At 42.9% G+C, this 212,573-nt stretch overlaps 3 protein-coding genes across 7 annotated transcripts; 1 reads left to right on the forward strand and 2 right to left on the reverse strand.

Moving 5' to 3' along the window:
- Positions 1-60,934: 60,934 nt before the first annotated feature.
- OAZ1 (ornithine decarboxylase antizyme 1) lies at positions 60,935-70,799 on the reverse strand. The gene is given in 6 exon segments (XM_063455870.1): positions 60,935-61,390; positions 62,519-62,604; positions 64,649-64,821; positions 67,162-67,248; positions 67,250-67,307; positions 70,601-70,799. Coding segments are annotated over 6 exon segments (651 nt in total). The 5' UTR covers positions 70,717-70,799; the 3' UTR covers positions 60,935-61,259.
- A 363-nt stretch (positions 70,800-71,162) lies between these two features.
- On the forward strand, positions 71,163-212,173 carry JSRP1 (junctional sarcoplasmic reticulum protein 1). Of its 5 annotated transcripts, none has more exons than XM_063455877.1 (7): positions 71,183-71,243; positions 131,413-131,577; positions 145,369-145,488; positions 206,521-206,694; positions 207,758-207,928; positions 208,941-209,017; positions 211,227-212,173. In XM_063455877.1, the coding sequence occupies exons 3-7, from the start codon at positions 145,383-145,385 to the stop codon at positions 211,917-211,919; spliced, it is 1,221 nt and encodes a 406-aa protein (XP_063311947.1). In that variant the 5' UTR covers positions 71,183-71,243; positions 131,413-131,577; positions 145,369-145,382; the 3' UTR covers positions 211,920-212,173. The 5 variants fall into 5 exon arrangements, with proteins under 5 accessions (XP_063311948.1, XP_063311947.1, XP_063311949.1 ...); XM_063455879.1 differs by having other exon boundaries at positions 71,184-71,243; positions 206,521-206,679; XM_063455878.1 differs by lacking the exon at positions 131,413-131,577 and having other exon boundaries at positions 71,163-71,243.
- On the reverse strand, positions 158,427-161,004 carry LOC134610336 (nibrin-like). The gene is given in 3 exon segments (XM_063453287.1): positions 158,427-159,701; positions 159,703-160,280; positions 160,282-161,004. Coding segments are annotated over 3 exon segments (2,244 nt in total). The 5' UTR covers positions 160,981-161,004; the 3' UTR covers positions 158,427-158,734.
- Positions 212,174-212,573: the final 400 nt, after the last annotated feature.

Here is a 212,573-nt window from a genome sequence, read left to right on the forward strand (position 1 = left end):
TCAGCGGTGATATTGCAATTAAGCTGCACTTTTCAGACCCTCAAACATAGTTTGATAATAACACAAGGCTAAAAAGAATTTGTGAATTTAGTATCCAAACAAAATCTGTAATTTTCAGAGACTGTCCCAGCTTTCCACTGTACAAGAAATAGTGAATCATGTTCCCTGTGTTTATAGTAAATTTAATAAAATACTTATTATTTTTTTAATTAAAAAAAAAAACACAGACCCGATTGAAAAACAATCAACTCTAGGTATATCCAATTTTTAAATTCTATATGGCGTTGAATAAAATATTTCTAATGACACGGCGCACTTTAAGTTTAAAATCATCCTACATTCCCTACAATATATTACCAACAATTTTTTGATTAAGTGACACTAGTCTATAAAAACCATATGGCTTTGAGAAGCCACAATGAACGAGATAAGACAAAGTAAGGTTCAAAGTGACTTCTGAGCGTTTAATGAGCTGTGTAGCAGTTTATGTTCAAGAGGAAACAGGGGTGGTCGTTCCAAGCATTATCCAATCCTAACAAAATCATCTATCTTATCTTAACATCTTAACCTATAGCAAGCTTGCAGGTGTATCTTCATGTGCGGGCCTTGCTCAAAGCTAAATTTCACTAAAACTACGCACTTCAAATTAATATGCATGCGCACTACGAATTTAAGATATTTACTACTCAGTTCGAAATTACATATTACTATGCAGTTATGATCAAAGGGAGAAAAACAGGAAATAGGGCAGACAGACAGAACATTACAGGATATAACACCTATTACTTTATACATGATATTCTACAGCTCTGAACACCTATCAATTGATACATGATGTTCTACAGCATATAACACCTATTACTTGTTACATGATATTATAAAGCTCTTAATTGTCTAGGGGTATATTCACTAAGCATTGGATATAGCTAAAGTAGATTATTGCAAATAGCTGACATGTTAACCAATTTTAAACAGACTGGCCAGCCGGTCATCTGTATCTGAAGCTATGGGTAAATATAGGCAAAATGTATTATTCCCAATATTACGTTTATTTATCCCTGTATTTTACTAAAATGTATTTGTGAAAAATGAAATTAAATGTAGAACTCAACACCTCAATGGGCACCTCCATCTAAGCTCCCAGTCAGGCCTTGTTATAAGCTTTGCTCCTAGTATAGCACTTACCATAGAGTAAGCTTAAAGAGAAGAGAAGAAATTAAACAATGTTTCTATTTCTTATCTTCACTTAATTATGTTAGTTCTGACTTTGCTTTGTCTAACCTGGAATATGATGTAATTTACTAAATCTTTAATACAAAATTAAAAGAAATCGGAATTTCATGGAAAAAAAAAGGTTAACACACGTTAAGGGTTCAATGTGATTATTCAGTGGTACAAATTCCAGAAAACTGATAGTTCCCCTTTAAGATCCCAGAGGGACATACACAGGTTATGAGTTTGCCCCCCTCCCCTTCACTCTTTATATAGTTTTTGTACCTGCATCATCCCAGGGCAATAAACGACTACCTTACATTGTCTTATGGTAAATCCATGTCGATGTTAATTCATTACTGAGGATGAAAATGTATATGGAGCTCTTAGAAAAGATGGACATTAGGATACAAAAGAGGGACAGAGGGATTTGGACCCAAAATAGGGACTGTCCCTTTCTAAAAAGGGAGACTTGGGAGGTATCTTGTCTCTCAATGGAATACCTCACTTTAATTTGATATTTTAAGAACTGAAAAATGTACCCTTGTGCACCAAACATAAAGCTTATATTGATGTGAAGCCCTGTGTGCGTTTAATATCTAGGGTTTTTTGTCAATCTTTATTTTTGCTGTTCATAGAAGTTCAAACAAGCTTGCGATGATATATATAGTTATCATACACAATGAAGGTTTGGACTGCAGCTATGCACAGTGGTGTATTTTGGATTTGTGCTGCCCTAGGCACGACTAAATTTGGGCAGCCCCAAAATCTAAACTTGCCCCCCCACCCCCAATTTGTGTCAAAGCCATTTTTTCGACTGACAGACACATGCCCTCATTGATACATGCACTGATATACACTAACTGACAGATACACAGTCGTTGGCACACACTGTTTAACCAACACACACTTTCATTGACAGACACACACTGACACACCCACTCACTGACAGGCACACACTCTCAGATACACATAAAATGACATACACACACTGACTCACACTCACAGGCACACCCATTCTCACTGAAAGACACACAGTGACAGCTACACTCACTCACAGTAAGGTGGACAGCCCCAGAACACAAGGCAAACAAGGCATTTGTCTGGGAGCTTGGGGTGGCATTTTTTGGCACCCCTCCTGAATGTGCCGCCCTAGGCAAATGCCTTGTTTGCCTTGTGTTAAATACATCCCTGGCTATGCATATGCTATACAATGAAGCAATTGCTGTATATTGTGTTGTGTTCTTTCTTTGAAGCAAACAGAACGACTTTTTGACCCGATGGGTTCAGCCATGTTTTTCTGTAGACCGTTAAGAAAAATGGGCATGTATCATGCATATGAAAAAGATTTGGAGTCCCCTGCCTAAGTAAACTGTGGCATTCTAACAAATGACAAAGACATCTATGTTCACAAATGGGCAGCTTATATAAGTAAAAATGATACAACCCGTGGGAACATCTCTACGGAATATTAAATATATCACTAGTAGTCATGTATACGGGTGATACTCGAAATATTAGAATTTCATGCAAAAGTTCATTTATTTCATTAATGCAACGTAAAAGGGGAAACTAATATATGAGATAGGCTTATTACATGCAAAGCAAGATAGTTCAAGTCGTGATTTGTCATAAGTGCGATGATTATGGCTTACAGCTCATGAAAACCCCAAATCCACAATCTCAGTAAATTAGAATATTACATGCACTCAATAAAACAAGGAGTGTACATAGAACAATATTGGACCTCTGAAAAGTATAAGCATGCATATGGACTCAGTGTTTGGTTTGGGCCCCTTTTGCAGCAATTACTGCCTCAATGCGGCGTGGCATGGAAGCTATCAGCCTGTGGCACTGCTGAGGTGTTATGGAAGACTGGGATGCTTCTATAGCGGCCTTCAGCTCTTCTGCATTTTTCGGTCTCATGTCTCTCATCTTTATTTTGGCAATGCCCCATAGATTCTCTATGGGGTTCAGGTCAGGCGAGTTTACTGGTTAATCAAGCACAGTAATCCCACCGTCATTGAACCAGGCTTTGGTGCTTTTGGCAGTGTGGGCAGGTGGAAAATGAAGTCAGCATCCCCATAAAGCTCGTCTGCAGAAAGAAAGCATGAAGTGCTCCAAAATCTCTTGGTAGACGGCTGCGTTGACCCTGGACTTAATGACGCACAGTGGACCAACACCAGCAGATGACATGGCTCCCCAAATCAACACAGACTGTGGAAACTTCACACTGGACTTCAAGCATCTTGCAGTGTGTGCCTCTCCATTCTTCCTCCAGACTCTGAGTCCTTGGTTTCCAAATTAGATGCAAAAGTTTCTCTCATCAGAAAAGAGGACTTTGGACCACTGAGCAACAGACCAGGTCTGTTTTTCTTTAGCCCAGGTAAGACGCTTCTGACGTTTTGTTCTTCTGTGTGTGGTGGCTCTTGATGCACTGACTCCAGCCTCAGTCCACTCCTTGTGAAAGTCCCCAACACTTTTGAATGGCCTTTTCCTGACAATCCTCTCCAGGCTGCAGTCATCCCTGCTGCTTGTGTACCTTTTTCTGCCACACTTTTCCCTTCCACATAACTTTCTATTAATGTGCTTTTATACAGCACTTTGGGAACATCCAATTTCCTTCGCAATTACCTTTTGAGGGTGTCCTTATGGAGGGTGTCAATTATGCTTTTCTGCACAACTGTCAGGTCAGCAGTCTTCCCCATGATTGTGATTCCTACTGAACCAGACTGAGAGACCATTTAAAGGCTCAGAAACCCTTTGCGGGTGTTATGGCTTACTTAGCTGATTAAAGTGGGACACGGTGAGCCTAGAATATTGCACCATTTCACAATATTCTAATTTACTGAGATTGTGGATTTGGGGTTTTCGTGAGCCATTGCACTTATGACAAATCACGGCTTGAACTATCTTGCTTTGCATGTAATGCGTCTATCTCATATATTAGTTTCCCCTTTTACGTTGCATTTCTGAAATACATGAACTTTTGCACGATATTCAAATTTTTCGAGTATCACCTGTATGTGCTGATGCATGGGGTGTATTTTGTTGTGATAATTCATTATAACGTGAAGGACTAAACAAGTGTCATAAACAATCCTCAGACGTTGTGTTACATGTAGTAGGATATTGGCCTTATTTATGTTTTTTAGAGTCCATTTTCAAGGTTATTTTGTAGTGTAAATATGCTCTACATTTAATGTCATTTTATTCTATTTATATAATAAAAAAATAAAAAAATTCTATGCACCTTTTACCAGTTCCCTTGATTTGATGATGCAGTTGAATGTTTTGATGTTTTATCTTTGATATTGCCCATTGGTTAATTTGGAGCCTAATGCGTCCATATGTTTTTATTGCTTGTTAGATTAATTTATAACTCACGTTGAGGTGGAGGAGCGGTATCATTTTACCTCTTATGGCAAAATGTAATATGTGTAATATGTCACTTTAAATGATAGAATAGCTGTGAATAGTTTAAAGTGACCATTTTATAGCATTTATTAATTTGCCTTGCAGATGAATTTTGTAACTTGGGGATTTATTTTTACTAAACCATGTAAATTCATTGCTGAGCTGAAAACTTAGGCCGAGAAAACTGAGCAGTATCATTTATCCAAATATATATTTTACAATTCGACTCTTTTGGCATAAGGTTTGTTGTATACGTTCCAACATTTCAAATGGACAAAGAGGGACACTTTAATTTTAGGGGTGTAACTCAGGGTGTGGCCAGGGATGGGCTGTTTAGGGAAATTTTAGGTGACTTACGAATAACAATTTATGCAACTGAAATGTAATTTAGAACAAGAACAATGTATATTATTTGCACAGACTGATTTCTAACCACATTTACTGTAGTTTACTGACACATTATTATGTGTGTTATTGCTGCTTTACACTCAGACACACCAACAACATGGAACTCCTAGAAAAGAGGGACATTAGGGTAAAAAAGAGGGACAGAGGGATTTGTACCAAAACTAGGGACTGTCCCTCCTAAAAAGGGGCACTTGGTATGTATCGTGTTATCAGTTTACCAAAACTCATTTTAGTTGCTTAGTTAACAAACGCTTTGTTTGATAAGACAATTTGTAAAAAAGATACACTCATTTTTATCATGCACCAAATGTATCACCCACTGACTAGACTGATTGTATCTATGCTAGAGATACATTTAGACCACTGGCGTACATACCGCGGTTGCAGGGGTCGCAGCTGCGACCCGGTATGTACATCAGTGTGGCCAGCCTCTTCTCCTGGGGGGCCTAGGAGTTGGCCACCTCAGGGCTCCCCGAGGCTGGCCCTGGTGTCACTGGGTGGGCTGGCGAGCGCGCTAGGGAGCATTCTCCCCTGAGCGTACTCTGCCCAGCTCCCTCGCGCGCACCCCACTGATGCCAGAACCGGGATATGACATCATTCCAGTGCACGCGAGGGAGCTCGGCAGAGAGCGCTCAGGGGAGAGTGCTCCCTCGAGCGCCCGCCAGCCAGCCCGGTGACCGGCCGCCTAGCAGCACCACTGGACCCCAGGGAATCCTCTCAGCTCTCCCAAAGGTAAGGAGGCTGGGGGATTAAATTTTAAATAAACATGTGTGTGTGTGTTAGTTTTTGTGTGTCAGTGTGTGTGTTACTGTGTGTGTCTGCCAGTGAGTGTCAGTGAGTGTGTTAGTTTTTGTGTGTGTGTTACTATGTGTGTTAGTTTGTGTGTGTCTGTTATTGAGTGTGTCTGCTAGTGAGTGTCAGTGTGTGTGTTAGTTTGTGTGTCAGTGAGTGTTACTGAGTGTTAGTTTGTGTGTGTCTGTTTGTGTGTGTCTGTTAGTGAGTCTGTTTGGTGTCAGTGAGTGTGTGTTTGTCAGTGAGAGTGTATGTTTTGTAAGTGAGTATGTATGTCTGAAACTGAGTATGTCTCTGTCAGTAACTGTGTGTGTCTGTTAGCTAGTGTGTATGCATCTGTTCGTGAGAGTGTGTGTGTGTTTAAAACCCCTTCAGCACTTACCTTTCTCCAGCGGTGGACTCCCTTGGCGCTGGGGATCCTTCCGCCCCCATCCGCCTGTCAGCTCCGCATGCACGGCAAGAGCCACACGCGCATTCAAACCGCCCATAGGAAAGCCTTACTCAATGCTTTCCTATGGACGTCCAGCGTCTTTTCACTGTGATTTTCACAGTGAGAGTCATGGAAGCGCCTCTAGCGGATGTCAGTGAGACAGTGTCAGGATCGGGACAGGGATCCAACACGCAGAGTACAAACAGTAGAAAGGTACGTATACCGGACCTTAGAATGGCCGGACTAACGTACAGAGAATAATAGAGAATGGTCAGAGACAAGCCGAGGTCGAGGGAACGAGAAGACAGGTAAGCGAGAGACAAGCCGGGTCAAAGGGATAACAGAGATAAGCAGAGTAGTACAACAAGCCGGGTCAGAACCAAAGAGAAAACTAGAATACAAGAGCACTGAGTGACTAGACAAGCTAGAACCACGACAGGGCAATGAGCTGATGAGAGAAGCAAGCTTAAATACCCTGACTCCGGAGAGTAGACACGCCTCCGACGAGTCCTGATTAGATATCGGACAATTGAGTGACAGGTCGCTCGGGATTGGCGTCATGACGTCACGTGCCGAGCGTCATGTTAGAAAAGGAAGTGGATCCCTCGCGGCCAGCGTTTAAGTGACCGGATGGACCGCGAGGAACGGAGGAAACGGCTCGTCTAGACGGATAAACGTCTAAGTCTCTACCTCTCTCAGAGGTAGAGACTTCAGGTACCCTGACAGTACCCCCCCTCTCAGATACGCCCACCGGGCGGAAGGAACCGGGACGAGATGGGAAGCGGGAGTGAAACGCCCTGCGGAGGCGAGGGGCATGAACATCCTCTTGAGGTACCCAACTCCTCTCCTCAGGACCATATCCCTTCCAGTTGACCAGATATTGTATCCTCCCCCGGGAGAATCGGGAATCGATAATGGAGTTGACCTTGTATTCCTCCTGACCCTCCACCTGAACCGAACGAGGTGAGGAAACCGTAGATGAAAATCTGTTGCAAATTAGCGGTTTCATCAAAGACACATGAAAGGAGTTGGGGATGCGTAAGGCAGATGGCAGAGCTAGGCGATACGCAACCGGGTTGATACGAGTCAGAACCCTGTAAGGGAGATAATACTCGAAGAGGCTGGAATGAACCAGACTAGTCGAGTATATTCCTGGAGAGAAAGTCGATAGATAAATCAATGAATAAATGAATAGATAATTAAATAAATAAATATATATACAAATTTATTACCGTGTACTCTGAAATAGGATAGGTAGATTAAACCAACACACAGTGTTATCTAGCCTTAATGGCTCACCTCCATTAGTTCCCTAGATACCTAATATCCTAGTCACTCTCACAATCACAACTGGATACTGACTTTAATCGGCAATTTAGCATGGTCAAGTCCAGGGGATTAGAGTGTAAACCATAGGTAATTTGTCAGATAGCTGACCCAGGTATTCAAGAGAGGTCACTGAAGAGTCTATCATATGGGTAAATGCCGTGTGGCTATTGGTTGATGCCAGTACAGACAGAGCCTAAAATATTACGGCTACGGGTAACTGGTTAGATCAAACATACGCCCAGATACGGCATTAGGAATAGCATGTAACTGCGCCTATAACTAGTTGCTATTACACTATAGTGCTAACCTTTATATGGTTGTCATAGCTACAGAGAAGTTGAGTTCAACATGCTTGAAAAAATTCCTTGCCATAAACCCCAGAGGAAATACCTGGGTAGACTCCAATGTACAATAGTGACCAAACAGAGAAAGGAGGTGAAAGAAATAATTAAAGTGCCTCCATGTGCAGAACCATACTTAGAATGTTGGTTGCCTGCACATGGTGATAGATAGCTAAGGGTGAAAACAAATTGTGTACGTGAGAAAAGAGCCCAAAGAGCCCGACGCGCGTTTCGGTGCTGTCTTAGATGCACCTTCGTCAGGGGCTGACTGGAGACTAGTCCATAGTCTCCTTTTATACGTAGTCAATCACTTAAACCTCTAAGCTGTGACCAATCAGAAAGCCGGTAGTCCGATCATTCCGGCGCCAAAACCCCACGTGGTGGTATGTAAATGAGCTGCCTCCTTTAACCAATCCCATGTCAGTGTTGATCTATCTCGGTAACAGCCTGTATTAACCCTCTCAGTGCCGGGTTAATTCCCTGATACAGAGGTCTCTAAGAGAAGGTGGCTGTATAGCGACATTACAGTGAATATTGGGACTCACATATCGTAACTATGGGAACATGGTCGATTACGTTCCTACGGTATGCATTATGAAGATACAGATTATGTATCTTTGCATTGTTGCTAGAAGCCGAGCGTGAAAAATGATGTTTAACCTCCCAGAATGAATAGGAGATAGAAGTTCTTCATAAAGCCTAAACGTAAAATATAGGAGGTGATGGGTTATACGTGATGGAGAAGTGCCCTGTGAGCCTTATTTAGTATTTGCGATAATGTAAGTTAAAATCACCTTAAGGAATCTGTTAGCGAGATGCCAGTCCTGTTCACTAGGAGAAGAAATTATTCTGGGCCTTGCCGTATGAATTAACCATCTGGGTGCCGAGTGGGTTCCCAGACACCCAGTACTTATGGTGATGGTAGTTAGCATCCCTTAAGAAAAATGACAAACTCCCGTAGTCTACACGCCCATGATAAGGGTTATTATGAGCCTTACCGTATCGATTGACCATCTGGGTGTCGAGTGGGGTCCTAGGCACCCAGATTTAAATAGGTCCGATATGGCTTTAGCAGAGCACATCTCTGAAGACTAATGAGACTTCGTAGCTTGGTGTATATCATTGTGATTCATAGTAGTCATGAACTAGCGATTTTGATTGCTAAAAATCGTAACAGCTATAACAATGTTAGCTGTTCGCATTATTGTTAAGATACAATTAGTTCATGGCTATGTACAGCTTGAAAAGCTCCGTTGAGAGTCCCAGTTTGGATTGTGTGGAGGCTAAGGATTAATATAAAAAAGGGGGGGGGGGTTTAATGTGGTTCTATTTCTAGGGACATGCCAGTTGTGGATCTTAGAGGAACAGTGGTTATGGTAGAACTTATATACATATTTACAAAATTTACAATATATACAGATTGCATTTTAATAATAATCTTATTATTAAGGCAAGCTCAAAGGATAGAAATAGGCGATGAATTGGAGAATACATGGTTTAGAGTGAAGAACCCATTTAATTCGTAAGGTACGAAACTGTGGTTCTTCCTGACCATACTTCATACATCAGATGAAAGGGGTATAGGAAAAGCCTTCATTTAGGCCATTGGGAGATAAGGTTTTCAATGTAAAAATCCAGTAGCTCTCCCGTTGTAGTAGTTTAACGTCTATGTCTCCCTTTCTAGGTCCTAGTTTGATTTTTTCAATGCCATTGAAACGTAGGCCGTGTGCTGAGCCATCATGTCTTAGTTTAAGATGTCGAGAGATGACCGTATCAGTTTGTCTAGAGGGGTTTACGGAATTTACGTGCTCTAGAATTCTTTTCTTAAATGGTCTAAAGGTCTTGCCCACATACTTTAGATTGCAACTGCATGTTAAGAGATAGACCAATCCTGTTGTTTGACAGTTAAAGAAGGTCTCAGTTGTGTGTGTCTGTGTATTAGTTGAATCCGAGAAAGTCTTTGATTTCTTACGGATGTATTTACAGGCCTTACATCTTCCACATTGAAAAGTGCCAGTTGCTGGAGTCCTTAGCCATGTGTTTTCTACTTTTGGTAGTGAAAGATGGCTTGGTACCAATAGGTCCTTCAAGTTACGACCTCTTCTGGCCGTAAGTGACACATGTGGGGTTAAAACCTCTTTAAGATGTTGGTCCTGATAAATCAAGGGCCAGTACCTTTCCAGTATCCGTTTCACTGGGTCCCATCCATTATCAAAAGTACCAATACATCTAATCAGGTTTTGTGTCGTGTCCTTAGTAGTGTTGTCCTCTAGGAGAGTTGATCTATCGGTCATTAGTGCTCTTTTATAGGCGGTTTTAAGGCATCTATTAGAATACCCCTTCGCCTTGAACTGTACCCTCAATGACCTGGCTTTGGTTTTAAACTCATCTATAGTGGAACAGTTACGTCTAACACGAAGGTATTGTCCTACTGGTATCCCATACTTCAGAGGCCCAGGGTGGTGGCTTTGCCAGTTCAGGAAACTGTTAGTGGCTGTGGGTTTCTTGAACAGGGTCGTAGAGATATGGTGTTCTTCATCGGTGGTTTTTAAAGTCAGGTCCAAAAAGTTAATTTGTTTCCCCCCCACCTCGTATGTCAGTCTGAGGTTCAGATTGTTAATATTCAGTGCTTTCACGAAATACTCAAACTTTTCTATTGAGCCTGTCCACACAATCAGCACATCATCAATATAACGTTTCCAGAGTTTGATGTATGCATGATACTCCGAAAACTGCTGGCTGAACACGACGTTTTCCTCCCACCACCCCAGGTGGAGGTTCGCATATGAGGGGGCGCAGGTCGTCCCCATAGCAGTTCCTCTCACCTGGTGGTAGTGGGTACCTTCAAAAAGGAAATAATTATGCGTAAGGATAAATTGTAGGAGTTGTAGTACGAATTGATTATGGTCACCCAGAGATGTATCTCGTGTCTGGAGAAAGTATTGAACATTGTTCAGGCCTATTTTGTGAGGGATAGAGCTGTAGAGTCCTTCTACGTCCAAGCTACATAGCTTTGCCCCAGTGGGCAATGTCAGGCTGTTAAGTGCTTTCAGTGTTTGTTTTGTATCTCTTAGGTAAGAGGGGAGAATTTTGACAAGACCACTCAAAATACGTTCAACATATACACTGCAGTTCTGGGTAAGATTGTTATTACCCGATACTATCGGTCTTCCAGTGAGTATTTCCTGTTGCTTGTGTATCTTAGGTAATGCATAGAAAGTGGCTATGGTGGGTTTTTTGTTTAGCATAAATTTGTGTTCATCTGAGCTTATAAGTTTATTTTGAAGAGCTTGGTCAAGAATATTCTTAAGATCCACCAGGAATCTATTGGTAGGGTCTGCAGCTAATGCTACGTATGTATCCCTATCATCCAGTAGTCTATGTACCATTTTGACGTATTCCGTCCTATTTAGAATTGCCAGGTTGCCTCCTTTGTCGGATGGTTTAATGATTATGGTGTCATTCTTTCTAAGTTTGGCTAATGCTCTGGTCTCTTGGATGCTTAGATTACTGGACTGGGGTCCTGGTTGTACTTCAATATCCATGGTCTCTATTTCTTTGCAGGACAGTTCAACAAATAGATCGATATACTTATATTCCGGTATATACGGTGTGAATTTGCTTTTCGGTTTCAGGTTAGTGTATGGAGCTAAATGTACTCTGGAGGTATCGTTGCTGTTGAGTAATTCCACCAGATTATCTAGCAAGTTCATATCTCTTTCTTCTAGGCCTAGTCTTGTTGCTTGTTTAGTTTTTTGTACGCAATGATATTTATGCAAGGCTAGCTTCCTAGCGAACAGATGGATATCTTTAGTCCAGTTAAATTTGTTGAACTTAGGTGTAGGGACAAAAGATAGACCTTTTTTCAGAAGCTGCGTTTCTACAGTAGTGAGCTGATAGGAGGAAAGGTTAATAATTTGACTCTCCTGGGTCAATAGGCTTTCCTCCGTTGGAACCCTCTTGTGGATCTGCTTCTTGTGTTTCTTTGTGGTCTTATGTCCTGGTTGGTCCTGTCTAAAAAATTGATACCCTTCTTTAAGATGCTCTTGGGGTTAGAATCTGATGCAGTAATGGAGCTATCTGAGCTAGGTTCAGGTTCAGAGCCACTGGAATCGTATTCAGAGGTGGAAAACTGGTCAAACTCCACCCTTCTATTCTGTCTAGATCTCTGATAGATATTCCCTGTCTGAAAGTCTTTGGTGTCCCGTATAAACTTAGAGTGTTTGCGAGTTTTAATTGCGGACTGAAACCTATCCAGTTGGTTTTTTAGTTTGACCTCCAGCTGTTCAAAGCTGCTTTCTGTTTTAAAGGTTTCAATTTTTTCCAAATTAACTTTTTGGACCTGACTTTAAAAACCACCGATGAAGAACACCATATCTCTACGACCCTGTTCAAGAAACCCACAGCCACTAACAGTTTCCTGAACTGGCAAAGCCACCACCCTGGGCCTCTGAAGTATGGGATACCAGTAGGACAATACCTTCGTGTTAGACGTAACTGTTCCACTATAGATGAGTTTAAAACCAAAGCCAGGTCATTGAGGGTACAGTTCAAGGCGAAGGGGTATTCTAATAGATGCCTTAAAACCGCCTATAAAAGAGCACTAATGACCGATAGATCAACTCTCCTAGAGGACAACACTACTAAGGACACGACACAAAACCTGATTAGATGTATTGGTACTTTTGATAATGGATGGGACCCAGTGAAACGGATACTGGAAAGGTACTGGCCCTTGATTTATCAGGACCAACATCTTAAAGAGGTTTTAACCCCACATGTGTCACTTACGGCCAGAAGAGGTCGTAACTTGAAGGACCTATTGGTACCAAGCCATCTTTCACTACCAAAAGTAGAAAACACATGGCTAAGGACTCCAGCAACTGGCACTTTTCAATGTGGAAGATGTAAGGCCTGTAAATACATCCGTAAGAAATCAAAGACTTTCTCGGATTCAACTAATACACAGACACACACAACTGAGACCTTCTTTAACTGTCAAATAACAGGATTGGTCTATCTCTTAACATGCAGTTACAATCTAAAGTATGTGGGCAAGACCTTTAGACCATTTAAGAAAAGAATTCTAGAGCACGTAAATTCCGTAAACCCCTCTAGACAAACTGATACGGTCATCTCTCGACATCTTAAACTAAGACATGATGGCTCAGCACACGGCCTACGTTTCAATGGCATTGAAAAAATCAAACTAGGACCTAGAAAGGGAGACATAGACGTTAAACTACTACAACGGGAGAGCTACTGGATTTTTACATTGAAAACCTTATCTCCCAATGGCCTAAATGAAGGCTTTTCCTATACCCCTTTCATCTGATATATGAAGTATGGTCAGGAAGAACCCCAGTTTCGTACCTTACGAATTAAATGGGTTCTTCACTCTAAACCATGTATTCTCCAATTCATCGCCTATTTCTATCCTTTGAGCTTGCCTTAATAATAAGATTATTATTAAAATGCAATCTGTATATATTGTAAATTTTGTAAATATGTATATAAGTTCTACCATAACCACTGTTCCTCTAAGATCCACAACTGGCATGTCCCTAGAAATAGAACCACATTAAACCCCCCCCCCCCTTTTTTTATATTAATCCTTAGCCTCCACACAATCCAAACTGGGACTCTCAACCGAGCTTTTCAAGCTGTACATAGCCATGAACTAATTGTATCTTAACAATAATGCGAACAGCTAACATTGTTATAGCTGTTACGATTTTTAGCAATCAAAATCGCTAGTTCATGACTACTATGAATCACAATGATATACACCAAGCTAGGAAGTCTCATTAGTCTTCAGAGATGTGCTCTGCTAAAGCCATATCGGACCTATTTAAATCTGGGTGCCTAGGACCCCACTCGACACCCAGATGGTCAATCGATACGGTAAGGCTCATAATAACCCTTATCATGGGCGTGTAGACTACGGGAGTTTGTCATTTTTCTTAAGGGATGCTAACTACCATCACCATAAGTACTGGGTGTCTGGGAACCCACTCGGCACCCAGATGGTTAATTCATACGGCAAGGCCCAGAATAATTTCTTCTCCTAGTGAACAGGACTGGCATCTCGCTAACAGATTCCTTAAGGTGATTTTAACTTACATTATCGCAAATACTAAATAAGGCTCACAGGGCACTTCTCCATCACGTATAACCCATCACCTCCTATATTTTACGTTTAGGCTTTATGAAGAACTTCTATCTCCTATTCATTCTGGGAGGTTAAACATCATTTTTCACGCTCGGCTTCTAGCAACAATGCAAAGATACATAATCTGTATCTTCATAATGCATACCGTAGGAACGTAATCGACCATGTTCCCATAGTTACGATATGTGAGTCCCAATATTCACTGTAATGTCGCTATACAGCCACCTTCTCTTAGAGACCTCTGTATCAGGGAATTAACCCGGCACTGAGAGGGTTAATACAGGCTGTTACCGAGATAGATCAACACTGACATGGGATTGGTTAAAGGAGGCAGCTCATTTACATACCACCACGTGGGGTTTTGGCGCCGGAATGATCGGACTACCGGCTTTCTGATTGGACACAGCTTAGAGGTTTAAGTGATTGACTACATATAAAAGGAGACTATGGACTAGTCTCCAGTCAGCCCCTGACGAAGGTGCATCTAAGACAGCACCGAAACGCGCGTCGGGCTCTTTGGGCTCTTTTCTCACGTACACAATTTGTTTTCACCCTTAGCTATCTATCACCATGTGCAGGCAACCAACATTCTAAGTATGGTTCTGCACATGGAGGCACTTTAATTATTTCTTTCACCTCCTTTCTCTGTTTGGTCACTATTGTACATTGGAGTCTACCCAGGTATTTCCTCTGGGGTTTATGGCAAGGAATTTTTTCAAGCATGTTGAACTCAACTTCTCTGTAGCTATGACAACCATATAAAGGTTAGCACTATAGTGTAATAGCAACTAGTTATAGGCGCAGTTACATGCTATTCCTAATGCCGTATCTGGGCGTATGTTTGATCTAACCAGTTACCCGTAGCCGTAATATTTTAGGCTCTGTCTGTACTGGCATCAACCAATAGCCACACGGCATTTACCCATATGATAGACTCTTCAGTGACCTCTCTTGAATACCTGGGTCAGCTATCTGACAAATTACCTATGGTTTACACTCTAATCCACTGGACTTGACCATGCTAAATTGCCGATTAAAGTCAGTATCCAGTTGTGATTGTGAGAGTGACTAGGATATTAGGTATCTAGGGAACTAATGGAGGTGAGCCATTAAGGCTAGATAACACTGTGTGTTGGTTTAATCTACCTATCCTATTTCAGAGTACACGGTAATAAATTTGTATATATATTTATTTATTTAATTATCTATTCATTTATTCATTGATTTATCTATCGACTTTCTCTCCAGGAATATACTCGACTAGTCTGGTTCATTCCAGCCTCTTCGAGTATTATCTCCCTTTTTTTTTTTTTTTTTTCATTTTTGATTTGAAGGGGTTAAGCCCCAGGACACCCCTGGAGTGTCCAATAAGGTGTTTTTCCACTAGTGAGGTGGTGCCAATTCTTTTGACCCATCATCATAAGTGGAACCTCTTTAGAACCCTGTAAGGACCTATGTAACGAGGAGCAAATTTCATAGAGGGAACTTTTAAACGAATGTTCTTAGTACTCAGCCATACTCTATCCCCAGGAACAAAAACTGGAGCCGCCCTTCTGTGCTTATCAGCGTGTTTTTTGAACAACATAGAATTATGCAGGAGAATTTGACGAGTCTGATCCCACAACTTCTTCAGATTGGCGACATGATCATCAACCGACGGTACTCCTTGGGAAGAAGAGACCGAAGGAAAAATGGAAGGATGAAAGCCATAGTTCATGAAGAAGGGTCTAGAACGAGTAGAATCACAAACGAGATTATTGTGTGCGAACTCCGCCCAAGGAATCAAACCGACCCAATCGTCCTGGTGTTCGGAAACAAAGCAGCGCAGATATTGTTCAATCTTTTGATTGGTACGTTCAGCAGCTCCGTTAGACTGAGGGTGATAGGCAGAGGAAAAGTTCAATTTGATACCTAATTGAGAACAGAAAGATCTCCAGAATCGTGAGACAAATTGAGAGCCTCTATCAGAAACAATTTCAGAAGGTATCCCATGTAAGCGAAAAACCTCTCTCGCGAAAATCTCCGCCAATTCAGGAGAAGTCGGGAGTTTAGGTAACGGCACGAAATGAGCCATCTTAGTGAATCTATCAACCACCGTGAGAATAACAGTCTGTCTCTTGGAAGCAGGTAAATCCACAATAAAGTCCATGGCCAAACAGGACCATGGTTTCTCTGGAATGTCCAAGGGGTGTAATAGGCCACATGGAGATGTATGAGGCTGTTTAGTCTTGGTACAAATCTCACAAGCTCCGATGAACTCCTTAATATCCTTTCGTAAGGAAGGCCACCAGAAATCCTTGGAGATCAGGGAATATGTCTTGCGAATGCCAGGATGACCAGCCACCTTACTTTCGTGGAAACACTGTAAGAGCTCCAGTTGGAGTTCAGGAGGAACAAAGTTTCTTCCCTCAGGAGTCTTTCCAGGTGCCAGATGTTGTGACTTCATGATCTGGGCAAGCAACGGAGAATGGATTTTGAGACTTGTGTTAGCAATAATATTGCATTTAGGTACTATAGAGGACAGAACCGGTTCAGATGAAGCAGAAGGTTCATATTGGCGAGATAGGGCATCGGCTTTAGAATTCTTCGAACCAGGCCTATAAGTGAGAACGTAATTGAAATGGGTGAGGAATAACGACCAACGAGCTTGCCTGGAAGACAATCGCTTGGCCTCTCCAATATAGGACAAGTTCTTGTGGTCCGTTAAAATAGTAACAGGATGTAATGTCCCTTCCAATAAATGTCTCCATTCTTTTAAAGCCTTGATAACAGCTAGTAGTTCTCTGTCACCAATGTCATATCTGCTCTCAGCACCAGATAATTTTTTAGAAAAAAATCCACATGGATGTAACGGTTTATCCACACCTAACCTTTGAGATAGGATAGCACCTATAAAAGTCTCTGAGGCGTCTACCTCAAGTAGGAAAGGCAGAGTAGTATCAGGGTGAACTAAAATTGGAGCGGAAGCAAAAAGCTCCTTGAGAGTTTTGAAAGCAAGGAGAGCTTCAGTAGACCAATTCTTAGTATCAGCCCCCTGTTTGGTCATATTGGTGATAGGCGCAATAATAGAAGAATATCCCTTAATAAAGCGCCTATAATAATTGGAGAATCCAATAAATCTCTGAACGGCCTTGAGACCCTTTGGTAAAGGCCAATCTAGAATGGACTGGAGTTTATCCGGGTCCATCTTAAATCCCTCCCCAGAAATCACATAACCAAGGAAGTTTACTTGGGATTGATCGAAGCTACATTTCTCCAATTTGCAGTACAAGCCATGTTGAAGAAGTTTGTGCAAAACCCTTCTGACTTGTTTGTGGTGAGTCTCAATCTCTCTAGAATGTATGAGTATATCATCCAGGTATACAATAACACAATCATGCTGAAATTCCCTAAGAACCTCATTTATCAGATCCTGGAATACAGCCGGTGCATTACATAACCCAAAAGGCATTACTGTATATTCATAGTGACCATATCGAGTATTGAACGCCGTCATCCACTCGTGTCCCTGCTGGATTCTCACCAAGTTATATGCCCCTCTGAGATCTAACTTGGTGAAAATTTTAGAACCCTTTAAACGATCAAAGAGTTCGGTAATCAAAGGAATGGGATAAGCATTCCTAATGGTTATCTTGTTCAAACCTCGATAATCAATACAAGGTCTTAGTGTACCATCCTTCTTTTTAACAAAAAAAAAATCCAGCCCCGGCAGGAGAGGAGGATCTCCTAATGAATCCCTTGTCTAAATTCTCGTGAATATACTCCTCTAGAACTGAGTTCTCTTTAGTAGATAACGGGTATACATGACCCCTGGGAGGCATGGTACCAGGGAGTAGGTTAATCTTGCAATCAAAGGACCTGTGTGGAGGTAAGGTAGCGGCTCTCTTTTTATCAAATACTGCCTTTAAATCCAGGTACTGAGGCGGTATTTGTGTCTCTGTAGGGTTGGAAGAATTAGCCGACGTGTTAGCTAGGCAAAGAGGCGAGACCCTCCGCAAACATTTATCTTGACAATTCTGACCCCATGAGACTATCTCCCCTAACTCCCAATCAATGATAGGGTTATGTCTCTTTAACCAGGAATACCCCAGGACTATGGGAATAGAAGGAGAGGAAATAATCAATAGAGATAGGTCTTCCTCATGTAAGATACCAACAGTTAAGTTAACAGGTATGGTCTCACGGAAAATAACAGGCTCAAGTAAAGGTCTACCATCTATGGCCTCAACGGCCAGGGGTGTCTCCCTTAACTGGGATGGGATAGCATGCTTGGTAACAAAAACTTGGTCGATAAAGCTCTCAGCAGCTCCAGAATCGATTAAAGCCATGGTTTTTAATACTCCCCTCTCCCAAGTCAAAGAAACGGGTAACAGAAGCCTGTGATCTTTATAATTGTGAATAGAGGACAAAATAGAAACACCCAAGGCCTGTCCTCTAGAGAAACTTAGGTGCGAGCGTTTCCCGAACGATTAGGACAATTTAGGCGTAAGTGACCTCTGACTCCACAGTACATACATAAACCCTCCCTTCTCCTGTACTGTCTCTCCTCCTCTGTGAGGTGAGTATTACCTATCTGCATAGGCTCTGGAAAACGTAAGGTTTCGATCTCAGAATTTTGAAATGCAGGAGCTAGTTTAAAGGAGGGTCTACGGGTCCTATCTCGAGTGTTCTGCCTCTCTCTTAAGCGTTCATCAATGCGAGAGATGAAAGAAATTAAATCCTCCAAATTCTCAGGGAGCTCTCTAGTAGCGACCTCGTCAAGGATTACATCTGATAACCCATTCAAAAATACATCTATATAAGCCTGTTCGTTCCACTTGACTTCTGCCACCAAGGACCTGAACTCTAGTGCATAATCCACAAGTGTTCGATTCTCCTGTCTAAGGCGCAACAGTAATCTAGCTGCATTGACCTTTCTACCAGGGGGGTCAAAAGTTCTTCTAAAAGCAGCTACAAAGGCATTATAATTATAGACTAACGGGTTATCATTCTCCCATAAAGGATTGGCCCATCTCAGAGCTTTCTCAATGAGTAACGTAATAATAAATCCAACCTTCGCTCTATCTGTAGGATAGGAGCGGGGTTGTAATTCGAAATGGATGCTGATCTGGTTCAAAAAGCCACTACACTTCTCAGGGGAGCCGCCATAACGTACTGGTGGGGTAATACGGGAAGAAGCACCTACAGTGGCTACTTCTAGACCTGAACTTACAGGAGAAATCGAAGGAGTACGCGTCTCCTCTGGTGGGTTACTAGCACGAGACAATAGCGCCTGTAGTGCTAGGGCCATCTGATCCATCCTGTGTTCCATGGCGTCAAACCTGGGGTCGAAAGAACCAAGCTAACTGTTTGTACCTGCAGGATCCATTGGCCCTGTCGTAATGTCAGGATCGGGACAGGGATCCAACACGCAGAGTACAAACAGTAGAAAGGTACGTATACCGGACCTTAGAATGGCCGGACTAACGTACAGAGAATAATAGAGAATGGTCAGAGACAAGCCGAGGTCGAGGGAACGAGAAGACAGGTAAGCGAGAGACAAGCCGGGTCAAAGGGATAACAGAGATAAGCAGAGTAGTACAACAAGCCGGGTCAGAACCAAAGAGAAAACTAGAATACAAGAGCACTGAGTGACTAGACAAGCTAGAACCACGACAGGGCAATGAGCTGATGAGAGAAGCAAGCTTAAATACCCTGACTCCGGAGAGTAGACACGCCTCCGACGAGTCCTGATTAGATATCGGACAATTGAGTGACAGGTCGCTCGGGATTGGCGTCATGACGTCACGTGCCGAGCGTCATGTTAGAAAAGGAAGTGGATCCCTCGTGGCCAGCGTTTAAGTGACCGGATGGACCGCGAGGAACGGAGGAAACGGCTCGTCTAGACGGATAAACGTCTAAGTCTCTACCTCTCTCAGAGGTAGAGACTTCAGGTACCCTGACAGACAGCCACTAGAGGCTGGATTAACCCTCAGTGAAACATAGCAGTTTTCAGCTGCAGGGTTAAAACTAGAGGGACCTGGCACCCAGACCACTTAATTGAGCTGAAGTGATCTGGGTGTCTATAGTGGCCCTTTAAGTGTATGTGTATCTGCATGCACTGGCGTACATACCGCGGTCACAGGGGTCACAGCCCTGCGACCAGGTGCCCGTCGCCATGTGTTGCGGTCCCGGCCCACGCAGAGTAAGTTCGCGGGAGGGGCTGAGGGGGGGTTCACGGATCAATTTTCACACGCCACTGATGAAGACATAAGTGTACTACATCAGTGTACACCACTGATGTAGACATAAGCATATATTAATATACAGTTATGTAATGAACACTCCCACACACCCTGTCGAGCTGCCCCCATGGTTGCTTCTCAGCCAGTGATAGGTTGCGGACATAAGCTAAATCTTGCTTACTCTGCAGTTGCAGAGAGGGAGGAAGCCAGGGGCAGCTGGGTCCCGTGCTGTATGACCACCTTTAGGTATGACCACCTTCAGTGAGCTGAAGTTGTTATAGAGGTGGGAGTATTCCTCTAAAAAAAATTTTTTCCCACTGCACCAATCTTTTGTGATACACGCAACAGTAAAAAAAATGGCTTATTATGAATAGGGCTCACAGTTTCTCTGTGGCCAACATTTCGTTTTGTAGTTCCTGTAAACATTAGGAGTTGTTCTGGTAAGACCCAGCCAACAATATGCAGATTAGATCCATTTCACAGACACCACCAACGTGATAAATGAGGCGGGGGGGGGGGGGAGGGAGGGGAGAGTTAAAGATAATGCCAACTCATAAACAAATGGGACAAATAATTGCCTGGGATGGATTGACAAAGAATAGAGCGAAGAGGAATGAGTATGTATAAATAATGAATACCATTTTATCTCTGTCACTGCCATTACAGCATTACTGAGATGAAAACTAGTGAGCGTTCATTTTTGTTTATGTTACATTCAATCTTATCTAAGTAACCTCCTCTATGGAAACGTTCATTGGCTGAGCATGACAAGAGTTAGGGTTTATGGCCTGAAATGGTGAACAGGCACATTTTTATCCTTATGATCAGCTTTGTCTATATGCTAGTACAGGGGAGGCTTTATGGTAAAATCGCAGCTACCACAATGCTTTGCCAGCTTAAAGCGGCACTGTCACCCCCTGAAAAATGTGTCTTTCATTTAGATAGAATCTTTATGAAATACTAATTTGACTGTGTTGGAGTTTCACTGAAATTCCAAAACAGTCAAGAGATATACTAAGACAAAGTCGGGACGTCGGCCCTTGGCGCTGAAGAGGACCCACCGGAGCAAGATGGCCACGTCCACGAGGGACATGTTCAGGTGATCAAATCTAACTTTTACCTGCCCACCCCAGCCACCGGACCCAGTGGCGACGTCACAGTCGGCACTCAAAAGGCATTTTTCAAACAACGCACTTCCAAATGCAATGTGGGCACTAGCAGCACCCTGGGAAAGGTTCTTCACTGTAATACAGTATATAGTATATTCAGTTGCTAAGTGCAACCTTTTTGCTGTGATTTCACCAATTTTAGCTATTCCCATCCCCACCAATCACAGATGCATTCCTCTGCAGATTATCACTTTAGGTTGCAATTCTCTTTACAAAAGACTTCGAAAACAAAATGCGCAACACTTTCACGTACAAATAAATATTGTAGAAATCTGAAAACCATCTTCTTAGACAACAAATATGGCATAATATAAAATAAATTACACTAATTAAGGAATACACTATGGCAATTGATATTTTGGCATCTCACTGGGCTAGAAACATGGAGATTGCAGTTCAAAGGCAAATAAATAGCTACCAGTTGTCAATATGTTTACATGTAAGTATATAAAATGTGTTTATAGTTAAAGTTACATTATAGTCATTAAAACCACTACAGCCTAATGTAGTGATTAGTGTATCTCTATGATGAAATGTGGAATGGCGCAGCGCAGCGTTTTGTTGCGCATGCGCGATAGACTCATGAGATCATCAAGATTGATTATCTTAGCTATGGAGGCGGAGCCAGCAGCAGCGAGATTGTCACAGTGTAGGAAAAAAGGTGAGAAAAATACACCTTCCCTATGTGATCGGAGGGGGAAGGTCATCTAAATAGTTAAAGGATCACTATAAGGTCAGGAACACAAACATGTATTCCTGACCCTATAGTGTTAAAACCACAATCTAGCCCCCCTGGGCCCCTCATGCCTCCATAAATATAGTAAAAATCTTACTGTATTCAAGCCAGAAGCTGTAACTCTGCATGCTGTTATACTCAGAAAAACAAGCAGTCTGCTGACATCATCAGAAGTGGTAGCGTGATCCAATAACAATGCTTCCCCATAGGATTGGCTGAGACTGACAATGAGGCAGATCAGGGGCAGAGTCAGCATGATTCAAACACAGCCCTGGCCAATCAGCATCTCCTCATAGAGATGAATTGAATCAATGAATCTCTATGAGGAAAGTTCAATGTCTGCATGCAGAGGGAGGAGACACTGAATGTTTGGATGCATTTTAGGCAGCCATGTCCGAGTAAGGATCTCTAACAGCCATCTGAGGAGTGGCCAGTGAAGTTATCACTAGGCTGTAATGTAAACACTGCATTTTCTCTGAAAAGAATGTTTACAGCAAAAAGCCTTAAGGTAATGATTCTACTCACCAGAACAAATTCAATAAGCTGTAGTTGTTCTGGTGACTATAATGTCCCTTTAAACACTATAGTCTCAGGAATGCATGTTTGTTCCTTTAAAAATCAAAGTGCTCCTGTGGCCAAACCACAAAACAGTGTTTGTATAGTAAAGACCATGAAATATTCAAAAAGGTTATATACATATATAATAATATAAATTTTTGTATTGCTATTTTAATATCGTCCATCTCATCTTCCATGGATGGTGTGAGGTAAATCATGTTTTAACCTCTTAAGTAGAAGGGTTAGGCAAATCCCCTTATTATTGGGAATATTAAACATGTTATTGGACCACTCATAGTCCAGAAACCCAAGACAGAAGGGGGAGTGACATATCATTGAGCTGGTGGAGGTCACTGATGCTATGTTAAAGTCAAACCTCTACACGTTGACCTGACACACAAGATGCCAGTGACATAGCCATACACCCTTGGACTTTTGCGCAGTGGCACAGTTTTTCAATGTTGTGTGTTCTTCTTGGTCTTCTACCAAGAAGGGTATATTAGAGGAAGACCTAGGATGGCTGAAGAAGGGTCACAAATCAGGATCCTGGACTCTTGCAAGCAGAGATAAGAAAAATAATAAGACCCCACATGGCCCAAGGCAGGTTATCAGTTTGGGCCCCCTTCATTCTTTATATAGGAATGATGAATATGACAATGCAAACTCATGGTTTTGAGGGTTACTATCTAACACCTGGACCGTAGGCAGCTGTCTAAAGTCACCTGAAGTGTTAAATTCTGCTTTCCTTGAGACAATAAAATGAGTTACATCACATTGTTATTTCTAAACCTCCAGTGTATTTCAACACTTCTATTTGTATTTTATTTATTTTTTCCAATTTTGCTTATTTTGGCCTACAATATTAAATGTGCTTTCTCTAAATAAACTTTGAATAACTTAGAATAACTCAGATAGCATTTCTCTTATGGCGAGCAATGAAGTGTGGCAACTATGTAAACTAAGTAGAACTTTGTATAAAGAATAGGCTTTGCTGGATTACACTGAACACATATTGTTCCTTTCTAAACTGCAGAGTGTGTTCTTTATAGATCTTTCTTCACAGTTTAAGTTCCAATGAATTCAGACTACAGTGTAATAACAAAATGTATTTCTAAGGTTACATCGTATGAGCTGAATGCACCAGAATATTACAGTTGGGTGTGCCATAAAAAAGTTTTGGACAAGATAGGTTTTTTTTCTTGCGTTTAACTGTTTGTCTTCATGAAATAAAAAGAAATTAGAAAAATAATCTGCGGTTTTCGATGTAGTTCAGAAGACATTACAATGAAGTTCATGGTAACAGACACGAATGCTTGAAAAGTCTACGATGGGGCAAGCTACGGTGGTAGCCATTGCATGACAGACTGATCATGGTCTTGCGGATGTTATTTATTTAGCTCTGTTGTTACCAAGGACCGATATCCCAATATTTTCTTTTACCAGTTACTGAGCAACTAAATTGTAAATGTGACTTTTGCTTTTTTGTATAGAGGTTATTCTTAAATATCTCTTAATACAGAGCCGACCTCACCCTGGGCGAATGCATGTGGTGCACAGTGCCCAGTCACTCAGTAGATACAGGCGCATTAGTGGGCAGTGCAGTGCTCGTCCCACTCGCATTAGTACCCACCCTCTAATGCTTGGTGCAGGATGGCAAGGCTGGGAGGCAAAGATTATGAAACCTCTTGGCATTAGTATAGTGTTGACAAGGTATTTGAGGACAACCTGATATTGGTAACCTGTTTGAAAAGTAAAATGGGACTAATTATCAATTTTGAGACAAAGATGACACTGATTAGCTATATTGGGACAAAGACTGCACTGATAAGCTGCATGGGGACAGAGATCGCACCGGGGAGTTGGGCACGAAGATGGCATTGATAAGCTTTTTGGGGGGAAAGCTGTCACTGTAGGAAGTGGGTGACATGTTACCTGGTGCTGAAAGGAGGCCCAAAGAGGTGAAGTGGATTCCATAGAAAATGGGTGTAGTTAGAAGCGTTATGTTTGCGAAGGGGAGGGGTTAGCAATGTAACCACGCCGACCTGGGGAACCAATAATATTCTTTCAATCAGGCATCAATGTGGCCCTACGATCGGACCTAAATATCAAAAGACCTTTTTTAAGTCACCCCCGATAACGTATAAATTGCTCTATGTGTACTTTCCGTGCATCAAAGACCTTAAAATACATTTACTTTTTCAAAGAAACACATCAGTCATAAAGTGAATTTTTCTGTCAATGAAAGAAACGTGAGTCATCATATCACTCAACAAGCAAGCGATCAGCACACAAGCTGTTCAATCCCTTGTATATCTTTCTCACACATGTGTACAGTGGGGGTGATGGAGAAATCAGATTGAACAAATAAGATTCTACCATGTTTTAATTTGGTTGTATTTTTTTTAAATCCTAGTCCAGGACTACACACCATACCTCTATCTATCTATCCCTACAAGTGTGCAGGCGTTCACATTCTGTATTGGAGCTGGGGATATCATTTTGAAAGCTCTCCTGTACCAATGGGGCTTATTCTTTAAACCAAGAGCTATGGAGAATTAAAAAGGTTGATTCACATTTTAGGTCAAAAAAGGAGAAATTTAAAAAAAAATTCAACTCAACATTAAAGTATAAACCTCTATGTGCTAAATCACTCACAGCATTTTACAATTAGTTTGTGCTCCCCAGCATCATGACTGCACTTATAGCATCTAATCCATAAAGATAGTCCTCTTATCATAAATTTGAACTCTGGAATGAACACCTATATCAGGGATAGGCAAACTTCGGCACTCCACTACATCCCCCATAATGCTCTTACACCCATAATGCTGGCAAAGCATCATGGGAGGTGTAGTCCAAAACATCTGGAGTGCCGAAGGTTACCTATGCTTGACCTATATGCATACCTTTGCACCTACTAACCATACTTTTGTCTGTGACTACAGCTGAGGGGAGTCCCTTAAAACAAACTAGCTTTATACTCCCAACCACACAGATGGTCTAATCCAAACCATAACAGCACAATCAAAAAATTATTGACCCTCTGAATTTTTTTAATGTAATATTTTGAGGAGAAATACCATTATCAATGAATTTTCAATACATTTTCAATGAATTCTGTCTAAGACATTTCTCATTGTTGAAATATTTACACTTGTCCTTTTAGCCATACCAATTCGTACCAGCAATAGTGACTGTGATAGACTGAAAGTGGTCTAATGACACTTTCAGCCAATCACCGTCGCATATTGCTTGTCAGTCTAATACTTCCACATTAGTCCGAGTAGCACAGAGGGGTGGGCTGCTGGGGACTCACGCTTAGCATTAAAAACTGTTTAACAGAAAATGAAGGACGGCACCAGGGAATCCCAGACATTATAACCACTTAAATTAGATGAAGCGGTTACAGTGCCTACAGTGTCCCTTTAATTTCACTTTGGATTAGTCTTGGTGCAAGAGAGCAGAACAAATTTCACCTGCCTGCAGAACAAGTTTACAATTGTCTGACCTACTCAATTTCTCATGTCAAAGACTAGGAAATAACTACGACCATAGAGTTGGATCTTACCAGGAGGAAAAGACAGAGAAAGTTATTTTAAGGAGAAATTCTATGGTAAGACAGTGTATCTCTATGGCAACAAAAGGATCTTAGCTCCTTGGGGTACATTAGCATATATTCTTTAGGCCTGTCAATGTGTGTAGATTTTGCATCTATAAACTGTCTACAAAACATTTGACACTCTTACATTTAACCTCTTTTATTTCTTTCAATCTGTTCTAAATGCATATCTTTAAGAATAGCTTATCCTTAATCTTACGTTCCCCCTGGGGAACCTTATACCTTCCTTTTTCAATCTCTAGTACTTTTCTTTAGAAACTCACCCGCATCCTATTCTTCTTGTTCTCTATTATCAGAACCATTATATCATCAGTTATATGTATTAATCATATGTCTCCCTGGAGTCTAAAACTAATTATGACTTAGAGAAAAGACTGATTAAATGTGGAGCGGCTAAGTGATTTCTTTTGTGATTCTGGCTTGACCTACATCCCATAACGCCATCCAGTTATCAGTAGTAGCAGGGACCATCCATGGTTATATTATATCGAAACGTGAATACATAACACATAATGAGCTTTATTTTTTTTTAGTAGATGCTAACCTATCTAGATGTTCAAAACAATCTTTTTTTGAGTCCATTAATTGTTAATTTTTTTTACTTTTTGCTACCCTTAGTTCCACTGCTTCCTGCAAGATTATCAGTATAGGAGAGCCAGTAACTGTACAAATGTAGATAACTGTTTTACTTGCAATAATGGCTGCTGTTTAGCAAATGGAATATAATTAAACAAAATGAAAACACCAGCTGGCCACTAATAGTCTTTGCAGTCATCAGCCAATGTATATGCTATTAGGAAGGTACATGGATCTGTGAAAAAATCAAGGATCCCCAGGAATCATCTACTATATATGGAGGGTCGGGATCAAAAAAAAAATTCAAGTTCCCCATACCTAATTATTTCCTAGGAGATTGGGACCACTGTTTCCAATTTTTCATACTTTTTGGGCCTCTTTTCAAAAACAGAAGGCATATGTACTGAGCCTCAATTATTTTATAAGCATATTTTAGCAAAGGTTATGTACATCACCCCTTACTATAAATGATGAGTAATAAGTAAAGGGTGTGGGTTGAATTGTGATATTTTATAGGCTAACATCACTAGTCTGTAAAAACAAGGGGGGAGATATTGGGGGTAGATATTTTGTACCCCCATGCTAATAAAAGTGTATATAGGAAATATTAAGAAGGTATCTCGTGGTTATTTTGTCTGGGGGCTAGACGCTTGGGGATCTCCTATCCTGACATGATCCTCATTACTTTCCACCGTGGGTCTCTCTAGGAGTGAAGCACTGCACATGTCCTTAACCCCTTAAAGACCAAAGTTTTGGAATAAAAGGGAATCATGACATGTCACACATGTCATGTGTCCTTAAGTGGTTAAAGGGGATTTGTCCCTTCCCTGGATTTTTTTATATTATTTTTACTTGTCGCAATATTATAAAAACATAATGTATCTGTGATGTGTGGAAAATAAGATTAAATGTAGAAATCCACACACCTTTATCCTGTCTTAGCTCCCTGTCAATCATTGTTTTAAGCTCTGTCCTTTGCACCTGACACTCAGCCTAGAGGGAACACACAGAGAGTGGGCATTTCTCCTTTTCATTATCAATGTTTGCCTTGGTTTAGCCTTATCTGAAATCTTAAAAATAAAATTAAAAGATAACAGAGTATCTCATGGAAGAAAAGAAAAAGGTACGCGCGAGTTATAGGTGATTTTCAATGTTTTTTTCGACTACATAATAAATCTAAAAAGGGTATTAGACATATTTCTTAAACAAACAGCAAGGCATAAGCAGTAGTGGACGTGAAGAGACAAGGGGATGAGCAAAGGTAGGTTTGTTTTGTTCTGTGTTTCAATGATTTGCAATTTGCAAACCAAGCTTTTAATAAATATCCTACATTGCTAATGAAAAGTATGGCTGGAACACGTAGTATGGGGTAACAGTGCCTCCTACCGTAAGCTCGGGGAAATGCAAATGACATAGTATGAAGTATTGAGATGACTTGATACACACGATATTAAGGCCAAGATTGTTAAGCTAGAAAGACTGTCCAATCTGACATAAATAATTATTCACTAAGGTGCTTTTTCTGTATAAAAAGGGGTATTCGTGTGATCAAAATATTATTTTGCCTCTTTATAAATCAATGGTAAGACCACACCACAAGACCACAATATTCAAAATTGAGCATCAGTTTTAAAGAAGGATATTGTAGTACAAAAAAAAGTGCTGAGTCAAGCTACAAAATTAGTAAGGGGGATGGAAAACATTAGTTATGAATAAAGAATAGAAACACTGCATTTGGTTTGTTTAGAAAAAAGGGGTCCTTAGAGGGGTTCTGATAGCGCTATATAAGTAAATACAGGGTCAGTACAAACTGCTATGTGCTAACCTGTTCATTAGCAGGAATATACAAGAGACAAGAGGTCACTCACTGAGACTGGAAGAAAGGCACTTTTGCTTACTGCAGAGGAAAGGGTTGTTTACAGTAACAACAATAACAATTTGGAATTCTCTGCCTGAAGAGGTTGTCTTATCTGATTCTATAGATACATTTATAAAAGCATCCAAAATGCTTTTTTGCATAAACAGAATATTTAAGGATATAATTGATATGTATGTAAACAGGTTGTTGAATCATTTGAGAAATCGGATGGCCATTATTATTTTTCCATTTTTGTGGCATAATTAGAATGCACTACAATTGTTTGTTTGTTTGTTTTTTTACCTTTTTTTGGATTATTGGACATAAAGGGATGGGCATCAGTATTGAACTTGATGGACCTTAGTCTTTTTCCAACTTAGATAGCTATATAACTAAAGTGAGAATTCAAAGTGAATTCACATTGAATTTCAGATTTAAAGGAGCACTACGGTCACCATAACAACTTTATCTAAATGAAGTTGTTATGGTGTCAGGAGGACCCCAGGCTCTCTTACCTTAAAGTGTTACAGCCCCTCCAGCGCCGATCTCCAGGTTATAGGAAGTGTCAAGTGCCACAAGGCACTTGACGCTTCTGTCCTTCTGTTCCTTTTGAACGTTCTGTATTTCTTGTCCCATTTGTACAACAATATAAAGATTGTCAAAAAAATTATTATATATATATATGTGTATATATATATATATATATACAAAGTAGCCACAAATAGACAATAGACTCAATATGCCGACTGCTCCAGTATTGGTGAATAATAGTATAGTCTTTAATTATAAAATCAATAATATGATCCACTACAGACTGTTAATATCAGTTTGTGGGGTAGTGATGTAGATCCCTTCATCAGGTTTGTCTACAAGAGAAGAGATATATCCATAGCGCTCACTGTAAACCAATTTACTTATTTAACAAACATGATAAACAATCCCAGAATCACAGAGTGAGATCGCTTGTCAGGGGACACAGACCTTGGGTATTGTCAACCAAAGTTACAATCTCCCTATAGTGCTTGTAATATAACAGAAAACTGCAGTCTTTATCGATGTTTGTAATGCTAGATCCAGCGTACGTTCTACTCTGACCGCCTCAATCTCGATCCCGGATCAATTCCTCTCGGTTCTGGACCGAATGTGCATTTCTTGAAACAAGTTCACTTCCTCCGAGGTAAAATTCCTTTTCCAGCAGACTTGATAAGAAGCAGCTTAAGATTTCAGACAAAAGTACAGTATGGTAGAAAATTGCTAATTTTTATTTATGTTTTAACCATAAATATTCCTTTAAATTAAGGTGAGAATTCCACTTTGAAATCTCACTTTAGTGAATAACCGTGATATCATTCAGAAGCAATAAGCAATTAATAATATAATATGGAAAACAGGTGTAACATGAAACAAAGGCTGAGCCAAAATATACTACCTTCGCAATTATTGAGGGGGCTGAGTAGCAAGCTTAGAAATTGCTATACTTCTGCCATTCACCACAATCTCTGCTCTGCACTTTAAAGGAACACTATAGGGTCAGGAACACAAACATGTATTCCTGACTCTATAGTTTTAAAAGCACTATTTAGGTCCCCAGTCCCACGTCAGCCCCCTTACAAGGGGTTAAAATTCATCTTATTTTCAGTGCTGCGCACGTTTGCTGGTGCTGATTCCTTCCCCGATATACCTCCTTGACTGACATCATCAGAATTGATGATCTGAACTAATAACAATACTTTCCCATACGAACACATTGGATTGGATGAGATTGTCAATTCTGATGATCTCAGCCAAGAAGGTGGGCTGGAGCCAAATGCCGCCCTAGCAAATCGGCATCTCCTCATAAAGGTGCATCGAATCAATACATCTCTAGGGGGAAAGTTCAGCATTGTGCAGCACTAACCCAGTAAGCACCTCTAGTGTTTTTAATGGGTTGTATACATAATATAAAAAAACAAGCCTTGAGAACAGCCTGCTTAAAGGAATAGCTTGGCCAATCACGAGCCGTTCGTTCGGGAGTCTGAATTGTTGGGTATTTTTTACCTCGTACTTTAGGGGTTGAAGTGTAGGTGGGGGGACTCATAGAACTTCTATTAGTTCCAACAACTCCAATCTCCATTATCCTCATTTAGGCCTTTGGGGGCCAATGGTTATTGACAAAGCATGTATGTTGCGGGTTATAAATATGGAGGAGCTATTTGTTAGCTACCATTAACTCAACTGTTAAAAAAAAACTTTAAAAATCAGTTTTTTTTATGTTTTAAAAAATTAAACCACTGCACGTTTCATTTTTGTTTCATCCGAACTTAATTAAGGCTCAGTGTATTCTTCATGGTAAAAGAAATGAATGAAAATTTGGCAAACTATATGTGTATTTATCCTTCATTGTTAGATCTAAATACAGACACATAATAAGCACACATAATGCTGAAAATAAAGAAACTAATGGACAAAATCCTTTCTACAAGGACTGCCAGATGGAAATGGAGAATTTTAACGTTCAAGCCTCATTAGATGGATAGAGTGATAATTACAGCCCTGGACGAATTATTATAAAATCAGAGCTATTTGTATTCAGACTCATATCATGGGGAGGTGTGTTAATTACTGCCAAACAGGATATATGCCAGTTCCATACTAAAACTCACACAGGCATTCAGATAATATAGAGCAGGGGTTCCCAAAAGGTAGATCTCCAGATGTTGTAGAACTACAACTCCTATGATGCTTTGCATGTCTTTGGAATGCCTTTAGAATGGCAAAGCATCATGGAAGCTGTAGTTTTAAAAATCTGGACATCTACCTTTTAGACACTCCTGATATAGAGCAAATATTTTGGTGAACAGCACATCGACTTAGCACAAAAAATAACCCTTTAAACTTTTACCCTATTCTAGCACCGATGTCCCTCGGCGTTGGGTCAGGCTCCTTCGATGTCGGCTGATGAGGGAAGCTAATGCACATGCGTAGCGAGTTAAGGAGCCAGTCATTTTCAACATGAAAATGCAGTTCTTAAAGGGACACTATAGTCCCCAGAATCACTACAGCTTGATGTAGTTGTTCTGGTGTCTAAAGCCTGTCCCAACAGGCTTTTCAATGTAAACACTGCCTTTTCTGTTTACATTGCTGCTTAGTAACACCTCTTGTGACAGTCACTCAGATGGCCACTAGAAAGTCCTGGGTCACTGCTGCACCACGTGCAGCACCCACATTCAGTGTCTCCAAGTTCTGCATGGAGGTGCTGAATGTTCCTCATAGAGATTCATTAATTTACTGCATTTCTATAAGGAGATGCGGATTGGTACATTTGCTGCACATGCACACATCCTCCCAATGCTCCCAATTTCCTCAGGGAAAGCATTGGCTTAGCCAAGACCATAAAGCTTGATCATCTCAGCCATGGAGGTGGTACCAGCCATGGCGAAACTGGCACAGCATGGGACAATGGAAAAAAAACACCTCACTCATGAGATGGGAGAGGGCAGGTACCTAAACGCACACACACACTGACAGGCACACACACTCACACAGCTTCACACACACACACACACACTCTTGACAGGCTCACACACACACTCTTGACAGGCTCTCACACACACACACACACTCTGACAGGCTCACACACACACACACACTCGACAGGCTCACACACACTCGACAGGCACACACACACACTCTTTTGACAGGTACACACACGCTCACTCACTTGGACAGGCACAAAAACACTCTTACACTGACAACAGGCTGGCACGCACACATTATTGACAGGCACACACACACACTCACTCTGACAGGCACACACACACACACTTACTCTGACAGGCACACAGACTCTCTTGACAGGCACACACACACACTCCCTCACTCGGACAGGCACACACACACACTCTTATGCTGACAACAGGCTCGCATGCACACATTCTTGACAGGCAAGCACACTTACTCTGACAGGCGCACACACACACACACTCTGACAGACACACACACCCACTCACTCTGACAGGCACACACAAACACACACTCTGACAGGCTCACACACACACATTCTGACAGGCACACACACACTCACACTGACAGGCACACACAAACACACACTCTAACAGGCTGTGGTGGAAACAACCTCGCCACTGTGAACTGGAGGAGCCTGGTTGCCCGCCTGCTGCCTTTAGATTATGGACCGGCAGCTAAAGGGTTAATTTTACTGTGCAGAAGGATTTATTTCTCCCTTTCTGCACAACAGTTCGGTAGATTCCATCTACCGAACAAACAGCCGTTTACCAACCTCCCCAGAGCCGTGGGAAGCCAGCCGGCGTTGTTAATGGGCCACCCAGAGGCTGGCGTGTGCCTCCCATCTACCTCCCAGAAGGTGCGGTTAACCGCGGCTTAACAAGCGTGTGCCGGCAATTGACCACCCAGTAGCTGCGGTTAACCGCAGCTTAATTGATTATTACTGGGTGGTCGTGGTTACACTTAGCCGACACACGATGGCGGTGTTCTGGAGCTCCCCGGGCAGCTAGCGCTGTTCTGCCCGGCTTTCATGCACCAAACCCGGACACTGTTACGTGCAGGCACCGCTGAACCTCCAGCTCCTGGTTCTATTCGTACAGATTGAGCAAATGCATAGGTAGTTTATTTTATGTGAATGTTTTAACCCAGATAGCCATGCCATGGAGCCTGTTCGTGTAATTAAAGACTTTAGCTCCATGGCAATTAAACTGTATTGGTGTGGTCTGAGTGCCATTCACCTAATAATGTGCACTCAGACCTGAGCTATCTGGGGATATGTTAAATGTGTATATTTTATGTACCATTTGTCCCATTGTATATTTTAAAGTGATATACTGTATTTGTATCACCACGTGCATAATGGAGTCTTGCCTCTGTCCTGGGAGATAATTGAATTACTTCTCTAATTATCTCCAGGACAGAGGGGAGGAAGCCAGGATGCATTGTGGGAAAGTATTGTGGCTGTATGTGCTAAAATGATACATGTCTGTCTGCTGTTTCAATCTCCCATTTGGTCCCTTAGGGGAGTGTCCACCAGGTGGGAGACCTGCATAAAAACTGGGCAGGTAGCCCTCAGTAAAACAGATTCTGCTTGACCCTCAAACCGATGTGTCGTCTCGTTTTTGGGGGAATTGGATTATATGCTGACTGCCAGGAGTGTAAGCGGATTGTATGCTTTTCCTGTTCGGCTGATTCCAGGGTTCGTGTGTTTCCAGTTCGGGAGTTGGTGAGTTCGTACAGTTTGCAGTTCGGGAGATTGGTGCTTGCAGTAGCTGCTGGTCTATGGAAAAGGGGATTATCGCCTAAACGGTTTTTATCCTCTTGTAAGTGAAACGGTCCGTTACACAGGCTCACACACACTCACACTCTGACAGACTCACACACACACACTCTGACAGGCACACACACACTCACACTGACAGACACGCACACAATCACACTTATAGGCACACACACACACTCACTCGGACAGGCTCACACTCACTCTGACAGGCACACACACACACTCTGACAGGAACATACTCCCACTCTGACAGGCTCACACACACACACTGACAGGATCAGACACACACTCTGACAGGCTCACACACACTCACTCTGACAGGCTCACACACACTCACTCTGACAGGCTCACACACACTCACTCTGACAGACTCACACATTGAGTGGACCTTTCCCTGGGTTCCAGTGGGGAAGCTTTCTTCCTGCGTACAAGGGAGCAGTACCCTGCCTGTGGCTCCTCTCTGCTCCCTTGCGCTCTCTGTAATGATGCCGGTGCCGGACTGACGTCATATTCCAGCTCCCGGCATCATTAGACAGCACGAGGGAGCAGAGAGGAGCTACAGGCAGAGTACTGCTCCCTCACGCGCCACCCACAATGCTCCCACCGATGGACAGTTCCATTCTCTTTAGGCTGGCCAACTCCATTTTGTCTAAGGCCGGCTACCTCCATTCTCTTTAGGCCGGCCGCCTCCATGCTCCTCAGGGCGGCTGCCTCCAATATTCCCCGTGACAGCCACCATTAAAGCTCCCTCTGTGGCCACACTTACTAGAGAGCTTGCAAATCCCAGGCACCAGGGCGAGATTTCTAGTCGCCAGGCGACCTGGCGTCTGGGATTTGCCAAGCCCAGCATTAACATATACACTATAACAGCTCACATACACACAAAAACAATGCTACAAAGCAACTGTAGCACCCATAATTAACACAAGCAAAATATGGCAACATACACACATCAATTTAAAAAAAAATAGGACTCGTACACCAAGGGACCCAATGTTTTAAATAAATGTAATGCTAATATTTTTCCAATAAATTTACTGGGTAGGGAAGGGATCAATATTATATCATTTAAACGTATATATTTTTTCAGTATAAGGCATTTATTCACTAAATGATGAGTTGTGCAAAGAAAATATTTGGGATAAGACAGCTGCATAGTATGCCTAACTTGTCAAACTTGACATAGATAAAATGAATTTTTATTTACATTTTTCAAGTCTCTGCAATTGCTGTGCAATTTTGAGCACCTGTTACAAAGTTCATAAAAGGAATGGAACATTTTAAATATAAAGAAAGGTTAACAAATGTAAACCTCTTTAGCTTTTAAAAACGGTGCCTCAGAGGGGACATGATAGCATGTTACAAATATATCTGGGGCCAATAAAAACCATTGTCTGGTAATTTAATCATAAACAGGACTATACATAGGACACAAGGTCACATGTTTAGACTGAATGAAATGAGATTTCGTCTAAGGCAAAGGAAAGTTTTTTTTCTACAGTAAGAACAATAAGGATGAGGAATTATCTGCATGAAGAAGTTGTTTTATCAGAGTCTGTACAGATGTTTAAACAGCAACTGGATGCATTCTTGCAAAAAGTTAAAATTTGTGGGGTAATAGCTTCTTGATCGAGGAGATATCTGATTGCCATTATGGGTATCGAGGGGGAAATTTTTCCTAGTTTGTTGCAAAATTGGAAGTGCTTTTTCAGATTAAACGCACAACTGATGTGAGAAAGACCAAACCTGATGGACACATGTAACTATGTAACTATGTAAGTCGCTTGGCAACAAAAATGCAATATTTTTAATCTAAATATTTAGATGACAGTGTTGTGAATACAAATCTTGCAGCCGCTGTTTATTGTACACATTGGCTTTATTCCTTATTTTGTTTTGTATATTCTTTTATAGGTTACAAGCTAGTTAGAGATAAAGGTACAGAGTAGGCATCTCAACAACTTTCATATGCACTAGGAATGCCCAAAAGGCAGATGTACCAAGAACACCCCAAAATAATTGCCGTTATGGAGATGCTCTGACCCAGTCGTCTATCTATCACTATTTGTCCCTTGTCATAGTCACTCGGATCTTTTTACTTGCCCATTTTCTGCTTCCAACACAATGAAATTCAAGAACTGACTGTTCACTTGCTGCCTAATATATCCCAACCATTGACAGGTTCCTTTATAACAATATAATCAATGCTATTCACTTCACCTGTCAATGGTTTTAAAGGACCACTATAGTGCCAGGAAAGCAAACTCGTTTTCCTGGCACTATAGTGCCCTGAGGGTGCCCCTGCCCTCGGGGTCCCACTCCCGCCGGGCTGAAGGGGGAGGAAGGGGATTAAACACTCACCTTTCTCCAGCGCCAGACTCCCTCGGCGCTGGGGACTCTCCTCCCTCTTCGGCTGAATGCGCATGCATTCATAGGTCCCAGGTAGATAGGTCCCAAAATATATGGTCAGAAATGGATAGAGAATTATTCAAGCCGAATGGCTAACCTCCTGCCCTAAGGTCTCTAGCGAAATAACAGATTTTCTCAGATTAAAGACTTTAATTCACTCTGGTATGGTCAATGTCTTAGACATATATGACCTGTATATGAAAATAGATACAATTAAAGACCTAGAGCAATGCCTTGACCCCTTAGTGTCTTAGTTCTCGGTAGAGGGTGGACATAACCCTAATATCGGAAAGGAATAACGCCACTCTTAGATACCTATCTACCTATACCACTTTATTCATTTTCATATATTATTTTTCATGTAACTAGATTTCCAGCTGATACTCGTACATCTGGATCTTCTATCCAGTAGTCTGAGGATCTTTTTCATAGTTCTGTGGAATATAAGTTTAAAAAAAAAAAAAAAGTATTTAAGATTTTTCTTTTAATGTTTTTGCTTGCCTGGAATCTGGAACACAATAATTAGAAGAAATAAATATCCTACGTCTGCTTAGTCTTTTGTTTCCTAGCCACAAGCACAATGCATTCAATAGGGTAAATAAAATATCACTGCAGTGAACAAAAATAAATTGGTGGCATTCTGCAAGTCCCCATTGCACCCACACTATTTTTATTCTTTTATCCAGAAGCACATCCGCACCTGTGATGTCAGAAATGCATTCATGTACCGAGTTCTGCTTGTTCATTTCAACAAAGGAAATGTGTAATCAGGAATTAAAGGATATCTGTTACCTGAACACTATTTTTTTTTTTTTAATTCTTTATTTTTTTCGAAGTGCATGGGTAGTTACACAAGATGAAATTGGTGAATAACATTGCATATGGTATACATGTAAATGACAAGATATGCTGCACTTCTTTTTTATAATAATAAAGGTAACAAGAGTGAGTAGCCTTATTGTCTAGAAAAGCATATGATACAGCATTCGATTTGAACTGGCAATAAGTATTATGAAATATGCATAATGACTGAGTTAGCAGTATTGGGATTAGCGGGGTGGCCCCACTGCCAGGCAGTTAAAGGTGTAAAAGAAGACCTGGTTAATTACTAGCTGGTCATTAGCGACCGTTGGCTAAGTGCAGACTGGTAGTGTATGTGCTGCTATACTGCTGAGATGAGACATGGATAGGGAGGGATAACATAATAGGGAGCAACAGTTCAATGAATGAAAAATAACTGTATTGGAGATATGCAAAATGAAAGACAACAGGCCCAGACCCTGCGCACCCTGGTGAACCGGGAGTTAATGCAACATTAATGCACCAACCCTGATGCCTATACCCTAGTTACAACAGCTTGAGGCATAATAGTGTGATACATTATGCTTTTGAGTTCACTGCATGATGAAATTAAATAAATACCAATAGCAAATATTGATTGATGCAATAATAAGACAAATAATCAGTGGACTAATTACAGACTGGCCATGCATATACTGTAAGACTGCAGTATTGAGACAGGAATAGGGAAAAGCAAATCAATAAATGAAAAATAAATGTAATGAATGCAAACTGAGCTCAGCTGCAGTTAAGAGTCCTCTCTGCTGCAAACCTTCACCCGATGCCGCTAATGTGCTGGAACAGATAGTCCATTCTTTGGCCCGGTATGGTGTCCCTTTGTGCCCTCTTGCTGGGCTGCGGCAGGTTCCGGTCCTCGTATGGTTCAGGCATGGTCCGATGTAATATCTCATGACCGGGTCGGTGTGGCGGGCTGTGGCTGTCTGGGATCTGGGCAGGTGATTGTGTTCCTCGCTCCTTCAGACCTTTAGTGTCGGGTACGGCAGTGCTAGGGTTTGGAGGTTTCTTTAAGCCCCTGTCTCGCTGTCTGCGCCTTGCTCTTTTTCTCCGTGGGTGTCTCTTTTGGGTTATGGCAGATCGGCGAGATATTTCAGGGCGTGCTCGTGAAGCTGCTGCAAGGGCCCGGCTCGTCGGCTTCGGGCGGCTTTTGCCCCTTAGTGACCTCTGCATTGCCGCATAGGGTTGTCCTCTGTGCTTCCTGCTTGCATGTACCTGCATGAGCCACGTCTGTGGGTGACCCGGTGGTAAGTTAGGTCTCCACCATTCCGCAGTCCCAGCGTTTGCCGGTACCTGCGATGTGGAGGGAGCACTATTTTTTAATATAAAGATCATTTCATTGAATTTTGAAACAAAATAGATTCTTTATTAAATGAAGTATATACAAAAAAAAAAAAAATAGGAAAACTCATCTCTACCTTTAGTATATGACATGATCCTTCAGCCATAAGCATACACCTTGGGTCATACAGTGTTTGAAAACCTCTATACAGTCTCTATGGTCTTCCCTGCTTCACTTCCTGCACAGCGCAGTGACGTCATCAGACCCACTAACTATTAAATTCAAACACTATCTACCCAAGGTGCATGTATATGGCTGAATGATCTTATCACATACTAAACGGAAGGAATACGTTCTCTTTTTTGTTTTTTTACATATACGTCATTAAAGGGACACTATAGGTATCCAGACTACTTCAGTCGCAGGTCCCTGAACCCTGCAAAGGTTAATCCCACTAGAGCGATTCCTGGATGGTTAGGCACTATGCATACGTCACCCGAAAACCCCAAAGGAAAGCATTGTACAATGTGTTCCTATGGGGAAAGTCCTGATACGAGAGCAACTATTGTCGCGCATGCACATTAGGTCCTGCCCGTCTGAACCCTTCTGCACCACGAGTGGGGAGAGGGGGGGGAGGAGAGGGCAGCGACTATAGTGAACTATAGTACCAGGAAAACCACTTTAAACAAAGAATCTATTTCCTTACAAAACTTAATGAAAGAGTTATTATATTAAAAATAGTATTGAGGTAAGAGTTCTCTTTCAACCCCTTAAGGACACAACTACTGGAATAAAATGGAATCATGACGGAATATTTCAGTCATGTGTCCTTAAGGTGTTAATAAATAGTTTCTGTTTTGGGACAGACCATCCTTATCCACCTGCATAGGCTTTTGTCTCTTGTACTCCAGGGTATTATATTTAGTAAGTAGCTTGACTCTACCATATTGTTAGGCATGTTTCCCAATCGGTCTCTACACCACCATTGTTCTTGGATATCATTAGTCATTCGGGGAGTTTTCGATAATGCTCAAAACAGACTTCCTCGTGCTCATCCTACCCTTCTTTCACTAAATTGGTGTTACATTACTCTCTCAGGCCTTTACCAGTAGCAGGTATCTAGTGTCACAATACTTGTGCATCTTTCACACAGAGTCAGATTAAGGTTGCCAGATTGGGCCCCCTTCCAGAGGCCTGGGCTCTGTTTCTGTGCGTGGTGTATGTTGAGTGGGTGTTGTTTGTGCGAGAGGGTATGTAGTGGCTTCGTGTTAGTGTGAGGAGGAGAGTGAAAGCTGTGTGTTGATGGTGAGTGTGCCTGTTTGTGCTAGTTGAGTGTTGTGTGTGGTGGCTGAATTTTGTAGGTGAGTGTGTAGTGGAGTCTGAGTGTGGCTGAGTGTTGGTGTGTATAACTTCGCCTCCTGCATACCTTCCCAGGCAGTTCAGTGGAGGGTGAGCAGGACATCTGAGGGTCCAGGTCAGGAGTTCCACTGCCTGCACCAATATCAGGTACAAACCACTTTAAAAGTGCCCTCACGGTTCTAGCTCTCAGTCAATGGCTCAGTGACGGTTGTGCACTCTCAGTCACCAAGAAGTGCCAGGGGACAACGAGGGCACTCTTAAAGTGGTCTGTAACAGATATTGATACAGATCACAATGCTGTGAGGAATGAGAAAACACAGGGCTGAGGATAAGAGCGCTAATTGATATTATCAGCCAGTGAGCAAATTTCCACAAGGCCCTGCTTAGCTCTTTGGAGCTCACCGCATTCTTCTTCAGAAAAAGACTGGAAGCCAGTGGCTGTGGCCTCAGGATCATGCAAGTTGCCAAACCACATTAAAACAGTTTGAAGACTTACAGGGTTTTTACTAAGGTGAGAATTCAAAGTGAATTTCAAATTCAAGGTTATTGTAGCTGATCTAGAAAATTCTCTAAGTCAGCTACTCAAATTTGAAATTCCCTCAAAATTCTCAGTTTAGTAAATAACTTGGTATTGTGGGACAGCGCTAGGGCATTCCAGCACCAAAACCACTACAGTGGGTAGTAGTGGTTATACTACCGTATAGTGTCAGAACCAATATTCATACATGATACAAATTTAGTTACGGCGCACACATAATAATATACTAATAATATTATCAGGCAACATAAATTTGCCTATCTAAGAAAATAAAGGCCATATGTTGCTAAGCCCACCACTACTTTACAGTAACCCAATATCGATGGGTCCTACACTAACTCCAAATGTGGAAGACAAATGAAATAGTGCTATTTATTATATCATACCCTTTATTTAGCACATATTGATTTGCATTGTGAGTATATTCATCCAAGCACTAACACTTTAATTGTTTAGTTTTGACACTGTTTTTAATTGCTTTTATCACTTTTTTTTGTATAATCAGAATGCTCGTACAATAGATTAATTTAATACACTTTAGCATATTTAGCACTATTTAATTTGTCTCCCACATTTGGAGTTAGTGTAGGACCCACCGATATTGGGGGTACCATATTTATTTTCTTAGATAGGCAAATTTAAGTAGCCTGATAAGATTATTATTATATTATTGTGTTTGCGCCGTAACGTAATTTGTATCATACATACAGATACAGATACAAACACTACCACACGTGCAGTTGCACAGATACACTGATACACAAACTGACACACATGCAGATGCACACACTTTTACACATACAGATATACAGATACAAAGAATGACAAACACAGATACACAAGGTGACACACATGCAGATACACACACTGTCACACATACAGATACACAGATACAAAGAATGACACACACACAGATACAGATACACACAGTGACACACATGCATATATAGACACATAGATACAGTGACACACATCCTAATACAGAAACACAAATACACACTCTGACACACATACAAATGTACAAACACACAGATACAAAGAGTGACACACACAGATACAGATACACATACTGACACACATGCAGATATAGACACATAGATACAGTGACACACATACAAATACAGAAACATAAATACACACTCTGACACACAGATACAAATGTACAAACACACAGATACAAAGAGTGACACAAAAAAATACAGATACACACACTGACACACATGCAGATATAGACACATATATACAGTGACACAAATACAAATACAGAAACACAAATACACACTCTGACACACATACAAATGTACAGACACACAGATAAAAACACTGACATACATACAGATACAAACACACACAATATCACACAGATACAAACACTACCACACATGCAGTTGCACAGACACGCTCATACACACACTGACACACGTGCAGATATACAGATACAAACAGTGCCACACATACAGGTGTACAAAAAATAAAAAATATGTAAAAAAAAAAAAAAAAAACTTCCAGAGTTGTATTTTCATTCAGATTGCACCTGTTTCAACTCACGGTCATGGCCAAATATTCTATGCAGTATTGTTCTACTATGAGCTGCTATTCCTAAACTGTAGAGATTGGAACTTGTTGAAGGTCATGCAGACCTGGCACCAGGCTAAATTTTCATTCTTAATTTGGCTGCACTCCTACTGTGAAGGAGACTAGAACAAAATTAAAGGGCAACCAGGGAAAGAAGCTTTGCATGCTGGGAAACAGCACACATAGAATGCTAGAATTATCTTAATTTTGTTTTTACCTTGATATGATGTTTACGGATATACCTAATGTATACTGCATATTTATTTATAAAGCACCGACATATTCCGCAGCGTTGTACAATTGTTAAAAGGACAGTAACAATATAAATAGAATACAAAAGTAAAAAATTGCCCTGCCCGTAAGCACAGATCGCCAGTGAACTTACAATCTAAAGGATATGAATAAAAATATATATTTTTTAAAACGTACACAGCACCTCCATAACACAAATGTGCACATCCATGTGCACATCCATATGCTTCTATCTGAATTCATCGGCCTGGGACACAATTTGATGAATGGTGAATAAAATGCATCCATGCAGTTTGCTTATTCATTATTTATTATTTGCGTATATAATTTCCAAGTTACCTCCTTGCAAGTAATGGATTAAAGGGACACTCTAGGCACTATAACCTTTTCATCTAATTGAATTGGTTATAGTGCCTTGAGTCCCCTGGCGCTGTCCCTCCATTTAGTGTTAAACTATTTTCTAGCAGTTCAACACTAAATGAAGGTAAAGGTAAAGTTCCTTTACACAGTAACGTCATTATGTCTTCTTATATTTTGTGCAGTGTAAGCAAGCAAGGGCATTTAAAGGAACACTATAGTGTCAGAACACAAACATGTATTCCTGACACTATAGTGTTAAACCCATTATTTAGGTCCCAGTCCCCCGAGGTATTCAGAGGATATGCGACTCATTCTATGCTGGTTTAGAACGGGAGGCCTGTCTTACCTACATGGGGTGGAGTAAAATTTAAAGGGGTGAAGCCTAGCGCCCCACCATCTTAAAACGTCACCAGTCGCCACTAGTTATCCCTCATCCCATAGTCAAGAGTATGGGAGTAGGGAATAGTTGGCACCTGGATGGCATGGCTTCAACCTGTTTAGATGTGGGAGGGGTAATGGGTGAGAACTTTGCCGGGTCCTTCATTTTTAAAATATATATTTCTTAATTTCACATCCCAGAGGAGGTGGTTGTCCACTTCACATGAGTTTGTGGGAAAGAGGGGGAGGGTGTAAATTGTGTCCTCCGGGCACAATTTCTATTTATTCATTTATTTTTATCAGTTTAGCATAATTTGTTTTGTAAATTTAACAAAAGATGAAACAAATCAGATTTTGTATCCAAACACAAGTTTAGAATTTTTCCACAAGTACATAATAGGGGTGTTATTCTAAACATCATGGGGCCATCAGTGGAGTTGCCCACGCCAACATCACCAATAAAAGTATAGTCTAATTGATTTTCCAAGTATACAGATCAGATAAAGATAAGACACAACTTTGTCTGACAGACTACACAATACATGCTTATTGATATTGACGTTCTCGCTAGTTTTCAAGTTTAATGTCATGTATAGTTTATTAATATAGTGCCATTTCTAATTTGCTTTAACAGTGGGCCCTTGTCTAATATTGTCTAATGTTAACACAGCTATTATTTTTACTCAAAATATAGAACCAGAAACCCCTAAACTCTCCCATTGTTCTCTTGTTGCCTCATATTACGTACCTTCCATTCCTTTTAAGAACACACCATGCCCCATAATCACTCATCAATCAAATCTATATTCAGCTGATGAATTGCATTAAAAGTTGCCCACCTAACATTTTGGTGGTCTTTACTTGGTTTTTGGTGGCAGATAAACAGCCATCTTCTAACAGTCATGGTCCAAATGTATCCTCAATGTAACACAGGAACTGCACTCAATCTTCCAACCTTAGAACCAGGGTGCAACCAAATCCGGGTTCAGCACCAAATCCCAAGTGTAATACTTCAAAAGAAGCTTGATAAAGATCACACTGGTCGAAACTTTGCTTTGCACATTCTGGTGACAATAAATTGCCTGAAATTGAACCTATGGAGTGTCCTTATCCTTTCTTTTGAAATGGTCCAAATGTATGGCATTAATTCAATCAGATCCATTTGGTGTCCGATCACCAAATCAGGGTTGAAAATCAGTCATTTTTATAGGCACATTCTATGCAATATATATGGTTTGCATATCTACCAAACATTGGAGACCTTAGTTAACGTGTTGGAGTGGACAATAGCTTGTCAACCCCCCTCTATGCTTTAATACCTCCACACCCAAAACCACAGGTATGGGATAAGGGGTGGGCAAGGGCATTTTCACCTCCACTTCATTAATATAGACCCCACCTGCTGCCTACGGGGGACTTGGAGGGACAGTGGAAAGTCCCCCAGTTATTAAGAGGTTACTTCAACCAAAAATAGTGTTTACAGGCAGGACCGGACTGGCCCACTGGAATACCGGGGAATTTCCCGGTGGGCCGGTAGACTTGGGGCCGGCAGTGCAGCACCTGAAAAAATATTTTCCCCTTCTCTGAGTTTTTGTTTGGGGGCTGGGTCATATAATTACCGAGGTGGCTGCTAGAGGCTGGTACACAGACAGAGGTAGCAGCCAGCTGCAGCAGGGAGGAGTGAGAGTCTCCCACACATTGCCAGCTCCTCTGCACAGCCAGTCTGGTAGGGTCCAACCCCCGCACTGGAGCTCCGCCCCCAGCCTCAGCCTCCTGAACTTTCACACAGGAAGAGGAAGCATATCATGAAGGAACCTCACACCAAGCTTAGAATCCACACTGCCAGTGACAGGTAATTGTATGAATGACACTGAAAGAGTTAGAGAGAGAGAGAGTGTATCAGTGAGCTTGTAGTGTACTTGTGTGTGTATCAGCTAGCTTGTAGTGTGCTTGTGTGTGTATCAGCTAGCTTGTAGTGTGCTTGTGTTTGTATCAGCTAGCTTGTAGTGTGCTTGTGTGTGTATCAGCTAGCTTGTAGTGTGCTTGTGTGTGTATCAGCTAGCTTGTAGTGTGCTTGTGTGTGTATCAGTGAGCTTGTAGTGTGCTTGTGTGTGTATCAGCTAGATTGAAGTGTGCTTGTGTGTGTATCAGCTAGCTTGTAGTGTGCTTGTGTGTATGTACTAGCTTGTAGTAAGCTTGTGTTTGTCAGTGAGTTTGTAGTGTGCGTGTGTATCAGTGAGCTTGCCTGTAATAAGCTTGTGTGTGTCAGTAAGTTTGACTGTTGTGAGCTTGTGTATGGGGCAGGGAGCTTGTGTGTGTTGGTGTGCTTGTCTGTAGTGAGCTTGTGTGTGTCAGTGAGCTTGCCTGTAGTAAGCTTGTGTGGGTCAGAGCACTTCTGTGTTTGTCATTAGCGAGCTTGTGTTGGTCAGAGAGGTTGTGTGTGTCGTGAGCTTGTCTGTAGTTGGGTTGTGTTTGTCTCTAGTGTGCTTGAGTGAATGTCAGTGAACGTAAGCTTGTCTGTAGTGAGCTTGTGCATGGGTCAGAGAGCATTTGTGTGTATCGGTAAGCTTGTCTATAGTGAGCTTGTTTGTGTCAGTGAGCTTTTCTATAGTCAGTGTGTGTGTGTGTGCCATTGAACTAGTATCATTTATTAATGTGGAACATCCTTTTAATATATATATCTTATGAAATTATATAATTGACACACTGATGCCGATATGCTGATATCGGCATGGAGTATTTCCCTGCTTAAAGAATTGTCCCCAAGCAGAGCCAGTCACAACGGACAGGGGGCGTCCTGGAGGGTGGCGGTTATAGCACTGTAACACCCATGGATCATCTGGAGCGAGGGGCTGCAGGTAAGACAAAAGTCTTCTAAAGTACATACATAAAAACAATACAAGCTAACTATGTGACACAATGAATTAGAGGGCTGGAATATTTTTTTTCCAGGGCTGCTTTCTGTTCCCAGTCCGGCCCTGTTTACAGGTCGTATGCCCATTAGATGGGGTCCTTTCTAGTGACTTGGGAATGTGATAACAGAGAAGAAGCCACTGGCTAATCATTTATTAGTAAACAGGTCCCCACACTCGACATGTCTACTATATCCGATCGTTAGTAAATAAACCCCATTCACTGTTTCGGGGGCTGTTATCTATATAAAAATAATAGGGAATTTTAAAGGGACACTATAGTCACCAGTGCAACTACATGTATTCTTGACCTTATAGCGTTAACACGACCATCTATCCCCCCTGGGCCCCTCATGCCTCTATAAATATAGTAAAAATCTTACTGTATTCAAGCCAGAAGCTGTAAATCTGCATGCTGTTAGACTCAGGAAAAACAAGCAGTCTGCTGACATGTGATAGCCTGATCCAATCACAATGCTTCCCCATAGGATTGGCTGAGACTGACAAGGAGGCAGATCAGGGGCAGAGCCAGCATGGTTCAAACACAGCCCTGGCCAATCAGCATCTCCTCATAGAGATGAATTGAATCAATGAATCTCTATGAGGAAAGTTCAGTGTCTGCATGCAGTGGGAGGAGATACTGAATCACAGGATGCTTGTGCACAGCAGATCTGAGTGGATGGAGGCATATTATGCCTCCATCAACTCAGAAGTCTCTCTGGTTCACTCTGAGTGACTGCAACTAGCTTTCAATGTAAACACTGTATTTTCTCAGACATGAGAAAGACTGCAGGGAGCTATAGTTCTCACCGGAACAACCTCATTAAGCTGAAGTTGTTCAGGTGACTATAGTGTCCCTTTAAGGGATTTCGATGTAGAACTTGGGATTTCAGGAGAATGAACCAAACTCAAATGATCTTAAAACAAAAACACATTCACACTTGTCATGTCGTGTTCCCTGTAATGCAAACTAAAAGGATTACAATTTAACGTAGAAAAGCTTATTGTTTCCTGCAGAGATTTACATGCAAGGTGCACGGTCTTAATCAAAATATATCCTATACTTTGCATGGGATCAGTAAACAGCAAAAAAAAATATATTTAAAGGGGCATCAAAGTACCATAACATAACCCCCCGCCCCCCGCTATGAACTTAATTTATATCCTGCCAATCAAAATATATGACCAAAGTAAGTCACGCAATAGTGAATAGTGAGCTATGCCACTCTGTTACAGCCACCGCTATATATTTCATTATTTGTGCGTGTGATTGTATTTCTAATCAGCATAATTCACTAAAGTGAGAATTGTTCTGGAATTAAAAGTGAATTCGAAATAGTGGAATTGAAAACAGAATTTATTTTTTTAATATATTTTTATAATTTGGTTATTTTGATCTAAATCGTGAAATTTACTTAGCATTCGAAGCAAATAACAAAATCCTGTCTGTGTATGTGTCTGGCATTGTGTATATTTTTATATCAGGTATAGTTATTAGAATGAGCATTATTATAATTTTTATTATGATAATAATAATTATTATTATTATTATTGGCATTTATTCAGCTTCAACTTATTGCACAGAGTTATACAATATTATAAAGGGGGAATTTAACGACAAATGAGAAGAGCTATAAAGAAATTTGGCAGGAACAATAGGTTGATGAGGACCCTGCCCTAATATCCTTAACATTAGGTAGGGTAAAATATTACACTGGGATAGCCAGAATTGAGTATAAGAAGCAGCTAAGTGGCAGGGCAGGACGGTAGCTGGTTTGGAAGGTGACAATGAAGAGAAGTATGGACCGACTAGCTAAGCTGAGAAAGTAAATGACAGTTACTCTGGGAGGCAATGGTGCTATTCTAAAAATATATGTTTTAAGGAACTTCTTAGAGGATCACTATAGTGTCAGGAAAACAAAGCGGTTTTCCTGACACTATAGTGCCCTGAGGGTGCCCCCACCCTCAGGGTCCCCCTCCCGTGGCGCTGAAGGGGTTAAAACCTCTTCAGCCACTTACCTTAATCCAGCGCCGGGCTCCCTCGGCGCTGGTGACCTCTCCTCCTCCGCCGACTTCATCTCCCTCTGCTGACGTCAGCTTAGCCGAATGCGCATGTGCCGTGAGCGCATTCAAGCTGTCAATAGCTGTCAATAGGAAAGCATTTCTCAATGCTTTCCTATGGACGCTCTGCGCAATGGAGGCATAATATGCCTCCAGCGTCGCAGATGCGCCTCTAGTGGCTGTCCGGAAGACAGCCACTAGAGGCTGGATTAACCCCAAATGTAAACATAGCAGTTTCTCACACACACAATCCATGGGGCCCCGGTGCAAAACTGACCCGTGGGCTCCCTCCCTCCCTCTACTCTGACCCTCTCCCCCCTGACCGTGGCTCCCCCCCAACACATACATACAGACACAAACACACACCCCCGACAGACACATACATACACACATGCAGACACATACATACAGAGACACGCACATGCAGACACATACACACATACAGAGACACAGACACACACACAAAACAGACACACACACATACACACATACATAGACACACACACACACACACACACACATACACACATACAGAGACACATATACAGAGACACAGACAAATGTATGTTATGATACACAAACAAACACACATACAGAGACACACACACACACACATACATACATACAGAGGCACACACAAACACATACACAAAATGTTTCCGACCTTTTGTGACTTTCCCTGGGGTCCAGTGGTGGCTCAGCCCGATGGGAGTCCCACTCTGACTCCCTCCTCCTTCCTCCCTTGCGGGCTCTCTGTATGCTGGGAGGAGTGACCGGGGAGTCACTTCCTCCCAGCAACGATGATGTCATGACAGGGGGCCCGGCCGCGCAGATAAAGCGCCCAGCGCTGACCGGTCCCCCTGACAATCCATATCCATCGGGTTGCCCTGACAGCATGGGCCACCCGATGGACCCCTCCTAATGTGGCCCTGGCGGTTTGCTGCGCAGGCCGGGGCCGCAAAACACGGCAGCTAGTACCTGGTCGCGGGTGTCCGCCGGGCCCCTCTGGAGTGATGGGCCCGGTCGCAGCTGCGACCCCTGCGACCACGATATGTACGCCACTGGTTTCTCTGAAACTGCTATGTTTGCATCTGAAGGGTTAAAACCTGAGGGACCTGGCACCCTGACCACTTAATTGAGCTGAAGTGGTCTGGGTGACTATAGTGTCCCTTTAAATACAAATTAAAGACTGGATCTAATGATAGAAGGCTGGTTGTTTCATAGGAACGGAATTGCCTGCAAGAAGTCCTGTAAGCGTAAGTTAGCAGTACGGTGCAAACAGTAGACAGGAGGAGAAAGTCACCAGTAGAGAGGCGCAACCGAGAAGGGGTATATCTATGAATTTATGAAGAAATGTATGTTATGATACAGACATGATGTCTGCCTGGTAGTTTAAATATACATATATATATATATATATATATATATATATATATAAATAATTATTTTTTTATACACAAAAACAAGCCGTACGCTCAGATTCACATTACTCCTGGACGGCAGCAACGACCATAGCACACATCAGAGGTTTGCCTTGACGTGGCAGGTGGGCTTATACCTAATGGCAATTGGAGTGAAACATAAAACCTCAATTTGTCTGAAAATGCATAGGGATTTGGGGTAGTGCGCAGGTAACTCTTTTCTTTGTTTTTTATTAAATATATTTATATGTCTGTGAACATTAGTCTGTGTACTTGTGTCTGGAAATGTGTGTCTGCCCAATGGTTTTTGTAAAAGGCCACAGTAGTTTTGTACGAAGCCCTGAGGGATTTAGGTAATCTGTAAGGTGCATAAAAAGGCACACATGTCAAGTAGATTAACTGCAATATGCTTTTTCAGAAATCGTAATGTAGCCGGCAATGTAAACAAGACATTATCGTGTTGGGAAAACTTTTTATCATCGGTGGCCCCTGACTCACCACTACCAGGTGGTGATAGCAAGTTGTTTGCTAGGAAAGCTTCCTAACAGATTATCTATGAAGGTCATACTGCATGTGTTGTATCGAAGAAAACCCACCGAGAGGGGGTTTATAGCACTCTGAACTGTTATTTTAAATTTGCAGTCATCCTGGGTATGAATCACTGGTCTCTGCCAAGATTTAGGGAGGAAGAGTGCTGAGATATTTTGTGCTAAATGTATTACTGTAAAGCAATTTCACATAATGCAAGTCTGGAACACAATTTGCTGCCCACACATTCCAAAGTCTTTTTGCAGTTCAGACGCCAATAACAACACAACCCAGGCAGTCAAACATACCTCATACCTCCCAAGTGTCCCTGTTTTGGGCCCAAATCCCTCTGTAACAAAAACAGAGTATATGAGAACTCAGACAAAGGGCAAAAGCTTAGAGAAATTTAGTAGCTTGCCCTTCGGTTAGCCCAAGCTCAGGTCTCAAAAATGTCTTTGCTCAGTTGTGCCATTACAGTGAGAACGTCTAGTGAGGGGAAAAAAGTATTTGATCCCCTGCTGATTTTGAACGTTTGTCCACTGACAAAGAAATAATCAGTCTAAAATGTTAAGGGTAGGTGTATTTTAACAGTGAAAGACAGAATAATTAAAAAAAAAATCCAGAAAAACGTATGTCAAAAAATGTATAAATTGATTTGCATGTCAATGAGTGAAATAAGTATTTGATCAATCAATCAATCAGCAAGATTTCTGACTCCCAGGTGTCTTTTATACAGGTAACAAGCTGAGATTAGGAGCACTCTCTTAAAGGGAGTGCTCCTAATCTCAGCTTGTTACCTGTATAAAGGACACCGGTTCACAGAAGCAATCAATCAATCAGATTCCAAACTCTCCACCATGGCCAAGACCAAAGAGCTGTCCAAGAATGTTAGGGACAAGATTGTAGACCTACACAAGGCTGGAATGGGCTACAAGCCCATCGACAACTAGCTTGGTGAGAAGGAATCAGCCCAGAACTACACAGGAGGATCTTGTTAATGATCTCAAGGCAGCTGGGACCATAGTCACCAAGAAAACAGTTGGTAACACATACGCCATGAAGGACTGAAATCCTGCAGCGTCCGCAAGGTCCCCCTGCTCAAGAAAGCACATGTACAGGCCCATATGAAGTTTGCCAATGAACATCTGAATGATTCAGAGGAGAACTGGGGGAAAGTGTTGTGGTCAGATGAGACCAAAATTGAGCTCTTTGGCATCAACTCAACTTGCCGTGTTTGGAGGAATGCTGCCTATGTCCCCAAGAACACCATCCCCACCGTCAAACATGGAGGTGGAAACATTATATTTTGGTGGTATTTTTCGGCTAAGGGGACAGGACAACTGCACAGCATCAAAGGGACGATGGACAGGTCATGTACCATCAAATCTTGGGTGAGAACCTCCTTCCCTCAGCCATGGCATTAAAAATGGGTCGTGGAGGATGGGTATTCCAGCATGACAATGACCCAAAACACACAGGCAAGGCAACAAAGGAGTGGCTCAAGAAGAAGCACATTAAGGTCCTGGAGTGGCCTAGCCAGTCTCCAGACCTTACTCCCATAGAAAATCTGTGGAGGGAGCTGAAGGTTCAAATTGCCAAATGTCAGCCTCCAAACCATAATGACTTTGAGAGGATCTGCAAAGAGGAGTGGGACAAAATCCCTCCTGAGATGTGTGCAAACCTGGTGGCCAACTACAAGAAACGTCTGACCTCTGTAATTGCCAACAAGGGTTTTGCCACTAAGTACTAAGTCGAAGGGGTCAAATACTTATTTCACTCATTGACATGCAAATCAATTTATAACTTTTTTGACATGCGTTTTTCTGGAATTTTTTTATTGTTATTCTGTCTCTCACTGTTAAAAAAACACCTACCATTAAAATTATATAGACTGATCATTTCTTTGTCAGTGGACAAACGTTTAAAATCAGCAAGGGATCAAATACTTTTTTCCCTCCCTGTATATAATTTCCCACAATAAGGGAGTCAAGAACCAAAATGCCTGCAAGTCCTTTCTGCACTAGAGATACAGCAACCCCATACGATCGTTTTAGCCTTCTTTGGGAATTATCAACGAGGTGTAGCTGATACCCCACTAGGCAGAATGAGCATAGGGTCCACATTACCCTTTTAGTTTACTGAGAGCCCAAGCAAATGCATTACAACAAAAACTGACAATATGACAACTCTAAGAATGGGCAAAAGCGGGTCCGATCACACAGAATAGCTACTGCAGCTCAATTTGCTGAAAAACTTAATGCTGGCCATGATAGAAAAGTGTCAGATAAAAGTGCATCGCACTTTACTTTTTTTTTTGCTGCTGCATAGCCGCATACCGGTCAGAGTGCCCATGATGACCCCTGTCCATCGTTGAAAGCGACTTTAATGGGGACATGAGCATCAGAACTGGACCATGGAGCTATGGAAGAATGTTGCCTGGGCTGATGAATCAGGTGGATGGCAGGGTGCATGTTGGTTACCTGGGCATGAGATGGCAGCAGGATGAGAAGAAGGCAAGCCAGCGGAGGCAGTGTTATGTTCTGGGAATGTTCTGCTGGAAAACTTTGGGTCCTAGCATTCATGTGGATGCACCATCTACAGAGATTGTTGCAGACCTCATACACACCTTAATGGCAATGGTGTTTCCTAATGGAAGTGACCTCTTTCAACAGTATAATGCGCCCTAACACAGTGCATAAATTGTTTAGGAATGATCTGAGCAACACGACAAAGAGTTCAAGGTTTTGCCTTGGCCTTCAAATACCCCAGATCTCCATTGAATTGAGCATCTGTGGGTTGTGCTGGAACAACATATCCAATCCATGGAGGCCCCAACTCGCAACTAGCAGGACTTAACCCCTTAACGACCGCTGACGGTTCAGGACCGTCAGCGGTAAAACGTGCGTTTGGACCGCTGACGGTCCTGAACCGTCATAACGGTTTTGGGCTACTTACCTGATCGCCGTCGGTCCCACGGCGGCGATCAGTGCTCCACCCGGTCCAGGGGGGTTGCCTGTCTGCCCAGGCAGTCCCCCTTCGGCAGATCAAGACCCCACGGCCATGTGATCACTCGATCACATGACCGCAATAGGTGTCCATGTGTCTGCCTGCAGGGGGACTGTCTGTGCTGACAGGCAGTCTCCCTGCAAGTGAAAAATCCAAAATAAAGTGTAAAAAAAAAATCTGTGTAAAAAAAAAAAATAATATGTGTATATATATGCTATATATACATGTATTATATCTATATATACCTATATATAATATATGTATATATATCATATATATAATGTCACACTAAGTGTATTTTTATATTTATATATACGTATATAATTATAAAAATACACTTATATTTAAATTACACACGAATATATACAATATATATAATAACTATATATATGGTATATATATATTATTATAAAATACAAATAATATGTTAATAAAAATAAATAACAAAAAATAAAAATAATTTTTAATAATTAAAAAAAAATTATATATATATATTCAGTTTTATTCTAACAGTATTTTGATATTGATATATATATATTTATATCAAAATATACTTAGAATGTAATGATATATATATCTATGTATAAATAAATAAATAAAAATAATACGAAATATACATATGTCCACATACATAATTACATAAATAATTTCATAAATATACACGTAGACGTCAAATATATAAATATGTATATATATTAAAATTCTACGTGCATATTTATGTAATATTTTTACCTAATTAAGTAATTTTAATGATTGCAATTTGAGGGACCTGCCTGCCAACCCAGGCCAAAAGTCCAGATAATTTAATTTGCTAGCACTGTGTTTAACCCTGTAACTTTCTATGACACCCTAAATCCTGTACATGGGGGTACTGTTTTACTCGGGAGACTTCGCTGAACACAAATATTAGTGTTTCAAAACAGTAAAACATATCACAGCGATGATATTGTCAGTGAAAGTGAAGTTTTTTGCATTTTTCACACACAAACAGCTCTTTCACTGAGGATATTATTGCTGTGATATATTTTACTGTTCTGATACACTAATATTTGTGTTCAGCGAAGTCTCCTGAGTATAACAGTACCCCACATGTAGAGGTTTTATAGTGTTTGTGAAAGTTACAGGGTCAAATATAAGGCTTGATTTTACTTTTTTTTTTTTTATTGAAATTTGTCAGATTGGTTAGGTTGCCTTTGAGAGCGTATGGTAGCCAAGGAATGAGAATTAGCCCCATGATGGCATACCATTTGCGAAAGAAGACAACCCAAGGTATTGCAAATGGGGTATGTTCAGCTTTTTTTAGTAGCCACTTAGTCACAAACACCGGCCAAAGTTAGCGTTTTTTGCATTTTTAACACACAAACAAATATAAATGCTAACTTTGGCCAGTGTTTGTGACTAGGTGGCTACTAAAAAAAACTGGACATACCCCATTTTGAATACCCTGGGTTGTCTACTTTAAAAAATATGTACATGTTAGGTGTGTTTCGGGGATTTATGACAGATAACGGTGTAACAATGTCACTATTGATACATTTAAAATATATATATATTGAAACAGCAATTTCCTACTTGTATTTATAGGCCTATAACTTGCAAAAAAAAGCAATAAAGCATGTAAACACTGGGTGTTTTTAAACTCGGGACAAAATTTTGAATCTATTTAGCAGTTTTTTTCATTAGCTTTTGTAGATAAGTAAAAGATTTTTCAAGTAAAAGTCCAAAAACATGTTTTTTTTTTTATTTTTCACCATATTTTATTATTTTTTTTAAATACAATATATGACATAATATATATACTGGTATGTAAAGAAAGCCCTTCTTGTCGTGAAAAAAACAGTATATAACGTGTATGGGAACCGTAAATGAGAGAGCGGAAAATTACAGCTAAACACAAACACCACAAAAGTGTTAAAACTGCTCTGGTCCTTAACGTACAAACATCGCAAAAACAGGCCGGTCCTGAAGGGGTTAAAAGGATCTGCTGCTAATGTTTTGGTGCCAGATACCACAGGACATGTTCAGAGGTCTTGTGGAGTCCATGCCTCAACATATCAGAGCTGTTTTGGCAGCCAGAGGGGACCTACACAATATTAGGCAGGTGGTTTTAAAGTTGTGGCTGATCATTGTACACCCCAAAGAAAACATGTATTAATATTTTACTGCAAGTTTTTTCTCTAGAAGGATATGAAAAACAACTGTTTGCAAAAGCTGCAGACCTGCCTCATTTACTCCAGAGAGGCTTCTCAATAGCGACTTTCATACGCTTCTGTATTAGCTCTGTGGAAATGTTTCTGTCCCCAATTATGACTATTTCTACTGAAACTGGCATTTTTATAACCTGCTACAACAAATGACAGAGTCCAGACACAAGCAAGCTGAAGTATTTTTTTGTGTGGAGTGTTCCTTAAAAACAAAATGTTACACATTAACCTTTAACATATTCAGTGACAGGAGAAGTGGTCACACATTTTTACTGTGGCAGCAAAAAGGGCTTCTTACAACAATAAAAAGATGTGACATATTTTTAAAGCAACACTATATTGTGAGGAATACAAAGCTGTAAAGACGTCCAGCGTCATTTCACAGAGTCAAACTGTAATACTGCAGTAAGCAAGGACATCTAGTGAATGTCTGGTGGACAGCTACTAGAGGCAGTCTAAGTACTGCAATTTAAATTTTGCTATTTCTCTAAAACTGGAATGATTTAAATTGCAGGACTAAGAGGGACAGGGACACTGCACCCAGACCACTTCAACGAGATTAAATGGCCTGGGTACCTATAGTTGTTTTATCAGATTCTGGAAGCACAGGTTCAGGTATTTAAGATATGTTTGGCTGCTTTAAGCACTTAAGGACAACCACATGATAGTCTCTGCAGGCACCACCATCTTCTTTCATCTTCACCGCTTTAGCGCTAGGGGACTATGTCACTGCTGTACACTCACGCATGTGCAAGAATACAGCATTGAGGTCTATGGAGGATCTTGCATCCAGGGATCTCGATCTATGGGTCCTCCATAGACAGAGACAATTACCTGCAGCCGTCACTGATGATGTGTCGGGACCGACACTGTAGTTCCGCCTTCAGTCTAAGAAAGTCAGGCAGAGAAAATATACGGAGACAAGGTTTGTTACTGTTAATCACTTGACTAGGTTGGAATTTCAGTGAAATTACAATATATTTTAAAATGCATTTTTCAATACTACTTTTTTTTTGGGGGGGGGGGGGAGGAGGAGGACAGTGCCTCTTTAAATCCTTACAAGTATCAGGGAACCCCAGGTATTTTTTTAATACCTTGTGGTACTCGATAAACTGGGACCAGAATTTGTGGTTCTAGACTGAATAATGCTCAATGTGAGAGCTGCAATCTGGGATATAAAATCCCAATTGTTACAATGTTGTGTGAGCAGGATTAAATCCCTGCTCACACCAGGTAACCCAGGTATAATTTTTAGTGGGCCCCAGACTGACAGTTGAGCTGCATGCAGTTCTTCTATGGGGATTTAAATTCCCGCTCACACTAGAAAACTCAGGTATCAATAGATACATCCTATAGAATGTAAGCTCGATTGAGCAGGGTACTCTTCAACCTATTGTTCCTGTAAGTTTATTTATAGTTAAATACCCTCTCATAATATTGTAAAGCGCTACGGAATCTGTTGGCGCTATATGAATGGCAATAATAATACTTGAGGCTTCCCACTATCAGCTGGGGCCATTTTAGTGGATCTAGACTTTTTGATGAGTTGCATATAGCCCTTTAAATCTAGAGAGAACACTGCAGCTAAGCGATCAAGCTCAGCCACAGCAATTGTCTCACTGGACCTGGTGATTAGGACATTCCCGGAGGGTCTCCCATCATGACATTTTGATCAGTGTTGAAATTTGTCAGTTGCCCAGCACTGATCAAAATACATTGGGCACACTATATTCAATATTAAAAGATAGAAAGCAAGGGAGCAGGGCCTGATAGCTGACCAAGCTAGAACTTCTTCAGAAAAACTAGTAATGAAACCATATAATAGACTTAACTCAGCACTATTTGGGCACAACTTGTACTTATTTGCTGAGGAAAGTACTGCTGATTGTTTAACGCCTTATTGCCTGGTTCCTGAAGACAAAGACCGTGCTGGACAACTCTGTGGCCTGCTGACATACTGGAGGTGGGGGAGACTGCCGATCCCCTGCCCTGGTTTAAAGCGAGACTATTCCTGGACACATCCCACTCCCAACTAATGAATTCTGTTGGCCTTCTTGGCAAGGCACTATGCGACTCCGGCCTACCTCTTATGATGGCTGCCACACTGGGGCCTGCAGCATTAAGGGCTCTCACAGCATACTTCCCTTGTGAACCACTAGTGTGCAGTTTTGGAAGAACTTGTGCAGCTGCATGCTTCCTCAAACCCCTCTGGGTCACACTCATGCCACAAGGATCCAGATCACGGTTCTACACCGCATGGTCATGACTTACCGCAAGACCTCACTAAATTAGCCAAACTGTGGCAACATACCACTGTTTTAGCTTCAAATTCCCTTTGCTAAAATCAGTAACATTAGCTAAGGGAAACCTATGTGAGGAGGATTAAATTGGGGATGCAGATTGAAAGTTAAGGTTAAGTGCAGCATTCGCTTTAAATGTAAAATGGTTTTAGAATGAATATTGTGATTAGGGCCAGTAGAGGGAATCACACCACTACATAAAGGGTTAGGGTAAATATTATGATCAAGGTTAAAATACTGGCTAGGCATAGAACTATGGTTTAGGTAAACTTTAGGATCAAGGTTAGATTTGGGATTATTTTCATACATATGGGGTATTGTACTCCAAAGATGTTGCAGAGTATAATTAATGGGACACTCCGGTCACCATAACTTAATCTAAATGACATTATGGAGCCCTTGGCAAACCCATCCCGTAAGTGGTTAAATAGTTCTCAAGCTGTTTAACAAAGGTTGCCTCCAGCACCTATCTCAAGGTACCCCAAGCAACATCAGGCTTCTGAATCAGTTACATGAAGGGCAGAGTGCCACTGTGCAGTACTGCCAATTGGCTAGAGTAGTCATCTGATATTCTAACCGAATCGCCATGGTGTCCACTTTAGCAAGCGGTATGCATTTATGAAGTAGTTTAATTTTATAGGAGATCCAAAAAGACCAAAATGCAACATATCTTTAATGTCTTTTTTAAATAACTGCAATGGTACAGTTATAAATTCAGCTCTGTATTTTCACAAAAACATGACATGAGTACACAAAGGGGGATCATATTGTATTCAGGAGATCGAGCCAAGAACAATTTAGTAATTTGTTACAGTAGCATAAAGTTTATTTTGTAAACGGCCAACTTGCAAAGCATATGAAAATATATAAACTTTAAAGGAAATGCTAAAATGGTTGTATAAGGCTAAAATATACTGACATACCTCGTGATGTCTACTTTGACAAAAAGCATGCATTCATAAGACAATTTGTATTGTAAAACTGCTACAATGCCCCAAAATGCAGAATAGGCCCATTAAATTCACGAACAAATTATTTTTGTATAAACTGAAATAGTCTGGTCTTATACAGCACTAACCGTGCAAAATTCGTTCCAGAAGTGCCAACTTTGACAAACTGGCACAAAAATGGCAGCAAGCCAAGGCACATGATACACCATCCTTGCCTGGAATGTATGCTTTCACTAATGGTAGGCATTTGTGGGGTAATTTCACACCAAAAATGAGGCTTTCCTATCAAATCCATCTATAAAAGGTCTAACTAAAAACTGTATTGCTCAGGTCTTCTATTCATGAGGGGTTATTGTACTCTGATGTGCTACTATTGTACAGAACTCAATTTTTCCCAGCTACATCAGTTTCTAGAATACAAAAAACCTTGTGCACGTGTTAAGAACCAGAAAAAAAAAAACTGAATTTTACCACAATATTTAGCAGAGAATGAAAGTTACAAGACTACCCAAGTAAAAATACATTTAGGTAAATAGCTTGCCACGGTCTATTTTATATAAATATAAACTTTTGTTGGCAATTGTTTTGTGACAGCTCTGAAATGTTATTTTACTACTTTTATTTTGTAACATGTAACTACCAAATATTAATTTAATTTCTAGACTTTTAGGATGCACTAATTATATGCACACATTTCCAAAACTGAACACAAAATGTGTTAAATTGTTGTTGTACACACATTTTTTCCACCTTCACTTAAAGGACCACTATAGTGCCAGGAAAACTCGTTTGCGGGGCACTATAGTGCCCTAAGGGTCCCCCCACCCTCAGGGCGGGGCACTATAGTGCCCTAAGGGTCCCCCCACCCTCAGGGCGGGGCACTATAGTGCCCTAAGGGTCCCCCCACCCTCAGGGCGGGGCACTATAGTGCCCTAAGGGTCCCCCCACCCTCAGGGCGGGGCACTATAGTGCCCTAAGGGTCCCCCCACCCTCAGGGCGGGGCACTATAGTGCCCTAAGGGTCCCCCCACCCTCAGGGCAGGGCGGAGAGTAAAGGGTTAAAACTTCCCTTTATTCCAGCGCCGGGCAGGGAGCTGCTCTCCTCCCATTCGGCTGAATGTGCACGCGCGGCAAGAGCTGCCTGCGCATTCAGCCGGTCTCATAGGAAAGAATTAGCAATGCTTTCCTATGGACGCTTGCGTGCTCTCACCGATTTTCACAGTGAGAATCACACAAGCGCCTCTAGCGGCTGTCAGTGAGACAGCCACTAGAGGATTTGGAGGCTGGATTAACCCATTCATAAACATAGCAGTATAAAAAAAAATATGGGTTAAACCCTAGCTGGACCTGGCACCCAGACCACTTCATTAAGCTGAAGTGGTCTGGGTGCCTAGAGTGGTCCTTTAACCCCTTAAGGACACATGACATGTGTGACACGTCATGATTCCCTTTTATTCCAGAAGTTTGGTCCTTAAGGGGTTAAAGACCTTTTTGTACAAAAAAATAAAGTATACCATATGGCGCTGTAAGTGAGAAAGATGTAAATCCCATTGAACACAACTGCAAAGACTGCTTTGGTACTGTGACACTGTAGGTATCCAGACCACTTCATCTCATTGAAGTGGTTGGTGTGCAGTGTCCCGGTCACTCTTTACTGAGAAATTGCAAGACTAAGATTGCCTTTAGTAACTGTCAGCCACCAGAAGCACTTTCTGGTGGTTAAGCAACTCTTGGTCGCCTGATGCTGGAAGTCCTCAGCATACATTGTACATTGTCCGTTAAATCTCCATTGGCAAGCATTGAACAATGCTCTATTGGGAGGGCCAGATGTGCCTGCCTCCCCAGTCACATGACAGAGGAGGCGGAGTGCTGAGGGAGGTCAGCATTTGGAATTTGATGAGTAAACAAATGTTTTGGTTTAAACCTTTCCAATGCATGGGGGCACGCAATGGAAGCTATAGTGTAAGGAATAAAGATTTGCATTCCTTACACTATAAAATTCCTGTAAGTGGAAAAACAAACAAGCATATAAAGTACATACAACAGTTTGTAGCTTAACAGCTTGTTAATCCAATGAGAAATCCGACTGCTGTTTTGGAGTCAAGGCATTTCCCCAGAACTTAAAAATTACTATGAACAAGGTTTCTGCCATTTTTGGATCAACTTCAAAAATAGGTGAAATCCATTTTATGAGCATTTAAAATTATTTGGCAAAACAGCAAATAATGTTTTACAGCTTAAGGTTTTGTATTGTTTTCGCTTTGTACACAAAGGCAGAGACCACACTGCAATTCAGAGTCATATACATTGGAAGAGCATGTCAAAGAATCTTTTGGATCAACTACTAGCTCATGTTCCTAAATGAATTAGAATGTCATATGAATTCTTTCATCATTTAAAAAAATGAATATTTTAGGATCTTAAAATATAAAGGTTTTATTTAGAATTAAAGCAAATACTTTGATATCACAAAAACACATTAAACATCCATCAATATAGCTGTAATCTGGAGTGAGCATTTATTCAAAGTCAAAACATGCAGGCAAAATAATTCTGAAAAGATAGTTTGAAAAAAATTTCAACATCCTGTTCACTCTCTCTTTGCAGCAAAAGCTTGGTGCAGAAAACTCACTAGACAATTAAGCTCAATAGATGTTGACAATATCTCACAACGATTCTTCACAGATGACATGAAAACAAAAAAACAAAACAAAAAGCTCTAAAGATGCAAACATTGCAGGGTTTCTAATCTTCATCAGATGAATCTCTTTCAAAAGTGTAAGCCATGAAGCAAGCATCGGGTCTCTTAGGGACAAGGGGATGCCCAGGTCTCACAATCTCAAAGCCCAAAAAGCTGAATGTTCGGAGAAGTGCAGCTGTAAGAAAATGTAATATAGTAAGTTTTGCACTAAAATTACATCTCTAGGACCATCTTTCACTCAACTTGTGCTTTTAAAAAGAAACATTCCCATAACCATCACCGAATCCTTGCCCCCTATTGGTGGCTGAAGTAACAGGGCACCATCTTCAGGGGTTAAACCATTTTGAACATTTTAACTCAAAGTTGTTGGCTTCAGGCATTCATACTCTGTCAGATTAGGAACGTTATGCCTTGGCAGCCACTGATTGCTGATCTAGTGTAGTGCTCTCAGCTGATCACTGGCAACCAACTGTTACTCAGAGGGAAGCAATTATTCCCCACCAACACAAAACCTTCCAGATTGCTGCAGCCTCAAAGAGGCAGAGTACATGTGTTCAAAGGAAACTTCATGTTAACACATGCAAAAACTGTTTAAGCCTCAAAAGTGAGATGGCACCCTGTGATTCCAGCCCCAATAAGTTAATAGAATTATGTTGAGTGGGAGGGTCTCTTTAATACAATAAAGAGATTTCTTAAAGGAACACAATAGGCACTCAGAGCACCCTAATCCTGCCGTTTAAAACATTGCTCTTCCATAATTGCAGGGTTAACATATCCCTGTTAATATGACTGCCACTAGAGGCACTGCCATATTAATAAGATGGTCTCAGACTGTTTAGCTGTGCACTAGCCTTCAAACTCTTTCATAGGGTCAAGCACTGGATTGACAGATAATCGATCTTTATGATTGGTCACAGGGACACTTTAGACACCCAGACCACTTTGTTTCACTGTTGTGGTTAGGGTGCTTTAATTTTTGGTGTTTAATAGCACAAAAGTAACTTTGACGCTAAACACCATAACCACTACAGTACACATGTATTACAGATTTTTTTTTACTTCTTAATATCAATTCTGTTCATCTCTGCACTGAATTCATTGGCCAACACTTAGCTGAAACTCAACTAAGAAATTTTGACCAAAGGAATTTATTATGAAAGTCTGCTTAAGCTATATATGAAGAGGAGTCTTGACTACATGCTACAGAGTGGTTGTGCTTGTGCTTGGACTGCCCCTTTAATAGTCAGAGAATGGAAAAGCAGAAATAAGATGGAAAAAGCTGAATACAGTTACGTTCACTCACCTCTATCCTCTCTACTTTTGTGAAAGCATATGAAGACATGGTCCACTTGGAGTTGTTCCTCAGAAAATTCCAACAGAACAGCAAAACTGGGTGAGGAAAAGAAATTAAATGCTTTACTCCTTTTGACACAAACAAAAATCTAGTTGCATATGAAGTCATGCAATTACCAAACCAATATATCTAGTAAATTGTTAAACATACTGTACAATTGAGCATTCCTTTAATAGAAATGATTTCATACAGACCATTACTTTTTCACTGACAATGTAAAATTAGAAGTGACAACTTTTACATTTGCCCGAGAACACATTTCTGTTGGGATGCCTGCCTGCCACCTTTTGAATCAAATACAATGCCAACATCATGCTTCCGGTGGAGGAGCACCTAATTCAGTACTTCTCTATGGGAAGTATTTGATTGTCAAAACATGGGGAGTCACAGATTCCAATGTTTCTCTATGAAAAGAATTGGACCGATGCCACAACTGAAGCACTAAATGGCAGAGTGGTGACAGGAAGATGTCCTGTGCTCTATTACAGGTAGGTTTAATTAGGCTTTTATAAAACTTTAAAAGTGAGGGCTGATATTCTAAATGAATAAAAAACAAAAAACCAACAAGTTTTAAAAATATTTAAATGTTTCAGTTTATTAAAAAAAGGTTTATACATTGCACATCCCCATATGTAATTTCTCTTACAATGTGGAGCCCAGTATGTAGGACGGACTACTAGAACTTTACATACTCAGCTTCGTGAACACTTTAATAATATTAGCACACATAAGGTGGAGCATAGTGTTCATAATCATTGTAATTCTTGTAGCATGTTTAAATGGTCGACTTTTATTGGTATAGATCAGGTCACAAAACATTGAAGGGGAGGAAGCAAAATCAACGACTTAGCTAAAAAGGAAGCCTTTTGGATTTATACATTGAAAACTTTAAAGACAGGCCTTAATCAGGATATTGATTTGGGGAGGCTCCTTTAGTAAGAATCCACACCCCTTCCTATGGCCCAAGTGATTTCTTGGGTCTTTAGACATCCCATTTTTTAGATATCCCAATTTTAAGGTCACACTTTTTTATATTGTTTTTTATTTTTTGCCCATGTGTGCCATCTGTGTTTTGTGGCATACATGCTTATATATTTGTTCATTGTGTGAGTAATTTGCTATTGTAGTGTTTTTTGTTTTTTGGTTTAACTCTATGTATATGTTTGGGCAGAGTCCGTGTGGTTCTGATGTATTTTTGATTATAGATAGCCTTCCTTTGTCCCGCTCTGTGTTCTCCGCAACCTATTGGTTGCCGAGATTACCGTGCGTTCCACAGTGGAAGTGTCTTTTCAGGTAAAAGGACAGCATGCGTTCCAGAGTGAAACGCGGAAGTAGCCCTCCCCTTCACAGACGACCGAAAACGTCATCACGTTCGGCCAATCAACAACTGGCAAAGACGGAACCTGGAAGTAGGAATTTATTTCGCGGCAAATTAAAGATCCTCTGAGGCTTATATAAGGAAAGGACTGTTGAACTGTATGACATATCCCTGAAGAAGTCTTTAAGATGAAACGCGTTGGATACAAGCTAGAACTTTGTTTTTGGCTCTTCATTGTTTTTATTGTTTGTTTTTACCACAGAGGGACTTTTTTCTCTTCAGCATGGTCTTGTAAGTTCTCTACCTTCGGGTCTGAACTATTCATTTCTGTATATACTTCACTATTGTGTGATTTTTTTTTATATTTTATATCTCCTAGAGAATTGTGTTATTTTATACACCGGTTGTATTTTTCATGATATTTGTTTGCTACCCCTTTAATCTATACTATCACTTGTTGGTATAGTATAGATTTACTTCTTTGTCATATTAGATTGGTGTATGTGAGGTACACTTTTGGGTGTTTAGCATTGTTTTCTGGTCTTTTGGGGATATTATACAGTACTTTTTTCTATATAGTTTATTAAACACCACACAGGTGAGTTGGTTGTTAAAGTGAAACAGGCATGATCTTCTCTTTAAAATAGGATTTCTATTCACTATTGCCGGTGCTATCAAATTGTTAGCAAGATGCTTAATTTCAGAAGCTAGGATTTTTGAAGCATCCATTAATCTAGCAGCATGTAAGATGAGGTACATACCTATCTTTGCTCCCATCAGGGAGTGTGCCAGGTGAAATTTCAATATAGAGGTTGTTTTTGTTTAACACAGCCCTCCAATTGACTTGCTTGCCATCTGTCAGCCTGGATTGGACATCAAGTACTCTGGTCCTGTTGTTGGATGTAAGCTCCTCTGTTATGCTCAGCCTATTATCCTGAAGACAAAAATAAAAAGGAGTGAAGCTCAGCAGTTATAAAAAAAATCCAATTAAAATTGCATATTGTACCAAGGCAACCTAAATAAAGAAGGCCAACAATACAACACTGTTCAACTTTAAAAGCAGGATGCCAGGACAGTATTCTGAATACCTGCACAAACACTGCAAAGTAGTATACATTTTAAAATATGACTACTAGTTAGATTTAACACCAATAGCATGCATAAATACAGCACAAAAGCTATATTAAGCGATTTGTTTTTAAACTTTTGCAAATCATTTTTCCAAGGTGACAAGATGCATGAAGAAGGCACTGGATTGCCCGAGATTATCAATTTTAATTATTTCAACCAAAGAGGCGGATGGGGAAGAGCCAAACGCCACCATGGCCAATCAGCATCTCCTGACAGATACATAGAATCCATGAGGAAAGTTCTGAGTCTTCATGCAGAGGGTGGAGACACTGAATGTCAGTGCTGCACCTATAGAAGCCATCTGAGGAGATGCCACTGGATGTGATCTTAGGCAGTAATACAAACCATGCCTTTTCTCTAACATTTTAGTAGATCAACAGGTTACTGTTCAAGAAACCGCAGTTAATATTATGCAGGAGAGGTATTAAATGACAGTACAATGCATTTTGCTGCTATGAAATACTTAAACCAAAGATGCTGACTAAGACTTACAAGTCTTCGATATATTGTTTTAGCTGGACTTTGTCAGCACATTGTCTTTCTTTAAGTTGACTTGTCTGCCAAAAGTAGGAATATTTTAAATGTCATTGAAAGTTACAAAAGAGAATAAAGTAAATATTTTGGTGTGGTGTTAACCAACTGCATTCCTGCCTTAGCATGGTTTATGTTTATTACCTTTAAACTGTGAAAGTGGTGTAACAAGTCCACGACAGATCAAACCAATAGAAAGTAAGATTCTGCATTTACAGAACATTCAGGCTCATATTTCAGCTCCTCTCAGATTTCACCATTACTCAAGGGAAACTCCAATTGGTGCATTTTATGCTACTTGAAAATAGACTTGCACAAAAGAATTTGAGCCAGTGCATCTAAAGCAAATTAACTTGTTTTATTTAAGAATCAAGTTATTCTATATAGAAAAAAGTCAGACATTTAAATCAAGTCTTACTGAATAGTTAAAGTAATAAAGGTCCAGGCACTCCTTGGTTCAAGACAGGTACTTTATTAGGAACCACAACAGCAACGTTTCGACCCCAAAAGGTCTTTGTCAAGCTCAACTATTACTGAATAGTTATTGAATGGAACACACAAAACATGTATACCCGACACTAGTGGTAAAATCACTATTTAGGTCCTTATCACCTCTCTTTACTTTAAAAAGGTGAGTTTACTTACCTTTTTTCCCCAGCGCTGGTCTTGCCCTGCCTCCGTGTCAGACCATCATAACTACTGGGTCACTCCAATAGGAAAGCATCAGGAGGCTATTTTGCATGCAGAGCAAAACACTGCTAATCAGCATCTCCTCATAGATGCTCTGAATCCATTGGGGAGCTTTCGACATCTCCATGCAGAGCCTGGATATGCTGAACGTCAGTGCTGCACACTGCAGCATTAAATCAGGAAGCACCTATGTTGGCCGTCTGAGTGACTACCACTAGAGGTGTTACTAGACAATGAAAACACTGCCTTTTCAAAGATATGGCATTGTTTACATTAAAAAGCCTGCAGGGAGAGGCTATAGACAAACTACTACATTAAGCTGTAGTTTCTGGTGCCTATAGTATCCCTTTACATAGAATTTTAATAAAATCCACTCTGATTGTACAAGTGTTCTCTCACTCAATCCTGGAACATGGAAGCAATGGTAGCTGAGAGTGCATAGCTGAGATGGATGTTCCTGCTTAAGGGCTTACAACTCTGGTGTTTGTGGCAGTGAACATTGCCCCCAGATCAGTAGTCAAACTGTTCAAAGACTGTTTTACTGCTTACAATGGGGCAGCAGAATAACTACACCTACACCAAGCAGTGATTGCAGTGCTTAGAATGTTCCTTTAAAATTAGAAAAAGTTGTGTTTCCCATAACAAGTACACTCTAAAAGCTGGTTGCTTCAGTTATACTAAGGCAGATGCTGATTTTGTATTCCACAAGATGGCAACATTGTAACAGTTAGTTAATTTTTTATCCCCCAAATAGTGCCCACTTCTATATGCTGAACATTGTAACAATTTTGTCACAAAATTGGTTTGCACAGAACATTTTCTAAGGTAACATGCCTACTAACTAAAGCATATGAACGAGGTGTGACAGTGTAAATTGCTTTTCAAACACTAACCAATGCAAATGTTAATTCAGGTTACTTACAGAATAAAATAAATTAGCTGAAAGATTGTGATCCCTTTGATTATTCCCTCGCCCACCTGGGATCTTCAGGGGTGGGTGAGGGACATCAGGAACACCACCGAGGCCCGGGACCCAGGTTACTACAGCAATTGAAAGAAACTCTGGAACTAAAACAAAAGGAGAAAAAAAAAAACACAATTAGAAACTTGAGATAGCAGAAACAGTTACAATATGTCAAATGTTAAATAGCCTGTGATAATGGTGCAGAATGCATATACAGGTTACATTATTCAACACTAGTCTACAATATAGATGTTACAAATGCAGATAAATCATCCTGGCATTTTGAATGCTAGTAAAACCTTTTCAATTTGTTTGTATCCCTAAAAACACCATTAACCTATACTTGGGGAGATTTTTCTACAGACATTAAAGTATTACCCCAACGCACAATGGTCTCTGAACCTGGGAGAAAAATTTGATTGGACCTCAGTGACACCATAATGACCGACAAGGCAAACCTTTACTGGATTCAAGTTTAGCTTATTTAAAAGCTTTTAACTAGATGGACAAAGCAATAAGTGCACAATAGTACATTATAAATTAGGGATCCATTGTTTATCTGTTTGGCACTAAGCCTTTAGGGAGTGTAATGTGTCTGTTCACATGTAAAAAGGCAGGAAGGAATATTTTTTATTTTTAAACTATTCAATTATACAAGATAAAAATTTAGCCCGCAGAATAGATTAGCCACAGATTTAAACTGGACATTTACACCCCCACATACACTACCCACATCCATTACACAAACATTCTTGAAGGCATTAAAAATCAATGGGCATGTATATTTTGTGCTTTTACCGATCAAAGGAAAGGTTTATAAAAGAAAAAAAGGCTTATAACTGAATGTACAAAATATTTTTACCAGTTAGACTGAAAACCCACCGATAATCGGTATAGGCTCAAAAAAGTTATATCGGTTGATCCCATTATAAAGTTTAATATATACAAAAAGTTTAAATCTAAAACGGTTACTGAAAATACTAGAGTTGTGCCATTTAACAATATGCCACATATACATGCCCAGTTAATATTATATGTACTGGTCAATGAAAAGAAAGACACCAGCCATCAATTGATCTGTCATTTTTTTTACATTTGTTTTCCACCTTTCAATTAGATGTTAGATTGACTAAGTGACGATGTAATCAGTGCTCTGGCCGGGAGGTTTTCAGAGTTGTGTAACAAGAAACAACAGGTATCAGAACTGAAGACAAGTTAAAGGGGAATACTTGATATCAAACTACTTCCAGACCAGTCTGATCAACACATACAAATATGCTATACCCAATCCTGTATTTTGCAATAAAGCATGAGTCTGCCATCCATTCTACAAAGGAATATTTAGCTCCTCCCTATGCACCATCTCTCACCCTGCAGCGCTCTTGCGTCATCTCAGCAGATGTAGCAAGCAGATGCCCACAAGGGTTTGTAAGGCGAGCAAACAGCATTCATTTAGATATTGCTTTCTATACACAAAATCTTCGACAACTAGCGTTTGGAGATAATCCGTTAATGTTCAGACAACACAAAAAACGGGTTACAGAGGCCGCAAGGTTTTAAGTTCCAATAAATGCACAACTGGCATGATGCTTAAAATAGATGTCGACAAAACCATAAGCAGAAAAAGGCCAAGAAAATGGTCAGAAAGCAAACTGCACGAATAGTAAAATTACTAAGTAACATTAAACTAGGCTAAAGTGAGCATTGCATTAGCAGACACTCTAATCTACAGCTATAAATGGAACTTCACTTTCATCACTGGCAAAGAAGGTTAAGCAGCCCAACTCGATTTGAAACAGATTTGTTTTAAGGCCTTCAATTTACTACATTGCAAAAGTGCAAACTCATTCATGTCAGTCTCTACCCTGCAGCCATTTTTAGTAAGTCCCAATTTCAAAACCGATTTAGGATTTGGCCTGGCACGCAATATGAAGCAATAAAATTGCATCCATATTTATTACGGATCACAGTTTGTAGTTGATAAACATGCCCAACAAGTTTCCAAGTATTAAATTCCAATATTAACAGAAAACATGTATACCATTATCAAAAAGCACTATTTTTACACAAATTGCATCTTAGGTAGTGTGTAAACACACACATGACTGTCTCCATCTACCAACACCAACAATATTCCAGAAAATATTTTGTTAACTGATGAAATAACCATACCAAATATGTAGAAATATGAAATAAGTTTGTTAGGTAGGTAATCACGAAGTCACAGAAAGAATAAAGACTTAATGCTTCTCAGGCAAGTATGAAAGGCATGTTTAAGTAAAACCCAAGGCCACAAATTTAATAAAACTATGGTGTATAATATAAAGCCAGCTCCTTATGCATCCATTCACGTTTTTATAACACTTTAAAAGCAGGGCAAATTTGATAAAATAAGAATACACAGGTAAAGCGTTAAAGTGCCAAGACTAAAAAAAATTATAAGAATGTCCAACGCCCATGATTTTAAATCTTGTTTGTTCCGTAAACAATCCACGATGTTGGACTTTGATCTAGAGTTATAAGTCTGTTCATTATTTCTCAGAAAAATCTAGATGTATATATCAATTTACAGACAGAGCCACCTCCCAAATGATAGACAAAAAACAAGAACTAATTTTTTATAGCACCATCAGATTCTGTAGCGCTGTACTAGTCAGACTTTTACATTGGGTACCCCCTTGGCTTTACTGCCAAAATAATTTAAACCAAATTGGTAGACAATACTGGGAAGGGGATTTTTTTATATTCTCCCCCTGTGGTTTCAAGACTGCAATTGAAATAAAATTTAACCTCTAGATTGTAAGCTCACAGGCTGGGCCCTCTACCTTTCGTATCTGTTTCTATTTTACTGTCTTTTTACCCAATTGTACAGCGCTGTGGACTATGTTGGCGCTTTATAAATGCCAGTAAAAAAAAATATTTACTTAAGAGTACTAATCACTGCAATAGAGTGTGAGTCACCATTCAAGGGGTGAACATTTCTTTTTTTTGGGGGGGTGGGGGTATTATAGGGCATTTAATGAACAGCGCTACAGAGTCTGATGGCGCTATATAAATAATATAATGAAGCTAACACAGCCATAGTGAGTGGGGAGAGGTCAAGTTCACATAAATAGCAGGCCGCAGTTTGGGAGGAGCTCCCAGCTCAGGCCTTGTTTACCTCCCCCAGGGCCAGCCGCCCTCAGATAGTCCCTCACAGGGCCAGCAGTCACCCCAACCACTCCATATAACACCCTGCCTCCCGTGTACCTACCGGAGCCAGCTAGGCCTCAGGCTGACAGGATAGAATAATGACAGGCCGGGGGGAGGGAAGGGTTAGTACCAGAGGCGGTAGGTCCTTCAGGTGACGTTAACCCCTCCCCCCGGTCCCTCGTGCAGGGGGGGAGCGGCCACCTACCTTTCACTACTATTACTGGGAATACTCATTAGAGGCATGGCGCTCCTTTTATTTCCTTCCTTCTCTCTGGCAAAGCAATGACTATTTAGTATCCGCTGGAGGGAGGATTTCACCATCCGGCCTCTCTGGTCTCGGAACCAGAAAAATCCCCCGCCTTCTGCGCCGTCCAACGGACTCTTAAAATGGCGACAGGCTGCCTGCGTTGCACTATTTATACGGGCTGAGGCAGCAGCGGCCCGCCCCCTTTTTTTCCTCCTCTCGCTGTCACTGAGCCAATCGCGAGCCAATCTGCATCCTGATGAAGCCCTCAGGGTCGCGTGCTCGCGCTGCGGCGGGAGCGGATTGGCTGGCCGGGCTTTCGCAGAAGACGAAGTTAAAGGTAGAACGGTGCACGTTGACCACGCCCCTCGGCGCTCGCCTAGTAACAGCGCGTGCACGAACCCAGGTTAAAAGGGGGCGCGCGCGCAGGCATTGCGTGTGCGCGTTCGCGCGGGCTCTGAGGCCTGGAATAAATAGGTCACAAAACCTGTAAAAGGGGGGAGGGGAAGGAGTATATAAAAAAAATATGTAGCAATAGCCGAGGCCGCCATCTTTACCAACAGTGTTTATTCGGCGAGCTGGGCGTGACCGCTTGTGCGAAAAGGTAAATGTGTACATAGAGGTCGGAGTGTGGGGGGGCTATTCTCAAAGAAGGGAGGGCGTCGTGATGTCACTGTTGCTATGGCGACGCGGCACGTGGTGTGATGAGGTACACGGAAGTGACTTGTCATAAAAATAAAACCATTTGGGGGGAGGGGGGTGTGAATTACCCGCAGGGTCTTATTCACTAAACTGCCAATTCTGACATTTAAGAAGGCAGGATAAGGGTTTAATTTTAGAGAATTGGTGAAATTAAGGCCGCTGGGATTGCTACAATTCAGTGTTTTTCGTGAATCTAAGCGCTACGGAATCTGTTGGCGCTATATAATAATAATAACAAAGTATTTAACCAGGAAAGGTACATTCAGATTACTGTGGTTTCCAAGTACGTCCTGGGGATTTTACCTAAGTGAGAATTCAAGGTGACTTTTACATTCACGGCCAGAGTAGCTGAACTGAAAACATAGCTGGTTTTACGGAATTCCTTCCGATTCAGCTATATCCATCGGTAAAGGAACTGTTCAGGCACCATAACAACTTCATAGAAATGATGCTGTTATGGTGCCTGGGGGGTCCCTGCCACTGGCTCCCCTCAATGCGTTAATACGTTCTTGAACAGTTTAAAGGACCACTATAGTGCCAGGAAAACAAACTCGTTTTCCTGGCACTATAGGGTCTCTAGGTCCCCCCCCACCCTCAGGGCCCGCCGGGCTCTAGGGGTGGAACGGATTAAATCTTACCTGTTTTCCCCTGTCCGGCTCCCTCGGCACGGGGAACTCTCCTCCTCCTTTTTGCCGTCATCAGCTGAATGCGCATGCGTGGCAAGAGCCGCGCGTGCATTCAGCCAATCCATAGGAAAACATTATCAATGCTTTCCTATGGACGCTGGCATCTTCTCACTGTGAAAATCAGTGAGAAGCGCCTCTAGCGGCTGTCAATGAGACAGCCACTAGAGGCTGGATTAAACCATAGGTAAACATAGCAGTTTCTCTGAAACTGCTATATTTACAGCAGAAAGGGTTAATCCTAGATGGACCTGGCACCCAGACCACTTCATTAAGCTGAAGTGGTCTGGGTGCCTAAAGTGGTCCTTTAACGCGTAAGTCTGTGTTCCAGCACCGATTCTCACTGCATGCCTGAATTTCCGTTTTCTAAAAAAAAAAACATGACCCCATATAACTAGAGGGAGGATCCGAGTCTCCCTTTTACCCCCACTTCACATGCCACAGGTCAGCTGCCAGCAGTTCCCTCACAATGGCATATCTTCTTCCTTTATTATTGATGATCACCCACTTGATGTCCATAGGTGGTTGTGAGGGTAGTGACAGGCCTCTCCCTTTTAATTTATAAGCTAAATCATATCGCTTCTTGTAAGGGGACTTAAAGGACCACTCTAGTGCCAGGAAAACATACTCGTTTTCCTGGCACTAGAGTGCCCTGAGGGTGCCCCCACCCTCAGGGCCCCCTCCCGCCCGGCTCTGGAAAGGGGAAAGGGGTAAAAACTTACCTTTTTCCAGCGGTGGGCGGAGAGCTCTCCTCCTCCGCTCCTCCTCTTCTCCTCCCCGTCGGCTGAATGCGCACGCGCGGCAAGAGCTGCGCGCGCATTCAGCCGGTCACATAGGAAAGCATTCATAATGCTTTCCTATGGACGCTTGCGTGCTCTCACTGTGATTTTCACAGTGAGAATCACGCAAGCGCCTCTAGCGGCTGTCAGTGAGACAGCCACTAGAGGAAATAGGGGAAGGCTTAACACATTCACAAACATAGCAGTTTCTCTGAAACTGCTATGTTTATGAAAAAATGGGTTAACCCTAGAAGGACCTGGCACCCAGACCACTTCATTAAGCTGAAGTGGTCTGGGTGCCTAGAGTGGTCCTTTAAGCAGTTGGTTAGCAATAACTAACCTGTCTATACATTTTTTTTTTTTAATTCCCACCACAACTGCTGGCCAGTGGGAAGAGAATGAGGTGGAGGCAGAAGTAGGTCACCCCGATTCCATTATTAGAATAATCCATCCCACTGCCAGCATTAACCGTTCAGCAACCACCCGTTGTAGATATGCTCCCGTTTAAAGCATGTCAGGTGGGGGAATAAGGCAAGATTTAAATCTATAGTTGCATGGGGAGGGGCCATATTGACCCCGATAGACATTTATTTATTTTTTAACTTTATATTTTATTTATTTGTCCTAGATGACAAAATAGTTACATTTTACAGAGATTAGTGAAAAACAGTGCCAAAAGGCCTTATGTGAAATAGCCTTGGCATCTACTTTTATAACTATGATGTCATAACAAGGTAATTCCAATTAGAGCCTACTATTCCATCTAAAGGTGACATGGGCTCAATCAATCAGTCTATTGAGGGGTGCCCAAAAGGTAGATCCTCAGATCTTTTAAAACTACAGCTTCCATGATGCTCTGTCATTCTGAAGGCATGGAAAGCATCATGGGAGCTGTAGTTCTATCATCTTGGGATCTACCTTTTTGGGCACCCCTGGTTTAGATCATGTCTATTATTAGCCAAACCGGTAATATTCTCCAAGTCGACAGTGCTTTCAGTTTAGCTATTTTGGCCTTTTATTTGAAATTCACTTTGAATTCCTGACAATTTTCACTTTATTAAATAACCCCTCTCCATTCTGAAACCACAGAGGATGTCTACTTTTGCAAGCAAGGTTTAACAATGATGGTAATATTATTACCATTATTATGTTGCTGTTCTGTATACTGTGTATGACTTGAGCCCTTTAAATAAGTCTTGTGAAATTCTCTAAAATGTTCCTATAACTTCCCACATACTTGGCTATACTATAGGAGGGGGGTTTGCTTTCGTAGGACACATCCGTCTGTTACATCCACCTCAGAAAATGCGATGTGTGTGAAAAGTATTGAAAATATATACATTTCCACTAATTAAGACCGATCAATCAATGATAAAACTGGAAAGACTCCATGTCCCATGGTTGTCTTGTTTGGCAGTGGTATGCCATGATGGTTGTAATTTGCAGTTGGGGGGGCTGATGTTTTGTCCCAGACGCGACAAGGACCCAGTAAATCAGTCTGTCGAAAGGACCGGTCTGAGTTTCAAAATAAGCTGAACTCTCATTTGGCCCTATTTTCCAGAAAAGCTATAATCAGGAACCCATAGTTCTGTTGTATACAATTTGAGCTTATTCAGTAAACTGTCTAGCAGGAATTTTAGGGATACATAGTTTAGCCTCCATATCATAGCCTGGGTGAAAATTTTGAATAAGCATACAATGGCATTATTAATCTAGCACACTAACTTCCCAGGCTTTTGGATCAATAAATAAAAATATATTTTTCTGGCTAGAAAGGCATGGGGAGAGTACCTGGTGCAATTGAACCACCATACCTGTTCTTGGGCCCATGGAATTCCCATGGTATTCCTTTCCCTATAGTGTTAAACTATCTATTTTGGTGGCTGCTCCCCCCCCCCCTTTATTCCCTTTAAAAAATGTATTTTACTCACCTTTATTCCAGCTCTGCGCGGGTTTCCAGCGGTGGCCGCACCCTTGATCCGCCTCTTTGGCTGACATAATCAGAATTGATGATCTCATCCAATTACAATGCTTTACTATAGGAAAGCATTGGATTGGCTGAGATGGTAAATTCTGATTTTATTAAAGGACACGGAGGCTCATATTAGGCTTTATCTCTCTAACACTATTCACAGTGGGTGTTTTTTTCCCACCAATTACAGATCGCCTCTGGGTCATAACCCACTGTAAGGGTATTTGTTTGCCCTGTGCCATTTCCGTTTAATACTGCTCAGTGCCTTACCCCAGCTCTCCCTTTGTAACGCATCCTGACCAGTATGCAGTCCCATGCTGACAAACAAGTTATTGCCCCCCCCCCCCCACCTCTGCAAAACCTAGTAGTCGTAATACTACAGCCCTGCCTATAGGCATTGCGGCCATGGGGAGTGGGGAGGAAGCATTCCAGGACCACGCAAACTCAGAGGAGTTCCAGGCACTCCTGGATGCTACAATGATCAAGTCAGTGATACAGGCCATTGTTAATGCCATGGGAGCAATGTCTGACACCCTGTCACACACTATCTTCTCCGCTATAATAGCATCTGGCAGAACCCCCAGCTCAGCCCCTGTAGCCTCTGATAGTAAGCCGATGGTCCCTAGCGGCCGCAAGGCTACATGCAAATCGCACCATCTAACAGGTGCTGCCTCCAAAACCAGTGTGACGGACAGGTTGTGCCCTGTTGAAACTGAGGACGTGGTGCTCCCACGTAAAAGAGCCCCCCGCCGGGCAAAAGCGGTGCGGAATTGGAAGAGGGCAGAAGCCCTACCTGATTCGTCCGTTTCGGACTCAGAGGAGGTGTCAGATGGGTCCGATGCCATCGACCCGGTTGATTTAGACAACTTGTCCCCTGAACGCAGCGAGACTGCACTCCCAGTGCTAGACTCTGATCAAGAGGCGGACGAATCCGCAGTTTTAGATCCCCAAGTGGAAACCCCTCTTTGACCCGGATACCTTGTACAATCCGCGCTCAGCGGACTGGTACCCCATAACTCACGTGGCAATCTACATACCGACCAGGGTAAGAAAACCCCTTGATAAGGCCACAAGGAGTAAGCTAAGGGCGGAATGCCCATGCCCCATGGTCCCGGACATGACCTGTGTAACCCCCGAGGTGGACCCCAAGATCGCCCAGTTCCTGGGCAAGTCGGGATAGAAGGCCAAAAAAGGACTGGACTACTCCCTCAAGCATTGCCAAGACAAAGTCCTAGACATTCTCGGGCCTATACCAAAGATTTTCGACTTAGTCGAAACTGCTTTTACTGAGGGGACCTCAGTTGACTTACTGGCCATCAGGGGATGGATCCAGAGAGGCATTTGTCTAATTGGAAACGCCAATACCGCTTTGGCTACGGAACGGCGTAAAGCCATACTAATGAAAATTGAACCAAAACTAATACAATTTCTGAGCCTGGCATACAGTCAAAAGGTCTCCTATTCGGGGACGACTTTGTAAAAACCCTGGGAAATTATGTCAGCACTTTCACGGCACTAGACAAGGCGCAAAATAATATGAAGCGTGTGTTCTCGCAGAGGGTTTTTGGTGGGGCCGGCAGACAGCGGGGCCGTCTGTCCGGCCACTCCCCCCGGACTTCATACCGGGGCTACAGAGGCTCCACCACAACACGATTCCAGCCTCCCGAACCCAGAACACAGCCAGTCTCCGCTACCGCCCCCGGTTTCCTAAGCAATATCTTTAGTGCCGAAGAAAGGCGGAGGCATGAGACCAGTAATAAACCTGCGACCGCTCAACGCCTTTGTCACATACCATCATTTCAAGATGGAAGGGATACACTGCCTTCGGGACCTCCTCAGACTGGGAGACTGGATGGTAAAACTGGACCTCCAGAATGCATACCTCACGATACTGATCGCAGAGGAATGCCACCACTTACTTCAATTCCAATGGGAAAAGACGTTGTGGCGTTTCCGATGCCTCCCTTTTGGCCTGTCCTCAGCCCCGTGGTGTTTCACCAAATTGCTGAAACCGGTAGTCGCCCTTCTCTGCAGCAGAGGTGTACATATGATGATATACCTGGACGACATGCTGATCATGGCTCACGACACCCATCTACTCAATCAACATCTATACTGGGCGTTGACCCTGCTGCAAAACCTGGGTTTCCTAATCAATTGGGACAAGTCAATCCTGCAACCTTCCCAATCAATAGAGTTTCTGGGGTTCAATATAGATGCAATTCACGGAACGCTCAGTCTTCCTACCACAAAGGTAAAACTCATCAAGAAGGAAATCCGACGGACTTTGTCACGACCAGTCCTGACCTTACGACAACTAGCCAGGATAATTGGCCTGCTCTCCGCTTCCATACAAGCGACCTTCCCAGGACCTCTCCACTACAGAGCCCTGCAACAACTCAAAGCCACCCACTTACGTTTGGGTAAATCTTACTCAGATTCTGTGCCGCTAGACTGCGCAGCAAAAGAGGAACTAGCATGGTGGCTTCAACACATGGAAGCATGGAATGGCAAGGTGATCTTCGGAACCACCCTGGATCTCATCATAGAACCCGACGCGAGCAGACTCGGATGGGGCGCTCGTTGTGGTGCCACCTCTACAGGTGGAAAATGGTCCTCAAAAGAAAAGGAACTCCACATCAACAGTCTGGAACTCCTAGCTGGGTCATTTGCCCTCTGGAGCCTCCTCGGACACACGACCAACTGTTCCATACTTATTCGTATGGACAATATTTTGGCCGTCTGCTACATCAACCACTTAGGTGGCACGAGATCGTCAATGCTCACAGACCTAGCGAAAGAATTTTGGCACTTCTGTCTGGGCCGCAACATATCAGTACAGGGGGGCCGGACCGCCGACGGGATCTGACGCGCTCTGTCTGAGCTCCCGCTTTGGGGCCGGGAAACCGGCGCAAACTGGAGGCAAAATCTTCCTAGCCACCCGCAACAAAGGTCACACTGATCCCCAGATCCTGGGGAACGAGGGGATACCCATCAAGATGCCTACAGTGACCCGATGAAGGCCCGAGGCGTGCAGGAGCTTGAGCCGGGACGAGACAGCCGCTCTCCCGGGTCTCTGGCCGGTGTCTGGCGTCCCCCCCCACCCTCTGGACCGAGGGGGTCATCCCGGTCTGCACACACGCATGCAATTCCTGTCGTGCCACGCGGGCCGAAAACTACCACCCTGCTATGGAAAACTCTCCGGCGGTATTCCCCAAGATGGCCGCCGCATGCCAGACACATGTGCGACCTACCGCAGGAGAAACCATCCAACGCCATCGGATCACCACAGCAAACTGCCCCGGGGATTACATTGTGCAGACTAAGGGGATGCTAACCACACATATATCGGGTGGGAGAAAGAAATAAACAAAAAACCTTCGCGCCTGTGGAGGACGCCATCACTCTCCTGGGGCCCATTTTATCTGCCCGGAGGACGACTACAATGGCTGCACCTGCAACCAGGTCTTTTCTGTGAGGCGCAACGGAACAATTCTTTCCCTGACTGATATGCATCCTTCAGAACAAACAGCGTGCCAGCACTGGGTATGGACTAAACAAACCCACGCAGGTCCTCTAACCCACAGTCCAATCTGAATATCAGGACTTTACAAGATCTCAACGAAAGGACTGACCCAGTAGCTATCTGGTACAACTTTATTCCACCTTGCAAAAAGCATTCCCATGTTTTCTGCTGCCCTGGTTAAGCTCCTATCTGCTTCTCAAAACACATCTCTCATAACACTGATCCCAGCAGGCTCTGATGGTAGCTTTATGTCTTGATTTCATACACAGAGCTATATATGTCTGCTTAACCATTGATAGATGCAGATAGCATAACAAAGAGCCAATAGGTACTAACAGGGAAAACGTATAATGCATGTTGAGTGTGTTGCAATATCATTCTATAGACATAGCTACACTAGCATAATGGTTTGCTGCGCCACATAAGACCACACTGTTAGATCAATAGCAATTGCCTGTCTACCTGACTAACGATGTATACCTGTAGATGTATGCCTGTATTAATCGTGAGAAACTAACCTAAGTCAAGCTCTGACCAAACATGTAAGTAGTATAGGTGTTTACGTACAGTCAAAACTACGATGCTGACACAGCTTATACTCTTAGACCATATTTATAATCTACTACGGTATTCGTATGCGTAAACCTGTTTAAAATGTAAAATTGTGCATGTTGCTCTTGTGCCCCGCATGTTCCGCGTGGGAAAAGCTGGCGGACTGCCTTTGGGGCACCTCTCGCCTGTTTGTGTCACATCTATGCACTACAAAAAAATTAAAAAAAAATAAATAAAAAAAAAAAACATATCAGTACAGGCAGAATACCTTCCGGGACTCTCCAACACCGTAGCAGATTGGAACTCCAGACATTTACAGGACAACAGTGCCTGGCGACTAAATAAAACGATATTCCAGAGACTCACAACTCTGGGGCCCGATGCACATCGACCTCTTTGCCTCCCGGCTGAACGCTCAACTTCCCTCATTCTTCAGCTGGAGACCGGACCCAGACGCAATGGCAGTGGACGCCTTCCTACAACACTGGCCGAGCAACCGATTATATGCTTTCCCCCTGTTCTCACTCATAGCACGAACGCTCCTACACCTGCAACACTCCCGAACATCGTTGGTGTTAATAACACCGTTCTGGATGGCACAGCCTTGGTTCCCTTCAGTCATGGAAATGTCTATCGACCTCTCCAGATTGATTCCCGGTACTATTATCAGACACCGATGGGAACCCTCACCCGCTGCTGGTGCAAGGCCACCTCAGACTCCTGGCATGGCTCCTCTCTGGGGGCCCGGGACGATGTCAAATGTTTCACAAACAACTCTGGACTTATTGGCAGGAGGCCTGGAACACATGGTGTAGTTGGTGCCTGGAACGACACGTGGATCCCCTATGTGATCCTATAAACCAGGTACTCAGTTTTCTTACTACCCTGTATGATCAAGGCTTGGCCTCCAAACGCAGATCTCACACTCAAACAAGTGTCCGCAAAATTAGCTATGCTCCTGTGCTTAATCTCCTGCAAAAGGGTGTCAGACGTTCGAGCCCTGGATATCGATGCACGGTCCTTCACCCCTCAAGGTGTCCTGTTTACTATTATCAGACGTCCGAAATCGAAAATCACGTCAGTCTTCAATCCCTCCTTTCCTCACAATGCTAACCTCTGCCCGGTGGCATGCCTCCAGGAATACGAACTGCGGACACAGGCATTTCGGAACCCAACAACACACGATCTGTTCTTGGCGGTGAGAAAACCTCATCACCCAATATCCACAGTAACTCTGGCACGCTGGGTAAAATGGATAATGTCAGCTGCTAACACCGACACATCAGTCTACAGAGCCGACTCCACGAGAGGTGCTATGGCCTCTAAGGCATTCTCTATTTGGCTGTAAATTGGAAGACCTTCTCCGCACAGCTGATTGGTCCCGGGAATCAACGTTTAAAGAATACTACTTCAGGCCAACATAACATATTTCATCTATGGTTATATCACAGCTTTAAACTAGCCTAATATGAGCCTCCGTGTCCTTTAATAAAATTACCAGATTTTACTAATTACATGACGTAAAGTCATGATTTTATTAAGGACAGGGGCCAGTATTAGTCCGCCCAATGACAGGTTAAGATATAATGCTTCTTTAAAACCTTCTACAGTTTATATCTATGACAACGATATTTGAATATATTTTACCAAATATCTCTCTGTTTCCTACAGCTTAACCCTGTAATGAAATGTTCAGAATCACCTTCTCCTGCCTATCTATACCGGAACAGACTCACTGGAACCCTCTACCTGAGACAGTTCAAGTTCATCGTTTTACCAGTTGATATGCTCAGCTTCGGCATCAGCTAGAAAGAGGAAGTGGATTAGGTCACATGAGGAGACATAGAACAAGGATTGATCCCATTGGTTAATATGTTTGGAATGTTATATGGTTAACCCATAAGGGTATTTTGTGTTTTCTTGTTATTGCTATATTAAAATATCAATATCGGGGGCGGAGCCTAACAGCGCACAGGAGCGGACGCCATATTCTGCAGCTCCTGTGTGCCGAAATCAAATCAGCAAATATCAGCGACATATCTCGCCAGCCACATCGTACCTGAAGGCGGCATACTACTCAGGGCATCGTCCGGAATCGATCGATGCCTTTCTTTCTGGCCCCGGGCAGAAAATACCGCAACCGAGGCTCCAAGGCCTACCGCGCAGACAGCCGGCCGCAAGTGTCCGCGGGTGAATACTGGGGAGACCTGGCCTTCACAAATCTGCTGCCACCCTACCTCCTGGGCAGTGAAATGGGGAGAAAGTCCCAAAGGACACCCGCAAATGCCGCGAAAACGCAGCGCGAATTGGACCAGATGTGGACGTCTCAGCCACCAGCAAGAGACTCCAGAGAATCCTCTCAAGAGAGAGACTCGACATCCCAGCATCCGGAGAGAGGGAATCCACCCCAAAGCTCACTCCAGACCACCCAAGTGACTGCCAGCACATCGGGGCCACTGGCTCCTGCCACTAAGCAGGATATACAGGAGATGCTCACAGGCCTCCAATCCAACCTCAAAGTGATGTGGAAAGCAGACCTGGCGACACTAACCACAGAGGTACAAACGGTTGCAGCACGCTCCCAAGCCACAGCAGCAGACGTACTGGCCCTGCAACAGGACTTCCAGGCACTAAGAGACAAGGTACTCCAAATACAAACAGCCCAGATTGAAACAAATAGACAAGTAAACACTCTAGACGATAGAGGCAGGAGGAAAAATATAAAGATTAGGGGAGTCCCAGAAAACATACCCCTGGAAGAACTGCCGCACTTCGTGAGACGGCTGGTGGCATCCCTGCTACCGGCAAAACAAGCTAAGTACTTTACGTTTGATGGGGTGTATAGGATAGCTAAGTCCCCTAAAGCTCCAGCCACAGCACCGAGAGACATCATCCTCAGGTGCCAAAATGTTGCCGACAAACTAGGCCTAACTGCAGCGCTTAAGGGGAAATCCCCATATGACTTTGAAAACAGCCATATCTCCTTCTTTCAGGACTTGAGCAGGGCTACCTTATTATGGCGCAAGAGCATGCAACCCCTCACAAGGGCATTACAAGGGGAAAACCTGTCATACAGGTGGGCAACCCCAAACACCCTATGGGTCACTAAGGACGGACAATCCTTCAAAGCTACGGCCCCGACAGACGCACCAGCACTGCTGACAGCACTGGGCTTACCCGCCACTGGAACTCCAGCACCGGGAATATCTCACCCTCACCCCGGACCGGATGCCGAGTCATCTACGCCAGCGCCGAGGAGGAAGCAGGGCCCCACTACCTGAAGAGGCGCTTACAATCGCAGAGCCCCAAGATCATCACGCACTGTTTATTGTTGCAAGCCAAGGCTGCTGGGACTTATACGTTTAACTAATTTTCTTATACCAATGTTCATTTGACCGTTTAATTTCCCTCAGTTCTTTTATGTTTACGCCTGCTGACACGCTCCACTTATACAACCACGGTAGGGCGTCAGAACCTCCACTGACCCAGAACCCAGACACATGGGTTTGGTAAACCTGGCGGGATGCACTTTAATGCACCCTCCCCTCCCCCCGTTCCCTAGGTTACAGGGATAGAAATCACCGGGGCACACACGGGTCACCACTTACACGCCGACCTTAGAGACAAAGGTCACACCTCCATGGGAGACCAATAACCCCACACAACCCTAGCCTCAGTCGTTCGACTCATTACTTGCTCCCCACAAAGGAGACCACCGCAGTAGACACGTAGAGCGTCAGGAAGGAGCAACAGCTCCATGACACACCACAAACAAATATAGCGGGCATACCCACAGACAAGCTTCACTCGGAACTCCCAACGGAGACACACTCACTATGGGGATACACTACAAACACATAGGTCACCCCGTTATAACCACACAGCCCAACCAAAACAAAATGTGCAATGTATTGAATGCCATGTTCATTGTATAACTTTGACAGTTTGACCACATGGAAGTGGCAACCACAAATGATCTGTATTATACAACATGCACCAAAAATAAAGAATTAAAAAAAAAAAAAAAAAAATATCAATATCCTTTCTTTGCTGCTGAGGAATAAAGAAAGAGATAAAGCCTAATACTCGCCTCCGTGTCCTTAATAAAATCATGACTTTACGTCATGTAATGAGTAAAATCTGGTAATTATCTCAGCCAAGAAGTCATGGTGAGGGCCGGTGCCAAATGCTGCCCTGGTCAATCAGCATCTCCTCATAGGGATGCATTGAATCGATGTATCTCTATGGGGATAGTTCAGTGCTTCCATGCAGAGCGAGGAGATGCTGAACGTCAATGCTACATACTGTGCAGCACTACCCCAAGAAGCACCTCTAGTGGCTGTCTTGAAGAGTGGTCACTGGAGGTGTCCCTAGGCTTTACAGAAAACACTGCCTTTACTCTGAATGATGTAGTTGTTCTGGTGACATTAGTGTCCCTTTAATGTTATTTTACATATTAAATCCGCTCTAGGAGGATTATTGGTTACATAATGACCTGCAGGCATGTGATGAAAATCAAACACAGTACTACTTATCTGCTTATTCGTATGCAGGAAGAGGATGCAGAAAATTCAAATAAGCCCTTTTATATTTAACTTGGTGACAATTTTCATAAGTATTTTGTTCATGTGATGGCATCAAATTGCTGCTGAGTATATAATTTTTATATTTACATTATTTTTCTTCATCACGGCTGGTTAGTAAATCATAACATGTGTAACCTCTTAAATATGCTTATAGTTTCCCTTTAATATCTCCATAACAGATATATAGTTTACCTTTTAATATTTCCAAAACTGATTTGCCCCTTTCATCTCCATCCCAACAGCTGAATTCCCCCTCATGTTTGATAGCACCCCAGTTTTTTAGTCTGGTGCTGTGGTATGTGGTCCACTATACTTTTACCTTAAAGGACCACTATAGAAACCCAGACCACTTCAGCTTAATGAAGTGGTCTGGGTGCCTGGTCCATCTAGGATTAAACCTTTCTGCTGTAAACAGCAGACAGCCGCGAGAGGCGCTTCCATGCTTCTCACTGTGATTTTCACAGTGAGAAGACGCCAGCGTCCATAGGAAAGCATTGAGAATGACCGATGGAGGCGGAGAGTATGTGTTTAACCCGTTAACCCTAGAGCATGGCGGGAGGGGGACCCTAAGGGTAGGGGGGACCTAGAGACCCTATAGTACCAGGGAAACGAGAATGTTTGTTTGTTTTCCTGGCACTATAGTGGTCCTTTAACCCCTGCATTCAAATGCTTGCTAAAGCCCGACCTGCAAATCATCTTTGGGATTTAAACCTCCCTAATGCCACAAGGCTTGCCTCACAAGCTGACTGTCTGCACATCATTCTGTTCATCATATTTTAATTTAAAAAACTCATGTCACTGTCCAAATCTTATTGATTGCACTGCTAGTTGGCAGTTAAGAGATTTGCAGTTTAAAATCTTTTAACTTGTGTATATATATCTTTGTGCCTTTTTATTAAAGTCCACTTTAAAAATAAAAATTTAATTTAACCGGAGAAATTTTTTGTTGTCTGGCTTACTTCCTGCTTTATGCCACGACTTTGTGCTTTGTATCTTCTCTACATCTCATACTGCAGCCCTAAAGGACTACTATAGTGCCAGGAAAACAAACTTGTTTTCCTGGCACTATAGTGCCCTGAGGTTGCCCCCACCCTCAGGGTCCCACTCCCGCCGGGTGGAAGGGGGTTAAACACTCACCTTTCTCCAGTGCCGGGCTCCCTCGGCCCTGGGGAGTCTCCTCCTCCTTCTCAATGCTTTCCTATGGACGCTGGCGTCTTCTCACTGTGAAAATCACAGTGAGAAGCACGGAAGCGCCTCTAGCGGCTGTCAATGAGACAGCCACTAGACTAGAGGCTGGATTAACCCATTTGTAAACATAGCAGTTTCTCTGAAACTGCTATGTTTACAGCAGGCAGGGTTAATCCTAGATGGACCTGGCACCCAGACCACTTAATTGAGCTGAAGTGGTCTGGGTGCCTATAGTGGTCCTTTTAGACACAACTAAAATCTAATGGGTTTAGTAAAAACCCCTATCTTCCCTGGCTCCTCTGCGTCTCCATGTGTGTGTCCCAGCCCTTCCGGGTGTGTTTCCCAGCCCCGATCTGTCTCTTTTACCCCTTCCCCTGTATGTCTATTTTGACTGTGCAATATTATACAGACTGTTTCCTAGCTTCTGTGGTTTCCCATCCCCAGCCCCTCTGTGTTTGTATTACTCTCAATAGCCCAGTTTGTGTGTCTCTTCCCCCCCCCATCACCTTGTATCTTTCTCCCCCAGCCCCTCTATATCGCTTTGTGTGTGTCCCAGACCCTCAATGCTTCTCGTCTCCCTCACGTGTCTCATTCCCCCAGCCGCCGATGCGTGTCAAATCCTCCCCCCAGTCCCTCCATGTGTCTCATTCTCCCAGCCTCCCACGTGTCTTATTCCCCCAGTCACCTCATGTGTCTCATTTCCCCCAGCCCCCTCACGTGTCTCTTTTTATCTCCTCCCTCCCCCATGTGTCTTACCCGCCAGTATTAATTTTGGCTGCAAATTTCAATTTCGTTTTAGTCATAGTCTTTTGACTAGAAAGCTATTTTAGTTTTGGTCATATTTTAGTCTTTTGAATTGTTTTAGTTTTAATCGACTACATTTAAAAAAAATTAGTTGAAATTTGACTAAAATTGTTAGTTGACCAGATTAAAACTGATTTGAATATAAAATATGGTCTTAGTAAATCTAGTTTTTGCATGGGGGATGACTGAAATGGGATGCCAGAGACCAAAGCTGTGAGGTAAAACAAGTAAAACTCACCTTTTTCACTAAAGCATTAGGAAAACACATTTCTATATAAAGTGTTAATTTTAAGAGACACTCCAGGTACCATAACCAGAACAAATTATAGTTGGATATGGTGCATGGACGCAATGTATGCAGGCCGTTCATTTTTGAGAACCATGGAAACTGTTCTCATTCCATTTGACAAAAAAGTAGGGGATTCCTGTGCATGCAAAGCCTGTCACCCATTAGCTAGGGTCCAAACAGTGGGAAATTTTCACTTCCTTGTTATTTGACCAAACATATGTGCACAGGTAAGCAAACTCCACTTAGATTCTGCTAAAAGAGAAGACTGGAAACAGGCTGTTTAGCTGTAGTATTAAGCTCAACAATACAATGCAGGCCAGGCCTGTGCTTATTGACTGAGAACGTCAGCTGAGCTATATCAGTTTATAAGCAGTCAATATCCTGCTTCTCCTGTAAGAGAGGACTTGGAGGTGTTACATAGATCCACAAGATACAGGTAAGTTGTGAAACTGTTACAGGGGAAATAACAGGAACAAACCGCAGAAGCCACACATAGAGATATGGACACAGGTCTTCAGGAAGTAAAAGACCTTTAGTCACATACCGATCAGGTCTCAGATGAACTCCTGTTCCAAAAATATCTGAGAGGAGAAAGCATGGTGTACAGGACTTTTGTTAACAGCATATCCCCTCCCATACAGTATAACCCCTCCTATATTCCTCAGACCAATCAGCACACAGGATATTCAGGATCTCCTTATGTGGCAGACCACATGGCTTGTTGAAGACAAAGGAATTTTCTATCCACTTCCACACATGCTCAATATACTGATGACTCATCCAACTGTTTGTAACCAGATACTAATTAGCAAATGCCATGTGGAGATTTCGGCCTACTAAATATTGACCATGCTGGATTCCCATCACAAAACCATACAAAAATGGTGGAACTATTACCCTTGGACAGTACTAGGGTACTCCTGGCACCATAACAACTACATCAGGCTGTAGTGGTCATAGTGCTTGGAGTGTTCCTTTAATGACAGTTTGGAGCAGCTTCATGCTTAGCCAATCAACTACATTACCCTTACAGGGATATCCCTAAATTATTTTATTAAGAGTGCTTCAAAAGCACAGCAGCAGGCCCCCAACCATACTGATTTTGTTGGGAGAGTTTCCATTTTATGGTCCTGTCAAAGCTTTGCTCCTTGGTGGTCCGCTATTGGAGACACTGTGCCCAGAAAGCATAAAGTGAGCGCATCATTAGACATGTTTGTGCTATTCTAAGGGCACTAGGGCCCTGCAGAGAGAGCTGAAACCATGCTCTTTGCATGGTCTGCCATATTATTTATTTATCTAGAACTAATATCCACAGCAGTGTATAGTGCATAAACAGTATAAACGTTTTATACTGTAGAGAAGTGTTATGTCAGGACTATTACAGAGCCTAACAAATGTTTATATCTATGTAGCCATACTTGGGATATTAGGTTGTTTTGCTTTGCTTTTTGTTTGTTTTTTCTTAATGTGCAAGCAATGGGAAATCAACTTTCTTGTGTAGTTCGGTATGGAAATGTGGGTGCAGTGCCTTGTAGATCGTCTCAAATCTAGTGGATGGTCAGTGGATATGTGGAGAGAAAACAATATACAGGTGGTCCTCATTTAGCGACATACCTGTTTTACGATCGCTCGCACTTATGACCAGGCATAAGTGCGAGCCGTCGTGGGGATTCCATGCTATGTAGCACATGTCTATGTTCGGGAAAGTTTCCCCGAACATAGACGAACGCACCAGAGCAGGGAATCCCTTAACCCCTCACTTACCGACCAATTCGTTCTACGACCAGGTCGTAGGAACGGAACCCGGTCGGTAAGTGAGGAGTGTCTGTAGTGTAGTATCTTCTGGCAGCTGGCGATAGGAATATAAAAAACAAACTTACAATTTTCAGGTTCTGTAGATCCGCTCCATATAGTAGGACCTGGGCGGTACAATCCCTGCCTATGGATGTAGTCAGGGGCGGACTGACCGGTCGGGCACTTCGGACATGGTCCGAGGGCCCGGCCGGTAGGGGGGCCCGCCATCAGGGGGCCCGGCCGCCCCTTTAAATGCTGCAGCCGCCTGAGCGCTCTCTTAAGAGCCTCAGGCGGCTGCAGCTTCTCACCTCCCCTCCCCTGTAGCTGTGCGGTCCGCGGTGCCCGGCCGGAGTGATAGGAAGGTGCTCAGTGTGCACCTTCCGGTCAGTCCGGCCGGGTACAGGAAACAGAAACTTCTGTTCCGCGCGGAACAGGAGTTTCTGTTTCCTGTACCCGGCCGGACTGACAGGAAGGTGCACACTCAGTGTGCACCTTCCTATCACTCCGGCCGTGCACCGCGGACCGCACAGTAGCTCGGCCACGCTACGGGGAGGGGGTAAAAAGAGAGTGGGAGGGGAGGGGGGTGTTAAAAAGAGAGTAGGAGGGGAGGGGGGGGGTGTTAAAAAGAGAGTGGGAGGGGGAGTGTTAAAAAGAGAGTGGGAGGGGGGGTAAAAAGAGTGGGGGGGGTTAAAAAGAGTGGGGGGGTAAAAAGAGAGTGGGGGGGTTAAAAAGAGAGTGGGGGTGGGGTTAAAAAGAGAGTGGGGGTGGGGTTAAAAAGAGAGTGGGAGGGGGTTAAAAAGAGAGTGGGAGGGGGTTAAAAAGAGTGGGAGGGGGGTAAAAAGAGAGGGAAGGGGGTAAAAAGAGAGAGGGAAGGGGGTAAAGAGGGAGGGGGTAAAAAGAGAGAGGGAGGGGGGTAAAAAGAGAGAGGGAAGGGGGTAAAGAGGGAGGGGGGTAAAAAGAGAGAGGGAGGGGGGTAAAAAGAGTGGGAGGGGGGTAAAAAGAGAGAGGGAAGGGGGTAAAGAGGGAGGGGGGTAAAAAGAGAGAGGGAGGGGGGTAAAAAGAGAGAGGGAGGGGGGTAAAGAGGGAGGGGGGTAAGAAGAGAGAGGGAGGGGGGGTAAGAAGAGAGAGGGAGGAGTAAGAAGAGAGGGAGGGGGAGTAAGGGGGGAGGGGGTAAGAAGAGGGTGGGAGTAAGAAGAGGGGGAGGGGGGAGTAAGAGGAGGGCAACTGCCCCCTCCCCTGTCCGCAGGCACCGTGCGGGCAGCCGGCAGGGGAGGGAGGAAGAGAGGACCCGGGAGCTCAGCCTGCAGCTCCTCTGGGTCCTTCTTGCGCGAGCACAGATCGTTGCCGCGGTTGGAGCTACGGGCTAGAGTTCACTCTCAACACTGTGACCACCAGGGATTCCTGGTGGTCGCAGTGGTGAGAGTGAACTCTAGCCCCATAAACACACTGCCCCCACACACCATACACATTCACACACTGCCCCCCATACACACACACACACACACACTGTCCCCACACACACCATACACATTTACACACATTGCCTCACACACACATACACTGCCCACCCATACACACACAGCCCCCCATACTAACATTGCCACACACATACACAGCCCCCTCATACACGCATTGCCCCACACACCCTACACATTCACACACTACACCCACTCACACACACTGAACCTTTCACACACACTGCACCCCTTACACATTGCACCACTGCTCCTATACCCTACTACAGCCTCATATCCCAGCAGACCCCAGGTAAGTTGTCAAACTGTTCTTAAACGGTTTGACTACTTACTCTGGGAGGGGGCCCGGCCCTCCTGGCACCATAACGACTACACAGAGCAGTAGTGGTTATTGTGCATGGATTATTTCTTTAAATAATCTACAAGTGCCCCAGTAGCCAGCAAGCCAGCCAGCCCACAGGCCGGCCAGCCAGCCAGCCCACAGGCTGGCCAGTAGCCAGCCAGCCCACAGGCCACCAGTTAGGCTTACAGCCAGCAAGCCCACAGCCTGCCAACCGCAGCCAGCAAGCCGCAGCCAGCAAGCCCACAGCCTGCCAACCGCAGCCAGCAAGCCACAGCCTGCCAGCCAGCAAGCCACAGCCAGCAAGCCACAGCCTGCCAGCCGCAGCCAGCAAGCCCACAGCCTGCCAGTCGCAGCCAGCAAGCCCACAGCCTGCCGGCAGTAGCCAGCAAGCCCACAGCCTGCCGGCAGTAGCCAGCAAGCCCACAGCCTGCCAGCCGCAGCCAGTAAGCCCACAGCCTTCCAGCAAGCCCACAGACTGCCAGCCAGCAACAGTAATTAAGGTAAGAGGAGCCAACTTGGCCTAGGTATCAGCGAGCTATGTTGTGTTGCTATATTGTGAATAGGAACCAGAGTGTTGGAGACCCCCCTCCAGTCCCCATTAGACTCCACTGTAGTCTTTAATGGGACCTGGAGGAAATTCTTTCTAACACTCTCTAAAGGACACTGAGATAGCCTCTGCTAGAATGCTCCCCCCCCCCCCCTCCATGGCCCATTAGCCCTCAATTGTAGTCTCTACTGGGGCCTGGAGGCGACTGTTTCCAGCAGGGACACTGAGATGGCCTCTGTTAGAAAGACCCCCTTCCAAGCCTATTAGACTCAATTGTAGTCTCTAATAGGGCCTGGAGGGGATTCTTTCTAACACACTCTCTAAAGGACACTGAGATACCCTCTGCTAGAAAGACCCCCCTCCATGGCCCATTAGCCCTCAATTGTAGTCTCTACTGGGGCCTTGAAGGGATTATTGCACTTTTGTTCCTTGTGTCTAAAGATTGTGTAGGGTGTGGCTGGAGGCGGTGCATGGAGGCGGGACATGGGTGGCGCTTGCTGCGGAGTATAGGTGGGGCCTGTAAGGGGGCCCTTGATTTATTTTGCCCGGGGGCCCTGAGGGTTCTCAGTCCGCCCCTGGATGTAGTGGTTCTGTAGGGCTTTGGCAGATGTCAAATCTGCATCTGATCGCAGTAGAAATAGTCTGTATCTCCAAACTTGAAAGTAGTGGGTCACCATTGTTGATATGTATGGAAAGAAAACGGCAAATAGTGCTAAGTGGTATAAAATCAAACTTAATTTATTTATTTATTTTAAAAGAGAGGTACTCACACAAGAAAAACAAAGTTTTTTTTTGTTTGTTTTTTTGCTGAATCCCAATTGCATGGGTAGTATAATCCCCACCAAGGATATAGCTGTTTTCCTCTTGATAACATCTTCCAGGAGGGTCCAGAATGGTGTTAAAAGGGATTAAATCTTTATTATAAATACAAATATTAAAGTACACTAACGCGTTTCATCAGGTTCAAAGTGTCTCTTTGTATGCATCCAATTTGAAAAGACTGGACCATAAATAGGAACTGTAAGAGCATTCTTTCATTAACATTATCACACCATGTACATGTGATTAATTTAAAAGCAGGCAGCATTGTTCCCCTTTTCTTAATACATATGACTGTAAAAGATTGCTACAACTATTGCCACATAAAACCAGCATTCATAAAGTGATTGATCCTTTGCTTAACAGGACAACGCAGTGTCTCCCTGCACACATATGGGGGTCTATTCACTAAGAACCAGACAGCTGCATGTTGTTTGGTTGTCACAGTTCATCCTTGGTAGCCTTTGTAACTAATTTCGTATAGAACAAACTCAGCAGTTGTTTGTTGAAATCAGCTAAATCGCAATTAAACTTGATTGATGCAGTTTTTCAGAAACTGCTGCAGTATTTTTCTTTCACCTCCAAACTACCTAACCCTACAATGACACTGCATTCATATATTCCCAACCCCTCAAAACCCTACAACAGGTTGTTCTTTTTTAAAATTTTTATTCTAGGAACTAAATGTTAAGAGAATTTAGCCAAATAAAAGTAGCTTAATTTGCTTTAGAAAATTTAGTGTTTTGTGAATATACCAAATTGTATATCCAGCAAAAAGTAGCAGGTGTTAATGGGTAGAGCTACCTAAAATTCCAACTTGCTCTCCATGTAAAAACATTAAAGGGACTCTATAGTCACCAGAACAAATACAGCTTAATGTAGTTGTTCTGGTGTCTATAGCCGATCACTGCAGGCTTTTTAATGTAAACATTGCCTTTTCAGAGAAGATACAGTGTTTATATTGCTGCCTAGGAACACATCTAGTGTTCACTCCTCAGACGGCCACCAGATGTGCTTTCTGGGTCTGTGCAGCACTGCGGTTCAGAGTCTCCACGCTCTGCATGGAGAGGCTGAACTTTCCCCATAGAGATGCATTGATTCAGTGCATCTCTGAGAAGATGCTGATTGGTCAGGGTGGCTTTTGGCTCTGCCAACCCACCCTGCCTTTTTGACTGAGATCATCAGAATTGACGATCTAAGCCAATCCAATGTTTTCCCATGGGAAAGCATTATGATTGACTGAGATCATCAATTCTTATGTCAGCCATGGAGGCGGATCGGGGCAGGGCCAGACGCGAGGAGCCCCGGGTGGTGCTGGAAAAAGGTGAGTAAATCACCTTTGTAACCCGAGGTAAGAGGGGATGACAACCCAAATGGCGGTTTTAGAACTATAGTGTCAGGAATACACGTTCGTGTTCCTAACATTATCGTGCTTGTTTCATTCTTAAAGTGTTAAGGAAAAATCTTACCTTAAATCGCCCCAAATACATTGAATACACTATGTATCACAAAGAAGTATGATCTATTCAATGTGAAACTCGCCTTTGTTCAAGAGCCAACATTTTTTGAGCTTCATGGGCGTAATTCTAAATGTAACACCCACGTTTGGTCCGTTGTCTCCTCCTGTGCTCTTCTGTGATTTCCTCTATTTGGGTATGTCTCCCCAAGAAGGGCCATCCTCCTCAGTGACACTGACAGACTGGCTACGTTGCCAGCTTTTGAACGCCATTCCTTTCCTATATTCCCAAGCCAGCGCTAACTGCCTTGGCTAGGGAGTTTCCATAGCAACTTCAGCACATGCGCAGTGGTTGATATCCTTTTTAGTCTAATTCTCTGCACAGTGTCGAAGATTTGATTGAGAAGTGGGAGAAAGATGTATTTGTGAATCGATTTTTCTTCCAATCTATAAATCAGCGAAACTGCTAGCACAATGTATAAATGAAATGTCATTCTCTTTCTAAAGAACATGAGTGTTTGGGGGTATGACTGATCCCCTTTACACTAGCATTTCAAATATACAGTCTTTGGTATTTGGAACCATTGTATTTTCCCACTAACGGTACTTACTTAGTCATGAAAATGTGCTTGAATGGTTTTGGGAATAACTAGATCAAAGACAGAAGAGTGAAGTATGTAGTACAGAGAGAGGGATCATACCATAGGCTCACCCACCCATTGTACAGAGCTACGGAATTTGCTGGCGCTATATAAATAATAAAATAAAATAATAATCTAAAGTAAGGATTGATGATTGTGAAGGCTTTTGTTCCAAATAACTCCTCCTGTGAAAGTCAGATTGATCTGTTAAGATGTATGGTTTATATTTTGCAAAAAAAAAAGAATCCAGGCAATTCACTGGTCTTGCCTTCTTTACATCTGCTGAAGCAGTCACATTTTGTAGCCGGAGGGCCATAGTAAACAGCTTTTGGTAGAGGACACAGTCATTGCATTGTTCCAATCCGTCTTCGTTTCCCAACACTTTCCCATCAGATTTCCTCTGTTCAGGTTTAAATCTGTATTAGGGGTATTTTAAAGGCTTGATTTTTCACACTTTTGCATACAGTAGATAGCTGTGGGTTGTTTATATCTCCTGTGTCTAGTTTGCACTTGGTTGGCTTGGTCTGTGCAGCATGTATACTACACAGGGGTATTTACTCAAGTGACAATTGTTGGAAATTGAACATGAATTGAAAGTGAATGTCAAAATTCAGGCCAAAATAGCCAAATTAAATTCTCCAAGTCAATTTTATTTTCAGTTTAAGTTGTTAAGTTAGATTTTCTTATCTCTGTGAAGATCCTATCATAGCTTGCTGGAGCCTCCCATGTGTGATTAAAGGAACACTCCAAACACTTAAAGCACTTTAGTTTGCTGAACTTCTATCTCTATGGGAAGCATTTGATTGGACAGTGGGCATTGCTGATGTTAGACAAACTTCACCTGGTGCTGGATTCCAGGTAAATCTAACCCCCTTATTGTTAAGTTTAAAAGCAGTGAACCTAGTACATAATGCCTACTAAGGCATTTTAAACTTAAAGCAGGATGTCAGAAAAAGGATTAGAGGAGCCCTTTAAGGTTCTTTAAAACCAAAGATTTTAGAATTGTTTTAATATAATGAAGAAAAAGAAATGTTAAACAACCCATATTGCCTTTGGGTACATCTCTCTATCTCTCGATATATCTCTGTAGATAATTATAGAATTCAGCATTTCAGTTCAGTCCTTGGCTGGTAGCCAGGTGTGTGTGTGTGTGTGTATATATATATATATATATATATATATATATATCATTTATTTTTATTCAATGCATGCCCACAGTGAGTGAGCTTGTTTTAAATAATTTGGGCAAACAAATGTTAACGGACCTATTTAAAAAAACACCATGATTTTCCTCAGCGCTGTATGATGGGTACAAGGGACATGCGTATAAAGGTGAACTGTCCTATCTAGAATTTGCACCATTCACCTAAAACTTGGGTTATAGGGCTACTCCAAGCACTATGACCATTTCACTGATTTTAAGTGGCCATGGTGCTTTGAGTCTGTGTATGTGCAGGGTTTTGTTTTGAAACGCTGCATCTACAGAGATTAAAACCTCTGTTGCTGGAGTTGTAACTGCACCTTTGAACCTTTAATTAGCCAACCATAGTTTAAGAGTTCCAGGTGGCTAATGTTGATCCTGTGCACAGCATGTTGGCACCAGACAGCCAATGGTGGCACTCCCCATCCAAACTCTCTCTGTGCCACCCATGTCCTCCCTTCAGCCTACCGTCCCATAGGAAAGAATTGGATTGGCTGAGATTATCAATTCTGATGTTCTCAGCCAAGGGGGTGGGGGCAGAGCCAAACGCCACCCTGGCCATTCAGCATCTCCTCATAGAGATGCATTTACTCTGCAGAGGGTGGAGACACAAAATGTGCCCCAGGAAGCACCTGTAGTGACCGTTTGAGGAGTGCCCACTGGAGGTGTCCCTAGGCAGCTATATAAGCACTGCCTTTTTCTGAAAGGACGATGTTTAAATTAAAAAGCCAGCAGGGATTGACTATAATCATTAAGCTGTAGTTGTTTTGGTGACTATAGTCTCCCTTTAATGGTTGACAGGAAGCTAAGGTGAAGGATATTTGTTAATTATAGAGAATTGAAAGCATAATATTAAGAACCCTGGGAAGTGACATGGTAAGAGGACAGACTCTTGTATAATGACAGCAGGGTACACCTACCACCATAACCACGACAGCAGACTGTATTGGCTAAGATAGTTGGAGTAACCCATTAAAGGAAAGCTCCAAACCCATATAGCACTTTGGTACTTTTATAAAGATCCTTGGGTGTGCCCTCCCAGCTGTCAATCAGACAGCCTGGAGGTTGCTCTTCCTTCTCATACACAACCATTGGATGCAATGCTTCTCTATGCTTCACTGCCTTCCAGTGCTACTCTATGAGAAGCAGTGCAATAACTACGAGACCATCCTTAGTTATATTCTGCTTGAGGCAGAGCAGAGCTGTGGTGAAGCACCCCCTCAACTGTTTAGAGGTATATAACTTCTTTATTTTAGGGGGTAAAGGGGGTGGGGGCAGTAATCTAAATAGTCTACTGTACAACACTACAGTTCTAAATGCATTCATTGATTTAGAAAGCCAGAGCATTATTTTAAATATACTTCAATGCATCATGTACATAGACAAGGAAAAACCTAAACATTTTAGCGCAGTACTGTTGCATGGGTTAAACTAATTATTTTGTATGCATTAATTAATTTATATTGAATGCCTGTCCTAACACATCCAGATGATTCCATTAATATTAAATTAACTCATACAGAACCATAGAAATAAGCACAATACTATTAAAGGAATGTCTGACATATGGCATTTCTCTGTCCCATGGTGAGATAACTTTCCCTGGACACACAGAGTGGTAAGTGTGTTTAACACCCATCACCTTGGAAAATATTCAATAACTTTTACTGATGCAAGAGAACAAGGGCCTGAAACCTTCATGTGTAAGTCAGAATCACACGTTACTATCTAGCCTGACGTTATAATGTTCTCATTATTATGGAAACTCACCCTGCTCTATAATTAGAAACATAATACAAACCGTGGGACTATGCTTAGTTAGGTGCAGAAGCTCTTTATGTGGTAATGTACTAGGAAAGCAAAATGGTCTAAAACATGATAGGACCTTCTCAGAGCTACTCAGTAAAGTGAGAATTGTTGGGGAACCAAAGGGAATTCACAGTGAATTTTGAATTTTAAGCCCAAAGCGGATCTGAAAACATAGTTGACTTGGAAAATTTTTACTAAATTTTGTAATTCACTTTGAATTCCCAACATTTTACACTTTTGTGAATTACCCCTTCTGTATTAGTTAAAGGATCACTATAGGGTCAGGAACACAAACATGAATTCCTGACCTTATAGTGAAAACCCAACATTTAGATGGCTTGCCACCTCAGAATGAGTTAAAACTCGCCTTATTTTCAGCTCTCCACGGGAACGCTTTCCCTGCCCCCTTGGAGACATCAACAAAATGGCAGATTTTTAGCCAATCCAATGCTTTCCCATGGGAAGGCAAGGGGCCATGGGCCAAACATCGTTTTGGCCAATCTGCACATCCTCATAGAAATGCATTGAATCAGTTCATCTCTATGAGGAAAATTCAGCGTCCCCATGCAGAGCGTGGGGCCGCTGAACGGCAGGGCTGTTTACTCTGCAGCCCTGAGCCAGGAAGCACCTCCAGTGGCCATCAAAGGAGTGGCCACTTGGAGGTGTCCCTAGAGGCAATGTAACCTTTTCTCTGTAAATGCCTGAAGGGAGCTATTACACTCACCAGAACAACTACATTAAGCTGTAGTTGTTCTGGTGACTATAGTGTCCCTTTAAAAGATTATACTTGTCCATTATCTGGACAAAGGGGGTGTTCATATTTGCCCTTTCAGGATTCATCTTGGCAGAGGAAAGAATGAATTTATCCTTCATTTTGCAATTTAGATTTTATTGGCACAGGTATTTACAAAGGGCCAAGTTGCGAGGAAATCTCCAGAAGATTGCAAAAAATAGGCAAAAATGAAAAAATCATCCGCGTCCAAATGTTTTTAGTTGAGTTATTTTTGTCGTAAATTTGCAAACTCTTGGTTACTTTCCAACAATTCAAGATTTAGTGAATAACCCTGACAGTACTACTTATTTCATGTTTTGACAGACACGGGTTTTCTTTTCCCCTCTGGTTATGTGCTTTATAATGTGCAACATGTGTGATACATAAGGACATCTATTTCTTTTAATTGTCCTAAGTTGCTCCTTTCCTGCAGATTCTTTATCCTCCTTGCAACTAACCCGTCAGGCCTCTTTCCCCAACAAGTGCCAACTAGAAGAAACTGGTTTAGAAGCTGACTCTGTTCTCTTGTTTTGGCAATTAATCTTAAATTGCTTGAACGGCACCGGCTAATGTAGAAAATCCAGCTAGAGCTGGGATTTCACATAATGCTTTTTCCATGATTAAAAAGAGAGAAAAAAAATCAATTTCTATTTTTAGAGCTTTTTTTTTTTTTTAAATTCATTTTAGGTTTAAAGCACTTCATGTGTTTGGAGTCTGTCATATGTACCATTTTTTTTTTTTTTTAAAGTGTTAGAGAAGGGTAGAGAACTGCAGGTTTTGCAATCTGTTATTAGATAAATCCCCAATTAAAAAATAATTTAATACATGCAAGTTTTTGTTTGGAGTATATCTATTAAATAGGGATATTTATTCATATTGTATTTGGGCGGTGGATTGTTCCTTTAATCCTTTTAATCTGAAAAAAACTTGGAGTGATACCCCCTTCAGACAGCGTGTGGAAGTGAAAGCATGTGAGTACATATCATGAAGTGTTGTGAGCCTACTCATAAGTTTTTGTGGAATAGGAGTAATGAATTAGTGTGGTCTGGTATATCCTGCCTGTTGGAGTAAATAAAGTATAAGGTCACTTACATAGCCAAAGCTTAGTGATCCAGAAACCCAGGAACTTAAATAGTTTAACGGAAATAAGCCATAATAAGTTGAGCACGTAAAAACTCCACTTGTGTTCTCATCACAGTTGTATTTGTCTAAGTGGCTGGAGATTACCTTGAAATTTTATTGACACTGTGACCGAAACAGGACTATTTTCGATGATGGAATAAAATAAAAAAATCAATTTGGAATAGGCCTTGCTAAAGGTAGAAAGCAGATAATGAGAACAGATCCTGGAAAACCCTGCTTTAACCCCTTAAGGACCAAACTTCTGGAATAAAAGGGAATCATGACATGTCACACATGTCATGTGTCCTTAAGGGGTTAAGCAGAACTGAGATTGTGTGCAGAAGTAGCTGTACAGATTTTTAGGTGATTGTAACTCAGACCTAATGTAACTGTGGGTAGTGGCTGTTATTTCTAATGTATGCGAAGAGTGTTGCAACTAGTATTCAATCTGCACGTTACCCTTACATTGCTGGTCTAAACATGTCCAACAGTTCAAACGCTCACAGTCCAGAATTTAGAGCTTTCTGATTGGCCAAACTACTTCCTGGAATGGGAAGATGTACAAACTGATGATATAATACCTACGAATTTGCACAAAAACGCAGACACTGTGTATCCTTTTTATTTATTATTTATCTATTATTTGTGAACAAATTTGTTGATATATATGGTATATACTTCACTGTTTTTCATAATTCTTCTCACTGTATTCATGTGACCCTTTCCTATAACAATATTAAAGCCTGAGATTGCGCCTTACAGATCCGCATATATTCCTATTGGCAATATGTAGCACAGACAGGAGTACAATAAATCATTGAGATACAGAAAATATAAGGGAAAAGATGGATTATAGAACATGTAGGTCAGATTTAGATTAAATCTAATTCTGCAAAAAGCTCAAGTGTCTAAAAATAGCTTAGTTTTAATATGCCAGAGGGCTTCATTTCAAATTGCAATTGGAATGCATTTCTTTTTAAACATATGTAATAATTTATTTTGCAATGAATGAGTTTTCCATCTTTCGTTTGGGGGGGGGGCGGGGGGGGGGGGAACACCTTACACAAAGGTATTGCATTCAAGCAGCTTTTGAATTTATATTTGGCTTTGTAATATTTTTATACTAAATAGTTCTACAGTCAGTAACACGGTACATCATGGGGATCTAAATTAAGCCCTCCTGTTTATCTCTTTTTGGGAGGACACTTTATATGCATGCTAACAACAGACACCAAATATGCACAGAATTCACATAACGCAGCAAGAATTGGAGTTACACCTCTGGCAGCAAAGAGTTTTAAAGAGAACATGCCGCCACTTTACCTAACTATCTGCTCTCCAGCGGCGATCTCCTTACCAAGATTGGTATTACACTTCTGTAACACCCACCTGTGGTCCACCTTTGCTTTCTTGTGGTCTTCACACTGATTTACCCTGCTTGAGAAAGTTTGCCATGGGTGGAAAACAGAAAGACCGCCTGTGGGAGATCTATTCTGCTTTCCCTGTCAATCAATTCTTTGGCACAAAGTCTGCGCCGACGAATTGCTTGACAGGTGGGAGAAAAAAACTGTTTAAAACTGCTAGCATTTTTTTATAGATGAAATTGAACCCTTTTTTTTTTTTTTTTAAAGATTCTTTATTTTGATCTTTCATATTCAAAAGTCGTATGAACGTTTTTACAGAAAAAACAAGTTGGTTATTTAGGTGATAACAGTAGGGTACAACATTGTTTTGTTTGCACATAAATCTGGCATTGTGTTTTGGTAATTTACACTATACCTTCCTTTGAGGATCTTCGTGTATGAGAGGTCGTCCGTGCGACCTCGCAGGTCATGTTATCAATGGTCATGTGTTGTTGAGGAGGTCGTGGTTTGGTTATGATATTTCTAATTAGGTAGCGGTCCAGGTTGAAGGTGTTTCGGCTAAGAGAGGTGGTATAGTTTGTGAGTTTGTTAAGCCAGGTGTTTTGGTGGTGGTCGTTCTTTTGTTTGGGGGGGGGGGATCAGCTGTTGTAGAGGTTGCAGCCTTAGGTTGTTCGTTGGCTACAGCTATGTCAGCAGAGCCTGGCAATTGGGTTGGGTGCTATAGTCGAGAGGATTGTTGGGTAGATGGGGGGAGGTGCCTGGGGGGGTAGGGAGAGAGACTACTTAAAGGGAGGGTTAGGAACTGCTGCCCTCCTGGGTATGCTCCCCGAGCCCCACGGGTAGGTTGGGTTGGGTTGGGGGTTGGCTGGGTGAGTGTCAGTCGCATCTCTCGTTGTATGTTGGTGGTGGTGGTGTTTGTTCGTGGGGTCTTGTAGGTCACCATGGGAGGGCGCTGTGTCCTTCTAGCCACGGGTCCCAGACTTTGTGAAATGATTTAGGGGTGTCGTGTATTTGCGCTGTTATTTTGTCCATATCTACGCTGTCCGTGATTTTTGTGTGTATTTGAGGGTGAGTGGGTATACGTTGCGTGGACCATGTTTCCGCAATTGCTCTGCGTGTGGCTAGGGCCACTCTTGCGATGAGTTTATTTTCGCTACGGGTGAAGGTGTCTAAGGGTTTGGAGAGTAGAAGGGCCCACGGGTCCAGGGGTACAGGTTTGTCAAGTATTCTGGTTAGGAGAGTCGTGATTGTTTCCCACAGGGGTGTGAGTTTTGGGCATGTCCACCAACAGTGGAGGAATGTGCCAGATTCGCCACATAGTTTCCAGCAGAGGTTAGTTGGGCTTTGTTTCATAGCCTTTAAGCGGCAGGGGGTGAGGTACCATCTGAAGAGCATTTTGTATGCCTGCTCTTGATGGGTGACGCAGATTGAGATGGATTTAATAGATGCCCAGATGTCAGCCCAGTCCGTGGAGTCTTCGGGGGGTCCTAGGTCTTTTCCCCATGCCGTGATGTATGGGAGGGCTATCTGAGTGTGATGTGTGGTTAATGTCATGTATATGGTTGATATTTGGCTCTTTCTGGATGGTGAGTGGAGGGTGTCTCTTTCAAACCCGGTCAGGGACGAGGTGGCTGCCATGCGAACTGTGTCCGTTGCTGCGAAGCTTCGGAGTTGGAGGTAGCGAAAGTAGTCATATGTGGTTAGGGTTTCGGGGTTGGGGATTTCAGTATATTGCAGGAGCTTGCCATTGGGGTAAAGGTGTCCTAGTCTGACTATGTCTCGATCTTCGAAGTGGGCATAGTGTCGTGGTGTGAGGCCTGGTGAGAACATTTTGTTGCGGAGGATTGGGGTGAGGGGCGATAGGCCCGTGGACAGGTCGAATTTGTCGCTGAGGTGGTCCCAGAGGTCCAGGGAGTGGGTGATTGTTGGGGAGGTGGGGGGTGGCAGTGGTCTGTGCTGTTTCTGGAGCCACATGAATTGGGAGGGGTGGTCCCGGCCGAAGATGAGGTGTTCTAAGTCCACCCATCGTTTGTGTGTGGGGGGAAGATGCCAATGCTGGATTTGTGTTAGGTGAGCTGCATGTAAGTAGTGTGTAAGGTTGGGAAGGCCTAGCCCTCCGGAGGGTTTGGGTGCGTATAGTGTAGATCTACGGACTCTGGGTTTCTTCCCGTTCCAGATGAATCGGTCTATGGCAGTTTGTAGTTGTTTGAGGTCTGTCTTTCTACAGGGGATGGGTAATGCTTGGAAGGCGTAGAGGAATTTGGGCAGGAGGTTCATTTTTACTGAAGCTATTCTTCCAAGCCAGGATATATTCATCGGTTTCCAGCGTTCCAGGTTTAGGAATGCTTTCCGCAATAGTGGGGGGTAGTTGGCTGCGTAAAGGGCGGTGATATCGTTGGTGATTTGGACACCTAGATAAGTGATTGCCGATGGGCAGATACGGAAGGGGAGTTCCCGTTTCAGGGTGTGGATAATGGGTTCCGTGAGGTTGAGCGGCATGAGGTCTGATTTAGTGGCATTGAGTTGGTATCCTGAGATCTTTGAGTAGTCTTGCATGGTTGTTAGGAGGGCGGTTAGGGTCGGGATGGGGTTGGTCAGGGTAAGGAGGATGTCGTCTGCGTATGCTGCGATGGTGAATGTTTCGTCCCTGACCCGGAGCCCTTCGATGCGTGGGTTGTTACGTATGGTTTCCATCAGGGGTTCGAGGGATATGGCGAATAATGGGGGGGACAGGGGGCAGCCTTGACGGGTGCCGTTCAATATGGGAAAGGAGGGGGGGGGTGATGTTGGGGATTAGTAGTTGTGCGGTCGGTGTGTGGTACATTGCTTGGAGAAAATGGGTAAGTTCTTGTTGGAATCCGAATTTGCGGAGCACTGCGAAAACATAGGGCCAGAGAAGGCGGTTAAACGCCTTCTCGGCGTCTAGGGAGAGTATTGTGGTTGGGAGGCGTTTATGATTGGCATACCAGATTAGGTCTATGGCTCGTCTGGTGTTGTCTTGCGCTTGTCTTTGGGGGATAAAGCCTACTTGGTCTGGATTGATGAGTCTTGGTAAGAGGGGATTAAGTCTTGTTGTCATTACTTTGGTCAGGAGTTTTAAGTCTATGTTTAGGAGTGAGATGGGGCGATAGTGACCTGGGTCTTCGTGGGTTTTCCCGGGTTTAGGCAGGAGGGTGATGTTGGCTCGTGTTATGTCGGGGGGTAGTGGGTTGCCTTTGAGCATTGCGTTAAAGACTTTGCATAGTCGTGGGGTGAGTATGTCTCCAAATGATTTGTAATGGATAGCTGTTAGGCCGTCAGGGCCGGGGCTTTTATTGGGTTTCAAGGTTTTTATCGCTGCTTACAATTCCTCTGGGGAAATGTCTGCTGAGATTAGCGTTCTGGCTGTATCGGTGAGGGAGGGGAGGGAAAGTTTTTTGAGGAAGTCATCTGTTAAAGTTTGGATGAGGTTGGTTTGGGGGTCTGGGGTATGGTTGTAGAGGGACGTAAAGTATTGTAGGAAGGTTTTCCCGATTGTGTGTGGGTCGTTACTCATTGTGCCCTCCGATGTACGGATTTTGGAGACTCGTTTTGTGTCAGTTTTTGAGGCGTTTTGCTAGCATCGAGTCTGCCTTGTTACCCTTCTCGTAGTACTTTTGTTTGGTCCATGTGAGTGCTTTGGTTGTGGCTGAGAGGGAGAGGCGTTTGAGTAGTGCCCTAGCTGTTGTGAGCTGGTCAAGGTTTCTGTGTAAGGTTTCTAGACGGCCTATTTTGGAAATGGTGTCCATTAATTGTCTGTGTTGCTTTTTGCGTGCTGTTGCTATGGCTATCAGTTTGCCTCTAATAACCGGTTTGTGGGCCGCCCATAGAGTGATTGGGGAGGACACGGATGGGCCGTTCAAGGTGAAATACTCCTTGATGTCTTCCGCTAGGGACATGGTCACAAGCTTGTCTTGTAGGAGTTGCGAGTTGAGTTTCCATGTCCAGGGACGTGTCATGTTGGGGATTGAGAGGGTGAGGGAGATGTCGGCATGGTCCGACCAGGTTATGTGGCCGATGGAGGTGTGTGTGATTCTTGATGTGATATTTGGGGAGATGAGGAAATAATCGATGCGGGAGTAAGTGTTGTGGGGATGGGAGTAGAACGTATAGTCTAGAGTTGAGGGGTGTTGGGCTCTCCAGATGTCCAGGAGGTTATGTGTGTTCAGGAAGTGGGAGAAGAGAGCGTCGTTGTGTGATGGTCGTGGGTCGCCCTGAGTTTTGGTGGTGCGGTCTAGGGGCCTACGATGGTGAATGTTGCTTTGAGCGTTGTTAGGTGGGCCAAGAATGTTTGCCAGAATGTTGAGTCTGGGGTCGTAGGGGCGTATAAGGAGGTGATGGAGTAGGTTGAGGGGCCTATTTTGCCTGTGAGCGTGAGGTATCTACCTTGTTTGTCTGGGAAGGCTTGGACGTCGGTCAGTGGGCAGGTTGCTTTGAGTATGATGGCCACCCCTTTGGTTTTGGCTTCTGGTGAATTAGCGAGGAAGCTGCGGTTGTAGTGTTTGTTCTTGAGTGGGAAGTGTTTGTGAGGAGTGAAGTGAGTTTCTTGAATTAAGAGAATGTCTGCCTTTTGGCTGTGGGCCCATCGTAGCAGGGCGTGACGTTTTTTGGGGTTGTTAAGGCCCTTTGCGTTGATGGAAATACAATGTAGTTTGAGTGGCATGGCCTGGAGTGAGTTGACCAGGTGCTGTGGTGTGTCCGGGGGGTGTAGAGAGGTTTAGAGGGGAAGTGTCGGGGCCCGGGTGGTCCCAGGAGGGCAGCAGGGGGACTTGGTGGGACGGGTAAGGTATGAAGGGGGGTAAAAGTGCTGGACTTATTTCAGTTGCCAGCAAGGGTGGACTGTGGTGCCGGGGGTCTCTCTGGTTGGTGTGGTCGGAGACCGGCGGCACGAATCAGGTCGTGTGGGGGGGGAAGTGGTCGTCTGTCCAGGAGTGGGCGGCAAACAGTATACAATTTTGTGTGGGCATTCTTATCTTAGTACAGAACCTGAGTAAATGGAACCTGGGAGATAACCTTTAAAACTATGTACAGGAGTGTTTGTGCCTCGCCGCGTCTCGGGGCGACATTAGGTCGCTTGGGGTGGTTTGTCTTTGGGTCCTTCGGTGTGGGTGACGTGGTCTAGTGTAGGGATTGTACTTCTTTAAGCCCATTCCTATTGTAAGGGGCTGTCAGGTTTTCCGGGAGTGTCTAGGACCTGTGCAGCTGTCGGGGTACACCATTTCTGTTGGGCTCAGGGCCGTCGCGGCCCGCCGCCCCCCCTGTCCCGTAGGAGGGGGGAGGGGGACAGCCGCCAGGGCCCAGGCCGTCCACACCCCGCCACTTCCCAATCCCGCCCCCCAGGTGCTGGTTTTCTGGGTTTTGGTTGTCGGCATCCCTTCCAGGGATCAGGCACCATGTGACTCCGAGGAGCCATTACCCTCCCAGTCTCGGGGCCGTCGCGGCCCCCCGGCCCCGGGGGGGGGGCCGCCAGAGCCCCGAAATGCCCGCCCCCGGTTTGCCCGTTGGCTGTCCCATTGGCAGAGGCCGAGTCGTGTGTGTAGCCTTTGTGGTGCAATTCCCTTCCTGGTCCGGGACCATCGCAGCCCGCCGCCCCCCTACCCCGCGAAGGGGGGGGGGGGAAGACCGCCAGGGCCCCATATCACCCCTCTCCCTCTCCGCGTCTCAGCCCCAAAAAACTGAGATTGTCCCCATTGTGCTCTTACGGTAGTCCCAGAGTCCTTAGAGTTCTTACAGTTCAGTTTCTTTCAGCTGGACGTTGGGGTGTAGTCTAAGGTGCTCCGCTGCTGAGTGGGGTCCTCGCCATATGCGGCCAGGGGTGCTGTGTTCTATGGCTCGTTGAGTGGCTCCGTCGGGGTCTCCCAGGGCTGTGGGTGGGGGTGGGCGAGTCCGGGTAAGTTCAGCGATGTCGGCGTGGGCAGCTGTGGTGGATCGCAGAGTTCGCCGGGGAAGACCCCGAGGGTGCTGTGCGGGTCCGAGAGGCTGAGGAGCAGGCATAATATCTGGGTGTTCCGTGTCGGGTTTTGGGGTTTGCGGTTAGGTCTCTAGTCTGGTTTCTTTGCGATTTCTGGTCAGGATTCTTTATTCTGTGTATCTGGGGCTGGTCCGCTGGGAAGGGCCGATGCGAGGGTGCTGTGAGTGAGGACGGGACGCGGCTGCGGCACTGGACTTAGGTTTAGGCTTGGGACTGCGTGGGGCGCTGTCTTCTGTCGCGCTCCCGTTGTGGCTGTTGGTCCCATGTTCGGCGTTGGGCAGCAGGTTGCTGCGAGGCTGCGTTCATGTCTTGGGCTAGTTCGTGGAGGCCTAGTTGTGCGGCGAATTCCTGGGCTTCCGATGGCCTGTACAGCGTGTATGTGCGGTTAGGGAAAGTTTTTTGAGGAAGTCATCTGTTAAAGTTTGGATGAGGTTGGTTTGGGGGTCTGGGGTATGGTTGTAGAGGGACGTAAAGTATTGTAGGAAGGTTTTCCCGATTGTGTGTGGGTCGTTACTCATTGTGCCCTCCGATGTACGGATTTTGGAGACTCGTTTTGTGTCAGTTTTTGAGGCGTTTTGCTAGCATCGAGTCTGCCTTGTTACCCTTCTCGTAGTACTTTTGTTTGGTCCATGTGAGTGCTTTGGTTGTGGCTGAGAGGGAGAGGCGTTTGAGTAGTGCCCTAGCTGTTGTGAGCTGGTCAAGGTTTCTGTGTAAGGTTTCTAGACGGCCTATTTTGGAAATGGTGTCCATTAATTGTCTGTGTTGCTTTTTGCGTGCTGTTGCTATGGCTATCAGTTTGCCTCTAATAACCGGTTTGTGGGCCGCCCATAGAGTGATTGGGGAGGACACGGATGGGCCGTTCAAGGTGAAATACTCCTTGATGTCTTCCGCTAGGGACATGGTCACAAGCTTGTCTTGTAGGAGTTGCGAGTTGAGTTTCCATGTCCAGGGACGTGTCATGTTGGGGATTGAGAGGGTGAGGGAGATGTCGGCATGGTCCGACCAGGTTATGTGGCCGATGGAGGTGTGTGTGATTCTTGATGTGATATTTGGGGAGATGAGGAAATAATCGATGCGGGAGTAAGTGTTGTGGGGATGGGAGTAGAACGTATAGTCTAGAGTTGAGGGGTGTTGGGCTCTCCAGATGTCCAGGAGGTTATGTGTGTTCAGGAAGTGGGAGAAGAGAGCGTCGTTGTGTGATGGTCGTGGGTCGCCCTGAGTTTTGGTGGTGCGGTCTAGGGGCCTACGATGGTGAATGTTGCTTTGAGCGTTGTTAGGTGGGCCAAGAATGTTTGCCAGAATGTTGAGTCTGGGGTCGTAGGGGCGTATAAGGAGGTGATGGAGTAGGTTGAGGGGCCTATTTTGCCTGTGAGCGTGAGGTATCTACCTTGTTTGTCTGGGAAGGCTTGGACGTCGGTCAGTGGGCAGGTTGCTTTGAGTATGATGGCCACCCCTTTGGTTTTGGCTTCTGGTGAATTAGCGAGGAAGCTGCGGTTGTAGTGTTTGTTCTTGAGTGGGAAGTGTTTGTGAGGAGTGAAGTGAGTTTCTTGAATTAAGAGAATGTCTGCCTTTTGGCTGTGGGCCCATCGTAGCAGGGCGTGACGTTTTTTGGGGTTGTTAAGGCCCTTTGCGTTGATGGAAATACAATGTAGTTTGAGTGGCATGGCCTGGAGTGAGTTGACCAGGTGCTGTGGTGTGTCCGGGGGGTGTAGAGAGGTTTAGAGGGGAAGTGTCGGGGCCCGGGTGGTCCCAGGAGGGCAGCAGGGGGACTTGGTGGGACGGGTAAGGTATGAAGGGGGGTAAAAGTGCTGGACTTATTTCAGTTGCCAGCAAGGGTGGACTGTGGTGCCGGGGGTCTCTCTGGTTGGTGTGGTCGGAGACCGGCGGCACGAATCAGGTCGTGTGGGGGGGGAAGTGGTCGTCTGTCCAGGAGTGGGCGGCAAACAGTATACAATTTTGTGTGGGCATTCTTATCTTAGTACAGAACCTGAGTAAATGGAACCTGGGAGATAACCTTTAAAACTATGTACAGGAGTGTTTGTGCCTCGCCGCGTCTCGGGGCGACATTAGGTCGCTTGGGGTGGTTTGTCTTTGGGTCCTTCGGTGTGGGTGACGTGGTCTAGTGTAGGGATTGTACTTCTTTAAGCCCATTCCTATTGTAAGGGGCTGTCAGGTTTTCCGGGAGTGTCTAGGACCTGTGCAGCTGTCGGGGTACACCATTTCTGTTGGGCTCAGGGCCGTCGCGGCCCGCCGCCCCCCCTGTCCCGTAGGAGGGGGGAGGGGGACAGCCGCCAGGGCCCAGGCCGTCCACACCCCGCCACTTCCCAATCCCGCCCCCCAGGTGCTGGTTTTCTGGGTTTTGGTTGTCGGCATCCCTTCCAGGGATCAGGCACCATGTGACTCCGAGGAGCCATTACCCTCCCAGTCTCGGGGCCGTCGCGGCCCCCCGGCCCCGGGGGGGGGGCCGCCAGAGCCCCGAAATGCCCGCCCCCGGTTTGCCCGTTGGCTGTCCCATTGGCAGAGGCCGAGTCGTGTGTGTAGCCTTTGTGGTGCAATTCCCTTCCTGGTCCGGGACCATCGCAGCCCGCCGCCCCCCTACCCCGCGAAGGGGGGGGGGGGGAAGACCGCCAGGGCCCCATATCACCCCTCTCCCTCTCCGCGTCTCAGCCCCAAAAAACTGAGATTGTCCCCATTGTGCTCTTACGGTAGTCCCAGAGTCCTTAGAGTTCTTACAGTTCAGTTTCTTTCAGCTGGACGTTGGGGTGTAGTCTAAGGTGCTCCGCTGCTGAGTGGGGTCCTCGCCATATGCGGCCAGGGGTGCTGTGTTCTATGGCTCGTTGAGTGGCTCCGTCGGGGTCTCCCAGGGCTGTGGGTGGGGGTGGGCGAGTCCGGGTAAGTTCAGCGATGTCGGCGTGGGCAGCTGTGGTGGATCGCAGAGTTCGCCGGGGAAGACCCCGAGGGTGCTGTGCGGGTCCGAGAGGCTGAGGAGCAGGCATAATATCTGGGTGTTCCGTGTCGGGTTTTGGGGTTTGCGGTTAGGTCTCTAGTCTGGTTTCTTTGCGATTTCTGGTCAGGATTCTTTATTCTGTGTATCTGGGGCTGGTCCGCTGGGAAGGGCCGATGCGAGGGTGCTGTGAGTGAGGACGGGACGCGGCTGCGGCACTGGACTTAGGTTTAGGCTTGGGACTGCGTGGGGCGCTGTCTTCTGTCGCGCTCCCGTTGTGGCTGTTGGTCCCATGTTCGGCGTTGGGCAGCAGGTTGCTGCGAGGCTGCGTTCATGTCTTGGGCTAGTTCGTTGAGGCCTAGTTGTGCGGCGAATTCCTGGGCTTCCGATGGCCTGTACAGCGTGTATGTGCGGTTATCAGGTCGCACCATGAGCTTAAAGGGATGGCCCCAGGAGTAGCGAATTCTCCTTGCTTGTAGGGCTTGGGTCAAGGGTTTCAGCTCTCTGTGTTTGCGGAGGGTTCTAGGCGCTAGGTCTTGGTATAGTTGTACCGTGTGACCTTCTATTTGTAGTGGGGTCTCTCTCGTTGCGCGCATGATTGCCTCCTTGATATGGAAGTAATGGCAGTGGACTATGATGTCCCGAGGTTGTGAGGAGCCCGCGGAGAGCGGGCGGAGAGCCCTGTTTGCCCTGTCGAGGAGGAGGTCTGACGGTGGGGCGTCAGGTAGCAAGCTGCTGAAGGCTTCGAGAAGCATGGCGTTGAGGGCCTCCGGTGCTGAGGATTCCGGCAGGCCCCTTATGCAGATGTTATTTCGCCTGGATCTGTTATTCAGGTCTTCTTGTAAGTCCTCCAGGTATGCTATTTGTCCCTGCATTTCTTTGAATGTGGCCTCGTGGCTGGAGGTGATGGCGGTAACGTCGGCCATTTTTTTTCTAGTGTATGTGTGCGCTTAGATAAGTCAGTCAGACCTTCTTTGAGCGGGGCTAAGTGTTTAGTAAGCTCATCCGCCACTAGAGACTTCATGTCTGTTAGTAGTTCCTTTAAATCTTTTCTTGTAAGGGGCGATGTCTCCCTTTTGTGGCTAGTTACACTGGTGTCAGAGTCTGAGTCCGAGTCCTGCAGGCTGTGTGCGCATGGCGCCTCTTTGTCTGACCTGGCTTTGAAGATCGGAGCCACGGCCGCTCCGGTTTTGGATTTTCTCCCTCCGCCCATTTCAGTGCGTTGCGGTGATCGGTCTGTGGCTGATTCTCCGGCGTTATTGCCCCTAATGTAGGCTGATGTGTGTGTTGCCGCCTCAGAGCTCTCCTAGATCGCGGCCATCTTAATCGGTGGTTAAGCTCCGCCCCCCAATTGTACACTCTTTTAAAAGAGAAAAAGTCATTTTGTACATGGCAAAACAGTTCATCTCACTTCATCCTAACCCTGCAGCTGAAAACAATGTGCAATTGCAATGTGAAGACTGCCTCTGGTGTCTGTCTACCATGCATGAGGATGTTCCGCATCTTCTAAATCCCCATAGGAAAACATTCAATCAGTGCTGTCCTAGGGGAAAGGCCTAATGTGCAATCATCGGGAATGTGCATTCGATTGCCCGCTTGATGACGTTGGTGGAGGCAGAGACTGAGCAAGCATCACAAGGGGGAAATGAGACACTGTAGTGTTAGAAACACAAAGCTGTGTTCCTAACACTATAAAGTATTCGTTTAAATCCATAGACTGTGCAAGAGTAGAATACTGATCGGCTCTTGGCAGCTGTAGTGCCAGGATCTGAAGAGGACCGATTGGAAAAAGATGGCAGCACCAGAAGGGACTGGTTCAGGTAAGTATAACTCATTTTTCCCTGCACCCCTCGGCCACTGCACTGCCAGCGTTGGTCATTGCAAATTATGCAACGGCCCCAGGCGGTGATAGAGCCGCTTTAAATGTTCATATGTAACTTTATAAAAAAAAATAGACAGAGAGTAGGGACATGGAATCCGGGCAAACACCCCACCATGAGCCATCCCTAAGCCTACTGCAGGCTGACAGCACGGCACCGACCACTAAAGGTGACCTCAAACTTCTCCTCGCAGACCTCCACAAAATGATGGCAGCCAACCTTGCACTTGTACGCACGGAAGTCAATGCAAACACAGACCACATTAAGGCCATGGAGGAAAGCATCCTGGATGTGCATACTGAGATGGCCCATCTCAAGAACCCAGTACAGCAGCTCAATACCCACCACCAGGCACTGGCGCACCGGCTGACAGCCCTTGAAGATCAGCTAAGGAGGAACAACATTAAAATACGAGGCATACCAGCGGCAGTAAGAGCTGAAGAACTCCCACATTATATCCGGAGGCTGCTGGCCGCCATACTCCCACCAGCGGTGGCCAAAAAAATCACACTTGATGGCATATTCCGACTCACCAGCATGGCCAAGCCCTTCACCCCTGAGCCACAAGACGTAATCGTCCGCTGCACCTCTGCGAATGACAAAGGCCATATTATGGGGGCAATACGAGGTAAAACCCCACTGCAGTTTGAGGACTCCTCTCTAAATTTCTTTCAAGACCTAACTAGGGCAATGCTGCAGTGGCGCAGACAAATGGGCCCCATCACGACTCACCTCCGGTCCAAAGGAATGCCATACCGCTGGGGAATGCAAGGCATCTTACTCGTACTCCGGAACGACCCACACGCTCCGCGCACTCACGGAGGCGCCTACACTCTGCGCAGCCCTCGGGATAGAAGCACCTGACCTCAACATCCCTGGAAGTACCACGAACAGAACATGGAATCCTTTACAACCATATTATTGTACTAAAAGTAAAAAAAAAAAAAAAAAGGGATTGTCAAGATTCGTCGCCAAGTTGTCCTCAGAATATAAAACCAGTTATAAAGATGTATGAATATTGTATTTTTCTTCCAACCCATGCATATAGGGATATAATGTAAGCTTTGTTGGTTTTGTCCATATAAATGTGTGCTTCATTTGAGTTTACAAATAATCACACAAAGCTAGCATTTAAAAACAAAAGAAGAACTCAGGCCTGGACTTGCATAGTTGTTATCATAAAACAATTTCAGGGACAGTTTGAAACAGGAACGGTTTGTAAAAATATTACTGACTAGGCTGTTAATCAAACAAAACAGCTAAACACACACAGGCATGTATAAATAAATATTGCTTAGCCATGTGCATAGCAAAGAAAGTGTAATTTTGTTTGTACTTTTTACTAGTCTGAGTTTTACAGTATAAAATGGCACAGAAAAGCAGAGGCATACACTGATAATGTAGGTTCCCCTTGTGCTGCCAAGTATCTCTTATTCGTTAAGGCATGTACTCCACAAGACCTCTGAACATGTCCTGTGGTATATAGCACATTTCTCAAACTTCACCTGTCCTAGTTCTCCAACCTCCTTTTACAGTTCCACCCTCTCCTCTCAACTAGACATCATGGCACCTTCTACATTTAAACGCCGCAGGCGCCCCCAACAACAACCCTGGCACACCAAGCTCACTCGATACCTCCAAAAATGCTCCAGAACTGCTGAACGCTGTTGGAGAAAGTCTCACTGTGCGTCTGACTTTCTCCACTATAAATTTATGCTGAGCTCATACAGCTTGGCTCTTTCCTCTGCAAAAGTAAATTACTTCAATACCCTTATAACCACACTCTCCCGCAGACCCAAACGACTATTTCACACATTTAACTTTATTCTTCGCCCTGTTGTTCCTCCTTCACCTACTAACTTGACCGCCTCAGACTTTGCAACTCACTTCACTGACAAGATCTCTACAATCAGGGAAGAGATCTCTCATCTTTCTTCTTCCCCTTACAATACTTCTCCTAACTTCACTCCCTCTGCTGTTCTATGTTCATTCGCACCCGCTACATTGGAAGAGGTTTCTGCTCTGCTCCAGTCCTCCTGCCCCACCATCTGCTCCCTAGATCCAATTCCCTTGCATCTCATCCGTACTCTGTCTTCTCTTTCTCCACCTCTCACTAAAATTCTCAATCTCTCTCTCTCTCCTCTGGTATATTTCCATCGCCCTTCAAACATGCAACTGTAACCCCAATTCTAAAGAAGCCCAACCTTGACCCTAACTCCCCATCCAACTACCGTCCTATCTCACTACTGCCTTTTGCATCCAAGATCCTTGAAAGAATTGTGTATGCGAGATTGACAGACTTCCTCGAGTCCAACTCTCTGCTAGACCCGCTTCAGTCTTGTTTCCGCACTAAGCACTCTGTGGAAACGGCACTGACCAAAGTATCCTATGATCTACTCGCTGCAAAATCTCATGGTCACTACTCTATCCTAATTCTCCTTGACCTGTCTGCGGCTTTTGACACTGTTAATCATCAACAGCTTCTTCTCATCCTCCGCAATATTGGTCTACAAGATATTGCTCTCTCCTGGTGCTTCTCCTACCTCTCCCAGCGCTCTTTCAGTGTTTCTTTCTCTGACTCTGCTTCTTCTCCCCAACTCCTTTCTGTTGGTGTCCCCCAAGGTTCAGTCCTTGGTCCTCTACTGTCCTCCATCTATACTGCCTCCCTTGGTAAACTCATTAGCTCCTTTGGCTTTCAATATCATTTCTATGCAGATGACACGCAAATCTACCTGTCCTCTCCTGATCTCTCCCCTTCCCTCTTGATTAGTGTCTCTGACTGCCTCTCTGCTATTTCTAACTGGATGGCTGCCCACTTCCTTAAACTAAACTTGACCAAAACTGAAATTCTGGTCTTTCCTCCTTCAAGTGTTCTGTCTCCCTCCAAGTCAACGGTGCTACCATCAGCTCCACCACGCAGGCTCGCTGCCTAGGTGTTCTCTTTGACTCCGACCTCTCCTTCAAGCCTCATGTTAAGTCTATTGCCAAATCCTGCCATTTCCATCTCAAAAGCATTGCGCGCATCCGCCCCTACTTAACGCCTGATGCGACTAAGGTGCTGGTCCATTCCATTGTCCTTTCTCGCCTTGTAATCCGCTTCTCAGTGGTCTTACGTGCTCCCAACTTGCACCGTTACAGTCCATAATGAATGCGGAGGCGAGGTTCATCTTCCAGTCCGCCCGCACCTCCCACGCCTCACCCTTCTGTCAGTCCCTACATTGGCTTCCTATAAGATATAGAGCTCAATTTAAAATTCTGGTTCTTGCTTTCAAATCTCTGCATAATGCTGCTCCTACCTATCTATCCTCCCTTATACACAAGAATGTCCCGTCTAGGCCCTTACGATCTGCTGAAGACTTACTGTCCGTACTCTATCTTCTGTCCGTACTCCCACCTCTGATGCTCACCTTCAAGATTTCTCGAGGGCTGCACCGTTCCTGTGGAACTCGCTTCCCTCCTCCCATTAGATGCTCACCCAGTCTCCACTCCTTCAAAAAATTGTTAAAAATCCACTTCTTCATAAAAAACATTGAACTGTTAATAGCTCCCGACTGATTCCTCTTCTGCAACTGTCACTAGTCTACTACTATCCTTACCTTTTTGTGTCATTTTACCCCACTCCCTCTAGCATGTAAGCTCATTGAGCAGGACCCTTAACCCCTCTGTTCCTGTGTGTCCAACTTGTCTGGTTACAACTACAAGTCTGTTCATCCATCCATTGTAAAGCGCTGCTGAATTTGATGGCGCTATATAAATAACATTATAATAATAGCACCAAGACATTAGCAACAGATCCTTTAATTCCATGGATCGAATTTGTTGGTATCTGGGGAATTTGGAGTCCAAGACAGCACCTTGATCTCTTTGTCTTGTTCCTCAAACCATCCTTAAACACCAAGCAAACTTATTCCATTGCTCCATAGTGCAGGTCTGACGCTCATGTGGACAGTGGTCATCATGGGCACTCTGGCCAGTCTGCAGCTATGCAGCAAACTGTGAGGCACTCTTCTGTGTAATCAGTCCATATGGGCTACAATCGCTCCCCATGTGCATCAGAGAGCTTTGGGCGCCCATTACACCCTGGCGCTGTTTCACCGGTTGTCCTTCCTTGCACCACTTTTGGTAGGTACTAACCACCAGGGACAGCCCTTAAGACTTGCTGTTTTCAGGATGCTATGACCCAGTTGTCTAGCCATCACTATTTGAGCCTTGTCAAAGTCACTCAGATATTTGTGCTTGCCCATTTTTCCTGCTTCCAACATGTGAAATTCAAGAACTAACTGTTGACTTGCTGCCTAATAAATCTCACACTTTGACAGGTGCCAATGTAGCGATATATTCAATGTTATTCCCTTCACCTGTGAGTGGTTTTAACCCCTTAACGACACAGTTTCAAAAACTGGACTTACCCTTAAGGACACAAGCCATTTTTGCATCTTTTGCTGTTTGTGTTCAAATGCAATTTGCATCTCTGTCATTTATTGCACCAACACATATTATATACAGTTTTTTTAGAGGACAAAAAGGGCATTAATTTGATGTCACATATACATAGATAAATTCTCATTAATTATAAAACAAATGCCAAATAGTGGGGGGGGGGGGACACAAACACTTTTTTTTTCAGTTTTGGCAATATTAGCTTGTGCATATGTCCAGCTTAAAATTTTTTTATTCAAAATTAATTAATTTATGTGTCTTGATTTATAGAGTACATAATATGTATACGATTTCAGCTTATTTTGAAAGTTACAGGTCACAAAATAAAAGGACTAACATAAAATTCCAATGTGAAACTATTTTAGAAGTTGGTATGTTTGTCTTGTAGGTTTAGTAGCCATCATAGAAAACAAAATTGCCACACAAAAGTATATATTTATATAAAGTAGACGTCACAGGCTACCTAAGGCTATTTTGGCATATACACATATAACAAGGTTTTTGTAATGTGTATTTTGTAAAGCTGGTGTGTGCTATTCCTGCACAGACCCCATATTGTGTTCAGCTACATCTGCTGATTATAACGATACCCCCATTGTATGCCTTTGGCACTATTCTGTGAAACTACAATGCCATACCTGAGACAAGGCTATTTCAGTTTCTATAGAAAAAAGGATACCCTGGCCTTTACCTCTAAAAATGATTCTGATACTTTCACCTAAACTGTCACTGTAAAATACTTAAACAGTGATATATCATACTCGGCAGAAAAACACAAATAAAAGTCAATTGATATCCCAATAAAGGTAAATGCTCCCCAGGCTGAGGGTTGAGTCCTTTCATCACAGAAAGCCAGTGCCTGGGGAGCATTTACCTTTATTGGAACCAGCAATACTAACATCTGAACTGCTGAATTCGGGACGCCGAGAACAATATAAGGTCTGCACCCAGTATGCACTTTCTGAATTGATTTATAGGCATAATAACGAAGCCTCAGTATTATTTACTTGAAGATATCTGGAATTTGTTTTAATTTCGATTTGAATTTATTGTGAATCTTTTTACATACTGACACTTGGCTTTGAGCTAAGATTATAATAAAGCCAGTCTAATTTTTAAACATATACGGATTGCTTTTTTGTATTGAAGCAGGAAGCTATTAACTTACCCTTTTCTTTGTATTTTTATATATATTTCGGTCATGGAGTGACACTATCAAAGAAAACACCCGGAATAAAGGGACTTGCACAGACCATTATTGGACTTTATTACTTAGTCTGTTGCATTTATTATATGGGATATCAATTGACTTTTATTTGTGTTTTTCTGCCGAGTATGATATATCACTGTTTAAGTATTTTACAGTGACAGTTTAGGTGAAAGTATCAGAATCATTTTTAGAGGTAAAGGGTATCCTTTTTTCTATTAGTTTATATTCAACTTAATAGGTCGTTAGGTTCCCTATTGCATATACCCTCCTCTTTATTAGATACAATTAATCAGCGCTCCACTTTCTGACTATTTCTGGTATTTCAGTTTCTATAGTTAGAATTTTCATAGATGGATATGATGGGCCTATGTCTCATTTTGGGGTATTATAGTTGTTTGACTGTTCAAATAATCCCACAAAGGGCTTCCATGTAATAAAGCAGACACACCAGGGTATCTTATATGGTGTATATTGTGCCTTAACATGTCACCATTTTTTCACCAATTTATGTCAATGTCTGTGGTGAGGGTAAAATAATTGGCATTTGTACATACATGTTGCACTTGATATGTGCCACTATCATAAAATCCCCCAAATTATGCTCAGTTACATCTTTAATAAGAATATGCCCAATGTATGACCTAGACACTATTTTATGAAGTTACAGTGCTGTAAAAGAGACGTGACAAGTTCAGGTTTTTAAGTGTGAATTTTCATGGAGGGTTTTGATGCGTCCGTGTTCCACATTGGTGCACTTGAGCAGGCTACTTATTCCAGCTACACCGTAAAGGCATACCATTTCTTAAAGAAGACATCCAAGGGTATTTCAAAAGGCATATTTTGAACCTTGGCGTGGGATCATTTTTCAGCTAGCTTGTACCAGGTGTAGTGGTAATAAGGATTTTTTCTGCCTTTTTGACACACAAAGTGAGTTTGCACAGTATATATTGCAAACCTTATGTGTGCTATGACTGTATAATACTTCATATGTTGCTCAGCTATGTCGTCTGAGTACAGCAATACCCCCGTATGTACCTTTGACAGGAATATGTGGATGTAGAGGGGGCACATTTGAGACACAGCCATTCAGTGTCCATGTTCCATTTCGGAGTAGTTTAGCTGGTTGGTCATTCAAACTTCCCCACAAATGCATACTATTTTTTAAAGAATACACCCTGGGGTATTTCAAAAGGCGTATTTTTAACCTTATCGTGGGATCATTTGTTCGCTAGTTTGTTCCAGGTGTAGTGGTAGGCATTTGTAGGTGTAGGCATTTTTTTTATTTTTTTTTTATAATTCTTTATTTTGTCAATGACAGACACAAGTGAGTTATGCAGTTATGTGGCTTGCGCAGAAGCCTCAGTATCGTATAAGTGGTTTACATGACAAGCCGTTTACATCCTTCGTACTAAACATCTGTCTGTCATTGTTTTTCAATAATATGGGAAGAACAACACATAGGAACATATATAACTTAACTTGTAACTTTTGACCAAATAACAAAGTTGTCGTCTTGTTGCAGTGGCTTTGGAGTGTTGAACTTAAAGGCCGGGTTACCGGTAAGCACGGCCTAGAATTGAGGGAAAGGGTAGTGGAAAACTGGTTGTGAGAAGGAGGGGGGGGGGGAGGAGGGATGGGTAGGAGGAGGAGGAGGGGATGGTCCTGGACGTCACTCGTGGCTTACTAGTCGCCTGTGTAGTTATCCCATGGTTCCCACACCTTTGTGAACGCTTTCATAGTGCCTCTCATTTGGGCCGTTAATTTGTCCATGAGATGACACTCTTTGATCTTGTTGAGCACTGTGGTCAATGGGGGAGGGATAGGCTGTAACCATGTTTGGGCTAGTGCCTTTCTAGCAGCTAAAGCAATCTTGTTTAGCAATTGTTGTTCTGGTCTGGGCAAATCGTCAAGGGGTCTGGCTAGGAGGAAGGTCCAAGGGTTTAGGTATATCGGCCTATTTAGAATCTGCGATATAAGCTTCTGGATGCTTTCCCAGAAAATTTTGATTGTGGGACAGAACCACCACATGTGTGCATAAGTCCCTTTTTCTCCGCAGTTATGCCAACAGAGATCTGTGGGTGTTTTCTTCATGTGATAGAGTTGGACCGGGGTAATATACCACGTGAGCATTGTCTTATATGCCTGTTCTTGCATCGTTACACAGATGGAGGTTTTGGAATTGGCTTCCCAAATATCCTGCCAGTCTATGCCCTCTAGGGTTTCCCCCAAGTCTGTTTCCCATTTCTCTGTGTAATGCAGAGTCCCCCATTCCCGTGTGGTGGAACAGAGGTGGGAGTACAATTGGGTGATTAAGCCTTTCTGATATTGTTCTGCGAGGCAGATACGCTCAAAGAATGTTGGATTGGTTTTAGCGGCTGTTTTCACCGTCGCCTGGGCCGCGTAATGTTTAAGTTGTAGGTATCTAAAGAAGTCGGCTGGCACATTACACTTTCGCATTTACTTGGTACAGTGGTGACTTTCATCTTCATCCCTTCTGACTTATAAAAGTATATATTGTATAGATAGCTAATTCTATGGTAAGTTATTTTTTTCCTCCTGTTCTAATAGTTCTAACCAGGTAAACCAGAAATTATTCTCTTTGCTGTTACTTCGGCTTTTATTTACTCCAATTTCCATTCTTATCTGGAATTTTACTTGTTGTATGAGCTTTACTTTGGCGAAATCATCTGTCTTTTTCCAGTTTCTCGCTATGATTATTTTTGCTGCTATCAAACAATGAATTGTCAATATCTGCTTTCTTTTAATTAACGCGGGCCATCTAAAGTGAAGCAACATCGTGTCTGGGCTAGTCTCTATTCTGATATTGTCCAGTTTGAATAACAAAGTGCTCACCCAGCTCCACAAGGGAGTTACTTTTTTACATTTCCACCATATGTGAAGATAATCTCCTCCTCTTGATTCGCCACATCTCCAACATAGGTGGTCATTGTCTGTTGAGATTCTAAACAATCTTGTAGGTACCAAGTACCATTTATTTATCACTTTGTAATGGGTTTCTAATAAATGTATACTATGCACGTATTTGTTCACCTTAGCTAACTCCCCATACCAAATATCTATATCTATATTTATATGCAGAAGTTTTTCCCAACTTTTTATTGCTGTAGGGTGATGTTCAGACACCTTAGTATCGAGTATTCTGATACTTTTTGAAAATAATTTCCTTGTTTCATCATTATCAAAAGTTGCTTTTATTGCATTGTACATATTCCCTTGATTCATAAATTTGTGTTTATTTAGGTAGCTGTTTACCCTTATATATGAAAAAGCTTCCTGTGGCGAAAGAGACGCTTCATTTTTTAGTATTCTAAATGGTTTCACCTTGTCATCTTTGTAAATATTTTCTATTGTGATAATATTTCCTTCTTTCCATTTTTTTAAGGAAATATTGGGTATTTCTCTTTCAAGATGCTCAATACTTTGGAATCCGAAAATTTTATTTTGTATATCTAGTTTCTTTTTTAATTTTTCCCACATGGGGAGTAAGTGTCTCAACACATAAGAAGAAGAGCAATCACATATTTTATTATTCCATATTATGTTAGCTAATTTCTTGGTTTGACACATTTCAGCTTCTAGCCAAAACCAACCTTCTTTAAGTGTGGATTCTTTCTGCAGTAATGTTATATGATGTATTATCCCAGCCTCATAATATTTTTCTATATTTGGGTAACTAAGCCCACCTTTGCTAGTATGATTACATAAGGTGTCTGTTTTTAACCTGGGTTTTTTGCCTCTCCATACAAAATTGGAAAAAGATGATTTTATCATTTTTATCCATGGGGGAGGGATTGTTAGCGGCAACATTCTGAACATATATATCCATTTGGGGAGAACATAGGACCTTAAGGTGTTAATTCTGCCCCACCATGATATTTCTAGTTGGCGCCAGTCCTTTAGATCTTTATTAGTTCGTTTTAGGAGGTGTAAGAAATTTATTTCCATTAGTTTATCTATATGCTTCGTTATTCTAATCCCCAAATATACAAATTCTTCTGGTTGTAGAAAACCGTATTTAGTTTGGTATTCCTTTATTTTGCTTACTCCGACATTTTTATACAAAGCAATCGATTTGGTCATATTTATTTTATAATTTGAAATGGTGCTATACAATTCAATTTCTGCCATTATTTGGGGTAAGGAGCTCTCTAAATCTTTGACATATAGGAGGGTATCATCTGCGTATAATGATATTTTTAAATCGCCCTTAACTGTGTTAAGGCCTTTTATTAATTGATTTTGTCTTATTCTTAAAGCAAAAATCTCCATAGTAATAATGTATAGGATTGGAGACAGGGGACATCCCTGCCTCGTTCCGTTTTCTAAACCAAACCAGGAAGAACATATATTTTGACCTACCGATCTTGCTGATGGGTTGGCATATAAAGCTCTGATCGCATCCAGCATCCACCCGGAGATATTGAATGCTTCCAAGGCCCTAAACATGAATCCCCAACTGACCCTGTCAAACGCTTTCTCTGCGTCTAAGGACAGGATCAGGAGGGGATCCCCGCTTTTGTTCGACATGTCCATTGCGTCTATTAGCCTCCTCACGTTATTACCCGAGTTTCTCCCAGGGATAAATCCACTTTGATCTGGATTAATTATATCCTCCAATATTGTTTTTAATCTCTTAGCTAAGATTGATGCAAACAGCTTAACATCCACATTTATTAAGGAAATTGGTCTATAGTTTATTACTTCAGTTGGTTTTTTACCTGGTTTTAGTATTGGCAGGACATTTGCTTTCAGCATTTCTTGTGGGAACGCTCCCTTTTTTATGGCCTCATTGAAAGTCTTAGTTAATGGATCTGCAATTATATCTTTCATATCTTTGTAAAACCTATTACCGAATCCGTCTGGTCCTGGAGTTTTATATTGTACCAGTTTATTAATTTGTTCTAATACCTCTTCTTTTGTGATTTCTTTATTTAGGTTTTTTCTTTGTTCTATGGATATTTTGGGGATTTTCACCCCCTTAAGATATTTTTCTATTTTCTCATTTGAATTATTTTTAGGTAAATTGTACAGGGATTTATAGAATTGATTAAAAGCTTCTCCTATTTCTTTAGGTGCTATACATGTTTTCCCATCATATATGATTTTATCTATTCTATTATCTGCTTTCCTTTTTTTTATTTGGTTTGTTAGTATTTTATCTGCTCTATTTTGCCGGTAATAATATTTAATTTTTAATTTAACCATTTTTTTTTCTATGTTTTCTAAGATTTTATTTTTTATAGTCTGTTTAATTTGTTCTATTTTGATTTGACCTTCTCTATTTGGATTATCCTTGCATTCTTTAATAATTTGATATAATTGAATATACCACATAGCCAACCTCGATCCTTCTGATCTTTGAGTATCTTTTTTGATCTTTATACAATGCCCTCTAATCGTTGCCTTATATGCACACCATGTTGTTATGTCTGGTATCTCTAACGATTTATTTTCTATAAAAAAATATTTAGAGGTCTCTTTCAAAAATTCTTGATTTTCTTTTCTGTAAAGAATTGACTCATCTAATTTCCAGGTTGTCCTTGAATGATTGATCTTCCCTTCTTTTAATGTCATTATGATACTGTTATGATCAGACCATATCATAGTTTTTATCTCTATTTGTTCAACTTTTTCTATTACTCTTGTATCCCCTATGAAAAAATCAATCCTAGAGTATGAATTGTGAGGCCATGAATAAAAGGAATATTCTTTATTTATTGGGTTTCTTATTCTCCAAATGTCGTATAAGTTGTTTTTTTTAATAATGTTAGAGAAGGTTTTAATGTTCCTAAGTTTAGTTTTGTCTATGTTTGTATTGTTCTCTCTATGTGTGAACGATTGATGAATGAATGAATGCAGCAAGAGATTTCCCCCCCCTAATCCTACCCCCCACCCCCCCTGACCACTACCTCCCAAGGGAGAGAGCGAATAGTGAGGGACTCTCATAGGATAGAAGGGTAGCCCCCCTAATACAAAGCGGTTGGGAATTCGGGGAGAAGTAGAGGAGGGTAAGAGAGGAGAGAGATGAGGGAGAAGGGAGAGAGGGATGGAGGGGAGGAGGGAGGAGAGAAGGAAAGGAGGAAATACAGTGGTTATGGAGAGAAGTCAGGAGATAGGAAGAGACAATATCAAATTGATGATGACTTTTTACCAAAGCCCTATACAATGATGTATTAGAAAATCTCTTGGCTGGTAATGTCTGAAAAAAAAAATAAAAAAAAATAAAGAAGTCGGCTGGCTTCAGGGTTGCTTTGGCTTGTAGGTCTCGAAAGGTGACTATTGTGTCTCCTTTGTAAAGTTGGTTTACCCTCTGGAGTCCAGCATGCTCTAGGCCTTTAAAGTCCCAGGGTCTCATGCCTGGCGTGAATGCCTTATTACGGTATATTGGGGTGAGAGGGGAGGTCGTGGTGGTGAGTTCATATTTGATGGCGTAGGTGTCCCATAGGTGGATTGAGTTAGTAATAGCTGGGCACGCCGTTCTCGGGAGCGCTCTGTGCTCCTTCGGTGTCCAGATATAGAATTGTGGGAGATCGGATCTCATTAGTGCTGATTCCAGGTCTACCCACCTTCTAGTCTCTGGGGGTGTGTGCCATAGGGCTATTTGTGCCATCTGTGCGGCTATGTAATAATAGTGTAGGTGGGGTAACCCCAGACCTCCTTTTGATCTAGGGCGATACAGTATGTTACGGGCTACCCTGTGCCTCTTATCTTGCCATATAAATCTGTCTATTGCTCGTTGTAGGGGGATGAGGTTATGTTTTGTGATGGGGATGGGTAGAGCCTGAAAAAGGAATAAAATTCGGGGTAGGACATTCATCTTAATTGAATGTATTCTCCCTATCCAGGATATGGGTTTATCCGCCCAGGTCTCCATGTCCGAGATGAGTTTTTCTATCATGGGTGTGTAGTTCAGTCTATGGAGTGTGGTGGTGTCTGCCGGTAATTTGATGCCCAGATATGTAAGGTACGTTGGTGTAACACTTATGTGGTGGTCTGAGGTGATTTTGTTTATGTCCGTCTGTGTGAGGTTTATCGGGAGTGCGCTGGATTTATCTACGTTTACTTTGTATCCTGAAATCGTCCCGTACTCACCCAGGAGTGGGAGTAGGGCCTGTAGCGTGGGAGTGGGTTCAGTTATGGTCAGCAGGATATCATCTGCGTATCCTGAAACTAGGAATTCTTGGTCATCTACTTTGACCCCTTTGAGGTGTAGGCATTTTTAACCCCTTAAGGACCAAACTTTTGGAATAAAAGGGAATCATGACATGTCACACATGTCATGTGTCCTCAAGGGGTTAATGTATTTTTTTTTACTCTTTTAACCCCTTAAGGACACATGACATGTGTGACATGTCATGATTCCCTTTTATTCCAGAAGTTTGGTCCTTAAGGGGTTAAACTTTTTTTTTTATTTTTTTAAACTTGTTTTTAAACTTTTTTTACTTATTACCTTTTTTTAAAATTTATTAAAACTTTTTTACACTTTTAAAATTTGTATAAACTTTTTTTTTTATCGTTAACTAGCAGTAAGCAGCACTTACAGTAAATTCCCCAATTTCCCATAACTCCCACCCACCCCAGCCAGAAAAATATATAATTTTTAAATATTTACATTAAAGAAATAAATTGAACCCCTGAGGTTAAAAAAAAAATAATAAAAGTTAAAAAAACAACAAATCAACAAATCAGATCACAGTAAAATGTAGTCCCTGCCAATTGATCACTGGTCAGTGATCAGTTGGCAGGGAAAGGGTTAATTTTTATTTAAAATGGGTAAAGGGGGGGGTGGAATTTTAAACTAACTTTATTTTTTTCACACAGGGTGAAGTTCACTGCTGATCCACAACCCTGCACTTCACACTGAACGCAGAAGCACAGAGAGGCGGATCAGAAGTCCCTGGACAGAGTAATCTGGTGCTCCCGGTCTGCCTCAAATACCGAGGCAGACCGGAGGAGCGTTAACCCCGCAATCGCAGCGATCTGGGGTTAACTTTAGTAAATGACGGAAATTTTCCGTCATGCGTCCTTAAAGGGACACTCTAGGCACCCAGACCACTTCTGCTCATTGTAGTGGTCTGGGTGCCAACTCCCACTACTCTTAACCCTGCAAGTGTAATTATTGCAGTTTTTTATAAACTGCAATAATTACCTTGCAGGGTTAACTCCACCTCTAGTGGCTGTCTAATAGAGGGCACTTCCTGGTTTCTAGCACAGGAAACCTGTGCTAGAGCGTCGCTAGACGTCCTCACGCTGTGTGAGGACCTCCAGCGTCGCTCAAAACCCCATAGGAAAGCATTGAAATGATTTTTCAATGATTTCCTATGGGGAGACGTAATGCGCATGCACGGCATTGCCGCGCATGCGCATTAGTTGCCCTCAGCCGGTGGGCGAGATCAGTCTCGACCACCGGGCGACGCAATGGATAGGAGGAGCGTCGCGGAGGCGGAGACAGCGGCGAGGGACATCGCCGCTGCCTCAGGTAAGTCACTGAAGGGGTTTTTACCCCTTCAGTAACCGGGGATTGGTGGGTGGGAGGGAGAGGGACCCTGCAGTGCCAGGATTGTTTTCCTGGCACTGGAGATTCCCTTTAACGGCAGGTCTGCCTTGACGGTAAATTTCCGTCAAGCGTCGCTAAGGGGTTAATGTTTTGACCGATCAGTATATGTTTTAATATTGGGGGTTAAAGGAACACTGTAGGCACCCAGACCACTTCAGCTAATTGAAGTGGTCTGGGTACTGTGTCCCTTTTGCACCTAATGCTGCAATGTTAAACATTGCTGTTCCAAAGAACTGCAATGTTTACATTGCAGCTCTAAGACTGCCCTCAGTGGCTGTCTACCACTGGAGGGCTTCCGGAACCAAAACAGACTTCCGCTATCCGTTATCGGACGCTGGACGTCCTCACGCTCTGCATGAGGATCTCCAGCGTCAGATTTTCCCCATAGGAAAGCATTTATTAATGCTTTCCTATGGGGAAATTCTAATGCGAGCGTGGCCATTGCCACGCATGCGCATGAGGTCTCCCCTGGCAGCTGATGTCGGCGGAGGACGAGCGTGGGCGGAGCCTGACACAGCGCCCAAGGACATCTGTGCTGGATTGAGGTAAGTGACTGAAGGGGTTTTAGCCCCTTCAGCCTCAAGGGAGGGGGGCTCCTTAGAAACATATATTGCCAGGAAAACGGCTTTGAAAACCCTTTAAAGCTGAACTGTCATCCATTGGTTTCTGAAAATGCAAGGATTGGGAGTGGAACTTTTCCAGCAAAAATGGATCTTTAACTGCTCAATGCCATGACTGTTTAGAGATGCAACGCATCTTTTTGACACGTTTGTCATGCATTCATTCTACCACAATTTCCCTGTTTCTGTTTAAGTGCACCCATACTTATTGTATATAATTTTTTTTAAAGGAGAAATAGAGCCTTCTATTTGTCTCCCTATATTTATACCTAACCATAACACAATATTAACTAGGAATAAAACATTATTAAAAACTTTTTTTTTCCTCTCTGTTTTGCATAATAAAAGTATTAAATATGAATCATTTCTACACACCAAGTACAACTAAAGAAAACCAACTCTAATCCTGATTGCTAAAATGTTAATTATGTCTATGATCTCAATTAATTTTTTAAACAAAGTTATGAAACAAATATTGCAAGGGATGAATTACGGTTTTAAAGCTAGCTCCAGAGGGGGAGAGGGACGAGACCCAAACTTTAGGTGAGTCACAAGCAAAGAAGTATCCTGCTCGAGACCAAGGGATAGGCCGCAGACTACTGTTGTGCTTGCAATGTGCCCAAAGGACACTGGAACTTCGGTCCCGAGATTGCCCTGGTACTTTTTTATTGTAGTGTAAGCTTGTCCGCTCGTAAATTGTAGCCAAATACACCCTGTGGAGCATTAAATCTTGTTGAGGTCGAGGAGCTCCTGAGATCTCTCTTGCTCGGCGGTCACGTCCCGACCCGACCCCCTATTTGGGCCTTTTAAATCTATAAAATGCATAAAAGCTATGTAGGTGTCTGGTGTGAGTGAAGTCTTATCTTAAGGTTTTAAACTAATTTCAGTGCTCCTCATGTTCCCCTCGGCGCTCTCCTGCCCCTTCTCCACTCAGCCACCATACTGTTTAAAGAATAGAATCCTCGACTTCCAGTGATTGGCTGACAGCACCAGCTGACGCTCTAAGCCAATCATTGGCCACATTTTGCAAGTACAGTACTTACAGTTATGAGGGAGGGGGCAGGGATAGGCTGAGAGCATCAGCTGATTCTCTAAGCCAATCACTGGCACCTGATGCTACTCAATGATTCCCTTCTCTACTCAGTACAGTGCCGGGCAGAGAGAGGACTGGAGACCATCTTAGGTGTTAAGCTGTTCGAAAACAGTTTAACACCTCCGGGTAAGACCTTACTCAAGGACTTCAGCATTTAAAACAACTTAGTTGAGATAAAGTTGTTGTGAGAGAGAAGAGTCCCTTTAAACACTGTAACCACACTAAGCAACAGCAAAAAATATGCAATCCCATGGTTTTTTGTTAACTGACCACTATAGTGCCAGGAAAACATACTTGTTTTCCTGGCACTATAGTGCCCTGAGGGTGCCCCCACCCTCAGGGACCCCCTCCCGCCGGGCTCTGGAGAGAGGAAGGGGTTAAAATCTTACCTTTCTCCAGCGCCGGGCGGGGAGCTTTCCTCCTCCTCTCCTTCTTCCTCACGACGTCATTGGCTGAATGCGCATGCGCGGCAGGAGCCGCGCGCGCATTCAGACGGTCTCATAGGAAAGCATTTACAATGCTTTCCTATGGACGCTGGCATCTTCTCACTGTGATTTTCACAGTGAGAAGCACGCAAGCGCCTCTAGCGGCTGTCAATGAGACAACCACTAGAGGCTCTGGAGGCTGGATTAACCCTCAGTATAAACATAGCAGTTTCTCTGAAACTGCTATGTTTATAAAAAAAAAAGGGTTAACCCTAGCTGGACCAGGCACCCAGACCACTTCATTAACCTCCCTGGTGGTATGATTATGTCAGGAATTTTGTACCAAAAGCGGTACCATTTTTTTGCATGGAAATTTGGTGTTATGTATTGTAGGCCAGTAATTACTTTCTTAAACCTGACCAAAAGTACTCTCAGATGTGATAAAGTTTGAAACATAAAATCCTGAATTATAATCTAATAAATAATATAATTTTATTCAATAATGTAATAAATAATGAAATTTGTCAAACAAAGAAAATTCAGTAAACATCCTGGGTGTGGTAAATTTTGAAACATGGGACTGCACATAGACCGACATCACAATCAGGGCAATGGAACCTGGTTTCCTTTCAGATTTTTTTTCCATTGCTATCTCGCTTTGAGCAGCAAACTACGCACATCCTTGTAGGTGCTGCCTTTTTTGCGGTTGGCGGGATGTAATCCATAAAGTGACGACCAGTCAGGCGTTCTGGGTTGACAACGTCAACAGCACGACGTCCAGATCTGTTCACGGCCACTGATGCCGTTTGGTAGTTCACAAAAATCCGCTCCGCCACCTTCCAGATAAAGTCAGAATGAACAAGAGGCTTGTCACTCTTTCCTCTGTGCAGTATATAGGCATTCCAGAGGCATTGTTCCAGTAGATGCCTGAAGATTTTTTTGTAATATTTTTTTTGTTGTTTCCGCATAGCCGGATAAAATGTCATCGCCTGATCAGCTCTATCGACTCCTCCCATGGTGTTGTTGTAGTCAATCACAAGTTGTGGCTTCATGACATCTTTCCCACCTCTTGTGTGGTCCATGGCAGTGGAGGTGTTATGCACTGTACTCATTAGGCATACGTCTTTTTTGTCACGCCAACGCATTGCCATCATCTTTCCTTTCTGCCAGGCAACCATTTCTCCTGTTTTCATTTTTTTCTTGGCAAACATAGATGGCAGGTCACGTCGGTTGGCCCTAACGGTTCCATATCCATCAGTCTTGTGTTTTATCAGAAACTCGTACAGCTCAGGCAATGTGTAAAAGTTGTCCGTTGTCACACAATACCCCTGATTCAGCAATGGCTCAAGCAGTGTAAGGACTGATGACGTTGCCATCCCATAGCCGCTGTACCTGGGGTTGAATTGTGTTCCTTTACCGGTGTATATGACGGAATTCCATATATAGCCAGTGGCAGACTCGCAGAGCATATAGGATTTTATTCCAAACCGTGCTCTCTTGGATGCGATGTATTGAATCCAGCTGAGGCGTCCCTTGTAAGCCATCAGACTTTCATCAATGCTGATGTCTCTATCTGGCACATAGGCCTGCTGGAAATTTTTTAGGATCATTTGGTATACTTCCCAGATCTTCTTGAGGTTTGCCGCTGGATGTGTGGCTTCGTCAAATTCCTCGTTGTTGGTGAAGTGCAAATTCTTCATTATGAGGGAAAATCGGTACTCTGACATGATGGTGCCAAAAAATGGGGTTGCCAGCCATTTATTGGTAGTCCAGTACCATTTCTGCAGGGGTTTCCCCACCACCCCCTGAAGAAGTATTAGCCCCAGAAACTTCCAGATGTCCTCTTTAGTCACCGGTTCCCATTTTCTGTTCCTGGAAAACTTGCTATGCAGAGTAGCTGATTGCTGCTCGTTGTAGCGATTTGTCTCCGTGACAATCTTTTCAATGACGTCATCAAATAATTTTAGGTATGCCAAAGGATCATTGTGCTCAACGTCTACCTTCATCCCAGGTGATCCAGTAAACGGAAATCTTGGCGGCGGTACCTCATCCATACCGCAATCAATAAGGCACCAAGTGCGCACATCACTGAGCTCGGGTGCAGAATCGTCGCTGTCGCCACTTCTCTGGTCACTGTCAGAGTCGGATGACGAATCTTGCCACGAATCGCTATCGCTCAATTCTGCGAGGGGCTCTGTGTCGCTGCCGCTGTCACTCATCTGATCCAAACCCGCTTTGGAGATGCTAAAGTGACGCTTTGATGCCATGGTAAAAAATGTATTTTATTGGGCAGAAATTACAGCAAAAAGGGCAGGCAGGGCAGTGTAGGATGATCACATTTCAAATCTGAGGTGATACTGTGTCAAATCTGAGGTGATACAATGTAATCTGACAGGATTTCACTGTATCACCTAACTTTATGTGTGTGTGTCACTTTTATGCTTGAAACATTTGAATTACCCGCCCAGTTCCGCCCCCATGAGCCTCTGCGGCTCACAGAGACGGAACCAGGAAGTCAGATGAAGGCATCCGCCGGGCCTCTCACCGGCAATCACAGCGCAGGGACATCGCTGGATCGCAAGGAGAAAGTAAGGAGACTCCGCTGCCAGCTCTGTTATCTACCCCGAACGTGACTCGGGGTTACCGCTTCTGGCAGCGAAAATTAACCCCGAGTCACGCTCGGGAATACCGCTAGCCTGGTTAAGCTGAAGTGGTCTGGGTGCCTATAGTGGTCCTTTAAGCTATTTCTGAGCAGTTTGTCCCAAACCAAGAGTCCACAGGGGCCCACGTTGGCACTGCCTATTTAATCTAGATTTAAATGGAATTCATTTGTTGAGATCAGCAACTGACACACTCAGATAGTACATGTCATTCAAATTTTGGTTTTCCACTTTAGCAATCTGGCCAGCGGCAAGGGCTACTCGAATATTGTTTGACACAGAAATGTTGAACAGCACCAGCAGCCTGCTGGCACAATAACCACTACAACAAAATGCAGTGTTTATGGTACGTGGAGTCGTACGTTAAGTCAAAATGGACCAACCTACCTTATTGTAAATTCCTATAAATTAAAAATAAATAATTAGAACATTAATTTCAAATAGCTTTACCCATATTCTAATCATGAATATTTCATAATTAACTGGCATGTAAGTACCAGAATTTTTTTTTCGGCCAACATTTACTTTTTTCCCCTCCAGTTATGTGGCACTGGGACAAACTGACAAACAATTTTAAGAGTCTAAAGATTAAAAACATCTGGCAATCACTTCAGTAAGTTTTCAAAGCATCATCGTGCGAATCAGCGCAAAGACACTCTAGGCTAAGGAGTAACTTTTATATTCTAGTGAATTAAAGGACATTAATGGAGTTATAAAATGTAATAAAGTTAATGGTCTTAGAATGGATTTGAAGTAGGCAAGTTGTTGGCATATAGTACAAATTGGCTTCATTTAGCATTTTTTTTTTTGGGTGGCAGTATATATAGGTGGTAAAACGGAGAAGGTGATTGTTTTCTGTTGTTCGTGTGATAGTCTGTATGGGTTAAAGTTAATAAGTATTTGATTGTGTTAAATATCTGGGAGTTGCTTAGTTACCTCCTGAGGCTCTTATCTCTTAGGGAAGAAGGAATGCCATTTAGCTCATGAAACTCTTCCATTCTGTGACATTTGGCAGCCTCCTTGCTGCTGCCATAGGATACAAAATAAAGATGTTTCTGGGCAGTGACTAGGTGTGATTTTTTTAACTCCTTAAGGACAAAGGCGTTTTTTTAAATGCAACACGTTTGTGACCAAGGCATTTTTGACTTTTTTGCCATGCGTTCATTCTACCACCGGTTCCCCTTTTCTGTATAAGTGCACCGTACATATTAATATATATATATATATATATATATATATATTATTTTTTTTATTTTATTTTTTAAAGGAACAATAGGGCTTTCTTTTGATACCCTATATGTATACATAACACATTATTAAATATTACAAAATTAAAGGAAAACAAAAAATCAACACAGAGCCCAGCAACTCTTAACTGGGCAGAGAGGTATGCAGGGAGACTTCACCAGGGTCTTTTTAGAATCACAGCGGATGTGCACAATCACATAGTCAGTGATTTAAAGAGCCATGTGCAGCGCTCATGTAGTATGCTGCACATAATTCATCAGTCAGTCGGGGGCTGCTAATTGTGGCCCAGCTGGCAAAGGGGACCTTCAGGTTTCCAATGGTAGTTTTAATGCATGGCGGTCTATGTTATCAACGGGCGTTAAATCTCTGCACGGCATGAAGGCATAGACCGTCATGTGGTCGTTAAGGGGTTAAAAGACCACTATAGTGCCAGGAAAACAAACTCGTTTTCTTGGCACTATGTAGTCCTTAGGTCCCCCCCACCCTCATGGCCTCCCTTCCGCTGGGCTGAAGGGGTTAAAACCCCTTCAGCCACTTACGTTTTTCCGGCACCGGGCTACCTCGGCGCTGGGGAACTCTCTTCCTCCTGCCGACGTCAGCGCCGCACGCGCATTCAAACCGCAATGCTTTCCTATGGACGTCAGCGTCTTCTCACTGTGATTTTCACAGTGAGAATCGCGGAAGCGCCTCTAGCGGCTGTCAGTGAGGCAGCCACTAGAGGCTGGATTAACCCTCATTGAAACATAGCAGTTTCTCTGAAACTGCTATGTTTTCAGCTGCAGGGTTAAAACTAGAGGGACCTGGCACCCAGACCACTTCATTGAGCTGAAGTGGTCTGGGTGCCTATAGTCGTCCTTTAAGGAGAGGGGTCATTATTTATAAGTATGTATTGCAGGAAAATGGTACATACTTGTTTATTAACTAGAAATATACAACAGGTCACAAGGCAAATATTCTACCAGACACATTATAGTGGATGTTTAACTCAATATAAAGAAACTATGGTAATCTGACTTGTGAAATTTCAATAATTATTCTTATTACAACAGACACGTGTGTATCATATATTTGCTGAGCATATGTTTATTTTTATTCTTTTTAATACGTATTTTTTTTAGGACGCAGTCCCATTTATGACACATTTTACTGCTACTAAGCACTTGACACCAATTTTAAACGTAGCATTTATTAAAGTGGCATTTATATAAAGGGCTACTGATGGACTGGATCCCAAAAAGAACATGTTCTTTGTGTCTTTTCAGCCTGTCACACTTGGCATGGGACATGAACACTGCAACCACGAGGGTCCTGTTACTGCCTGATTGGTTGTCATTTTACTCTGTGCCTTGCACCTGTCTCTGTACATTTAGCTGTTCGAACAGTACCAGTGGGGTGTGGGCACCATACAGTGGATCTGAATTTGAAAGGTAGGAGACCTCTTATTATTTCATTTTTATTTTTACCATAAAAAAAATAAAACCTGTTTTGAACGACAGTCACAAACAGGAATTTCAAGTGCAAAACATGCTGAGTTATTCCACAGGCCTGCTGGTAAACTTCGTTCTCTGAAGACGAGAATCTATATTTAGGAAGTGAGCTGAAGCTGGCATTGCAAATTTTAAGATAAGATTCTCTTTCTCAGTACGGGAGACTCCATTTAAGGAGTGAGAATGAAAGATTTCATGCCAGAATTTTAACATTTTATCTTTTCAGATTTTTTTTCCCCATTTAAAATTGATACTGTAAAGTAGAATGTAACAAAAAACACAAAAAAAATGAAATGGATGGAGCTCCCAAGTGCAAGTTTTATTTTAGATGTAATTATGTAAAGCGATTTCATGAATTTACTACCATTTAGATAACGGTATTCATTTAAATATGTGAATTTTAAGAGTGGTTTCACAGCAGATGGTAACTTCTCAAAGTATATTTTTAACTAAACGTGAACCAGTTTAATTTATGCAGATGGTACAATATCCTAATTATTTGTCCTTTAAAGTACAAACAAAATGACATGGCGTTAAGGAGTATTTCCATCAAAAAAAGTTGGTTTAAAGAATTAAATGGCTTCCTTACTTTGATATTTCTGTTTTTTTAAGCTTTATTTAAAATTGTGTTTAATGTTTCTTGGTAATACAGTGCAGACAGTGAAACTTTCTAATTTATTGTGTATAGTTTAAACTACCATTTTCATAGTAATTCATCACAGTCTTTGTTCATCACACAGAAAGGTAACATTAATTTACCCTATTCGCCTGCTATGACATGTTGGAAAGAGAGTTTTCACGTGTTAGTGATTCTTTTTGTAAACTTTGGAAACAGTATACATGTTAATTGGGTCGGGTTTACCCTTTCTGCTGCCCCAAGGCCAGATTCCCTCCCCTCTATCTATCTATCTATCTATCTATCTATCTATCTATCTATCTATCGTTGATACATTGTTAAACACAGATCTCCACACACCAGTCAAGCCTTTAGACTTGCTTTTCCTCAAATTTACAGTGGGATTCTGGGTAGACATATGCAAACTAGTTCAACAACGAATCGCCTTTTTGCCTTATTATTCCATTTTGAACATGTTTGTGTTTGTGCTTGCTGTGTACAACCGCTGTGAAACACCGCTCAGGAATAGATGCAAACCCAGGACAGCTGTTTTGTTGCCAATACAATTTGTCAGCATGAGTTTGGTTACTGGCTTGCTATTCAGCCTTGGCGTTACTTGCGAAGCACAAACCAAGAGAGTTATGGAGGGGGAAAAACCCTTCCACCTGAAGTCAGTGGATAGTCAACACATCATTTTTTTTTTTTTTTTAATTCTTTATTTTTATTGTGCACGAACTTAACAAGCAGCCCTGGTGCGCCACAACAGCGTTAATGCGTTAATGCGACTAATTTGTGGTATGATTGAATGGTAATTGTGAGTAGGTTGTTGGTAAGATAAGTGGGACGGGGCTGGGAGCGTGTGTGTATGTATGAGGAGGCTTCTGGTGGTCTTGTATGTTTGTGGTGATGGCTGCTTGTGCTGTTGTTTGTTTCTGGGGATGCTGCTAATGAGGTTGCGTATGCGGGAGAGGCTGTTTTTAGGTGTGGGGAGAAGGATGATTTTACAATTGCATGTGTGGGAGGGGGACTGTTGTGGGACTGTGTGTGGATGAGACTGTTTGCAGTGTAGAATGCGTTTGTCCATGTAAATAGGGGCTGTATGTGGGTATTGGCTGTAATGTGTCTTTCGGGGGATATGATCAGTAGTTTGTGTTGGGAGGATAGTGGTTTTAGTGTGTATTTGGGAGAAAAGGGGCAGTAGGGTGTACTTGGAAAGAAAATTGGGGGATGTAGAGTGTGTGGGGAATTCGGGCTGTAGTGTATGCATTCAAGGGATGTGGGCTGTTTAAAGTGGGTGCACAGGAGCTGTACTGGGGAATAGAAGCTATAGTGAGAGAATAGCGGCTATAGTGGTGGTGTAGGAGCTGTATTGGGACTGTAGTGGTGGATAGTGGCCCCTCATCTTGTCTTTCAAACTAGGGGGATGTGATGCCCAAAAACGCTTTGCACCATAACCACATTTAAGGTGATCTCTGCACTGTAAAAAAACATGTAAATGTATTAGTGTTGCTCTGCTATTTAACATTCTCTTGCATTTTTATTTTAATGCAAATGAGTTCTTCCCTCCCCTCCTTGGAAAGGAGTTAAAAAGCTTCTAGATTATAATTTCTCTGTATTTCTATAATCACATTCCTATAAAGAAAAACACCAGGAGGGAATCTATCTAATTACTGAACGACATCTAGCCTATAATAACATGTTGTCCGAACAGACTTTTTCATCCATGCTCAGCAGTTGGCATTCATGTCCTAGTTGCAATGTATTTTTTTTTTTTTTTTAAACAAATTGATTTATCTGTATAGCACCATAGGATATTATTTACCATAAAGTTCTCTTTTATTTGCAGCCATGTCCTTTCCAGTTGCTATTTTAAACATCGTATTTAATAAACAGGTGTAAGCATGCAAATTGCTTCCCTTGGCAGTTAGCACAAAAATAATATAATAACATTAGAATTTGATATGCCCCACTGAGCAGAGAAACACCATCATATTCAGGGACTTGAATATGTCATTTGCAACGTTAACGACAATATAAAGTAAATAAAATAAAAAAAAAAAAAATAATTAAAAAAATAAAAATAAAATATATACATATATACACACCAAGAAAGCTATGGTGGGGAAAGGGGGGGGAAGTGGTTGAAAACCCCTTCCACTTGAAGTCAGTGGATAGTCAATACATTGTTAAACACAGATCTGCACAAACCAGTCAAACCATAAGACAAGCTTTTCCCACAGAAATCAAAATTTTGCAGTGATGTTACTACCGCAGGCGATTCTGGGTAGGCATATGCAAATTAGTTAAAGAATCACCTTTTTGCCTCATTAATCCAATTTAAACATGGATTCCTTGAAGTTTGTTTGCAGTATGGGCAGAGAAGAGAGAAGTGAATTCATATGCATATCATATTTACAATGATAATGAAACAGTTATATAGGATATTACATTTTTATAATGTAATCAAGGCAACTTCACTTTATTTCTAGGTATGTCTTTTTCACTTTCCACACATATACCCGTCTGGAACTATTTTACAACAATTGTGTTGTTGATGGGTCCCATATACAGGTGCACCATTTTGGGAGGGATTAGACAGTTACTCACTTCCGGCATGCACTTGGGTTCTGGGATACACACAGATGGAGTAAGTAAATTTAATTAAGTAATCACATGCATTTGGTATATTAGTGATATTGCAATGATTGTAATTTGTATTGAGAAAGGACCGCGAGTGGGTCCAAAACGTTGACGCTGCACAATTAAAAACTTTTTTACTTTTTCATAACAAAGTCCTGCGAGTGCCTACACTTTTCCAATATTTGAAGAATGTATTATAGTTCTGTGGTTATTAGAACCAAAAAAAGAAAAGTGCCTTAAAACTTATATATATATATATAAATCAATCATATTTTTGTGCAGTTTGACAAAAAAAAACACTGCTCATCCCAGTTTAATACACTGTTGGATTGAGTAAAGCATTGGAAGTAAGTAAAAACAAAAAAAATCTTTATTCACCACTTATCTACGTTGCATTTCCTTGTAGTAGAAGTCAAAGGGTTGATTTTGAATCTTGTCACTACTTTTTCCCAGCCAGCCACTGTTGGCTAAAGTGTCTGTCACTACAATTGGCAAATAGCGGATGTTTACCGACTGCCAAATAGAGTGACCAGTTGGCGTTGCTTCAAGCCACTCAATAGCAGTGGCTAACGGTGTCCATTATTTTCTATTGGAACGGCTAACCTCTATTTAGCAACTGGTTTCTAATCCTACCGCTACTATTTAGCGGTTGTCGCTAACCTGATGAAGAGAAGTTAATTAATAACTTATCAAAGCAAATTAAACCATATTGAAAAAAAATCTATAAAATTAAAGAAACAAAACATAAAATTATTCTTTATGTAAGTAAAGTGCATGCGTCATTAAAATAAACATTTCACATAACAGAAAAAGCCTAAAAAGTTACATAGATATGTATCTAGCCCAGTTCAAAATCAGAGTTTAATACATTTGTGTGCACAGTCATTATCTCCTGTCAAGACCATTCACAGGGTGATGTACATTTGCTTAGAATTAGCCTTTTTTTTTTTTTTTTAATCAGCATGGTGTGGTTGCTATGGTGACTGCTTAGAGTGTGTGTTTCTGTACTTTATCAGCAAGTGGTCCGTACCTTTGCCAGCAGACGTTATTGTTGGTTGGCCAGTTTAAAAATACAGACAAGATTGCAGACCAGTCGCAGTCACTACAACTACAAACTACCGTCTGTTAATAACAAAAGCTTACATCATCTATTTAGCAGCAAGGTTGGGAACAAACTGTGATTGTGTCATAATTGCACCACTTTTCCCAGCACATTGATGTATAACCCCCCATAGTATTGGCAGGATAATGTTGAAGAGGGCCCTGTTCTTCTGGAGGTAATGGAAAGTAAAGTGTCTATTAGAAATACTGGTAATTAAGAAAAATGGACTCTCATTTCCATTAATAATTGATTAGCCGGATAGTTGATTGCATCAGTTACTCTTGTGATTAAAAAGATGTGCATTGTGTATACATCATTTTATTCTGTGTACTCTGTTCATATATAGGTTTATGGTCAGTAGAGTGGACTGGCCGTCTCATTGTCCCTTTATTTTATGGGACCAGGAGAGAGGATAGTTCTGGTCACAAACGAAGGGCTCAATGTTCCAAAAGAAAAATATAAAGTGGTGAGGCGCTGTAGCCTGTAGCTTATTCCTGGCAAGTTCCCACGTATAGTTATATCACTGTATTAAAATATAAAACTATCTCTTGAGATTGTTCCGGCACAGCTGCACTCTAAGTTATTCTCGAACATGTTCATATCATGCAGAGTAAGATACGGATTTACCAGATGGAGACAGAAGGTTCTTTGAAAAAAGACGTATTGTCATAATCCGCATTTAGACAGCTGTAGTTCTGTGTTTCAACCTTTAGGAGCGTACCATATTTTCTACATAGCAGCCTGTGGAGATGTGTATACTCCCCAAGTACATTCAGCACTTAATGTTGCCAAAAGATGTATAGTGATTCAAAAATCTTTAGAATTCTTTGAATCTTATATTTTGTTCTAGCTAGCATCTCCAGCATAACAGTAGGCCCAACTCTTGGCCGTTGTCTTAACAAGGCTAGTACCACTAAACTTCACCTACAGCGAGTATACTGTTTTGTTTTGTTTTCCCCATATATCATTTTTATTAGAGAATGTTATCAATGCATATAATCTCAAAACTGTAACATTTTCATATAACAGAGTAAACAATTGCTATACGACAATGTACAACTATTTTTCCTAGATTGACATCAAAGCTTTGCTTAAACGTACAATGCTGTTGTCCTCCGGTAATTGTAGCCTGTTTTAAACAAGCACAGCTGAGCTTTGCCTCTTGGTTTATGTAAAAAACCCACTTTACTCAATTACTTCCAAAATTCACAAAAACTTTCATATTAAAGGGGACACTATAGTCACCTGAACAACTTTAGCTTAATAAAGCAGTTTTGGTGTATAGAACATGCCCCTGCAGCCTCACTGCTCAATCCTCTGCCATTTAGGAGTTAAATCCCTTTGTTTATGAACCCTAGTCACACCTCCCTGCATAGGCGTGCGCAGCCTATTGCATTAGGGTGTGCACCCTAAAGCACAAACACACACGCCGCGTATATATGTGTGTGTATATATATATATATATATATATACACTTTTGCATACTGCTGTGTGTGTGTGTGAGGATGCTGTTAGTGCATGTGTGTGTCTGTGCTGCCATGCCTGATTCCTGTTGGTCCTAGTGAGTGAACTCTAGCCTGCAGGGCTAGAGTTCACTCTCACGAGATCTGAGCGTGGCCGTGGCAACGCTCCGACCTCGCGAGAGGAACCAGGCTGAACTGCTGCTTGAGCTTCCCGGGTCCTCTCCTGCCTGTGGGCCGGTGAACAGGGCTGGACTGGGACAAAAAGTCAGCCCAGGCAGAGCAGCCCACTAGGAAGGGTGGGCCAGAAATGTGGCGCGTTATATCGCCACCGTTGACAAGCACTCCCCGCCCTCCCAATTGTTATGTTAGTGTGATACCCCACCAGAGCATTCAGTGCTGTCTGATGGAGAAAAAGTCCTAGTGATTTGTCTCTGGTGTCCCCAGTAGTGGAAAAGGATTGTTAACGTGTGTTTTGCACGTGTGGGAATGCCCCCTGCTGTGTTATATGTGTTTGGATGTTTTTTATGTGATTGCATGTGTGTAGAGGAGACCGGTTGCTGTAGAGTGTAAAGGGGTCTGTTTGTGGTGTATAATATGTAGCTGGGGCCTGTAGTGTATAGGTGTGTTTTTGGGCTGTATATTATGTGTGTGTGTGTGTGTTTATAGGGTCTTTAGAGTGTGTGTGCCTAGTGGTGTGTTGCGTTTGCATGTAAGGACTGTATTTCGTGTATCAAGGAGTTGCAGGGGATGGCATTGTGTGTATGCGTATAGGTGTTGTGCACATGTGTGTATTGGTGTGATAATAATAGGGGGTGTAGTGTGTGTTTAGGGGAGTTGTGTGTGCATAGGGGTACAGTGGGTGCACAGGAGGTGTATATCGGCATAGTATAAATGCAGTGGTGAGGTGTTTATAGGGATATAGAGTATGTAGTGTTTTTTTGTGTGTGTATGTAGTGTAATATGTGTGTTTATAGGGAGTATAGAGTTTGTGTCGTGATTTAGTGCAGTGTATAGGGGGTATAGAGTGTGTGTGTGTGAGTGCAGAGGGTGTAGTGTGTATATAGGGGGTATAGTGTGTAGTGTGTATATAGTGTGTGTAGGTGCAGGAGGTGTAGTGTTATGTATAGGGGTATAGTGTGTAGGGGGTGTATATAAGGTGTATAGTGTGTGTAGGTGCAGGGGGTATAGTGTTATGTATAGGGGGTATAGTGTGTAGGGGTGTATATAAGGTGTATAGTGAGTGTAGGTGCAGGGGGTATAGTATTATGTATAGGGGGTATAGTGTGTAGGGGGTGGGTGTATATAAGGTGTATATAAGGTGTATAGTGTGTGAAGGTGCAGGGGGTATAGTGTTATGTATAGGGGGTATAGTGTGTTTTGATTGTTTTGATTGTTTCATTATTTAAATAAAATAAAATCCTACACCACATTTACTCCCCTTCCCCTTATTACCTTATTACTTTGTAGGGGGGAAGAGGGAGCATGCTGCTAGTCATCCCTGGTGATCCAGTGGGCTAGTGATGTGTTCTGTACCTCCGCAGGGTACAGACCATGTCTTCCTCTCGCGAGAGCTGGAGTTTCACGGCAACGCTCTGAAAATATCGGAGATCGCGAGAGGGCTGCCCTGCGTGCAGCCTGGAGGCGCTTTGCTCCGTATCCAAACGGAACGGAGCTCTAAGTTCAGAGCCTCTCTCGGGGCTAATCGGGTAAGCTTGAGCCGGCAGGGGAGATATTTTGATCTTCCCTGCCGGCCTCGATCCATGTGCGGCGCACGGGGATTAGGGTGTGCCCAGGCACACCCCGTGCGCACGCCTATGCCTCCCTGCATGTGACTTGCACAGCCTTCCATAAACACTTCCTGTAAAGAGAGCCCTATTTAGGCTTTCTTTATTGCAAGTTCTGTTTAATTAAGATTTTCTTATCCCCTGCTATGTTAATAGCTTGCTAGACCCTGCAAGAGCCTCCTGTATGTGATTAAAGTTCAATTTAGAGATTGAGATACAATTGTTTAAGGTAAATTACATCTGTTTGAAAGTGAAACCAGTTTTTTTTCATGCAGGCTCTGTCAATCATAGCCAGGGGAGGTGTGGCTAGGGCTGCATAAACAGAAACAAAGTGATTTAACTCCTAAATGACAGTGAATTGAGCAGTGAAATTGCAGGGGGATGATCTATACCAGGGGTAGGCAACCTACGGCACTAGTGCCATGCACGGCACTCGAGGTGCCTTTGCACGGCACTCAAGGCTGCTAGAGCCAAACAGACTCTGGCCTATCAGGAGTTCCAATAAAACTTCAGATTTCTGCTAATCCGAAAAGGTGGTGAAGGACAATCCTCAATTTATGCATTGCAGCACGTAGAGGAAGTGATCTCAGATCACTTCCTCCCAGCACTTGTGAATGACAATCCACACAGTAGTAGAGCAGCACGCAGTTTCTGTTGCAGCTCCTGTCCTTGACATGTACCTGGCCGGCCTGGTCCCCACTGGAACCCAGGGAAGCCACCCACACTGCTAGATATACACAGAAATGCATAATAACCGTTCCCTCATACAAATAATACGGACAGCCCACACACAAACGCAACACCACTAACAATCCACATACATGCACACTACTCCACATGCAGCCTCTCACATACAATACCCCAAACAGCCCCACACACTACCAAACACACAATGTGACATATCCATCCACACACACAATTCCACAAGCAGCCCCCATACACAGCTTACATTCATAAGTATCATACACAATACCATAAACTACTCATGAACATATACAATATAATAGCTCATCCAGAGGGGGCCCCAAGCAAATGCTTTGCCCAGGGTCCAGTCAATATTAAAGACGGCCCTGCATATACGCACATATACAACGATACAAAGCAATTACAGTAAAAATAACACAAGCAGAATACCGCAGCATACACACCTCAATTTAAAAAAAAATAGGACTGCACGCTACGGGACATCACAATCCTATATCGGCACAGTGCTGCTAAAAGGTTGCCTACCCCTGATCTATACACTAAAACTGCTTTATTTAGCTAAAGTAATTTAGGTGACTATAGTGTTCCTTAAACTTATTCTTATAGACATAAACACCCATCGACACTATGTACACATTTTCCATAAGTGCTGAATGTTCCACTGCATCAATTTGTTGGGAGTGTGGTGCCATCCAACTTTATTTGCAGCAGTTTTTCAAAACTTTACACAAGGTTAAGAATAAAAATAAAAAGTTTACAAAAGGTTTACAACTGGACCCGAGTGAGGCTAGGTTAAAAATTAATTGATGAATCATTGTCATGATGCAGTGTAGCCAGATCCCTCATCTAAGTGATTAGAAAGTCATCTGACCTATCAGAATTTTGTCGAGGGAATTTGTGACATCCCTGTCTCAGAATTGTGATCCGCTAGGCATGAGAGTGCATTAATAGCAACATACTTGTTCCACGTACATTGTTGCTTTGAATCCCCAGTATTCCCTATGAGCTAGCTTTTATACTTTTCTCATTATCATTTACTTAAAAGAGCAGAAAAATTCTACAATAGAGAACATGCATCTATTTCTCTTCTGTGTGTTTTCTATAGGGCAGTGGTTCCCAAACTGTGGCACACAGGGGAGCCGCAAGATATTTTCCCCGATGCTATGATGATCGCACCGGGAACTGTGCCTCCCTCTCCCCTGCCTCATACAACTTGCCTCCCCATACACACACACACACACTGCCCCTCCATACACACAAACAGTACCCCTCACACAACCTGCCCCCCTACACACTGTACCCCTCACACACACACACTACATCCTTCAAAAACACAATGCACCCCGTACACACACTGCACCCCTCACGCACACTTCACCACTCACACACACACACATATTGCACCCCTCAGACACACTACTGCCCCTATCCCCGACTACAGCCCATATCCCGGCAGATCCCAGGTAAGGTGTCAAACTGTTCTTAAACAGTTTGACTACTTACTCTGGGAGGGCACTACTGGCACCATAACCACTACAAAGTGCTGTAGTTGTTATTGTGCCTGGATTGTTTCTTAAAATAATATACCAGTGCCTGAAATTATTGAAATAAAAAATATTTGCCATCTGGAAGCTCTAGCACCCAGCAGGCAAATAGATAGAAATCCTTGGCTTTGTGCGGGTTCATTATTTGGTGTCTGGCCAATGCTTGCTAGAACTAAAAAGGCTGTAGGGTCACCAGGACCCTCATATTACTATGCTCCCTATGGAAGCATGTCTGCTTGATGTTTAATACTAATAATTGGGGGGGTTTCTATAGTCAGCAGTTGGAAGCTATTGTTAAACAAGGGGAGGGAAACTAGTGGGTCCCCTCCCAGGGTCCTATGCAGGCGTGGTAGGTGGGCCCCAAATTATAACATTAAAGAGGAAAGGACTTAGTGCCCTACCCAATTAATAGACAGTGGGAGGGGACTCTATATAATTATACATTGGGGTGGACATGCTATTGTGCACTCCCCAGTTATTGTCATAGCTAAACCCCTACCATCCTTGCTAGGTGGCTAGTGTTCCACATTCTTTTAGCCACCCCCCATTAAAATGAAATTACTTACATATCCCCCACACCCTAATAACAGTAAGAGGAAAGCTTTAAGAGTAATAACTGCAAAAAAACTATTTGGTAAAATTGTGGTCATGGAGACTATAGGTCGGAGGTTTTTTAGACCACTGTCTAAATTGATTATTTGGGGCTTGTCTTTAGGTGTATTGAGTAACAAAGAACGTCAGTATACCATTAAATCCCTTATTTTATCACCTACAGAAAATCCATAAATCAAATCTCTAATCTCGGAATTGGTTTATATACCTCTCAAACCTTTAGTTAGTGTATTACCGAGTTTTTTGAGAGATACAAAGTACTTATTGACTAAGCTTGAATCTGTGAAATAGAAGACAGTATATCTATGGGTTTCCCTGGATGTCAATTCTTTATATTCCTCTGTCCCTTACTGGTTGAGTTATCAGGCAGAGTGACCCATTTATTTTTTTTATTTTTTTTATTTCTCTTCAGGTCTTTCTTCTGATATACAGATGTTTTTACTGACCTGTTTTCATTTTCTTTTGAATAATAATAATTTTTTGTTTGATGGCGACTTCTATCTCCAGAGGCGTGGAGTGGAAGCGGCTCCACATCTTTTGGAGATGAGAATCGCTGTAGGGGTCTTATTGCTTTTCCTGGCAGATTTATCGATGACCCGATATTCATTTGGAATAAACCCCAGAGGGGATATAATCAGAATTATTATAGTCTGTCTTTTTTGGTAGTGAGTGATAATTCGCGGATCTTATTCCTAGATTTATGTTTGTCAATTTTGGCAGAAGGTAGTATTATAACTGAAACCGATATTTAAATATATATACATATATACATACATACAGCAGGGAATTTTCTGCTTTTAGCTTCCAGTTGCAAACCGAGGGTTACAAATCAGATCATGTCAATATGAAAAAAAGATTTTGAATCCATGAGGTCCCTTCTTTCGGTTTCCAATTTAGTGTGAAGTACTCGATCATTAAAATTGTACGCAAACATCTTACAATTTTAAAATCTGACGATTATTCTAAACCGATTATTCCAAATGCTATTACAAGTAGTTCATGCAGGGCTCCAACTCTGGGTTCTCCACCTCAGACGTCAGCACGAGTGGGTGCCTAATGTGCATTAGGCCTTCTCCATAGTAAAATAATTAAATCATTGCTTTCCTATGGGGATTTAGAACACTCTAAACATACTCATGCAAAATATAAGTACGTCCAATGTCGTTTCACGGAGTCAAACTCCGGAGCCAAAGAAACAGGGAGCACTCCTATTGGCTGTCTGGTAGACGGCCACTTGAGGCAGGCTTAACCCTGTAATGTAAACATTGCAGTTTCTCTAAATCAGGGTTAAGGCGACAGGGACACTGCCCACAGATGAAGTGGTCTGGGTGCCTATAGTGCCCTTTAATTTCCTCAAGCTATTTTGATTTCAATACTAACAAACTTTCAAACAAGATGTGGCTGCATTGTAAAGGAATGTTCAAATGCGGTGGCCTATCAGGAGTTCCAATAAAACTTCAGATTTCTGCTAATCCGAAAAGGTGGTGAAGGACAATCCTCAATTTATGCATTGCAGCACGTAGAGGAAGTGATCTCAGATCACTTCCTCCCAGCACTTGTGAATGACAATCCACACAGTAGTAGAGCAGCACGCAGTTTCTGTTGCAGCTCCTGTCCTTGACATGTACCTGGCCGGCCTGGTCCCCACTGGAACCCAGGGAAGCCACCCACACTGCTAGATATACACAGAAATGCATAATAACCGTTCCCTCATACAAATAATACGGACAGCCCACACACAAACGCAACACCACTAACAATCCACATACATGCACACTACTCCACATGCAGCCTCTCACATACAATACCCCAAACAGCCCCACACACTACCAAACACACAATGTGACATATCCATCCACACACACAATTCCACAAGCAGCCCCCATACACAGCTTACATTCATAAGTATCATACACAATACCATAAACTACTCATGAACATATACAATATAATAGCTCATCCAGAGGGGGCCCCAAGCAAATGCTTTGCCCAGGGTCCAGTCAATATTAAAGACGGCCCTGCATATACGCACATATACAACGATACAAAGCAATTACAGTAAAAATAACACAAGCAGAATACCGCAGCATACACACCTCAATTTAAAAAAAAATAGGACTGCACGCTACGGGACATCACAATCCTATATCGGCACAGTGCTGCTAAAAGGTTGCCTACCCCTGATCTATACACTAAAACTGCTTTATTTAGCTAAAGTAATTTAGGTGACTATAGTGTTCCTTAAACTTATTCTTATAGACATAAACACCCATCGACACTATGTACACATTTTCCATAAGTGCTGAATGTTCCACTGCATCAATTTGTTGGGAGTGTGGTGCCATCCAACTTTATTTGCAGCAGTTTTTCAAAACTTTACACAAGGTTAAGAATAAAAATAAAAAGTTTACAAAAGGTTTACAACTGGACCCGAGTGAGGCTAGGTTAAAAATTAATTGATGAATCATTGTCATGATGCAGTGTAGCCAGATCCCTCATCTAAGTGATTAGAAAGTCATCTGACCTATCAGAATTTTGTCGAGGGAATTTGTGACATCCCTGTCTCAGAATTGTGATCCGCTAGGCATGAGAGTGCATTAATAGCAACATACTTGTTCCACGTACATTGTTGCTTTGAATCCCCAGTATTCCCTATGAGCTAGCTTTTATACTTTTCTCATTATCAACTTTGTGGGTTTCTCCTCCACCTTTCCACGTCTTTCAAGGCTCATTCGTTTATTGATGATAAATATGATTGTATGAACCTCATTGGTTACCCTGATCTTTGAGTAACGTAACGTTTGCACCGTCAATCTTGTATAATACGTGCTTTTTAATGTGTACACTTACATATGTTACATCTGCTGTAATGACCTACACTTTGGAGTTCCTGTCACGTTGCTCTGGAGTTAATTTCTGGGGTCCCACTTCCCAGGACACCAAAGGTATCCCCCAGTAGGTCCAATTAGGTGCATATACATTGTGCAAACTTAATCCAGCCCACATGTTCAGAGCTTAGAAAACACACTTCTTACGGACTACGTTGAGTGTGACACGTCAGGTTGACACACCTAATTTGTGGAAGGTACTCACACCACTCAATTTGTAGGCAGGCCCATCATTGAATCATTGCACCACCCTCTTCCCACATTCATACCTATCAGTGTTGTAAATGATGTAACTATACATTGTTCATTCACTATTTTTATTTGTTTTGTTCTAATAAGTTATTAAGCAGATATCTGTTTTACTGGTGTTTCTGCAGTGAGACTTGATCGGATGGAGAGTGAGGCACTCGAGAGAAAGTCTGCTCAACCCTCGTCTGTTCAAGACCTTCCGATCTCCGAGAAACCGACTAAAGAGTCCAATGGGGAAACCAAGAAAGGTGCTCATCACAAAACTGCCATTTGCAAAACTGTTTTAAAATCCAAATAATTGTAATTTATAACCTTGCTCAACTGGTAATATAAGAAAACACTGCTGGAATTGCAATAAGTTGGCAGCGTGTAATGTAATTTGCATCCTCAGAGAAGTAGAGATCACTGTTTTGGCATTGGAAAATATGTTGTTGATTGACAGCTCTTTTTCTGATGAGTTTTTCTACCTGGGATAATCAGCATTAACTCTTTCATGGCAAATTATGCGTAATGACAGTCATATTATAGAAGGATTTGTCTATCCTGTATCATTATATGCTGCTGCACAAAATGCTGCTAGTAATACCATAGAACATTAAGGGAACATCATGATTGTCTAAATCAGGGCTCTAAATGTCCACTTACGACTACCCATTAGGAAGTAACTATTTAGGCTTGTCAAGTAACAGTTCACCCCTTGTTAGTGTTCCCTGGACCCTTTAGGCTTGTGATGTCAAGTAACTTTTAAAGGAACTCTCCAAGAAACATTTAGAGTGCTGTAGAGGTTACAGTTCCAGGAGTACCCTGGTGACCCACCATTGTAATTAGTTGTTTAACTTTTTACCTAGGGTCCATCTGGTGCCGCTCCCTGCCTCCACTAAATTACAGTACAAGTTTGGGCCCGTGACACAGGACTTTGCTCACTGGCTTGGAGTGATCTGCTGACATTCTCAGCCAATGAGCTACACCGGCACCCTAAGAGGGAACTTCAGGATCTCCTGTCAATGTGGAGAGTAGTGCTCATAGTGCCTATGGTGCTTGGAGTCTAACATTTAGTCCTGGCTAGTTGCATAGGATTTGAAATTGTAAGCCCTGGACAAAATCATGTCCTGTTTTATTGTAACTCACAGTACAACATGAAAATTATTGGGATTTGCAGCAAGTGCAGGGACTGCCAATGTGATTATATTTGTATCTTTAATATAGTGTTTTTGCACAAAACAATTTGTAATGTCTCTGTAACAGCTAATGCTTGTTGTTTGGCCACATATTGCTATTTAATTGTTAAAGGAACATTTACTTAAAAGAGCAGAAAAATTCTACAATAGAGAACATGCATCTATTTCTCTTCTGTGTGTTTTCTATAGGGCAGTGGTTCCCAAACTGTGGCACACAGGGGAGCCGCAAGATATTTTCCCCGATGCTATGATGATCGCACCGGGAACTGTGCCTCCCTCTCCCCTGCCTCATACAACTTGCCTCCCCATACACACACACACACACTGCCCCTCCATACACACAAACAGTACCCCTCACACAACCTGCCCCCCTACACACTGTACCCCTCACACACACACACTACATCCTTCAAAAACACAATGCACCCCGTACACACACTGCACCCCTCACGCACACTTCACCACTCACACACACACACATATTGCACCCCTCAGACACACTACTGCCCCTATTCCCGACTACAGCCCATATCCCGGCAGATCCCAGGTAAGGTGTCAAACTGTTCTTAAACAGTTTGACTACTTACTCTGGGAGGGCACTACTGGCACCATAACCACTACAAAGTGCTGTAGTTGTTATTGTGCCTGGATTGTTTCTTAAAATAATATACCAGTGCCTGAAATTATTGAAATAAAAAATATTTGCCATCTGGAAGCTCTAGCACCCAGCAGGCAAATAGATAGAAATCCTTGGCTTTGTGCGGGTTCATTATTTGGTGTCTGGCCAATGCTTGCTAGAACTAAAAAGGCTGTAGGGTCACCAGGACCCTCATATTACTATGCTCCCTATGGAAGCATGTCTGCTTGATGTTTAATACTAATAATTGGGGGGGTTTCTATAGTCAGCAGTTGGAAGCTATTGTTAAACAAGGGGAGGGAAACTAGTGGGTCCCCTCCCAGGGTCCTATGCAGGCGTGGTAGGTGGGCCCCAAATTATAACATTAAAGAGGAAAGGACTTAGTGCCCTACCCAATTAATAGACAGTGGGAGGGGACTCTATATAATTATACATTGGGGTGGACATGCTATTGTGCACTCCCCAGTTATTGTCATAGCTAAACCCCTACCATCCTTGCTAGGTGGCTAGTGTTCCACATTCTTTTAGCCACCCCCCATTAAAATGAAATTACTTACATATCCCCCACACCCTAATAACAGTAAGAGGAAAGCTTTAAGAGTAATAACTGCAAAAAAACTATTTGGTAAAATTGTGGTCATGGAGACTATAGGTCGGAGGTTTTTTAGACCACTGTCTAAATTGATTATTTGGGGCTTGTCTTTAGGTGTATTGAGTAACAAAGAACGTCAGTATACCATTAAATCCCTTATTTTATCACCTACAGAAAATCCATAAATCAAATCTCTAATCTCGGAATTGGTTTATATACCTCTCAAACCTTTAGTTAGTGTATTACCGAGTTTTTTGAGAGATACAAAGTACTTATTGACTAAGCTTGAATCTGTGAAATAGAAGACAGTATATCTATGGGTTTCCCTGGATGTCAATTCTTTATATTCCTCTGTCCCTTACTGGTTGAGTTATCAGGCAGAGTGACCCATTTATTTTTTTTATTTTTTTTATTTCTCTTCAGGTCTTTCTTCTGATATACAGATGTTTTTACTGACCTGTTTTCATTTTCTTTTGAATAATAATAATTTTTTGTTTGATGGCGACTTCTATCTCCAGAGGCGTGGAGTGGAAGCGGCTCCACATCTTTTGGAGATGAGAATCGCTGTAGGGGTCTTATTGCTTTTCCTGGCAGATTTATCGATGACCCGATATTCATTTGGAATAAACCCCAGAGGGGATATAATCAGAATTATTATAGTCTGTCTTTTTTGGTAGTGAGTGATAATTCGCGGATCTTATTCCTAGATTTATGTTTGTCAATTTTGGCAGAAGGTAGTATTATAACTGAAACCGATATTTAAATATATATACATATATACATACATACAGCAGGGAATTTTCTGCTTTTAGCTTCCAGTTGCAAACCGAGGGTTACAAATCAGATCATGTCAATATGAAAAAAAGATTTTGAATCCATGAGGTCCCTTCTTTCGGTTTCCAATTTAGTGTGAAGTACTCGATCATTAAAATTGTACGCAAACATCTTACAATTTTAAAATCTGACGATTATTCTAAACCGATTATTCCAAATGCTATTACAAGTAGTTCATGCAGGGCTCCAACTCTGGGTTCTCCACCTCAGACGTCAGCACGAGTGGGTGCCTAATGTGCATTAGGCCTTCTCCATAGTAAAATAATTAAATCATTGCTTTCCTATGGGGATTTAGAACACTCTAAACATACTCATGCAAAATATAAGTACGTCCAATGTCGTTTCACGGAGTCAAACTCCGGAGCCAAAGAAACAGGGAGCACTCCTATTGGCTGTCTGGTAGACGGCCACTTGAGGCAGGCTTAACCCTGTAATGTAAACATTGCAGTTTCTCTAAATCAGGGTTAAGGCGACAGGGACACTGCCCACAGATGAAGTGGTCTGGGTGCCTATAGTGCCCTTTAATTTCCTCAAGCTATTTTGATTTCAATACTAACAAACTTTCAAACAAGATGTGGCTGCATTGTAAAGGAATGTTCAAATGCGGTGGCCGCTGTGTTACAGTTTTATTAATAAAGGCACGATGCTCTTATCCCTCCAATGATGATAAAGCATATGAGATTCTTCATTTTATCAATTATAGAACAAAGTGTGTTATTAACCTCCTTCTAGACCTGCAATGTAAAACTCGATATGTAGGTCAAACTCTGTGTGAATTTATAGAATCTATTAGGGAACATATTTTGGACATAAAGATGAAAAATTGAAATTTGCCTGTGAGTCGTCATTTTGAGGCATTCAACGCAATAAGAGAAAAGTGTTTTGGATATTTCAACTGAATGCAAGACGCCCTTATGGCATTAATTGCGAGTGGAATGTTAGTAACATTATACAACAATAAATGTAGTTTCATATATTTATTTATGCATAATTTGAATTTTGCTCTCCTATACTTTCACTCTTTTGCATTTTGCTTTTTGAGTGGGTTGTATGTATTGTATTGTGTGTCTCTCCTTATATAATGACAGTGGTTATTTGCTTGTTTCCCATTATTTTATAAATTTCTTGTTTCCTCCTTTTTGTCCATGTTTAAATTTATTTTTACTTTTTTCCCCTTTTTCCTTAAAGGACCACTATAGGCACCCAGACCACTTCAGCTTAATGAAGTGGTCTGGGTGCCAGGTCCAGCTAGGTTTAACCCTTTTTTTTTTTTTTTATAAACATAGCAGTTTCTGAGAAACTGCTATGTTTATATTAGGGTTAATCCAGCCTCTAGTGGCTGTCTTATTGACAGCCGCTAGAGGGCTTCCACGCTTCTCACTGTGAAAATCAGTGAGAAGACGCCAGCGTCCATAAGAAAGCATTGAGAATGCTTTCCTATGGACTGGCTGAATGCGCGCGCGGCTCTTGCCGCGCATTCAGCCGGTGACGGAAGAAGAGGGAGGAGAGGAGGAGGAGAGCTCCCCGCCTGGTGCTGGAAAAAGAGGTCAGTTTAACCCCTTCCTCTCCATCTAGCCTGGCGGGAGGGGGTCCCTGAGGGTGGGGGCACCCTCAGGGCACTATAGTGCCAGGAAAACGAGTGTTTTCCTGGCACTATAGGGGTCCTTTAACTTACCTTTTTCTTGTTTTTTGTAACACGCATGCCATTATTTATATGTTTAGTTTTCTTTAGTTGTAAAGATATTTGAATTTGAAGTATCTTGTTTTCCTATACTTACCAGTACACTTGTTACTAGGTTAAATGGAGCTACCATTGTTGTTCCTATGTCCAGTTTATGTATCTTTAATATCTTGGTAGTTGTGTGGAGCTACACTTGTATCTCTTTTAGCGTTTTTTTTGCGTATATAAGAAATTCTTATGGTTTTGGAACCTGAAGTCCAAAACGCGTCAGGAATTTATTTATTTTTAACCTACTTTTTCTCCTCTTTGTTTTTGTGCCTAATAAACTTTGGTTTGATTTTAGTGAGTGCTTCCTGTTACTTTTTTTTTAATGTTTATGTTTAGATTTTTTCCGGGATTTGGAGTCTCCTCGCCTGGCGTCTATAACATTTTTTGCACTTTGTTTAATTTTTACAGGCATCATACCTGCTATTTGTATGCCTGGTTTCATTTCATTGCAAAAAAAAAAAAAAAGTCTTCTTACTTCTAACTCTTATTTTTTTTAGCCCCAAAAAGGCCAAATTAAAAGCGATCATTCCCACACAAAAAAACACGGCACTAAATCACTGCAGATACACTCCATGAGGGTTGACCCTCCACAGTCTGAGCTCATATAGCATTTGAAGGCTTTCCCATGCTACATCAGACCTTATTCACACTATTCCACTTCGTCCGAAATTCAGCCAGACCGAAAGCTGCTGGACGGCTTAAATTCAGACCAAATTAAAGGGATACTCCAGGCACCCAGACCACTTCATCCCATTGGTGTGGTCTGGGTGCCAACTCTCACTACTCTTAACCCTGCAAGTGTAAGTATTGCAGTTTTCATAAACTGCAATATCTACATTGTAGTGTTAAGTCATCCTCTTGTCTATCAGACAGCCACTAGAGGGACTTCCGTGCTCTTAAAACACGAAAAGTGTTTTGAGCAACGCTGGACGTCCTCACGCTATGTGAGGACCTTCACCGTCACCGAAATCCCCATAGGAAAGCACTGAATAATGCATTACCTATGGGGAGGTCTAATGCGCGTGCACAGCCATTGCCGCGCGTGCGCATTAGGTCTCCCCCTGCGGCTGACGTTGGCGGGGGAGGAGAGTAGGCGGAGCCTGACCAGCACTCAGGGACATCCCTTCAGCAACTTGGGATGGGGGGTGGAAGGGAGAGGGGCACTACAGGGTCCTGCAGTGCCAGGAAAACAAATGTGTTTTCCTGGCACTGGAGAATCCCTTTAATCAAACTTTGTCCGGATTCGTCCATTCGGACTGCAAAATCCAGACATTGTTTACACTATTCAATTTCATCTGTATTTCAGACCGACTGAATGCTGCTGGACGAATAAATCAAACCGGGCCTGGATTTTAAAGAATTTTTGCCCGCTGGCAGCACTGTTAGTCAGCAGGCAAATAGTTAAAAACCCCATGTTACATACAATAAGAAAGTCCTTATATAGGCTTTCCAATGCTATGTCAGCTATTACAGTGGATGGAAAAATTTCCCATGCTATGTAATATCCGTGAAAGTGCTTGTAAGCCAACCAATCAGAGAGCTCTGACAGTCTAGTCTTGAGAGCAGTGACTTCTCTGCATGCTCTGGGCAGGCAGTGTTGGGCTTTATTTCAATGATTTATTTCTCTGGTCACTACAGTGGCCAACCGGAGAAAGGAGAAATCTGTGCAGGCGGGAGGCTGGGAAGCTATTTAGGTTTTAAGAGCTGTTTGAAATGTAGTGGTTATGGTGCCCCACCTCCCCCCACTGTAAGTAATCAAAACTTTAAATATGCAATATGTGGCAATTTCGTGATAATCCACACAAGAAAAATACCTATTACAATATATTACGGAAACAGCCTGAATATACAGTGCATTGTAAAGCATATATTTTTTTTGTAAATTGTTAACATTCCAGGGTTTTTAGACTTGTTAGTCCCATTCCGACTTATAAGCTCTTTTCCTATAAAGTTCCACAACTATTGTTTAATTGTTAAGAGCACTCTATTCCAACATTTAGTAACTATGATGCTGTGTTGAAGCAACATAATATTCCGGGTTTAGAGCTTTTCCCCCGGAATATACACTCTGTCAGTAATGGATCACACACACACACACACTTTCAGGACGTGTTTCCAAAATAGTAAGTTTTGCATCATGCCCAGTTGCACCCAGTACACAGCATACATTTTATATATCTTCCTGCTTTGTACAGTAGGAATAACCAAATATTAGAGAGATTGAGAAACATACAATGCGACGGCAGATAAGGGCCATTCGGCCAGTCTAGTCTTACCAATTTTCTTAATACTTGCATTAGTCTTTTATAGCTAGGATAGCCTTATGCATATCCCATGCATGCTTAAAGTCCTCCACTGTGTTAACCTGTACCACTTTAGCTGGAAGGCTATTCCATGCACCCACTACCCTCTCCGTAAAGTAATACTTCCTGATATTTTTAAATCTTTGCTCCTCTAATTTAAGAATATGTCCTCTTGTTGTGGTTGTTTTTCTTCTTTTAAATATAGTCTCCTCCTTTACTGTGTTGATTCCCTTTATGTATTTAAATATTTCTATCATATGCCCCCCGTGTCGTCTTTCCTCCAAGCTGTACATGTTAAGATCCTTTAACCTTTCCTGGTAAGTTTTATCCTGCAATCCATGAACCAGTTTATTAGCCCTTCTCTGAACTCTCTCTAAAGTATCAATATCCTTCTGAAGATACGGTCTCCAGTACTGCGTACAATTCTCCAAGTGAGGTCTCACCAGTGTTCTGGACAATGGCATGAGCACTTCCCTCTTTCTACTGCTAATATCTCTCTCCTTATACAACCAAGCATTCTGCTAGCATTTCCTGCATCCTAACATTCTTTCTTCTTTCTGATTAGTGAACGGAGATACATGATGTTACAGTTTCACAGACCCACCATTTATAACACTCAATTTTTACATGATGTAGGAAGCACATCAAAGGTTTGTGGGATTTTTTGTTCAACTAACAGCGTTCAGAAATCTGGTAAGCTGGTAACTGAACTAAAAGCCCCTTGAAAACCCTGAGCAGAAATGAGGCTGTTAATAAAAAGCTTTACAATCTGCTACTCTGTCCTGTAGCCTCCTACACTGTGCACATAAAAAAGAAAAAGCCACCTGCCAGAACTGTATCTGTTATCTCATGTAGGGTAGTGATTGTTAATTTTCTATTCTGTAAAGAGAATCAGACAGCTAGTGCCTGATCTGCACTTTAACCCTTGCAGTGTTTGTTTTAATACATCCAATAGCTATAGCTGAGGCTCTCCTAACGAGAGCAGAACCTCAAGGCTGATGATACGAAGGACGTGGATTTCAAAGACGAATATCTTTTTGTTTTTCTAGCTTGTTTGTGTATGTATTAAATGCCTTATCTATATCATGCATAAAAAGGGGTTAGTTTCCAGCATGTAGCGCCCTTTAAACATTTACTAAAAAGGTCAGCCTAAATGAATAGGATTATGTTTCTATGTACAAAAACCTGATTATCTAATACAAGCACTTTAACATTCCTTCGCTGTATTAGCCTACTTCACATCGCTCATTAGGCTTGTACATGATATCCAATATATGCAGGATTTTTTGCAGCAGAACTAAGCGTCCAGAACCATGGAATTATTTATTCAGAGAGCTCAATGGATTATCTTTGGAGGTCATGAATACTAAATCAACTGTGAATAGCCATTTTACTAAACTCTAGAGCACATTTGCAGAACTGTTTACTAGAATAAATAAATCCATAAAGATTCATTTGAAAATGAGACGTGCTTTTAAATTTTCTTTTTAATATAATGCCCACATTTCTTGGTAAATTCCATTAAAGAAACATTCCTTTAACAGCAAAGTGTAGTGGTTATGGTGCAAGGCGTGCCCTGGGTGCCACTTATTGTAAGATGTCAAACCGTTTTAGAACTGTGTAATTTCTTACCTGGAGTTCACAAGGCACTGCTCCCCGCCTCCTCTGCAGCTCAGTAAGGGCTGGCGTATTGTCTGAGAGCATCAGCTGATCACTCTCAGCCAGTAAGCTGAGCCCTGCTCTGCTGGGTTGCTCTCACTGAGCTATGGTGGAGGTAGGAGCAGTGCCTGGCGGACACCAGATAAAAAGCCAAAATGTTCTAAAATGGTTTGGTTTCTTACAGTGGGGAGGTGCCAGGTCACTACTGGCACCATAATTCCTATTGATTGTTACTTAATGGAACACCATAGGGTCAGAAACACAAACATGTATTCCTGACTCTATTGTGTTAAAACCACTATCTAGTCACCTCGGGGCGGATCCTTTGTTAGCCACGCCACCTCACACACACACACTTTAAAATGTAAAAAACACCCGCAATATTTTCAATGTTTAAATGTTTTAATTTTTTTTAAATTGCACAAATGTGTAAATTTTGAAAAGACCCTGTCCTGCCCCCTTCTACAAAACCCCTCTCCTGACCACTGTTCTACAAAACACATGCACAACCTTCCACAGCTCAGCCCCCTTTAAACAAAATCCCTGTAACCCTTCTACAAAATCTTGCACCCCCCCACCCCCTTCCCAAAAAACCTTGCCTCTCCCTCTATAGCCCCTGCTCAGCTCCTTACAATAGAATTCATTTTTCTACACAACAACATTAGCAACAGTCTTCAGAGTCCAGTCCAAGGCACATAGTCACTTGTACACAGTTACAGGCAGACAGTCACACACACTCACACACACAGTCACAGGCAGTTAAACACACTGTCACAGGCAGACAGTTACAAACACACACAGACACACAGTTACAGGCAGACAGTCACACACATATAGTCACATGCAGACTGTCACACACATTCCGACACAGGCAGACCGTTACAAACGCAGGCAGTCACATGCTGACAGTCTCTCTCACACACACACACAGTCACAGGAAGATGGTCACACACAGGCAGTCACACATGCACACAGTCACAGGCAGACAGACACACACACTCTCTCTCTGTCTTACTTACTGACCGTATGGGCTGGAGGAGGAATGGATTAACTAAAGTCCCTGGACTCTGTTAGTTGCGGAAGCAGTGACTCCATCCTGCTTCCCCTCAATGTGCAGCAGTGACAGCAGTGGGTGGAGGCCGTGTTTAGTTCCGCCCCTGCTGCTAGTTTGTCTCCGCCCCCGTTTTTCTTTGATGCGGACGGTTTTGAAGTTCTGCGGCTTCCTGCATGTGTAAGCTGTGCGGCTGCCATGGCGCCCTGTGCGGCCCCACAGCTCACATATCCTAAGGCCGCCCTGGTCAAGGCACCCCACTAGTGATTGGCACCTGGGGCGGACTGCTCCCCCACCCCCTCCCCCTTTGTACGCCACTGGGCAGAGCCAGCATAAGACAAACACAGCCCTGGCCAATCAGCATCTTCTCATAGAGATGAATTCAATCAATGAATCTCTATGAGGAAAGTTCAGTGTCTGCATGAAGAGTGTGGAGACACTGAATGTTATGATGCACACTAGGCAGCACTGCCCAAGGAAGCGGCTTTAGCAGTCATCTATTGAGTGGCCAGTGGAGTTATCACTAGGCTGTAATGTAAACACTGCTTTTTCTCTGAAAAGACAGTGTTTACAGCAAAAAGCCTGAAGGGAAAGATTCTACTCATCAGAACAAATGCAATAAGCTGTGGTGGTTCTGGTGACTATAGTGTCCCTTTAAGCTTGTTGCATTGAAAATCATTACCTAAATACTGCGCTTACATGAAAGCAGGACATTAACCCCTTAACGCCGATGCGCATCTAGTGGCTGTCCGGAAGACAGCCACTAGAGGCTGGCTTAACCCCAAACGTAAACATAGCAGTTTCTCTGAAACCGCTATGTTTGCATCTGAAGGGTTAAAACCTAAGGGACCTGGCACCCAAACCACTTCATTGAGCTGAAGTGGTCTGGGTGACTATAGTGTACCTTTAATTATATTTTAAAGGAACAATATAGCGTTAGGAATACAACCATAATATCATGAAAGCAATGAATTAATCAGATCGGTTTCTATGACATTCTAGTTGTGATTTATTTGTTTCCATTCTGTACTAAGTTGTACAGTGCAATGTAATATTAATGTTCCTTCTGACATTGTGTGGATCCCACCATTGTACTGAGCCCACAACCAATTTGGCAAGGGTATAGGAGGTGAGGGTCCTTGTGAGGAGTTAAGAAAGAACTTTTTTCTTTATGAATGAGATGTTTTGGGATTTTTGCCTTGTTGGCCTATCCAAACCCTTTCATCTTCATTTCATCACTGACTGTGGAACATTAGCTTCTGGATTTGTTGATATCTAGTAGAATCTGTTGTTCCCCCTACCTTTTTAAATAATTTCTTGTGCCAACGGCTATCACACATCGGCAAAGCATTACAGATCCAGCGTCATAATGACTTGTTGGCATGGTTTCCTTTTATTCAAACTTGTTTCAACTAATTTTCACTAAATGTACCTTTTGGTGATGGAGCCAACAAGCTTATTGTTTTACTTCCTCAGACCACAGACTTGGTTCCAAAATGCCTCAGTTCTGGTATTTGACCCTCTGCCTGTCTGACCTGCTTAAGAACCTGTGCTGCCTAACCTGATATTTTGCTAGCCTGACCACGTTGTTGCCTGATCCTTATCTGTACTGCGACAACTGTACTTCTATCCAGCTTCCTACTACATTGTACGCTAAAAAATTACACTTCGTAATGTTCAATGATATAATTTTTTAACTGTAGGGTAATAGCTTTTTGATCCAAGGATAAATCTGATTGCCATTCTCAAGTCAATAGGGATTTTTTTTCCTAGTTTGTTGCAAAATTGGAAGTGCTTCAAACTGGATTTTTTTGCCTTCTTTTGGATCAACAGCAAAAAACAAATGTGAGGAAGGCTGAACTTAAAGGACCACTATAGGCACCCAGACCACTTCAGCTCAATGAAGTGGTCTGGCTGCCAGATCCATCTAGGGTTAACCCTGCAGCTGTAAACATAGCAGTGCTATGTTTACATTAGGGTTAATCCAGCCCCTAGTGGCTGTCTCATTGACAGCTGCTAGGGGCGCTTCTGCGCTTCTCACTGTGAAAATCACAGAGAGCAGACGCTGACGTCCATAGGAAAGCATTGAGAAATGCTTTCCTATGGATTGTCACGCATGCACATTCAGCGCTGACGATGTAAATAAAAAAGATCTACAGAACAGAAAAAATAAAAAACTCATAGAGTAGTATAGCCAGTATACATGGAATCACCAATTATTAAGTTGCACTCACAGACATAAATTGATAGTAGGCGTATCTCAATAGTGGGGAAATGATGTGAGATCCTCAACATGGATGTATGGACATGTAAGAGAGAAATAAACCACAAATAAGTGTAGATGGTAAATTCATATACCCTGCACTGCAATAGATTACACTTTCGAGTTTGTAGTGGTATAAAAGCATATCATCAGATATTATCCACGGCCATCCTCCTCCAATCGGTGTAAAATAAGAGGGATACCGTCTCCAAGTTGTACAAACTATTTATTAGCAGAAAAAAATCAAAATAAAAAACAAATACAGGAAAAGCCTCTACAATAGTCCAACCCTACGCGTTTCGTCCGTAACAGATCGGACTTCTTCAGGGGTAATTGTTTCCAGGATCTCCCGTGCAGCGTTGTCCTTCTCCTTTCGGCGTGGTTTTAAATCACCCGTTAAGGCTCCCGCCATAATCCGCCTCCGATCGACGCCGAGCTGTTCCGGCTGCACTGATAGCGTTCCAAGCCTCATTCTCATATGTCATTCAACCTTATGCGCATGTGTGCAATCGGCACTTTGTGAAAATGCACGGTCGATCCAGAAATCCATGTAAAGTCCTCTTCCATAAACAGTCCCAGCGCTGACGTCTGAAGAGGAAGATTTCCCCAGCACTGAGGGAGCCCGGCGCTGGAGAAAGGTAAGTGTTTAACCCCTTCCTCCCCCTTTAGCCCAGCAGGAGTGGGACCCTGATGGTGGGGGGGACCTAAAGACCCTATAGTGCCAGGAAAACAAGTTTGTTTTCCTGGCACTATAGTGGTCCTTTAATGGACGCAAGTCTCTTTTCAGCCTATGCAACTATGTAACTAAATGTTAATTTACAAACTACTACCCTCCTTCCTTGGTACACAGTAGAAAACATATTTTAGAATCTCAGCCTTTCCTGAGCCTGACTTTGCAATATACCCCTGTCTGATTTTCAGTCATTTTTAACTTTGCAAGCCCTTTATTCTTGAAAAGAACAATAACTGCCTGCTAACTACAAGGGGTGAAAGCACCACATTTATGCCTTCAGATAGTTCAAAGTGCAGATGTATTGTCCTTGTGAGATACAGAGAAAATGCAAACGATTTATGCAGAACCAATATGATTTAGTCAACAAGTAACTTCACAATGCTGTCTATAAAAAGGACAAAAGAAAAACTTTTTAAAACATGTTTTTTTCTTTCTTTCATTAAAATGTGTTTGTGCACATTTTGTGAGTGTTAGCAGCCATATATCAATGTGGAACGTGGGCTTGATGCAGTGTTTTATCTTCTTCTTTTCATAGACTTTGGATTGTATCTGAATAGATCCTGAGCCATCAATTCTTCCTGGGCTTGCTGAGTTTGTTCCTCAGCTTCCTGACGTAACCATTGTTCAAGCTCTAAATTTTTATTTCTATCATGAGCAATCAAGTCAGAGCCTCCAATGATATGCGGAAACACCCCAGCTCCTGGGTACGAGATCTTCCTGAATTTCTTAAAATTACGTAGATTTTCATGGTTTGTATTTGTATTGGACTGCTTATTTGTTGATGGTTGACAAACCGTGAGCGATCGAAACTCTGTCAGTAAGAGCTTGCTAGGGAGTCCATAATAGTCATTTTGTAATTTTGGTGCTTTGGCAAACTTTTTCTCTTGACTTGGAGATTCTGGTTCTTTCTTTGTTTCCATATTTAAAGTACAAATATCTGATGTACTCTTTGTGCCATCCTCAAATTTGCTATTGTCATTTTTGGACTCCACTTTCCTTCTTTTGACATCATTGATATTGCTACAATTTAAATCATTCCGCTCCATGACATCATTGGCATCTCCATCACTTTCTAAATCAGACTTTTCTAAATCGACCAAATCCTCTTCAAGCTCTTTTCTCTTTTTAGTTGTTCCATCCATTTCCAAAGTTGCTTTACCCATTATGGTGCTAACTGTGGGCGGAGTCTTTGAATTTCCAAATTTCTCTCCATGTGACAAAACTGACTCAGTTTCCAGATCTAAGTCCTCATCCTGAGATATAAGCCTACCCTTGTCTTTCATTGATTGTGATACAATGGGTGCCAGTTGTTCAGAAGAAGGCAGGATGTTTTCCACTCTTGCTACCTTGGTGGAAGACATATCTCTTTCATCGTCCTCTCGATCTCTCTTCTTGGATAATGGTTTGAAATAATTCTTTATTTGACTGGCAGGTTGACTTTTCTGTGATGTCCTCTCCTTAGATCTGGGAAATTCTGGTAATTGGCTTTTTTTCTGACAGAATTGTATTCTCTTGAATCAAAGCTCCCTTGACATCACTGCTATTATCCGTGCACTCTTCAGAATATCCCTTAGAGTGGTTACCTTTGCGATTCCTTTTAGGTGTTTCTTTAACGACTTGAACTCAACTTACATCCATCAAAGTATTTGCTTGATCTTGCGGTTCTGTATTTGCAACATAGGCAGTGGTGTTTAGAGTGGGTGCAGGTAGCACAGTCTCATCAACAGCCATACTTTGAGAAATAATGCTCGTCTTCGGAATATCAATCAGATTTCCACTTGCTGAGCATCTTTGAGGATTACAATATATTTCTGTTGACATATAGAGAACCGCTAAACCTATTTCTGCCTCTGGGATAGCTCTTAGATCTTTTCTTTGGAGCACATTGAGAATAGAGTTGATCCAGGTTGGTGAAGACTCAGATACTGAGAGCTGTGAGTCTGCTACTCCCATGTCAATCACACAAGTTGAAGGATTTTCCAATATTGATGGCTCATTCAAATCTCCCTTCAACAGTTTTGCTTCTCCATTCCCAAAAGTAATTGCTGGGCTAAGTTTTTTTGTACTGTTTAGCACTTAAAAATATGAAGACTTTGCCTTTGAAGATATCTTTTCTTTTTGCATTATCCGAGAGGTCAACTGATTCAGATTTAATTGAAGGCTCGTCAATGGAGGAAATTAAGCTTTTTAATGCAGCTCGTGTTTGCTTCTGTCTAATGGATTTGATCAGCTGGTTGAAATACTCTGGAAGCACAATTGGTCGACAACAAATTAGGGCACATATTGTTTTGATTGTGACTTTAATGGAAGTCATGACAAGATGGGTGCATGTCTCTGTCCAATTGCCAAGTATATGACCACCTAGTAACAGAACAAATTCATTTAAAGATGTCTTCTCTGATCCAGTCAGACAGGAAGATGAAATGACCAGAGGTTCATACTGCACGCAATACTTGCTATTGAATACACCAAATGTAACCTTATCGCCAGATTTCAAATTCTTGGCAACAGAACTCTCCATCTTCTCTCCATTAATAAAAGTGCCATACTTTGATGAGTCTTTAATTGTTAAAGTAGGAATTATGTTAGGGTGACCCAGGTTAGAAAGTGAATGGCTGACAGATAAAACAGAATGGTATCTACTAATGGACTGGTCATCTTGTATTAATATTGCGCAGTTCTTTCTTCCAACAACATATTCAGTACCCGTGAGAAAGTGATAGGTTTCACCTCCTCCAGTCTCTGGAATGAGCCTCCACATTGTGCTGTCTGTTTCTGTTCCATGCGTATTCCCCTCCTTTTTTTTTTCTTTCGCATTGTCTTTTTTTTGCCCCTCTGTTAATAACATTTGAGATTGAATTGCTTTATATGTTTGTTTTCCAGAGGTCCATGTTGTATTTCTATAACATTAGCGTAAATTGTTCTCATTTTCCTTCAGACAGGTTTTACAGCAAATTCTAACATTTCTAAGTACTTCATCTGACGTACATGCGTTAGCAGAAACAAATAGATTCAGCTTAGTGAGGCCAAAAGAGCCTGCATCACATACCCCAGATGATGGATAGATCAGACTTCAAATGTAAACAAGGCCCTGAATGTTACACATTCTTGTTTTTTCCCGGTTAATTAATTAATTTATTTTTTCATTAAAGGGTTACTCCCGCACCCATGACCATTTTGTCGGTTTTACACGGCCATAGTGCAAGGATCCTGTATCTGCAGCTTTGCACAAAGTTTGTGTAATTGGCTGAGAGTTCACAGCTGAGGCTCTCAGACCAGATACTGGTTTAGGCAACAATACAGGAGGCTTGGTGCCCAGCGGGACACAGGTAAAAGGCAAACTGTTTGCCCTCTTACCAGAGAATAGGGTACTTCTCACATAATAACCTTCAAAGCAGTGTGTCTAGGGATTCTATCCTTCTCAGTTACTTAGCCTAAATTTATCACAATCTCTAGTAATCATAAACTGTTAATTAAAGCAACACTCTAATGAATAAAAAATAAATAAACTAAAAAATTTTTTTTATATATATATATATATTGGAAGGCGTAGCCTGAAGTTGTGGGAGGGGTTACCCGGCTATTTAAACTCAGGCCCCCTACACCACAGGGCTGATGCTGCCTGGTTCATTTCTACTTCCGGTTCAAAGGTCATCAACACAGACTGCCTAAAACTCCAAACAAGCTGGTCTGGGCCTACTGTGGCTCCCACGCTGATCGGACCAAGTTTTTCCCTGATCCAACAACTCCCATCCTGCTGTTCCAGCCACATGCGGTCAGAGACTCCCACGCTGATTGGTCCAAGTTCTCCCTGCTCCAGCAACTCCCATCACGCTGTTCCAGCCACATGCGGTCAAAGACTCCCAAGCCGATTGGAACAAGTTCTCCTTGCTCCAGCAACTCCCATCACGCTGTCCCAGCTACATGCGGTCAGAGACTCCCAAGATGATCGGACCAAGTTCTCCCTGCTCCAACAACTCCCATCATGCTGTTCCAGCCACATGCGGTCAAAGACTCCAAAGCTGATTGGACCAAGTTCTCCCTGCTCCAACAACTCCCATCACGCTGCTCCAGCCACATGCTGTCAGAGACTCCCACGCCGATCGGACCAATTTGTCCCTGCTCTAACAACTCCCATGACGCTGTTCCAGCCACACGCAGTCAGACTACTCTCACCTCCTCTCCAGAACTGGCCGTTCGTTCCCGCCGGCGCTATGAGACCCCTTACCAGCTTCCCGGGCCTTACCCTGGACCAAACCTCCGTGTCCACCAAGTCTGGGTACTTTCCAGCCGCATAGCTGACCTCTCACCTCACCGCAAGCTTCCGAGTCAAGTTGTTTGTTTCCTGTACCAGTCAAATCCACGAACCGTGAGTCTGCCTGTATGGGCCAAATCCATGAAAACACAATTGTTCACACGTTTACGTTCTTACATGCCGTCCATTCTGGACTTTTTCCCGTTCAGGACTTAAGTCAGTTCACCTACTCCTGCCTGCTCTGTTCCATTCCTATTCACTAGTTTCTTTTCGTCAAATTTCTACCGAACTAGTCTCCAGTCTATCTCAGTTACATGCTTCCATCTAGCGGCCACCACAATCATAGTACCAATTAGTTAGTTTTACACTGTGCCCTAATACATGAATGTCCAGGTTCTTTTTTGAAAGTATTTAGCCTGCTACTAATTATCCTTACATGCCCCCTGTAGTTCGGTTATGTTTGCTATATTTCTTGTTATTATTTACGATTGTGCACGGATATGGTCAGTTTCCCATTACTAATTCAGCTCTGGTAAGCATTTAATATTCACTACGTATATTGCATTACCATCATGTATTGCATATGTCTTATTTTATCACTCATGGACTTGGTACTGTTCTGAGGCAGTCATCAAGATCACATTTGTTACCATGTGTTATGGCCAATCTGTATACTTGCTCCCATGATAGGTATGTTACTTATTTGGCGGACGACCACTTATTCTCTAAACCTTTTTTGTATCACGCCACACTCCTATGTTCAGTATATGTATAGTCATGTTCCCTGGGACAAACCCTAGTGTACCAGGCTTTACCATACCATCATATGTTCCCCCTGACTCTACGTCAAAATAATCATGTATTACGCAAAAGGTTATTTACTCATCGCTGCTATATTCTACTCAAGCAAGTTCATCATCCTAACCGACCCTTGCTATCCAGGCATAGTATCACCAAACCTACAGCAAATCCACTCCTAACTGTTCTATGTTACATCAGCCAACGCTGGCACACAATTCCTCCGCCAGGCCGTACACAGGCCCACGCCCGGGGATCCTTAATTCCCCTTTCCATGCTGGCACGACCATAATTAAATATTCTAAGTCCTACCGGGATAGCTCAAATCTGCCCTCATAGCTTGGTATTCCATATCCCCCTATATGTATTTTCGCTACAGAAGTCACAGGACCAATTAGCAGTCACTCATGACTCTGCCTATCCCCCATTATTGTCGCAGTATTGGTTAAACACTCCCCATGGTCTCTGGTAGTGGCCTAGGATCCTCACCCTACTCACTTATAGGGATATTTGATTTATGTCCTATGAATCTTGTACCCACCATCGTAGGGTCAGGATTCTAACAACTATGTCCTCAGGGTACCTATTCATATACCTGTCCTCAGGTTACCTATTCATATACCAGCCTCAAGAACAACCACCCGGATTATGTGTATTTCGTTCACAGTAAGTCAAGCCCAATTCCAGTTCCAACTTGCCTCCCACCATCATTTCCCTTTAGGTTCTCCAATATCTCATTCCTCTGGCAAGGAAACCACATTCTACCCCAAGCAAGGTATGTTTACCCACCTCACTTCTACCCATCACCCGTCCCATTCTCGGATCCGGTATGTCAACTGGTGGCCTGGTTCCCAGCTATGCCAGTAACTAGCCTCATCATTATCAATTCCGTGAGGCCAACACCCATCTTCATCCGCATATGGAGTTATACGCCCCTCGGCCCAACACATGGCTAACGCCTCACATCAACCTCTCTAGGTTACGAGTTAGGGCCTCACCCAGCATGGCCTCTTGTATTGACTCTTTTTACAGTCCCCGAGAGGCCAACATTCTTGCCACACCTTTCAGTGGCCCCTGCCCACTAGTCCAAATCACATGAAATCAAACCATTGATATCCACTCTACTTGCCTCCATACATAACATCAACGATGGACTACAGAGACTGGAATCTCCACAGGCACTGACGCACATCCCAGCCACAGGACTCCCAAATCCCTCTCATGGTTATGTTATCCTTTCAAATCCCTCCCCTAGCACATCGGTTTACATTATTACTCCCTCATACTTTGTGTCCCTGACCATACGCAAAGACATCTGGAAAGGTTAATTTAGTCTCCTTACTGATGTACTCTAAGACATCGTGGGAGGCATAGTCTTACTACTACGATGATCTGTACGTCATTCTATACACCAGAATCCCAGACTCAATCAGAAAGTCACTATCCCAGAATTCATCCTAGCCTTCAGACTTTTGTGACGTAAGTGGCTCTACTTCTCCTCACCATAGAGAAGGTTTGCATCGACAACCTGGAGTTTTACCTCTAAGCACACCCTTTCCGTCACTCAGTTGACTTCTACATCAAGGTTTCCACACACCAGTTCCACACAGGTATGGTCACACTCCTGTCCGGTATTCACGAGTGTCAGAACCTTCTTTCTGCATTAATAGACCCCGCAACACAATCACATTGCTTAAGAAGGTATTCAACCATATTAATTACCCACCCCTAGCCTCAACTCATTGATTTCCTCTAAGGAATTCTCCCAGTACTATGCCAAAGGGGTTGACCAGAGCTTGGGTGGGCAAGACAGACATTTCCTATGCCTCCAAGCTTCTACCTTCAGCCATCCCAAGGGCATGTTCATGGCATTTTATGGAGGGATTGTCATGAATTTCCCACACGTGTAACTTTTAGAGCAAAGAGTAACCCCAAGCTGTTTGTCTTATTTGCTAACACACTATGTTGACTAACACTCAATATTAGCGAATGTCCTGAAGTCACCAGTTATCTTAGATAACTTTCTCACGATAGAACTCCCTCACTCCGCTCTGGTTAGTATTCACCAGACGATGGCACTTTTCCTCACTATGGGTTCCACTTTCATAAACTGACCTTCTTAGGCATTCATCTTGACACTAATAAGCTACAGAACATGTCCACCTACAGAGAAGGTACAGCGCATCGGAGTCCTGGGAACCTTTCCTTCTGAAGAACAAGCGGGGAGGGGGGGAATGGATCTACAGTCCTACTGGGCACATTGAGGTTTGCCATGAGAATTATTCTGCACATTTATTTCCCGACCGCTGAGTCTTCTTCCCACCGACCGTTGCATTCTGGCACTAGTTGTAAGCAGACCTACACATATGGCTCAGGTTCATACCACATTGGATTGGGGGCGAGGTTATTCCCGCCATTTCTCATCATTTCCCAGTTACATGGACCAATGCGTCCGCACACACTGATTTTACAGCCAATTTGGTGACTTTTGGTTCTGAGATGCCTGGCCAGTTGAGACTCTAAAAATAAAAAAAATAAAAAACTTTCCATTCCTCGTCAACATTTCTTTGGAATCTGCCCCATAGTGGCCGCCTACAAGGCCTGGGGAGGTATGAGTGGATAGGGGAACCTGTCAAGTGCTTTTCTGACAATAAAGCAGCTGGCTATACCCACATTCCATGGCTTAATACTGCACTAACTCGCCTCATGGCATTTGGCAGATTTCTGGATTGAGCTGCCCTCTCTGATTATTACAACAAGTTTACCACCGATTACCATAAAACCGATATTCGTTCACTAGTCGCCATTGCGACACTCCTCTCCTTTTTGCCCACACAGTTTATAAAATCTCTCTTAACACTACAAAACTTACCTGGCTGGCTACACCATGTCTTAAGTGCCCATCCTAGTACCAAACAGTTCACATCCTCTTACCATATGTAATACGTAGGGACAATCCTACGGACAATAAGGTGCCGGTCAAAATGTCAGACCTTTACAGGTTATCACTCACAGGACCAAATCTCAATATGCCCCTATTTAACTGCAGGGCAAACCACTCACTACAGCTAAATTCATAATGTACCTCAGAACCCTCTTAACTAGGCAGGGACTCAACCCCAATGCCTTTTCGGGACATTCCTCCAGAATCAGGGCAGCATCAGCTGCTTCCAGACAAATGTCCCTGCTCACACCATAAACATTAGGACACTGGAAATCCACAGTATAATACTAGATACATACCACAACCAGAGCTAGAGTTGAGTAGGACAAGCCTTTATGAATCTTGCAACGTAAAGATGTGTAATAAGGTATCTTATTCAACTTTTTGCCCTCTTTTATTACAGGCCTACCCGATACGTCGGTTTCGGCACACCACAACCGACTTGCTCATATATCTAACTTATCATGTATACGGCTTTTGTCCCCGACTACAAATTGGAAGGCGTAGCCTGAAGTTGTGGGAGGGGTTACCCGGCTATTTAAACTCAGGCCCCCTACACCACAGGGCTGATGCTGCCTGGTTCATCCCTCCCACCTCTCCCCTTATACATATTACTATTACAGGTGGGCCCTCTTTTATTACAGGCCTACCCGATACGTCTGTTTCGGCACACCACAACCGACTTGCTCATATATCTAACTTATCATGTATACGGCTTTTGTCCCCGACTACAAATATATATATATTTATATTGTGATCCTTGTCTGCAGGTAGCACGGTCTTCTAGGGCAAAACATGCACAGTCTTTTAATGCAATTTCATTCCAGGCACTTTATTTGCAAGTTTACACATGAGGCAGCAGCAAATGAAAACACAGATCCCTATAAACAAAAACCTAGCTCATCTGAGCACTAACTAACATTAAGTTCCCTATCTCTCAGGGGTGAAACTAGAACAAAAATTATTGGTTTCACCAACCTAGAGTCTTTGTCCGCTCTCAGCACTCCAGTATTTAGTCAGCCTGCTGCTTCCAGCCTTCCAGAGAGAAACAAACATTCTCCCCTTATCTGCCTAGCAGGGAGGGGTTTATTCCCACTGCTGCAATGGATTACCTGCAGCTAAGCAGTAGGTTGGAGACAGTCCAAAAACCCGGGCCTGGATCTATGTCTTCCAAGAAAACCGCTAAACTGCCGAGTGGAGCACTGGCCCACCCTGCTCTCCAAATGCTCCACCCCAGGGGCCCATAACTAAATATTCATTCTGGTTATATACACAGAAACATACACTCCAACTGGGGTTAAAAATCATATGCCTCTCTGAACAATTCTGTCGAAATATAGACTCCCTCACAGACCACCCCATTCACCTTATCACATATCCCCCACCCCAGCTCAGACCCATCGGGGCGAGCGGTCTGGGACCATAAACAGTGAACTCGGGAGAGGCCATCTGCATTACCTTGGGCAGTTCTGGCCCTGTGAGTAATAGTAAACTGGTAAGGCTGAAGACTTAGGAACCATCTAGTCACCCTGGCATTCTTTTCTTTGTTTTGCCTCATGCACGTTAAAGGAGCATGGTCCGTGATCAGCGTAAAACATCTCCCCAGTAAGTAATATCTCAGGGATTCTAAAGCCCATTTTATTGCCAGGCATTCCTTTTCCACTACGGAGTACCTCTGTTCATGGGGATTCATTTTCCGGCTCAAATACATGACAGGATGTTCCTCTCCTTCATGTACCTGGGACAGAACCACACCAAGGCCCACATCAGACGCATCGGTCTGTACCACAAATGGTTTAGTGAAATCCGGAGCCACCAAAACAGGGTCAGCACACAAGGCTCCCTTCAAGACTTAAAAGGCATGCTCCGCTTCCGGGGTCCACTTAACCATAATCGGGCCTTTTGCCTTAGTAAGTTCAGTCAATGGGTTGGCAATGCTAGCGTACCCAGGGATGAACCTGAGATAGTAGCCGGTTAAGCCTAAAAAAGCCCTGACTTGCTTTTTAGTTACAGGACGTGGCCAACTGGTGATGGCTGCTACTTTGCTCTCTTGTGGTTTAAGGAGCCCCCGCCCGATAGTGTACCCCAGATATTTTGCTTCTTCTAGCCCTAAAGAACACTTAGCAGGGTTAGCTGTCAAACCGGCAGCCCTTATACTATCCACAACTGCCTGAACCTTCATCAAGTGAGTTTCCCAGTCCGCACTGTGAATCACCACATCATCCAGGTAGGCGGCTGCATACTGTCTGTGGGGGTGAAGTATCCATCATACGCTGAAACGTGGCTGGGGCACCATGCAACCCAAATGGCAGTACTTTATATTGAAACAACCCATCAGGGGTAGAAAACGCGGTTTTCTCTTTTGCTTTCTCTGTCAGGGGTACCTGCCAGTATCCCTTGGTGAGGTCCAAGGTGCACAGATATCTGGTCTTACCTAATCGCTCTATTAGCTCATCCACACGAGGCATCGGGTAGGCATCAAACTTAGAGATATCATTTAGCTTACGGAAATCATTAAAGAAACGGATTTCCCCATTTGGTTTGGGCACTAACACAATTGGGTTGTTCCACTCAATTCCACAATTGGGTTGTATCACTTTGTGATACTTCAGTCACCCCCAACTCAAGCATCTTTTTAACCTCTGCACTAACCACTTCACGTCTAGCCTCAGGTATCCTGTAGGGGCTTCAGATTGATCTTCTTCCCAGATTCAGTTAGGATATCATGCTTGATTATGTGTTTTTCCTGTTATTGGGGAAAACACATCCCTATTTTTAGACACAAACTCCCTGACTTCCTGTTTCTGATGGGGGGCAAGAGTATCAGCGACATGCACCTCCGGACCCTGCTCACGAGTGGCTTGAGTAGGTTTATCTCTGGTCATGATGAGAACCTCTCGTTCTACCCATGGCTTCAATAAATTTATATGATATGTCTGTTCTGTCTTACTTTATAGTTCACGTCACTGATCCGCTCAGTGATTTCATATGGCCCTTGCCAGCTGGCTAAGAATTTGCTTTCTACCGTGGGAACGAGAACTAGAACCCTGTCACCTGGTTTGAATACCCGTAGCCTTGCGTTCCGGTTATAGCTTTCTTGTTGGGCTCTCTGGGCCTTTTCCATGTTTTCCCTAACTATGGGAATTACTGCTTCGATTCGCTCTTGAATTTGCGCTACATGCTCTATAAGACTATGATAGGGGTATGCTCTTGATCCCATGTTTCCTTGGCAACATCCAGTATGCCTCTTGGATGCCTACCATACATTAACTCGAAAGGTGAAAGCCCTGTGGAAGCTTCTCTAATAGAAAACATCAGGTAGGGTATGAGATAATCCCAGTTTTTTCCATCCTTGTCTATCACCTTCCGCAGCATAGCCTTTAGAGTTTTATTAAACCTCTCCACTAATCCATCAGTTTGCGGATGGTATACTGAGGTTTTCAGCTGCTTGATTCTGAGCAATTTGCACAAATCACACATGATTTTTGACATAAAAGGGGTTCCCTGATCTGTGAGAATTTCCTTTGGTATACCCATCCTGCTAAACATAATCAGTAACTCCCTTGCAACATGTTTAGAGGTGGCATTCCGTAGAGGTACTGCCTCTGGATACCGTGTTGCATAATTAACAACAACTAAAATGTACTGATGTCCTCTAGCGGACCTAGGCAATGGCCCTATCAGGTCCATTGCTATTCTTTCTAATGGAACCTCTATGATGGGAAGGGGTACCAACGGACTACGAAAGCCCTTATGCGGAGCTTTCAGTTGGCATTCTGGGCAGGATTTACAATGCCGAAAATACCCCTGGCCAATAGAATCGGGTCAGAATTCGTTCCCTCGTTTTTTCAAAACCAAGGTGCCCACCTAACACATGGCTATGGGCTAGCTTTAAAACAGTGTTTCGGTGAGATTGGGAAACTAACAACTGTTCTGCCTCCTCTTCCCCCTTCTTCTCTACTCGATACAGCAGATTATTTTTCACCATGAAATAAGGAAAGCTTAAGGGCTTGTCAGGGTCCACCCTTGTACCCTCCACTATTTGCACATTATCTCTTGCAGCTGTCAAGGACATATCTTCCCATTGGGCTGCTCGGAAGTTACCAGGGGGGACTCTGAGATCCTGAAACTCCACTTCTTCTATAATGTCTTCAGTATGGGGAGGTTCTACCTCATTACCCAGGCACACCAAGGGTGTCTCTTGCTCGTTACCCAATTCACATTCTAAATCGGAGAAAGGAAAAAATATTATCTATACACTCTACCCCGGGTAGCTCCTCAGAGCGCATTTTTGGATGAGCAGAGCACTTTTCCCATCGGTGGCAGAAATTGGGAAAGTCCCTCCCTAATACCACATCATATGGTAATAGGGGCACTACCCCTACAGAGCATTTTTTAACCTGCCCTACCTCGGTGCCATACTCAACCTCTGCCGTGGGGTATGTGTGGGTGTCACCATGTATACACACAATATCAATCACTTGTCTGGTATCTAATTTCCCTGGCTGGAGCAGAACACTTTTTATCAAGGTAACCTCACTCCCTGAATCAATCAGAGCTTGTACATTCTTTCCTTCCACCCTCACCATTATTAAATGCGTTGCATTAATAGCACTAGTCACCACACACATCTTTGAGCAAGTCAATACAGTCCTATGCATAGCCCTTGTTCCTACATCACACTGCATGGGCTCTTCATTCTCTGGACAGTTACGTGCAAAATGTCCAGGCTCATGGCATTTAAAGCACCGGAGTTGTCCCTCAGCTTGGTCTTGTAGCCGTAATGGAGGTGGTGGGGACCTTCTGCCACCCCGGTCATATGGTCCAAGGTTCGGTACAAAGTTTTGTCTTTTGTTTCCCACTTTCCCGCTTATCCGGTTGTTAGCCGGTCGGGACTTCTGATGAGGATCAATACTGTATGGCTCCTTGGCAACCAAATACCTCTCAATCAGGCACATCATTGCTTCGTAGTCCTGTTGGCAGGTGTCTGAGAAAACGGTCCATCACAACCATTTCCACTATCTTGGTAGCAGGGATGCGCTCTGGCTCCAGCCACTTCAGAGCGAGCCTGAACAATCCATACATCTGGGCTCTGGTAGGTTTACTCACGTCGTATGCCCAATTATGAAACCTTTGGGCTCTAATGGCTGGTGTTACGCCAATGCGCTTTAGAAGTTCAGCTTTAAGTTGCTTGTAATCCTGGGTCTGGTCAGAAGGTAGGTCCTCATAGGCTTTTTGGCACTCCCCACTCAGGCATGGAGCTAGAAGCCCTGCCCACTGGTCCAATGGCCATCTTTCCCAGGCAGCAACCCTCTCGAAAGTGGTAAGATAAGCCTCCACATCATCTATCTCTGTCATCTTATGCAGGAAGTCAGTGGCACGGTTACAGGATCCCCTTTCCCCAGGGGGGCTCCCTTCAGATGGCAATATCACTCTCTGCAACACCTCAGTAAGGGCAGCTCTATCCATCTGCTGGGCTTCCTTCAGGTTCTCAACCTGTGTAACCAGTAGACGATTTGTTTCTTGTTGTACATCGGTTGCCTCTACCAGAGCTTTCACCAGTTCCTCCATTATAGCACCAAGCAGGTAACAGTCTTAAAGGCACAGTGCCACTTATTTGTTTAACAAGTCTGCAAAAATAAAAGTCCTCAAGCAGACTACCGAATGACTGGCACACCCACAGACCCTCAATGTGCTACAATGCCCGCATTCTCCACCATATTTTGATCCTTGTCTGCAGGTAGCACGGTCCTCTAGGGCAAAACATGCACAGTCTTTTAATGCAATTTCATTCCAGGCACTTTATTTGCAAGTTTACATATGAGGCAGCAGCAAATGAAAACATAAATATAACACAGATCCCTATAAACAAAAACCTAGCTCGTCTGAGCACTAACTAACATTAGGTTCCCTATCTCTCAGGGGTTAAACTAGAACAAAAATTATTGGTTTCACCAACCTAGAGTCTTTGTCCGCTCTCAGCACTCCAGTATTTAGTCAGCCTGCTGCTTCCAGCCTTCCAGAGAGAAACAAACATTCTCTCTCCCTTTACCTGCCTAGCAGGGAGGGTTTATTCCCACTGCTGCGGATTACCTGCAGCTGAGCAGTAGGTTGGAGACAGTCCAAAAACCCTGGCCTGGATCTATGTCTTCCAAGAAAACCGCTAAACTGCTGAGTGGAGCACTGGCCCACCCTGCTCTCCAAATGCTCCACCCCACTGGGCTGAAGGGATTAAAACCCCTTCACCCACTTACCTTAATCCAGCGCCGGGCTCCCTTGGCGCTGGTGACCTCTCCTCCCCCTCTGACGTCAGCTCCCGAGTGGAGCCGAATGCTCATGGTAGCCATAGCCACGCGGGCTTTCAAACCGCTCATAGGAAAGCATTACTCAATGCTTTGCTATGGACGTTCAGCGTGCTCAATGTGATTTTCGCATTGAGCATCGCGGAAGCGCCTCTAGCGGCTGTCAGGATGAAAGCCACTAGAGGCTGGATTAACCCTGCAATGTAGAATCTGCTATGTTTACAGCTGCAGGTTTAAAACCTGGGGGACCTGGCACCCAGACCACTTCATTGAGCTGAAGTGGTCTGGGTGACTATAGTGGTCCTTTAAGCAACACCACAAAAATGTGCAAAGTAGTTGTGCATGTGCAGAACGTACTCTTCCCCTGTGCTGATAATGTGTGCAAGGAACTTCAGCAAGTTTATACAAACTATGTATGAATACGCAAAATTCACAGATTGTCTATAACGCTACTTTATAAGTGGAGTCAAAAAGACAAATCAGATCTTTCCGAGTAGAATCTGTTTTTGTTTTTTAATATTTTTTTTTGTGTGTGTATATTTCTTATTTCTTTATTGTCACTATTTTCATATAAAACCGTGTGGGACTAGCAGGTCTCAAGCTACATTTATGTATAAGCATTTGAACATTGTGAACGAGATAAACAAGACATCCTAACAGGAACATAGCTTGGGACATATACATCAATACTGTGGGTAACAAAATGTAAAGAAATTATAACCTTACGTACAAAAAAGAAGAATCTTTTTTTATTTGTAGTTAACCTTGCGATCCCTGAGTGTCACTTTCGAGAATGTTTGTCTAATTATTGATGAAGACTCAATTTAGCCAAGTTTCAAGTCTATAACAATTCCTAACTTCAGCAGCAGTACAAGCCTTGAAAGGTTGTAATATTTTTGCATTGGAAAACGGTTCAAAATACTCACGCAACACTGGATGAAATCCAGAAAATGTGATCAATCAAATACCAACGCTGGAATGTGATCAGCCCCTATATTTGCAGTACTGAAACGCTTTGTTTTAAAATTTTGTTCAAAATGTCTCATTTGTAAAAAACAAAAAAACAGGGGGCGTGGCTAGCTGAGCAGCTAACAAAGACGTGTTGGTGTGGAGCTCCGGCTGAACACACTGTTTTAATCGACGAATCGCCACGAAATTCCAACAAACACACCAGACAAACAGCCTAATACTGACCCAGATACCCCCAACCTCAATATGGGGCGAAAACATAGGAAAATAACCTGCCTGGAGGGCTCATACACGCCTGACATCAGACGGTCCTTCAATAGGCCGCAAACACAGACACAAACTAAGATGGCGCAAGGGGATAACCAAAGCTCCAGTGACTCAGAGGCATCGGCCCGAGAAAGGGGCCCCCCGACCATACAGACCGCCAACGCAGTATACCAGACGGAAGACTCCGACTCTGACAACTCGCCCTCGACAAAAGGCGATATTAAAAAGTTATTACTAGACCTACGGAAGGTATGGAAGTCGGATCTGGAAGAGGTGCGGTCCGAGATGACCGGGGTCACAGCACGCTTGGGAGCAGTGGAGACAAGAGAAGGGGACAGAGACGTTCTCATAGCTGAGACTCAAACCCAAGTGGCCTCCCTGACCCAGCAACTCCAACAACTTACCCGCACGGTGACCGCGATGGAAACCAGGCACCGCAAGAGAAACGTCCGGGTCCGCGGAGCACCGGAAACAATAGGCCCAGAAGCCCTGCTAGAGTTTGCCAACAAAATGGCGATCGTGATGGGAGCAAAGAAAATCGGCGAAGCATGGCCTATTACAGCGGCATTTAGGATCCGGAAGGCCGTGGCCGCCCCCGCAGACGCCCCCAGGGACATCATTGCACTCACCCGAGACATAGCGGTAAAAGCGGCAATTCTGGCCCGCTCAAGGAAGACGCCCACCATCACGGTAGATAACCTTCACATCAAAGTATTTGATGACTTACCATTTGCAACGCTGCTAGAAAGGAGAAGATTCATGCCAATCACTCGGCAGCTGAGAGACTGCGGTATTAGATATAGATGGGGGACGTCTGGCACACTGGTGGTGCCGCATGGGGACAGAGTTCTTTCGCTGTCAGCAGAGGAAGACCCCACGGACTTCCTACAGGAGCTCCAACTCCCTCAGCCCGGACTCCCTGGACAGGGGAAAAGCAAGACCCCCAGCTCCACCAGCGACAAAGCAGCACTGGAGAAAGGCTCTGAGGAGACAGGAGCACAGAGAAGGCCACGTCCACAGAACCCTCCATAGGACTGTTAGAACGCTAAAGGACTGGACATACACCTGCCTAATGGGCAAGTTGGGGACATTCGGGCGAACCAGGCTCTTCACAAGCCCCCAAGTATCTATTTTGCCATGTATCCCTGTTTTTACTATACTTCCACCTTTTTTTTTTTTTTTTTGCTTGTTTGTTAGTTCGTTTCTTCCCAATGTGTTTATTTTGACTTCATTAATCTTGCCAACATGTGATAACAAAGAGTTTCCGTCCACCCCACACGAATCGCCGAAGAGGTCGGCCAATGTAACATGTACTACCATCACGAGAGTCGTTCACATATGGTACCTAGGTGGTTAGTTTCACCCCACAAGAGCCAGCAACACGCTCCACTAATGGGATCATATTACCTACATATGAGAAACTAAAACGTATTATAGAAGTATATTGTACAACTCCACATGAGTTGCTAACTCGTGCTGTCCGCGAGCCTATTTTAACCCCACGAGAGTAGCTAACATGCACTGCCAACGCACTCACCCTTACTCCACTAGAGCTACGAACAGGCGATCTCACTGAGCGTACGTTACCTCCACGAGACACGCTGATGTGACCTGCCAATGTGTACATTTTGCCTTCCCAAAAACTATTACCAAATGTTCCCAATGTGCTTAACATGACCCCACACGAGGTGCTCCGTTACACCATCAATGTGCTATACACTTAACGTTACAAAAGCCATTAACGGGAAGTAACAAAGTGTCCCTTTTTTTTTTTTATTTTTTATTTTTTTTAAACCCACATGAGCGGCCAGTATGTCTCAACCCCACATAGGCGGCTAGCGTGTTATATCGTATGGCTCGTATTGGGCCCGCCTGAGCTGCTAGCATGCTGGACTGAATAGTTAGCTTTAAATCCTCATGAGATATCAGCTTGATATACCAAGCTACACACTTTAAGCCTGAAAGAGCAACTGGCAGGTTACACCAATCTTCAATAAGCTTAAGCCCTCATCAGCCACTAGCATGCTATACTATAGTGCACACCTTAAACCCATTGGCGCTACTGGCGTGCAGTACCAACCCGTAAATCTTAACCTTGAGGGCAACTAAAATGTTAGAATGCCATAGCATATTGTACATCTCGAGGCCGTGAGAAAGGCATGCACAATGTACAGACCTGTGTGCTTATTAACTCCTCAAGAGGTTTGTTTCAGTAAGAGGATGCTAGAGCAATTATCCCAGAATGACTCATGTTAACTATTAACCAATGTTAAATTTGCTTTTTTGCCTTTTATCCTTTTGTATTGGATGATTGTATGTTACCACGAAAAATAGTGGAAACTACTCCACAACAAAAATAAAGAATTTATAAAAAACAAAAAAACAAAAAAAAGTTTTTCCAAGTACAAGAAAGTTGATATCAATATAACATTCATAGCCCAATTAAAATGTGAACCCCCTACTCTTTAAAGAGGCTCTGTTACGGCTATATTACTTTTGAGTATTACATAAATATAAAATCTTTATGAAACACTCATATTGACTGTGTTGGAATTTTATTATAATTCCAATGCAATCTAAAAACATCATAAAACAAAGTCAGGACCATTTTGTGTCCTGTGCGGTGCTGACGGTGAGGAAACTTGCCAAATGCAAAGCGTCTGCCATTACATTTTAGCAATTCCCGCAGCCGTTCCTAGTGACAACTGTGTGAAATAAGTATCTTCTTGCGCATTGTGAGAGATGTTCTGGGGAAGAAGTTGAGAGAACCTCTGTGGACCTCTTGAGTTCTACTCTCGTATTCCTCTGACCAATGAAGCACCAGGAGCTGAAGAAAGAAGGTGGGGGCATCTATGAGGGAAAATTTTAGGTAAGTACATCTCAAATCAACTTAACCACTGAGTGAGGATGTCACCTTCAAGACTTTTTGAAGAATATGCGATGCCCACCGAAAATGTGAGAGCCACTTTAATGCTAGATTTGCTGTTGTGATTGAAAAAGGAGTAGCATATTTTAGCTCTCAGGATATTAAAAACAATATACAATTTATGTTTATATTACAGTAACAGAAGCACTTTGGAGAACCAATTAAGGAACCCCAAAGGTTGCCATGTATCCAGTACCTCTAGTAACCGCTCATCCAAATGCCACCTTGTGTCTCTTTCAACATTACTGGTTAAAATAAATTCAGATATAGTTACCCAATGATTAGGTATCCTGTCCTACTATTTCTAAGTGAAGTGTAGTATTATTTTACTATATTTTAGCACAGGCCCAGGTTTTAAATCCAAGACTTGAAATTTTGCAGGGTACCCCTTGTTCACACCAGTTTTAATTTTGTCGACTTACAATTTTAGTCGACTAAAATTTTTGAGATTTAGGCGACTAAAACGACTAAAACTAATACAATTCGGATGACTAAAATAACACAAAAACTAAAATGGCTTTTTAGTCAGATGACTATGACTAAATTGAAATTTGCTGCCAAACCTAACACTGGTTCACACACAATACATGATTAGAGACAAATACTAGCCACTTACAAACATCTGATGAGATACATACATTCAGAATTAATCATGCATAACTTTACACACACACACCAACCTAATCAGAAACACAACCACACATAAGCAGCACCACACGCTTATAGGCATACACAAACACAACAGCCCAGATATGTTGCCCCAGTCACCCTACTCAAATGGTGGCCCTGCCCGAGCCTCAGCCCATGAGAGCTACTGTATGCCAGTTTGGCGCACATTAAGATGACGAAAGACCAGTACCTTAACCCCTTAAGGACCAAACTTCTGGAATAAAAGGGAATCATGACATGTCACACATGTCATGTGTCCTTAAGGGGTTAAAGAAGCACTATAGGGTCAGGAACACAAACATGTATTCCTGACCCTATAGGGTTAAAACCACCATCTAGCCCACCTGTCCACCTCATGCCTCCCTAAATTATAGAAATCTTACTTGTATTCAAGTCTGGAGCTGCTTACTTTGTCACTGTTTCCTTTAGACCTGCCCACTGCCTGCTGAAATCAGCAGAAGTGGCAGCCTGATCTAATCACAATGCTTCCCCATAGGATTGGCTGAGACGAGGGACAATTCAAACACAGCCCTGGTGAATCAGCATCTCCTCATAGAGATGAATTGAATCAATGCATCTCTATCAGGAAAGTTCAGTGTCTGCATGCAGAGGGAGGAGACACTGAATGTTTGGATGCATTTTAGGCAGCCATGACCCAGGAAGGATCTCTAACAGCCATCTGAGGAGTGGCCAGTGAAGTTATCACTAGCCTGTAATGTAAACACTGCATTTTCTCTGAAACAAGCAGGGTTTACAGCAAAAAGCCTGAAGGTAATGATTCTACTCACCAGAACAAATTCAATAAGCTGTAGTTGTTCTGGTGACTATAGTGTCCCTTTAACATCCACAAAAGGGGAAATGCTAGTGTGTCACATTTATTTTGTTTTGATAGTTCCTATTCAAAGCCTACAATTGTTGAGTTTGTGTGTAGGTTTATTTTGACATGTAGATGTTTGATACATTTTAGATGTTTCTAGTGTAAAAGTGTTTGTGAAAAAATGTGAGTACTATCAAAAATCAAACTAGATTTTTTTTTATGTTTATAGTTGGAACAGTTAAGATGGGGAATAATAATTTATCTCCAGAATCGAAGTGCTATACCAGGCTAGCTAGTCTGCCATTTACCCATATTAGCCGTGAGTGTCAGCTATAGCTGCATGCATACGTGTAGGCACCCTGACAAGATAACCAGTTTTGGTGCTTTTCTAAGTAAAAAGAGGTGAACATTACCTCTTCAGTGAAAGAAAAAAAACCAACAACAACAACAAGCAAAACTTTAGGGGGGCGGGGCGGGGCCGGAACGCCGAGCTGGATGGCCGCAAGATAGACCAGCTCCAACAACTTAGCTAAATTTCAACCATGAAACTATGATCCTGGAAGGCAATACTGACCCACAGCGGCAGCTCTCGATGAGTGTGGGACACTGGATCCAGGGAGAGGCTGGCTCCTTGAGCTGCAGTCCCTTGGAGGAGAGACCTTCGTTACCCCGGTGGAGGCCTACTCCGGCGGTGAGCGGGACAGACGGCCGCTGCTCCGCTATCCCGCCTAACGGTGCCCACCCAGGGACCTAAGCACACAAGGTACCGGCCCCGTTTCCCCCCCTCTGGGCCGGGGGGGTGATCCCGGCCCACACCCGGGGCCCCGACCCCAAAGCATCCAGGGCAAAAGCGACATCACCATTGTGACCCGCAGAATCCATTAAAGATGGCGGAGGCCACGTGCGCCAGAGCCTATGGAGAGGGACAAACTTTCTCCCTGCACCACTTGAAACCTGAATGGCTCACAGACATCGCCAGACTTAACACCCGCAGCAGCCAGCCTGGCACACAAACACAAGTGCCCAAGCATGATGCACACCTTATGGCACTCACCATCAGACACTGGAGTCAGGCGGAGGGGACAGAGACACAGCCTAGCGCCACACATCGCCCACACAAACCAGCCTCCCATGCTAGATGCTGCAAATCACCCTCGGACAGCCATAAAGTATCACCCGTCGAAAACTCCTCAACGACCCTGGACCCGACGTACAGACCAGCTTCTTCCACTGCTAACCGGGCGCAGAGATCCGAAATGCCTCACTGTGATACAGAAGCCCAGGATAACAACGGAGGGCATCAGGGGCATGCATCACCAACCTGAGCAACCAACTCTGCCAAGGACATTTTACCTACTACAACACACTTCTCTTCCCGAGCCTTGGAATCGGCTGACCGGTGACTCTCTAATGGGCATAAGCCTGCTGTCTAATTCTTAAGCGTTGAAAGTGTTTAGATAGCCACCAGTAGATGTACCATGCCCTTGTGTATATGCTATTTAGTTATTAACTTAATTTTGTCAGCTGGCATTGTGCAGGGACCAGTGATAAGGTGAACTTTAAGCTCTAGACCCAGCCTGTTCTCCGTCTCATGTGTTACATAAAGCATAGTTCTCCATGTGTAATGTGCTATATACACAGCTTTACCTTCATTATGATGTAAAACGCCAAAATAGTGCTGCCAATATCGCATTATACTGTTGTTCAGCATACTGAATGTCGCCAGCCTGGGACCCCCCTGGGGCTTACTCTTGTTTCCAATCTTTACTTACCACTCTAATTAATTTGCCTTAGACCTTCTCAGACAAGCTCTATTTGCCCTAACTTACTGATGAAAGCAGGTCTTAAGATATCAACTGTTGTTATTCTCTATAATATAAAAATGTGCTGTCTTGTTATGCCATGTCAATGTTTGTTACTGCATTGCTTGCTCCAGCTGTCGTGGCGAAACAAAGCTGTTTGTTATTCTAAGCACAAATAAAATAAAGAATTAAAAAAAAAGCAAAACTTTAAAAACTCTAATATACCACTTAAACAGAATTATTGTGGCAAGTTTTTTTTGTTTTTAATTTTTTTTTTTATTCTTGGTTTAGGAATTTGTCCCCAGCCCCCACTCTTCTTTTTGTCTAATACAGAAACACATTAGGTTAGATTTCACTTCTTGAAGTTCATGATTGATTTTGAGGTGTATTTTGGGTTATTGCCTTGTTGGATTATCCAAACCCTTTCAGCTTCATTATTATATTATTTCTTGTGCCACCTGCAGTCACACATCGGCAAAGCATTACAGATCCGCTGTCATAATGACCAGTTATAAGAGTTCCTTTTCTTCAAACTTGCTTCAGCTAAGTTTCACCGAATGTACCTCTGTGGTCTGAGGAAGTAAAAAAAAAAAAAAAAAAAAATAGCTCTTTGGCTACATCACCAGACTTGGTTCCAAAATTCTTCTGACTTGTCTTTGTGTTGTATTACATACTTCAAATATTGTGATTTGTGATGAGATTGCATGGAGGGTTTCATTCTGTGGACCCATTTCATGCAGATCATGTTTGTGTACACGAGTGGACGTGTGCATTGATGCTCCATTTCCAGTCACATCTTCGGGCAAGTGCTTTGCAGTTATAGAGTTTTTTGCCTCCCTGACTAGCCTACAACCTGTCCTGTTCAAGATTGTTCTTGGTCTTCCAAATCTTGCCTTAACTTCAAATGTTCCTCTTAATTTCCTTCTCTTAGTGACATTTCATAAAGTGGAAACCACAAGCAAGATACATGTGTACTTATTTTTATAACCTTCTCCTGCTTCCCTAAGAGTCAATTATTTGTAGATTATAGTGCTCTGCATGCTGCTTTAGAGGAACCTATGATATTTGAATATAAGCACAACACCCTGAGAGAGTGGTCCAACAGCCACTAAACTATGATCTAGGCCATGGATAGGCAACCTTTGGCACTCCAGATGTTGAGGACTACATCCGCAATATTGCTTTTACACCCATATTTTTTGCCAAAGCATCATGGGAGGTGTAGTCCAAAACATCTGGAGTGCCGAAGGTTGCCTATGCCTGATCTAGGCATTTAAGATTCTGAGGCCTTTGAAAGAAATCCCCAAAATGGATCAATCTTTAGCACATGCCACATATCCGGTTTTATTTTTTTCTATCAGTTAAATTCACCAAATTAAGATATATATTCACTGCAGAAGTTATGGTAACTTTTTCAATTGGAAAATCACCAACATGTTATTTTATATGTTTACATACAACTGTGCAAATGTGGGCACTTGTTTTAAAGGAGGATAACATGGAATTGTAAAATGTGTTGGAGGGGGGCTACAAAAGCAAAATGGAAGATTTTTAACTATGAAGAAAGGCTTCAGCTAAAATTGTGCCTTGAGACTATATGATCGCACTATAATACTGTATATATTCATATGCAGCTTGTTTTTCCAAAGAGATATCTGGAACTTTGGAGCAGAAAATGATTTTTTTCTATTTTGAGGTAAAATTAAATATTGCTTTAAAATAATATATATATATTTTTAAATGATTGAAAAGAAACAAAGATATAATTCCTGGAGAACCAGGAAGAATAAATGGGTGGATTGGCGCTATTGGTAAAAGATGCAGCTACTCCCAAGTGCTACAGAATCACCAAAAAAGCACAATGAACATACATAGAAAACAGCAAGTTGGATTTAGGGAGGTGCAACAGAGAATAAATAATGAACAAGTTTATACTTATATTTAGTGAATCCTGATTTCGACCTAGAATTCAAGAAAAATGCATAGCATAATACTGTAACACTTAAAAGCAGAATGAAATCAGAGGTAATGGGTCACTCACGATCTGCAGAGCCTTAGGAAGTAGGCTCTAGCTGTAAAGGCATGTGAATAATAAGCTTATTCAAGCTATCTCCACCGGTTCCTGGTAATAAGGCACTTTTTTCACACCACAAAGGACCACAGCGGAATAAAGTAAAGTAAAAAAGTTTTACTGGTTAAAAAGTAATAAGAACAAAGGCACAACGCGTTTCGACCGTAACAGGTCTTCCTCAGGTACATAATCCATAAGTTACATTTCATTCTGATTGATACACATGAATTAATTAGGCAATCATAAACACATGTTAATTGGAGGACCATATATGGTCCTTCCGACTTGCCTCCGCCATATTGGGAAGGTCAAATATTTTGAAATGATTTTGCCCTCTTTGGGATCTACAAATACACACTCTAAAATGCCCGGGTTCTGCTTAACGATCTCTTTAACTCTCAGAGGCCACAGCAACTGAGGCCAAAAACAAGTGAGTTGCATATCACAGAGAAATTGGATGAGTTTCTGGAATTGAGTGAGATAAAAAAATCAGTGATATTGGTGAAAGCTCCACACAGCCCATGCCCAAACCACCAAAACGGACTACCATGTGGGCAAAGAGTCAATCACAATTGCTGTAAACACGATCTCCGATCCCAGGTGTCATGTGTATGGCAAAAATATTCAAGCTGATCTTTTTTCTCTCTAATAAAAGCTTCTATAGAAATCCGAATGATTTCTAAAATAAGCTATGACAAGGACATGAAAAAAATCACAGCATGCATTTCCTTCACGTTAAAGTACACAGTGTGCCGAGATGTATAATTAACTGTTGTCTTTCTTCGTTTCCCTTCAGTTGAAATATAACAATAATTCTCAGCAACTTAAAGGGACAATATAGTCACTAGAACAAATACAGCTTAATGTAGTTGTTCTGGTGTCTGTAGTATGTCCCTGCAGGCTTTTTAATGTAAACACTGCCTTTACAGAAAAAAAGGCAGTGTTTACATTGCTCCCTAGGAACACCTCCAGTGGCAGTCACTTAGACGGCCATTAGCCGTGCTTCCTGGGGTAGTGTTGCACAGTGTGCAGCACTGACGTTCAAGGGGAGACGCTGAACTTTCCCCATAGAGATGCATTGATTCAATGCATCTCTATGAAGAGATGCCGATTAGCCAGTGCATTGTTTAGCTCTGCCCCGCCCTGCCTCCTTGCCTAAGATCATCATCTCAGCCAATCCAATGTCAAAGAGGCAGATCGGGAGCGGGGACAGCACCCTCAGGTTCTTCAGTTGATGGCTGGAGGTTACCCCCTTTAGGGGCTACACTCTTTTGCTTGTTTTTTTCCTCGACTGGGACCTCCATAGGTTATGTTGCCGACAGGCCCAATTTCTGCAGGAGTGTTTTGGGGTCACCAGATGATGACAGGGGAAGCATTTCTTCTCCATGGGGGACCACCAGAGAACCCTCTATATACCAATGATACTTGACTGAATAGTCCCTCAACCTCCTGGCAATCGAGGCCAGCTTCCTCTTCTCCGCCATTACCGAGAATGGGAGATCTCCAAACAGTGACGCTGAACAGCCTTCAAACTTTATGCTCCTTATTGTTCAGGAGCGATTCATGATGGTGGCTTTCGCCGCTTTGTCTCTGGTTACTGCAATCGTGTCCCTAGGTTCCTCCGCAGGAGCAGTAGCGGACTTCTTACTGAGAACACCGACTTTATCAGTGGGGGGGTCAGCACTTCCCTTAATGCCCATTGAGGTGATCAGCCTCTGGGCAAAAGGCAGCAGTGCTTCCCCTCCTACCTCCCCTGGGATTCCTCGGAGGCGGACATTCCAGCGTCTGTGACAGTACTCAGTGAGCCCACTGCTCGGTTCAGTTGTTGGACTTGCTGTGTGAGCCCTTTTATCTGTCTTTGTGCTTCCTGCAGTTGGCCGTCCCTGGAAGCCTCCCTCACCTCCACTGCTTTAACTTTTTGATGGATCACCCCAATCTCAGTCTACGATTCCAGCAGTATAAGTGATAGGATATTTTAGGGATTCTGCTGGTGTACCTAAAATAGAGGATAAAACATAGTGCAAATATTGTTTGGTACTCAAGGTAATGTACTGGTATATATGCACTCACAAGTTCCAAATTGGTAAAGCGTTTTAAAGGTGCCTCCGCACGATGTAGATGGGGGGTACTGTTCAGTGTCCCTCCTCAATTGGTAGCCAATTGGGTATCAGGGTCAGCGAGATGATCCAAAAAACTCTGACCAAATGAATACTTCCAAGGCAATTTATTCACTCTTAAAATCAGGAGGTGTACAAAATAAATAAAAACAAATATAAATATAAACAGGTCACCGGTCCTACGCGTTTCGTCCTTGTGCAAAAGGACTTCCTCAGGGACCTCTTTAGTAAAAACAGCAATGACATGTACAATGGCTGACAAGGCATCCTCTACGATTCCAGCAGATCTGCTTTCCAGGCCTCCCTCAGGTCTGTCAGGAGCCTCCTTTATGTCACCCTTAGTAGATGGAGACAAGTCATCGTCTGACTAAGTGACTAAGAGGGCTGGTGAAATCCGCTGGTTCGATGGAAGGTGAGCGATCCTTCATCCTCCTAGGGATTCCTCCAAGGTTTCTGGCTCGCTCTGGGCCTCGGGCGCCATCTTGGGTGCATGTAGTGGCGTGGGCCTCTCGAAAGAGAGCCTGATATCTGGCAATCGGGGGCATTCCTGGCGTTGGTACATTCTGTGTTTGCGCCCTCTTGTGTCATCTGTAGGGTGCGGTAAGTCTTCCGTGTGCAGATCACGTTTGTCTGCGGCTCGAGTCGCTGTATTGCTGAGGCTCAGCAGAGCTCCACAGAAAGACGCTTGGTCACGCCCCGAGTTTTTATCCTATTTAAGGGTGGCCTGCCACCTAAACAGTGTTTTTAACACTATAGAGTCAGGAATGCATGTTTCTTAAAGCAAGCATGCATGTTCAAATGTTAAGAATTGCTCAGTGAGTAATCATTTTATAGATCAGTGTTAATTGAACTTGGCACATTGGTTCTGTAACTTTTTAAGCTTGTTTTCGGACTAAGTGTAACTACAGTGTTGCAAAATGAGTATTTTAGTGATGGGTCCCAGAATGCTTCTGGCAAATGTTGGCAGTTCTTCCTATTTAGTCCTTAATTTAATATATTTGAAGTAGCTTTTCAAATGATTTACCATTTTGAAAAATATTTTAATGATTCTTTATTATGTATTGATAGATTTTTATATATGATAGATTTTTTTGATATTTTAATATTTTGAAAAGATAATTTTAACAGTTTATCCAGTTTTATTAAATAATTTTAGAATCTAATCCAAAAATAATAAATTGAGGACTTCATCACTATCCAAAGCAATTACTCCCCAGAGACTTGCCACAAAGTAGTATCAGTGCAACAGTATTACCTACAGGGGAGGGTTGACAAAGGGGTAGGGGCGCAGTTAATTTACGGAGGATTTGGGCTGCTCCCTCAGTACAATAGTAAAAAATATTATGTAACTATGAAAGTGGAGAGCAACTGTAACCAGCCATCCTCTGATCATAGGTCGTTGAAGAGACACCTGATCACTTTTCCCTGTTACATTGTGGTTCAATGGGAAGCTCCAACTAGATTTAAAAGTGGCACAGATTAGCTAGCATGCTGTCACGTAAGCATGAAATATATTAAGGACAAAAAAAGCCCTCCTTGAAACTGACAGATCAAGGACTTGAGTTACAAGTGGGGAATAAGATTTGGGACAGGGAAAAATCACAGATTGCTGCTTCGGATTTGAACCTTAGGTTCTTTTGGGATGGGAAACCCCACCAGGGAAATGCCTGCTGAACGTTTGAGACATGATCATGTTACAGAAATCATGCATAACGCAATGCATACCCAAATAGCATTTTTCACAACACATGTTCACATGATAAAGTACAAGGAAGACTCCACAAATAACATTCTTTGACTCAAACATGACTCAAAAATTTTGAACAAAATGTGAACATATCAGCATTTTTTTCCCCACAGACTAGCCTCCTGGCAGTACTCCATTAACAATATGGGGAAATCAAGCATTTGTAATGTTAGCTTCAATAGCCTGTAAAACATTCTTTAAAATATATATTTTTTTTAAATAATAAATAATTTAGTACAAATAATGCCAAAGAAAATATGCTTGTTATTAATTCTGCATGCTTTCTTTGTTGATATATTAAATCTTAGCTCACAATAAATGTTAACTTACTTTAGGAGTTTATCTACTGCTCTGTAAATTGAACTTTAAAGGGACACTATAGTCACCTGAACAACTTTAGCTTAATGAAGCAGTTTTGGTGTATAGAACATGCCCCTGCAGCCTCACTGCTCAATCCGCTGCCATTTAGGAGTTAAATCCCTTTGTTTGTGAAACCCAGTCAAACCGCCCTGCTTGTGACTTGCACAGCCTTCCATAAACACTTCCTGTAAAGAGAGCTCTATTTAGGCTTTCTTTATTGTAAGTTCTGTTTAATTAAGATTTTCTTATCCCCTGCTATGTTAATAGCTTGCTAGACCCTGCAAGAGCCTCATGTATGTGATTAAAGTTCAATTTAGAGATTGAGATACAATTATTTAAGGTAAATTACATCTGTTTGAAAGTGAAACCAATTTTTTTTTTCATGCAGGCTCTGTCAATCATAGCCAGGGGAGGTGTGGCTAGGGCTGCATAAACAGAAACAAAGTGATTTAACTCCTAAATGACAGTGAATTGAGCAGTGAAATTGCAGGGGAATGATCTATACACTAAAACTGCTTTATTTAGCTAAAGTAATTTAGGTGACTATAGTGTTCCTTTAATCACACACAGTGGGCTCCTACAAGATTTTTTTTTTTTTTTTTAATTCTTTATTTTTGTTGTGCAAAAGGGGTTACAGCAGTGCTTGTATAGCCACAGTAGCTTTCACAAGCGCGGTTTTTCATCAGGTTGAACATAAACATGGCTTGTAGATAATTTGCACATTTTTGTAATAAGACATATAGAGTAAGAATACATATAACTTTCATAACCGTTGAAAGTCTCATGTTATACATTAGAGTAACAAATATGAATAAAGACAAAACTGGTAGAATAGTAGATCTTTGTACGCTTGTTATAGATTAAAGCTAAAAACATTAGCAGTGTGAACACATTAACAGTATTAGTAGGCATATAACAGAGTATCTTGGAATTACATGACCTTCTAGGGTGAGTATGCATGGAGCTTCGAGTATCCTAGATGGAAAAGAAAAAATAATGAAGTAGTCAAGCTTGTTACGCTCGTTATAAGCTGAAGCTTGAGGCAATAGCAGTGTAGATGCATTAAAGGTATAAGTGCGCATATAACTAAGAGACGTACGTACATAAGCCCACTGTTGCTGACAGTGGGATATGTAGGCCTTGTGTTACGCTTAATAGGGAAAGATGTAGAGTATGCTGGATTTACGCATGGTACGTACTAAGGCTTAAAACATACTATGAGTATTAACAGCAAAGATAATGGAGGTATGGGACTCAACTGTGTAGAATGGACAGGGCATGGCTTATGTGTCTGGTAGTGACCACCCGGGGTAGTTTACCAAAGGACATTAACCCCTTAAGGACACATGACATGTGTGACATGTCATGATTCCCTTTTATTCCAGAAGTTTGGTCCTTAAGGGGTTAAACATGCTTGCATACAATAAGCATTATAGTGACCGCAGGGATTACTTGGATGCGTTGAGAGAGCAGCAGGCCAGTCCCCAGTGTGTCATCGAAAGACAACCGACTCCCATAGTCGGCACGCCAGTGTGGGCTGATATTTAACCCTTAACTTAAAGTTTAACCCAAGTAGGTATTTTTTGTGTTGACATGTACTACGGGGTACTGGTGTAAATAACATACGGTGAGATAATCGAAATATGAGTAGGTAACCATCCCTAACATCACAGTATGGAGATGACCTTAGCTGACCGGTTGGATTCCCGTGACAGCCGTATTGAGGCCCTGTACAAAAATAAAATATGAGTAACAATATCTCTGATGATGGTTATTTACTAAAAAGGGCAGAGGCGGCTCTAGACTTTATGAGGCCTTAGGCGAAACGCAAACATGAGGCCCCACTAACAAAAAAAAGTGTCACATATACACATTGATGCACTGTCTACCTGTGTATGTGCCTGAGAGTGTGTCTGACAAAGACTATCCTTGTGTGTCTGAATGTATGTCTCTGAACATGTTTGCGTTTTTGTCTGAGACCCTATGTGTATGGGGTAGCTGCTTGAAGTGTGTTGTGTGTATGGGGGGGGGGGGAGAGGCGGGTGATGGTGAGGGGGGGGTGATGGTGAGGGGGGGGTGATGGGGAGAGGGGGGGTGATGGCGAGAGGGATGATGGCGAGAGGGATGATGGCAAGAGGGAGAGGGGGGTGATGGCGAGGGGGAGAGGGGGGTGATGGCGAGAGGGAGAGGGGGGTGATGGCGAGAGGGAGAGGGGGGTGATGGCGAGAGGGAGAGGGGGGTGATGGCGAGAGGGAGAGGGGGGTGATGGCGAGAGGGAGAGGGGGGTGATGGTGAGAGGGAGAGGGGGGGTGATGGTGAGAGGGAGAGGGGGGGGGGATGGTGAGAGGGAGAGGGGGGGTGATGGTGAGAGGGAGAGGGGGGGTGATGGTGAGAGGGAGAGGGGGGGTGATGGTGAGAGGGAGAGGGGGGGTGATGGTGAGAGGGAGAGGGGGGGTGATGGTGAGAGGGAGAGGGGGGGTGATGGTGAGAGGGAGGGGGGGTGATGGTGAGAAGGAGAGGGGGTGATGGTGAGAAGGAGAGGGGGTGATGGTGAGAGGGAGAGGGGGGGTGATGGTGAGAGGGAGAGGGGGGGTGATGTGAGAGGGAGCGGGGGGTTGATGGAGGGAGGGTAATGGTAATGTGAGAGTGAGAGGGGGGGTAATGTGAGAGTGAGAGGGGGGATAATGTGAGAGTGAGAGGGGGGATAATGTGAGAGTGAGAGGGGGGATAATGTGAGAGTGAGAGGGGGGTGATGCTGGGGGTGGTGGTGGGGGGGTGATGCTGAGGGTGGGGGGTGATGCTGAGGGTGGTGGGGTGGTGATGCTGAGGGTGGTGGGGTGGTGATGCTGAGGGTGGTGGGGTGGTGATGCTGAGGGTGGTGGGGGTGGTGATGCTGAGGGTGGTGGGGTGGTGGGGGTGGTGATGCTGAGGGTGGTGGGGGTGGTGATGCTGAGGGTGGTGGGGGTGGTGATGCTGAGGGTGGTGGGGTGGTGATGCTGAGGGTGGTGGGGGTGGTGATGCTGAGGGTGGTGAGGGGTGTGAGGCTGAGGGTGGTGAGGGGTGTGAGGCTGAGGGTGGTGAGGGGTGTGAGGCTGAGGGTGGTGAGGGGTGTGAGGCTGAGGGTGGTGAGGGGTGATGCTGGTGGGTGGTGAGGCTGAGGGTGGTGAGGGGTGTGATGCTGAGGGTGGTGGGGGGTGATGGTGAGGGTGGTGGGGGTGATGGTGAGGGTGGTGGGGGTGATGGTGAGGGTGGTGGGGGTGATGGTGAGGGTGGTGGGGGGTGATGGTGAGGGTGGTGGGGGTGATGGTGAGGGTGGTGGGGGGTGATGGTGAGGGTGGTGGGGGGTGATGGTGAGGGTGGTGGGGGGTGATGGTGAGGGTGATGGGGGGTGGTGAGGCTGAGGGTGGTGGGGGGTGAGGGTGGTGGGGGGTGGTGAGGCTGAGGGTGGTGGGGGGTGAGGCTGAGGGGGGCTGGGGGTGAGACTGAGGGGGGTGATGCTGAGGGTGGTGGGGGTAGTGGTGAGGGTGGTGGGAGCTAGGGGTGGTGGGGGGTGATGGTGAGGGTGGTGGGGGCTAGGGGTGGTGAGGGTGGTTGGGGTAGTTGTGAGGGTGGTGGGGGCTAGGGGTGGTGGGGGCTAGGGGTGGTGAGGCTGAGGGTGGTGGGGGGTGAGGCTGAGGGGGGCTGGGGGTGAGACTGAGGGGGGTGATGCTGAGGGTGGTGGGGGCTAGGGGTGGTGGGGGTGAGGGTGGTGGGGGCTAGGGGTGGTGGGGGTGATGGTGGTGAGGGGTGGTGAGGCTGAGGGTGGTGGTGGGGGGATGGTGAGGCTGGGGGTAAGGCTGAGTATGGTGATGGTGACTGGGGGGGTGAGGCTGAGTGTGTTGGGGGGTGATGGGGAGGGAGAGCCTACCTTGATTTCCCTGGTGGTCCAGTGGGCTCCCTGGTGGTCCGGTGGCCACTGCTCTCGGTCTGCAGCTCTGCGGTGCAGAGCTGCAGACCGAGTAGTCTCGCGAGATTTCAGAGCGTTGCCGTGGTAACCCGCGGCAACGCTCTGATTGGCCAATTCTCGCGAGTCACATGGTCTGCAGCTCTGCACACTGCGGAGCTGCAGACCAGTGTCTGCGATGGTGGCCGGGCAGCCAGGAGGGGCCTCGCACCCGGCGGCATACCGGGCAAGCCGCCGGGCCCCCTCCTGGTGTCAGGTCCTCGGTCACTGACCGAGGACCTGACACACTCTGCCAACAGGCGGTTTAGGCGGCCGCGAGGCCCCCGCCAGCGCGAGGCCTTAGGCGGCCGCCTAAACCGCCTAATTAGAGAGCCGCCTCTGAAAAAGGGGGTGACCTGGAGCTTGGTAAACCGTTGCCATTTCTGGGTAAGTCATAGTCCCATGGTGCAGTCAGTGTCTAGATAGCCTGCAGCTCAGACATGGTGATGTGCCAGGTGTAGGTAAGGTATTCGCTGGGGTGTGGTGCCGTGTACTGCAGTTGATTATTTTAAATCAGGCTTAAACATTCGGCTTAAAACACAGATTAAAATTATAAGTAAGGACGGTGCTATAGCTATGCTGTAAGCAAACCTAATAGAGTAACTGCCTGACCGTAGTGGGAACACGCCATACACATGTACATATTACTTAAGATCTCTGACGTTTCACGTTGCTAGATTAACATTGCTTATATATAGGAAACAGAAATTCAATAGCATTGCTAGAGTAGTGCACGAACCCTACTAAAGAGGGTACAACGGTTTTCTGTGTGTCGTGCGTGGCAGTTGGAAGGTAGTGTCAGCGTGGTTTAGAGTGTGGGTATGTCTACTGCGCTTTACTGCCAAACATGTGCCATGACAGAATAGAGTGCTCTTAAGCAAATGGTGACTGTGTGACTGAGAAGTGTGTGAAGCTGAATGAGTAGATTAGTTGACATTTAAATGGGCAATAACTATGTACATAATGCTGTGGGTGGACCATCTTTGGCAAGATAATCGTAATTTCAGAGTCTCCCGGGGCAGCCAAGGCTCAGGCCTTGTTAGGGCATGAGAGAAGGAAAGAGTCCTCAAGGTCCTGGGTGTTGGTCTCGTTAGTCGGTGTATCAAGAGGCATTAGAGGTGTTCCGGTGGGGTACTCCATTTCTCGGTATGACAGTGTGGGCATGTGTTGGGATTGCTGGGGATTGTTCTGGGATTCAATCCCATTTACGTGGTGACCGAGGCGTAATTGATCGGTGTGGTGCTCCGCGGTCTGAACGGGGCACTTCTTGCCGGGTCCCAGTTGTGAGTCGGGTCGGCGCGTGCCCGGGGTCCCTCCTGGGGGAGTATGTCCTGTGACAGTCCCATGTCTCTGCCTCTTGTATGCTGTGGATTTGGTGTGTAGTTTCCCCGCATTGCACTAGGAGCGTGTGTGAGGATCGCCAGCGATATGGCACATTATTGCGCTGGAGTGTGGAGGTGAGGGGCCGGAGTAACCTGCGCCATGCCAGGGTTCCGCTAGACAGGTCGGCGTAGAAGGTCAAGTGTGCGTTTTCGAACTGTATGGGGGATTTACCCCGGATCGCTGAGAGGACCTTCGCTTTGTCTGACCCAGTACCAAAGATGAGGATGGTGTCTTTTGTGGCCGTGTCTGGGGCCCCAGCGGGTTTCGGGACTCGGAAGATATTTGTGGGCGTGATAGCATTGGCTTGGTCTGGGGGTAGAATTGCGGTTAGCATGCGCTTGATCGTGCGCGGCAATTCTTTCTCCGGTAAACCCTCCGTAATCCCCCTGACCTTTATGTTGAGTCTTCGTCTAGTGTCCTCTTGGGCCGCGAAGCATCGCTCATACAGCTCATTTTGGCTGCGCAGATCCCGCATGTCGTTCTGCAGTTGGTTTATGGTGCGCTGCTGTTCCTGGGAGGATTCCTACAGCGCTGTGATGCGGCCTGTCAGGCCTTGCAGCTCTCCCCGCAGTGCTGTGACATCTGCTAGGATATTTTTCTGTAGGTCAGCCAGCAGGGACTTCAGTACCCCAGTAGTCACCAGTTCGGCATTGGGGCTTTTCTTGGGTTTGCTGGGTTTTGCCTTTGGTTGTGGTTCTGGGTTGAGGAGATATTCATCATCTTCTTCCTCCGAGTAATCATCTGAGAAGTCCGTGCAGCCTCCGTGGAGAGCCGCCATATTGGGTTCGCTCGGGCCGCGTGCCTGTCGCCACATTTCCCCAATTGTGAGTCCTGGGGCTGGTTTATCTAGTGCTTGCTTCTTGTTTTTGCGTCCCATGGTGGCTTAAGGTGTTCCGGCCAGTGGTCAGCGGTGTTTTAGGGATTTTATCAATCGTTTTGGGGTTATTTTCTCCGTGTTTGCTCTGAGCTCTCGGGTCTTGTGTCTGCTTGCCTCGGCAGTTAGGCTCCGCCCCCCCGCTACTACAAGATTTAGCAAGCTATTAGTAGTGCAAGAGATAAGAAGCTCTAAATTAAAAATAATTTTCAATACAGAAAATGTAAACCTAGGACCTCTCTTTACAGGAATTGTTTAGGAAGGCTGTTCAAGTTACTTGAAGGGAGGTGTGGCTAGGGCTGTATGAATAAAATAATTTAACTCCTAAATGGCAGAAAATTGAGCAGTGAGACTGCAGGGTCATGATCTATACACCAAGACGGAGGACCATAGTGTCCCTTTGAGTGTTGATTTACAATCTTGTCACTACTTTTTAGAGACCAGCTGCTGCTCATTACCGCATCTGTTGCCAGTGTTAGCGAGTGAGATTTTATCAGCAGCGACAGGGAGTTACCTGCTGAAGTTACTGAAAGCCATTTGCTGAGCTATGCCTAAAAGCTCCCGTTATTTTGTATGAGAGTATGTAGACTGGTTTCCAAACCTGTCGCTATTCATTTGCAGCTTATCAGGATATGTAAGGATCCTCGGCAAGATATGAGTCAGCAACTTAACAAAAAGGCACAGTAGGAAAGAATATAGAGACATATAACTGGACCTTCGAGTGGCTGGGCTTGGCGTTTAGATGGACATGATATTGTCAAGGTCAGGGATGTATCCAAGTCTGGTACACCGGAACCAGACTGATTCATGACAAGGTGCTTAAGGGCTGTACATTTTGGGCTCACTGTGTTAAAATCGATCTTTCCGTTAGATTGCTGTGGCAGATCACCATTGTTTCACCACCAAGGATTCCCTTTCCCGTAGTATTATAGCTCCTTCCAGAGAAAGTAGTGATTATAGCTGATACAAATACACAGAAATAAGTCCTGCGCTCAGACTCCCACTACTCCTGGGCGGCAGCAATAACCATAGTACACATCAGCCCCAATGCATACATTAAAAACTAAAAAAGAAAAGAGTTACCTGCACACTACTCTAAATCCCTATGCATATTTAAACAAATGGAGGTTTTCTTGTTTCACTCCAATGGCCATTAGGTGTAAGCCCATTTGCCATGTCAAGGCAAACCTCTTAGGTGGGTCCTACACTGACATTCACCTTGCTTCATTCAGCTTCAGGTAAAGAAATCTCTAATGAGAAAGAGAGGGGTATCTTTTCCAAACCCCTACATACTTATTAACCCTTAATAGGGAACACATGGGTCAGGCGGCAGCATTTTAACAAGGACCAAGAGGTTTGCCTTGACACGGCAGGTGGGCTTACACCTAATAGCCATTGGAGTGAAACCAAAACCTCAATTTGGGATAGGGATTTGGGATAGTATGCAGGTAACTCTTTTCTTTAGTGATTATAGCTGGTATAGCTTTCCCCCATACATTAGGTGAGACTTAATGCTGGGAATAAATCAGGTTTCATTAGGCTCAGCATGGTCATTTACACACGGACCCCCAGCATGTGGTCCCTATTCACAGTACAACGATTCCGCCCTAGTGCCTCTGTGTCTAGGAAATAATTGAGTTGCTGCTCGCTAAACTAATTACCTCCCGGATACAGAGAACACAACACAAAAACACCCCAAAAATATAATAAAAACATACAGGAACCCCACACATTAGACAACTTTAGATAACTATGACCCGAGTGCCCATGTTGGCAAAATAGTGCCAGGATCCATGAAGAATTGACAAGTCACCCGGGCTAAAGTTTTGACCGTCTGCACACAAAGTTAATGCCCAAAAGAGTTTCAGAACAATTAGGGCTTTGGCCGGTCAAATGTCGAGAGTTCCTGTGGCCGAAATAAGGGGCGCTCAACCTGGCTCTCAGGGAGTGATTCTTCCACATAGTCTGAGGCACCTTCCCTACAAAAAGTACTCTTGTGAAACAGGGTGGGAGTTGAGGCTAGCCGCGGCCGGACCGGAGTTCCAGAAAAGTTGTACATAAGTCCTGCTAAAGCTTTGCAGCTTTCTGGACTCCGGTTAAAGTCAAGGAAAAAGGCGCTCCTAAATAGTTGGCCTGGAGGGGAAAGTGCTGGGAGCCAGGGGTGGTGTGAATAGTCTTTTGGGTAACAACATACGGGGAAATTAAACAAAATAAGGAAGGTTTTGTCACAATTGGGTTAATACAACGTAACTGCTCCAAGCATTTTGAGGATCATGCCTTTCCAAATTAGAATAAGCTATCGTCAGGAACATCTAAAAACAGCATTATGTGTTTGTCATTTTTGTGTGTGACTCATTGTTTATCAGGTTGATTTCTGCGATGTAGCAATATTCACTTCCTCATTCTCAATGGGGAGTAATCTATGTAAACCAGTGGTCATTAGAAAACTGGAACTTTTTAATGTTTAAAATATCCGTGCATCACAACTATACTGTCATTAATCCTTAAAGGCGTGTCAAAAGTGGTACTAGTTGGATCAGGGTAAATGTTAATAATAGAGAGGCAGTTAGTGGAATGATCAGTGGTGAAGTGTTATATGTGAATGTTGATGTATAAGTGGTACTTTATTCCAAATGAAATAAGGTTGCCAAAAGAAGTAGTATAAAGACAAAAAACTGGAGGGTCCGAGAGCCTAAAGGGACACTAAGGCACCCAGACTACCTCATTTCATTCAAGTGGTCTAAGTGCAGAGTCCCTGTCCCTCTTAGTCCTGCATTGTAAAACATTGAAGTTTGCAATGTTTGCTTCGCAGGGTTTAGACCACCTCTACTGGCTGTCTACCAGATAGGCGCTTCCTAAAGTTTGACTCCATGAAACGATGCTGGACGTCCTCACGCTTTGCCTGAAGACATCTAGTGTTAGAGAGAACCCCATGGGAAAGCATTGAGGCAATGCTTTCCTCTGGGAAGGGCCCAATGCGCACAGCACTCACCGCACTGCATTGGGGCCCTCTGCGGAGGGTCCTCAGAGCTGGAATTGGTTTAAATAGCCCTTTATCCAATCGCTGGGGAAGAAAGGCTCGGGGACTAATGAACACGTTGGTGTTTGGGAAAACGTCAGAGTTAAGATGGAAGTCAGGAAAGGACAGTGTTATGAAGGCCAAAGTTGTAAAAGGTTTGAGTGTGAGGTTAAAAGTGCAAAACTGGCATGCAAAATGTTGAACAACTATGTTTTTTCCTGTTTTTCATATTATAAAATGTGCAAGTTTTTCCTGAGTGAAGCCTTAGGCACACTCTTAAGACAGACAGCTTAGATATAGATGTATGTATAACGAAGCCTGCGATTTGACTTTCTGTAACATATTAGTTAACCTTGATATACACAAAAAAAACAACTACAAAATGTGCATATTCTCATGCCACTGTCTAACCTTTTGGTATTTTTGAATCACGCTGTTGTGGCGTATGACCGAAAACCTGTAACCACCTGCACAACTAAAAAAAAAAGAAAAGAAAAAAAAAGTGCAAAACTGGAAGAAAGTAAAAAAAAAAAAAGAAATAAAAGCAGTTACCAACGCCTGGATTAAGGAAGCTTCTGACCCCTAAGTAGGTGTAGCTAAATTGCCCTTACCTTTCCTCATCCCATTCCCCTCCCTTTGAACCTCTGTGCTTTTTATTTGCATACATTCCAAGTGTCCCTATTTAGGAGTGACAGTCCCTACTTTGTGCCCAAATCCATCTGCATGTCTCCTGCATCTCTCCTGATGCTTTGCCAGCATAATTGATCTAAGAGCATTATGGGAGATGTAGTCCACATCTGGAGTGCCAACGGTTGCCTACCCCCTGTCCTAGAATTATGCTTAATTGTTGTTATTATTATTTGGAAGGGGTTAATTTATGCACGTTTATAAAGAAAACAAGTCACAGAATGCCTTCGGCACATTATTCCTGCATGTCACCTTTAGATCTAGGAGGACAAAATATCACGCTTTATCTCTTTGTACATCTTTATCCATTTTCATCAATGTGCATTTTAAATTCATAAAAGTACATGGCCTTAGAACATCGGACAGAATAAAATGTGTGACTTGCCTATTAATCAAACAGATTGCTTACTGTGGCTTTATGAAGTTAATTTTAATCGCACAAAATTAATTATATAAGGCAATGTTCTAGGCACAGCATGTTAATATTTTTTTAAAAGGTCTTTCATTGTCTTTATCCCCAGCTTCGTTGTCAAAGGTACAGGGTTTTTTATGGCAGTCAACGGGATTAGATTTACAGTATTTCATGCATGACCATGCACACACAAAGAGCACATCTGTGCTCTATTTATAATTATATATGAATTGGCCGCATGTCACACAAGGACTGGCTCTGTTTACATTGAGCTCACTTCACTTTCAGATCTGGTTGTCATGTGAGCCTGATAAATCGGCAAAGGCCTCTGAAAAACATTCTGGAGAGCCTTGACAAATGTGCTGTCACAAATTTTCTGTAGATGTGTGAGTAGGCGTAAAAAGTGCCATTTTTCATATAAACGTGATTTGTATTTTTCTTCTTCTAATGTAACCTTGTCATTTTTCTGGTGACCCTGTAACTATTCACCATTCCCTCCCCCTTCCACCTTTTTTGCCTTAATTTCTAGGTGTTTCATACTTCCCAACATTTCCCTCCATCAAAATCTGGGCAGGTGGGCAGAACCACGAGGGGGGCATCACAAGTGACGTAACAAACATCACTAGCGATACCAATAAAGGGTGGAACTGCCTCCAGAAAAGACAGCATGTCTGGCCCCCCAGCTATCAGAACCATGCAGTGAGTGCTGCTAAAGCGCTCCCTACATGGTCTTAGTGCCCTCTGCACAGTGCCAGCGCATCTAATGATGATGATGGCAGAGCCATCTTAACGCATGGGCACACTGGGCAGTTGCCGGGGGTCCTACGAGCATAGGGGTCCCATAGGCTCGCCAACTTTTCTGTTTATTATTTCAGGTGATTTATTCGGAAACTTCAACCTCTCTTTAGTAAAACGTTTAGCTGCTAGACTAATCACCGCAGTATCAGCTGTTATATGTACAAGCAAATTATAAAGCAATTCTCTGTCGCGAAATTTCACAAATGCTTCTGTTGAACACTTGGTTAATAATAAATAATTCATAGTAATTTTGTACTGTGCCATGTCCGTCTGTATGATTTACCAACAGAGTACCATGTTAAATTTCTTGTTGTTTAACTTCACGACTCATGTTATATTGTCCAAACGTTTGTGTGGATTAATCTATGCTGTACAGCATGTTTTTTTTTTTTTTTTAATGTTTAAACACTGATGTTGTTGGAGGTACCAATAAATATAAAATTTGTTTTATCGCTAATTAAAATTGTTGTTCCTGTGAGTGGTTGTGTAGGCAGGGCCATCATTTCCCTTGGGCATGCTGGGCAGATGTCCAGGGGCCCAACGAGCATGGGGGCCACAGAGCGATCCCCAGCCTACAGGGGGTCCTTTGAGCTCTCCTGACGGCCAATGGAAAGCTGGCGCTGCTTTCTTGCCGTGGGCCCTCTTTGTCCGGTGGGGAGATCAAAGATCTCCCTCACCAGTACAAAGGCCCTTCGTTAGAGTAGAGAGACGGCGTGAGGACCCGGAAGCTGCATTATAGGGAGGAAGGGAAGGACCTGGTAGGAGATCGTTCCTCCTGCGAGCATGCTGTGTGGAGTGTTGCCGCACGTTGCCATGGCAATGCTCCACACAGCACTCAGCTCGGGAGGAGTGAAGATAGCCTGCAGCCATAGGAACTGCAGGCTATAGATAACCAGCACTGGACCACCAGAGCTGGCAGTGCCCCCTTCACTAAAGGCAAGAAGAAAGGTTGGGGGGGGGGGGCATAAAAATGTAATTAATGTACTGTACATTTATTATAAAAAAAAGAAAAAAAAAAGAAAAGATTTGCTCCATGCACTCCTCACACTCTGCAACACACACACACACACACACACACACACACACACAGCACCTCGCACACCCATCGCCTCTTTCACACACAGCACCTCTTACACACAAAACCCCTCACACACACACAGCACCCCTCACTGCAGTCTGTGTGTATTCAGCAGTGTGTGTGTGTGTGTGTGTGTGTGTGTGTCTGTTCAGCGGACTGTGTATTTATTTAGAAGTCTGTGTGTGAATGTGTTCAGCAGTCTGTGTGTATATATGTATTGCATTTATTGGAGGTACCAATAAATATAAGCTTAGTTTTAGCGATAACTTGAATTTTTATTCCTGTTAGTTGTTGTGTAGGCAGGACCCCAGTGCACTGCCTTGCCTGGGGACCCATAATCCTGTTAAGATGGCACTGTGTCTAGGCAGGGCCTCAGTGCGCTGCTTTGCCTGGGGGCCTATAGTTAAGATATGGGACATCAGGGAAGAAAACCAGGAGGGCAGGACAGCACCCCAAAATCGGGACTGTGCTGCCAAAAGCAGGACTGTTGCAAGACGCGGTATTTTTCTATGTACATGTAATTACTACAGTGGGTTTCAAATTACAAATCATGTATCTGTCTTCTTGGAAATGTTATGTTTCCTGAAAACCTGCAGTCGTATGTGTATCATAATTGTAAATATAGCTCAACTGACACTCTCACCCAATGAGCCGGTCCTGCAAAGCAGGGCTTGCTTAGCTCACTGGAGACAACTGAAGCCCCTTCTAGGGGCTTCCTGCCATATGGGAGGAAGTGACAGTGTGGGACCCTGGTAAGTTGTCAAACTGTTTAGACACTTGCTCTAAAAGGACTTCAGGACACTCCTGGCACCATAACCACTATAGCGAGCCATAGTAGTTATGGTGCTTGCAGTGATCCCTTAATTTAACTGTAAGTAAACTTGTGTTTGTGCCTCTGATCAGAAATAGCATATTTAAAAAGTAGCTGGTGGGATTTGCTAGCAGAAACAGCTTATAAACCAGGAAGTAACAGGGCTAGATGTCTGCTTGATAGGGTTGCCACCTGGCTGTTATTTTACAGGCACAGCAAATATCTGAGACTGTCTGAAGTCCAAAAAGACTGTATATTTCTCTGATGGGACTATTTACCTTTGTTATACATGGCAGGTACACTCAAAATTACACACATACAGATACAGTGGACATACAATGACACATACCCGCACACACAGTCAGACACAGTATGCACAACCTGTTATATACACACTCAGACACAGTATGCACACACTGACACACACAGTCAGACACCGTATGCACAACCTGTTATATACACACTCAGACACAGTATGCACACACTGACACACACAGTCAGACACCGTATGCACAACCTGTTATATACACACTCAGACACAGTATGCACACACTGACACACACAGTCAGACACCGTATGCACAATCTGTTATATACACACTCAAAAAACAAACACGACTCCTGAGCATCCAGTATAGGTGTGCACACCCAGGTGCTACCACAACTTATGTGAGGACAAAGTTAAAGCAGCAAACATTTCGAGCAGCAGCCCTTTCTCAATGCTAATTGTGGTAGCACCTGGGTGTGCACACCTATAATGGATGTGCAGGACTAGTGTTTGTTTTTTGGTTGTATATACACTGTTGGGACATTAGTGTGGAGTATCTGCAGCACAGGTCTAATTTTTTCTTTGTTTATATTTTGAATTGTGTAGGCATCTTTTGCCTCTACCTCACCCTATATATACAGTTGCAAGAAAAAGTATATGAATCCTTTGGAATTATATGGATTTCTGCACAAATTGGTAATTAAATGTGATCTGATCATCATCTAAGTCACAACAATAGACAATCCCAGTCTTCTTAAATTAATAACACACAAAGAATGAAATGTTGCCATCGGCTCTGCAGATGTTTTGAACTACACCTCCCATGATGCTTTGCCAGCATTATGTGTGTAAGAGCATTATGGGGGATGTAGTCCACAACATCTGGAGAGCCGAAGGTTGCCTATCCCTGCCCTAGACTAATGAAATCTCCAAGAGCTAATTGGAGTGAGATGTCAGCCAACTGGAGTCCAATCAATGAGATGAGATTGGAGGTGTTGGTTACAGCTGCCCTGCCCTATAAAAAACACACACCAGTTCTGGGTTTGCTTTTCACAAGAAGCATTGCCTGATGTGAATGATGCCTCGCACAACAGAGCTCTCAGAAGACCTACGGTTAAGAATTGTTAAATTGCATAAAGCTGGAAAGGGTTATAAAAGTATCTCCAAAAGCCTCAAAACTCAAAATTACACACATACAGATACAGTGGACATACTCACCGGCAGCCGGAATATGGATCATCATAATCCATATCCATCTGCAATAATCCGAATGTCCTTGCTGTTATTTTTTGGTACATCAGTCTGATAATGCATCCTTGAATCAATTTTGACCTGTATTTTTATTACATTTAACTATTTTAAGTTATTTTAAAGTAGGAAATAAACTGGCATTTTTTTAAATTAAGTGATCCAGTTTTGTGCTTCAGTTTACCAGCGATACATTGTATTCATTGCCTAAGCTAACAGTTCCTCATACTGTATTGCTTCCCATTTAGCAACTTGTATCTTTGATTATACAATGTATATTATTTGGAACAAGCATCATTTACCCCACATTCTATTGGGGATCTAGATACTTGTTTCATGCATATTTGCTGCACATCCAGCTGGGAATTTGGTTTCTATATCCATCCATTTTTTACATTTTTACTTTTTATTTATATTTTTTATATAGTCATTTTTTTTCTCCACTCTTTTATTTTATTTTTGTATTGGGTCAGAGTTTTTATTCAAGTCTATTTATTCTCCATGCAGCATTTATTGGCACTTTGAACATTTATCCCACATTTAATGGTATCTACTCTTTCAGAGTGGTTTTCTACTCACGTTCTTCATAGGTTTTTAGTGAATCCCTATTAGTTCCAGTTTTTGAGCAGCTTAGTGCTAGTCCGTCTCCCTCTCCCCTGTGTGGTACATTAGGTACACCAGAATTGTTCTCTATACAATGACACATACCCACACAATGTCACAGTCAGACACAGTATGCACAACCTGTTAAATACACACTCAGTCAGACACAGTATGCACACACTGACACACACAGTCAGACACAGTATGCACTCACTGACACACACACAGTCAGACACAGTATGCACTCACTGACACACACAGTCAGACACAGTATGCACTCACTGACACACACAGTCAGACACAGTATGCACTCACTGACACACACAGTCAGACACAGTATGCACTCACTGACACACACAGTCAGACACAGTATGCACTCACTGACACACACAGTCAGACACAGTATGCACTCACTGACACACACAGTCAGACACAGTATGCACCCACTGACACACACACAGTCAGACACAGTATGCACTCACTGACACACACAGTCAGACACAGTATGCACACACTGACACACACAGTCAGACACAGTATGCACACACAGTCAGACACAGTATGCACAACCTGTTATATACACACTCAGACACAGTATGCACAACCTGTTATATACACACTCAGACACAGTATGCAATCACTGTTATACACACACATAGACAATGACACACTGCTAAGCACACACTTATTCAGACAGTATACACACACTCATGCACACTCTGATGTACGTACATGTGCAGTCAGACATAGCACACACATTGTCACCCACGGTAGTTAATTAGTGCTTAAGTAAATTTTCTCCTTGAAAATGTTTTTTTTCTTCCCTTATGTCACACCCTGAGATATTACGTAACATCAAGTGATGTGTCCCATGTCACACATATATAATTTAGTATACAAAGTAGCATGGCCGGTATCATTTCTCACAAATGTGGCAATCCTACTGCTTGAAAGACGGGGGGATGGGGGAGGGTATAACAGAGTTAATTTATAAAAGTGTTAAATTCTATTGAAATCTGCAGTTTTTGTGAAATGAAAAAAGAGGACATACTCAATACACCTAAACCATTTCAGCAAGCTAAAGTGCATTAAGGGTGTGGAGTGTCACTAACCCTTGCTTTAGAATCCATTTTGTCTCACATTGCGATAAGGACAGTTGCCTTTTACCTCCTCTAGAGGGCACTGTTGCCATCGCAATGCTATAATATGTTGAACTGCCATTGAGCTTTTAACCTGATTTAGGATTTTTGAGTTTGACTGTTTTGATTTGATCTCTGAGTGGGAGATTGTTGTAAAATAGAGCGTTGAGATTTTTTTTCTTCTTGATATTGCTAGAAACAGGTCTTACCAAAGTGAGCACTGATTTACTGAAAAGGTTACTTTAACCCTTTGGATCGGGGAGACCTTTTCTGTGTAAAATTACCACTTTTTTTTTTTTTTTATAAAATAAGAACTGTGCTCTGCCTGCAAGGTGGAGATTTCCACGTCTGTTGTTAGCGTGCTGTGCGCGCTCACAGCAGGCATAAATTATGCACAGAATTTACATAAGGCAGCCTGGAACGGAGTTCGGGCTACCAATGTCACATGTGCTGGGGTGCAACTTGCCCCAGCACACAATCAAAAATAACTCTGCATGTGCAGTGTGTCAAGCTGAAACACTGCACATACTGACCCCTCAAATCGCTGAAGTGGTCATGGTGGTTGGAGAAACCCTTTAACCCCTTAAGGACACACATGACATGTGTGACATGTCATGATTCCCTTTTATTCCAGAAGTTTGGTCCTTAAGGGGTTAATCTAATCATAAATCCAAAGCTCACTATTGTCTTAATTTACATTTTTCTTTTATCAGTTACTGTTACAGTTCATAATGACCACTTAGGTGCGGATCCAGGGGATCCCTCCTCCATCGAGAAACCAAGCTGAGGCGGGCCAGTACTGTAGTTCAGAGGGGGCTCCACAGCCGGCTGGTGGGCAGCTCCGTCAGCTCCCTCACTTGCCAAGATCCCTAGTTATGGGAGTAAGAGGGAAAACTTGGGTTGAACCAAGTTCTCCCCTACTCTTACAATCTCAGAGCGTTTCAATGGTTTACCACTGCAACCCTCAGGTACTTTCGCCGGACAGATTCGGTGGGAGATTATGTTTGTCTGCCACTGAGGGTGCAGACAAACATAATCTCCCACCGGACCACCACAGTAAGTCTCAAGGAGGGGGGCAATAAGGCTTAGCCTAACTCTATACTGTCCCTGGTTAGATTCATTGAGATGAAGTGTTCTGGGTGAGTTTAGTAGTCCTCTATCTGGGGTGTTTCTGCACAGCAAGTCCATTGTCAGCTTCCACATATGAAACCATGGCTGTTTCAACCAGTATGATAGGATTGCTCAAAAGGATGTATTTTAAAGGTTGTACTTGATGAACGTAAGTCTTTTTTTTCAACCTAGATTACTATGCATTGTAACTATCACTGCTTATTCCTCTATTCCAGGGGTAGGTACATTTTGGCACTCAGGGTGTTGTGGACTACACCTCCCCCGATGCTTAGACAGCATAACAGCTGTAACAGCATCCTGGGAGATGTAATCCAAAAAATCTGGAGTGCCAAGGGTTGCCCACCCCTACTCTATTCCATAATGGGATATTGGAGTAAATGAAATGGTGGAAACTTTGATGATTTGATGACTTTTGGTGATTTCCCCCATAACATTACCACAGGTGCAGCAGGTTACAGGCAGCTTAATAATTAGGGAAAGAGTGAGGGCGGAACCTGTGCTACAATAAAAAGCAGAGAGAATTATTTCAAAGTCCAGCAAATACTTCAGTTACTTTTGGTTGGTATGTATCCTGCCCTTTTTGGAGTTGTGAGGATTCAAATTTATTTAGCAAACTATCCAGATAGATTTGAATGTGTTGCCTTTCAAAACTGCAATTGCTTTGACCCTGAGCTGATAGATGACTAAAACATGCACTGTTTCTTTAAATGTTTATTTTTTTATTTTGAAGTACAAAATATAAGCATACATACAGCCAATTAAGATATAAAATATACGGTTGCGTACACAGAGCACTGTTTATATGAAAGGGTATGAAATATAACCAGAGAGCTAAATAAACATTACTATAAAGTATATTGTTGGCCATGCCTTTTTACTATACATTCTAGGTGACAAAGTCCTTCATTTATATATTCTCATAAACTTTTTAATGGTTCCCATACAGGGAAGAGAGAGAAAATAAAATAAAATCCCTTTTCAGCCTTTACACCTTGCATTTTCTACCTTCACAGTTTGCGATTTATTACCTTTACACCACCTCTCTTCTTTACTGCTAAAGTACTTTGGCACCAAAATCCTACTGTCTAGCATGACACTGTCATCTTTGTCCCTTATCTATAATGATTGGTAGCACTTTAAAACATTTTTTTACAAAACTATAATCTGTATTTGTTAAAGAGTTTTGTAAAAAAAAAATACAGGGTGGCTTCCACAGCCCCTCTGCTGCTGCTAAAAACTAAGCCACAGTAATTTCACTTCCTTGTTATCTATCCAAAGCATCTATCCTTGCAGTGAGAACTTGCTAAGACATCCACAGCACTTGCAACATCATTGCTGTCCAAGGTCGGATGGCTCTGTATACATATTATGGTAGTGAATCTCCCTTTATATCGATGGCATCAGAGGGATTTTGATTTATGTGCAAGGAGAGACCACCAGAAAATGCTTGTAAATAGGGAAAAGGTACTCCGATTCATTGACCGTAACTGTCACACCAGGGCCGTTGTTATTCCAGAGTAACCCCCAAATCCTACCGACACTTCCCCCAGGATATAGTTAACAAGCTGCCTCCACCAAAACTCTATATAGGCATCTTCAGTTACTCCTTAAAGGGAAACTACTATGGTGCTAGGAAAACAAAGTTTTAGGCACCCAGACCACTTCAGCTCGTTGTAGAGGTCTGGGGACAGTGCCCCTGGTACCCTTAGCTCTGCAGTGTAAAAGGTTTAGAGAAACTGCAATATTTACATTTCAGTGCTAAGACTGCCTCTAGTGGACGTCTACCAAACAGTCACTAGAAGTTCTGACTGCTTTGCACGAGGACATCCGGTATCAAGCAAAACCCCATAGGAAAGCATTGATTCAATGGTTTCCTATGGGGAATGCCTAACGGGCACGTTGCACTAACCGCACATGTGCATTAGGCCCCTCAATTGACTTATGTTGGTGGAGGTCCAGTGGTGAGGAACATCAGTGTTTGAATCAGGTAAGTAAGGTTTCTTTAACCCTTTAATGGATGGTAGGGGCAGAGGGACACTTTAGTGTTGGTGTTCATTGTTAGGAATACTAAAGTGTTCCTTTAATTCCCCATAGTTTATATTTTAAATCAATAATCAGATTAACCCAAATGAGGAATGTAGCTCTTGCATTCTCCTAGCAGAGCTAGACCTTTTGTAATAGAAAACTTCTTCCTGTATGGCCCTACAGTGGGCAATTATAATCCAGATCCAGACAGACAGACAAAGAGTTTTAGAATACTCAGGGGTCTTAACTCTTGGATAACTGAAATCACGCACTGTGTAAAACAATGGCCACTCCAATAAGTTGTAGTGCTTATGGTGCTTACAATGTCTCTAATTTATTAGACCCCAACATATTCAACAGTGGTATATAATAATCTAAACATACCAGTTATTCTTTCACGTTTAGCAATTAATATTGCATGTTTATGGCAGAAGTCAGAAATAAAGGTCACTGTGTTGATCACAATGATGTTTTCAATACCGCTATTAATACTTATGGTAATATACATTAATACGTCAGGAAGTCAACCTAAGATATTCTGCAATCGCCTCCTTCGAGACATGCACTAGAGCGAAAATGTTTTTTTAAATGATTTAATATTCTAATATTTAAAAATATTGATATATTTTTGAAGAAAATAAATATTAAATCATTTGAAAAGCGTATCCAAAAATATTCATTCAAGGCCATAATGTGAATTACGTAGCTTCATTTTCTATACCTTATTTCCTAGATTGTTTGTATGTGTGTCCTAAAACAAAAGATATTGTTAATAAAAGTTTTATTATTATTTTTTTAAGTGCCCAAAAGTACAGCTGTGAAGAAAAAGGTGGAGCCCAAAAGCATGGGTCCGTCGAGAGATGATGACGCCCCTCCGTGGAATGGAATCACTCTTAACAAATGTCTCGCTGTTGCCGCTGCCCTTGCCCTTCTGAGTGTAGGATTCCAGGTCCTGCAAGGTGGGAGTAAACAATGTGTGTAAGAGGTCTTCATATGTGCTAGCAGATAATTGTTATTGAAATTGCTCTTTAATTACTGTGAATCACATAGAATCTTGCGTGTCTGTTTTGTATAATAATATATTCCAAAGTCAGAAAAACTCATGCCGTATCTGTGGGTACAGTAGCAGAAGTTCTAGGTTCTAACAGAACATGATAGCGATGCAGAAACACCCTATTTCCTGGGGGAGTTCAGTGCAGAAAAAGCTGAATGCTTGCAGGAAGAAATGTTTACTTTTAAAAAGCCGTGTTCATGAGTTCTAGCAGTGTTGTCCATCTCGTAGTCTTCAGCCCACAGGTTTTGTGGTCCTTTTTCTGCATGCCTACAGGCTTCGTTTCTTTTATATTAATTTTATAGTGCTAATACATGATTTCATATGCTAGTATATCGGAGTAGTAAACAAAAAACACTTCAAATACATACCTAGTCACCAGTATACATAAAGCAGATGGTTTATATTAAAATAAGTGTCAACAGGTAGCAAAGTATCCCAATGTTTCAGCCTTTGTCGTTTGTCAGTGAAAGACAATAAAAAAAACTGCACTTAACTAGATCACGGGCCAGCACCAGTCCAACAGAATATAGATACTGTTTGACAAATGAAGATCCAGGCAATCCACTGCTTTATAGGCACATTTATTGGAACCAAGGGAACACCGCAACGTTTCGACCCACAGGAGGATAGCTCGACAAAGACGCTCCAGTGGCTCGAAAACGTTGTGGTGTTCCCTTGGTTCCAATAAATGTGCCTATAAAGAATTGGGGTGTCCGGACCTTGTTTTTTTAAACTGGTATCTTTGTCCTTTGACAAGGCTGAAACGTTGGGGCATTTTACCACCTGTTGACATTTACTTTAAGGTAAGCCAGTATGTATCATTTTGACTGCATATGTTCTTGTAGTGTGTTTTTTGTTTATGTATCTGATTAGTTTGATGAGTCCTTTTGTTAAAATGTATTGTACTTATATTCAGTTATTTACTTTGATATACTTAATAAAGATTTCTATATTATTCTTGTATTTATTTGTGTGCGCGGCAGTGGTTCTGCACCTTCAGTATAAGATTCTGCAGTGTATTTCTCGGTGTTGTAATGTCACATCTGTTCGACTCCAGTCGAGGGCTCCTCTAACACTGAAGGTACCAGATACAGAAAGACCCAGTGAATGTAGGCCTATCATTGCTCTGATGCCTGCAGAGACACCACAAACAAGTGAGACTTGGGCAACAATAGACCATGAGATTGAATTACCGCTGTTAAGGAGAAGGGGCTTAGTAATGCGTGAAAGATGGGGAGAGAGACAAGAAAGTGGTTATGAGAAATGGTATGGCATTCAGCTAAAGAGGTAAAACCCGAATGAAAATGGGAGATACATTTTAGGATGATAAGGAATATGGAATGAGAAAAGGAGTGGAGGGGGAGGTAGTGTGAGATATTAATATAAAGGAAAGATGGAAGGAAAAGAGTAATGATGTAGAACTGGTGGAGAGTGTAAGACCGAATGGGGATGTGAGCGAATGAAAAAAAATGGATTGAAGGGGGAAGTTGGAGGTGATTCAAAGAAGGGGAGGGGTATTATGAAAGGAACTGAGTGTAATGGAAATTGAGAGAAACTGAGGAGACGATTTGTAGTGTAGTAGTAACATATGGGACAATGGAAACACATGAAAACGAAATCTGATATGAAAAGAGGAGTGGGGAGTTTAACGCAAATGTAAGTTGGAAGGAGATTGGAAGAACGCCCGTGGAGTGGGGAGGAGAGAGAGAGATGGAATAGGTAAAAGAAAGGTATAAACCGCAAATGGAGCTAGAATGAGATTAAGTGAGGGAGATATAATGAAAATGGTGTGGAAAGAGTGGTAAAAAGGCATTTAGAATTCGGACAGGAGTGGTTGAATGAGATTTGGAGGTTTAAAGTAGGATGTGGAAGGAAAGATTAACTTAGGGATTTGAAAGGAAGTGAACAAAATTAGGTTGATGTGGTTGTATCAACCTGCTGTGGGCCACATAAAAATGATTTACGTATTACCCATTTTTTATGTGGCCCACAGCAAGTTGGTCCAAAACCAAACCTATTACATTAACCCCTTAAGGACACATGAGATGTGTGACATGTCATGATCCCCTTTTATTCCAGGAGTTTGGTCCTTAAGGGGTTAAACAGTACTGAGAGGATTGGTTCATTGGAAATAAATACTGTAATATTCCCGTAACTCTTTTTCAGATGCTGTAGACACAGATGATGATTTACCTGACTTTGAAGCTGGACCCTTGACTTTAAATGACACTACGGACCAGCTGGTAAGAAACTATCCTAGGTGAATTGTTCAGGAAAATTACATTGTGTCTTAGATGTTTCAGGGGTTAAGAGGTCCAAGTGTCCGTACTAATGAGGGAATGCTGGTGATGTGTTTGTATACCACTGGGTAGTGCTGCAAGATTTTTCATATAATGTTTTAAAGGGTCAGCCTAAGCACCAAAATCACTGCATCTTAATGAATTAATTTTGTGGCGCAGGAAACAGTCCTATGGGGTCATTAAGGAGTTAATGCATTACGAGGTTTAGCACTAGCAGAGAACCATCTGACTTGTACACCGTACCTGTACTTATTTCAGTTCCAGGAGATTCTCATTCGTCATAATTTCATTAACTGTGGAAAATGTTCCTTTATGAATTAATATGGTGTCATGGCAACTACCTACTTAGCAGCATTGTACACATTAAATGTCATATTCTCTTCATTCTCGGTTTCCCAGTTAACCCATCGATCAGTGTTGCCTATCTCATATCATTATCTTTATTTAATGCATACACATCCTGGCGTTTTATAAGTTTATCAAATTTATAAGTAAATACTTATATTGTTTGCAGTAGTTAGTTCTGCACAATAAAGAGACCTTTTCCTTTGTTATTGAAAACCATATTTCTATTTTTAAAATTTTGCCCCTTATACTTTGTAGCCTGCCTAGTGCATCCATCCTGTTTTTAGTGGCCTTTGCGCTTGCTGTAGAACCCTCCTATTTTTCACACTCCTGTTTAAGAAGCACAGACTTGCTTCTCAAAACATGTTAAACTTCCCTTGCCATTTTTCAAGCTGCCTGTACTTCTGTTATCTCTTGTCGCTCCCTCAGCTGGTGCCAGAGCTGCTGTAATAATTCATTCCAGGACTATCTTTAATCTCTCCTTAGCTGCTGCTCTAACTGACAGAGCCAGCATGGACTCCTTACAATCCATTGCAGACATCCTTATCATAGTCTAAAGGCGAACAGAAGAACTTCAAATAGTATAGTTCCCCTGCTTACATGCATGCTGAACACGGACTATTCACCTCTATGCAAACAGCACAGAAGTGAATTGATTTACAGAAAAAGAAAGGCATATGTTGGTTGTTTGTTTATTTATTTGAATTCCTGGTTTTATAGAAATGTATTAATTTGCTAGTAATTATGTTTAACTATCACAAGACTAACCTGTTTACAATTTAAAGGAACCCTATAAGCACCAAAACTATTTTAGCTTAATGGAGTGGTATTAGTGTTTGTATCTTGCCTCTGAAGTCTAACTGTTCAATTATCTGATATTTAAAAGTTAAATTGCTTTGTTTTTGCAGCCTTAGCCACACCTCCCCTGCATGTGACACACTTCCTGTAAAGAGAGATCTAACGTTTAAACTTCCTTTATTGCACTTTCTGTTTAATTTAGAATTTTCCTAGATATATCTCCTGCTCTGTTAATACCCTGCACCAGCCTTCTGTGTGTGATTAAAGTTCAATTAACAGAGCAGGAGATGTTTAAACTTCTAAATTAAACACACTGTGCTGTTATATGTGATTAAAAATTAATTTTACAAAATTCCAAGCTGGCTGTGTAACAGCCTTGGGAGGTGTAACTAGGCTGCATAAACAGAAACAAAAGTAATATAACTTCTAAATTGCAGAGAATTGAACAGTGAGACTACAGGGGTATGATCTATACATCAAAACTGCTTTATTATGCCAATGTTGTATTGGTGCTCAGAGTATCACGTTAACACTTAAGGACTAAACTTCTGGAATAAAAGGAAATCATGACATGTCACACATGTCATGTGTCCTTAAGGGGTTACATAGAATATAAACTCCAAATTTTAATGAACTGAAATCCAAAATGCAAAATTCAGAGTAAAATAGCCAAACTGTAGCTATAGCGGAGTTGGGTAATTTTTAACCAAGATCATATCATTAGAAAGTAAGCAATGTGTCGAAAGCAGTATGGGTGTTATACTCTAGAGAAGCATTTCCATTTTATAAAAAAGCTATCTACATGAAAAAAAGTTACTCCTCATTTGTGAAATGCTAAATGAGCAATAACTAGTTTTTGTTTTGTTTTGAAACTTAATTTTGCTATTCTCACTTCAATTTGCTGCAGTTCTGAATATGGTGAATATACCTGCTTAATTTGTTAATACTTGCCTGTATTTAATCATGGTTTACATAAATTCCTCAGTATTTCCTATGTTTTGTTCTGTAGCCGGAGCCTTGGTTTTTTGAAGGTTGGTTTGGTTCAACAAAAACAGAAAAGACGGATTTGTCTGAATTACATGAAATACCAGAAGACGTTGAAGAGCCTGAAGAAGAAATCGAAGAAACTCTAGAAGAAGAAGTTGAAGAGGAAGCTGAAGAACCTGTAGAAGAAATCGAAGAACTTGAGGAAGCTGAAGAACCTGCAGAAGAAGTCGAAGAAGAACCTGAAGAAATTTTAGAAGAAGAAGATGAAGAGGAAACTGAAGAACCTGAAGAAGAAGTCATGGAAGAAACTGAAGAAATTGTTGCAATAAAAGATTCACAAGAAGTAAGCCAGCACCAGCAAAGTGACAAATGGGGACTTAAGGCCAAACACAAGTACATGCAAACAAAGGCATCAAAAATCCGCAGGGTTTCTGATGAAGGGCCTCAAAAGAGAGGGATCTTCCCTTTTGGAAGAAATACCAAAGAGTCAACCAAAATCCCACGAGAGTTCAAGGAAAAACCTTACAAAGAAAAGGATCACAGGCAAAAGGACAAAGAAAGGAGACACGAACATACACAGAAAAAGGAAGGGGGGAAGTCATACAAGAAAGGAAGAGAGGAGGAAAATAAATATTTCAAAGGGAGACATGACGAGAAGGAAGGCAAGAGGTTTCACGAGCACAAGAAATTGCATAGTGACAGACATCATGGCTAAAAGACTTTGTACATTTGAATGGCACTATATAAGTAGCATTACCTAAAGAGTACAGATAGACTACAATGCTTGACTACCGCTTACTTAGAATATCATAGTACACAATCTCTTGTGGTGCCATGTGCCTTAAAGGTGGAATCTGAAATAAAAACAAAATACCTGCTTACCAAAGTTTATTAATAATCTTAGCAAAAGCTTACTGTACCTAATTTCTTCCTCATTTTTCCTTTAAAGGATTTTTCTTCATAGCTTAACTGATCTTGTTTGCTGTTGATTTTTTATTTTTATTTTCCACAGTGTTTGTTTTCCCTGCCAGGCCCATGTTAAAATATATGGCAATTCCCCTATGATTCCCCTAAATGAAGGGACAGCATCAGAGGACTCTAGACACTCTGTCCAGTTCAATTATATGAAATGGTTATAGTACCTACAGTGTCCCTTCAAACATGTCACGAGAGCATGGTTATCTAATGCAGTGCTTTTCAAAACAGATGCCACAAATACATCGGCTGCAATCAAATTTAGAAAGAAAAAAAAAATACCCCAAATCTTTATGCACATTTTAAAAATAGTTTTACTTTGATGGCCATTAAAGTGTAATCTCATCTGCCACATCAAGGGTGGAGGGGGTTGGTTTCTGTTACATGTATTCGG

The sequence above is a fragment of the Pelobates fuscus genome, chromosome 5 (genome assembly GCF_036172605.1).
Source record: "Pelobates fuscus isolate aPelFus1 chromosome 5, aPelFus1.pri, whole genome shotgun sequence".
Classification (NCBI taxonomy): Eukaryota; Metazoa; Chordata; class Amphibia; order Anura; family Pelobatidae; genus Pelobates; species Pelobates fuscus.

Excerpts from the sequence above, each read along its gene's own strand:
- JSRP1 (XM_063455878.1), top strand. The coding sequence starts at position 145,383 with ATGGAGAGTGAGGCACTCGAGAGAAAGTCTGCTCAACCCTCGTCTGTT. Across the intron at positions 145,489-206,520 it reads CAATGGGGAAACCAAGAAAG|TGCCCAAAAGTACAGCTGTG; the intron begins GTGCTCATCACA and ends TATTTTTTTAAG. Across the intron at positions 206,695-207,757 it reads GCAAGGTGGGAGTAAACAAT|TGGTTCTGCACCTTCAGTAT; the intron begins GTGTGTAAGAGG and ends TGTGCGCGGCAG.